Genomic DNA, 288,358 nt, shown 5'->3' with positions numbered 1-288,358 from the left:
ATTTTACATCAATATAACTTTGTATTCATAATTTATGTGACAGTGATATGTCAAAATTTTCCCAAGAATGTAAAATGCAACATCATCAATTTTAGAAAATATTGTATGCAGTATTGCAATGTGAGTAGGGTTTCAAGTTTCGATTCACTATCAGCAGAACATAGCCTAAATGTATAAAAGGACACAATTTATAATCAGAGGTCAGCTTAATTACGATCATTAGGATATATATTTCTTCACTGGCATGCATTTGAAACCTCAATAGTTAAACTCAAGTTTCTTGATTTTTCTTTACAATAATTTACTCGCTTTTAAAAAAAATTGTGATGTAGAAATGGAGTCTACATTTTCCAAAACTGCTTATGAGTAGACCTACAGAGATGTACTCCTATTAATGTTACAAAATTTTGCAAAAAATTAGAAATTCAAACATGAATTGTTTTGGGTAAACAGTTAATAAATAATCAACAAAGTAAACAATATCACACCAAATCAGAAAATTCATTTATTTATATATAGAGCTTTCGCCACACAAGTGTGGCTTCTTCAGTATAGTCTTATTCAAATAAAAATATCTTATTCAAATATGTAGTTTCTATATATATTATATTCAAAATATGAATCAGAAATAATCAACTTACATGTGACGTCAAGCGTATAGACAGGTGACCTCCCAGAAGAAGGTACAGCTTCAGTGTAAGAAGTGATGGCCTGACAGGAGACTGACAAGCCATTGTCTTCCTTATTAAATTGTCGAGTTATAAAAGTTCTCGCCTGTCAATATACCGATAAAATTTGTTTTCTTAGCAAGACGTTCTAATAAAATAACAAATTTTTGAAAACCAAAATTGTTTTAATGAATTACTATCTCAAATCTTCTTATAAAAGTCATTTTTCTAGTCCCCTCACTTTGTCTTTAACAACAGTATCACTTCCCAGGAAATAACGGGACTGTATTCCTCGTGGCGCCACGTCATCATAAATACACCGAATGGTGATGCTGCGTCCGGTTCTTACTGACAAACACTCAGGATCAATTCTAACCGGATAGGGAGCTGCAAAACAAACAAATGTCAAGACAAAGCAGAGCTGCTGATAGTTTCATATTTGCAGATAAAAAAAAAAAAATCTATTACAACCAGTGATGGGCATTATCGCCGATAATTTATCGGCGATAATTATCGGCGATAATTATCGGCGATAAATTTTTATCGCTTATCGTTATCGCTTAATTATTTTTTCAGTTATCGTTTATCGTTATCGCCAAAGGCAATATTTGATTATCGCCGATAATTAATCGCCGATAAATTTTATTTCGGATCAACACACAAGTGGAAAGAACATGAAAAGTAATATTTTTATTAGCCACCTAGTTCATGAAACTAAAATTAAAACCAGTTCTTCTTCAGTGCCTGAAGTGTGTGTGCACAGGTCGTTGTCATGGGAGGGGCACGCCCCCTGCAGCGACGGCCCTGACAACACAATAATTTTCAGAGTTGCAAATTGCAATGCAATGACATGCATGCAACAAGTCTCTTGTTGTTTTGCTGCAATCGGCAATCGCGAGTGAATTTTACAATTAAAATGTAAGCGCACAGGCGGTACAGATTCCTTTGAAGCGAAGCGAAAGAAATTGGCAAGTGGTTTATGAAAGTGTCGCAATACGCAGGGGCGCCGGAACGGTTTTTGACTGGGGGGGGCAGGATTATGAAAAAAGGGCACTTTTGTTTTAAGTTTTAAGATGAGATATAGCAATAATTCTCATCCATCAGCTCATCATCGAGTAATGATACAAGTGTCCGGTATACAAAGAACAATGGCAAGGATGCATCATGGCATCATGGCATCATGCTATTTTATAATGATGTGGGCTAATCTACTGTGATACAGAATTTTGTGCCGTGAATATTATTTTGAGGCAGAAATGAAAGATTACAATTAGGCTGAAAGCAAATAGTTGAAAGTTTTATATCGTATTGCAAAATGTGCAGTAGCTTACATGACCTTAAAAGGGTACCATTGCCCCCCCTGCTCCCCCATCCACAGAAAATTTGAGGGCAGGGAGAGCATCCGCCCCACCTGCCCCCCCCCCCCCGCTTCCGGCACCCCTGGCAATACGAGGCCGCTTTTACATCGGAAACATGGTCTTTCGCGCCACCATCACTGAAACAAGTCATTGCAGAATATGATATTGCTTGAAGCATTTGACATGCAGACCGACATCACACTTTTTGCATCTTGTAGTAGTTTTTGCATGACAATAGGCGCATCGAGTTGCGTGGTAAAATTATGCTAAATACAGTAGGCTATAACCTTTCTCATTTACCTATGCTTCTTCTTCGTCGTATGAGCTGTTCTTCTGGACTATATGTTTGGGCATGATGTCATCAGCCACTCGACAGTCTCGTCATCCAGGGCCTTCAGTCCAGGCGCTCCATGTGGTGGTTGATGGATTGGGCAGTCATGGACGACATGATCTACTGTCTGGTCTGTGGCGCCACACTCGCATCCCGGTGAGGGAGCCAGGCCCCATTTGCACATGTCTGAACGAAAGCGACCGACGCCGGTTCGTAGGCGGTTAAGCCGGACCCACGCAAGTCTTGCGAGGGACATTCCCGGAGGGTGGGGATCGACGTCGGGTAGGAAATCACGGAGTCGGGAGGTGTTGTTTTGCCACTCCATGTTCCATGTGTAGTTCGTCCAGTGTGCCGCACTTATTCCAAGATCTTCAACGTTGTTCAGAAGCTGTCGTGCGGCAGGCACAAATGAGCGTCTTGATTTCAGTCGCTGCTGTCCTCCAGGTAGGCGCTGGAATGTACTGTGGAGGAGGTGGTCGGGGTCCAGTGCGCGACGAGCAAGGGAAATCATGGCTCCTTTACGGCGAAGCTCAGCAGGTTGGATGCCTGCAAGGATGGGAAGGCAGTCCGTTGGAGTGGGACGCAGGCATCCAGTCACAGTGCGTAGTGCGTCATTGATGGCGGTGTCAATGTGGCGGGTGTGAGAGCTGCGGCACCACACTGGTGCGCAGTACTCAGCGGTAGAATGGACTAGGGCCAAGGTAGCTGTGCGAAGGGTTTTCGCATCAGCTCCCCAACCGGAACCCGCCAGCCGCCTCAAAAGTGCAACGCGCGCAGATATTTTTTTGCGCAGTGACTCCAGGTGTCGTCGATACGTGAGTGACCTGTCCAGGGTTACGCCGAGGTAGGTGGGTTCGGCGCAGTAGGGGAGGTGTTCGTCATCGATGGTAATGTTGATCTCACGTTTTGCTTCCTTGTTGTTTAGGTGGAAGGCCGCCGACACTGTCTTTGCCTTGCTGAGCTGTAGCTTCCATTTCTGGAGATATGTTGATATAGTTGACATGTCCTGGCTTAGGTTCCTCTCCATTGACTGCCAATCTCCGGCTGGATGCAGGAGAGCCAGATCGTCTGCATAAGCATACTTCCTGGAGATGGTGTCAGGCAGGTCATAGATGTAAGTGTTAAAAAGGAGGGGAGCCAGGACAGAGCCCTGTGGGACGCCGTTCCTGAGTCGACGTAGTCTACTTCGTCGGCCGCTACCGGTGGAAAGGGTAAAGCTGCGGTTTTGCACAAGTTCCATAATCATATGGACCATGTGCCTGTCAGGAAGGAGACGGAGTAGTTTGCAGGTAAGGCCGCTGTGCCATACAGTGTCGTAGGCAGCCGTGAGATCGACAAACAGCCTTCTTTTTTGCCGAGAAGCTGTCCTCGATGTCTTGGGTCATCAGAGTGACCTGGTCTACAGTTGATCTTCCGTGGCGAAAGCCGGCTTGTTCCCGAGGGAGCTGAGGGTCTATTATCGGTTCGACACGGGCGTAGATAAGTCTTTCGAGTATCTTGAAGGGGATACAGAGCAGAGAGATGGGACGATAGCTCTTCGGATCCCCTGGGGGCTTCTTCGGCTTTGGGACTGCAACCACTAGGGCTCTTCTCCAGATTCTTGGGATGCGCAGGTGACGCAAGCAGCAGGAAAGGAATTCTTTTAACCAGGACCTCATAGAGGGGGCAGCTTGGAGTATTAGTTCCGGGCATAGGTGGTCAAGGCCCGGGCATTTGCCTGGCTTTAGGTGCTGGAGGGCGGAGGCAAATTCTTCTGGGGTAAACTCACCAGAGATGTTGCCCTCGACAGGTGTTGGGACCTTCCAGAGGTCCGTCATTTTCTTGAGGACGGACTTGTCTGATTCACGGTCTCTCGTTCTGTGCACTCCATTTTTCACAAGTTGTGAGGCGATGGCATTTGCTGAAATGGGGCATTGGCGACGAGAGGCACGTGATCTGCCAGTGAGGTTGTTGAGTGTACTCCAAGCTGTGCGGCTGGAGTGCATGAAGTCGATTGAGTCTATGGCTTCTGTCCAGCGCTTCTTCCTCTTTGAATTCAATCTTGCCAGCAGGGCTGTTGCTGAGTTAGTGGTGGCGGTACCCTGGGGGGAACGAAGGAAGTCGAGGTAAAGCCTGTCGCACTCCACATCCCAGCAAGGTATGTAGTTTTTCCGTCGACCTCGCGGGATGGAGTCTTTTGCCGCAGATATGATTGCATCACAGAAGTCCTGGTAGGCTTCATCCACTTTGATGGTGTGTGGGGATGGGAGGTACTGCGTAGCTTCGTTTGTGAGGAAGCTGTAGTATTCCCAATCGGCCTTTCTGAAGTTCCATCGCTTGACAGGCTTGCTCGGAATAGGTGTGGCAAGCAAGGGGGCCGTGATTAGCGAGGGTCGGTGTTGAGACCTTGGGAACTTCTCTAACACACGTCTGTCCGGCTGGCGATCATCGGGGTCGTCACTTGCGAAAGCCAGGTCTGGGTTCGTGCCAGTGTTCCAACGACCGGAGTGGAAGCTCGGTGCGCCCTTAGGATCGTATAAGAGGGCGAGGTTGTTGTTGGTTGCCCAAGCGGCCAGACTATCTCCGTCGTTGTTGATGGAGTTGTACCCCCAGTCAGTGTGGTGGCAGTTAAAATCGCCAGCGTAGAGGCTGGGGTGGGGGAACACTGGGATGGCTGTTGATGTTATCTGCGAAGGTGGGGGCTTGTAGACATTGACGATGTTGTAGCCTGCTACATCTACACAAAGCCACTCGATCTCCGATTGACCACCCTGCACCTATGCTGCATAGCCGAGTGGTGAGAGCGCTGGAACGGCAATCGAAAGGGCGCCGGTTCGACACCGCTCATGAGCATACAGTTGCGCATCGAGTTGCGTGGTAAAATTATGCTAAATACAGTATAACCTTTCTCATTTACCTATGCTTCATAGCCGAGTGATGAGAGCGCTGGAACAACAATCGAAAGGGCAGGACACTGTCTTTCGCAGGACACTTAAAGGCATGCCTGAAGGTGGACATGAAGATTGGCTTCCTTGCCTTCCGGTCCACTTAATCTAAACCTTCAACCACCGGGCGTAAGCCTGGATACGACGACGATTTACCTATGCGACATAGCCAACGCTCAATCAAATATTTTTATTCCCACTAATAATACAGTGCCTATATTGTAATTCTTATCTCAACAACTCAGCGTTCTGCCATTGCTTTTACGATGGTGTTCACAAAGAAAACAGAAAAATTTATCTGAAATTATCAGTAAATTACGATAATTATGTTATTGTTCTTGAACAAACACGACTAATTTGACAAGCTTGATGGATTTCACAGTATGCACATTTTTACTACCAATAACGCTTAAGATTAGGCCTACTGATAAATTTTCAAGCATTTTGCGTTTTTTGGAATTTTTTCAATTATTGCTGACTTTGCTGTAAACAGCCCGTAGAAAGCAAAATACAAAGTTTGGAATTTTTTATGGTATTTTCGTTTGATTTAATTATTTTGCCTACTGCACGTAAGCGGCAGTGTAACTCAATTGATAAAAGCATCCAACTGGTATCTGAAGGTATAATTATAAGCACGGCGGTTACCTCAGTGGTTTGATTCTGGATCAAGAGGTTGAAGATTCGATACCTACTGCCGCTGTTGCGATTCTATTTATGCATAACTTACAAAAAGTTTTGTCCCTTTACAGTACATTATGTTCGATTTTTCGTCATGTTGGTGAAAACAGTTCGTGTTGCACGGGATGGGGCAGCGCTAATCAAGAAAAAAAAGTTATCGTTATCGGACATTATCGGCGATAATTTATCGTTTATCGTTATCGCTTAACTATTTTTTGATTTATCGTTTATCGTTATCGCTTTAGGCATTTTTCGTTTATCGATTATCGTTATCGCTTAACTGAAAAATGAGTTATCGCGCCCAACACTGATTACAACACAATGCTGCCGCCTCGCTGCGGTAATTTTGTTTTTCCCACGAGCTTTCGAAACACAGTTCCCTATTCATGTGCAAATGACGACTATAATAATGTTATGGCTTTATTTATTGTCGCTCTACAACAGCGAAGGCTTTTTAGCGACAGTGTTCATTTTTTAAATTTATAATCTGGTTTACGATGTCATTACATTATTGCCAGATTTATTCCCACTGCGTTATGCAAGAAAGAACACAATCGGTATCGTTTTTAAGGTATTCGGTTTAACCCGACCTGGAATCGATCTCAGATCTAGCAGCACCAGACCCGAAGGCGAAACTACTCGACCACTGAGTTGATGCAAAACATGGTTATGAGAAACCACATTGCCAAAATGTGACATTACTGCAAAACTCCTGGTTTCACTTTCAAAAAGGACAAGTGTTTCTCTGTTGTCAGTGTTGGTAGATGCTCTTTGCATTTTCTGCTTAAGTCTTAAAATCTAGTTCAATATTTACATAGTGGCAGTAACACAAAGGTAGTCCAAATTTACATAAAATATACTCAAAGGTTGAAAGGTTGTATTTATCCAGTGTTGTACGCGTCAATGAAATAAATTGATGGCGTCAGCGTCAGCGCGAATTGCCTAAAAACTTTACGGCGTAAAGTACTGCGTAAGCTGGTAAAGAAATTGACGGCGTCAGCGTCAGCGCTAATTTCTAGCACTATTTTAGCCAGGGTCTCACAAAACGGAAGTATTTCAACCAAGTTTAGGCTAACAATAGCTATAAATAAAGAGCAGGTTTTATGTTTTGAGACTGTATTGTAACTAGCTACTTTAGCTTATTAGTTATTTCCTTGTAGAAACACAAGCATTTCAAAACGTTTGTCTGACAATCTGCTGCGTTTGGGACGCATAATGTCCTTTCTAAGTGAAAACATGCGTTCCACAGCAGCGCTGAATGGTATTGGTGTGTTGTATTTCAAAAACAAGTCTTGAAAACGTTTACTCGGAAAGGTATCACTGTTCCAAGCGTGCTGTGATGCCTTAGCATATATAAATCTTTTAACGAGGTCCACTGCACTAACATCGCTCTTTTCAAGGGCATAGAGCTCTTGAAATAAAGTACCTTCAACCACCGCGATGACTTTCATGGATTTTTCGCTTTCTCTCTCTGATCCCTCGTTCTCGATACTGATCACGATATGAGTGATCACCATTTGGCGAACTTCTTCCGCTTGTATTCCAGGTAGCTATTGCAACCAACGCGAAATCGGGTATTTCGGATGAGTCAAGCTGGCCAGAATACATTGTGAAACTCTTATTGTGAAACGAGATTTTCCATGAAAACAAAAAATGACGCATAGCGCTTGACGCTTAAAATCGGCAAAATAATTGACGGCGCGATCACTTCCGTCAACTAAAAAATAAACTGACGGCGCTAGCCTCAGCGTCAACAAAAAGTTGACGCTGTCAAATGACGCCGTCAAATTGACGGCGTCAACGTACAACACTGTATTTATCACCCTCTACTTAAACTACTAACTTAAAGTAGCGACTCTGACAGTCCTACTGTAGATAGTTCTGTGTCAAGGGGAGGGGGAGAGAGACCCAGCCCCGTGTGTACTTCTAGTCTCATTTCTTTGTTTTCTGCACACCGCTGAGTTGATGACTGTGAGACCTTGTCAGTATGCAGGCTTTCTGAACACCGTAGTGCTGAGTTGTTAGTGACTGATTAATCTGATAGGCTGTAATGAGATAGCTATCAGCAAGTGGAACCAGCATACATTTAGAAATACTATTTGTATCATGACTAGGGCGATTTTTTGTCACTAAAGTTACATTTTTTCTGTTGTACCAATTAACAATAGAAATGTAGAACCAAAATTTCATGGTTGTGGTGTCAATATTTAAGAAGTTATAAAGCTACCAAAAGTCACTTGTTTCTAGGTTACGTTTTATTTGTTAGGTCACTTTGTTTTGCATATTTTTTTGCCTAATTTCCCTATTTATCCTTTATTGCTACTGTAGAGATGAATTTACATTCTATGTAATTCCAAGATTTTTAATACGGTATATCTTCTACTTTGGTACGGATTTTAGGTTTGCACGAGCCCATGCTTGTTTGTACCGCGTGTATAAGTAATTTTTTCGATGAAACAAATTGTGTTAACTGTATTTAACCACTTGTTTTCCCTGCAACAGCTAAAGTGTTTGATTGATAGAAACTTCCTGCCAGATGATGTAAAACATTACATACCCTGTATGACAGTGTATGTGTAATTTTATTTTGAGCACAAATTGAAGCTAGTTTAGATGTTTTTTTTTATGTTGAATTGGTGCTATTTCTTTCGCTTTCTTGTTTTTGTTGAATAAAGTTACTTTTTGGTAACTTTTTCCAAAAATAAAGTCACATTTTTGAGTTTTTGAGGTTACAAAAAAATTGCCCTAATCATGACAGTCGAAAGTACTTTTACTTTACATTATTGTTGCTTTATGTTTTCATTCCTAGCACAGGTGAAGCTATGACTTGATATACCTATATTTGCGCTTACTTATATTTGAGTTGATTTTTAAACTGGTGAAAAAGTCTATTGAAGTGAACCACCTTTTCATAACGGTGCAGTGAAAATACAGACTATATTATCATAGGTCTGCTTGACGATAATAGGCCCAAAATTATTCCGGCACAGGGGCCCACAAAGAGCTTAACACAGCATTGAGCAAAACCATACCTTGTCCTGTTGGAACCTGGGCTTTAGCGCTCCATAAGTTTACTGATCCACCTGGTAAAATATAAGAGAAGGTTAATTACTGTACTAAAAGTTTAATTTATTTTCAGCATAACTCTAATTCATATTTTGCAAACAGGTAGCAAAAGTGAAGTGTAACATTGTTCTGCGTCCTCAAGGTTATTTCAGATATCAATAAATTCCACAATGATGATGATGATGGCGTATGAGCGATCTTTCCAGGCTAGATTGGAGGGCAGGAAATCTTCAGCCACTCAGCAGTCTCGTCGTCCAGGACCCTCAGACCATGCACACCGTGTGGAGGCCGGTGGGTTAGACAGTGGTGGATGACATGGTCTGCGGTCTGTTCAGTGGCACCACACTCGCATTCTGATGAAGGAGCCAGGCCCCACTTGTGCATGTCCGAACGAAAGCGGCCGACGCCAGTTCGCAGGCGATTAAGCCTGACCCACGCAAGCCTTGCGAGGGACATCCCAGGTGGACGGGGATCGGCGTCGGGTATGAAGTCACGGAGCGTGGAGGTGTGATTTTGCCACTCCGTGTTCCACATATGGTTCGTCCAGTGTGCCGCACTTAAACCAAGTTCTTCTGCGTTCTTAAGTAGTTGTTGTGCGGCAGGCACAAAGGGGCGTCTTGATTTCAGCCGCTGCTTTATAGGTGGTGGTCTCTTGAATGTTGCATGGAGGAGACGGTCGGGGTCCAAAGCGCGGCGAGCGAGAGAAATCGTGGCTCCTTTACGGCGTAGCTCAGCGGGTTGGATGCCTGCTAGGATGGGTAGGCAGTCCGTTGGAGTGGGACGCAGGCATCCAGTTACAGTACGCAGTGCGTCGTTGATGGCGGTATCAATCTGGTGGGTGTGAGAACTACGACACCAGACCGGCGCGCAGTACTTAGCGGTGGAATGAACAAGGGCTAGGGTAGCTGTACGAAGAGTTTTAGCACCAGCTCCCCAGCCGGAACCCGCCAATCGCCTCAAAAGTGCAACGCGTGTAGATAGTTTTTTGCGCAGTGACCTCAAGTGCCGGCGGTACGTGAGTGACCTGTCCAGGGTTATGCCGAGGTATGTAGGTTCGGCACAGTAGGGAAGGCGTTCCCTATTAATGTTGATGTTTATCTCACGCTGTGCCTCCCGATTCTTAAGGTGGAAGGCCGCCGACACTGTCTTTGACTTGCTGAGCTGTGGCTTCCATTTCTGGAGGTATGCTGATAGTGCTTGCATGTCTTGGCTGAGGTTCCTCTCCACTGACTGCCAGTTTCCTGCTGAGTGCAGGAGTGCCAGGTCGTCTGCGTAAGCATATTTCCTGGAGATGGTGGGGGGCAAGTCGTAGGTGTATATGTTGAACAGGAGAGGAGCCAAGACTCAGCCCTGTGGGACGCCGTTTTTAAGTCGACGTAGTCTGCTTTGACGACATCTACCGGTTGTGAGGGTAAAACTGCGGTTTTGCACAAGTTCCATCATCATATGGACCATGTGTCTGTCAGGGAGCAGACGGAGTAACTTGCAGGTAAGGCCGCTATGTCATACGGTATCATAGGCAGCCGTGAGATCAACAAACCAGCCTTCTTCTTAGCCGAGAAGCTGTCCTCAATGTCTTGAGTCATAAGTGTGACCTGATCTACGGTTGATCGTCCGTGTCGGAAACCAGCTTGTTCACGGGGGAGCTGCGGATCTATTATTGGTTCGACACGGGCGTAGATGAGTCTCTCGAGGATCGAAGGGGATGCAGAGCAGTGAGATTGGACGGTAGCTCTTCGGATCCCCTGGGGGCTTATTCGGCTTAGGAACTGCAACCACAAGGGCTCTTCTCCAGATTCTAGGAATTCTCAGGTGGCGCAAACAGCAGGAAAGGAAGTCTTTTAACCAGGACTTTAAGGAGGCAGTAGCATGGAGTATCAGCTCCGGGCAAAGGTGGTCCGGGCCCGGGGCTTTACCTGGCTTTATGTGCTGGAGGGCGGCGGAAAATTCTTCCGGGGTGAACTCACCCGAGAAGTTGTCCCCGTCTGGGGTTGTTACCCTCCAGAGGTCCGTCATTTCTTGCAAGACGGATCCATCTGATTCACGGTCTCTCGATTTGTATTTCCCGTTCTCCACAAGTTGTGAGGCGATGGAATTTGCTGAAACGGGACATTGTTGCCGAGAGGCACGTGATCTGCCAGTTAGGTTGTTCAGTGTACTCCATGCTATGCGGCTGGAGTGCGTGAAGTCATTTGATTCAACGGCTTCTGTCCAGCGCTCCTTCCTCTTTGAGTCCAGCCTTGCCAGCAGAGCTATGGTTGAGCTGTTGGTGTCATTGTCCTGAGGGGCGTGGAGGAAGTCGGAATAGAGGCTTTCGCACTCCTTATCCCAGCACGGTATGTAGGTCTTTCGTCGGCCGCGGGGGATGGATTGTTTTGCCGCTGATGTTATTGCATCACAAAAGTCCTGGTAGGCTTTTTCCACGTTGTTGGTGTGAGGGGATGGGAGATACTGTGTGGCTTCATTTGTGAGGATGCTATAGTACTCCCAGTTATCCATTCTGAAGTTCCATCGCTTAACAGGCTTGCTCGGGATAGGCATTATGAGCGTTGGAGCCGTGATAATCGAGGGTCGATGTTGGGACCTGGAGAACTTCTCTAGCACACGTCTGTCCGGTTGGCAATTATCGGGGTCATCACTTGCGAAAGCCAGATCGGGGTTTGTACCAGTGTTCCAGCGTCCGGAGAAGAAGCTCGCTGCACCCTTGGGATCGTGCAGTAGGGTGAGGTTATTATTGGCTGACCATGAGGCCAGGCTTTCTCCGTCGATGTTGGTGGTGTTGTAGCCCCAGTCAACGTGGTGGCAATTAAAATCGCCAGCATAGAGGCTGGGTTGGGGGAACACTGGGATGGCTGTTGGTGTTAAGCGTGAGGGTGGTGGCTTATAGACATTGATGATGTGATAGCCTGATATGTCTATACACAGCCACTCTATCTCCGATTGGGCACTGGACTGGTCTATTGGCGTCCAGCTCAGTTGCTCATGGACAAACGTGGCGAGGCCGTGTTTCCTGCTGATGGTTGCGCCTGCGAGTGTGAAGTTGGGTAATACCAACTTATCCACAGATGTGCAGTGGGTCTCCTGGAGGAGAATGACGAGGGCCTGATGTTTTGTGGCCAGATACTCGATGATGCTGAGCTTGCTGGCCGTAAAGCCCTCGGTGTTCAGCTGCAGTACGGTGGGTCGTCGGTACTTTTCGACAGAGGAGCTGCCGCGCCCTGAGAAGGGCGTTTCCCTATCCACCCTGCGCTGAGCCTGGGCCTGGTTTGCTCGAGTATGACAAGCTTTGCTTCGCATATCTTTTTTTCTTGAAGATATGGTACTGACGGGAGGGACCACGAGAAGGTGCTTGTTCTTTTCCCCCAAATTCCACAATCCGGATGACGGATATACCCGGATATTTATATTTTAGCTAACATGTTAACCGGATAATTAATATACAGTAATTGTCAGACAACCGTTCTTCCGAAATTTACACCAATAGTTGCTTGCAAAATCATCTAACAGTTACACAGTTTATTGTGAATGTCTACACATGCTATCTACTGTAAATAAAAAAACCACGCATTTTCAATATTTATTGTTGGCTATCGGCAACGCATTTCTCATGAAGCACAATTACGCATCGATTGTTTAATAGTGTAACCAAGAGAGTAGTTTTGTTACTGTGAATGCAGCTTTACACGAGTTTGTATTTTCACATATTTTCCTATTACCATTTCTTGATCATAGAAAGTAGCCCCAAGATATGGTAACTGAGTTTTTACTTTCGAATTTGAAATTAGAGTTTTGCTATCACGTCAAGACAACCACACTTTTTGTTCTACGAGAATCAAAGGTAACTGCATCGAAAGGTCGTTGAGTTTTTGCTAGTCAGAAGTACTGTGCAGTTTTTTTTTCCTGTTTATAGATTTCATAAACCGATGTATTTTATTCAGATGTAGTTAAATTATATATATGTTATTCCTGAAGAGGACATCTTGTGATGTCGAAAACGTTCGATATTTAATTTGTTGCGTAGTTTTGTGTTTCTGTAAATGTAATATACTTGAATATGTTAAACTTAATTTAAATTTAATAAATCCAAATAATCAAACCTAAATAAAGTGAAATTATAGCAGTTGAGATAAAAAATCAGTTAAGTTAAATGAATTCAAGAAGAAGCGAAAAAAGGCACAATTAATCTACTTATAATTAAGATCACACTCAACCATTTAATACGTTTGACTCGTTAAGCATTATGTTGCTAAATAGAAAAAAAAACAGCCATTATCACATTGAATGCAACAAGCCAGTAAAAGGTTTTACTTACTTAAAACATTGTAGAGAACAATGTAGAGATAAAGCTGAGATTTCATTGCTGTTGTTATTATATCTAGCAAAGCTACCTTACAAAATATGTGTAAACATTCCACAATAATATCTTATATCTAGCAAAGCCATCAAAATAAAATATTATGGTGTTTTTTTATAAGTAGGTTGACTTACAATAAATACGTTACTGCAATAACGCACGTTACAAAATCAAATGGAGATTGACATAAACACATTTAAGCCGCTGTTTAGTTCAGAGCTTTGCAAACTTTTTATTGTGCGACCGCATTTTATAAAAAAAGTTTTTGCGGCCTTTTGCTGGGCAATTTACAATGCTAACTTCCCTCTATAGAACCAGTTTTAATTTCTTTTATCGTTTTAATTTGCCCTACAATTACGTTCCCGTTTTGTCGCTTCTACCTTTTTCTCAACCCTTGCTATGCTGACGTTTATTCGTTTTGCGCTGATGAGTGATAAAGAAAAATAGATAACTCATGTAAGAAAGCTATCATGGCAAAAAAAAAACAATCTTAAAGTTCGGATATCCTCCTCAATGTATGCGGTTGACACGTTTGTGCTACAGAGGATGAAGATTTTAGCAATGCAGAAACGCATAAAAATGCTTTTTTCCTTAAAATTCTTCTACCGAAGCTCTATTGTTGATAAAAGTATAATGACTTTGCAATAATAAGTAATTGGCCAAAAACCTAATGGTGCGTGTGTTATCAACCTCCATAAAGTGGCTTAGAAAAATAAAGTATAATACAGATATAGTAGAATTTGCAATATGCAATATCATTGTATAGCATGGTCACTGCAGAAAACAGGGTAAAAAGCGGAAATTAACTACGACCTTTTTAACAAATTTTATATTGATAAGTACATGGTTGGTTTTGAATCTTTATCTTCAGACTGAGAAATCCTCTGATAGGATAATCTTGGCAGTTTCGCATGCTTGTAGTGCTTTTGAACCACTGACGCAAACCCGGTCACCGAGATTGACAGAGTGAAGTTTTCCGATTGTTGAAGTCTTGTTGCCGGGGAATTATTCCATCTATTAGGTGCTGCTGAATGGTGAATGGTCTTTGAAGTGCATTGCTCAAGCGCACACCCCGAGAGTCGAACCAACGCCGCTTGATCTTGAGATTTCTTGGTGTGCAAAGCCAGGTGCTAAACCAACTGAGCGTTCTGGGGGAGAGGCCATATGTCCGACGTCTTTTCAAGTCGGGTGACTTCAAACAATATTTTTGTAACTTACTTAAAAGAGCTATTTGTTGTTTTTTATAAATTGATTCACAAACGGACCGCTACAACAAAATTACAAACTACTTAAGTATATTTAAAAATAGCACATTTCCTAGCTATTCTTGCAAAATCATCTATAGACTGCAAGGAAAGCACTTGGTCACGTGGCCCAATAATTGAAAAAAATATCTAATTTAATTTATTTATCTAATTTTAGTTCGTTTTTTCATATTTACAGCTTCAGTAGAGAGTTTGTCTTGTTGAACCATGGTCACATGGTAACCAAATATTTTTCATATTTGTTCCTTTGCTTTGCATACTCAATCTCATTTTATTAACCTCATTGGTCAAGCATGTTTTCAGCAGGAGATTTGAAGGGTAAAAATATTCGTATGTTTATAAAAAAAAAATGATGTAAACACAATGTTCACTCTACTAGCTAACATTTTTAAATTAACCTATTCCAGTGGTAACATAGGCAGCCTACAGTATATTACTGAAAAACACGCATTCAAATTTCAACAAATGGTTTGGCTTGTAGCAAAGTTGTAATTAGATTTGCTCAAACCCACAAGAAATGATTTTGTTGCATATTTTCAAATTAAACAGTTGGTAGAATTTTCTTTATTGCAGCTAGGTTTTTGCATAAACGTTTTCTACTGTAGCCTATATCTAGTTCCAAAGGAGTTTATTATCTAGCTGTATTCTTTGTAACTTTTGATAGTTAGGTGACTTGGGTTGTCGTTCTTGTTTTCTGTTAGAACATATTTGTTAATTGTTATTGGTAAGTAAAATGGTTGTTTGCTTCCGTCCTCATTCACTGTGGAGCTGACGCAAGATTCGATGCAACAAAATGTATAAAAGTATGTGAGACGACATGGTACACTTTGTCTAACGTCTCACCACTGCTACTACAATAAATTCTGCTTACAAATCAGGTGTTTTTGACAAACGTTGTTCTGAACAGTTATTCTTTCGCAACACAACTGCAATAGCATATCGAGTTTCAGCTGAATATCTTTATTGCACCGTGCTCGAAAGCTAATGGTGTTTATCAAAAATATTTGACGAACGAAAAACATTAAATATTAAATTTTCTCGATTATTGATTAGTATGATAATAAAACTAAGTAGCCGTGTTGTTAGCAATGTCACGTTTGTTATCACGACATGCATCATGATGCCAAATCAACAAAGCTAACAGCAAAGCACTTCCTTGTAGAAATGGAACGTTCTTCCTGGCAGACAGCACAATGCTGAGTAGGTACTCACTAGCACAGCCCGCAATTGCGCTACCATAACGGTGTAGCCTCCACGTTAACCAAAGACCATCCAATCAACTACGTTTCTTGGCAGCAGCTGGTTGTCAATTGTTTCTACTGTACGATCGGGCGCCGAGACACAAATCACTTCCTTGTTATGCATATTTTTTAATCATATTGTGCAATCTGTGCTTTTGTCTCACGGATGTTAAAAATGGATATCTGTTGAAAGAATAAGTCATATCTGATTTATAGGATGGACCCTATTTGCATACTTTTTAATGTTTAAATTGGCTCCCTCTAAAATAGTTTATAATTGATTGTAATGGGAAACCTAATCGATATTTAAGGTATGCTCAAAAACCTTAAATTTTTTCCACATTTTTATATACCGGTACCTGATTTCTTTCGAACATATCTACCGTGCAAAAGTATCAATTGTTATGTTGATTCCTTGGCTCTACAGGCTGAAAATGAAGATGATCAATTTCAGTATCTTTTCGGAACAAAACTGCATTCATTACCAAATGATTTTCATGCTTAATCTCCTTGTGACTGCCCGCTATATGATTCTCAACCTTTTGTATTGAATATTTATGTCTCGCTTTCATTTCTCATACTTCATTTTATCTCTCACTCGTGTTCTGAACTTTTCACAGTAACAACCCAATTGACCAGACAAATGCAATTGTGATATTCTTTCGCGTAACATCGCATCATGTCTCTTGTCATTTTTTGAAAGCCAGCTTGCTCTTTTCCTTGCTTAAAGTGCCTCTGACAGGTAAATAAATTCGCTAAATTTACCTAAAACACCGAAAAGATGACACTAACAAACTTCCCTGACCAGCAAATCGTAAAAAATACCAATAGGCTACTAAGTTACACGCTTGCAAACTTTCGTTGACTTTCGGCAAATCTGACACTCATTCAATTGCGAAAATAAAAACGGCAACACCGCTGTGACGTCACCATAAGTGGGAAGGATACATTCTTTCTCTGTGATGACTTGATAAGGTATAGTACGACTACTGCAAAACGTGAATGTGTGGGGCTCTGTTGGTCTAAAGCATGTGCAAAATAAGAAATACCGAAATGACAAAGTGAACTTATGATTACTATCAGGTTTCGATCAAATAGGTTGAGTTTATTTTTATAAAACAGCATCTCAATTCAATTGAAATTGCAGTTTCGTAGAGCTACAATTTTGATAATTTTTTATTTGTCCTAGTCTGGCTATAGCCATTTGCAGTGTAACAACAGTATCTCACAAACAGTGCCTTTAAGTTATGGTTGAGACAATGCCTGCAAATTGCTGTTTATGTGACAGTATCAGTGACAAAGACCGTGTGCTATCTTTTCACGCTTTCAAACAAAACAAGGTGCTAAGAAGAAAATGGTCAAAGTTTTCTTCAAGTGTTCGAAAGTGAGATGGGCCATACAAAACTAGTCATATATGTGCTCTTCACTTCACTGAAGATGATTTGGTTATGGTGGTGCGTTTGTCACAAATAGCACTATATGTGGTGCGTTTGTCACAAGTGCGAGTCTATGCCCCAGCCCAATGAATGTGTATGTTGCCATGAAGTGCCACAGACGAAAGAACTTTTAAAGAAAGACGCATCAAGTTGTGTTACAAATGTGACCGATTTTGAGGCACACTTACATGCTGCAGTTCTGAGGACTTTTTTCATGAGGAGCAGGAAGAACTGGAGAAAAACCAATAAACAAGGAGAAAACGGAGACCTAGCAAACGAGTAAGGATGCTACATTAAGCTAAAAATACCCTAAACGCTAAAGAATGCACACTAAAAGAAGTGATTTTATTTCCTTGTAGGCAGTATCGGTTAGTTGCCTGCAGGCATGTAGGCTATTGGAGTGGATACTACAAGGTGATGCTTTCGGAAGCAACAATCGGATTGTACTGCCGTCATGCATTGTTTGGCCAATCCAAAACAATTTTCCAAGTCCAGATGGCCGTAACACAGGATTTCAATAGCCAACTGAAGGCACATTATGAGATAGAGAGAGAAGTTTTATTTATTTATGAATAGTGAATATGAATGATGATTCGTACGATTTCTTCATTTTTCACTTCAAGTAGGCTATATTTTAGGTTTTGTAGGAACGTATCCAGTACACTTTTATTAAACTGCAAAAACAATAAATCTTTGAAAAAAGCAACCGCTTGTACCAATTCCGACCAAACTGTGATCCATCAATGCATCTAAGAAGCGTTTGTTTCATCCGTCGCTAACGACGTCCACTTAGGATGACGTAATACCACCAAAGTCGTCCCAGAGCAGTGAAATATGGAGTTTTGCCTGTGGTGGCGCTGCGGAGCAGTCGTTTTATTAAATTACGCCCTAACCAGTCGAGCTTCGAGGTTAAGATTAAAAAGTTCGCTAAGCATAATTCTGCGCTAGGAAATGCTTGAAAAAGTTACTATACCGGATCCAACCTGTCAGGGGCACTTTAAAGTTTTTGACACAAAATTTCATTTCATTTTAACGCAAAAATCTTCGTCTTCCATTTCGAAATCGTAGCAATTTGGTTTTGTTAAAAAAAAACATGAATTGCAGATGCAGGAGAATGTTACAACGCAAAAAGAGTCATGAAGTGCAAGCCGAGCGAGCTTGCACATAAAGTGCTTGATCAAGATATATGAGCTATAGTTTCGCCTGAGAGTGTTAAGCAAAATATTTCAAAATTTTGTTTCACTTTTGTTACATCATTCCTATGCACTGATTTTTTTCGCCAGTTAAACTTTTCCAACGAAATAAAATCCTTTGCCCGACTTGTTTCAAACTCCTCATAGCGATTTTATCACGTTTCAGCAAAAGAAATCAAATTTGGTTTCAACAAACTTCACGTAGGCTACGGTAGGCTACGGTATCGTAAAACTATAGATCAGTGCGATCCAAATTAATTTTATCCATGGTTATCTGTTGATTTGTTTGCGAGCCAATGACAATGCTGGCTCAAATGACTGACGCTATATTTGTACAGTGTTGTACGTTGACGCCGAGGCTAGCGCCGTCAGTTTATTTTTTAGTTGATGGAAGTGATAGCGCCGTCAACTATTTTGCCGATTTTAAGCGTCACGCGCTATGTGTCAGTTTTCGTTGTAGATTTTACAATTTCTTCATGGCAAAGAAGTGCAATCTGGCCAGTGGTCAGCGCGACTCATCCGAATTACCGGCTTTCGCATTGGTTGGAATCGCTCCCTGGAATAGCTTACAAGCGGAAGAATTTCGCCAAATGGTGATCACTGATCACTCGTATCGTGAGCAGTATCGAGAACGAGGGATCAGAGAGAGAAAGCAAAAAATCAATGAATGTTATCGCGGAGGCTGAAGATACTTTATTTCAAGAGCTCTATGCTCCTGAAAAGAGCGATGTTGATGCAGTGGACCTCGTTAAAAGATTTATATATGTTAAATAATCACAGCAAACTTGGAACAGTGATACCTTTCCGAGTAAACGTTTTTAAGACTTGTTTTTGAAATACAACACACCAATACCATCTAGCGCTGCTGCGGAACGCATGTTTTTCACTTGGTGGTCACAGCGGTAAACCATAATCTCTTCGTGGGAAAATTGTAACATAAGATTCCCAGGTCCGTTCGTCTGTATGTAATGACCGAAAAGAAACACTCTTCAGGAAACGTCTATTCGAGAATTGTATTTCTGTAAAAATAGCCTCAAAGCTGTCGAAAATGGGGTGCAACGCGATACACCACTAAAAACTTGTCACTACAGAACAGATTACTTGGATAAAAGACGGAAATTTTCGTCCAGCTGACAAGCACTAAGCAAAACAGTTAAACATGCGACCAACCTCTTCAAGCAACAATTTTAAAATGACTAGATTAATTTGCGATATCTCAAACTCACGTAAACAGTAACTGTGACGCAATAATGAAAGACATTGTCACGCAATTCAAACAGGTGTACAAAGGTGGTGATGCTATGTTTCATGTTTAAACAGGTTTGACACAAGTCTTACGAACGATGGTGCAATTTTGGCTCATTTTTAGGAAAAATTCCATGACGTAATACGCTAAGATTCAGTAGACCTGAACGGTTTTTATATGACGTTTGATTAGGTGAACAATTGTCTGAAACACTTGGAAAGGACATTATGCTTCCCAAACGCAGCAGATTGTCAGACAAACATTTTGAAATGCTTGTGTTTCTACAAGAAAATAACTAATAAGCTAAGCAGCTAATTACAATACAGTCTCAAAACATAATACCTGCTCTTTATTTATAGCGATTATTAGCCTAAACTTGGTAAGGCGAAATACTTCCGCTTTGTGAGACCATGACTGAAATAGTGCTAGAAATTAGCGCTGACGCCGTCAATTTCTTTAAGAGCTGACGCAGTACTTTACTCCGTGAAGTTTTTAGGCAATTCACGCTAACGCTGACGCAGTAAATTTATTTCATTGACGCGTACAACACTGTATTTGTAATTGTTGAAAAAAATATTTTGTAGTCTAATGCTGGTTAGCAATATGTCACGAACGCTCAAAAACGCTGTATCAACAAGGGTGTAAAATATTTGTAAAAGTTTATATCGTCATTGAACTACTTTCTTCTAGTGCAGAGTAAAAGCAAATCACTACGACAAGAATTGTGATGTCATCTTATTCTAACTCTCAGTAAGATTCTTTTTGTAGGTTACTCAGGAAAGACCAACCAAACATTGCGTGCGGTAGGTTATTTGTGGACAGCGAATTGCATTCTCAGACCATGCAGTGCTCTCTAAACCAAAAAGTTGATTAGATTCACTGAACAATCAAGCAGCTCTGATCATGAGTATAATTAAAAGCCTACATTGTTTAACCTTTCATAAGCCCAGAATTATTTCTGCCGCGGAATAACAGGTGGTTACCATGGATGGCTCTGTTTGTATTTAATAATAATATGAAATTTGTTTTCACTTTCTCCCCACCATTGAAAATTTCTGTGTAGCCTGCGCCACTCATTTAAAAATGTGCTTTTTCTCAAGGTTTATGCATGGCACACATAAGCTTACTGATGAATGGAATGCTCAGTACTCCATTTTCCTGACTATACTATTGTAGGAACTAGCCTAATTTGAATATAATTTATCTTTTCAAACCCGTTCGCAGAAATCACGTAAATCAAGAAACTCTGGCGGAATTTTGCAAATCAGTTCAGTTGTTTTTATTTCTGATCATCACAGCGAAAACAATACATGTCAACATAGCACGGGCCGAGAAAAAAGTAGAAGCGACAAAACGGGTTGTAGGGTTGTCAAAGAAATTAAAACTGATTCTATGTATAGAGGGAAGTTTGCATCGTAAACTGCCCACCAAGAGGTGGCAAAAAAAAAATCCAAAATGCGGCCGCATATTGAAAAGTTTGCAAAGCTCTGAACTAGACAGCGGCTGAAATGTGTCTATGTCAATCTACATTTGATTTTGTAACATGTATTATTGCAGTAGCGTATTCATTGTAAGTCGGCCTACTTATAAAAACTACCATAATCTTTTCAGTTTGTAAGGTGACTTTTTCAACAACAACGGGAATGAAATCTCAGCTTTATCTATACATTGTTCTCTACAATGTTTTATGTAAGTAAAACCTTTTACTGGCTTGTTGCATTCAATGTGATAATGGTTGTTTTTTTTAATAGCAACATAATGCTTAACGCGTCAAACGTCTTAACCCTTTGAAGGTTGGGATGGAGGGCTGTCAATTCAACTTTTTTGTATCAACAGTTGTATCTCTAAAACCACTGAGGCTGCGACTACGAGATTTCTTGACTTTTCCTAACTTTTATTTACCTCTATTGAGTTGAAAGTTTGAGCAAATAAAGGTTATAAATTGAGAGATTTAAGGCATTTCTCAGCACATCCTCTAAAATATTTCATATTCTATTGTTCAAAATTTTCCCACCAGCTAGATGAAAGTAATTAATTTGGCCCATGTTTCGTTAATCCTAACTGTTTCACAGCGTGAAAGGAATTGGCTGTATGTAAAATTATGTAAAAAAATTTTAATCACAACATTGCAATGCATGTTCTTCATTACTCTACCAAAAAATAATGTGTAAACTCACGCTACAATTACAGTCATAAGTCACCTCAACATTTCAACGTATGTGAGCAGTTCTAAAATTCACATAGTTTTAATTTTCAGATATGCTCAGCGTGAATAATTTTACAAAATGAATCCCAAATTTTGAAACCGTGCCTTTAAAAAATGACAGAGATATCACTCCTAAAGTATAAGAAGAATCGACAGCCTCCCCCCAAACTGAGCAAGACTCCAGAAGTCCAACCTTCTAATGGTTAAATAGTTGAGTGTGACCTTGTAGGTAGGCTACAGCTTGTGCTTTTTTCGCTTCTTTTATGAATTCATTTAAATTAACTGTTTTTTTATCTCAACTGCTATAATTTTACTTTATTCAAGTTTAATTATTTGGATTCATTTAATTAAATTATAAGTCATTAAATTTAAATTAACTTTAAACTCATAGAAATTAACTGCACACTGCATTCTTTCTATTGATTAACTTCAATAAAGATCTCATATTTGTAAAGTTACGTTAAATTTTTCTTGTAATTTTTAAATTTTGTGCATGTATAAAATTCTGCTGCATTTGTATGCAAATGCGTTTTAGTATAGGCCTACGCTCGTTTACTATAGCAAAGACACATGCAAGACGCTAGCCGGTCGTGCTGAATATCATCGGAGTTGAAATCGGGACATGAAGAGTCGGGCTATCCGGATAGAGATTAACCGTTTAACCGGTACTCTTTTTTTCTAATTAACATCCGGATATATTTTATTGACTAACCGGATAACATAAAACGTACGTTGCTAACACGTTTTACACCTTTTTAGCAAGTTTAGGTGTGCTTATGTGTGAATGTGACAGTTGTGAGCTTTTGTGCCTTACAAAGAAACACGAACGACAGAAACTATTATTTTTGTCAATGCCTGTATAGTAGGGTTAGGACTGTAAAGAGATTTAGTCGAAAAGTTTTGAATTCGAGTGTACACTTTGAATTGACAAAAGTTTAGAGATATTGAAACAAATTGAAACTTTTAAAAAATAAAAACACTGTAGGCCTACCTTGGGGCTACTTTCTGTGATCAATAAATGCGGGGACATAGTGAGCTCACTATATCCCCGAATAAATGGTAAAAGGAAAATGCAAATTCGTCTAAAGTTCCATTCACAGTAACAAAGCTACTCTCCTGGTTACATAATTTAACAATCAATGCGTAATTTTGCTTCATAAGAAATACGTTGCAGCTACAATAAATATTGAGAATGCGTGACTTTATTATTTAGATAGCACGTGCAGACATCCACAATAAACTGTGCGACGGTTAGATGATTTTGCAAGCCACTATTCGTGTAAATTCCGGAAGAGAGGTTGTCTGTGGATTACTGTATATTATCCTGTTAACCTGTTAGCTTAAATATAAATATCCGGGTAGGCTATATCCGTCATCCGGATAGTAAAATTTATTGATATCTGAAATAACCGTAAGGACATAGAACAATATTACATTTAACTTTTGCTGCCTGTTTACGAAATGTGAATTAAAGTTATGTTGAAAATAAATTAACCTTTTAGTAATTAACTTTTTCTTATCTTTTACCAGGTGGATCAGTGAACTTATGGAACGCAAAGGCCCAGGTTTCAACAGGACAAGGTATGGTTTTACTCAGTGCTGTGTTAAGCTCTTTGTGGGCCTCGAGGTCACAATAATTTTTGGCTTATTATATTGTCAAGCAGACCTATGGTAATATAGTGTGTATTTTCACCGCACAGTCATGAAAAGGTGGTTCACTCAAATAGAATTTTTCACCAGTTTAAAAAACTACACAAATGTAAGTAAGCGTAAACATAGGTCTCTCAAGTCATAGCTTCACCTTTGCTAGGAATGAAAACATAAAGCAGCAATAATGTGAAATAAAAATACTTGCGACTGCCATGATGCAGTTATTATTTCTAAATGTATGCTGGTTCCACTTGCTGATAGCAATCTTAGTTAAGCCTATCAGATTAATCACTCACTAAGAACGCCTGCATACGGATAAAGCTTCATAGTCATCAACTCAGCTGTGTACAGAAAACAAACAAATGTACGGTAACTACAGTAGAAACAAACTCGGGGGAGGGGGGCGGATCCCCCCCCCCTTCCCTTGACACAGAACCAACCATAGGGCAGTCAGAGTCGCTACTATAAGTTGGTAGTCTAAGTAGAGGATGCTAAATACAACCTTTCAACCTTTGAGTATATTTTATGTGAATTTGGACTACCTTTGTGTTACTGCCACGTGCCACTATATAAATATTGAACAAGATTTTACGACTAAAGCAGAAAATGCAAACAGCATCTACCAAAAAAACGAAGGGGTGTACCAGCAAACATCTATTGGATTGGCCCATGATACAAGAGAAGCATCCACAGAGAATACAAACTGATATGCATAAATCAACAAGTGAATAAAGAATTAACAGTAACCTTTTACTGTTATTGAGGGTCTATCCTTTTACCAACCCAGACTAGCTTTCTGGTTAAACCGAATACCTTAAACTCGATACCGATTGTGTTCTTTTTTGTACAACACACCAAGTATAAATTGGGTAACAACGTAATGACATCGTGAACCAGATTATAAATTTAAAAATGAGCCCTGTCGCTAAAAGGCCTTCGCTGGTATAGAGCGACAATAAATAAAGCTATAACATTATCATAGTCGTCATTTGCACATGAATAGGGAACTGTGTTTCGAAAACTTGTGGAAAAACACAATTACCACAGCGAAACGGCAGCATTAGTTTGTAATAGATCGTTTTTATTTGCACATATGAAACTATTAGCTCTGCTTTGTCTTGGCATTTGTTTGTTTTGCAGCTCCCTATCCGGTTAGAATTGATCCTGAGTCTTTGTCAGTAAGAACCGGACGCAGGATCACCATCCGGTGTATTTATGATGACGTGGCACCAGATGGAACACAGTCCCGTTATTTCCTGGGAAGTGATACTGTTGTTAAAGACAAAGTAAGGCGACTGGAAAAATGATTTTTATAAAATGAATTAAGTGACTAGCAATTATTCTTTAAACCAATTTTATTTTTTAAAGATTTGTTATTTTATTAGAACGTCTTGCTTAGAAAACAAATTTTATCGGTATATTGACAGGCGAGAACTTTTGTAACTCGACAAATGAATAAGGAAGACAATGGCTTGTCAGTCTCCTGTCAGGCCATCACTCCTTACACTGAAGCTGTACCTACTTCTGGGAGGTCACCTGTCTATACACTGGATGTCACATGTAAGTTGATTATTTCTGATTCATATGAAAGTATTTGTGAGTGTAGAATGTTTCATCTCGTCGTTCTACAACGATTTACGTTTAATCAACGTTGCATTACTCAACAATTAATCAATATTTCAGCTTTTAGTGTCAAAAGTGTAACTCTTGTAAGCATTTCGTCGCTAATAAGCTGAACTATCGTAACTCTAAAAATGCAGTTTTGAGAAAATTGAATTTTAAATTCACGCTGTCTTTTCTGTACATTGTATAATCTTTCTAAAAGTTCTCCAACGGAAAAACATAACAACTAAACATTGTTTTTAACATGAAGTTTTGTTGTTGAAAAAACGATAACTATTTTTTGCAAAAATTGAACGTTAGAAAAATGAATATGGACATACGATAGTTTAACAAAAAAAATTGTCGAAATGTAGTTACAATAATACAGCAAAAATTGTTGTATTCGAAATAGGAAGAATTATAATTAAGCTTTAAACATCAACATGCATAAAACAATATTGAAAGAAACGTAGCAGACAACCAGTAACTTACTGAGTTTAAAGTTCTAGTCAGTTGTGTCTGCAGCTTCCAGGGTCTCATAAACGGAAATTGTTTCGTAGAATGTATGGTAGGTACGTGGTAGGCACATAGCCAGTTTTCTGCAAAGGTTCATTAAATCCTTTTTCTTAGCTTGAGATATCGTTAGTGGTGCATGGTATAGCTGTTATAAAGTAACTTTGTTAGGCTACTTTGTTGAAGCCTCTTCAGGTGGATCCCAACATTTTTCGGCTCTTCCAAAGCTGAAGAGCTCATCAAAATGCTATCGCTAGTGTAGGTGATAACTTGAGCTTTAGATATTTTAGCTGTGCCTTTTTTTAAATAATCTGTTCTGGCAGCTGTGGTAGATCCAATATTTCTTTTTGGTCCATTTCAACGACACGATACTTTGTTTTCGATGCTCCCTTGATCCACATGTACCACTGCTCTGGAGTGAATATTTCGACATTTATTCTGGCTCGTTCAAACACCGAATGCACATTGTCATTTTCATTTTGAGACTGTCCACTTTCAAAAAAATAATGGCTTATTCTTTCAACTGAATTTGCTTCGTATAGATAGAAGAAACCACGAAAATAAGGTGGTAATGTTCCAATTTCTATTTTGGCCACAACAGGCATCACTGAAAAAATTTACTTCTTTCTTGTTTTGGGCATCCCATTGTTTAACCTTTTGTCCTGTAGGAGGGGGTCGTGTGAGCTTAGTACTTTTTAAAGCAATATCACTAAAGAACTACGCGATCAACACCTTTGAATTTTTTTGACTTTTCCTGAAAATTATTCAAGTGTTTATTACGCTTTAAATGACGTTGCTATTGTCTATAGTTTTAGAGATATACCATAATTTTCATAACATACGCTAATATTTTAGCTTGCTACTAGCTAGTTCTTTGTTTTCAAATTATACGGATTAATAGGATTACTGAACACCGCCGTGCGTGGAACTGCGACGCAGATATCTCATGAGTTGGCTTTGTTGTAAAGCATTCAACCGTAATGATTCTGCCTTTTGTTTGCAAACTAAAGTTTTGAGTTGCTTGGATTAATCTTTGAATTACATCTGAGTTTTCTTGAAATTATCAGAGAGCAATCGATACGCTATGCTGAAAAAATGTCATTTTACATTTGTTGCTAACTTATAACAGGAAGCAGTAGGAAAATTCTGGACAAAACTCAGTTGATCTCATAAAACAAACCGACTGATGTGACAAGTTTTTTGTTGATTTCTTGTCGGAAAGCAACAAGGAGTGAGTTCTTGACCAGCCCATAAACTTCTGCATGTACCGGTACACTTATATTCACATAAATATTTATAAATGTTTGTTGTAGTATTTGCAGTTGTAGAAATGTTGTATAAAAACAAGTGATTTAAAGATACTGAAAAGAACTTGACATCGGCTATCTAAACTGCTCTGCTTTTGTGGAAAAAACATGCGCATTTAAATTATTGTGCTTTGACAAATATTGCACAATGCACATATTGTATCAGCAATGAATCGTTACCTAAATGGTAATTTTGCAGTTTCTTGAGAGATTACATAATTATTTTTTCTCTGCGAGGATCCAAAACTTTTGGTATATGTCAGCAGAAACACTATTAGGACCAACTCAATATATTCAAACCTTTTATTTAAATAAAGTAAACAATATCACACCAAATCAGAAGAATCGGTTTATTTAAATACAGAGCTTTCGCCACACAAGTGTGGCTTCATCAGTATAAACTATTTAAATAGAAAAAACATTGATAGTTTATACTGATGAAGCCACACTTGTGTGGCGAAAGCTCTGTATTTAAATAAACCGATTCTTCTGATTTGGTGTGATATTGTTTACTTTATCTAAAATGTTTTGTCACACCTTGCATCCCAGTGGATCATCAGTCGAATTATAGGAAAATTTGATGAGAAGTTTAGGAACGAAGTTTTGTTTTGGAATTTTATTTTAATGTTGGTCTTCAAAAGCGTATTTTCATAAAAGCTTACCTCAAAACCGTGTAGGCCCGTATCTTTTTCTCAAAATATTTGAACGTTTATTTCATTTGGAGCAGAGGTGTTTGTTGGTTGGAAAAAAGCTGAAAGCAATGCCTGGTTTTTGTAACCTATCATAACGTAATGTATCAGTCAGCAGCTCTTTTGCCTTTTTGTCTTCGAATATACTTCCGTGACAAAATATTGGCTTTTGTAATAATGCCATTAACCGCGAAGTTGCATTCTCTGACTGCATCTAAAACGCTATACCATACTCAGCAATTTTTCTAAAGCATTGTTGCACAAAATACATATCTGACAAAATAAGGGAAATGTGCTGAACTGCATTATTTTGATACGGAACCTTTTTCTTGTCTCATAAAGCTAATTAAAAACAAGGGAAAACGATTTTCGTCGTTTGACGCAAAAGTATGTGTATTGAGGTTTACCTTGGTTTGCATACTGAAAAATGAAAATCATAACAAAGAATTTTTCTGGGTGATTTTCACAGCTTTTTGATCCTTCGCGATGATATCAGTTATAGTTTTTATCAGATGGAAGCTGTTCAAACTTCGTTTTTTTTTGGAAAACTATGGTTTATTCAAGAATATAATACTTTGCGAATATACTTCATTTTTGTGTTTTTACTTCAACTTTTTCACAAGCAAGTCTTTACAAAAAAAAAAACTTCAGTGTGAGCCGTGAGCCTACCCATTAATGGCGATGAGTTACTGGCAACGTGAGTCAATTCTCGATTAACTAAAGTAGCCTAAGGGGACCAGAAAGCTGTGGCCTAAACTTCATTACTTTTCATCAAAATATTGCACATTGGGAACAGCAGTCACTTTGTTCCAAATCAGCAAATCATTTTTGTCATTGGTTCAACGTCTGCAGACGTCTGAACCAATATAAAACAAAATTGGTTTTCTGGGTCTTTAGTTTGGAAAAACATCTTTATGATGTATTGTGACGTAGTCTATCAATGTGCAGTAGTTTGTGCGCCTTTTTTTGGGTGTGTATCAATTGGGCCTACAAAACATTGGCTTTTGCAGTAACGCCGTCAACCGCAAACTGGATCTAAAATGTTGTTTCAAAATTTGAAGAGAAAAAAATTTTCTAATGTGTAAGAAATAGCTCGACACAAAATGCATGCCCAACAAATTAGAAAAAAATGTACTAAATGTTATCTTGCAAATCTAGTTGACAACATAAAAAAGCCATTTCAATCATTTAGACATCAACGTAAATTTTTAAAATATAATAACCTTCAATTTTGTAGAAGGAAAAAGTCAAAACTATAGTGTTTTTTTGTTTGTACGACAATAGCAATCAGCCTTAAAAAAATTTTTTTGCAAGATTTGATATCTTGCTGAATGTATTTACTTTTTGTATCGTTATGACACAGCTTTGAGTTTGTCACACAGAACGGGACTTCCATTTGGTAATGTACAAACAACCTCTTCTTTAGCCTACCAATACGATTTGACTAAAAGATTATTATCACTACACTTTAACAAAACTGTTTGCAAAATTATTTCATTCGGAGCAATGCCTCGTTTTTGTAACGTAATCTATCAGTCAGCAGCTCTTGTGAATTTTGTCTTCCAATACATTTCCGTGACAAATGATTGCCTTTTGTAATAACGCCATCAACCGCGAAGTTGTATTTTCAAACTGCATCTAAAATGCTATACCATACTCAGCAATTTTTCTTAAGCATTGTTGCACAAAAAACATATCCGACAAAATAAGGGAAATATGCTGAATTGCATTATTTTGATACGAAACTTTTTCCTTGTCTCATAAAGCTAATTAAAACCGGTGTAGCCTCCACACTAGCCATCAAGACTTTTCCCAAAAACATGTGTTTCTCGGCAGTCGAGTGTAGCAAGAATTGACAGCGATAGACACGTGTTTCGCCCATGAGGCTGGGCTTATCAGTATCGCACCACTAATTCATGCCACATAGTCTTCAACCGCTGCTTTTGTCAGTCAATATAGAGTAGCCTAAGTGGACCAGAAAGCTGTGGCCTAAACTTCATTACTTTTCATCAAAATGTTGCACATTGGGAACAGCAGTCACTTTGTTCCAAATCAGCAAATCATTTTTGTCATTGGTTCAACGTCTGCAGACGTCTGAACCAATATAAAACAAAATTGGTTTTCTGGGTCTTTGATTCGGAAAAACATCTTTATGATGTATTGTGACATAGTCTATCAGTCTGCAGTAGTTTGTGCGCCCTTTTTTTGGGTGTGTATCAATTAGGCCTACTAAAGATTGGCTTTTGCAGTAACGCAGTCAATCGCACACTGGATCTAAAATGTTATTTCAAAATTTGAAGAGAAGGAAATCTTGTAATGTGTAAGAAATAACTCGACACAAAATGCATGTTCAACAAATTAGAAAAAAATGTACTTAATGTTACCTTGCAAATCTACTTGACAACATAAAAAAACCATTTCAATCATTTAGACATAGACGTGAATTTTTGAAATATAATAACCTTCAATTTTGTAAAAGGAAAAGTCAAAACTTCAGTGATTTTTTTTGTACGACAATAGCAATCAGCCTTAAAAAGATTTTTTTTGCAAGATTTGATATCTTGCTGAATGTACTTATTTTTTGTATCGTTTGGACATGCCTTTGAGTTTGTCACACAGAACGAGACTTCCATTTGGCAAAGTACAAACGACCTCTTCTATAGCCTACCATTACGATTTGACTAAAAGATTATTATCACTACACTTTATCAAAACTCTTTGAAAAATTATTACTTTCGGAGAAAAGTGATCATTGATGGAAACGTATCGCTTTTGTAAGGCATCGTGACAGTTTATCAGTCAGAAGTTTTAGACGCTTTTTTGTGTTTGGAGTGCATGACGGCCTAAGTTGGAACGAGCTCCTTTCGAAGCAAGCTTTGGATAGGTTGTTGTTCAAACACCACGTGACACCATTACGTTACTTTTTTGTATTCAACCGCTGGCCAGACTGCAAATCAAACACTTTTTACATCAATTCAACGTCTGACATCATATTAAAAACGACTGAATAGCGGATCCCTGGGATGTGATGCAAAATACAAAGCGTTTTTTGATATAACCAAATTGGACAGTGTAAGTTTTTACGAACGTTTTCGACATCACAAGGTATCCTCTTTAGAAATAACAATATTTTTACATGTAAACAAAATACAATGGTCAAATATTAACTTTATCAACAGGAAAAAAACTTTTTTCTCATCTTGCCTATCGTACACATCACATCATCTGATCTGTTTGACGCCTTTTGCAGTGATCTTTGGGATTCTTGTGTTTGTTGTTGAGTGTTTAGCTGGTCAGAAGAATTGTGCAACTTTTCTTCTGTTAATAAATTTAGCATGTGTTTGGTAAGAACGTGAAAGCATGTCGTCGATGTTATTTTGATGATATAACACTGAGATGTTATTTTGCAGACCTTCCTACAAACTTTTTCATCAGCGTCATGGAATCTGATCATTTAGTTCGTATAAATGGAAAATATTATCTTCCATCTGATGAGAATATTGTCATGAATTGTTCAAGTGAAGCTAATCCAGTTGTCAATCGATGCATTTGGAGGTTCTACTTTGAGAACTCCTACCACAACATTGCGACTGTCGATGCAACAAACGGTCATTGTTCGTTCAATCAAACGGTTGACGTCACGTTTACGTCAGTGAGTTGCTTGGCAACAAATAGTCTTGGATCAGTGGAAAGTAGCAGAACAGCTTTCATTGTGGTTCCAAAAACCAGTAAGTAACATAATGGAATTTGATAGTGTTTCATTTAATTATTGCGTGTTTATTTAGATGTTGACTAACCTGTTTATTGGCAGCTTTCAAAACCAGTTCATATTTCACTCAAACAGTCAAATAGATAGTTTTTCAAGTTTTGTTAACAAAATTCCAAAACAAAACTTCGTTATTAAACTTTTCATCAATTCTTCTTATGGTTTTACTGAAGATCCAATAGGATGCGTAATGGGATAAAATATTTGAAACAAAGTAGACAGTATCACACAAAAGCAGAAAAATCAATTTATTTATATAGCTTTCGCCACACAAGCGTGGCTTCTTCAGTATAGTCTTATTCAAAGAGAATCTAATAAATTCACTAATAAAATATCTATTTCATAATATAACACTAATAAATACACTAATAACTTTGCTAACAAATACATTTTTTTAAATTTGTTTCAGTCAGTACATTTGATGCAAACTTGTCATGACAAAGTGCGTAATTAATATTTTTGCATTTAGGGGCAGTCGAAATCAGAGCTCCTAGCAATATAAATCGTCGCAACAATGTGTTGGCCATACAACGACATAAATATTATGGATCTATTTCTTGTTCTGTTCTTTATGGACGTACGTTAGATGCGACATATGAGTGGACACATCCAGACGATTCCACTTCTTCTACAAGTTCTCAGCTTTCATTAAGTTATTTAAGACGATCAGATGCAGGAAATTACACTTGCACAATAACTGACCGATTTGGAAGTTTTGTTGGGTGGATATATACAGACATTGTTTGTAAGTTTGTGAATTGTATTTAAATTATGTAACTTAATTTTTCGTAGTTGTGTTCCTATACTGTATATAGTGATTAATACAAAACAATGCTTCTGGTGCGTGTTACCTGTGGTGGTGGTGTAATTGGTTAAATACGCTAATGAGCTTACCACAGTTGGTTGTCATTGATGTTTTCAACCCGGGTATCCAAAACCAGTTGTTTGGCTATGTGTTGTTATTTAAAACCCGGTTTTCAGACAAAATGTGAAAAAGATTTGTATCTGAAAAGGTTTAAACAATTCAGTCCAGCTGTTCTTTCTCTGTCTTTTACTCATTGATCGCATTTAGCTACATATTACGTAATGCATACACCGTTTTCTCCTGCTGCCCCCGCAATGCAGAATTACGTTGGACCAATTTTATGACACGATTTTAAAGTGTTGAAAATGTGCTGTAGGCTGCGTAGTTGTAAGGGTTATATATATCGTATTATCGTGTTTGGCTCTTAATCAGCAGCTGCAACCATGGTGTGTGACTTCAGATTTCAGTAACATGGTACGGTAGTATTGTTGATATTCCTAGTTTCTGGTGCGGGTTTTTATTAGCTTTGTCCTGATGTTGTCAGCAGTTTTTGCTTTGTAACTACTTTTGAGAATGTTATGGCTTGTCTTAGATGTTAGGTTGGTCGACTCTGCTCAACCTTTTGCTTTGCCTTCCGTTTTCTGGATTTCGATCCATATGCTGATAGTATGCCTGCTGTGATGCCTCGCCTTTACGCCTGCACTCTAAAAAAAACAAACATGGAAGACCGTGTGTTATGATCACCCCTCGCCACCATCGTGCCCAGAGGTGTTGTTGTCGCTCTGACGGCTATGTATGAACGGGCGTCTCAATCTAGAACGCGTTGCGTCCGCTACATATTTCTACCTATTATCTCTTGAGATCAAGTCCCAATCATACAACGTCCCAATCATACAACGCCTATCATCACGGCACACTTTTGTAAGGCACGCTGCAAAACTCCAGCTCGCTGATTTCAGTACGTCAGATGCCTGGTCCGAGGAATTGAGCACTGTACCAAAAATAAAGTCTCGCCTCGTTCTATTCGATGTCTCTCCTGCCTCTTCACTCCCACTTGGTTCTGAGCTTCAGAGATGGGAGTGGGTGACACTGAACCGACTAAGAACGGGAGTTGGCCGCTTCAATGCTTGCTTGACACGCTGGGGCATAAGGGACTCTGCTGCGTGTCAGTGCAGTGCGACGGAGCAAACAGCCAACCACATCATCTTTGGGTGTCCCATCTATTCCCCTCCCAATGGAATAACAGGCCTCCGCACTCTTGACGATCTGACGAAAAGTTGGCTCCAAGTCCTTCTATTCGGCTGACCACAAATTTCCTGCTTCATACGAACGACGACGAGATCAAGACAGTCGTTGCAACAGTTTGCAAGGCAATGAAAGCTATTCAGAACAGTCATGGTGCGTAATGATCACAATTTACAACATCAGAATATTGCCTTCTTCGGAAAAATAAGACTCTCTTCCTTGATTGCAAAACTCAGAGAAATAGCTTCTTCAAGTTTCTTTGCCGTTTGTGCGAGCTACGTAAAAAATAATGATGGCGATAATTAGGCTTAGGCGAAGTTTTCGGAAGATGAATGTGAAACGATCAAAGAGCTTTGTAAAGCTCTGAGTGTTATTCAAATGACAGTCAAATGCATTTGCAAAGTGAACACTGATCTTCGTCTAAGTTAAAAAATAGACAGGTTTACCCTGAAGAAGCTAGGAGACTTGAACATAAATCAGTGGAGATCTGCAAGAGAGATTGGAGAAAAGTGTGCAAAAAAGGGAAAATGTTGAACTGATTTAATCATTCCAAGTCGCAAAGCTATCTGGACCAGTACGAAGACCAATTTAGACACCAAACTCGGAAGTCAAAAATTACATCTTCAGTAAAATCTCTTTTCGAAAGAGAGCTCTGACACTCATATGGAAGAGGACCGAGATAACGTTGAAATTGACCTATTTAAAGAATCCAAGGTCAGGATTCTTTCTAAAGAGTTTGTTTTATTTCTGAAAAGTGAAAATCACAAGTGCGAGGCCATTCCTCTACAGCAAACATTAGTGTAAAAGCAAAGTATTTTTTCAACTACAAACAAAAGAACTTAAAATCTTTAAAAAATCCTATCTTGCCTAGTTTACAATCAACTCGTTCCAGTGAAGCCTTAAGGGGCTTATTCATCCCTAAGACTATTTGTCACAAAATTAAGAAACAGACTGATTGATAAAACTCTCAATGCTTTAATTTTTTTGCGTTAATGATTGATTGATTGATAAAACGAAAGATCACGTACAGTAGACTGTGTGAATACTGCAACGGGGGGCAGCGAAATGACCTGGAAGGTCTTCTAGTAAAATAGTCAAGCAGCCACTCTAAACAATAAAAGAAAGGGTAATAAATTAAACATAATAGAAGCATAATTATAAGATATTTCCACGGTCATTGCGCGACCAGGCAAAAGAATGCGGCGAACAAACTCTAATTAACACAAAGTTGATAGAAATAAAACATAAGTTTACAGTATAGCGTAGTTGCTTTAATGAACACAATGCGAGTCAGCTGAATAGTTCCACTAGAATGTTGACAAATATGCATGCATGGTACTACATTGAACATTAAGAGATCTGCATGGGCGTAATGCCATCAACATCAGTAATAAGATAACAGAAGATTTTTATGATTTTTAAATGAGTTCGTGAATTTTTTCTCATTTCCAACGGGCTTGAGTTCTAAATTTCCAAACCTTTTATTTGAAGCTACGTTGAAGTTTTAAAGATGAGTATTGAGGAACATAAAAATTATCCATGTCAATTGCATTTCTAATAATGCGCAAATGAACATTTTTTGCCTTTTTAAATAATTAGAAAAAGTACATGATAGTGAATTGTTTTCAACTTTTTTGTATCAACAGTTGTATCTCTAAAACCACTGAGGCTGCGACTATTCTACTTATATGTTATTTTGCATTATTATATTATTTTGCATAAAAAATATAGATTCAAATTGAGATTATGTAAAAAAAATGTAATCACGACATTGCAATGCATGTTCTTCATTACTCTACCAAAAAATAATGTGTAAACTCACGCAATCCGCAAAATAATCCAAAAGTCATAAGTCACTTCAACATTTCAACGTATATAAGCAGTTCTAAAATTCACATAGTTTTAATTTTCGGATATGCTCAGCGTGAATAATTTTACAAAGTGAATCCCAAATTTTCAAACCGTGCCTTAAAAAATAACAGAGATATCACTCCTAAAGCATAAGAAGAATCGACAGCCTCCCCAAACTGAGCAAGACTCCAGGAGCCCAACCTTCTAAGGGTTAAAACAGTGTTTTTCAAGCTGGTGATAGGTTATCTAGGGAATAGAGATGGTTCGACCATTCATTGGGATGGTTCATTATGTGTATTTCAAATCATAATTAAGGAATAAAATAGAGAAAGGGTAAATATCTTATTTATAAGGTCTCAATCTCAATTGTTTTTTGTTTGTAACAAATCATTGAAGTATATACTAGATAGATACTAGGGAACATATGCAATCAACTTGCCTATTCGAATTAACTTTTACCACGCGATGTGTTTTGCCGTATTTCGAATAAACAACATACTTTCATTCAGCTTAGAAAACCACGCTTTCAAAGGCATAGATCAGACAATCATCCGCGCATGGCTAACCGTGACGTCTTTTTTTTTCAGACTCAACGCAACATCAATCTTGTGTGTTCAACTTCATAAGCAGTGCAGTTTTCCTTATTTTTCAATACTAAGTTACTAAAGCAAATTTAGTTGGTAGCACCAACATTTTTTAATGAGATATTGTTTTGCAGACCCTCCTACCAATGTTGTTATCAACATCATTGCATCTGATTATTTAGTTCTTTCGAACGGAAAATATTATGTTCGATCTGATGAGAATCTTGTCATGACCTGTTCAAGTGACGCTAATCCAGTTGTCCATCGATATGTTTGGAGGTTTCACGTTGGTAAAAGTTACCGTGACATTGCTACTGCCAATGCTACAAACGATCATTGTTCATTCAATCAAACAGTTGACCCCGCTTTCATAGCAGTGAGTTGCATTGCGACAAATAGTCTTGGTAATTTGGAAAGTACCAAAACATATTTCAAAGTAGTCTCAAAAACCAGTAAGTAACACATCTGTATTTCATAATTTTTAATGATATTGTTGATACTGCGTACATCTGACGCGTGGCGAAACTTTTCATACTGCATAACAGGAAAGAAATTAAGTGTGATCTGTGTCAAACTATTCTAAACGATGCTGGGATCAAATACAAGAAACCAGAACACTTAAAAAAACCTATCAAATGCGCATCAGTTGAGGCCAAAATTGCTTTTTTAGCTTTTGGATATTTTGCAAATCAGAAATCGTCTTAATGAAGACACTTTTGAAGTTTTTTTTTTATTTTTGGGTTAGCATTACAATAAACAACATGTTTTATTTCGTTGATATGCTTGCATTTTCTCTCTTTGTTGTTCCGCAAAACAGAATAGCAGGGTAAAAATTTCGAGAAATTTCCATTCTGAGGTGTCTAATTTAGTCCCGAAGTCAGTGGCGTACCTATGCAAAATGGCGCCCATGGCAAAGTTTAAATGTGCGCCCTTTTTAATAATGTAAGTTAAATATTGCATACAAGTCTTTTATGAACAAATCACGAGGAAAATAAATGTGTTATTGCCGTTTAATTATGTTCAAAGGCAGTCACGTGAGATTGTTTCGTTGTGCAAGTTTTGTTCTCTCTGCAAAGCTCATCAATTTGATAGAATGCTGCGCTTTGTGCCTTCTTTCCAAGTTATTTCCAACATAAAAGCTAGCTAACGCGGCTTCCCTTTTCTTTTTCATCTGACGCTGTGTATACTGTAGCCTACTACCAAGTGAATTATTGGACATAAGTTTGTAGGCTAACAAAAAGCCTACAAGTTTGTTATGACATTCTAGTTATTACTGTTTTCTAATATCGTTGGTATGTCGTATGTATTGTTAATGTCAGTTGTTTGCTAGTGTCTCTTACTGGCCATGTTTTAAATACAGATTAGGCCCTACCGCTACAAACCAACTAAAGCGCGTCAATCTACTTGTTCCAAAACGAAGGGTCGAAGCCTATTGTGGTTTAACCCTGGATTGACCGTGGCCGTATAAGTACGAATATTTTTGTCGGATAGCTGAGGATAAAAATAAAACGACCCTAGTCGGGCATATTTTTGTAAAAACTAATATTAAATAATTTAATTTGTCGCCGACATTTCTTGGCATGTTGGCGGGTTTTGTGACCGTTGAGTTGTATGCTAACTAGAGATTGAAGAAACTGATAGCGAATCATTCCCAATCCCAACATTGGTGTGTTCTACTACGAATCCGTGTGATAACTTCAGGAAGTTAGGTATGCTCTGGTCAGGCCAAATTTAAGTCATAATTGAAGTCAAATTGAAGTCACAAATTTTACTTTTTACCAACCGATTTTTGCGCCCCTATTAATGTGGTGCCCATGGCTCGAGTCATGCCTGCCATACCCTGGGTACGCCACTACCCGAAGTCAAATCTCTAATTGTTGTTTGCTTGTTTGCAATTAGATAAAGTAGTTTAGTGAATACTATCTTAAATTAGTAACTTAACTAAGTAAAAATTATTAAACAAAAATGACAATTCATGAACTTCATGATGAATCTAGTTTATGCTTTTGCATTTAGGATCACTAACGCTACAAACTAGTGACAATCGAAACGTTCCGAACGATGTATTGGCAATACAACGAGATATATTTCGTGGAGATCTGTCTTGTTCAGTTGAATATGGAAGTCAGTTGGGTGCGATATATCAGTGGGAACATCCGGATGGTTCAACGTTTGCGACATCTAAGGTTTCACTGAGACAACTAAGTTCAGCCGGTACTGGAAATTACACCTGCACAACAACTGATCGGTTTGGCAGCTTTTCTAGAAGAATATACATTGACGTTGTTTGTAAGTCAAACTTCATATTTTAAGCTTTTCCTTGATTGCTTTCCACTTTTTGTTTCTTGCTTTTTACTGACGCGCCTGATGATTGCTAGACTATCTAGCATGAAACCTTAACTAGCCCATTATTTAGCCAGTTTAGATTTTCTATAATTGTATTAGCTCTGCTAGTTGTATTAAGCAGTTTATTTGCAATTGCTACAATTTATCCTTGAAATTATTTCATAAATATTTTCAATTTCTGTTCCATTTTTTAGTCGTATCCTGGCTTGTCTTGTAGTTAAAGATTTAAATTACCATGCAAGAAAGTCAATCTTCGTATCCACCTTCCGACATGTCATTCATTGTCTTGCCAAAGACATAGCCATGTGCTCGCAATGTCGAACTGGCATCATTTCGAGGGTCTTTCCAAGGCTCTCACCACAGCGATTCTGCGGCCGTTCATTGCACATGACTGAATCGCTGAATGAAACAAAATGTTATTCAGGCAATGTAGCCTAAAATTCAAAGAAAATGAAGCGGTGTACCAGCAAACATCTATAGGATTGGCCCATGATACTAGAGAAGGATCCACAGAGGATACAAACTGATATGAATGTAGCCTAAGTTTGTAGTTTTACCAATGCCTGTTTTTTTTTTCTACATGTAGAATTAGGCTGGTGCGAAGCACATTTCATGACGAAGCAGTAACAAAGCTTTACTGGGCAAAACCAACTGTTAGGAGCAAACGTCATTTAACACGAATTGTAATTGTATTAAAATGTTGTAACTTAGTAGTATTAAAACATATATTTTGGGGTGGCAAGATAAAATTTTTAGGATTGCTATAGACTATTATCTCAGTGTTATATTACTTGCACGTGGTATTGGCTTCATAATTCTTTTTCCTTTTGTTGCAAGTTTTTCAGTAGCCCACACCTAAAGATAATAAAATTTTGTTGAAAATACGTTTAGTTGATGTAGTTTATGCCAACAGGAATTTAAACTTGTTATTGTTTTGCAGACGCTCCCTCCAATGCTGTTATTAACATCATTGAGTCTGATGATTTAGCTCTTTTGAATGGAAGATACTATCTTCGATCTGATGAGAATCTTGTAATGAATTGCACAAGCCAAGCTCATCCAGTTGTCAATCGATGTGAATGGAGGTTCTATCACCTTAACGTTCTGCGCCATTCTAACATTGTCAATGCTACAAACGGTTATTGCTCATTCAATCAAACGCTTGACATCATGTTCTCGTCACTGAGATGTATTGCGACAAGCAGTATTGGTTCGCAGCAGAGTATCTCAAAAGAGGTTGTTGTAGTCCCACAAACCAGTAAGTAACAGTTTGTGAAGAAGGGAGCGTTTAATGCTTTTATGATAAGTTGTTGCATGCTTATTTAGATAAAATACTCTAGTAGACTAAACATTATCTTTGCTGGATTTTTACCTCAGAAATCAAGTTACGTTTCACTTCAAGAGAATGCAGCAAGTATTCAACTATCATCGGCAAAGTTCTGCAGTGTTATCTTTTAGCTAAACATTTTGTATTAGAAGGTGGCACTCTTAACGTAGTAGCTGACTTTTACTACATTGGAGATATCATATCTTTTGATATCTTTTGCGGTGCAAGTCAGCCTGAAAAAAATTCAGAAAATTCCCTATCCTCGTAAGCAAGCAACTTGTCGCTACAATCAGAGGTCAAGTTTAAAGCTGTTTGAGAAGTGTCATTCTCTATGGTTCCAAAATGTGGACAACATCAGTAAACATCGTCAAGTGTCTACAACGTCATGACAGAGCGATAATAAGATGGATCTTCCTGGTCAAGCTTGAGGACAACATCCAGTTTGAGACTCTTTAATCCAAGGTTAAAATAAGAGACGTTGGTGAAGTCCTCCAATTGGGCAGACTGAAATGACTTGGACACGTTAAGCGCAGCACCAGCGGGATCTCGCAGGTCAGATGTGTCAACATTGCATTGCGTCAACAGCGCGTCAAGGTAGACACAAACTTCCTTGAGAAGAAATAAGAAATACGTTGACGTTGTAGCATCCGCCAACCAAAAGGATCGCGACGTGTGGAGAAGAAGACTTCGCTTTCAACAGACAGACACGGACACCCTCAACATGAGGATTAATTCATGTCCTGTGCAATCACGGTTGGTGGACGATGAAGATCTTGTTATATCTTGTTTCAATTCCTTCATGAATTAGGTCTTGCCAACTGACGATACTTCACATTAAAGCTGGTTATCACTTTCTACATCTTGTGTTAGCCTGGCCTTTGTTTACCAGAAGAACTTAATATTTTTTTAATTAAATTCCCAGCGAACGGTATTATTCTATATTTAAATGTCCATTTTTTTCAGTTACCCAAATAGCCTTAATTTGTTTCAAACTATGCACATGATGTATGACGTATTTTGTTTGACTACGCTGATTGTCTCGTTACTTTCAGGATCAGTAAAGTTCAAAGTTTCTGGCAGTGCAAGATTGAGAAACGATGTGCTGACCACAGAACAAGATAAACATCTAGACCTATCTTGCTCAGTGGAATATGGGAATGAGTTGGATGCGACATACCAGTGGGAACACCCAGATGGTTTTTCTTCTACAACTTCTACGCTTACCCATAATCAATTAAGTTCCTCTGGTGCTGGAAATTACACTTGCACAACGATTGATGGATTTGGAAGCTTTACGAAAATGCTATATATAAACATTGTTTGTAAGTTTTTGAATTGCATTGGAGTTATTTTTATAAGTGATTTCAGTTTGTGATCAATGAGTCAAACAGAATGTGCCTGAAAGGGTGTATATATTTGTTTGCAAGTAACTAACATTTTGTCCTATTATTATTTCCTGAAGACATACATGGAAAAGTAGGTTATTCTAAAGGAGAATATTTATTTGTAAAAAAGTGTTTGGTAACGTAAAAACTACATTTTGGCATGAAAAATAACAGCTCTCTTTCTGACAAATTTCTTCTGGATAACTTCTCATGTCCTTAGCTAACTGTGCTAATCATTGCACCATGGCTATAAGCTCGTTGCTACAATTTCGAGCGATCCGTGAAGTGATGGAGCAAACAATCAATCGATGAAACAAAAAACAAAAACTACAGAAATGCCACTTGAAATCGTTACCTTTTTCAAATTAATCAACCCATGCGGAACTACTATTACATTTTACTATGTAGATTAAGTTTCCCAAGGCTTTTGTTGTGCTATAAAAACCGCAGAAATGCAATTACTCTACGCGGTCGTCGAAAAAACTACACCGGGTGCTATGATTCTGAGTGTGCAAACTAATTGAGCTCTTATTTTCATGCCTTGTCAAGCGATACCTCCAGTTTAACCACAACATTGCTTTCTTGTCTGAAGTTAATGGATGGCGAAGGAAAGACAATGTCTGCGTTATCGACTTTACGCGCTTTGGCAGCCGCATGGCATGGAGTTCAAAATGCGGCCTTGGAAATTAGATCTCTCGTCTGTATTTTTCAGCATTCTCTGTAAAAAAAAATACGGCAGCGTGTACCCCCACCTGGTCATCTATGCGAGCAGACCACCATTGCATTTACAGCATCTCAATCACTGAAACAATGGCGTCAAACGTTCTGCTCAACCATGAACAAATGAGTGCTGGAATTATTCGCGATCTATGACTACAGCAAAGAAGAATAAACTGCAGATTAGGCTGGCGCAAAATCTCGAAAATATTGTTTTTTTTTCTTTTAAATTTTTCGTCAGTTTGTAATATTGTTCCTTTTGGTAAATGTATCTCCTATACCAAATTTCACAAAAAAATATTAACGTTTGACCCTGGTTCACCTGGTTTGAATTTTTTTTTTAAATATTGAATTTTCACTTATCCCTGAAACTGCTCACTCGCTATCTTCTAATGTACTCTAGCATCTTAATGGACACAATAAGAGGCAGTAACACAAGCAAAGTGGTTTAATTAGCAGCTCCATGAACACTGACACGTGTATTACTCTCAAAATGTCGAATTCTACCACATTTCAGACATGATTTTCTTTGTGCACCGTTCACTGTAGTAAATGTCTACTGCTTTCAGTTTCTTGAATCATTTGACGATATTCATCGATTTTCACAGGCCAACAACAATTTTTTTATATAAAAGCAGGACATGTGAGAATCATTTTAAGGTATTTCGAGGCCCCTGTTTCTGAAAATGCACTAGGCTACGTTTTATCGAATTGGCTCTAGTTTTTGAGTTAGCCAAGATTCCAGCTACCACTTTTGATAACTAAATCTTTAACTACTAGGCTACAGTAGGTGGTAGAAATGGTTTTGAGAAAAAAGCTTGACCTTGCTCCAAAACATTACTGAAGGTATTGAGGTTACTCTCAGTCATGCCCGTTTTCCTATTGTTTCAAGCAAATCACCACTTGAAACAAGAGAGGGCAAACAAAAAACAGAAATAGCAACGTCCACGCAATGACTGCCTTGCACACTCCATGGAAACATGTTGTTCCAACTTCCTTCGAACATGCTCACCGTACAGAATTATCAATTTTTATGGTGATTCCACGGCTCTCTTTATGCCATGGCACTCTGAACTTCTTAGCCTTGAGCCCAGAAACGGGTTTGACTGAGTGCAATGTTTGCATACTTTAGGAGGAATCCAGGACTTATCTTGATCACCCAGCTTCATGTCAAAGTAATAACAATGCTTGTTTTTATATAGCGCTGTGTCTATCGCAGAATGCGTTGCCTCATGCAGTAAAATATATCTGGGTTGTTTGTACAGCATCTTACTTGTCAAAGGCATATTTTATTAGCCTATATGCCATTTATTTAGCCTATAGACCAGAAAAAAATTCTTGCAGCAAAGACTTGGCCTTAGCAAAGGCTTAGAATAAAATTGTATTTGTACAGTATCCATTTCAGTAGGCCTACCTTTTTAATATAAAGCTGCATTCATAAACACATGACTTTCGGGATATTTTTCTTGTGATGTAGGCTTACTGATTCATAACTGTTTTCATTGAATATTTATGTCCCCTTTACGTTAAACACAGTTCATTTCAACCTTTGCTTGCGTTTTGAACTTTCGTGCATTATGAACCAATTGAACTAGACAAGCGCAGTTATGACATCATAATGGTAAACAGGGCTGAAAATAAGTAATTTGCTAATTGAAAGTTTTTGAGTAACGATTTCAAAAATATCTTCATTGTCGAATATCTCGAAAACTAGAGCCAATTCGAAAAAACTAAGTGCATTTTCGGAATCAGGGGCCCTGAAATACTCTAAAATGACTCTCATCTTTTGTGCCAAAAGTTTTTGTTGGTCTATCTATATGTTATTCACTGACTGCGAAAATCTGTAAAATCAACTAAAATGATACTAAAAGCATGCACTATTAGTGACTCTCAGACTTGGAGTAGGGTGAAGATGTTCCACGTGGAAGTTAACAGAGGAAATGACGTAAAAATCACGTGGTCAAATTTTGAGAAATCCCCTCTTCACATACTGCTAAACCACTTCGAAATTTACTAATTTTTCAGAAAAATTCAGAATTTCTCCTTGGGTGAACCAGGGTCAAAGGTCAAAACCCAACAAAAATTTTTGGTTTGCAAATATCAGTGAGCAAAATGGAACATTATTCCAAACTGACAAAAATTTTAAAGACCATCAAGGAAAATGAGCCACCCTACTGCAGATCACATCATCAACTGTATAATGTATTACGCTCGAAGTAGAGTGCATTATTTGTGCAAACTAGATAATCCTTACACGTTTCCCCTTTTCTGGATTTTCTTCAAATCATCTAAGCCAGTAGTTCCCAACTGGTGGGCCATGGCCCAGTGGTGGGCTATGATGCTGTTTCTAGTTGGCCACCGAGCTAAACATACATCAGAATAATTGATTCATAATAGTCATCATAAATTCAGTAACTGAATTATGGATTAGAATGTCCTCATCGTATTCACGTAAAAGCAGAGACCACATGGATGTGTGAGCAGGCTCTGTGGTAACGGCCTCCCGTGCCCCACCGCTGTTCAGGAGCCCACACATTTTAGTCTGTTTATGTTTTTTGACTATTTAAAAAAAGAATAAATCTACTACAGAAGCGAGATAAAATCAATAGCCTAATACATAATACACAAAACAATGCTTTATGATCGCTATTCCATACCAACAAGTGGGTAAAAATAACTGTTAAAATTGGGAGTTTGTCATTGCTTTGCAGATCCACCCAACAATGTTGTCATCAGCATCATTGAGTCTGATCCTTTGGCTCTTTTGAATGGAAGATATTATCTTAAACCTAGTGAAAATCTTATCATGAATTGTTCAAGTGAAGCTAATCCAATTGTCCATCGATGTTTGTGGAGGTTCTACGATGGCAGCAGTGAAGTTTATGCATTGAATGTCGATGCTACAAACGGTCATTGTTCGTTCAATCAAACGATTGACGTCACATTCACGTCAGTGAGTTGCTCGGCGACAAATAGTCTTGGATCAGCGGAGAGTAACTCAGAAGGGCATATTGTAGTCCCACAAAACAGTAAGCAACATGCTTGTATATTTACTTTTTCATGACATTGTTGTGTGGTTACTTAGAAAACTTTTCTAGTCAATGTTTTCTTAATTGTTCATTTACTTTTGAAATCATTTTGTATTTCACTCAAACCATAAAATAAAAAAAGAGTTGTTATATGTTATATGTTAGTGAGTGTAAAGCCTTGTGTTGATAGCCAGGAAGTACGCTCCCTTTTTCACAGTTGTCAACATGTTGATGAAAACAAATTACTTTAATTTTTACTGAAGTTATTTAAAGATAACATGGAAAATGAAGGCTATCTATATTGTATTGTTACCTTTAGGATTGGTCAAGTTAAGCATTTCCAGCAATGCAAAACTTCGAAACGAGGTATTAACCGTTGAACGAGATGAAGATCTAGATCTGTCTTGTTGTGTTGAATATGGAAGTGATTTGGGTACAACATATCTGTGGAAAGGTCCAAATGGTTTTTCTTCTACAACTTCTACACTCAGCTTGACACAAATAAGTTCATCGGATACTGGAAATTACACTTGTGCAACAACTGATCGATTTGGAAGCTTTACTACAAGGATACATATAGACGTTGTTTGTAAGTTCATAGATTGTATTAAAGTGTTAACTCAAAAGTTTATAGGATGGTTTTAATTTGCTATCACTAATTGAAACAAAATGTTTCTGAAGCAATAAAAATTTGTAAATTTAATCTCTGTATTTTGAAGAACAGTTGAAAAAGGCATGCCTGAAGGTTAAAGGTGGATACAAAGATCGGCTTCTTTGCCTTCCTGTCCACTTAATCTAAATCTTTAACCACCAGCGTAGGCCTATATACCTGGATACGACAAACAATATACATTCAAGTCACAATATTTGGACGCTTCCCTTTTGTTGCCTTCTTTTTAATGTATCGGAATGAATACACTTCAAGCGAAATAACAATACTGTGATCAAAAACTTTCTAAACTTGATTGTGTTGCAGACGCTTCTGTTAATGTTGTTATCAACATCTTTGAATCTGATCATTTAGTTCGTTTGAATGGGAAATATTATCTTCGGTCTGGTGAGAATCTTGTCATGACTTGTTCAAGTAAAGCAAGTCCAATTGTCAATCGATGTAGATGGGTGATATATGATGGCATCAGTGATCGCCACTCTCGGACTGTCGATGCTACAAACGGTCATTGTTCGTTCAATCAAACGGTTGACGTCACGTTTACAGCAGTGAGTTGCATTGCCACAAATAGTCTTGATTCGGTGGAAAGTAGCAAAACAGCTTTCACTGTGGTCTCAACAACCAGTGAGTAGTTCACTTTTATAACTAAATAAGCGGTTTAGTGAACATGTCAAACTTTAAACTTGGTTCATTTTCTTACTATTCCAATCAAGAATATATAGGGAAGCACAACTGACGCCATGTTGGTTCTCAGAGTAGGGTGTGTCGTACAAAAGTGTTGCTATGTTTTGTGCACATTTTCAGACAAAAGCTAAATTTAATTATTTTTGAAATTGTGTGTTTGCAAATTTTGGAATTGATTTATCAAATAACCTTTAATTTACTTTTGAACAAATCAAAAACAGCATTAAGGCTAAAACAAAAACTGGCAACACTATTATTTAACACACCCTACTCTGAGAACGTAGTTTTGCATCCAGTACTTCTAGAAATCCCCGACTCCAACGCACACAGTATTTTCAAGTTTGTAATTTCATTTTCAATTTATTACATTTTCACATTATTCATGATGAACCATTTCAAATTTTAAGTTTGGCTTTGGAGATTTTTATTTTAAAAGTTCAAAAAGTATGATTTTTTTGGCTTATCGTTTTCATTTGCTGAAGAACAGTTCTATTTGGAAGCTTTACCAAACAGATGTATATAAACGACATAGACGTTGTAGTTAACTTTTATTTGTCCTGAAATTCCTTTTTGATATTTTATAGACGTTTTTGATTTGTCCTTAACGATTGAAACAAAATATTAAAGACTGGTTCCATTGAACTGTGTATGGGCTGCAATCAGTCAAAAACATTGTTCAGTTCATAAATTCTGTAGTTACCTTTGCAAATTCAATCATCAAAATAATTTTTCTACCACATTTGCAGGCTACTGCAGGCTAATGCACCTGCATTATAGAACATATCAAAAGAAAACGTTGTCTAATTGCTATTCATTCTATAGATGAACCTTATCAAGATATGAGTACCGAAACTGATTCTTCGTGTCAATGGAAGCCACCTGGTCCTGGAATTTGCGCTTTGACGATTTTCTCCAATCCATTAGCTACTTTTGTATCTTTGACAAAAAACGGTAATTTTCTTTTTGCAAGGAAGTTTTGATTCAACTTATGTAGACCTAATATAGGAGTAACATCTAATTATTCATTGCTAGCTTTACCTTTTATGTTGCTCAACAAAAAACAATGCAAACCATCTGACCGGAAATGCTTCATAAAATCGAATTAACTTTAGTATGTAGCTTTCCTTAATACAGTGGTTCCCAACCGGGGCGGAATTCCCCACTAGAGGGGAATTTTGCAATTTTTGAAGGGAGAATTTGGTTTTAGGATTGTAAAGCTTTTTAAGCCTAGTAAGTTGGCCTAGACCAGAGCTTTAAAGCGTTAAGGAGCAGCCCTTAACTCCCGATTATTTAAGAAACTGTGCAAAGACATGGATGCAAACCATCACGTAGGCCTACTTCTTTTTCATGCAAATACTCGATGGCTTTCAAGAGGAAACGTAACCAAGCGAGTGTTTGAGCTCATAGACGAGCTTAAATTATTTTTTGACCTTTGAATAAAATTGGAATTTGTTTCATTGCTGAATGATGACAGGTGGATTAGATTCCTTGCTTATTTGGTTAATATATTTGGTCCATATTCGATCGCCATCTCCGTTTGAAGCAGATAGCACATCAACATGAGTTATCTGTATCCATGAGCCATTGACACATTGATACCATGTTAATTTACGAACTGTACTGCTTCCTTCTGGCTCAAGGCAGGTTGGAAAAAAGTGATTGATTTATGTCATTAGGAGATTGTCTTAAAGTACTAGAAGGCTTTGCTTTCCTGATCGCGGGGTGACTACGTATTGTCTGGCCTCTACCTTTCGACCAGCCTGGCTTGGGTGGCCCTTCCAGGAGCAGATGCCAGTACCGCTAAGCATTTAAAGATGCTTTGGAAGCTTTCACTAGCAAGCTTGATGATTCAAAGAAGAAAGTTAGAATGAACAATTGAACACGTCACCATATTTAAAGAATTATCATCGGTACTGGTTGTTGACGGAAAGAATAAATTCTTCCAGAGTTGGAAAAAGAATTGATTTTGCAACATCTCACAGCATTAGAACTGGAATTCATTCGATATTTTCCTGAAATTTATGACGATGAGTTTGATTTAAAAAGAAATTCATTCACATTATTGATGGAAAAACTTCCCGATAAATTGCAGAATGAATATTTAGAACTCAAAACGGATTCTTGCACAAGAGACTTATTCAGAGCAAAAATCTATCACTTGATTTTGGCCATTACGTGTAATTTCTATCCCAAAGTAGCAGAGAAATCTATTCGAAGTATCCTTCCGTTTGCTTCCACTTATCTATGAAAATCAGGTTTTTCAACTTGTTAGAAAAAATCACATTGTAGGGATGGTGGGGGACTTGGTAGTTTTAGCTTTTCTAGTGTTTCGTTTTTCATGGGCTTTTTCTATCCTATTTTTTTTTCGAAAATTTTTGTTCCATCCATAGTTCTTTTTCTCCATAGTGATCTGTCACTAGCAAGTTGTTGTTCCCATTAATCCAGATCAATGTTTGCATAGTTGAGGGAGACTTTCACCTGGTCTTTGTATATTATTTTGTTTGATTTTTTCTTTCAATAAAATAATTTTCAGCAACGTTCTTCATTAATTAAATTATTTTAGTATGAAAAGGAATATTACAGGCTAAAAAGCTTATTACTAGTGAAAGTTTAGTTTATCTTACAAAACTTAGATTAAAATATTAATGTAAAAAAGTTTTTAACAAACTAAATTTATAGGGGGGATTTAGATTTGGATATTGACTAAAAGGGTCCACCGGATAAAAAAGGTTGGGAACCCCTGCCTTAATAACACTTTTTGTGCAAGGGTGGCATTGACTACATTATGAGATACTATTGCTTTCTTGTTTATATTTATTAGTCTTATTGATGATTGGCTTCCTTGCCTTCCCGTCCACTTAATCTAAATCTTCAACCACCAGGTGAAAGCCTGGATACGACAAAAAACAAGTCTTATTAATTAGTTTTTGTGTTGGAACTTTCGTATCGATATATTGTGATAAAATGTGGAGACTTTTCTTACCCTTTTTGTTACAAGGCGGATTTAGACATTTGAATTTATATTTGAATCTCTGATAGTGTAGATTTAGTTGCGCTTTAAAATACATAGAAAACGATAAACTTGCTTTCTGAGCCAGAAAATGATACAAAGATATTTTAACATAGATTATGTTGTCAGGTTTAATCGTGAAGAATGACGCAACAACTCCTTTGAAGACAACCACTGTAATAAAGCACCAGCAGAGATTCTTATTTAAACGCACAACTGTGAGTTGATCCAACTTAAAACCAGAGCTGTAAGGTTGGGATTGAAATCCTTGTTCCAAGCTACTTTTTCAGCAAACTATTATCCTTCTTGTGGCCTACTCATGAAGCATAACAGACAATGAGCAATGTAAAAGTTCGTCCAAAATAGCAATTTTCTCAATTAGACACAATATTTATGACCTCAGTAATTGTTGTGACGTCAATTTCAAGTTGGATTAATTAGAAACCATTTGAAATTTTTAATCAGAATTTGAAACCAAACTTTGCTTTTCAAGTCGTCACAAAATACTTTCTTATAAGTGTCACTTTTGTAGTTAATGCAAAATGTAAGAGCTCGAACATGTCCATAAATTTAAGAAAGGAATCTTGAGCGGAAGGGAAAAAAGTGTGATTCAGGAAAACGATTTTTTTCTGTAATGTTTATTTTTTCCTTTCTGAAATGTTAGGCTCTTATTTTCGTAAACCATACTCTTTTTTCCTGGTCGCTTATGCTTTCCTAAATCCATGGACATGTACGCGTTCTCGCCAATGCAACAGCAGCAAAGAATTCCTACTTCCTTGTGTGACGTCACCCGGGGTATGAAATTGAAATGATGTATTGTTGTTTTCCAGGTGAAGAGCTTTTTGGAAATGGACAAATGTAATTTAAGAACTTCCTGGAGATCTGATTGCTGGAACATTGTTGAACATGTAACGTAGTAATTGTCGAGATCATCTCATCGTCGCTTGTATCAAGTTTTGTGAATATTTCGTTTATTGATCAATAAAATAGAGTGACCTTAGCGGGTTTTACATACTTTTTTTACACACAAAAATGTAACATAATCAAAATAAACCTAATAAATTATGTTATATTTGTGTATGTAATACATCATGTTAAACCTGCTAAGGTTACTCTGTTTTATTTCTCTATGGTTCAACAAAGCAAACCCTCTACCAAAGATTTATCGACACATTTATTGGTCAATAAACCTGGAAAGTATAAACACAATTTTGATAAATCTTTCCATTTTGAAGCTCACAGCAAAGACGAAGAGTTACAATTATTATGTATATTAAATTAGTAGTAAGAATTGCTTTACATTTGTCTGTAGATAATGTTTGAGAAATCAAAGTAGTGCTTCTACAGAAGCATATATGGCGCTGCTGTCAAACGTTATTTCTTAATCCTTTTTCAAGTAACTTTAATTGATCAAAGGATTATGGGAATATTTAATCTCGGACAGAAAAGGCCTTTTCTGAAAGCTTAATCCAAGCAGGTTTGTATGTTTGTATACGCTTTGAACCACCGACGTAGGCCTGGTCATTGACATACACAGAGTGAAACTTCCGTTTTTTATTGAAATGTTGTCGTTCATTGTTACGTTTATAGGAAGCCTACTGCAGGATAGCTACAGAAACCCACAAACGTAAAGGAATTGAAAAGAGGTCTTAACACGAGCAGTGCTATGTGTAGGCTACAAGTCACAAATCACTGTGTAGTGGGTGGTTATAGGCAAATTGTTCGTAAGCAATTGTTCGTAAAGCAATTGTTCGTAAGCAATTGTTCGTAAAACAATTGTTCGTAAACTGTTTTTGGTAAAATGAAATCCGTAAAACAATTCTTCGTATACATCAAATTTTAACTGCATGCACGAAAAAATGCTTTAGGAAGAATTGTTTTACGAAGAATTAATTTTACAAACAATTGTTTGTAAAGTGTAGACAAGGGCGCAATCATTAGGGAAATTGCTCTCCCTCTAGAAATATTTTAAATAAAACCTTCAAACTCTGTTACAGCATCATTTGAAAAAGTTTTATCATCGATTTGATCTGGAAGTAGTCTCAGAATGTTGAGGTATTTTATGGGGGGAGCAGATCCCCTTGTTGGTGCTCCATCTTCGGTTACTCGTTGCCGAGCTCACTTATATGTGCAAAAATATTTATTTTCTTCCTCCAAACTTTTGTGCTACCTGCGCCCTTGGGTGTGTTTACCATGATGGTTCAAATGATTTACTGTCACTCTACAAGACGAATGACACGACTTTGGCTCATGGTACTGTTCCAAGCATCATCTGCATAAGCGCGCTCAACGGTTTTATAGTCTAATTGTTTCTCTATGGATATGTTTCTAAAAGCCAGAAGCGAAAAATTTCTCGCAAGAGCATGGTTATTAAGCAAGGAAAAGAGAAAGCTGGCTTCCAAAAAAATGACAAGAGACATGATGCGATATCTCGCAAAAGAATATCACAATTGCATTTGTCTGGTCAATTGGGTTATTATTGTGAAAAGTTCAGAACACGAATGAGAGATAAATGAACTATGAGAAATGAAAGGGGGACATAAATGTTCAATTCAAAGGGTTGAGAATCATATGGTAGTAGTCACAAGGAGACTAAGCATAATAATCATTTGTTAATGAATGCAGTTTTGTACCGAAAAGATACTTAGATTGATCATTATCATTTTCAGCCTGTGGTAGCCAAGGAATCAACATAACAATTGATATTTTTGCACGGTAGACATGTTCGAAAGAAATCGGGTAAATAAAAAAGTGGAAAAAATTTAAGGTCTTTGAGCATACCTTAAATATCGATTGGGTTTCCCAATACAATCATTTCGTGAGCTATATTATCTATTTTTCTTTATCACTCATCAGCGCAAATTATTAAATCTAATTATTTTGTTTACATCGAGGTTAAGAAAGACATATTTTTTTCTTCTGATAGCAACAACAATTACTTATAGCAAAGACATTTTCTGTGAATACAAGTAAAAAAATTTCTAGCTCAGTGGTTCTTAAACTGGGGGGCGCGCCCTCCTTGGGGGGCGTGTGAGGCTCACAAGGGGGGCACAAGAAATTGAAAAACTCTGCCCGAATTATGACTAAACGTATCTTCACAACTATGCTGGACTACTATTGCCAAGAATCTTCTTTTTGCCATACAAGGAAGTAAAACCTACCCATACAGAAGTGGGATTTTCCACAAGCCATAGCTTACAAATGTTACAATAGCGAGAGTAGTAGCTATACTTAGATTGCAAATGCGAGGACATTATCAATGAGTGAGCCATATACGTTCCATCAACTATCCCTTATCTTTCAACAATATTTCAAAAACCTTCCTTCTATTCAACATTGCAGTTTAAAACCCTTTGTTTACCACGGTGCGTTTTTTATGAAAAAAAATTGCGATTTTTCGTATACCGTCTAGTTATGATCCCAAATGCTTAACTGCAAAATTATTTTGCTGTGCATCCACCGTAACCATGGAAACTGTGCAACGGGACTCACAAGTCCCGACAGGTATTATGCGCCTAAAGTGCATAATGACTACTGCTGCCAAGGGTGCTTTACCGCGATTGAGTTTTGGGCTTTGTGGACGGAAAATGACAACAGCAAGCGGCGCTGGTTCAACTCTCAGGGTGTGCACTAGAGCAACGCACTTTAAGGATAGCTCACATTTCATCAGCCACCTAGTGGATGGAATAATTCAGACAATTCTTCTACAGCAAAAAATTTTACTCGGCCAATCTCGTTGATCAGGCTTGTGTCAGTGGTTCAAAGCTTTTCCAAGTATGTGAAGCTTGTCAGGATTTACTTTTCAGGAGGTTTTATCAGTCCGATGATAATATTCTCACAACAGAAGTAAAGAGGATAGCCAAAATCAATGCAATACATGAAGTGAAATAGTATACCACATGTATGGAGTATATTGACAAGTAATACATGACATCGAGAGGACAAGAACACACATTCAGAATATTGTGAATAAGGAAACCACACAGAAATAGACGAACATGTCACTGTTGATGGTTCAAATAATGCAGAAACTAAAAAACAAACGACAATGACACACTTTATTAGACTTCATGAAATACCACAAAGCAGTTCTTTTGCTGATTGCAGCACAAAAATACATCACAATAAGAACATTTTGAATGTGGGCGAGACTCACAACCATTGGCAGAACAAACTTCACAACGTCTCCTTTCTTTTACAAACACAGGCCAATGGCAGCCACGATTTTCCAAACGCATGGATTTGGACACTGAGAAGTTGGACTTGCGTCTTTTGTTGCTTGTGACATTTGGTGAGAGAGTCTGCAATGGCCTACCAACCTTGCTGCTTCTTCCAAGGGTTAGCAAAGTTTGTGCCACTTGCCTGCGGAAGTCCAACAAAGAGAGAGCAGTTTTGTTCCTCAAGCTTTTTGTACACAACATAGGCATTGGCGACTGTTCTATCAATCACACCAAAGAAAATCCTGTGCCACCATTTTTTAGACTTGCGGTTGGTGCCATAGAGAGCACAAAGCATATCAGCTTTGTCAACTCCACCCATAAATGCATTATAGTCTTTGATGGCCACAGGACATTGGAATTCTTTCCTTGAGCCGTCTTTTAGTCGCCTTAGCAGGGATGTTGGTTCAGTCCCATGGAAGTTGGACAGCATGTGGACTGCTTTCCTGTCCATCCACTTGTAGTAAACCAAACCCTCTGCCACTCTGTGATCAAACTGGCCACGGTCCAGTTGCTTGTCGGAAGCAACAGTGTGGACTGGGAGCCCTTTTCTGTTGGGTCGAACTGTCCCGCATGCAAGGACTTGATTTCTCTTCAGGGTTTCTAACAACTTCACCGAGGTGAAGTAGTTGTCAAAATATACTTTGTGGTATTTGTTTTTTATATCATCCGTCAACATTAGCACAACTTTTTCACCTAATCCGAAATCTGTATAAAGCTCATCATTTTTACAGTCCTTGCCTTGGTATACATCAAATTTGCTGATGTATCCATGCATATCAGCCCGCACCCAGAGTTTGTATCCCCTTTTTATTGGCTTCATGGGGTTGTATTGCTTGATGGAATGCCTGCCCTTGAAGAGAATCATGCTTTCATCAATGCTTAGATTCTCTGTGCAACAATACAAATCATGAAATTTTTCATTTATCTTAGTTAGTAAAGGCCTAACTTTGTACAGTTTATCCTGATTTGTTTCAGGAATGGAGGCATTGTCATTCACATGTAAATTTGACAATATTTGGGCAAATCTATTGCGAGGCATTGTGGATGCAACCAGTGCAACATTTACATCTAAATCTGCCCTCCAATAAAGAGGCCATGAAGGCAATCTATGATAGCCCATCAACATATTGATTCCCAAAAAGCCATAGAGTTCTCTTTCTGACATGACAGTTGCAGACCTTTGCTTCTGTACACGGTATAGGTTACTTTGTTCCAGAAGCATTTGTCTGATGTCAGCATCAACAAACCGCAGAAAGTAGTCTCCAGGGGTATTTGCAGTGGCAAACATAGCTTCTTGAGGTCCTGCAAAGAAAATTCAAATCATGATATATATAGCTTATTTACAATGCACATAATATCCATGAACTTTATTGCACGCATGATCAAAAATATACACAATGCTAAATTTAGAAGTAAATCAAACAAGTACCTGCAAGTACTACTAATTTGTTTTTTGATTTGCATTTGGCCTACTGTATAGCATACCTTGGGGTGAATCAAATTTGCTTGCTTCCATATTCACATTTGCTTTCTTCCATAATTTCTTGCGAACACTGCGAGATGTACTGGCAACTTCATCAGTGCAAGCAGATGTACTGGTATCACCAACTTCTTCAGCGTCACTTTCATTAGAAGTATTGTTCATTACAGTAACATCCGGACACAGATAATCTGTATCAGTTAGATCTATATCATTTCCAACTTCAGTATCGCTGTCAAAATCTGATTCTTCATCTGTAGATGAAGAATCATCTGGAAAGTTTTCCAATATTACCATTGCATCATTTAGTTGATATTTTTTACTCATTTTGAAGCCGTAATTTTACAAACTTTGCTGAAAATAATACACCATAGTTCAGCTTCTGTGCAATTCCATAAACACACAAACATACATCAACTTCACAGTGAAACACTACCCAAATCTGTGATTTTTACCCAATTACTACCTAAATCTGTGAAACACTAACAAAATCTGTGATTTTTGCATTGATTCAACGTCTGCAGACGTTGAATCAATGTAAAAATTACAGGTTTTGCTGTCTGGGTAGTACTATGTGGGCTACAACAATTTAAAAGTACCTGACTAACATGCTCGATATAAAACTTTGATATAAAACACACAATTTACCATACACCACCAGCATACCGAAAGTTTAGAGAATTGACCTAAAAATGTCAGCAAATCACTGACGGGACTTCTGAGTCCCACTGTAGTTTTTCACCTGTAAAATACGAGCTAAACAAGCTTTACCTATTTTCTTTAGTCATCTGTTAACAGTAACTATATCATAAGGTGTAAAAAACTCAACAAAGTCCAACACTGTCGCTTTTGTACCAAAAAACATGATTGAATATTTCGACTGACTGGTCAAACTGCAACTTGAAACATTTTTCAAAACTGAAACTTTGAAGCACATTGCGACCCAGCCAAGCGTGAATTTTGTTTGTTTGAAAACATCTGGAGTTAGTACTCACATCGTTTGGTGTACTAAACAGAAAAAAATGTTTCTCAAATCTTTCGGGGATGAAGGAGAGCGTTTTTACGCAGCGGGACTTCAGAGTCCCGACGGTAAACAAAGGGTAGGGATACTAAAGGAAAAACCTGACTTAGCGATTTTCCACGTTCTTTCTGTTTAACATGCTACCATAAAACAATTTTCAATAAAATTTTGCCCCATTGCGGTCTGACCACCATTGCGCGCGTGCTTTTGTCAAAGCTTTCAAAACGAGATTGGGCTTGAGTAGCAAAGCGTGCGACTGTACAGTGTACAGTCTGCGTCACAAGAGACTACCAATCAGCTGATCTCGCAATAATTGTTACTGCGAGCGATTTAACTGTAGGCTATGTATGTATGTACATCAAAACATCCCATTTCAACATCAAAACATCAGACAGTTTGCTCAAAACATCAGATCTGAAACATCAGATGTGTTAACGTGGCTTTTGTTATTGCTGTCTTTTGTGACGTACTCTCTCGAGCAGTGTTTGCACTTTTTAGTTATTTCAAAAAAAATGAAAATAAATGAAACATTGAACTTTGGGCCTTGCCAGCGCCATTGCAAACAATTTTTTTTCGGTAATTTTTCTTGAAATGTATTCTTGAATGTTCAGTTTACGCATTTTAATGCTTAATTCCCGTTTGAAATATTCATTTAGTAGGCCTTTAAGTTTGCAGAATACTACCAAGAAATTGAATGGAAAATAAGCAAAACAAATCAGGCAGCATTCAGTTGGTTGTTGATTTATTGAAAGGTTGCTTCCACAAATTATGTGCGAATGGAAAATTCTCTGTGACAGCGTTTAATTAAGTTGTGAGATAAATTGGAAAATGTGCATTATCTGCTACTAATCCCAAACTAAACGTTTGGCATCCACTAAAAAGTTACACTCTTCGCATTAATGCAACTACCTGGAAATTAATTGCTGTTCCGCTTAATGTTTTTTGATTTTGAAACAAGGTGGGGCGCGAATTTTGTTAGAGTTGTAAAAGGGAAGCGTGTCTCAAAAAGTTTAAGAACCACTAGTCCAGCTAGTATAGAAATTTCTTTAGTTTGTGCCTACTTGCTTAGTTGGGCTGCATGAAGCAAAGCTAAGCTAACATCGACCCAGGGATTGCATCGACCCAAGCAAACACCTGCTTGAATAGGTTAACTAATCCATTTTTCACTGGTGGACAATCTAATTTTTATTAATGTTTGTTTATTAATCTAAATCTTAATAGACTACAGTTTTCACCTGTATTGGGTACACTTGCTTTGCTTTAACATAATCACTAACTTGGCTTTTCAATGAGATTTTACTTAGTCAGCTATTGCTTTCACGTTAAAGTTTTTGAAACAAAAATTTCATTTCATTTTAACGGAAAAATCTTCGTCTTCCATTTCGAAATCGTAGCAATTTGGTTTTGTTACGTGCTTGAAAAAAAGCATGAATTGCAGATGCAGGAGAATGTTACAACGCAAAAAGAGTCATGATGTGTAAGTCGAGCGAGCTTGCACATAAAGTGCTTGATCAAGAGATATGAGCTATAGTTTCGCGTATGAGAGTGTTAAGCAAAATATGGTGTATTTCAAAATTTTGTTTCATTTTTGTTACATAATTTCTTTGCACTAATGTTTTTCGCCAGTTAAACTTTTCCAACGAAATAAAGTCCTTTGCCGGATTTGTTTCAAACTCCTCATAGCGATTTTATGACGTTTCAGCGACAAGTTTCTCCCATTTCCCTACTACGCAAGTTTGATTGCGCAACAGTATATACGAAAGTACAGTAGCGGGCCTACAAAAGAAAATTGAGACGGCTCCAGAGTTTTAACAAAGCAAAATGTTAAACAGACAATGAGCAATGTAAAAGTTCGTCCAAAAAAGCAATTTTCTCAATTAGACACAATATTTATGACCTCAGTAATTGTTGTGACGTCAATTTCAAGTTGGATTAATTAGAAACCATTTGAAATTGTCAATCATAATTTGAAACCAAACTTTGCTTTTCAAGTCGTCACAAAATACTTTCTTATAAGTGTCACTTTTGTAGTTAATGCAAAAGGTAAGAGCTCGAACATGTCCATAAATTTAAGAAAAGAATCTTGAGCGGAAGGGAAAAAAGTGTGATTCAGGAAAACGATTTTTTTTTGTAATGTTTATTTTTTCCTTTCTGAAATGTTAGGCTCTTATTTTCGTAAACCATACTCTATTTTCCTGATCGCTTATGCTTTCCTAAATCCATGGACATGTACGCGTTCTCGCCAATGCAACAGCAGCAAAGAATTCCTACTTCCTTGTGTGACGTCACCCGGGGTATGAAATTGAAATGATGTATTGTTGTTTTCCAGGTGAAGAGTTTTTGGAGATGGACAAATGTGATTTAAGAACTTACTGGAGATCTGATTGCTGGAACATTGTTGAACATGTAACGTAGTAATTGTCGAGATCATCTCATCGTCACTTGTATCAAGTTTTGTGAATATTTCGTTTATTGATCAATAAAACAAAGTGACCTTAGCGGGTTTTACATACTTTTTTTTGCACACAAAAATATAACAATTAAAATAAACCTAATAAATTATGTTATATTTGTGTATGTAATACATCATGTTAAACCTGCTAAGGTTACTCTGTTTTATTTCTCTATGGTTCAACAAAGCAAACCCTCTACCAAAGATTTATCGACACATTTATTGGTCAATAAACCTGGAAAGTATAAACACAATTTTGATAAATCTTTCCATTTTGAAGCTCACAGCAAAGATGAAGAGTTACAATTATTATGTATATTATTAGTAGTAAGAATTGCTTTACATTTGTCTGTAGATAATGTTTGAGAAATCAAAGTAGTGCTTCTATAGGAGCATATATGGCGCTGCTGTCAAACGTTATTTCTTAATCCTTTTTCAAGTAACTTTAATTGATCAAAGGATTATGGGAATATTTATTCTCGGACAGAAAAGGCCTTTTCTGAAAGCTTAATCCAAGCAGGTTTGCATGTTTGTATACGCTTTGAACCACCGACGTAGGCTTGGTCATTAACATACACAGAGTGAAACTTCCGTTTTTTATTGAAATGTTGTCGTTCATTGTTACGTTTATAGGTAGCCTACTGCAGGATAGCTACAAAAACCCACAAACGTAAAGGAATTGAAAAGAGGTCTTAACACGAGCAGTGCTATGTGTACAAGTCACAAATCACTGTGTAGTGGGTGGTTATAGGCAAATTGTTCGTGAGCAGTTGTTCGTAAAGCAATTGTTCGTAAGCAATTGTTCGTAAAACAATTGTTCGTAAACTGTTTTTGGTAAAATGAAATCCGTAAAACAATTCTTCGTATACATCAAATTTTAACTGCATGCACGAAAAAATGCTTTAGGAAGAATTGTTTTACGAAGAATTAATTTTACGAACAATTGCTTTACGAACAACTGTTTACGAAAAAACGTCGGACACCGTAGTGGTTACCAAGTCCTGCTGCAATAATTACAAACTACTCACAGCCATAGGGGGGCAGGACGTCATCAAGCGCACGTGACTCGGTGCAATGCACTACAGGCAATAACCATAACTCAAAACTAACGTTATTAAACTGTATCATTCCTCCCTTATAAATAATACGACTTAAATTCATCATTCCATCCAACACAAGCAGCTTACCTTCCAGGAAGAAGAACAATTGAACAAATCCTAACTTTGCATAAATCATAGAAAAGTCTTTTGAATTCAACAACCCTGTTCATATTATCTTCGTTGACTTTAAAAAGGCCTCAATTCGGCGACACTGGGCGAGCTAGTTCAAAACCGACAGATAACCAATGTGCAATCTGCTTCAAGCCAAGATGGCGATTGAATAATATAAACTCGCAACAAGGATGAAGAGCTACAATTATTATGAAATGTATCCACTTACGTAGTTGAATATAAAGCAACAATCTTATCCTGGTATAGCCATCATCTTTGCATGTTACAACTCTAGAATGGCCACATACGTCCACTGGACCCGATCGACAACTTGAATTGCTTTTACTTTTGCTTGTAGAGTTTCGTTCGCCAAGGCTCCTTGTATTCTTACAGTTAGGAAACATGTTAAAACTATTCCTATGTTGTTTATCCTGAAGTTATTTCAATTACTCAAAAAAAAATTAAAATATAGTATCTCTTACCATCCGGATCTATTGGATCCATTTGCGCTCATATTAGTAAGCAACTATTATAATTAATTTTTAGCGTCATTGTGTAAGCTCACAGTAGATTGACATGCTTTGCCTGCTCGTAAACCAGAGAGGCAGCCACCAGTTTAGCCTATTCAGTTTGCTGCTAGCTGAATTTATTTTTATTGTTTTTCAACTCATAGCCCTAGTCTTCAGTTTCAGCATGGGCTTACCTTCATTGCTTTGCAGCTCAGTTCATTGTAGTCACCTTACTCTACCAGTTATTCATCATATCAGTCATGCCTTACTACGGAGATGTTCACTTTATAGTTTAATTGTTAAGAGTTTTTGTATAACTTATCGATTTTGCCAAACCATTTATGGATTTAAATGATTGTATTATACAAATAATTTTCCATGCTAGGAAATCGTTGCTTTTTGGTGGAGGTGATACTTGGGCTAAGAAAGATGGATTGTTTGATGTTACTATGGGCTCATTTGGCGGAGCAGAGGTTTGCGAAGTGGTTGGTTTGTTTCTTTTGAATGAACTTTCTGCTATTGTTGATAGAGAGATGCTTGGGTTGTATCGTGATGATGGTCTGGCTATTTTGCGTAATTTATCCGGCCAAAAAGTTGATCGTTTGAGAAAAAATGTCATTCAATTATTTAAACAACATGGCTTAAATATTACTGTGGAGACTGGCCTGATTGAAACTGACTTTCTTGACGTCACTTTGAAAATTTTTTTTTTCGCGCAACGCTCAGAGTTCAAGATGGATACCACTACATCTTGCAGGTTTACAATTTCCATATGAAATGGATTTGTTTCCTGTCTCATCATTAGTGCATCCGCTCCGGGAGCCGTCCACACACCCAAACACTCAGCAGGCACACCATACTTACATGGAAGATACCTACCAGGGAGGCGAGGGACTCACTACGACCGAAGGGACCCACCGCGGTAGATGGTAATCTGTGGATGTAAATGTTTGGTTAGTGGCTGCCTCTAGCTGATCTGCCTGTCTCGACTTTCGTCTTGCTGATCTTTGGAGCAGTCTAGGAGATGGCGGGTCAAGCATGGAGAACTAGCGCGTTTTGGTAGAGAGTTAATTTTAATTTTATTTGAGTTTGTTTGTGTGTGTGTATATCTTCTTGTGGCCCGCTTCAAGAAGGGCACCTGTTTGTGGGAGACGGGCCACTGCAGTCTGACACCTCATTTGGCGGAGATGCCAGAGAGGAGCGGCCAGAGGGAGGGTAGCTTTCGCTGACCCCAGAGTCGTCTTTGAATGGGCCGCTGCAATCCTGTCATCCCAGGGCGAGTGGGACAACGGAGAGGGACGGTTAAGGATCTCCCGCTGCAATCACTCTTCCGGCATCAGGCCGTTGGAGATGAGTGAGAGGGACGGGTTAAAGGTGGGTTGTTACGCCCTTGGCTGTCTAATCTTCTTCAAAAATGATCTACGACCGTACTGTGCTAGTGAGACCCACCGCTGCAATCAGTCATCCCTACCACCGAGGACGACTGAGAGGGCGGTTGAAGAGTGGATCTCGACTGGTTCTTCTTTCTTCTGACCGTAGGAGGAGGTTTAGAAGGAGGAGAAATGTCAGATGACAAAGGAATGTTATGTTTTTGTGTTATGTCTTTCGTTTTTGTCATGATTACCCACAGGGCTTGAATGGTGGACCGTTTTGTGTCCTGTATATATGTGTCGCCTATGTCCAGAGATATCTTCTTTTGGATGATGGTGTGCTTGGCGACATTCATCATGGTCAAAAGAATCGGGTTGTTCTTCTGTCCGTCAGGGAATTGATTGTAGAGGATCATGTCCTTTGTTATTTCCGTATCTTCTTTGGTTAGGTCAAGATATTGTTGTTTCAGGCGCTCCCATATTCCTAGCGCAAAGGAGCACTTGGTGAGGACGTGGGCCACATTGTCTTCTGGTTTTCTGCAGAATTTGCAGTTTGTTATTTTGTCGGAATGTATTGATCTATTAAAATCTCCCCATTTGTATCCTCCATGTGCAATCCGAAAGGACATGGAGGATAGGTGAGGTGGAAGGAGGAGTTTGATTCCTTTGTTTTTCAAGAGGATCTCGTTCCAGGGAATCGTCTTTCCGTTTTGATCAATCTTGTCAGTTTTCTTTTCATATTGCGTTTTGAGATTGAGATAGATGTTTTTGTAGGAAGTATTTTCCCAGTCGTGTTTCAAGCCTTTGAGTTTGCAAAAGGACTTGAAGATGTCCGCATACATTTCGTTTGGAATTGGGGCATGCGGAATGCTGTTGGAGAACAGATGAGGATTAATGTGTCTCATTCTGTAGCTCAAATTGAACATGGCCCATTCGTGCCAGATTTCGGTGGCGTCTTTTAGTGAGAAGAGGTGGCGAATTCTGTCGATGCGGCTTGTTTGAAATTTTGATTGGATGTCCACCATGTCGATGCCTCCATCTTTGACAGGAGGAAATGTCTTGCTTCTCTGGAGCTGTTCAATTGGCGAAGGATGCCAGAGGAAGCCGAATAGGATTTTGTTCAGTTCTTTGATGTGTTGTTGTGTTGGCATCAGGACTCTGCTCAGATGCAGAGTGACGGGTACCAAGAGGGTGTTGATGATGGAGATCTTTCCATAGAGGGAGAGTCTTCTTGGTTTGTGGATGTTGGCGATCATCTGTGTTTTCCTGATGGCGGTCTGCCAGTTCATCTTGTCGAGTTCTGTTTTGTTTGTGCCTAGCCAGATGCCCAGGATCTTGACGTTGTTCAAGATCGCAGCTTCTGGAAAGAGTTGCTGAGCTCTTTGGGCCAGGTCAGGTTTGGACCCCAGGATCTGGGTCTTTCCCTGGTTCACTTTCTGGCCGGACATCGTCTGGTAGATGGCTAGTTCTTTGTTGATTTCTTTCAGAGATGGAATGTCTCTTGTGATGAATGTGGTGTCGTCCGCATATTGCTGGATTTTGATTGTCAGCTTGGAAAAGCGAAAACCGTTGATCAGATGGTTTTTCTCTATGCGTCGGGTGAGAACGTCAGCACAGATTATGAAATAGAGCATGCTGAGGGGACAACCCTGTCGTGTGCCCCTTTTAACGTTTATTCGTTTTGTTAAAGCTCCATTGATTTCTATTTTGCTTTTTGTTTTGTGGTATACTAATGACAGGTAATTCATCATTATTGGTTTTACTCCGAGTTTCTTCAAGATTCCATAGAGGAAAGAGTGACTAACTCTATCGAAAGCTTTTTCAAAGTCAGTTATCATGACGTACAAGTCCCTGTGTTGTGTTTGAGATGCTTCCAGGGCAGCTTGTATGTTCATTGTAACATGCTCTATTCTGCGGTTTGGCAGTCCACATTTCTGATTCGGACAAATCAGGTTTGTGATCATGGGTGTGAGTCTGTTGGAGAGGATTTTGCTCAAGATCTTGTAGTCTGTGTTGAGCAGAGAGATCGGTCTCCAATTTTTGAGCTTTTCTTTTTCACCTTTTTTAAAGATTAACTTCACTTTTGCTTCTCTCATTGAGGGAGTCATTGTTTTTCTCAAGTAGCAATTTGTAAGCATCTCTAGAATGTCGTGTTTCAGGAAATGCCAGCATTTTTGGTAGAATAATGAGCCGAGACCATCTGATCCAGGTGCAGAATCCTTGTTAAGAGAATCGATGGCGGTTTTTACTTCTTTTAGACTAATCAGCTGTTCCGCTTGTTCAGCTGCGTCTTCCTCAATTTTGGCCTCTCCAAGAATGTTTAAGTAGTTGTTTTGTTCTTGAGAGTTTATGTTGTCTTTTACACCCCATAGGGAGTGGTAGAAGCTGTGAACTTCTTTGAGTATGTCTTCTTTCTTGGTGAGAGTTGTGTTGTTTGCGTCGTGTATCTCAGTGATAGAGCTACTTTTACAATTTTTTTCTTCTGTTTTGAAGAAGCTTTTAGATGGCTCTTCATCGCTAGTTGGGATAGTTCTGGATTTGATTTGCGATCCGACTGCTTTATAATCGTAGAAGTTGTTGATTTTCTCCAAGAATTCCGGGCGACGATCTTCCATGACGTGGTCTGGATGAGCGTCCAGAGTGTGGAGCATATTTTTCGCTTGATTGTAATCTTCTCTACGCTTGAGTGCGACATCTTGCGAGAGTTCGATCAGTCGATTTTTAAAATTTTTCTTGCCATGATCCCAGCTTATAAGCATGTCTGGTGGTTCTATTTGTGGTACGTTTATATTTTGAATTTATTATCTGGTAAATGTTGGCCTTACCGAAAACCCAACAATGATCCAATTTATGTGGCAGCTGACTTTGGTGACCTTTTGGTCTTTCGCTGCCATCCTTGTTGCGCGAATTATTTGTGTTTATTGTGTTTTTGCATTTTGTGTCTTTCTTTTTCGCCAACAAAACAAAAAATAAACTGAACTGAACTATATCCATGCCCAGTCCAACCACCCACCCAACATTAAGAGACAAATCCCGACTATGATTGCAAAGCGATTGTCTGCCACATCATTTGGCCAGAATGAATTTGATAAGACCGCATCTGTTTATAATTATGCCCTTTTGAAAAGTGGTTTAACAGAGAGAGTTTGCTACAACTCTGCTAATAACTTGCGCACATCTAGGTAAAGGAGTCGAAAAATTGTATGGTTTAATCCTCCTTTCAGTTTGCAGGTTGATAGCAACATTGATAAGGAATTTTTCAGGCTCATTTCCATCCACTTTCCGCCCCATCATAAATTGCATACAATATTCAACCGTAATACTATTAAACTGAGCTACAGTTGTACTCCGAATGTTGCAAGCATCATATCCTCCCACAATAAATCAATATTGCAGGCTGATAATGAACCATCTCAGCCTGGTTGCAATTGTAGGGTGAAGCCAGATTGTCCATTGAATGGGCAATGCTTGCAGAAGGCCGTTGTTTACAAAGCTACCATTGATAACGGCCCGAAGGTTCTTAAATACATTGGTTGTTGTGAAACTACTTTTAAAAAACGTTTTTCCAACCATAAATGTTCCTTCATGGATAGGTCTAAACGAAACAGCACGGAACTATCTAAGGCAGTTTGTGACCTTAAGGACAGGGGAGTTGATTCTAAAATAACATGGTCCATCCATAGCTGTGCTCGGCCTTATAGTGGAGGTGGTCGCAATAATTGTGGCCTCTGTTTGGCTGAAAAGCTGGCCCTTCTGAAGGCCGATAGTGGCCACCTTCTGAACAAGCGTTCGGAACTGGTGGGTAAATGTCGTCATAGAAACAAATTTAAACTCAAGTACTTCAAAATAAAATAAATTCCTTGTGATTTTCACAGGTTATAAATTTAAAAATAAATTTCATTTGATTTTCCGTTTAGGTGAAACAGGCTGTTAAGCTGTTAAGGCTGTTGAGCTTCAGAGAAGGGAGTGGGTGACACTGAACTGAATAAGAACGGGAGTTGGCCGCTTCAATGCTTGCTTGACACGCTGGGGCATAAGGGACTCTGCTGCTTGTTCTTCTTCTTCTTCTCTCGTGTTGTCGCTATATGTCAGGGCATCCGTTGGTTAGCCACTGCCTGGTGTCGTCATCGATGGAAATTAGGCCTTCCATACCATGGGGTGGTCTGTATAGCCGGCAATCCTTGATAATGTGGGCTGCCGTCTGCATTTCGCCACACTCACAAGCAGCACTCTCTGCCAAGCCCCAGCGCAACATGTCTGCACCATAGCGTCCAACACCAGTGAGCAAACGATTACGCCTTGATGAGGCAAGTCTAGAGAGGCCATGTCCCAGCTGGTTTTCGGACGGGGATCTGAATACTTGGCGAAGTGGGGACGTGCTGCTTGACCATTGTTCACACCACGCCGTGTGGCACCACTGTTTGCTAGGGCTTCCACCAGAGGCTGCCAGAGGGTCTTGTGCAGCGCGTACAAATGGCTTTCTTGATTTTAGCCGCTGCTTTGGTGACTGCTGCTTGTTAGTGCGGTGCGACGGAGCAAACAGCTAACCACATCATCTTTGGGTGTCCCATCTATTCCTCTCCCAATGGAATAACAGGCCTCCGTACACTAGATGACTTGACGAAAAGTTGACTCCAAGTCCTTCCATTCGGCTGACCACAAACTTTCTGCTTCATACGAACGACGACGAGGCTGTTAAGGATTCAGATAATAATAACTGTATTTGATTTAATTCGCTCTGCTTTGCTTTTTGCTTAGCATTGAGCACTTTTTGTAGTATTAATAGTTTTCATTGTTTTAACTTTACTTTGCTATATCTGACTTAACATTTTGTATATTTCCTCAGACCATTTCTTGAAGAATCTTCGGGTGAAAAACCGTGTAGTGGCAAATAAAATGATAGTGTAAGCTACCACATGTTATCTGTTTAGAACAAGCTTTTAGTTTAGGTATGAGTTCGTATAACCTTGTCCATTTCGACAATATATTCCAACTAAACCTGACAAGTATGTAATGAAGATATTGCTATTTGTGAAACCACAACAAACTCTGTCTTAAAAGTCGATATTTACACAAGAAAACAGGCAAATAAACCAAGAAATACTAATCATAATTGTAAAGTAGTGCTGAATCTTGTAGAGTTTTTCAAAAAAGCGGATGAAAAATTTCGTGTGATATCTTCTTACTATAGTTTGAAACTGGGCAGGAAGCTAACAAAAAAAGGCTTTCAGTTATTGCAACAATTCGAAAATAAGATAAAACTTCCACCGGAACCAACAAAATTAGTTGCTGCAACAGGAAGAGACTATAAAGACAAATTTGAATGGATTTCACTCTGATGCAACGACCTATTGTCTTCAAAAAAGAAAAAAAGGCTGTGCTTCTTTTAAGCACAATGCATCCTGGTAAGACGGAAGAACGAGTCTTCAAGACGCCAGATTAACATTATACTGTAGAAGTAGCCTACCCAGGGAGGTGTAGACAAGGGCGCAATCATTAGGGAAATTGCTCTCCCTCTGGAAATATTTTAAATAATAAATTCAAACTCTGTTACAGCATCGTTTGAAAAAGTTTTAGCATTGATTTAATCTGGAAGCACTCTCAGAATGTTGAAGTATTTTATGGGGGGAGCAGATCCCCTTGTTGGTGTTCCGACTTCGGTTACTCGTTGCCGAGCTCACTCACATGTGCAAAAATACTTATTTTCTTCCTCCAAACTTTTGTGATGCCTGCGCCCTTGGGTGTGCTTACGATGATGGATCAAATGATTTAACGTTACTCTACAAGACGAATGACACGACTTTGGCTAATGGTACTGTTCCAAGCATCATTTGCATAAGCGCGCTCAACGGTTTTATAGTCTAATTGTTTCTCTATTGATATGTTTCTAAAAAGCCAGAAACGAAAAATTTCTCGCAAGAGCATGGTTAAAGCAAGGAAAAGAGAAAGCTGGCTTCCAAAAAATGACAAGAGACATGATGCGATGTCTCGCAAAAGAATATCACAATTGCATTTGTCTGGTCAATTGGGTTGTTATTGTGAAAAGTTCAGAACACGAATGAGAGATAAATGAACTATGAGAAATGAAAGGGAGACATAAATGTTCAATTCAAAGGGTTGAGAATCGTATGGTGGTAGTCACAAGGAGAATAAGCATAATAATCATTTGGTAATGAATGCAGTTTTGTTCCGAAAAGATACTGAGGTTGATCATCATCATTTTCAGCCTGTGGTAGCCAAGGAATCAACATAACAATTGATATTTTTGCACGGTAGACATGTTCGAAAGAAATCGGGTAAATAAAAAAGTGGAAAAAATTTAACGTCTTTGAGCATACCTTAACCCTTTGCTTTTCAACGTTTTTTTGGAAGTTAACTGCTCAAGGGGGGGCCGTTTATGGATCAAATTCAATCAGCTGTTACGTGTGATCCGCTGGTGCTATTTCAACAGAAGTTGCACTGGTGTGAAAAAAAAAACATTTGTCTATAAGTATGAAAAGTTATTATTCTAAAATTTTATATGTTAAACTTGATATTTCAACTTTTGCAAAGGTACCCAAAAACGACAATTTTGATTTATCTTGCCGCAATTTGATTACCGTGCTAATCTGATTTCATGCAAAGTTCTGAAAAACAATAGAGGTCGATCAGCCCCACGAAGTGTGTGTGCGGTGTGCCGAGTGCCGACTCATTGCATTGATAAAGATTTATGGCTTGCGAGCAAACCTTATTGTAGCTACTCATTAATTATAAAATAGTTACAGAGTAATGTTGTTACACGAATTTGAAAAACAAAGCTGCGTTTGTTGTTTTATATTTTTGTCCTAAATTAATGCTTTCCGAAACTCATGGCCAGCTTCTAGTTTTATGGAACCAAACTTCTCATAAGTAACACCTTAGCCTACTTGAATACCTGTTTACATCTTCGTTTGTGTATTTTAGGTCTACAATATTGAGTTTGTAGTATGAACATTTTTAGTAGAAAGCAGACGATTGAACAAGCTGTTGAAATCATCTGAAATTTCTAAGTTCAAATTAGTTGGTTTTGAAATTGTGGATTTGTGTCTAGTCGCATCACAAATATCATTCAGGCTACATCATAAGTCATTTGGCTTACGGGTGTTTATAAACATGACTCATGAAGTACATCTACTAAAAAGACAGCATTTACATCAACAAAGCTAAGTTCGAAGCTCACTTTTTATTGAAGATTGTGTCAATCAATTTGAAAATACATTTTTAGTCCTCCAGCGTCGAAACAATGCGAAGTGAGGAACATGCGTAAACAAAGGAAATGTGAAATAAACCCACAGTCAGCAAATGTACATGAATTTAACGTTTACAAATGTTGAATCAATGTAAAAGGACTAAATTGCTGACTGGGTCGTTATTGTTTAAACACAAAAAGTACGCGTAAAGGCGACAAAGCGATACAAGAGCAAGGCAGCGATTATGTTTCTGGCCAAAAAAAAAATTAACTTTTCACTTCAAAGATAAAAGTGATTATAACAAAGCTTCAAAATTTGTCGTAAAAAATATTGCAGAGATACAAGAAACATAATCATTTTGTGCCAGATTGTGAGAAGACTTCCTAGATTCTTTTCAAACATTTGCAGGATTGCAAATTATTTTCTAGAACTTCATATTGCCAAAAAATGGCTTCTTGGTTGAAAAAACGTGGCTACAATTCTATAAAAAATTCTTAGGCCTACTACATTGGAGTAATGAAATGTTTTTTTGTGATTTTTTCTGATGACGTTTTACAACATCCGAAAAGTAAAAAATGATAATGATGAACAATTTCACATAACCATGATTTGTAAACGCTTCACAAAAATTGTTGCATAGACTTTACTGTTAGACGTAAAATGTTTGTAAAAGAAAACTGTCGGGTTACGTATTTATAATGTTTATTGCGCTGTTATCGAGTTATAAACTGCCTTTATTGTCTACCTTTGTGGTTACCGGTCAGCTTAGAGCAGCATGCAAACTACGCGTTTATGGCATTTGCATCGTGTTATGATTCCCGCAAATTTCCCACAAGGTCTTTGTTTTTATCGTGATATTTTTGTGCCTTTTCTGTCCTAAACTTGAAGTCACTGTGCAGCACAATCCACATCGCTTTTTAGACTCAGTTTTCATTGAAAATCTTTTGTGTGGTGCATCATTTCAAGTAGTGTCTTCCCCTGAACTGTTACACAAACCGCCAAGAACCAGGTTGATTATGAATATTATAGCTGTTGAGTGGCCGTTATTGTATGTGTGGATTTATGAGATGTCTGACAAAATTCATGTCAAAGTCGAAGATAATTCTTCTTTCGGGGTCCCTGTCGTTATTTACGGTATTTTTGTTGATAAGTTTAGGCAGCATTTTTCCAAGATAAATGAAGACATCGGTATTGTTCGTCACTTAGAGCATTGTTTATTCATTCTTTGATCCATTAGATTATCCCACTTTTGGTATAATCGGATCGTTTATAAATGGCGGGTCTTCACAATAGCGGGCCTCTTATACATTGGCGCAACGTATTCAGATGTTGAATCAATGATCAAGAAAGCTGATTTGTTGTTTTTCTTATGTGACGCCGAGCATTATGCCTTGTCTACATTATAAAATATTTTGTAGTGAAAACGAGGCATTATCATCTTTATTTTGCGCTCTTTGGAACAACACACAGTGCACCGTGAAACAAAAATGCAACACATAACAACAAGTAGGCGACATAAAGCAGCGAAGGGACATGTAGTCATCGAGTAAGCTGCTACGTGATCTCAAAATTTTGAGTATACAGTATCTCACAATTACTGTTTGCATAAACGACATTTCTTTAGCTTCTTCCAAAAGCATTTGCACTGATACATTTCCTCAATTGCAAGTTTTGTCAATGAGAGCATTTCCATAGAACGTTTAGTCTGGGAGCCTACGACAGAAGATTTCACCCCATAAGGTACAAAAGGTTTGACCCCTTGAAGTTACTGGGGTCAACCATGTCACTCACAAAAAGTGTGGAAGATTGACCGCGCCAGGTGGATCTGGTCCCTAGAGCCCCCTAAAAAGCCCAAAAAGGGGGTTAATTTCACCCCATAAGATACATGGACCAAACTTGGTCAAAACGAAGTTCTATGTCAGGACATCACAAAAATATCAAATCTAACAATATTTTCGAGTGGAAAGGTGATGTAAGATGCCTTCAAAGTGACTTCCCTTAATGTGACCCCCTCGGAAGGTTTATTTCACCTCATAAAGTACATGGACCAAACTTGGTCAAAATGAAGTCTTATGTCAGGACATCACAAAAATATCAAATCTAACAATATTTTCGGGTGGAAAGGTGATGTAAGATGACTTCAAAGTGACTTCCCTTAATGTGACCCCCTCGGAAGGTGTATTTCACCCCATAAAGTACATGGACCAAACTTGGTCAAAACGAAGTCTTATGTCCGGACATCACAAAAATATCAAATCTAACAATAGTTTTGGGAAGAAAGATGATGTAAGACTCCCCCAAAGTGACCCCCCAGGGGATTAATTGCACCCCATAAGGTAGGTTACATGGACTAAAGTAGGTTAAATCGAAGTCTTATTTCACGGCATAACAAAAATATCAAATCTAACAATATTTTCGGGTGGAAAGGTGATGTAAGATGTCATCAAAGTAACCCTAAGAGGGTTTATTTCACCATAGAGTACATGGACCAAACGTGGTCAAAACGAAGTCTTATAGGACACCACAAAATATCAAATCTAACAATACTCTCAGTTGGGAAGATGATAAAAGACCTACCCAAAAGTGAATCTCCTTCTATAGTTTAATTTACTTCATCCCTTACTCCAGTGGTTCTCAATCTTTTAGTGATTGCGTACCACTTGGCAACTTTTACTAGCGCTGCGTACCACCTAGTAGCGTAGCCAGTAATTTTGAAAGAGGGGGAGGATTGACGGCCGGCGGGAGAAGCCCGACGACGTCTTTTCCGAAAACAACACACAACCGCGGGGGGTCTGGGGGTCCTCCCCCAGAAAATTTTGAAAAGTTACTTTGAATTTGGTGCCTTCTGAGAGCATTTTCAACAAAAATGTGGCATAACAAAGTACCACTTGGAAAGCTCCCACGTACCACTAGTGGTACGCGTACCACACATTGAGAACCACTGCCTTACTCGAACCAACCTTGGTGTAACGGAAGTGCTATGCCAGGACAGTACCAATGGATTAAATCTAAAAATATTTTTATTTAGGTTTTGGTGAAATACATTCACAAGCTGTCCCATGATCTGATGCATGAAATGGAACTATAGCCTACTTTACAAAAAGTTTTTTTATAAATCATGTTCAGTCAATCGAAAAAAGGCAACAGGACATGACAATACATGACTTTGTAACACCAAAAACAGAAAGTACATGAGAAGCATATAGACTACAGTAGCCAGAAAATTAATCGAAGATCTTGATACGACCACTAAATGTTGAATTAATCGAACAACTGACTATCCAAATCAAAACGTTTCGAAGTGAATCATTTGGAACGTTAATTCAGGCAGTAATGAACATTTTCCAGCTGCTACAATAAATAGCCCAATAAACCCAATGTAGTAAAATTTTGTTTAATGCCATTTGCTTCATGTCTTTAATCAGTTATTGTAACTGTTCATTCATAAACAGAGATTGTTTGTGTAAATGTAAACGGTCGTTTCTTTATTCTTCATTGTCACTGCTGTCGCTTTCACTTTCTTCGTCTTATTATTCGTCTTATTTGGATAGTCAGTTGTTCAATTAAGTCAACATTAGTGGTCGTATCAAGATCTTGGATCAATTTTCTGGCTACTGTAGGCTGTAGCCTATATGCTAGGTACTTTCTGTTTTTGGTGTTACAAAGTCATGTATTGTCATGTCCTGTTGCCTTTTTTCGATTGACTGAATATGATTTATACAAAAACTTTTTGTAAAGTAGGCTATAGTTCCATTTCATGCATCATGGGACAGCTTGTAAATGTATTTCACCAAAACCTATATAAAAATATTTTTAGATTTAATCCATTGGTACTGTCCTGGCATAGCACTTCCGTTACACCAAGGTTGGTTCGAGTAAGTAATGAAGTACCGGTAAATTAAACTATAGGAGGAGGTTCACTTTTGGGTAGGTCTTTTATCATCTTCCCAACTGAGAGTATTGTTAGATTTGATATTTTGTGGTGTCCTAGAACCTATAAGACTTCGTTTTGACCACGTTTGGTCCATGTACTCTATGATGAAATAAACCCTCTGGGGGTTACTTTGATGACATCTTACATCACCTTTCCACCCGAAAATATTGTTAGATTTGATATTTTTGTTATGCCGTGAAATAAGACTTCGATTTAACCTACTTTAGTCCATGTAGCCTACCTTATGGGGTGCAATTAACCTCCTGGGGGTCACTTTGGGGGAGTCTTACATCATCTTTCCTCCCAAAACTATTGTTAGATTTGATATTTTTGTGATGTCCGGACATAAGACTTCGTTTTGACCAAGTTTGGTCCATGTACTTTATGGGGTGAAATACACCTTCCGAGGGGGTCACATTAAGGGAAGTCACTTTGAAGTCATCTTACATCACCTTTCCACCCGAAAATATTGTTAGATTTGATATTTTTGTGATGTCCAGACATAAGACTTCATTTTGACCAAGTTTGGTCCATGTACTTTATGGGGTGAAATACACCTTCCGAGGGGGTCACATTAAGGGAAGTCACTTTGAAGGCATCTTACATCACTTTTCCACCCGAAAATATTGTTAGATTTGATATTTTTGTGATGTCCTGACATAAGACTTCGTTTTGACCAAGTTTGGTCCATGTATCTTATGGGGTGAAATTAACCCCCCGGGGAGTCACTTTCGAGGGGGTCTTACATCACCTTTCCACCCGAAAAGATTGTTAGATTTGATATTTTTGTGATGTCCTGACATAAAACTTCGTATTCACCAAGTTTGGTCCATGTACCTTATGGGGTGAAATTAACCCCCTTTTTGGGCTTTTTAGGGGCTCTAGCGTCCAGATCCACCCGGTGCGGTCAATCTTCCATACTTTTTGTGAGTGACATGGTTGACCCCAGTAACTTCAAGGGGTCAAACCTTTTGTACCTTATGGGGTGAAATCTTCTGTCGTAGGCTCTCGGTCTAGTTCATTTCGAAACTAGGTTTTTCGTGTCACTACCTAAGGGAAGATTTCTTATTATAACGTTTTTTATTCGTCAATGGATATCTGCTGGTTGAAACAACTGTCTTGAATAGTTTGTGGCCTACATTGATGTGGATTGCTATTCTTCGTAAAGCTGATAACGCAAAAAACGTTTGCTATTATTGTTTCTAATTAACAACTTTGTGATCACTGGCTTTTCTTTTGTAGCACAAGAAATAACGCGCTTTGTGTTATTGAGGTCAAACCAGACAATGAAAAACAAGAGGATGTTTCTCTCTGCTCGCGCATATCGATGAGCTTATGGCTTGTTATCGCAATGTAATCCATTTCACGCTTTGCTGGAAGTTAGCTGGAAATACCAAAAATTCACCAAAATCTTGAATTTACAAGAAAACTACACAACTTTTAGCATCAAATTTAGTATCATCAGATCGCCTGGCAATTTTAGGAAAAGTCAAGAGAAACCAAGTGCATGGCGTTACTGTGCTTCAAGTAATCAAAGGAAATATGAGGGAGGGGGCAAATCTGGCCTCCCTTTGAGGAGCAAAGTGTTAAATATCGATTAGGTTTCCCAATACAATCATTTCGTGAGCTATATTATCTATTTTTCTTTATCACTCATCAGCGCAAATTATTAAATCTAATTATTTTGTTTACATCGAGGTTAAGAAAGACATATTTTTTTCTTCTGATAGCAACAACAATTACTTATAGCAAAGAAATTTTCTGTGAATTCAAGTAAAAAAATTTCTAGCTCAGTGGTTCTTGAACTGGGGGGCCCGCCCTCCTTGGGGTGTGTGTGAGGCTCACAAGGGGGGCACAAGAAATTGAAAAAGTCTGCCTGAATTATGACTAAACGTATCTTCACAACTATGCTGGACTACTATTGCCAAGAAACTTCTTTTTGCCATACAAGGAAGTAAAACCCACCCATACAGAAGTGGGATTTTCCACAAGCCATAGCTTACAAATGTTACAATAGCGAACGTAGTAGCTATACTTAGATCGTAAATGTGAGGACATTGTCAATGAGTGAGCCATATACGTTCCATCAACTATCCCTTATCTTTCAACAATATTTTAAAACCCTTCCTTCTATTCAGCATTGTAATGTTTGCAGAAAACTGAATGGAAAATAAGCAAAACAAATCAGGCAGCATTCAGTTGGTTGTTGATTTATTGAAAGGTTGCTTCCACAAATTATGTGCGAATGGAAAATTCACTGTGATAGCGTTTAATTTAAGTTGTGAGATAAATTGGAAAATGTGCATTATCTGCTACTAATCCCCAAACTAAACGTTTGGTATCCACTAAAAAGTTATCCTACACTCTTCGCATTAATGCAACTACCTGGAAATGAATTACTTTTCTGCTTAATGTTTTTTTATTTTGAAACAAGGTGGGGCTCGAATTTTGTTAGAGTTGTAAAAGGGAGGCGTGTCTCAAAAAGTTTAAGAACCACTAGTCCAGCTAGTATAGAAATTTCTTCAGTTTGTGCCTACTTGCTTAGTTGGGCTGCATGAAGCAAAACTAAGCTAACATCGACCCAGGGATTGCATCGACCCAAGCAAGCACCCGCTGGAATAGGTTAAACAATCCATTTTTCACTAATAGCCAATCTAATTTTTAATAATGTTTGTTTATTAATCTAAATCTTAATAGACTACAGTTTTCACCTGTACTGGGTACACTTGCTTTGCTTTAACATAATCACTAACGTTGAAAAAATATTTTGTAGTCTAATGCTGGTTAGCAATCTGTCATGAACGCTCAAAACGCTGTATCAACAAGGGTGTAAGACTGTAAGATATTTGTAAAAGTTTATATCGTCATTGAACTACTTTGTTCTAGTGCAGAGTAATAGTAAATCACTACCGCAAGAATTGTGATGTGATCTCTCAGGAAGATTCTTTTTGTAGGTTACCCAGGAAAGACCAACCAAACATTGAGTGCGGTAGGTTATTGTGGACAGCGAATTTCATTCTTAGCCCATGCAGTGCTCTCTAAACGAAAATGTTGATTAGATTCACTGAACACTGAACAGTCAAGCAGCTCTGATCATGAGTACCATATTATTAGAAGCCAACATTGTTTAACCTTTCATAAGCCCAGATTTATTTCTGCTGCGTAATAAGAGGTGGTTACCATAGTTCTGTTTTTACGTAATAATAATTTGCAATTTGTTTTCAATTTCTCCAAACCATTGAAAATTTCTGTGTAGCCTGCGACACTGTTTTTAAATTTTTTTTTTGCCAAGGTTTATGGCACACATTTTAAAGCCTGGTCTACACTACAAGCCCGAAAAGCGCAAACGCTTGCATTGTCCAGCCTCGACTGACTAAAAACTGTCTACACTGGCAAATTTGATCTTACGACCGTGTGCATTCAAGCGCTAACAACGTCACTGACTGGAAATTCGCCTTCAATTGATTCAAACTTATCAATCAAACGCATCCATCATTGTACTGACACAGTGCAATAGGTCAACTGAAAATAATCCAAAATAGTATTGTAGACCTAGAGCTAGAGCTATCGTCGGCTGCAGACTGCGGTGGTCGAGTTGTTAGCGCGTTGGGCTCGCAGTCGAGAGCCTGCATGTTCGACTCCAGCCACCCGCACTTGCTGTTGTTTCTCTGGGCAAGAAACTTTACGATAATTGCCTCTACCCAGTGATCGATTTCGAGTAATGGGTAGTACCAAATTTAAGTCATAAGTAGAGTACAACCGGAAACAGACATTGCCGTCGGCTGCAGCGTGGGTCAGGTGTACGTCGGAAGGCGTACACCGATGCATAGCGCTCAAGTCCGCTTTCCCGCAATGCAGGATAAAGAAAAGATAATAAAACAAACCAACAAATCCTATAACTAGTAGAGTTGAACCCTGCAAGTTTGACCAAAAGCCTGGTGAAGTGCTACCTGAACCTGACCAACAGCTAAAGATAATTTGAATCAGTCTAAGAGGTAGGACTACCATACTAACTGGAAGGCTAACTTTAATCATACCAAAAGCCTAGTGAAGTGCCACCTTAACCAAACTAACAGCTAAGTAGGCCAATGTAAGAGTTTTTCAAACCTAACCTTTTAATTTTTATCTACACACACAAACTAACCTTTTAACTGAAACAGAGTACCATCCTTCCAGAAAACTGAAACTGCGTTTCCACCAAAGTTCCACAAAATGCCAAGACCTGAGCTCAAACTAAATTTTGCGCGCCAGAACCTTGGTCAAACGAATCTCTCCAGAGCGTAAAAAAAGCTCGCCATGACCAGACATTTTCAGGCCGACGGCGGCGCTGTTGCCGAGACAAGCGTTGTGTTAAATAAACAAAGAATGAGCCACGCTCAGCTCAAAACATTTTGTAGTGTAGACCAGGCTTAAGATTCACATTTTTGCACAATTTTTAACCACTTATCAAAAACCCTACTAAAATTTGGCAAGAAGCACGAGATCGATCAAACTGGAACATCATTGTACATCGAGGGCTGTATCAGCTATGATACCTAAAGAGAGAGAGAGATGGCACACATCAGCCTACTGACGAGTGAAATGCTCAGTACCCCATCTTCCTGGTTATACTGTACTGTAAGAATATAATTAGTTTGAATTTGAGTCAAATTTGAATATAATTCATCACCATAAACTGCCCACCAAGAATCCCAAAAAAGTTACTTTCTAAAATGCGGTCGCACAATAAAAAGTTTACGAAGCTCTGAACTAGACAGCGTCTTAAATGTGTCTATGTTCAATCTACATTTCATTTTGTAACATGCATTATTGACTATTTATTGTAAGTCCAGTTCAGTTCAGTTGTTTTTATTTCTGACCATCATAGCAAGAAACGGTGTCCGACAAATTGTTCGTAAGCAATTGTTCGTAAAGCAATTGTTCCTAAAATTAATTCTTCGTAAAACAATTCTTCCTAAAGCATTTTTTCGTGCATGCAGTTAAAATTTGATGAATGCGAAGAAATGCTTTACGAAGAATTGTTTTACGGATTTCATTTTACGAAAAACAGTTTACGAACAATTGCTTTACGAACAATTGCTTACGAACAATTTGCCTATAACCGCAAGAAACAATAGGCCTACAAGGCAACATATCAAAGATCGAGAAAAATGTAGAAGCGAACATTAAAACATGCTTGTGACGGAACTCATTTACTAAGTTGAAAGAAATTTGGCACGGTCGCAACACCTTCAGAAAAATTTAAGATAGAAAGGGAAATAAAAGAAAATGTTACAAACAAGAGTAAAAAAAATAAAAACAACAGCTAATAATTTTGTTTGTTTGTTTATCTTTATCCTGCATTGCGGGAAAGCGGACTTGAGCGCTATGCATCGGTGTACGCCTTCCGACATACACCTGACCCACGCTGCAGCCGACGGCAATGTCTGTTTCCGGTTGTCTACTCTACTTATGACTTAAATTTATTACTACCCATTACTCGAAATCGATCACTAGGTAGAGGCAATTACCGTTAAGTTTCTTGCCCAGAGAAACAACAGCAAGTGCGGGTGGCTGGAGTCGAACATGCAGGCTCTCGACTGCGAGCCCAACGCGCTAACCACTCGGCCACGGCTGCCGACAAGACATATCAAAATATCAACTTTTATAGCTTTAGTTGATATTTTCAAGAATTGTATAAACGAACATTTGCTATGAAGGTCGGTCATGGTGCGTTATCAAGAGCGCTGATTGTCGTAAGGGGAACACATCTTGATGCGTTTAGCTCATAGCAAAGAAGAGCAAGGCAGGCAAAGAAAACCTCACAAAGAAATCCTACCACGGGCAAAGCTATTTGAAGCGCAACGCACCAGACCTTGCACGACTCACAAAATAGTTACAACTTGGCGACACGAAACAATGACAAAAACAAATAAAACAAACAAGCAAAAACAACATCATCATCTTACGGAAATCCAATTATATCCAGCGAAGTTATGTGTTGCAGATATCAAGCATGCTTTGATATAAAGTTATGTCGATAAAGCGATAATTATAAGACCTCAGCCAGCTAAACTCGTCACTTCCACACCGATCGAACGTCAGCAAACGTTAAATCAATGCAAAATCGACAGGCCCCGCTAGCCGAGATGTAGTAGTGACATGTCACAGTAATATGAGAAACCTGGGTTACCATATGTTTTACGCGTTAAATAAAAAAGCAGTCCAATTCGGCATATTACGTTGAAAAAAGTAGTGAACAAACAGACAATAGCATGACGATCCGGTTGAAGATATTGATATAGATATAGAACAACTAGTTGGGGCACATGGTCAGTTGGTCACCACTTCAACGAAAGATGGCGATTGGCCGAAAAGGATGGAAAAAACTTCTGTAGACCCTGTAGACAAAAAGTCAACCTACTTATAAAAAATACCATAATCTTTTATTTAGATGGCTTTGCTATAGATATAAGATATTATTGTGGAATGCTTACACGTATTTTGTAAGGTAACTTTGCTAGTTATAATAACAACAGCAATGAAATCTCAGCTTTATCTCTACATCGTTCTCCACAATGTTTTAAGTAAGTAAAAAAATTTACTGGCTTGTTGCATTCAATGTGACAATGGCTGTTTTTTTAATAACAACATAATGCTTAACAAGCCAAACGTCTTAAATGGTTGAAAGTGGTCTTATAGATACAGCTTAATTGTGTTTTTTTTTCACTTCTTCTTTGAATTCATTTTGAAATTAACTAATTTTTTTATCATAACTGCTATAATTTTACTTTATTTAAGTTTATATATTTGGATTTATTTATTAAATTAAGTCATTAAATTCAAATTAACTTTGAATTCATGGAAATTAACTGCAAACTGCATTTTTTCTTATGATAAACTTTCATAAAAATCCATATTTGTAAAGCTGCGTTAAATTGTTCTTGAAATTTTCAAATTTTGTGCATAATAAAATTCTGCTGCTTTTGTATGCAAATGCATTTTAGTATAGGCGTACGCTCGTTTACTATAACAAGTATAATAATGACACATGCAAGACATCCAGCCGGTGATACTGATTGACCATGTCGTTATTGAATGTCTCCTTTACAAGACGCCAAATAGAACGCATGGCACAGCAGAACTGGACTAAGTTACGCTCACCTGGCTTTCCATCACTTGCCCTAAAATCTGAACAACCTTGTCTCACACTAAAGAAGACAATAGCCCATTTCAAAGGTTTTCCTCATCCCGTATATTGTAGGTAGAAATATGTAACGTCCTGTAACGCCAAGAAATGTAGGGACACGTCACAGCAGAAGGTACTGCTTTCCTTTTACCATTAAGCAACAACAGAAGCTCTGTGCTACATCTATTGCAACTGCAACGTGTGGGGTGCGACTCTTGTCTTGAACACCAATTTCATATTTAAAGTACTAAGCTTTGAGGCCCACGAGGTCCACGTGGTTCCCTCCATCCCTGCTTATGTGTGACTGTAACAACCAGTGGCTCCGAGAGGGGGGGGGAAGTCGGGCCAGTTTCCCCCCTAGCAAAACATTGTAAAGGAAAAACGAGTAGTTTTTTGTTTTTGCACTTTTGAGGGGGGCCCATTTTTAGTACTAAAGTAAAAATGTAGGCTACCAACTAAATAATCAACAAATTCTTAAATGAAGTGCGTAGTTCCAAGTATTTCTTAATCATTGTAAATGCCACTCTCGATGCTTCTCGACATCAAGAACAAATCATTTTCGTGTTAAGGTAGGCGGTGTTGAACAGCTTCAAGACGTAAAGTCTGAAGCTGAAATGATTTCTGTATCACTGAACGGTTTCGATTATATTGATAGTTTCAACTTGAAAACTGGTGCTGTTTTAGCTAAGCGGGAACTATTTTTACTTGACAACTGAACCTTAACTTCAAAATCTGCGTTGGCCAGGCATAGGATGTTATATCCAACATAAGTTATCTGGGAAAGTTAAAGGTATCAGTCCAAGCACGATTAAAGAAAGTAAATCCTGTATATTTTTTGTTTATGGATCATTATCAACATCATCTCCGCCTGCAGCAGATTGCGCATCAACATGAGTTAGAGTTATTTGCTTCCAAGAGTGGCGATTTTGAGCCAGCTCGCCCAGTGTCGCCAAGTTGAGTCCGGTCCATGATTGGATGTTGTCTTGCCATCGTTTTGGTTCTCTGCCACGTTTTCTTTTTCCTTCTACTTTTCCTTCTGTGCAAACTTTGCTGATCGAATTGTGATCTTTTAGTGTGGCCGAACAGTTTTAAAATTTTTGATTTTATTATTGCTGCAATTGGATGTAATTTTGTCATAGTTAAAAGATCTTCTGTTTTCGTGTGGTCAAGTAGCCTTTTCTTGGTCGTGCTTCTCATGATGTGATTTTGGAAGGTAGTGAGTTTTTTCTTTATTTGAGTTTTTTCTTTATGGATGTTGTTGCTTAGGCTAAATCTAGTTGGAATTCATAATGTTGCCTACAGACAGCGTTGTTCAAATGTCTTATCATTTTGGAGTAATTGATTATCTGTAAGGTTGTGGCATCTTAAAAGTTATAGCCCAGTCAGAGGAAAAATTCTGAAAAATCTAAAGTAAGCTGTCCTATCATTTTGCAAAGAAAAGTGACTTCGAGAGGGTAACCAAGGCGTGGTGCAGTCATACCCAATGCTTTACATTACCCTTTTGCAATTGAAGCTCTAAAGACGTTTTTTAAATGCATCAAGTTGGAACCAACAAGAGCTTGATCGGAAGCTGAGTCAATGCTAAAGTAGCCTACAACTAGCAGTTTTAAATTTGTGACTACTTTGCATTATGTGGATTACGGTCCTAAACAAGATTTACGGTACTGATGAATTTAATGAAATTAAAGGAAGATATAATCTACGTAAGAGAAAGCTGAAAAGAGTAGGCTACTACTCGCAAGCTAAATTTGCAGTGGCAATTATAAATTTAAAAGAAAATGATTTTCTTTTCCTGAGGACAAAACGCTTTTATAACTTCACTTAACTAGCTAAATCATTCGAAGGAAATGTATTCTACCGTACATTGCAAAGGATTCGATAGTTGTTGGAATTGACAAATGTATCAACAAACTCAACCATATCGTCGATGAGTTTGAAGTTCCATGAAAATTTCATTGTATGTCTGTTGTGCAGTTGCGGGCATTAGGGACAAATTCAAATCATTTGTAGGCTACAACAACGACATTTTTCAAGACATTTTGGATGAGTTGGTACTTTTGACAGAAAGCCACACAGCAAACTTCAGCTGCAAACCAAAAGGAACCACCCCATAATCTCTACACAAGGAATCATTGATTGCAACTTTCGAAAGGTTTTTCCAAATAGTTTTGTTATGATTTTTTTTGTGTTTCGGCAGCTACCTCCAACGGTTGCGCTTTGAGAACGTGGTTTTAGCAATTACTGAAATTTGTAAAGAATTGTTTGCGCTCCAGTAGGCCAATGACTCAAAACCAATTGAAAAGCCTAACTATGCATGTTGTGCATCAATTCAGACGTCGCAAAATTTTATCATTTGATGCTGCGATCCATTACTTTGCATTGCAAAAAGTCCAGAAAGGGTTGAATTAAATCAGGGATGTCCAAAGTCCGGCCCGCGGGCCAACTCCGGCCCACGAGACGTTTTTGTATGGCCCACGCCTGTTGTTGTACAATGTGTTATTTTTGGCCTGCAGACACACAAAAATCATATAAATTCAACTTGCAGTTTTCAGAAAAATTATTGTGGCTGTTGGCCGGCGAACACTTATTATCAAATCTGGCTCGCGTGGAAAAAAGTTTGGATACTCCTGAATTAAATGCTTGGTTGAACTATTTTCGTTGCCTGTAGGCCTATTGTGTGTTTACAAAGCTTTCTCGACAAAATAGTTTGCCTCAATAGCATTTTTGCTGCAAGTGTAATCCAGTGATTATTATTGATGATTTTTACATTGAACGAAGTTCTTTTCATGCTGAGGAAGGTAGGCTAATTTCAGCTTAACACGAACATGCAACGCAAGATACAAATTAGTTGTAGGCTATATTTGCTAAAAAATATTATGGGGCCCATTTTTCGTATTGTTTCCCGACCAGTGCTGACTTCTCTCGGAGGCCCTGGTAACAACTGTGAGTTTTTGTGACTTACAAAGAAACACGAATGACAGACACTATTATTTTTGTTAATGCCTGTATACTAGGATTAGGACTGTAAATTGTAAAAGGATTCAGTCGAAAAGTTTTTAATTCAAGTGTACACTTTGAACTGACTAAAGTTTAGATGTATTGAAACAAATTCAAACATTTCAATAGTAAAAACACGGTAGGCCTACCTTGGGGCTGCTTTCTATGATCAAGAAATGGTAATAGGAAAACGCAAATTCGTGTAAAGTTTCATTCACAGTAACAAAACTACTCTCATGTTTACACGATTTAACAATCGATGCGTAATTTTGCTTCATAAGAAATGGGTTGCAGATACAATGAATATTGAGAATGCGTGAATTTTTTTTTTTCGATAGCATGTGCAGACATCCACAATAAACTGTATGACGGTTAAATGATTTTGCAAGCCACTATTTGTGTAAATTTCGGAAGAGCGGTTGTCTGACAATTATTGTATATTATCTGGTTAACCTGTTAACTAAAATAGAGATATCCGGGTATATCCGTCATCCGGATAGTAAAATTTATTGATATCTGAAATAACCTTAAGGGCATGAAACGATATTGTATTTCACTTTTGCTTTCTGTTTGCAAAATATGAATTAAAGTTATGCAGAAAATAAGTTTACCATCTAGTAATTAACTTTACTTTCTCTTATCTTTTACCAGGTGGATCAGTATACTTATGGAGCGCTAAAGCCCAAGTTCCAACAGGACAAGGTATGGTTTTAATCAGTGCTGTGTTAAGCCATGGACTTCTAAATAGTAGCATCTGGACTGGAAACGCAGTGACCAACAAAAGGCCAAACAGTTGGTGCAACAGTTGGCCAACAGTGGGCCAACAGGGTTAGTTACTTGGCTGTTGGCCCACTGTTGGCCAACTGTTGTACCAACTGTTTGGCCTTTTGTTGGTCACTGCATTTCCAGTCCAGATGCTACTATTTAGAAGTCCATGGTTAAACCCTTTGTGGGCCCCTGGGACAGAATAATTTTGGGCCTTCTTCCGTCAAGCAGACAAATGGTAATATAGTGCGTGTTTTCACTGCACCGTTATGAAAAGGTGGTTTACTTCAATAGACTTTTTCATCAGTTTAAAAAACAACATAAATGTAATTAAGCGCAAACATATGTCATTCAAATCATAGCTTCACTGTTGCTAGGAGTGAAAATATACAGCAGCAATAACGTGAAAGAAAAATACTTGCGACTGTCATAACGCAGTTATTATTTCTAATTCTAAATGTATGCTGGTTCCACTTGCTATCTTGGAAAAGCCTATCAGATTAATCACTCACTAAGTACTCAACACTACGGTATTCAGAAAGCCTGCATACTGATAAAGCTTCACAGTCATCAACTCAGCTGTGTACAGAAAACAAACAAATGTGCTGTAACTATAGTAGAAGCAAACTCGGGGGCCGGATCCCTCCCCTTCCCTTGACACAGAACCAAGGGCAGTCAGAGTCGCTACTATAAGTTGGTAGTCTAAGTAGAGGATGTTAAATACAACCTTTCAACCTTTGAGTATATTTTATGTGAATTTGGATACCTTTGTGTTACTGCCACTACGTAAATATTGAATTAGATTTTAAGACTTAAGCAGAAAATGCAAACAGCATCTACCAACACTGACAACAGAGAAAGACTTGTCATTTTTTAAAGTGAAACCAGGAGTTTTCCAGTAATGTGAGATTAAATTAACACTCTTTGGCAATGTGGTTTCTCATGACTATTTTTCAAGAGATACAAAGTACAGTTATTGTAGAGTTTTATTTAAAGATACATCGGCCTTCAATCATTTTTATAGGTTTGATTGTTGGCAAGGTTTGTAGGCTACTATACAGTATAAGTTATAGATCGTTTTGGTTGGGCATAATATTTACTGTAGGCTACAAACCAGTTTTTGTACTAACTGATTTACTATGAACAGTTTATAAAAACCAAAATCATACTGTTGATTTTTTAAGCTACAATGTTATCAGCTTGAGTAATAAATTGCTTGAGCTTCATTTTCGGCAGCATGATAGTTGCTTATTTCACAAGTGCAGATGAAAACGATCTGTTTCAGCCTAAATTTGCCAGTTCGCTGTGATATTAACGTTTTTCCACGAGCATTTGGACAATGCACAATCCAACACGAGTTCTTCCTTTAAAAACGGTACCGATTGTGTTCTTTTTAGCATAACGCAGTGAGAATAAATCGGGTAATAATGTGATAACATCGTAAACCTGATATAAAAAATTAAACATGAGCCCTGTAGTTAAAAGGTAGGCACTTTAACATGCAGATATCCAATCCAGCACGAACCAATCAGAAGCTACGCTTTTCATGACGTCATCAAGATTGCGTTTGGGAAGAATAAAGGAAAAACGCAAATTCTAGCTAAATTAAATCATCGCTTTGCCATCGGTTGGCTTGGCGCATTGGGTTAGGGCTGTAGTAGTCATTACAATGACGTGGGTTTGATTCCCACCTCTGCTATAGCTCTTTTTTCTTCTGTAATTACCAAACAAAGTTCATCTGAGGAAATTGAAAGTAAAATTAACAACAAACAAGATGGTTTATTGCTTCACTGACTTCACTAACGTCAGTGAAGCAATAAACCATTTTGTTTGTTGTTAATTTTACTTTCAATTTCATCAGATGAACTTTGCAACTAGTGCTAGAAACGATAATTGTCCTGATGAACACCCAAACTTTTCAGTATACCAAACAAAGTTCAAAGTAATTATTAATTCTCTGGCTAACTGCTGAAATGGTTACAATAGCAGATAACGTAGATAACGTACAGATAAGGTAGCATCTCATTGGTTCGTGGTTGGATTGGATACGCGCGTGGATTATTAGAAATCTGCTTGTTAAAGTGCCTACCTAGTTAAAAGACCTTAGCTGTTGTAGAGCGACAATAAATAAAAACCATAACATTATAATTACTCGTCATTTGTATCAGCTCAGTGGCCGAGTGGTTTCGCCTTCGGGTCTGGTGCTGGTAGATCTGAGTTCGATTCCTGGCCGGGTTAAACCGAATACCTTAAAAACGATATCGATTGTGCTCTTTTTCGTAAAACGCAGCAAGAATAAGTTGGGTAATAATGTAATGACGTCGTAAACCAGATTATAAATTTAAAAATGAGCCCTGTCGCTAAAAGGCCTTAGCTGTTGTAGAGCGACAATCAATAAAACCATAACATTATTATAGTCGTCATTTGCACATGAATAGGGGGAACTGTGTTTCGAAAGCTTGTGGGAAAACGCAATTACCACAGCGAGGCGGCAACATTAGGTTGTAACAGAACCTTTTTTTGTCTGCACATATAAAACTATTAGTTCTGCTTTGTCTTGGCATTTGTTTGTTTTGCAGCTCCCTATCCAGTTAGAATTGATCCTGAGTCTTTGTCAGTAAGAACCGGACACACCATCAACATCCGATGTATTTATGATGACGTGGCGCCACGAGGAACACAGTCCCGTTATTTCCTGGGAAGTGATACTATTGTTAAAGACAAAGTGAGGAGACTGGAAAAATGATTTTTATAAGACGATTTAAGTGACTAGCAATTATTCATTAAACCAATTTTATTTTTTGAAGATTTGTTATTTTATTAGAACGTCTTGCTAAGAAAACAAATTTTATCGGTATATTGACAGGCGAGAACTTTTGTAACTCGACGATTGAATAAGGAAGACAATGGCTTGTCAGTCTCCTGTCAGGCCATCACTCCTTACACTGAAGCCGTACCTACTTCTGGGAGGTCACCTGTCTATACACTGGATGTCACATGTAAGTTGATTATTTCTGATTCATATGAAAGTATTTGTGAGTGTAGAATGTTTTAGCTCGTCATTCTACAACAATTTACGTTTAATCAACGTTGCATTACTCAACAATTAATCAATATTTCAGCTTTTAGTGTCAAAAGTGTAACTCTTGTAAGCATTTCGTCGCTAATAAGCTGAACTATCGTAACTCCAAAAATGCAGTTTTGAGAAAATTGAATTTTAAATTCACGCTGTCTTTTCTGTACATTGTATAATCTTTCTAAAAGTTCTCCAACGGAAAAACATAACAACTAAACATTGTTTTTAACATGAAGTTTTGTTGTTGAAAAAACGATAACTATTTTTTGCAAAAATTGAACGTTAGAAAAATGAATATGGACATACGAGAGTTTAACAAAAAAAATTGTCGAAATGTAGTTACAATAATACAGCAAAAATTGTTGTATGCGAAATAGGAAGAATTATAATTAAGCTTTAAACATCAACATGCATAAAAAAATTGAAAGAAACGTAGCAGACAACCAGTAACTTACTGTGTTTAAAGTTCTAGTCGGTTGTGTTTGCTGCTTCCAGGGTCTCACAAACGGGAATTGTTTCGTAGAATGTATGGTAGGTACGTGGTAGGCACATAGCCAGTTTTCTGCAAAGGATCATTAAATCTTTTTTCTTGGCTTGAGATATCTTTAGTGGTGCATGATAGTAATGTAATGGTCTCATACTCAGATACTGAGCTTTGGGGAATGAGAAGACAAGGTTCTCATTATACTAAGCCTTCGGCACTAAGAAGAGTAGGGTGACCAGTTCCTTTCTCTCGGCCGCCTTTACTTCAGCAACTACGCCCACACAATTTACTACACCCTGGGTAGAGGTGAGCGGTGTTTTTCAACAACCAGCTGAAGCCGGGAGTCGAACCAGGTTTGCATAATTGGAAAGCCAACGCCTTACCCGTTGCGCCATTCCACCACTCAGTGGTGCATGATATAGCTGTTATAAAGTTAATTTTTTAGGCTACTTTGTTGAAGCCTCTTTAGGTGGATCCCAACATCTATTGGCTCTTCCAAAGCTGAAGAGCTCATTAAAACGCTATCGCTAATGTAGGTAATAACTTGAGCTTTAGATATTTTAGCTGAACCTTTTTTTTTAAATAATCTGTTCTGGCAGCTGTAGTAGATCCAATATTTCTTTTTGATGCATTTTGAGGACACAATACTATGTTTTCGATGCTCCCTTGATCAACATGTAACACTGCTCTGGTGTGAATATTTCGACATTTATTCTGGCTCGTTCAATCACCGAATGCACATTGTCATTTTCATTTTGAGACTGTCCCAAGACGGACTATATAGAGGCCATGACAACGTACAATGGGATTGTTAAAACTGGGGGCAGATAGTGACGTCATAGTGCCATTGTCTTCAATTGAATTTCTCTACAGATGCTTCCATTTTGCAGTGCGTTTAGTTCAGGGTAGTCAGGAATTATTTTACTTTAATGAGTACCGGTACAGTAGCCTACTTAAGTTTCAACTCAAAACTTGGTAGGAATGTGATTTATCGGTGTCCTACATCAGCATAAGGATGAGATAGATCGATATTTGAAATAGAAATAGCCTACTTTGATTTGTTTTGGTATTTCAAAATATGTTTTTTTAATCGTTTCAAAATCCAAGCAATTTCATTTGGTTATGCGTTTGAAACGATTGTGAAAGACTGGAGAATCTCAGAACGTAGGCCTAATAAGCTGCCGGACTAAATTTGACCCAACACGTCTGACGTCTATATGAATGAGAGAGTCTCCTAGGCTACAAGTCAGCAGTTCTTGAGATCACCAGCTGAGTGTATGAAACTGCCATACAAAACTACTAGACTGGGCTACTAGTTTGAGAATCTCAAATAGGCCTGTCAGTTTCTGTGAGGTAGAAAACGAATAATTTACTTTTGCCTTTTCCGGAGTGTTTTTTTTTATCATTTCATTTTGATTTGAAGCAAATTATATTTTCTTGGCTTCCCCTGAATCCATATTTCGGAGCTTTTTGCAATAAACAGATTGAAATCATCAGTCAAGAAGTTTTCCAACCCCCAGTGCTATTGCGTGGTAAGCTGCTTATCCGGTTGTTAATACAATGATTATTTTTACGTTCATGGATGATTTGATTCGAAACAGCATAGCCTAATTGAATTGCTGGTCGTCATTTGAGCTATTAGGGCGGAGGGTCTCAGGAGCGCCGGAAGCGAGGGGACGGATGCCCCCTGCCCTCAATTTTTCTGTGGATGGGGGGCAATGGTGCCCTTTTAAAGTCATGTAAGCTACTGCACATTTTGCAATACGATATAACAATTTCAGCTATTCGCTTTCAGCTTAATTATAATCTTTCATTTCTGCGTCAAAATAATATTCAGGACACAAAATTCTGTATCACAGGTAGGTTAGCCTACGTCATTATAACATAGCATGATGCCCTTCCGTGACATTGTTCTTTTTATACAGAACACTTGTATCATTACTCGATGATGAGCTAATGGATGAGCATTATTGCTATATATTAAAACTTTAAAAAAATTGGCCTTTCAGCAACAAAAGTGCCCTTTTTTCATAATCCTGCCCCCTCCCAGTCAAGAACCGTTCCGGCGCCCCTGGAGGGTCTACCCTTGAGCAACCCGGTTACCTTACTAGTAATGAGTCAGGATGCACCGTAAGTACCCATATTTCGAAATATGTTTGTTTTGAACAGCCTTGATGGATAGGCTATTTAACGTCCTAATACGTCTATATTTGATTTGTTTTACGTTGTGAAGCATTGTTTGTGATATATTAGTACTCTTGTAAATGTGGTTAAGAAGTGCTGTGTCTTTAATTGCAATGGAAATTATAGTGAAGAAAATAAAGTTGCAGTGTTTAAATTGCCTAAATGCGAACCGGAACGTGATAGATGGCTTGCCACTATCCCAAGGGATAATATTCCCGATTCAAAGGACAACTTCGTTTGTGAACGCCATTGGCCAGAAAACTATCCTACCACAAAAGTGACATTATTGTGAGCTTTGAAAATGTCCTGGCTAATGCTTTTAGTGTCCAATTTCCTTTTTTAGCAGGTGATGATGTTGTATTTCGGGCTCATCAGACGCTTGTTTTTCAATGCAAGGAATTTATGCAAGATTCCGACATACCCAAGTTTGTGTTAAGAATTGATGACAATCTGAGCTTTGAAGCATTTTATTCTGGAGTAAAATGCTCTATAACGTCTCTATCAGCAAGTAAATGTTCCAGATGGTCACAAATTCAAGAAGCTGTGAGATTCTTGCATTATATGGAATTATCTCATCAACAAAGTATTAATCTTTTAACTAAGCGAGTCTTGGCTACGAGTAGCTGGTGCATTGTTTTTTTTTAGATACTTTTTTGAAGTTGCTAGTGAAGTTACCACTTTTTTAAATATCTCAGTGTTATCATGGCTGATCCATCGCAATTTTCAAGGTTTGTGTGGTACAATATCAAATGAACGATTTAATTGTATTTTTCCTTTTACAAGTTTGTGGTGGGCCCGTTTGATACGAGATTAAAAAATATATAAATTGTTTACGAGTAGCGTACTTGGTGATTTATTTCAACTTTCAGTAGGCTACCGTTCTGTAACAACATATTAGTTTTTTAAAGCTGCCAGACAGTGCCACAGCTTTCGTTTCAGTGTTATAAATATTAGCCTAACGTACGGTTCAATGTCGGTTCAGTTGAAGACAATGGCACTATGACGTCACTATCTGCCCCCAGTTTTAACAATCCCATTGTACGTTGTCATGGCCTCTATATAGTCCGTCTTGGACTGTCCACTTTCAAAAAAATAATGACTTATTCTTCCAACATGAATTTGCTTCGTATAGAAGAAACCACGAAAATAAGCTGGTAATGTTCCAATTTCTATTTTGGCCACCACAAGCATCACTGAAAAAACTTACTTCTTTCTTGTGTTGGGCATCCCATTGTTTAACCTTTTGTCCTGCGGGGGGGGGGGGAGTCGTGTGGGTTTAGTACTTTTTAAAGCAATATCACTAAAGAACTACGCGATCAACAGCTTTGAATTTTTTTGACTTTTCCTAAAAATTATTCAAGTGTTTATTCCGCTTTAAATGACGTTGATATTGTCTATAGTTTTAGAGATATGAAATGATTTTCATAACATACTCTGATATTTTAGCTAGTTACCAGCTAGCCCTTTTGTTTTCAAAATATACGGATTAATAGGACTACTGAACGCCGCCGTGCGTGGAACTGCGACGCAGATATCTCATGAGTTGGCTTTGTTGTAAAGCATTCAACCGTAATGATTCCGCCTTTTGTTTGCAAACTCGAGTTTTGAGTTGCTTTGATTAATCTTCTAATTACATCTGAGTTTCCTTGAAATTATCAGAGAGCATACGACAAGCCATGCTGAAAAAATGTCATTTTACATTTGTTTCTAACTTATAACAAGAAGAAGTTGGAAAATTCTTGACAAAACTCAGTTGATCTTATAAAACAAACCGACTGATGTGGCAAGTTTTTTATTGATTTCTTGTCGGAAAGCAACAAGGAGTGAGTTCTTGACCAGCCAATAAATTTCTGCATGTACCGGTACACTTATATTCACATAAATATTTATAGATGTTGTAGAAATGTTGTATAAAACAAGAGATTTAAAGATGCTGAAAAGAACTTAACATCGTCTATCTAAACTGCTCTGCTTTTGTGGAAAAACACACGCATTTACATTATTGTGCTTTGACAAAACATTGCACAATGCACATATTGTATCAGCAATGGATCTTTACCTAAATGGTAATTTTGCAGTTTCTTGAGAGATTACAAAATTATGTTTTCTCTACTAGGATCCAAAATTTTTGATATATGTCAGCAGAAACACTATTAGGACCAACTCAATAAATTCAAAACTTTTATTTAAATGTTGGTCTTCAAAAGCGTATTTTCATAAAGCTTACCTCAAAACGGTGTAGGCCCGTATCTTTTTCTCAAAATATTTGAACGTTTATTTCATTTGGAGCAGAGGTGTTTGTTGGTTGGAAAAAAGCTGAAAGCAATGCCTGGTTTTTGTAACATAATCTATCAGTCAGCAGCTCTTGTGCATTTTTGTCTTCGAATATATTTCCGTGACAAAATATTGGCTTTTGTAATAACGCCATTAACCGCGAAGTTGCATTCTCTGACTGCATCTAAAACGCTATAGCCTGCCATACTCAGCAATTTTTTTAAAGCATTATTACACAAAATCCATATCTGACATAATAAGGGAAATATGCTAAACTGCATTATTTTGATACGGAACCTTTTCTTTGTCTCATAAAGCTAATTAAAAACAAGGGAAAAACAATTTTCATCGTTTGACGCAAAAGTATGTGTATTGAGGTTTACCTTGGTTTGCATAATGAAACATGAAAATCATAACAAAGAATTTCTCTGGGTGATTTTCACAGCTTTTTGATCCTTCGCGAAGATATCAGTTATAGTTTCTATCGAATGGAAGCTGTTCAAACTTCTTTTTTTTTTAGAAAACTATGGTTTATTCAAGAATATAATACTTTGACAATATACTTCATTTTTGTGTTTTTACTTCAACTTTTTTCACAAGCAAGTCTTTACACAAAAACAACTTCAGTGTGAGCCTACCCATTAATGGCGATAAGTTATTTGCAACGTGAGTTGATTCTCGATTGACTAGAGTAGCGTAAGTGGACCAGAAGCTGTGGCCAAAACTTTATTACTTTTCATCAAAATGTTGCACATTGGGAACAGCAGTCACTTTGTTCCAAATCAGCAAATCATTTTTGTCATTGGTTCAACGTCTGCAGACGTCTGAACCAATATAAAACAACATTGATTTTCTGGGTATTTGATTCGGAAAAACATCTTTATGATGTATTGTGACGTAGTCTATCAGTCTGCAGTATTTTGTGCGCCCTTTTTTTGGGTGTGTATCAATTAGGCCTACAAAAGATTGGCTTTTGCAGTAACGCGGTCAACCTCAAACTGCATCTAAAATGTTATTTCAAATTTGAAGAGGAAGAAATTTTGTAATGTGTAAGAAATAGCTTGCCACAAAATGCATTTTCAACAAATTAGAAAAAATGTACTAAATGTTATCTTGCAAAAGTTAATAACATAAAAAAGCCATTTCAATCATTTAGACATAAACGTGAATTTTTGAAATATAATAACCTTCAATTTTGTAGAAGGAAAAAGTCAAAACTTCAGTGATTTTTTTTTGTACGACAATAGCAATTAGCCTTGAAAAGATATTTTTTGCAAGATTTGATATCTTGCTGAATGTATTTATTTTTTGTATCGTTTGGACATGGCTTTGAGTTTGTCACACAGAACGGGACTTTCATTTGGCAACGTACAAACGACCTCTTCTATAGCCTACCAATACGATTTGACTAAAAGATTATTATCACTACACTTTATCAAAACTGTTTGCAAAATTATTTCATTCGGAGCAATGCCTCGTTTTTGTAACGTAATCTATCAGTCAGCAACTCTTGTGAATTTTGTCTTCGAATACATTTCCGTGACAAAAGATTGCCTTTTGTAATAACGCCATCAACCGCGAAGTTGTATTTTCTAACTGCATCTAAAATGCTATACCATACTCAGCAATTTTTCTTAAGCATTGTTGCACAAAAAACATATCCGACAAAATAAGGGAAATATGCTGAATTGCATTATTTTGATACGAAACTTTTTCCTTGTCTCATAAAGCTAATTAAAACCGGTGTAGCCTCCACACTAGCCATCAAGACTTTTCCCAAAAACATGTGTTTCTCGGCAGTCGAGTGTAGCAAGAATTGACAGCGATAGACACGTGTTTCGCCCATGAGGCTGGGCTTATCAGTATCGCACCACTAATTCATGCCACATAGTCTTCAACCGCTGCTTTTGTCAGTCAATATAGAGTAGCCTAAGTGGACCAGAAAGCTGTGGCCTAAACTTCATTACTTTTCATCAAGATGTTGCACATTGGGAACAGCAGTCACTTTGTTCCAAATCAGCAAATCATTTTTGTCATTGGTTCAACGTCTGCAGACGTCTGAACCAATATAAAACAAAATTGGTTTTCTGGGTCTTTGATTCGGAAAAACATCTTTATGATGTATTGTGACATAGTCTATCAGTCTGCAGTAGTTTGTGCGCCCTTTTTTTGGGTGTGTATCAATTAGGCCTACAAAAGATTGGCTTTTGCAGTAACGCCGTCAATCGCACACTGCATCTAAAATGTTATTTCAAAATTTGAAGAGAAGGAAATCTTGTAATGTGTAAGAAATAACTCGACACAAAATGCATGTTCAACAAATTAGAAAAAAATGTACTTAATGTTATCTTGCAAATCTACGTGACAACATAAAAAAACCATTTCAATCATTTAGACATAGACGTGAATTTTTGAAATATAATAACCTTCAATTTTGTAAAAGGAAAAGTCAAAACTTCAGTGATTTTTTTTGCACGACAATAGCAATCAGCCTTAAAAAGATTTTTTTTGCAAGATTTGATATCTTGCTGAATGTATTTATTTTTTGTATCGTTTGGACATGGCTTTGAGTTTGTCACACAGAACGAGACTTCCATTTGGCAAAGTACAAACGACCTCTTCTATAGCCTACCATTACGATTTGACTAAAAGATTATTATCACTACACTTTATCAAACCTCTTTGAAAAATTATTACTTTCGGAGAAAAGTGATCATTGATGGAAACGTATCGCTTTTGTAAGGCATCGTGACAGTTTATCAGTCAGAAGTTTTAGACGCTTTCATATCAGATTTTCAATCAGAAGTTTATCAGTCAGAAGTTAAAAACAGTGTAAGTTTTTACGAACGTTTTCGGCATCACAAGGTATCCTCTTCAGAAATAGCAATATTTTTACATGTAAACAAAATACAATGGTCAAATATTAACTTTATCAACAGGAAAAAAACTTTTTTCTCATCTTGCCTATCGTACACATCACATCATCTGATCTGTTTGACGCCTTTTGCAGTGATCTTTGGGATTCTTGTGTTTGTTGTTGAGTGTTTAGCTGGTCAGAAGAATTGTGCAACTTTTCTTCTGTTAATAAATTTAGCATGTGTTTGGCAAGAACGTGAAAGCATGTCGTCGATGTTATTTTGATGATATAACACTGAGATGTTATTTTGCAGACCTTCCTACAAACTTTTTCATCAGCGTCATGGAATCTGATCATTTACATGTAGTTCGTATAAATGGAAAATATTATCTTCCATCTGATGAGAAAATTGTCATGAATTGTTCAAGTGAAGCTAATCCAGTTGTCAATCGATGCATTTGGAGGTTCTACTTTGAGAACTCCTACCACAACATTGCGACTGTCGATGCAACAAACGGTCATTGTTCATTCAATCAAACGGTTGACGTCACGTTTACGTCAGTGAGTTGCTTGGCAACAAATAGTCTTGGATCAGTGGAAAGTAGCAGAACAGCTTTCACTGTGGTTCCAAAAACCAGTAAGTAACATAATGGAATTTGATAGTGTTTCATTTAATTATTGCGTGTTTATTTAGATGTTGACTAACCTGTTTATTGGCAGCTTTCAAAACCAGGTCATATTTCACTCAAACAGTCAAATAGATAGTTTTTCAAGTTTTGCTAACAAAATTCCAAAACAAAACTTCGTTATTAAACTTTTCATCAATTCTTCTTATGGTTTTACTGAAGATCCAATAGGATGCGTAGTGGGATAAAATATTTGAAACAAAGTAGACAGTATCACACAAAAGCAGAAAAATCAATTTATTTATATAGCTTTCGCCACACAAGCGTGGCTTCTTCAGTATAGTCTTATTCAAAGAGAATCTAATAAATTCACTAATAAAATATCTATTTCATAATATAACACTAATAAATACACTAATAACTTTGCTAACAAATACATTTTTTTAAATTTGTTTCAGTCAGTACATTTGATGCAAACTTGTCATGACAAAGTGCGTAATTAATATTTTTGCATTTAGGGGCAGTCGAAATCAGAGCTCCTAGCAATATAAATCGTCGCAACAATGTGTTGGCCATACAACGACATAAATATTATGGATCTATTTCTTGTTCTGTTCTTTATGGACGTACGTTAGATGCGACATATGAGTGGACACATCCAGACGATTCCACTTCTTCTACAAGTTCTCAGCTTTCATTAAGTTATTTAAGACGATCAGATGCAGGAAATTACACTTGCACAATAACTGACCGATTTGGAAGTTTTGTTGGGTGGATATATACAGACATTGTTTGTAAGTTTGTGAATTGTATTTAAATTATGTAACTTAATTTTTCGTAGTTGTGTTCCTATACTGTATATAGTGATTAATACAAAACAATGCTTCTGGTGCGTGTTACCTGTGGTGGTGGTGTAATTGGTTAAATACGCTAATAAGCTTACCACAGTTGGTTGTCATTGATGTTTTCAACCCGAGTATCCAAAACCAGTTGTTTGGCTATGTGTTGTTATTTGAAACCCGGTTTTCAGACAGAATGTGAAAAAGATTTGTATCCGAAAAGGTTTAAACAATTCAGTCCAGCTGTTCTTTCTCTGTCTTTTACTCATTGATCGCATTTAGCTACATATTACGTAATGCATACAACGTTTTCTCCTGCTGCCCCCGCAATGCAGAATCACGTTGGACCAATTTTATGACACGATTTTAAAGTGTTGAAAATGTGCTGTAGGCTGCGTAGTTGTAAGGGTTATATATATCGTATTATCGTGTTTGGCTCTTATTCAGCAGCTGCAACCATGGTGTGTGACTTCAGATTTCAGTAACATGGTACGGTAGTATTGTTGATATTCCTAGTTTCTGGTGCGGGTTTTTATTAGCTTTGTCCTGATGTTGTCAGCAGTTTTTGCTTTGTAACTACTTTTGAGAATGTTATGGCTTGTCTTAGATGTTAGGTTGGTCGACTTTGCTCAACCTTTTGCTTTGCCTTCCGTTTTCTGGATTTCGATCCATATGCTGATAGTATGCCTGCTGTGATGCCTCGCCTTTACGCCTGCACTCTAAAAAAAACAAACATGGAAGACCGTGTGTTATGATCACCCCTCGCCACCATCGTGCCCAGAGGTGTTGTTGTCGCTCTGACGGCTATGTATGAACGGGCGTCTCAATCTAGAACGCGTTGCGTCCGCTACATATTTCTACCTATTATCTCTTGAGATCAAGTCCCAATCATACAACGTCCCAATCATACAACGCCTACCATCACGGCACACTTTTGTAAGGCACGCTGCAAAACTCCAGCTCGCTGATTTCAGTACGTCAGATGCCTGGTCCGAGGAATTGAGCACTGTACCAAAAATAAAGTCTCGCCTCGTTCTATTCGATGTTTCTCCTGCCTCTTCACTCACACTTGGTTCTGAGTTTCACAGATGGGAGTGGGTGACACTGAACCGAATAAGAACGGGAGTTGGCCGCTTCAATGCTTGGTTGACACGCTGGGGCATAAGGGACTCTGCTGCGTGTCAGTGCAGTGCGACGGAGCAAACAGCCAACCACATCATCTTTGGGTGTCCCATCTATTCCCCTCCCAATGGAATAACAGGCCTCCGCACTCTTGACGATCTGACGAAAAGTTGGCTCCAAGTCCTTCTATTCGGCTGACCACAAATTTTCTGCTTCATACGAACGACGACGAGATCAAGACAGTCGTTGCAACAGTTTGCAAGGCAATGAAAGCTATTCAGAACAGTCATGGTGCGTAATGATCACAATTTACAACATCAGAATATTGCCTTCTTCGGAAAAATAAGACTCTCTTCCTTGATTGCAAAACTCAGAGAAATAGCTTCTTCAAGTTTCTTTGCCGTTTGTGCGAGCTACGTAAAAAATAATGATGGCGATAATTAGGCTTAGGCGAAGTTTTCGGAAGATGAATGTGAAACGATCAAAGAGCTTTGTAAAGCTCTGAGTGTTATTGAAATGACAGTCAAATGCATTTGCAAAGTGAACACTGATCTTCGTCTAAGTGAAAAAATAGACAGGTTTACCCTGAAGAAGCTAGGAGACTTGAACATAAATCAGTGGAGATCTGCAAGAGAGATTGGAGAAAAGTGTGCAAAAAAAAGAAAATGTTGAACTGATTTAATCATTCAAAGTCGCAAAGCTATCTGGACTAGTACGAAGACCAATTTAGACACCAAACTCGGAAGTCAAAAATTACATCCTGAGTAAAATTTCTTTCCGAAAGAGAGCCCTGACACTCATATGAAAGAGGACCGAGATAGCGTTGAAGTTGAACTCATTGAAGGGTCCAAGGTCAGGATTCTTTTTAAAGAGTTTGTTTTATTTCTGAAAAGTGAAAATCACAACTGCGAGGCCATTCCTCTACAGCAAACATTAGTGTAAAAGCACAGTTTTTTTTTCAACTACAAACAAAAGAACTTAAAATCTTAAAAAGATCCTATCTTACCTAATTTACAATCAACTCGTTCCAGTGGAGCTCTAAGGAGCTTATTCATCCCTAAGACTATTTGTCACAAACTTGAGAAACAGACTGATTGATAAAACTCTCAATGCTTTATTTTTTTTGCGTTAATAATTGATTGATTGATTGATGTTTATTTTGTTGCGAGTATAAATAACACACATTCATAAGGCAAAGTCAAATAGAACGAAAGATCACGTACAGTAGACTGTGTGAATATTGCAACGGGGGGCAGCGAAATGACCTGGAAGGTCATCTAGTCAAGCAGCCACTCTAAACAATAAAAGAAAGGGTAATAAATTAAACATAATAGAAGCATAATTATAAGATATTTCCACGGTCATTGCGCGACCAGGCCAAAGAACGCGAACAAACTCTAATTAACACAAAGTTGATAGAAATAAAACATAAGTTTACAGTATAGCCTAGTTGCTTTAATGAACACAATGCGAGTCAGCTGAATAGTTCTACTAGAATGTTGACAAATATGCATGCATGGTACTATATTGAACATTAAGAGATCTACATGGGCGTAATGCCATCAACATCAGTAATAAGATAACAGAAGATTTTTATGATTTTTAAATGAGTTCGTGAATTTTTTCTCATTTCCAACGGGCTTGAGTTCTAAATTTCCAAACCTTTATATTTGAAGCTACGTTGAAGTTTTAAAGATGAGTATTGTCTTTGAGGAACATAAAAATTATCCATGTCAATTGCATTTCTAATATTGCGCAAATGAACATTTTTTGTCTTTTGAAATAATTAGAAAAAGCACATGATAGTGAATTGTTTTCATATTTATACATTAATTTTGCAGCTTCGGGTTTGAACAAATCTTTTGTTTTAAGAACATTTAGTTGTTTGAAATATGGAGTCACGTGATCCGACCATCTACCTCCCGCAACTATTTTTATTGCTTTGTTTTGGAATGCTTGGAGTTTGTCGACATGTGTCTTTAAAGTGGAACCCCATATTGTTATGGCGTATAGCATATGGGGATCCACAAGCGAGTGATATAACTGAAGTCTGGTTTTTGGAAGAATAAAAGATTTCATTTTAGACAAGATTCCAACGGACCGAGCAGGTTTCGATTTTAGATCAGCGATGTGGGGTTTGAACGAAAGTTGACGGTCAATAGTTACTCCAAGATATTTAGTATTGTCAACTATTTCTAATTTATCATTGTTGTAGACAACATGGATTTTATCAAAATTACTGCAGTTTTTTTAACGGAATTACTACGGAAGCATTTGTAGTTAACTTGTTGGCATTCATCCAGCTATTAAAGTCAGCTCGTTCCGGACTGAGCTTGTTTTCTGACAGAGTTAAGTTTTCGGCTTTGACAATGAGACACGTGTCATCGGCAAACAATCTTGGTATTGTTGATATGCTATTGAAAATATTTATAAAATGCAATAAATTTCAACTTCTTGAAGGTAACTAGCTAACTGATTGTAAGCAACAAGAAATACGCAACGGTTAAAAGCAATAGTGTGGAAAACAAACAGACGGACGGAAAACAAAATTACATTAGAAAAAGGCAACCACATGACTACAAAAGAATTAGCACCACAGAGTACGTGATCCATCTAACTTAGTAAATGTTTGTTTCTCGGCAGCCGATTTGTAGCAAGAATTGACAGCGATAGACACCGTGTTTTGCCCATGAGGTTGGGCTCGTCAGTATCGCACCACTAGGTGTTAAACTGTTTTATTCGCCTCAACAGCGCACGGGTACAAATAATTGACACGGCGAGAGAGCACAAACAAACATAGTCAGGTCGAAGACTTTCAGAAACCGGCCTGCCACACCCCGCGGCGGCGAAGAGCGGCGTGATTTAGGGGTGACGATGCACCCGGAGGGGTAAGTCCACCAGCTTAGGTCGCGGGGGCCAGGCTGGGGAGTCGAGGTACCTGTGGAGGGAGAGTGTGGATCGAAAACGTTACATGACCCGTCCACAAATTTAGAATGGGGAAGCGGGCCAGGGAGACAGGCTCATTCTGCATTGCCCAGAAAGATGGCCTGAGACGGGCCGGGCGACCCGTCGCGTGTGGACCCTGGAACCGGCAGTAATTGACCGCCGGACGGCGCCCACGTCTCCCTCACGCGACCTCGGTGCAGGTACTTGACTCTTATACCCGGTCTGCCAGTAGGCAGAGCGGATAAAATTGGGGTCTACCACGAGGAAGAGAGTCAACTATTTAAGGATAATTTGGCTCTCGTGGCAGACGAAATTCAATAAAAATGTGGAGCAGAGGCTCGATTAATCAATAGAAACAAAAAATATAGGTGGGAATGTAATACATACTCACTGGAGAAGAGTAAGCTTTGATTCGGCGAGCACGGATGTGCACTGGCCAGACGTTGAGGCAGGTTCACCCAGCTGGGTCGGGGAGGCTAGCGATCGAAACCAGAGGCACTGATAGGCTACATTAGCAGGAAAAAGTAGAAAATTGGGGTGGAAATTTTGAGACTGCATCGAGTTGATCAGGGGATCGTGTTGATCAATGCGTTGAAAGCAGAGCGAGGTTGATCCGAGCGGGCGAGAACAGCGTTACAAGGCGAAGGCAGCGTAAGATAATTCGAAACAATTGAGTGATTAATACATAGTGATGATGAAGTTACTTAATTGCTGTTAAACCAGTCTCGATTCACAATGTACATTAGACATTTTATTCCTTTCCTTTGTTCATTTTTGAATGCTTGGGTTTGATGAGACTGGAGCATTATAAAAAAGATGACACTGGTTTATAGACATAAGTTGATGATATAAGGTGATGAATTTTAAGACAATTGATATAAGGTTATGACGTCTAAACGGTTTGCTGTCTTGCGCGCTCGGATACTTACTGCAACGTTTCTGTTTTTGGGGAATAAGTTTCTGATCGCTGAAGTCGTCTTTTCTATGACGTAGCCCATCCACAAGTGAGCCCGGCGTTCCAAGCTTTCCAGACGCGGAAGGATCTCTCGATTGAGAGGGAAGCCACTTTTCTAGCCACCTCTGCTACCCCCCAAGGCCGTCAGAGCTCGTCGGAGCATAGCTCCCGAGGGAGCCTACGACGAACGGAAGTGACAGAACGTCCCTGCAAGAGAGCTTCTTGTCTTCCTTTATGTTGACACATAACTCGCCGTACTTGTCGTGTTTCCTGTCGGCGGCTTTTCGAAGAGAATCCGCGCCGTTGTCGAACGGAGATGTGACGTCACATACGATGACACCGTCAGGGCGTTGCAAGACGATGTCAGGACGCAGATCGGCACCGCCCGCTTCCACGTACTGTGGAACCGTACTATCTATGGAAAGCCCGGGTTGCCATTTGGCAGGCACGTGCCCCACGATCTCCCTCAATACTGAATTGTGTCGTTCCGTGACGACAGACATCACGGTAGGGCAGTGATTCAATATGTGGGGGAGAGTCTCTTCCGCTTTCCCACACGCACGACACATGGCAGGTAGGTAACGGCGGCCATGGCTTGGTTTTGATTTAAGTGGCATTAGATTCAATCTAGCTTTGTACGCAAATACTCGGTCCACGTGATCCAGGAGCTCCGGGCGCCGGGTCCATGAATTTGAAAATCCGGACAGGCAGTGGGCACTGACCGTCTTGCCTTGGTCAGGTTTGGATTCCCACTGTCTCCTCCACCACAAGTCATTGTGTTGATGGAGGGTCGGCACCACTTTTTTCCTTATAGGAGGGGTGATTGTGGAGCTCCCCGCGGCCAACTCAAGGCCGCCATCCGGGCGGGCGGACCAACGTACGTTCAGGCGACGGGTGGTCGCCGGGACACGGCCACACAGGCTCTCGCCTGTAGGGCACGGTCTAGAACGGGCGCCGTCAAGAGGGGGGTCACTATTCAGATAACTGGCCAGGTGGTCAGTCGTGGGATCTGGAATGCCGAACCTCAGACAGGCATGACGCCTAAGCTGCCCGAGAGCGACGGCAGAGACAATGCTGTCAGGTGACGTCAGCATCTTGAAAGCATGAACTACCGAAAGCGTGTCACTTTCGCGACACAAGTTTGTGATGCCCAAACCTCCCAATGCAGGCTTACAGTAAAAGAACGCGCTGCAGGCCCACCTGGGAAGACGCCACGCCACCTTCAAACACCGCAAAACCAGTCGGTCAAGCTTCAGAAGCTCATACTGTCTAAAGCGCCGCACTCGCAGATGGTATGACGCGGACGGGAGAATTATAGAAGTGAGTGCCAGAAGTTTCTGGCTTGGGGTGAGAAAAGATTGCATTAAAGAAGAAATGTGTTTCTCCAGAGTGGAAATGAAGGGTTGGGTTAGGGATGCGTCCGAGGCGTAACCGGTTCGAGCGCCGAGGTATTTATACGTCTCGCCTTTGGAGATGACTCGAATTTCCTCCCCGGCAAGGGAGAAAGGTTTCGGGTCGACCCGCAGACGGGACGCCGACACTTTCCCATAGGAAAGGGTGCCACACTTGCGTGGGTTGAACCGTAGCCCGGACCAGGAAGAGAAGGGTTCAGTAGCAGATAGGAGAGAGATCATCTGCTGGCGATCGGAAGAAACGAGACAGATGTCGTCCGCATAGGCCATACAACGTACTTTAATATCTTCTTTGGCAGGAAGGTTGTAGCCGCAATCCGTTTTGTCACGGACGCCCCTGAGGAGCACCTCGATGACCAAATTGAATAGCAGCCCAGACAACGGGCAGCCCTGACGGACTCCCCGCCCCACAGGGATACAGTCGGTTTCACCATTGCCGCAGCAGGCGCCAGGGCAGAGGACATTGTGAAGAAAGGGGACATTGTGAAGAAAGCGTATTTTCAGTAAATGTTTAGTAGAATGGACGCGCCGCCAGCAAATAATTGTTTGTTTACATTTGGGTTGTAGCGTTTGATTAATAGCGCTTCCTGAATTTTTGTGTCAAATTGGGTTTTGCCTTTGCGGAAAATTTTAAATGAGTCAGTAGAGAATTTTCGATTTGTGCAAAAAGAACACTCCATAATATGGTCTTTGATGGCACTTTTCTTTAGGTCTCTAAAGTTCAAATGCTCTTGTACTCTCGTGGTCAAATGTCTGGTGGACATACCGATGTATGTCAATGCCGAATCACACGGACATGTAAAACTGAATACGACATTTGAACAGAGAGGCGAAGGCGTCTGGGACTTTAGTTGAAAATACGAACTAATTTTGAATGTTTTATAAACAGGAAAAACGTCTACATCAAATTTACTTTTCATAAACTGTCCGATTTTACGAGCAAACGTTTTAGAATCTTTTCCCACAAACGGAATGGACAAACATTGCTTATTATTTAACTCATTTTCAGCCTTTTTTGTTGGTCGGAATTCGTGGAGATAAAGCGATTCAATATTCTCTCAAAGTATAATTTTGGATAACCATTATTATAGAACATTTGTTTTACTCTCAATGAAAGCGTATTTTCAGTTGTCTTTATATATTTTAAGTAATAATAACTTTATTATCAGGCCAAATTGCAGTTTATTGAAAACCCGAAAAAATAGGCTTTCATTTAGCTTAGAAAACCACGCTTTCAAAGGCATAGATGATAGATCAGACAATCACCCGCGCATGGCTAACCGTTACGTCATTTTCTTTTCAGACTCAACGCAACATCAATCTTGTGTGTTAAACTTCATAAGCAGTGCAGTTTTCCTTTTTTTTTTTCAATACTAAGTTACTAAAGAACCAAAATTTTTTAATCAGATATTGTTTTGCAGACCCTCCTACCAATGTTGTTATCAACATCATTGCATCTGATTATTTAGTTCTTTCGAACGGAAAATATTATGTTCGATCTGATGAGAATCTTGTCATGACCTGTTCAAGTGATGCTAATCCAGTTGTCCATCGATGTATTTGGAGGTTTCACGTTGGTAAAAGTTACCGTGACATTGCTACTGCCAATGCTACAAACGATCATTGTTCATTCAATCAAACAGTTGACCCCGCTTTCATAGCAGTGAGTTGCATTGCGACAAATAGTCTTGGTATTTTGGAAAGTACCAAAACATATTTCAAAGTCGTCTCAAAAACCAGTAAGTAACGATAAATGTTGGCACATCTTGTATTTCACATCTGTATTTCATAATTTTTAATGATATTGTTGATACTGCGTACATCTGACGGGTGGCGAAACTTTTCATACTGCATAACAGGAGAGAAATTAAGTGTGATCTGTGTCAAACTATTCTAAACGCTGCTGGGATCAAATACAAGAAACCAGAACACTTAAAAAAACCTATCAAATGCGCATCAGTTGAGGCCAAAAGTGCTTTTTTAGCTTTTGGATATTTTGCAAATCAGAAATCGTCTTAATGAAGACACTTTTGAAGTTTTTTTTTTTATTTTTGGGTTAGCATTACAATAAACAACCTGTTTTATTTCGTTGATATGCTTGCATTTTCTCTCTTTGTTGTTCCACAAAACAGAATAGTAGGGTAAAAATTTCGAGAAATTTCCATTCTGAGGTGTCTAATTTAGTCCCGAAGTCAGTGGCGTACCTATGCAAAATGGCGCCCATGGCAAAGTTTAAATGTGCGCCCTTTTTAACAATGTAAGTTAAATATTGCATACAAGTCTTTTATGAACAAATCACGAGGAAAATAAATGTGTTATTGCCGTTTTATTATGTTCAAAGGCAGTCACGTGAGATTGTTTCGTTGTGCAAGTTTTAGTCCGGTTGCCAAATCCAATTTTTTGGCTGAACCTGGAAATTTTATGCAAAGTTTTTTTTTTTATTGATTTTGGTAGCCTAGAGTCTACTTTTTCAGAATCTGCCGGGTGCACTCCGCGCATCCTTGAGCGTTTTGAAAAATTCAAGATGGCGTCCAAAATGGCTGCCGTTTCAGATAACTCCCTATAACTCAGTTAGTATTTGACCTAGGATGATAATTTTGGTGTCTAACCATATGTTTTGAGGGACAAGGAATACATTGAAGCTATTTATTTGACTGGTTGGGGATTGCATCATGTAGAAATGCAATAATGCCCCCAATAAGGCTGCCATATTACAAATTTCAAACAAAAACAAACAAATTCACTTGTATTTGGTCTAGAATGATAATTTTGGTGTCTATCCATATGTTTCGTTGACAAGGAATCCATTTCAAGGATTAAAACATTTGCATATAAATTATATCACAGCAAAATCCAAAATGGCTGCTGATATATTTGCCAAATACTTACTGTAAATTTCTTAATCTCGAACTCCCACTATGCTACGTAATCACTTTGCTTTCTGACTGATAAGCGCGAACTTTGGCAGCAGGCTTGTAAGAAATATCGTAAAATAAGTATAAGAAAAGCAAGTACCGGTAGAGAAGTAAGAAAGTGTTCTTATAACGAGGTATTACGCTTTAAGCGTTCAGCTGTGAAAGCTGCAACAATGGAACGATCCTGTCGTGGCATATCTGATGCATCAGACAGTTTGGTACAAGTAGTTGTCGATACTTTTGATGCTGAAATCTCGTCGCAAAATGGAAAACTTTCCACCCACTCGTTAGCTGTTCTGGTTACACATCCTGAATCACCATCTGATGCTGATCGATACCATAGAGAGACAATCCCACGAATTTCAAAGGAGGAGATGTCGGAGGCAATAGAATGTGATGTCACTATACAGAGATACAATGGTTCCAAGAAACCAAAAATGCCCGAGAGTGTTGCTGTTAGAACAGTTCTCTCACTCAAGTTACTTGCGCAACAGGCTACTCTAAAACAAAGAGCGGACGAAACTGACTTCGCCTTCTTTCAGGATGTTCAGAAACAGAATTGTCCCGAGTACAATGGCTACAACACAGCTCTTACACGCAATCAAGGCCAAACAAAACAACCTAAGACTAAGACGGCATACCTGCCTTTGATTGATCCTGTGCCATCCCACCCAGATACAATAATGACAACAATAGTGGAAGCTCAAAAGGTGACACATAATGCTGACCAAAAGTTTGTGTTATTTACCTGTGACTTACAACTATATAAAGTTGCATTACATGTGGAGTGGGCTTACCCAGAAAGGTTTTCAGATGTCATCCCGCGCTTGGGTGGTATGCACCTTTTGATGAGTTTCATAAACTGCATCGGGGCTCTGATCGGCTGTTGGATCTTGAGGCATGCAAACAAATGCATCCCTATTTCTTTGCCGCTGGTCATGTGCATTATGCAAGGTATAGGATGTGCTACCTAAGGGCAATGGAAGCCCTCCCAGAAGAGGTACTAGTCCGGTTCATGAAAGGGGAGCATGTGATGAGGCACCTGCGCGGACTATGGAATGGCCTATGGAGTGATATGTTTATAGAAACTACTTTCAAGAGATATGGCCATGCCCCAAATGGCATCATAGGAATAACCTTGAAGCCGGATACGCTCAAGATCTGGGCATTGAGTCTTCATACATGTAGTAGCCTACTGTGGAGGCTGCTCTGGGCGAAATGCTTGGAGATTCTGGAGACCAGGGAAGTGGGCATAAGGAAGAAAAAAAGGCACGGATAAAGAATGACAACAAGGACCGAAAAGCCATAAGGACGAAGCTTCAAAAATGTATGGATCCACTTGATCCCGAGAAACATCCAGAGGATCTAGTGAACATTGCAACTGGTCAACATGGAACCCCGGCAGTGAATGTGCAGGAGGCTGTGCGGAAAGGATTCAAACAGATGTGCGAATTTGCAGAGAATTTACCTGATGGCTTACATGAAACAATTCACAAGACCGTGATTACCATGGTGGCTACAAAGAAACATGTGAATGTGGGAGGTAGTAAAGTGTACGACATGAATGTCATCTACTCCAGGGTCATAGGCCAACAGGTTAGTGGCGTGATGTTGACATAAAAGATGTCCTATCCTACGAAGTGGCCCCAGTACCAACGTCTATGTTTGACCCCATAGAAGAAATGAAAGCTGCAACATCAAAGTCTTCCTTAAAGCGACAGCTTCAGGTTGAGGTATCTGCTCGGACAACAGCAAGTGACACTTCAGTAGTTGTGATTGATGGTTCAGCCCTACTTTGGGTGATTCCTTGGCCTGCAGAGGGCACCACTACAGACTACGCAAACAACTTGAAACACGCCATTGCCAAGAGACTAAAAGTTGGGGACGTTCACCTAGTGTTCGATCGGTACTACGATTACAGTACTAAGAGTGTCACCAGAAGTGCTAGGGCCACTGGAGTTAGCCGAGTCCACGAGCTGCAGTTGAACACCAAGTTACCACCTTAAAACACTGTATTGACGGTGACCGAAAACAAGAAGCAGTTGATAAACCTGATTGTCAAACTTCTGATTGAAGACGAGTCATTCCATGAATACACCCAAACTCACAAGTTGATAATGATTGTTGAGGATGTTGCCCCATTTGAGATCAGCCATGGTGGTGTAGTGATCAGAAGGACAGACCTTTCAAGTAGTCATGAGGAAGCGGACAATATCATTGTCCAACATGTGATGCTGTCTTCTCGAAATAATGAAGAGAGTGATATAACTGTGATATCCGATGACACTGACGTTTTCATTCTCTTGCTTCATTATTATCACGTTGGAAGCATGAAAAATCGTATCACCATGGAATCACCAATTAAGGAAAGAACAGTCATTGATATTGGAAAAACCGTAGAGAAGCATGTGTCTTTTGTGAATGAACTCCTGCCAGCCCATCCTCTTACTGGGTGTGATACGGTAGCATGCTGGTATGGGGTTGGCAAAGGTACTGCATTGAAGGTTCTGAAAGATGGTCACTCACTGTCACTTTTAGGGGTCTTTGATTCTCCCATAGAATCAGTGATTGCGCAGGCAACCACATTCATGTCAGCCTGTTACGGTCAATATACTACGAGTAAATCAATGTCCGAAGCACGCTGGAGGGTATGGGCATCCAAAACGGGTCGAGCCTCCGCAGTACCACCAAAACTTTGTTCCCTTCCTCCTACAAGTGAGGCCTTTAAAGAGAATGTAAGAAGGGCCCATCACCAAGCCATTGTGTGGCGTTCACTGGAAGACAGCAATCCGCCTGAACTTGATGCAGAAATGTACGGATGGGTGAAAGACTCGAAACTTGAAACACTACAACCGGTCCTCCTTCCCGCAAATGTTGAACTCACCCCAGAAACTGTCATGATCAGATGTGGATGCAAGAGTGACAACCCCTGCAAAACGCTTTTTTGCAGCTGCACAAGGGATGGTTTGAAATGTGCAATATTCTGTGCGTGTTATGCTGCAGGTTTCAGCCAGACTCTTACTTAACATTTTAATTCAATTGGACATCACAGATTTATGGACTAGGTGACTTAATGACGAGATGATAACCACAACTGACTGTCTTGTGACTGTGAGAGAGGCTTGTACATTACTAATGGTAACATTTGTGATAACTAATGGTTACATTTGTGAGTGATGTTATATGTTAGATGGTATTTCACAAGCAAAAGTCGCAGAAATAATGATTTTTTATAAGTATTCAGCAAATATATCAACAGCCATTTTGGATTTTCCTGCGGTGTAATTCATATGCAACTGTCTTAATTCCTTAAATGGATTCCTTGTCAACGAAACATATGGATAGACACCAAAATTATCATTCTAGACCAAATACAAGTGAATTTGTTTGTTTTTGTTTGAAATTTGTAATATGGCAGCCCTATTGGGGGCATTATTGCATTTCTGCATGATGCAATCCCCAACCAGTCAAATAAATAGTTTCAATGTATTCCTTGTCCCTCAAAACATATGGTTAGACACCAAAATTATCATCCTAGGTCAAATACTAACTGAGTTATAGGGAGTTATCTGAAACGGCAGCCATTTTGGACGCCATCTTGAATTTTTCAAAACGCTCAAGGGTGCGCGGAGTGCACCCGGCAGATTCTGAAAGAGTAGACTCTAGGCTACCAAAATCAATAAAAAAAAAAACTTTGCATAAAATTTCCAGGTTCAGTCATACTTCTGCCGGACTATTTTGTTCTCTCTGCAAAGCTCATCAATTTGATAGAATGCTGCGCTTTGTGCCTTCTTTCCAAGTTATTTCCAACATAAAAGCTAGCTAACGCGGCTTCCCTTTTCTTTTTCATCTGACGCTGTGTATACTGTAGCCTACTACCAAGTGAATTATTGGACATAAGTTTGTAGGCTAACAAAAAGCCTACAAGTTTGTTATGACATTCTAGTTATTACTGTTTGCTAATATCGTTGGTATGTCGTATGTATTGTTAATGTCAGTTGTTTGCTAGTGTCTCTTACTGGCCATGTTTTAAATACAGATTAGGCCCTACCGCTACAAACCAACTAAAGCGCGTCAATCTACTTGTTCCAAAACGAAGGGTCGAAGCCTATTGTGGTTTAACCCTGGATTGACCGTGGCCGTATAAGTACGAATATTTTTGTCGGATAGCTGTGGATAAAATCAAAACGACCCTAGTCCGGCATATTTTTGTAAAAACTAATATTAAATAATTTAATTTGTCGCCGACATTTCTTGGCATGTTGGCGGGTTTTGTGACCGTTGAGTTGTATGCTAACTAGAGATTGAAGAAACTGATAGCGAATCATTCCCAATCCCAACATTGGTGTGTTCTACTACGAATCCGTGTGATAACTTCAGGAAGTTAGGTATGCTCTGGTCAGGCCAAATTTAAGTCATAATTGAAGTCAAATTGAAGTCACAAATTTTAATTTTTACCAACCGATTTTTGCGCCCCTATTAATGTGGTGCCCATGGCTCGAGTCATGCCTGCCATACCCTGGGTACGCCACTACCCGAAGTCAAATCTCTAATTGTTGTTTGCTTGTTTGCAATTAGATAAAGTAGTTTAGTGAATACTATCTTACCGTAGTAACTTAACTAAGTAAAAATTATTAAACAAAAATGACAATTCATGAACTTCATGATGAATCTAGTTTATGCTTTTGCATTTAGGATCACTAACGCTACAAACTAGTGACAATCGAAACGTTCCGAACGATGTATTGGCAATACAACGAGATATATTTCGTGGAGATCTGTCTTGTTCAATTGAGTATGGAAGTGAGTTGGATGCGATATATCAGTGGGAACATCCGGATGGTTCAACGTTTGCGACATCTAAGGTTTCATTGAGACAACTAAGTTCAGCCGGTACTGGAAATTACACCTGCACAACAACTGATCGGTTTGGCAGCTTTTCTAGAAGAATATACATTGACGTTGTTTGTAAGTTAAATTTCATATTTTAAGCTTTTACTTGATTGCTTTCCACTTTTTGTTTATTGCTTTTTAGTGACGCGCCTGATGATTGCTAGACTATCTAGCATGAAACTTTAACTAGCCCATTATTTAGCCAGTTTAGATTTTCTATAATTGTATTAGCTCTGCTAGTTGTATTAAGCAGTTTATTTGCAATTGCTACAATTTATCCTTGAAATTATTTCATAAATATTTTCAATTTCTGTTCCATTTTTTAGTCGTATCCTGGCTTGTCTTGTAGTTAAAGATTTAAATTACCATGCAAGAAAGTCAACCTTTACGTCCATCTTCCGACGTGCCATTCATTGTCTTGCCAAAGACATAGCCATGTGCTCGCAATGTCGAACTGGCATCATTTCGAGGGTCTTTCCAAGGCTCTCACCACAGCGATTCTGCTGCCGTTCATTGCACATGACTGAATCGCTGAATGAAACAAAATGTTATTCAGGGAATGTAGCCTAAAATTCAAAGAAAATGAAGCGGTGTACGAGCAAACATCTATAGGATTGGCCCATGATACTAGAGAAGGATCCACAGAGGATACAAACTGATATGAATGTAGCCTAAGTTTGTAGTTTTACCAATGCCTGTTTTTTTTTTCTACATGTAGAATTAGGCTGGTGCGAAGCACATTTCATGACGAAGCAGTAACAAAGCTTTACTGGGCAAAACCAACTGTTAGGAGCAAACGTCATTTAACACGAATTGTAATTGTATTAAAATGTTGTAACTTAGTAGTATTAAAACATATATCTTGGGGTGGCAAGATAACATTTTTAGGATTGCTATAGACTATTATCTCAGTGTTATATTACTTGCACGTGGTATTGGCTTCATAATTCTTTTTCCTTTTGTTGCAAGTTTTTCAGTAGCCCACACCTAAAGATAATAAAATTTTGTTGAAAATACGTTTAGTTGATGTAGTTTATGCCAACAGGAATTTAAACTTGTTATTGTTTTGCAGACGCTCCCTCCAATGTTGTTAATAACATCATTGAGTCTGATGATTTAGCTCTTTTGAATGGAAGATACTATCTTCGACCTGATGAGAATCTTGTAATGAATTGCACAAGCCAAGCTCATCCAGTTGTCAATCGATGTGAATGGAGGTTCTATCACCTCAACGTTCTGCGCCATTCTAAGATTGTCAATGCTACAAACGGTCATTGCTCATTCAATCAAACGCTTGACATCATGTTCTCGTCACTGAGATGTATTGCGACAAGCAGTATTGGTTCGCAGCAGAGTAGCTCAAAAGAGGTTGTTGTAGTCCCACAAACCAGTAAGTAACAGTTTGTGAAGAAAGAAGCGTTCAATGCTTTTATGATAAGTTGTTGCATGCTTATTTAGATAAAATACTCTAGTAAACGTTATCTTTACTGGATATTTACTTCAGAAATCAAGTTACGTTTCACTTCAAGAAAATGTAGTAAGTATTCGACTATCATTAGCAAAGTTCTGCAGTGTTATCTTTTTGCTAAACATTTTGTATTAGAAGGTGGTACTCTTAACGTTGTAGCTTACGTTTACTATATTGGAAATATCATATCTTTTGAAGAGGGTTGTGAGCTTGCAGCCATCATGCGGTGCAAGTCAGTCTGAAAAAGATTCAGAGAATTTCCTATCCTCGTAAGCAAACAACTTCACGCTGCAATCAGAGGTCAAGTTTAAAGCTGTTTGAGAAGTGTCATTCTCTATGGCTCTAAAATGTGGACAACATCAGTAAACACGGTCAAGTGTCTACAAAGTAATGACAGAGCGATGATAAGATGGATCTTCCTGGTTAAGCTTGAGGACAACATCCAGTTTGAGACTCTTTAATCCAAGGTTAAAGTAAAAGACGTTGGTGAAGTCCTCCAATTGGGCATAATGAAATGACTTGGACGCGGCAGGTCAGATGCGTCAACATTGCACCACAGCGGGATCAAGGTAGACATAAACTTCCTTGAGAAGAATCCGCTGATAAAAATTACCGTGACATTGCCACGGTCAATGCTACAAACAGTCATTGTTCATTCAATCAAACTGTTGATCTTGCTTTCATAGCAATGAGTTGCATTACGACTAATAAGTCTTGGTAATTTTGAAAGTACCAAAACGTATTTCAAAGTAGTCTCAAAAACCAATCAGTAACACATCTGTATTTCATAATTTTTAATGATATTGTTCATATTGTTGTACTGCATACATCTGAAGTGTGGCGAAACCTTTTATACTGCATGACAGGAGAGAAATTAAGTGTGATCTGTGTCAAACTATTCTAAACGCTGCTGGTATCAAATACAAAAGACCAGAACACTTAGAAAAACCAGTTGCATCAGTTGAGGCCAAAATTGCTTTTTTAACTTTTAGATATTTTGCAAATCAGAAATCGTCTTAATGACGACACTTTTGAAGTTTTTTTCGTTCTTGGGTTAACCTTACAATAAACAACATGTTTTATTTCGTTCATATGCATTTTCTCTCTTTGTTGTTCCGCAAAGCAGAGTAGCAGGGTAAACTTTTCGAGAAATTTCGATTCTGAAGTGTCTAATTTAGTCCCGAAGTCAGTGGTGTCTGGTGCTACTTCTAAGCTTCAACTAATCGCCGCTAAGCGACTTTACTAAACTTCCAATTGTTGCTGACTGAACGCAAAATGAGCCAGGAAAGGCACAATGTTGCCTTTGCAACGTCGCAATTCCATTGTTTAACTATGGCTACAGTAAAAGAGAGACTCATTTTTGATCTTTCAAATTAGATTTTGAAGTGTAAGTCACAAATTTTACTTTTTACCAACCGATTTTTGCGCCCCTAATAATGTGGTGCCCATGGCTCGAGCCATGCCTGCCATACCCTAGGTAGGCCACTGCCCGAAGTTAAATCTCTAATTGTTGTTTGCTTGTTTGCAATTACAGTAGATAAAGTAGTTTAGTAAATACTATCTTAACGTAGTAACTTAACTAAGTAAAAATTATTAAACAAAAATGACAATTCATGAACTTCATGATGAATCTAGTTTATGCTTTTGCATTTAGGATCACTAACGCTACAAACTAGTGACAATCGAAACGTTCCGAACGATGTATTGGCAATACAACGAGATATATTTCATGGAGATCTGTCTTGTTCAATTGAGTATGGAAGTGAGTTGGATGCGATATATCAGTGGGAACATCCGGATGGTTCAACGTTTGCGACATCTAAGGTTTCATTGAGACAACTAAGTTCAGCCGGTACTGGAAATTACACCTGCACAACAACTGATCGGTTTGGAAGCTTTTCAAGAACAATATACATTGACGTTGTTTGTAAGTTAAACTTCATATTTTAAGCTTTTACTTGATTGCTTTCCATCAGTTGGGAGCATTTCCACTTTTTCCTGCTTAGTTTTTGTTTATTGCTTTTTAGTGACGCGCCTGATGATTGCGAGACCATCTAACATGAAACTTTAACTAGCGCATGACTTAGCCAGTTTAGATTTTCTATAATTGTATTAGCTCTGCTAGTTGTATTAAGCAGTTTATTTGCAATTGCTACAATGTATCCTTGAAATTATTTCATGGATATTTTCAATTTCTGTTTCATTTTTTAGTCGTATCCAGACTTGTCTTGTAGTTAAAGATTTTACATTACCATGCAAGAAAGTCAATCTTCGTATCCACTTTCCGACATGGCATTCATTGTCTTGCCAAAGACATAGCCATGTGCTCGCAATGTCGAACTGGCATCGTTTTGAGGGTCTTTCCAAGGCTCTCACCACAGCGATTCTGCTGCCGTCCATTGCACATGACTGAATAGCTGAATGAAACAAAATGTTATTCAGGCAATGTAGCCTAAGTTTGCAGTTTTATCAATGCCTGGTATTTTTGCTACATGTAACAGTAGGCTGGTGCGAAACACATTTCATGACGGAGCAGTAACAAAATGTTACTAGGCAAAAGCATCTGTTGGGGGCAAACGTCATTTAACATGAATTATAATTGTATTAAAATGTTATAACTAAATAGGATTAAAACATATTTTGGGGTGGCAACATAAAAGTTTTAGGAAGCAATTGCCCTTCCCCACCAATGTAGCTACGTGGATGTGACAGAGATAATTTCTAAGTTTTAATTGAAACATTGCTGCATGAAGAAGTATTCAAGCTTCTAAGAACAGTGCATTCACCCTTACACTTTGGTATAACATAATCACACCTTAGGCCTACATGTAATATCGCTCGGCAAACGAGACTGTGGCGAGATGGGTGTTTTCGGAAATGACCAACAATAGAAAATAAGATGTAAAGTGCAAAAAATATAGTTCACTCATATGGCATTCTGTTCGGCATTTTATCCGCCCAACTATTGGTATTCTCGCCCATCTGGCTTATGCACCCGGCAAACGTAGTGTTCTTTTTCTGATTGATCTTGGGTTCTTGAACATAATAACGTTACAGGACATAGATGCAGATTAATTTTGTTCTTGAAAGTGTAGACCCGTTGACGGCGTTGAGAATTGCAATGTCAGACTATTGACTGGGCAGCATTTCAGAATGAACGCGGTTTAGGCCAATATCGGTTCACTTGTCATTAAAATTGAGGAGAAAATTATAACTACCGGTATGCTATTGACTATTATCTCAGTATTATATTACTTGCAAGCGATATTGACTTGATGATTCGTTTTCCTTTTGTTGCAAGTTTTTCAGTAGCCCACACCTAAAGATAATAAAATTTTGTTGAAAATATGTTTAGCTGATGTAGTTTATGCCAACAGGATTTTAATCTTATTATTGTTTTGCAGACGCTCCCTCCAATGTTGTGATTAACATCATTGAGTCTGATGATTTAGCTCTTTTGAATGGAAGATACTATCTTCGATCTGACGAGAATCTTGCAATGAATTGCACAAGCCAAGCTCATCCAGTTGTCAATCGATGTGAATGGAGGTTCTATCACCTTAACGTTCTGCGCCATTCTAACATTGTCTATGCTACTAACGGTCATTGCTCATTCAATCAAACTCTTGACATCATGTTCTCGTCACTGAGATGTATTGCGACAAGCAGTATTGGTTCGCGGCAGAGTATCTCAAAAGAGGTTGTTGTAGTCCCACAAACCAGTAAGTAACAGTTTGTGAAGAAGGGAGCGTTTAATGCTTTAATGATAAGTTGTTGCACGCTTATTTAGATAAAATACTCTACTGTAGTAGACTAAACATTATCTTTGCTGGATTTTTACCTCAGAGATCAAGTTACGTTTCACTTCAAGAGAATGCAGCAAGTATTCGACTATCATCGGCAAAGTTCTGCAGTGTTATCTTTTTGCTAAACATTTTGTATTAGAAGGTGGCACTCTTAACGTAGTAGCTTACTTTTACTACATTGGAGATATCATATCTTTTGATATCTTTTGCGGTGCAAGTCAGCCTGAAAAAAATTCAGAAAATTCCCTATCCTCGTAAGCAAGCAACTTGTCGCTACAATCAGAGGTCAAGTTTAAAGCTGTTTGAGAAGTGTCATTCTCTATGGCTCTAAAATGTGGACAACATCAGTAAACATCGTCAAGTGTCTACAACGTCATGACAGAGCGATGATAAGATGGATCTTCCTGGTCAAGCTTGAGGACAACATCCAGTTTGAGACTCTTTAATCCAAGGTTAAAATAAGAGACGTTGGTGAAGTCCTCCAATTGGGCAGACTGAAATGACTTGGACACGTTAAGCGCAGCACCAGCTGGATCTCGCAGGTCAGATGTGTCAACATTGCATTGCGTCAACAGCGCGTCAAGGTAGACATAAACTTCCTTGAGAAGAAATAAGAAATACGTTGACGTTGTAGCATCTGCCAACCAAAAGGATCGCGACGTGTGGAGAAGAAGACTTCGCTTTCAACAGACAGACACGGACACCCTCAACATGAGGATTAATTCATGTCCTGTGCAATCACGGTTGGTGGACGATGAAGATCTTGTTATATCTTGTTTCAATTCCTTCATGAATTAGGTCTTGCCAACTGACGATACTTCACATTAAAGCTGGTTATCACTTTCTACATCTTGTGTTAGCCTGGCCTTTGTTTACCAGAAGAACTTAATATTTTTTTAATTAAATTCCCAGCGAACGGTATTATTCTATATTTAAATGTCCATTTTTTTCAGTTGCCCAAATAGCCTTAATTTGTTTCAAACTGCACACTTGATGTATGACGTATGTTGTTTGACTATGCTGATTGTCTCGTTACTTTTAGGATCAGTAAAGTTCAAAGTTTCTGGCAGTGCAAGACTGAGAAACGATGTGCTGACCACAGAACAAGATAAACATCTAGACCTATCTTGCTCAGTGGAATATGGGAATGAGTTGGATGCGACATACCAGTGGGAACACCCAGATGGTTTTTCTTCTACAACTTCTACGCTTACCCATAATCAATTAAGTTCCTCTGGTGCTGGAAATTACACTTGCACAACGATTGATGGATTTGGAAGCTTTACGAAAATGCTATATATAAACATTGTTTGTAAGTTTTTGAATTGCATTGGAGTTATTTTTATAAGGGATTTCAGTTTGTGACCAATGAGTCAAACAGAATGTGCCTGAAAGGGTGTATATATCTGTTTACAAGTAACTAACATTTGGTCCTATTGTCATTTGCTGAAGACATACATGGAAAAGTAGGTTATTCTAAAGGAGAATATTTATTTGTAAAAAAGTGTTTGGTAACGTAAAAACTACATTTTGGCATGAAAAATAACAGCTCTCTTTCTGACAAATTTCTTCTGGATAACTTCTCATGTCCTTAGCTAACTTCGCTTATCATTGCTCCATGGTTATAAGCTCGTTGCTACAATTTCGAGCAATCCGTGAAGTGATGGAGAAAACAATCAATCGATGAAACAAAAACAAAACTACAGAAATGCCAGTTGAAATTTGTTACCTTTTTCAAATTAATCAACCCATGCGGAACTACTATTACATTTTACTATGTAGATTAGGTTTCCCAAGGCTTTTATTGTGCTATAAAAACCGCAGCAATGCAATTATTCTACGCGGTCGCCGAAAAAACTACACCCGGTGCTGTGATTCTGAGTGTTCAAACTGATTGAGCTCTTATTTTCATGCCTTGTCAAGCGATGCCTCCAGTTTAACCACAACATTGCTTTCTTGTCTGAAGTTAATGGATGGCGATGGAAAGACGATGTCTGCGTTATCGACTTTACGCGCTCTGGCAGCCGCATGGCATGGAGTTCAAAAGGCGGCCTTGGAAATTAGATCTCTCGTCTGTACTTTTCATCATTCTCTGTAAAAAAAAATGCGGCAGCGTGTACCCCCACCTGGTCATCTTTGCGAGCAGACCACCATTGCATTTACAGCAGCTCAATCACTGAAACAATGGCGTCAAACGTTCTGCTCAACCATGAACAAATGAGTGCTGGCATTATTCGCGATCTATGACTACGCCAAAGAAGAATAAATTGCAGATCATATCATCAACTGTATAATGTATTACGCTCGAAGTAGAGTGCATTGTTTGCGCAAACTAGATAATCCTTACACGTTTCCCCTTTTCTGGATTTTCTTCAAATCATCTAAGCCAGTAGCTCCCAACTGATGGGCCATGGCCCAGTGGTGGGCTATGATGCTGTTTCCAGTTGGCCACCGAGCTAAACATACATCAGAATAATTGATTCATAATAGTCATCATAAATTCAGTAACTGAATTATGGATTAGAATGTCCTCATCGTATTCACGTAAAAGCAGAAACCACATGGATGTGTGAGCAGGCTCTGTGATAACGGCCTCCCGTGCCCCACCGCTGTTCAGGAGCCCACACATTTTAGTCTGTTTATGTTTTTTGGCTATTTAAAAAAAGAATAAATCTACTACAGAAGCGAGATAAAATCAATAGCTTAATACATAATACACAAAACAATGCTTTTTGATCGCTATTCCATACCAACAAGTGGGTAGAAATAACTGTTAAAATTGGGAGTTTGTCATTGCTTTGCAGATCCACCCAACAATGTTGTTATCAGCATCATTGAGTCTGATCATTTGGCTCTTTTGAATGGAAGATATTATCTTAAACCTAGTGAAAATCTTATCATGAATTGTTCAAGTGAAGCTAATCCAATTGTCCATCGATGTGTGTGGAGGTTCTACGATGGCAGCAGTCAAGTTTATTCATTGACTGTCGATGCAATAAACGGTCATTGTTCATTTAATCAAACGATTGTCACATTCACGTCAGTAAGTTGCTTGGCGACAAATAGTCTTGGATCAGCGGAGAGTAGCTCAGAAGGGTATATTGTAGTCCCACAAAACAGTAAGCAACATGCTTGTATATTTACTTTTTCATGACATTGTTGTGTGCTTACTTAGAAAAATTTTCTAGTCAATGTTTTCTTAATTGTTCATTTACTTTTGAAATCATTTTGTATTTCAATCAAACCATAAAATCAAAAAAGAGTTGTTATATGTTATATGCAGTGGCGTAGCTAGGGAATGTTCCGCCCGGGGCGGATTCAGATTTTGCCGCCCCTTCAAGAAAAAGCATGTGAAAATGAATTTTTTTTAATTGACTTAAAGTGGAATTATTGTATGTTTTGAACCAGTAGCGTAGTCAGTAATTTTGAAAGGGGGGGGGGGGGGGGGGGGTTTAAGGGCCGGCGGGCTAAGCCCGACAGCGTCCTCGCCAAAGACGACACCCAGCGGTGGGGGGTCTGGGGGGCCTCCACCAGAAAATTTTGAAAAATTACTTTGGATTTGGTGCATTCTGAGAGCATTTTCAACAAAAGTGTAGGTATAAATCCCATAGTATAAATATTCCTGTAAAATGGTGCTGTCCGGTGGCATAGCAAAAGGATAAGATCATGTTTTCTTGGGAATTTTTCGGTAACTTAATAAAGCTAAGTCTCTATGTTTTCTTGTTGCTAACTCCTGGCTGAGATATTTGAATGTTTGGTATTGGCAAAACTCGGTCTTTTAATGGAGTTTCGTTTAAAATTAGGCAAACTTTGTTTTAGAGACATAGAGACTGAAAGCATCATTCTCAATATCGTGGCGTCACATGCGTGCCAAAGGGGGGGTTTTAACCCCCAAACCCCTCCTCCCCCTTTGCTACGCCACTGTTTTGAACGTTGCCATTCTGTTTGCTTTTATTTTCCATTATCAACAAAAAAAAAAACGTCCTGTCTGAAAGTGCCGCCCCCCAGACGTGCCGCCCGGGGCGGTCCGCCCACCCCGCCCCCCCCCCCCCTAGCTACGCCACTGGTTATATGTTAGTGAGTATAAAGCCTTGTGTTGATAGCCAGGAAGTACCCTCCCTTTTTCACAGTTGTCAACATGTTGATGAATACAAATTACTTTAATTTTTATCGAAGTTATTTAAAGATTACATGGAAAAAGAAGGCTATATTGTATATTGTATTGTTACCTTTAGGATCGGTCAAGTTAAGCATTTCCAGCAATGCAAAACTTCGAGACGACGTATTAACCGTTGAACGAGATGAAGATCTAGATCTGTCTTGTTCTGTTGAATATGGAAGTGATTTGGTTGCGACATATCTGTGGAAAGGTCCAAATGGTTTTTCTTCTACAACTTCTACACTCAGCTTGACACAAATAAGTTCATCGGATACTGGAAATTACACTTGTACTACAACTGATCGATTTGGAAGCTTTACTACAAGGATGCATATAGACGTTGTTTGTAAGTTCATGGATTGTATTAAAACGTTAACTCAAAAGTTTATAGGATGGTTTTAATTTGCTATCACTAATTGAAACAAAATGTTTCTGAAGCAATAAAAGTTTGTAAATTTATCAAAACCTAGAGCTGTTGTCTTTTGTCAAATATGGTACAAACAACATGAAGTTGTTGCTAAATGCATTTCATGATGAACATTATTTTGAAATTACATTTGAAGGTTTGAATTTCAGATCTACTTAAAATACAAAAGAAAATTTGCAAAAAAATCTTACAGTTTATCAAATCTTCATCAAACGATTCGTTAAGTAGGTTATGAGACAAGACGAGGGCCGCAGATATTGCTTCTGTGGGCCGCACTTTGGGCACTCCTGGTCTACACTTTAGCAACTTTAATCTTTACGCAGAACAGTGTTATTAGTCGGCTGTGTAGCAGAGTGGTGAGAGCCCTGGTACCAAAGGTGTACAGGAGCAGAAGTTTTGAAATATTTAGGCGGAGTCTCAGTTTTTTGTCGGAGTGGAGCCGGAGTCTGAAATTTTTAGCAAAAATAGGAGCCGGATTAAAGCCGAAGTCCAATATCTTTCCAGTTAATACTTTGATTGTACCAATATTTAGGCTGTACTTTTTGCAGCTGTTTAATTTTTGCTCACTTCCATGGTTTTGTTTTTTAAACACTAATTTTTTCATTTAAAAATATGTTTTTCTTTTCATGACAAGGGATAGAGAAGATAGATAAGTGTTATTATGTAATGGTCTATAAAAAAAATCTGGATTGTGGTTTATGTTTTACGTTTGGAGTCGGGTTGGAGTTTGGAGTCAACATTTTCAAAATATTTGGAGCAGGACTGGACTCGGAGTCGGAGCCTTCGGAGTCGAAGTGGAGCAAGAGCCTAAAAAACCTGACTCCTAACACCTCTGCCTGGTACACCACTAAAAAGGGCACCAGTTCGACACCGTAATAGAGCATATGGCTCTGTCTTTTGAAGAACAGTTATAAAAGATATGCCTGAAGATCGAAGGTGGATACGAAGATTGGTTTCTTTGCCTTCCTGTCCACTTAATCTAAATCTTCAACCACCAGCCTATAAGCCTGGGTTACGACAAACAATATACGTATATTCAAGTCACAATGTTTGGACGACTCCCTTTTGTTGCCTTCTTTTTAATGTATTGAAATAAATACACTTCAAGCGAAATAACAAAACTGTGAACTTTCTAACCTTGATTGTGTTACAGACCCTCCTACAAATGTTGTTATCAACATCATTGAATCTGAGCATTTAGTTCGTTTGAATGGTAAATATTATCTTCGATTTGGTGAGAGTCTTGTCATGACTTGTTCAAGTAAAGCAAGTCCAGTTGTCAATCGATGTAGAATAGATGGGTGATATATGATGGCATCAGTGATCGCCATTCTAGGACTGTCGATGCTACAAACGGTCATTGTTCGTTCAATCAAACGGTTGACGTCACGTTTACAGCAGTGAGTTGCATTGCGACAAATAGTCTTGCTTCGGTGGAAAGTAGCAAAACAGCTTTCACTGTGGTCTCAACAACCAGTGAGTAGTTCACTTTTATAACTAAATACCGTAAGCGGTTTAGTGAACATGTCAAGCTTGTAAACTTGGTTCATTTTCTTACAATTCCAATCAAGGAAATCAAGAATATATAGGGAAGCACAACTGACGTCATGTTGGTTCTCAGAGTAGGGTGTGTCGTACAAAAGTGTTGCCATGTTTTGTGCACATTTTCAGACAAAAGCTAAATTTAATTATTTTTGAAATTGTGTGTTTGCAAATTTTGGAATTGATTTATCAAATAAGCTTTAATTTACTTTTGAACAAATCAAAAACAGCATTAAGGCTAAAACAAAAACTGGTAACACTATTATTTAACACACCCTACTCTGAGAACGTAGTTTAGCATCCCGTACTTCTAGAAATCCCTGATTCCAACGCACACAGTATTTTCAAATTTGTAATTTCATTTTCAATTTATTACATTTTCACATTATTCATGATGAACCATTTCAAATTTTAAGTTTGGCTTCGGAGATTTTTATTTTAAAAGTTCATTAAAAAGTATGATATTTTTGGCTTAGCTATCGTTTTCACTTGCTGAAGAACAGTTGTATTTGGAAGCTTTACCAAACAGATGTATATAAACGACATAGACGTTGTAGTTAACTTTTGTTTGTCCTGAAATTCCTTTTTGATATTTTATAGACGTTTTTGATTTGTTCTTCGATTGAAACAAAATATTAAAAACTGGTTCCATTGAACTGTGTATGGGCTGCATCAGTCAAAAACATTGTTCAGTTCATAAATTCTGTAGTTACCTTTGCAAATTCATTCATCAAAATAATTTTTCTACCACATCTGCAGGCTAATGCACCTGCATTATAGAACATATCAAAAGAAAACGTTGTCTAATTGCTATTCATTCTATAGATGAACCTTATCAAGATATGAGTACCGAAACTGATTCTTCGTGTCAATGGAAGCCACCTGGTCCTGGAATTTGCGCTTTGAAGATTTTCTCCAATCCATTAGCTACTTTTGTATCTTTGACAAAAAACGGTAATTTTCATTTTGCAAGGAAGTTTTGATTCAACTTAAGTAGACCTAATATAGGAGTAACATCTAATTGTTCACTGTTAGCTTTACCTTTCATGTTGCTCAACAACAAACAATGGAAACCATCTGACCGGGAATGCTTCATAAAATCGAATTAACTTTAGTATGTAGCTTTCCTTAATACAGTGTTTCCCAACCGGGGCGGAATTCCCCACTAGGGGGAAATTTTGCAATTTTCAGGGGGGAATTTGGTTTTAGGATTGTAAAGCTTTTTAAGCCTAGTAAGTTGGCCTAGACCAGAGCTTTAAAGCGTTCAGGAGGAGCCTTTAACTCCCGATTATTTAAGCAACTGTGCAGAGACATGGATGCAAACCATCACGTAGGCCTACTTCTTTTTCATGCAAATACTCGATGGCTTTCAAGAGGAAACGTAACCAAGCGAGTGTTTGAGCTCATAGACGAGCTTAAATTATTTTTTGACCTTTGAATAAAATTGGAATTTGTTTCATTGCTGAATGATGACAGGTGGATTAGATTCCTTGCTTATTTGGTTGATATATTTGGTCCATATTCGATCGCCATCTCCGTTTGAAGCAGATAGCACATCAACATGAGTTATCTGTATCCATGAGCCATTGACACATTGAAACCATGTGAATTTACAAACTGTACTGCTTCCTTCTGGCTCAAGGCAGATTGGAAAAAAGTGATTGATTTATGTCATTAGGAGATTATCTTAAAGTACTAGAAGGCTCTGCTGTCCTAATCGCGGAGGGATTATGTTTAGTCTGTCCTCTACCTTTCGACCAGCCTAGTTTGGGTGGCCCTTCCATGAGCAGATGCCAGTATCGCTCAGCATTTAAAGATGCTTTGGAAGCTTTCACTAGCAAGCTTGACGATTGAAAGAGAAAAGTTAAAATGAACAATTGAACATGTCACCATATTTAAGCAATTATCATCGGTGCTGGTTGATGACGGCAAAGAACAAATTCTTCCAGAGTTGGAAAAAGAATTGATTTTGCAACATCTCACAGCATTAGAACTGGAATTCATTCGATATTTTCTTGAAATTTATGACTATGAGCTTGATTTAAAAAGAAATTCATTCACATTGTTGATGGAAAAACTTCCCGATAAATTGCAAAATGAAAACTTAGAACTCAAAACGGATTCTTGCACAAGAGACTTATTCAGAGCAAAAATCTATCACTTGATTTTTGCCATTACGTGTAATTTCTATCCCAAAGTAGCAGAGAAAGCTATTCGAAGTATCCTTCCGTTTGCTTCCACTTATCTATGAAAATCAGGTTTTTCAACTCGTTAAAAAAAATCACATTGTAGGGATGGTGGGGGACTTGGTAGTTTTAGCTTTTCTTTTCTAGTGTTTCGTTTTTCATGGGCTTTTTGTATCCTTTTTTTTTTTTTTCAAAAATTTTTGTTCCATCCATAGTTCTTTTTCTCCATAGTGATCTGTCACTAGCAAGTTGTTGTTCCCATTAATCCAGATCAATGTTTGCATAGTTGAGAGAGACTTTTAGCTGGTCTTTGTATATTATTTTTTTTTTTTTTTTCTTTCAATAAAATACTTTTCAGCAACGCTCTTCATTAATTAAATTATTTTAGTATGCAAAGGAATATTACAGGCTAAAAAGCTTATTACTAGTGAAAGTTTAGTTTATCTTACAAAACTTAGATTAAAATATTAATGTAAAAAAGTTTTTAACAAACTAAATTTAAAGGGGGGGATTTAGATTTGAATATTGACTAAAAGGGTCCACCGGATAAAAAAGGTTGGGAACCACTGCCTTAATAGCACTTTTTGTGCAAGGGTGGCATTGACTACATTATGAAATACTATTGCTTTCTTGTTTATATTTAGTAGTCTTATTGATGATTGGCTTCCTTGCCTTCCCGTCCACTTAATCTAAATCTTCAACCACCAGGTGTAAGCCTGGATACGACAAAAAAAAGTCTTATTGATTAGTTTTTGATCAAAAATGGGAAGAACTAACTGGAAAAGGTGATCTGGTACTATGACACTCCCTCAAATGGGCGATCTACCTAATACAGAAAGCAGCAATCACTAAGAAAATAAATCAATAGCTTTTTTTCCCCTAAAGTCTGAACCTTAATTCATTTGTCCAGGCAAACACTCACAAAAGTATTTCAACAAAATTTAAAATTTAATTTATGTCGTGGAACCGGTTTTCGTTCATTAGAACTCTTCAGCACAACTGGATCGAAACAAAATTACTTGAAACAAAAATTAGCCTACAAAATAAATAGATGTCACTGTCAGCATAACTGTACCAAAACGAACGAAAATTTACATACGGTATTAATTAGATAAAATGTTCAAGTCTTCCATGTTCTTATCTTTTTTTCTTTTCCTTTTCTTCATTGTTTAAGCAAAAACGCAACTTTCGAATACTATAGTTTGACCTAGCTTGATTAAGTAAAGGCAAACAGTTGAAAATTCAAATAAATTTTACTAATCAGTAGGATAACAGAAATGCTTTGTCGGTGAAAGCTAGAACAAACGCTTCTATTACATCATCATGCAAAACTTGCATACGCAAAATGTTAAGCACTCAATGCGGCAGAAATTGGTGACAAGGGATGGAAAAACTATAAAAAACCGTATCTATGATCAAAAATGGGAAGAACTAACTGGAAAAGGTGATCTGGTACTATGACACTCCCTCAAATGGGCGATCTACCTAATACAGAAAGCAGCAATCACTAAGAAAATAAATCAATAGCTTTTTTTCCCCTAAAGTCTGAACCTTAATTCATTTGTCCAGGCAAACACTCACAAAAGTATTTCAACAAAATTTAAAATTTAATTTATGTCTTGTATATTATTTTCTTAATGATTAGTTTTTGTGTTGGAACTTTCGTATCGATATATTGTGATAAAATGTGGAAACTTTTCTTACCCTTTTTGTTACAAGGCGGATTTAGGCCGACATTTGATTTTATATTTGAATCTCTGATAGTGTAGATTTAGTTGCGCTTTAAAATACATAGAAAACGATAAACTTACTTTCTGAGCCAGAAAATGATACAAAGATATTTTAACATAAATTATGTGGTGAAGAAAGGGGCGTTCTTCCCGGCTATCAGCACAAGGCTGAGCACTCACTGGTACAGCGAGCAGTTGCGATTCGCTAACCATAACGGTGTAGCTTCCACGCTAGCACATTTAAACTGACTGGTAAAGCGGTGGTCGAATACCTTTGTGGCAGAATTAGTGGTGCGATACTGACGAGCCCAGCCTCATGGGCAAAGCACGGTGTCTATCGCTGTCAATTCTTGCTACAAATCGGCTGCCGAGAAACATAAATTCTGTTGTTAGGTTTAATGGTGAAGAATGACGCAACAACTCCTTTGAAGACAACCACCGTGGTGAAGCACCAGCAGAGATTCTTATTTAAACGAACAACTGTAAGTTGATCCAACTTAAAACCAGAGCTGTAAGGTTGGGATTGAAATCCTTGTTCCAAGATACTTTTTCAGCAAAAAATAATCCTTCTTGTAGCCTACTCATGAAGCATAACAAAACTTTTTATTGGCTAATTTTGAGGTATAAATTTGCTCTCAAGACATCGCAGTGTTCTTTCATTATTTTCTACTATACCTCAATCTATCACTTTTATATTTACTAAAAATTCTTTCAGATAGTATTGTTCTTTCTGATAAGTTTGTAACCATTGTTCTTCAGGTTACTCCTGATGACAACGGGTTATATCTTCTCATTCTTTCATCACCGATTTTTCCGGAAAAGCGGTTTGAGTTCGCTTTTACAGTGTCTGTTGGAAGTCCTGAGACTGTACCTGTTGGAGGTTCATTGACAACTTGTTCGAACTCCGGCATGATAATTGCAGCCAGTGTTGCCGGTTGCTTGTTCTTACTTTTACTCATTATTTTGTTGTGGTTTTGTATCAGCGGGATATCAACTAAAAGCAAAAGTGAGTATGAAATGTTACTGTAGCTGAATATAGTGTAGTAGAATTATAGTATAGTCGGCTGCATAACCGAGTGGTGAGAGCACTGGTATGGCACTCAAAAGGGCGCTGGTTCGACACCCCTCAAGAGCATGCAGCTGAGTCTTTCGTAGGGCACGTATGCGCAGGCATACGAAAATGTGTTATTCTTCAGGCAATTTCAATATTTTTGCAGTGGAGTCGTCTACTCTGGGGATGCCAATGGCGTAAAGCGCCATTCTGTTTAATGACCTACATTTATTTAATAAGCTTGTATAGTCACTGTAAAGCGGTTCTTGTGACTAATAAACTGTCAAAGATAAAGAAAGTGACATCCTTTTTAATTATAATGCTGATTTATGTTTTATGCCAACTTGAAGTAACAAAACTATAGCCTTTGTAAAGAAAATGTATTAGATTGTTTGCTGACCTTGGTGCAACCACATTCGTACATTGTTACGATACACAAACTGATGTAGTATGAACGACATGTTTCTCCCTTTTCCCTACTACGCAAGTTTGATTGCGCAACAGTATATACTAAAGTACAGTAGCGGGCCTACAAGAGAGGATTGAGAAGGCTCCAGAGTTTTAACAAAGCAAAATGTTGAAGACAATGAGCAATGTAAAAGTTGGTCCAAAGAAGCAAAATTTTCAAGTAGACACAATATTTATGACCTCATTAATTGTTGTGACGTCAATTTCAAGTTGGATTAATCTGAGACCATTTGAAATCGTCAATCAGTATTTGAAACCAAACTTTACTTTTCAAATCGTCACAAAATACTTTCTTATAGGTGTCACTTTTGTGGTTAATGCAAAAGGTAAGAGCTCGAACATGTGCATAAATTTAAGAAAGGAATCTTCAGCGGAAGGGAAAAGAGAGTGTAACTCAGGAAAACGATTCTTTTTTCTGTAATGTTTATTTTTCCCTTTCTAAAATGTTAGGCTCTTATTTTCGTAAACCATACTCTTTTTTCCTGACCGCTTATGCTTTCATAAATCCATGGACATGTACGCGTTCTCGACAATGGAACAGCAGCAAAGAATTCCTACTTCCTTGTGTGACGTCACCCCGTGATATGAAATTGAAATGATGTGTTATTTTCCAGGTAAAGAGCTTTTTGGAAATGCTTTCTGGAGATCTGATTGCTGGAACATTGTTGAACATGTGACGTAGTAATCGTCGACTTTATCTCATCGTCGCTTGTATCAAGTTTTGTGAATATTTCATTTATTGAGAAATAAAACAAAGTAACCTTAGAGAGTTTAACATACTTTTTTTATACACAGAAATATAACATAATCAAAATTATGTTATATTTTTGTGTGTAAAATATAAATTACCGGTATGTAATATTTTTGTGTGTAAAAAAGGTACCGTATGTTAAACCCGCTAAGGTTTTATTGGTCAATAAACCTGAAAAGTATAAACACGCTTTTGATAAATCTTTCCATTTTGAAGCTCACAGCAAAGACGAAGAGTTACAAGTATTATGTATATTATTAGTAGTAAGAATTGCTTCACGTTTGTCTGTGGATAATCTTTGAGAAATCCAAGTAGGCTAGTGCTTCTATGGCGCTGCTGTCAAACGTTATTTCTTGATCATTTTTCACATAACTTAACCCTTTGCTTTTCAACGTTTTTTTGGAAGTTAACTGCTCAAGGGGGGGCCGTTTTTGGATCAAATTCAATCAGCTGTTACGTGTTGTCAGCTGGTGCTATATCAACAGAAGTTGCACTGGTGTGAAAACAAATCATTTGTCTATAAGTTTGAAAAGTCATTATTTTGAAGTTTTATATGTTAAACTTGATATTTTAATTTTTGCAAAGGTACCCAAAAACGACAATTTTGATTTATCTTGCCGCTATTTAATTACCATGCTAATCCGATTTCATGCAAAGTTCTGAATAACAAAGAGCTCAATCGACTGCACGAAGTGTGTGTGCGGTGTGCCGAATCATTGCATTGATAAAGATTTGCGAGCAAATCTTATTGTAAGCTACTCACTGATTCTAAAATAGTTACAATCAGAGTAATTTTGTTACAAGAATTTGAAAAAACAAAACTGCGTTTGTTGTCTTACATTTTTGTCCTAAACTAATGCATTCCGAAACTCATGGCTAGCTTCTAGTTTTATGGAACCAAATTTCTCATAAGTAACACCTTAGCCTGCTTGAATAGCTGTTTACATCTTCGTTTGTGTATTTTAGGTCTACAATTGAGTTTGTAGTATGAATATTTTTAGTAGAGAGAAGACAATTGAACAAGTTGTTGAAATTATCTGAAATTTCTAAGTTCAAATTGGGTGCTTTTGAAATTGTGGATTTGTGTCAAGTCGCATCACAAATATCATGCAGGCCACATCATAAGTCATTTCGCTTACGGGTGTTTATAAACATGACTCATAAATTACATCCACAAAAAATACAGCATTTACATCAACAAAGCTAAGTTCGAAGCCCACTTTTTATTGAAGATTGCGTCAATCAATTTGAAAATACATTTTTAGTCCGCCAGCGTCGAAACAATGCAACAGCGAATTGAGGAACATGCGTAAACAAAGGAAATGTGAAATAACCCACAGTCAGCAAATCTACATAAATTTAACGTTTACAAATGTTGAATCAATGTAAATAGACTGGATTGCTGACTGGGTCCTTATTGTTTGAAGCACAAAAAATACGCGTAAAGGCGACAACATCAGCAAGGCAGTGATTATGTTTCTGGCCAAAAGAAAATTAACTTTTGACTTCAAAGATAAAAATGATTATAACGAAGCTTCAAAGTTTGTCGTAAAACATTTTGCAGAGATACAATAAACATAATCACTTTGTGCCAGATTGTGAGAAGACTTCCTAGATTCTTTCCAAACATTTGCATGATTGCAAATTATTTTCTATAACTTTATATTGCCAAAAAATGGCTTCTTTGTTGAAACAACGTGGCTACAATTCTATAAAAAATTCTTAGGCCTACTACATTGAAGTAATGCAATTTTTTTTTGTGATTTTGCTGATGACGTTTTACAATATCCGAGAAGTAAAAAATAATAATGATGAATTATTTTACAAAACCGTGGTTTGCAAGCGCTTCACAAAAAATTGTTGGGGGAAAATTTACTATTAGACGTAAAACGTTTGTAAAAGAAAATTGTCGGTTTACGTATTTATAATGTTTATTGCGCTGTTATCGAATTATAAACTGCCTGTGTTGTCTACCTTTGTGGTTGCCGGCCAGCTTAGAGCAGCATGCAAACTAAGCGTTTATGGTATTTGCATCGTGTTATGATTCTCGAAAATTTCCCACAAGGTCTTTATTTTTATCGTGATATTTTCTGCCTCTTCTGTCCTAAACTTGAAGTTATTGTGCAGCACAATCCACATCGGTTTTTAGACTCAGTCTTCATTGAAAATCTTTTGTGTGGTGCATCATTTCAAGTAGTGTCTTCCCCTAAACTGTTACACAAATCGTCCAGAACCAGGTTGATTATTATGTATCTTACAGCCGTTGAGAGCCGTTATTGTATGTGTGGAATTATTACTGTAGATGTCTGACTAAATTTATGCCAAAGTCGAGCAAATTCTGCTTTCGGGATCCTTGCCGTTATTTACTGTATTTTTTGTTGATAAGTTTAGGCAGCATTTTTCCAAGATAAATAAAGACATCGGTATTGTTTGTCACTTAGATTTAGTTTTCTCAGCATTGTTTATTCATTCTTTGATCCACCAGTTTGTCCCACTTTTGGTATAATCGGATCGTTTATAAATGGCGGGTCTTCACAACAGCCGTCCTCTTATACATTGGGGCAACGTATTCAGATGTTGAATCAATGAAGAAGAAAGCTGATTTGTTGTTTGTCATATGTGACGCCTAACTTTATGCCTCGTCTACATTACAAAATATTTTGTAATGTACATTGTACATTTTGTTTGTACATTACAAAATATTTTGTAATGTAGATGAGGCATTATCATCTTTATTTTGCGCTCTTTGGAACAAAACACAGTGCACTGTGAAACAAAAATACAGGACATAACAACAAGTAGGCGACATAAAGCAGGTAAGGGACGCCATCGAGTTAGCTGCTACGTGTAAATGGAGCCTATCTCACAATTTTGAGTGTATCTCACAATTACTGTTTGCAAAAACGCTATTTCTCCGGCTTCTCCCAAAAGCATTTGCAGTGATACATTTTCTCAATTGCAAGTTTTGTCAATGAGAGCATTTCCATGGAACGTTTATTTCGAAACCAGGTTTTCATGTCTTTATCCAAGAGAAGATTTATTATTGTAACGTTTTTTATTCGTCAATGAATATTATCTGCTTGAAACAACTGTTTTGAATAGTTTGTGGCCTCCATAGCCTACTATTTTGATCGTGGATTGCTATTCTTCTTTGTAGAGCTGATAACGCAAAAAACGTTTGCTATTATTGTTTCTAATTAACAGCTTTGCGATCACTGGCTTTTCTTTGTAGCATAAGAAATAACGCGCTTTGTATTATTGAGGTCAAACCAAACAAAGGAAAGCAAGAGGATGCTTCTCTCTGCTCGCGCATATCGATGCACGAAGCAATTATGAGCTTATGGCTTGTTATCGCAATGTAATCCATTTCACGCTTTGCTGAAAGTTAGCTAGAAATAGCAAAAATTCACTAAAATCTTGAATTTACAAGAAAACTACACAACTTTTAGCATCAAATTTAATATCATCAGATCCGCCTGGCAATTTTAGGAAAAGTCAAGAAAAACCAAGTGCATGGCGTTACTGTGCTTCAAATAATTAAAGGAAATTTGAGGGGGGGGCCAAATCTGGCCTCCCTTTGAGGAGCAAAGTGTTAAATTGAACAAAGGATTATGGGAATATTTATTCTCGGACAAAAAGGTCTCTTCTGAAAGCCCAATCCAAGCAGGTTTGCATGCTTGTATACGCTTTGAACCACCGACTCCGGCTTGGTTATTGAGATACACAGAGTGAAACTTCCGTTTTTTATTGAATTATTGTCGTTTATTGTTACGCTTGTAGGTACTACAGAATAGTTACAGAAACCCACAAACGTAAAGGAATTGAAAAGGGGTCTTAACACGAGTAGAGCTATGTGTACAAGTGACAAATCACTGTGTGGTGGGTGGTTATAGGCAAATTAGGAAAAAATGCTTTAGGAAGAATTGTTTTATAAAGAATTAATTTTACGAACAATTGTTTTACGAACAATTGCTTACGAACAATTGCTTTACGAACAACTGTTTACGAAAAATCGTCGGACACCGTAGTGGGTACCAAGTCCTGCTGCAATAATTACGAAGTACTCACAGCGACAGGGAGGCAGGACGTCATCAAGCGCACGTGACTCGGTGCAATGCACTAACACTAAGGCAATAGCCATAACTCAAAACTTACGTTATTGAACTGTATCATTCCGCCCTTATAAATTAGCACGATTTATGTGCATCATTCCATCCAACACAAGCAGCTTACCTACCAGGATGAAAAACAATCGAACAAATCCTAGCTTTGCATAAATCATAGAAAAGTCTTTCTAATTCAACAACCCTGTTCATATTATCTTCATTTTTAAAAAGGCCTCAATTTGGCGACGCTGGGCGAGCTAGTTCAAAACCGTGACTCACGGAAACAGATAATCAATGTTAAAGTGCAATCTGCTTCAAGCCAAAATGGCGACTGAATAATATAAACTCCCAACAAGGATGAAGAGCTATAATTATTATGAAATTTATCCACTTAGGGAACGTTCAAATATTACGTAACGCTTTTTTTCCGAATTTTTGACCCCCCCCTCCCCCATGTAACGCCAACGTAACGCTTTTTTCAATCCCCCCCTCCCCCATGTAACGCTTTTTCACTACGAATTCAGCACAAAAAACTACCATTTCGTACTCGAAAGCGTTACGTAACGTTTTGCTTGAACCCCCTCCCCCCCCGATGTGACGCTAACGTAACGCTTTGCATAAACCCCCCCCTCCCCCTCGAAGGCGTTACGTAATATTTGAACGTTCCCTTACGTAGTTGAATATAAAGCAACAATCTTATCCTGGTATAGCCATTATCTTTGTATGTTATAACTCTAGAATGGTCACAAACGTCCACTGGACCCGATCGACAACTTGAATTGCTTTTACGTTTTGCTTGTAGAGTTTAGCCATGGATCACGGAATTAGATTCAGTGATCCATGGTTTAGCTCGCCAAGGCTCCTTGTATTCTTATAGCTAGGAAAGGAATTAAAACTATCCCTATGTTATTGATTGAGTTTCGCTTTTAGCAGCATGATCGTTGCTTACTTCACACTGTAGATTTTAACGATCCTGAAGTTTTTTCAATTACTAAAAAAAAATTAAAATATAGTGGGCTATCTCTTACTATCCGGATCCATTGGACCCGTGTAGCCTACAAATTTTTCGTTTAAACCTAATCATTTTGTTTACATCGAAGTAAAGAAACACGTATTTTTTTCTTCTGATAGCAACAGCAATTACTTATAGCCAAGAAATTTTTTGTGAATTCAAGTAAAAAAATGTCCAGCTAGTATAGAAACTTCTTTAGTTTGTGCCTACGTGCTCAGTTGGGCTGCATGAAGCAACACTAAGCTAACATCGACCCAAGGGATTGCATCGACCCAAGCAAACACCCGCTCGAATAGGTTAACTAATCTATTTTTCACTGGTGGCCAATCTAATTTTTATTAATGTTTATTTATTAATTTAATTTTTAGTAGACTACAGTTTTCAGCTGTATTGGGTACACTTGCTTTGCTTTAACTTAATAAGCAAGCTCGTGAGAGAGATCTTTCGTTTCTGGCTTTTAGTAACATATCAATAGAGAAAAAATTAGACTATAAAACCGTTGAGCGCGCTGATGTAGATGATGTTTTGGAACAGTACCATTAGCCAAAGTCGTGTCATGCATCTTGTAGATTAACAGTAAATCATTTGATCCATCATCGTAAACACACCCAAGGGCGCAGTCAGCAGAAAAGTTTGGAGGAAGAAAATAAGTATTTTTGCACATGTGAGTGAGCTCGGCAACGAGTGACCGAAGACGGAGCACCAACAAGGGATCTGCTCCCCCCAATAAAATACCTCAGCATTCTGAGAGTGCTTCCAGATTAAATCAATGGTAAAATTTTGTCAAATGATGCTGTAACAGAGTTTGAAGTCTTTATATAAAATATTTCCGGAGGGGGAGCAACAATTTCCTAATAATTACGCCCGTGTCTACACCTCCCTGGGTAGGCTACTTCTACAGTATAATGTTAATCTGGCGTCTTGAAGACTCGTTCTTCCGTCTTACCAGGATGCATTGTTCTTTTCCTTTTTTGAAGACAATAGGTCGTTGCATCAGAGTGGAATCCGTTCAAATTTATCTTTAATCTCTTCCTGTTACAGCAACTAATTTTAGTGGTTCCGGTGCAAGATTTTTCTTATTTTCGAATTGTTCCAACAACTGAAAGCCCTTTTTTGTTAGCTTCCTGCCCAGTTCCAAACTATAGTAACAAGATATCACACGACATTTTTCATCCGCTTTTTTGAAAAACTTTACAAGATTCAGCACTACTTTACAATTATGATTAGTATTTCTTAGTTTATTTGTTTGTTTGCTTGTGCAAATATCTACTTTTAAGACAGAGTTTGTGGTGGTTTTACAACTAGCCAATATCTTCATTTCATACTTGTCAGGTTTAGTTGGAATATATTGTCGAAATGGACAAGGTTATACGAACTCATATCTAAACTAAAAGCTTCTTCTAAACCAATAACATGTGGTAGCTTACACTATCATTTTATTGGCCACTACACGGTTTTTCACCCTAAGATTCTTCAAGAAATGGTCTGAGGAAATATACAAACTGTTACGTCAAATATAGCAAAGTAAAGTTATATAAAAAATCCTAATAATTAAACTACAAAGTGAACATCTCCGTGGTAAGGTTATAACTCAACTTGACATGCTGAGATACTGGTAAAGCAAAGTGATTACAATGAACTGAGCTGCAAAACAATGAAGGTAACTCCATGCTGTAACTGAATACTAGAGTTATGAGTTGAACAACACTAAAAATAAATTCAGCTAACAACAAACTGAATAGGCTAAACTGGTGGCTGCCTCTCTGGTTTACGAGTAGGCAAAGCATGTCAATCTACTGTGAGCTTACGCAATGACGCTAAAAATTATGTAGCCTAATAGTTGCTTACCAATATAAGCGCAAATTTTTAGGTTTAAATAAAAAATCTGTACACGGGTCTAATGGATCTGGATGGTAAGAGATACTATATTTTAATTTTTTTGAGTACGGTAATTGAAAAACTTCAGGATAAACAACATGCAGTAGGAATAGTTTTAGCATCTTTCCTAGCTGTAACAATACAAAGCCTTGGCGAGCTAAACTCTGCAAGCAAAACGTAAAAGCGATTCAAGTTGTTGGTCGGGTCCAGTGGACGTTTGTGACCATTCTAGAGTTATAACATGCAAAGATGATAGCTACACCAGGATAAGATTTGTTGCTTTATATTCAACTACGTAAGTGGATAAATTTCATAATAATTGTAGGTCTTCATCCTTGTTTAACATTGGTTATCTGTTTCCGTGAGTCACGGTTTTGAACTAGCTCGCCCAGCGTCGCCAAATTGAGGCCTTTTTAAAAATGAAAATAATATGAACAGGGTTGTTGAATTCGAAAGACTTTTCTATGATTCATGCAAAGCTAAGATTTGTTCGATTGTTTTTCATCCTGGTAGGTAAGCTGCTTGTGTTGGATGGAATGATGCACATAAATCGTGTTAATTTATAAGGGCGGAATGATACAGTTCAATAACGTTAGTTTTGCGTTATGGATATTGCCTTAGTGCCGAGTCACGTGCGCTTGATTACGTCCTGCATCCCTGTGGCTGTGAGTAGTTTGTAATTATTGCAGCAGGACTTGGTAACCACACACAGTGATTTGTCACTTGTACACATAGCTCCACTCGTGTTAAGGCCTCTTTTCAATTCCTTTACGTTTGTGGATTTCTGTAACTATTCTGCAGTACCTACAAACGTAACAATAAACGACAACATTTCAATGAAAAACGGAAGCTTCACTCTGTGTATCTCAATGACCAAGCCTGCGTCGGTGGTTCAAAGCGTATATACAAACATGCAAACCTGCTTGGATTAGGCCTTCAGAAGAGACCTTTTCTTCCCGAGAATAAATATTCCCATAATGTGATCAGTTAAAGTTACGTAAAAATGATTAAGAAATAACGTTTGACAGCAGCGCCATAGAAGCACTACTTAGATTTCTCAAAGATCTTCTGAAAACAAATGTGAAGCAATTCTTACTACTAATTACTACCAATGATATACATTATAATTGTAACTCTTCGTCTTTGCTTCAAAATGGAAAGATTTATCAAAAGTGCGTTTATACTTTTCAGGTTTATTGACCAATAAATGAAATGATACAGCTTTGGTAGAGAGTTTGCTTTGTTGAACCATAAAGAAATAAAACAGAGTAACCTTAGCGGGTTATGTTAAACCCGTTAAGGTTACTCTGTTTTATTTCTCACTAAATGAAATATTCACAAAACTTGATACAAGCTACGATGAGATAAACTCGACGATTACTACTTTACATGTTCAACAAAATGTTCCAGCAATCAGATCTCCAGAAAGTTCTTAAATTACATTTGTTCATTTCCAAACAGCTCTTCACCTGGAAAACAACAACATGTCATTCCAATTTCATATCACGGGGTGACGTCACACAAGGAAGTAGGAATTCTTTGCTGCTGTTCCATCGGCGAGAACGCGTACATGTCCATGGATTTAGGAAAGCATAAGCGATCAGGAAAAAAAGAGTATGGTTTACTACGAAAATAAGAGACTAATATTTTAGAAAGGGAAAAATAAACATTACAGAAAAAAGAATCGTTTTCCTGAATCACACTCTCTTTTCCCTTCCGCTCAAGATTCCTTTCTTAAATTTGTGCACATGTTCGAGCTCTTACCTGTTGCATTAACCACAAAAGTGACACCTATAAGAAAGTATTTTGTGACGATTTGAAAAGTAAAGCTTGGTTTCAAATTCTGATTGACCATTTCAAGTGGTTTCAAATTGATCCAACTTGAAATTGACGTCAGCAAAAATTACTGAGGTCATAAATATGGTGTCTAATTGAAAATTTTGCTTCTTTGGACCAACTTTTACATTGCTCATTGTCTCTTTAACATTTTGCTTTGTTAAAACTCTGGTGCCCTCTCAATCTTGTTTTGTAGGCCCGCTACTGTATACTTTAGTATACTGTTGCGCAATCAAACTTGCGTAGTAGAGAAATGGGAGAAATTTGTCGTACTCCATCAGTTTCTGTATCGCAACAATGTACGATTTTAATTCAACGTTATAAAACTGAATAGAGGTGCTGTAGGATATCTGGTTGCACCATGGCCAGCAAACAATCTAAAGATTCTAATACATTTTCTTTACAAAGGCTATAGTTTAGTTACTTCAAGTTGGCATATAACATAAATCAAGATTATAATTGAAAAAGATGTCACTTTCTTTATCTTTGACAGTTTATTAGTCACAAGAACAGCTTTACAGTGACTATACAAGCTTATTAAATGAATGTAGGTCTTTAATATCATTATATCGACATCCGTACGCGCAAGACAGTTTGTGTAGCGAGGGTCCCAATTCCACACACAGGCTACACTAGAGGTTGTTACTATTTCGTCCCTACCACCCAAATGCACTTTCTACATTGCCTAAATCTACCGATAAATAAATAAAGAAATTTTGCAAAAAATGTCTTTCCTCACTCTCTTGATATTTTTCGATCATTGCTAACCAACTAACTTACAATTCCAGAACACATATATTTTGAACTACTACCCAGTTAAACATGAATATATGAAAGTGTTTGTATAAGAGAAACAAATTAGCAAAATAGATCAATTCTCATACTTTGCCCATGCCGATCTATAGTATTCAGGTCACATTGGTTTACTTTCGTATCTTACCTGGTGCCGCTGCGGCCAATCCACGATTTCTAAGATCGTATTCGCTTGCTGAAATTAAAGTACAATTACAAAGCTGCTTTCTTGTCGCAAATTGTGTTTTATTTTGTTGGATTCATTATTACTGGTTTAAACGAATATCGATAGCTTTTCTTTAAGAAGAAGCTTTCTTTTCGCTAAGAAGAAACGGAGGAACACTGTTTTCAATGATAAATGCACTCTGACAGAAATATTCCAGTAATGATGCAATTATATCAGAACACAATACTTAAATATTGACTTTTCCGGAATAGTCAAAACGACAAAATGAAACAAACCTATAAAATAAAATTAAAAGAAACAACTTATTGTGCAGATGGCTGAGGACTTCCCAACGGCCAACATCCCACGAAATAATAATGCGACAAAAAAAAATTGGGAGTCTCCAAATTAAATGCGCACAGCAGCTCGAGATGCAAAAAAATAACTTCGAAATGTGTGTCTAACGCTAGTGTTGTCAAATGTTACATTTCTGCGGATTGCGTGTCTAAAATTGTTCAACAAATAATAAAACCAAGTCAGCTAGCAATTCCTAACTTGACAGAATTTAAGAGCAAAATTGTTGGAACTCTTGATCAATCCTATCAAAATATAGAGCTCAAAATGGAGAGAATTATAAATTCATGACCAGAAAACGGCTTAAAACCTGTTTTCATCTTCAGTGTTATTGATGCTACGTCTATAATAGTTTATGATCACTGTTTCATGGCAGTAACAAATAAGTCTACTATTTTTGTCCAGGAAGCCAATCTTTGTATCCACCTTCAGGCATGCCTTCAAGTTTCCTGCGAAAGACACAGCCGCATGCTCTTGAGCGGTGTCAAACCAGGCCTTTTGAGTGCCATACCAGTGCTCTCACCACTCGGCTATATACTATAATTCTACTACACCGTTTTCAGGTACAGTAAAAGCTCATACTTACTTTTGTTTTTAGTTGAAAGCTTGCTGGTACAAAACCATAACAAAATAATGAATAAAAGTAAGAACAGGCAACCGGCAACACTGGCTGCAATTATCATGCCGGAGTTCGAACAAGTTGTCAATGAACCTCCAACAGGCACAGTCTCAGGACCTCCAACAGACACTGTAAAGGCGAACTCAAACCGCTTTTCCGGAAAAATCGGTGATGAAAGAGTAAGAAGATATAATCCGTTGTCCTCAGGAGTAACCTAAAGACCAATGGTTATAAACTTATCCAAAAGAACAATAATATCTGAAGAATTTTTAATAAATACAAAAGTGATGGATTGAGATACAGTAGAAAACAATGAAAGAACACACTGCGATACCATGATAAAAAATTTATACCACAAAATCAGCCACCAATCCAATAAAAAGTTTTATTATGCTTAATGAGTACACGAAGGATTAATGTTTGCTGAAAAGGTAGTTTAGAACAAAGATTTCAATTCCAACCTTACAGCCCTGGTTTTAAGTCGGCTCAACTCACAGTTGTTCGTTTAAATAAGAATCTCTGCTGGTGCTTTACCACGGTGGTTGTCTTCAAAGAAGTTATTGCATCATTCTTCACCATTAAACCTAACAATATAATTTATGTTGAAACATCTTTATATCATTTTCTGGCTCAGAAAGTAAGTTTATCGTTTTTTATGCATTGAAAAGCACAACTAAATTTACACTATCAGAGATTGAAATATAAAATCAAATGTCGGCCTAAATCCGCCTTACAACTAAAAAGGTAGTAAAAGTCTCCATATTTCATCACAATATATCGATACGAAAGTTACAACACAAAACCTATAGTTGACTAATAAATGAAAACAAGGAAACAATAGTATTTCATAATGTAGTCAATGCTACTTGAACAAAAAGTGCTATTAGGGAAAGCTTCATACTAAAGTTAATTCGATCTTATGAAGCATTCCCGGTCAGAAGGTTTCCACTGTTTATTGTTGAGCAACATATAAGGTAAAGCAAGCAATGAACAATGAGATATTACTCGTATTAGGCCTGCTTAAGTTGAATCTAAACTTCCTTGTAAACGAAAAGTACCGTTTTTTTTCAAAGATACAAAAGTAGCTAATGGATTGGAGAAAATCTTCAAAGCGCAAATTCCAGGCCCAGGTGGCTTCCATTGACACGAAGAATCAGTTTTTGTACTCAAATCTTGATAAGGTTCATCTATAGAATGAATAGCAATTAGATAACGTTTTCTTTTGATATGTCCTACAATCTAGGCTACTGCAGGTGTTGTAGAAATATTATTTTGATGACTAGATTTGCAAAGGAAACTACAGAAATTTATGAACTGAACAACGTTTTTGACTGATTGCAGCCCATACACAGTTCAATGGAATCAGTCTGTAATATTTTGTTTCAATCGTTAAGAACAAATCAAAAACATCTATAAAACATCAATTAAGAAATTTCAGGACAAACAAAAGTTAACTACAACGTCTATGTCGTCTATATATACATCTGTTTGGAAAAGCTTCCAAATAGAACTGTTCTTCAGCAAATGAAAACGATAGCTAAGCCAAAAATATCATACTTTTTAATAAACTTTTAAAATAAAAATCTCCGAAGCCAAACTTAAAATTTGAAATGGTTCATCATGAATAATGTGAAAATGTAATAAATTGAAAATTAAAATTAATATTACACACTTGAAAATACTGTGTGCATTGGAATCAGGGATTTCTAGAAGTACGGGATGCGAAACTGCCTTCTCAGACTCAGAGTAGGGTGTGTTATATAATAGTGTATCCAGTTTTTGTTTTAGCCTGAACGCTTTTCTTGATTTGTTCAAATGGAAATTAAAGCTTATTTGATAAATCTATTCCAAAATTTGCAAAACCACGATTTCAAACATAATTAAAATTTTAATTTATTAACCCATCATTGCAGTGGTGTTGAATATTTAAGGATATTCAAAACAGGTTACATCCTGAAAATTATATAGCTACTGTTATGCAACATCATCAGCTTATCTAAACACAGCTTTAGTGGATGAGTCAAGTAAAGTGTAATGTTTATTACATTTGTAATTTATTTTTGATTCGTTATTTCTGCGAGGATAATTGGTTAAATTTATCGAAGTTATTAATTTTTAGTTATGTTTTTAGTATTCTGGCTTTTTCTTCTTCAATCGCCTTGCCTGAATCAGGCATCGACGATCTCGGATGAATAGTTAAACTAAGTAGCCTATTCCTAGGATATGTAGTATGAATGTTTTATTACACCTGGTTAATAAGTTGAAAATAGATCACTTTATAAATTGAAATAATCCGTACAATTGTTGTAAATTTTAGTCGAGGCTTGACTTGAAATCACTGGCTGATTTTTGGAGTATTTGATTAAAAATAGCTTTTTGTCTGAAAATTTGCACAAAATTTGGCAACACTTTTGCATGACACACCCTACTCTAAGAACCAACATGGCGTCAGTTTTTCTTCCCTATATATTCTTGATTTCCCTAATTGGAATGGTAAGAAAATGAACCAAGTTTACAAGCTTGACATGTTCACTAAACCGTTTATACAACTTATGGAAGTGAAGTACTCACTGGTTGTTGAGACCACAGTGAAACCTGTTTTGCTACTCTCCATCGATCCAAGACTATTTGTCGAAATGCAACTCACAGCTGTAAACGTGACGTCAACCGTTTGATTGAATGAGCAATGACCGTTTGTAGCATCGACAGTCCTAGAGTGGCGATCACTGATGCCATCATATATCATCCATCTACATCGATTGACAACTGGACTTGCTTCACTTGAACAAGTCATGAAAAGATTCTCACCAGACCGAAGATAGTATCTTCCATTCAAATGAACTAAATGATCAGATTCAATAATGTTGATAACAACATTAACAGGAGCATCTGTAACACAATCAAGTTTAGAAAGTTGTTGATCACAGAATTGTTATTTCACTTAAAGTGTGTTTATTTCGATACATTAAAAAGAAAGCAATAAAAGGGATGCGTCCAAATATTGTGACTTGAAAATGTATCAATTATAGTTATTACTATCTGAATCCTTAACAGCCTGTTTCACCTAAACGGATCATCAGAAGGTCTTATTCAAAATAGAATTCAAATAGTGACTTGAAAATATATTTTTTATCCAGGCTTACGCTGGTGGTTGAGAATTTAGATTAAGGCATGCCTTTTATAACTTTGCCTTTAGGCATGCTTTTATAACTGTTCTTCAAAAGACAGAGCCATATGCTCTTGAACGGTGTCGAACTAGTGCCGTTTTTAGTGGTGTACTAGGCAGAGGTGTTCGGAGTCAGGTTTTTTAGACTCCTGCTCCACTTCGACTCCGAAATCTGCGACTCCGAGTCCTCTCCTGCTCCAAATATTTTGAAAATGTTGACTCCAAACTCCAACCCGACTCCAAACGTAAAACATAAATCACAACCCAGATTTTTGTTATAGACCACTACATATAACACTTATAACCTACCTTCTCTATTCCCTATCAAAGAAAAGAAAAGAAAAGAAAAGCATATTTTTAAATGAAAAAATTAGTGTTTAAAAGAACAAAACCATGGGAGTGAAAAAAAACTAACAACTGCAAAAAATACATCGTAAATATTGGTTCAATCAAAGTATCAACTGGAAAGATATCGAACTCCGGCTTTTATTTGTCTCCTAATTTTGCTAAAAATTTCAGACTCCGACTCCACTCCGACCAAAAACTGAGACTCCGGCTCCTAAATATTTCAAAACGTCTGTTCCTGTACACCTCTGGTTCTAGGGTTCTCACCACTCGGCTACACAGCGGACTGAATACATTGTTCTGCGTAAAGATCAAAGTTGCTAAAGTGTAGACCAGGAGTAGGCTACCCAATGTGCGGCCCAGAGAAGCAATATCTGCGGCCCTCGCATAGGGTCATAAGCTACTTAACGAATCGTTTGACGAAGATTTGATAAACTGTAAGATTTTTTTTGCAAAGTTTCTTTTGTATTTTAAGTGGATCTGAAATTCAAGCCTTCAATTGTAATTTCGAAATAATGTTCATCATGAAATGCATTTCGCAACAACTTAATGTTGCTTGTAGGCTGCCATATTTGACAAAAGACAACAGCTCTAGGTTTTGGTAAATTTACAAACTTTTATCGCTTCAGAAACATTTTGTTTCAATTAGTGATAGAAAATTAAACCATCTTATAAACTTTTGTGTTAACGCTTTAATACAATCCATGAACTTACAAACAACGTCCATATGTATCCTTGCAGTGAAACGTCCAAATTGGTCAGTTGTTATACAAGTGTATTCTCCAGTATCCGATTTACTTAATTGTGTCAAGTTGAGTGTAGCAGTTGTAGCAGAAAAACCATTCGGACCTTTCCACTGATATGCAGCATTCAAATCACTTCCATATTCAACAGAACAAGACAGATCTAGATCTTCATCTCGTTCAACGGTCAATACGTCGTTTCGAAGTTTTGCATTGCTGGGAATGCTTAACTTGACCGATCCTAAAGGTAACAATACAATATAGATATTAGATACCCTTCTTTTTCACTCCTACTGTATATTTAAATATATAGTTTCGGGAGGGTTTGTTTTTTTATACCAAAGGCAGGCAAGACAAAACAACAACACAGGGTTGAGCATTACAACAGTATATTACATATTTACAATAGTTCAACATTCAAACATTCAACATTTCAACATACAATAGTTCAACATTCAAATTTTAAATATATTAAGCAAAAATGAAAGTAATTTGTTTTCATTAACATGTTGACAACTGTGAAAAAGGGAGCGTTCTTCCTGGCTATCAGAACAAAGCTGAGCACTCACTAGTATATAGCATAACATATGGCATACATATGGCATACATATGGCATACATATGGCATACATATATCATACATATGGCATAACATATGGCATAACATATAGAATAAAATATAGCATAACATATAGCATAACATATGGCATAACATATAGCATAACATATAGCATAACATAAAGCATAACATATAGCATGACATATAGCATGACATGTAGCATGACATGTAGCATGACATGTAGCATGACATGTAGCATGACATGTAGCATGACATGTAGCATGACATGTAGCATGACATGTAGCATGACATGTAGCATGACATGTAGCATGACATGTAGCATGACATGTAGCATGACATGTAGCATGACATGTAGCATGACATGTAGCATGACATGTAGCATGACATGTAGCATGACATGTAGCATGACATGTAGCATGACATGTAGCATGACATGTAGCATGACATGTAGCATGACATGTAGCATGACATGTAGCATGACATGTAGCATGACATGTAGCATGACATGTAGCATGACATGTAGCATGACATGTAGCATGACATGTAGCATGACATGTAGCATGACATGTAGCATGACATGTAGCATGACATGTAGCATGACATGTAGCATGACATGTAGCATGACATGTAGCATGACATGTAGCATGACATGTAGCATGACATGTAGCATGACATGTAGCATGACATGTAGCATGACATGTAGCATGACATGTAGCATGACATGTAGCATGACATGTAGCATGACATGTAGCATGACATGTAGCATGACATGTAGCATGACATGTAGCATGACATGTAGCATGACATGTAGCATGACATGTAGCATGACATGTAGCATGACATGTAGCATGACATGTAGCATGACATGTAGCATGACATGTAGCATGACATGTAGCATGACATGTAGCATGACATGTAGCATGACATGTAGCATGACATGTAGCATGACATGTAGCATGACATGTAGCATGACATGTAGCATGACATGTAGCATGACATGTAGCATGACATGTAGCATGACATGTAGCATGACATGTAGCATGACATGTAGCATGACATGTAGCATGACATGTAGCATGACATGTAGCATGACATGTAGCATGACATGTAGCATGACATGTAGCATGACATGTAGCATGACATGTAGCATGACATGTAGCATGACATGTAGCATGACATGTAGCATGACATGTAGCATGACATGTAGCATGACATGTAGCATGACATATAGCATGACATATAGCCATAGACATCTTATTATAACTAGACCGCGCATCGTCACTTCTCTCGTTTATGATTTTTGAAGAAAGCACGTTCAGATGTCCGCCATTTTAGTGTACCGATTCCGCGCGTTTGTCAATGCTTTTGTAGGGACCCGTAATGAATTTTCATTGTTTTTAATTCAGTTCAATTTATTTTTCCTTGTCAGAATGCAAAAGAAATGATATTGTGAAAAAGAAATATAGGAACAAAACCAACAAAAGGAAATGGTGGCAAAACCATAATGGTTTAAGACGTGCATGAAAGGATCTAATATTGCGGTATATGAATCGATAAATATACAGTAGTTAAGCACGGCCACCAAACCTGATACTTTAAAACAAGTAGAAGTAGATGAATTAATTAAGAATCAGTCGCCTCCTCGTTCGTGAAACAACTGGAGCGCCAATTCTTAAAGCAATGAGAACACGACTGAACACAACTTAACTTTCTACAAAATGTAATTCTCCCATCATATTTGCGTTTCTTAAAAAACTCAGTTGTTGTGAACAAATAATTGACAAAACAAATAGTTTTCTATGCAACAACACAACCGCAGCTTTTACCAGGATTCTGTTCAATAAAGATTGATTGCTTTCAACTTTCTCCGTTGTAGCAAAACGTTGCATTATGCTGACATTCCGAACATTTCCTTTTTGTCAATTTACAAAAAAGCTGCAACTTCGTACATTGCTGATTATGCTGCCAAAATGTGCGCAAAGATAACGTTACGTGCAAGGTGCCGCTTTGATGATGATGGCGTATGAGCGATCTTTCCAGGCTAGATTGGAGGGCAGGAAATCTTCAGCCACTCAACAGTCTCGTCGTCCAGGACCCTCAGACCATGCGTACCGTGTGGAGGCCGGTTGATTAGGCAGCGGTGGATGACATGGTCTGCGGTCTGTTCAGTGGCACCAGACTCGCATTCTGATGAAGGAGTCAGGCCCCACTTGTGCATGTCCGAACGGAAGTGGCCGACGCCAGTTCGCAGGCGGTTAAGCCTGACCCACGCAAGCCTTGCGAGGGACATCCCTGGTGGACGGGGATCGGCGTCGGGTATGAAGTCACGGAGCGTGGAGGTGTGATTTTGCCACTCCGTGTTCCACATATGGTTCGTCCAGTGTGCCGCACTTAAACCAAGTTCTTCTGCGTTCTTAATAGTTGTTGTGCGGCAGGCACAAAGGGGTGTCTTGATTTCAGCCGCTGCTTTATAGGTGGTGGTCTCTTGAATGCTGCATGGAGGAGATGGTCGGGGTCCAAAGCGCGGCGAGCGAGAGAAATCGTGGCTCCTTTACGGCGTAGCTCAGCGGGTTGGATGCCTGCTAGGATGGGTAGGCAGTCCGTTGGAGTGGGACGCAGGCATCCAGTCACAGTACGCAGTGCGTCGTTGATGGCGGTATCAATCTGGTGGGTGTGAGAACTACGACACCAGACCGGCGCGCAGTACTCAGCGGTGGAATGAACAAGGGCTATGGTAGCTGTACGAAGAGTTTTAGCACCAGCTCTCCAGCCGGAACCCGCTAATCGCCTCAAAAGTGCGACGCGTGTAGATAGTTTTTGCGCAGTGACTTCAAGTGCCGGCCGTACGCGAGTGACTCGTCCAGGGCTATGCCGAGGCATGCAGGTTCGGCACAGTAGGGAAGGCGCTCCCCATCAATGCCGACGTTTATCCCACGCTGTGCCTCCCGATTGCCAAGGCGGAAGGCCGCCCACACTGTCTTTGACTTGCTGAGCTGTAGCTTCCATTTCTGGAGGTATGCTGATAGTGTTTGCATGTCTTGGCTGAGGTTCCTCTCCACTGACTGCCAGTTTCCTGCTGAGTGCAGGAGTGCCAGGTCGTCTGCGTAAGCATATTTCCAGGAGATGGAGGGGGGCAAATCGTAGGTGTATATGTTGAACAGGTGAGGAGCCAAGACTGAGCCCTGTGGGACGCCGTTTTTAAGTCGACGTAGTCTGCTTTGACGACCGCTACCGGTTGTGAGGGTAAAACTGCGGTTTTGCACAAGTTCCATCATCATATGGACCATGTGTCTATCAGGGAGCAGACGGAGTAACTTGCAGGTAAGGCCGCTATGCCATACGGCATCACAGTCAGCCGCGAGACCAACAAACACGGCGCCAGCTCTCCTCCCAGCCGAGAAGCCGTCCCCAACGTCCCGGGTCACAAGTGTGACCCGATCCACGGCCGACCGCCCGTGCCGGAAACCAGCCCGCCCACGGGGGAGCTGGTGATCTATTATTGGTTCGACACGGGCGTAGATGAGTCTCTCGAGGATCTTGAAGGGGATGAAGAGCAGTGAGATTGGACGGTAGCTCTTCGGGTCCCCTGGGGGCTTATTCGGCTTAGGAACTGCAACCACAAGGGCTCTTCTCCAGATTCTGGGAATTCTCAGGTGGCGCAAACAGCAGGAAAGGAAGTCTTTTAACCAGGACTTTAAGGAGGCAGCAGCATGGAGTATCAGCTCCGGACAAAGGTGGTCAGGGCCCGGGGCTTTACCCGGCTTTATGTGCTGGAGGGCGGCGAAAAATTCTTCCCGGGTGAACTCACCCGAGATGTTGTCCCCGTCTGGGGTTGTTACCCTCCAGAGGTCCGTCATTTCTTGCAAGACGGATCTATCTGATTCACGGTCTCTCGATTTGTATTTCCCGTTCTCCACAAGTTGTGAGGCGATGGAATTTGCTGAAACGGGACATTGTTGACGAGAGGCACGTGATCTGCCAGTTAGGTTGTTCAGTGTACTCCATGCTATGCGGCTGGAGTGCGTAAAGTCGGTTGATTCAACGGCTTCTGTCCAGCGCTCCTTCCTCTTTGAGTCCAGCCTTGCCAGCCGAGCTGTGGCTGAGCTGTTGGTGTCATTGCCCTGAGGGGCGTGGAGGAAGTCGGAGTAGAGGCTTTCGCACTCCTTATCCCAGCATGGTATGTAGGTCTTTCGTCGGCCGCGGGGATGGATTGTTTTTCCGCTGATGTTATTGCATCACAAAAGTCCTGGTAGGCTTTTTCCACGTTGTTGGTGTGAGGGGATGGGAGATACTGTGTGGCTACATTTGTGAGGAGGCTATAGTACTCCCAGTTAGCCATTTTGAAGTTCCATCGCTTAACAGGCTTGCTCGGGACAGGCATTATGAGCGTTGGAGCCGTGATAATCGAGGGTCGATTTTGGGACCTGGGGAACTTCTCTAGTACACGTCTGCCCGGTTGGCAATTATCGGGGTCATCACTTGCGAAAGCCAGATCGGGGTTTGTACCAGTGTTCCAGCGTCCGGAGAAGAAGCTCGCTGCACCCTTGGGATCGTGCAGTAGGGTGAGGTTATTATTGGCTGACCATGAGGCCAGGCTTTCTCCGTCGATTTTGATGGTGTTGTAGCCCCAGTCAACGTGGTGGCAATTAAAATCGCCAGCATAGAGGCTGGATTGGGGGAACACTGGGATGGCTGTTGGTGTTAAGCGTGAGGGTGGTGGCTTATAGACATTGATTATGTGATAGCCTGATATGTCTATGCATAGCCACTCTATCTCCGATTGGGCACTGGACTGGGGTATTGGCGTCCAGCTCAGTTGCTCATGGACAAACGTGGCGAGGCCGTGTTTCCTGCTGATGGTTGCGCCTGCGAGTGTGAAGTTGGGTAATACCAACTTATCTACAGATGTGCAGTGAGTCTCCTGGAGGAGAATGACGAAGGCCTGATGTTTTGCGGCCAGGTACTCGATGATGCTGAGCTTGCTGGCCGTAGTGCCCTCGGTGTTCAGCTGCAGTACGGTGGGTCGTCGGTACTTTTCGACAGAGGAGCTGCCGCGCCCTGAGAAGGGCGTTTCCCTATCCACCCTGCGCTGAACCTGGGCCTGGTTTGCTCGAGTATGACAAGCTTCGCATATCTTTTTTTCTTTAAGATATGGTACTGACGGGAGGGGCCACGAGAAGGTGCTTGTTCTTCCCCACGAGAAGGTGCCCCTTTGAACTGAGTTCACACACTTTACCTGTTCGACCCAGCTTCTTATCGTTTAAAGATAGAAGTGGGTTTTTTAAATCTTCTTTCAGTGTTGTATATATTTGTGAGGAAACTGAATTATATATGCATTAAACGATTACTAACTACCACAGCTGGGAAATTACCTCTTCGTCCAGGCATTGTGGAAGCTATTGGGGTAGCTGTGCTTGGAAATATAAATCATTCCAAGATATTTACTAATCTCACGGATCATGTGTTTGAATGCACCGTTGCCGATAATCACATTTTTACGCTAGTCAAAACTGTGTCCAAATGTTATTTAAAAATTAGGTTTTACCACATTTGTAAGGAAACCTGCAAGCAAATACAAAGTAAATTGGTTCGTAAAACGCTTAACAAAACAATGCTTTTCAAACACCAATAAACCACTTCCTTTCGACATCACATCAGTATTGGTGAATATTTAATTTGTTTTGATTTTGTTGAGCTATACGTTATAGCCGCTATAATATAGCGTATCATTCGCTTAGGTTTGATGTAATAAACTGTTTGTTGCTATTTTTACAATAGGCTAATCATCAGCTCAGCTGTAACGCCAAATTGAATAAGAGTTCTGCTGAACTGCTGGAAATGATGAATTCAGTGTATCATATACGTGCTCTCGCATCGCAGTGTTTTTGCTTTATAGTATAAACTGTATGTATAATTCTGTGCAATTTAACACATGCTTTTATTCATTCCATAGATGAATAAAACCTCTATTACACCAAAGTTCTAAATTATAGTTAACAAGTTAGTTTTCTGCAGAAGCGCAACCAGCTCAGAAATGTTATCGTTAACAGCGCAGCTTTCACGCGAGTTTGAGACACTTCTTCTTCTTCGTTTGAACGTTGTTCTTCGCCACTTCAAGGGTCGAGGAGCTCTGCCTTTTACCACCCTTGGGCAGTGGCGGCGACGCGGTCTAGATGTTTGGGCAGGTGTCGAGCAGCCATTGAATTGATTCGTCATCCAATTCACGCAGACCACGCACACCATTTGGCGCATGGTAGATGGCGCAGTTACAGATGGTGTGGTCTACGGTTTGTTCCTCCATGCCACACTCACAGATCGTGGATGGAGCCATCCCCCATTTGTGCATGTTGAAGCGAAATAGTCCGACGCCAGTACGCAGGCGGTTGAGCCGCACCCAGGCCTTCCTTGGCAAATGCATTCCGTTTGGGTGGTGGCTGGTGTCAGAGATGAAACTTTGGAGTCTTGAGGAGTTCTTCTTCCACTCCGAGCTCCATTGGTGGTTCGCCCAGGTAGGCGCACTGATGGATTGGTCTTCAGCACTTTTCATCAGGAGTTGTGCGGCACGTACAAATGGGTGTCTCGATTTCAGTCGCCGAGGTTTCTCGTTCACAGACTCGTAGAGACTTGAGTAGAGCAAGTGGTTGGGGTTCGTAGCGCGACGAGAGAGAGACAGGATGGCTTCTTCGCGACGAAGCTCAGCTGGTTGGATGCCTGCAAGGACAGGGAGATTTTCCGATGGTGTAGGTCGCAGGCATCCTGTCACGATACGCAAGGCATCGTTTATGGTATATGTCGATTTGATGGCAGTGGGCACTGCGGCTCCAGACAGGTGCACAGTATTCTGCTGGAGCGTGAACTAGCGCGATGGTGGCAATGCGCAGGGTATCAACTCCAGCTCCCCAGCCAGAGCCGGCCAGACGCCTTAGCAAAGCTGTGCGTGTTGAGATCTTTTTGCGTAGTGACTCCAAATGTTGACGGTAAGTGAGCGACTGTTGACGGTATTTAGGGTTTGGGCAGAAGGGCAGGGTTTTTCCATTGGTGCTGATCTTGAGCTCACGCTTTGCTTCCCGGTTGTTTAAGTGGAAGGCTGTCGTCACTGTTTTGTTTTCGCTGAGCTTCAGTCTCCATCTCTGGAGGTATGCCGAAAGTGTCGACATGTCCTAGTTTAGAGTCCCTTCTAATGTTTGCCATGGATTCGACAAGTGTAGAATGGCCAAATCATCGGCATAGGCGTACTTTGCGGATATCGTGATTGGCACGTCGTGGGTGTAGATGTTAAACAGAATGGGGGCCAGGACAGATCTTTGAGGGACGCCATTCTTAAGGCGTCGTAACCTGCTTGGTTTACCACTTCCGGTGGTGAGAGTAAAGCTTCTGTTGTAAACGAGCTCCATGATCATGCGGACCATGTGCCTGTCCGGGAGCAGGCGGAGCAGTTTGCAGATGAGGCCTTGGTGCCATACGGTGTCGTATGCAGCTGTGAGGTCAAGAAACACAGCACCAGCCTTCTTCTTTGCCTTAAAGCAGTCTTCGATGTCTTGAGTTAAGAGAGTGACTTGGTCCACAGTATCTTCACGTCGAAAACCAGCTTGCTCCCGGGGCAAGAGTGGGTCTATAATTGGTTCGACTCGAATGTAGATAAGACGTTCGAAAATTTTAAAAGGGATGCAGAGAAGAGATATAGGTCGATAGCTCTTCGGATCCTTTTGTGGCTTATGAGGCTTAGAGATCGCGACTACTTTGGCCCGTCTCCAAATTTTGGGGATCTTGAGTTGGCATAAGCAGGAAGACAGGAATTTTCACAGCCAAGACTTCATGGCGGTGCCAGCATGGAGTACAAGTTCGGGGCAGATGTTATCGGGACCAGGGGCCTTACGGGTCTTAGTAGATTGTAAGGCAGCGGTGAACTCATCCGACGTAAACTCATCAGAGATGCTTTCCTCGTCTGGTGTTGGGATTTTCCAGAGATCAGACGTTTCCCTCTTTACAAGTTTGGAGAACTTGCGATCGCCTATTTTGTAGGTCCCATTTTTTACCAGTTCTGATGCGATGTTATTGGCAGTAACGGGGCATTGGCGGGAAGGGCGTGCTGAACGACCCGTGAGGTTGTTGACAGTACTCCATGCTATCCGGCTAGAGTGTGTAAAGTCGATAGTGTTGACGGTGTTTTTCCATCGCTCTAGCCTCCGTGAGTCTAGCCGATCGAGCAGTTTTGTTGCGGCTGAGGTAGAGGCAGCACCTGGTGAGGCACGAACATAAGAGCAGTATAAATTTTCGCACTCTGAAACCTAGCACGGCGTGTAGTTCTTTCGGCGGCCGCGAGAGATAGCTTGTTTAGCTGCGGATTTGATAGCACGGCAGAAGTCTTGGTAGGCCTCATCCACGTTGGCGGTAGAAGGTGATGGTAGTTCCGCCACATTTTGATTAGTTATGAGGCTGTAGCGATTCCAATTGGCCTTTCTAAAGTTCCATCGCTTCACTGGGGCACTTGGAATGGGAGAGACAAGCTTAGGGGCAGTGATGAGCGAAGGTCGGTGTTGGGAACGTGGGAACTTCTCCAGCACACGTCTGTCAGGAAGAGAGCTGTCTGTGTCCATGCTTGCAAAGGCCAGGTCAAGGTTGGTGCCCGTTCCCCAGCGTCCGGACCAGAAGCTGGCTGGATCTTTTGGGTTGTAAAGGAGGGCGAGGTTGTTGTTCGCAGCCCAAGTAGCCAGACATTCTCCGTCGCTGTTGATGTATTTGTAACCCCAGTCGATGTGCTGGCAGTTAAAGTCACCAGCATAGATACTGGGTGAGGGGAATGCGGGTATAGATGATGGGTTCAGGCGTGAGGATGGTGGCTTGTATACATTGATGATGTTGTAATTTTCAATGCTCACACAAACCCATTCTATTTCTTCATTGACGGAGGAGTTTGCAAGCGTCCAGTTCAAGCTCTCATGCTTTGGGTTGACCCAGCTAGTGAATAGTGTGGAATTACTAGCTTGTCTGCAGAAGTGCAGTGGGTCTCCTGGAGGAGGATGACAAGAGCTCGGTTCTTATGAGCGAGCTGCTCGATCACATCAATCCTGCTGGATGTGATGCCCTCAGCGTTCAGCGGTAAGATGGTGGGACGACGGTACTTGTCGACAGTGTGACTGCCGCGCTCTGAAAAGAGCGGTTCTCGTGGGGTCTTGTGCTGAGCGCTCCGGGTCGAGGTTCGGTTTTGACAGTTTTCGTTTCGCATTTTTATAATGCTACTTACAGGGGGGACCGCGTGAAGGTGACTGTTCTCCCCCCCCCCTTTGAGACACTAACAATGGAGGACGCCTTTTTTCAATTTCTTCAATCGAAATGCGAGAAGCGCAGTCTAGTTATAATAAGATGTCTATGCATATAGCATGACATATAGCATGACATATAGCATGACATATAGCATGACATATAGCACAACATATAGCACAACACATAACATATAGCATAACTTATAGCATAATATATAGCATAACTTATTGCATAACATAACATATTAACATAACAACATATTTGATTGAAACACAAAATGATTTCAAAAGTAAATGAACAATTTAGAAAACATCGACTAGAAAACTTCATCAGAATAACACACAACAACCTCATCAAAAAATAAATATAAAAGCATGTTGCTTACTGGTTTGTGGGACTACAATAAACCCTTCTGAGCTACTCTCCGCTGATCCAAGACTATTTGTTGCCAAGCAACTCACTGAGGTGAACGTGACGTCAATCATTTGATCGAACGAACAATGACCGTTTGTAGCATCCACAGTCAATGAATGAACTTGACTGCTACCATCGTAGAACCTCCACACACATCGATGGACAATTGGATTAGCTTGACTTGAACAATTCATGACAAGATTTTGACCAGGTTGACGATAATATCTTCGATTCAAAAGAGCCAAATGATTATACTCAATGATGATTATGACAACATTGGTGGGTGGATCTGGAAAACATTGACAATCTCCAATTTTAACAGTTATTTTTACCCATTTGTTGCTATAGTAAAACGATCAAAAAGCATTATTTTGTGGCAGCTGTTACCAGAGTTAGCATTAAGGTTAAAGTTTGGGTTAAGGTAAAGGTTGGGGTTAATGTTAATGGTAAGATTAGACGTTTGCTCTGTGCCCGGGACTTCAAATTTTCAAAATTACAAGTTTTTGTTTTCACCGCCTTCAAGTTTTTCTAAAATTAGGGAAGAACTTCTCATATGGTAACTGTTACAGGAAATAAAGCTATTGTCAACTTTTTGTTGTAGGCTATGTCGTTATATGATTGATGTAATTTTTTGTATAAATCAGCTAATCTCAACTTGGCACTGCGGCGCCTTGGAGCGTTGCAAGGTTTTGCTAAGGACATCACGTAAGTGTGCGACAACTGTTGTGTATCTGTTTTATTTGAATGTGGTTAAACTGGAGGCATCACCTGACAAGGCATAAAAATAAGAGCTCAATAAGTTTGTACACTCAAAATCACAGCAACGGGGTGTAGTTTTTTCGGCGACCGCTTAGAATAGTGTCACAAACAATGCGCAAAGCCTCGCGACGGGCTGCTTTGTATCTTGACCGAACGTGCTGTTTTGATTGTGGAATTCTTATGCTATATGTTATTATCGGTTACGGTCCGGTAGTAACCTCTGATTGCGAAATCTTTATTATGTGACGTATTTCTAGAACATATTGTTGACGTGCGAACTTAGAATGTTCTGTTTTTTTTCACAATTACCAGATGTTGTTTGTTGTGATGTAGCATTACGTAACCTTGTCGAAGTTACTAGACCAAACAACCTGCTATAAATAGTGGTGTAATTTGCGTAATTATTATGAGAGATCATTATTGTAGTAGTGGTAGTTGGCAATAGACGCAAAGATTATTGTTGATCGAGAGTTGAAGTATTGAATATGAGTAAAGCAAAGTTGATGATAATATAAATTCTGATTGAAATTAGAATCGTATGTGAAGCTGTAAGTGGATTAAGTTAAACTCAATTAATAGTTGTAGGCGTTGGAATCTATAGCTGTTTACTGTTACTATTACTTCGATTACTTGCTGGAAGTGCTGAACCATTCGTTAAAGTTCTTCAAGAAATTTCATTATTTCACTAGTAGAACCATTCGACATTTGATTGACTGCTTTTAGGTTATAACCCATTAACTATGTAATTGAACCTTCTCGATTCTCTTTCTTGGTAAGAGATCGAAAGAAATCGTGACAAATGACTGCATTGCTGCGGTTTTTATAGCACAAAAGAAGCCTAGGGAAACCTAATCTACATAGTAAAATGTAATGTAGTAGTTCCGCCATGAATTGATTAATTTGATAAAATGTAGCGATTTCAACTGGCATTCTGTATTTCTTGTTTTTGTTCCATCGATTGATTGTTTGGTCCATCACTTAACGAACGCTCGAAATTGTAGCAACGAGCTTATAGAAGCAATGATAAGCGAAAGTAGCTAAGGACACGAGAAGTTATCCAGAAGAAATTTGTCAGAAGAGAACTGTTATTTTTCATGCCAAAATGTAGTTTTTACGTCACCAAACACTTTTTTACTAATAAATATTCTGCTTTAGAATAATCTACTTTTCCACGTATGCCTTCAGCAAATAATAATAGGACAAAACGTTAATTACTTGCAAACAAATATATACAGTACAACCTTTCAGGCACATTCTGTTTGACTCATTGAGCACAAACTGAAATCACGTATAAAAATAGCTCCAATGCAATTCAAAAACTTACAAACAATGTTAATATATAGCCTTTTCGTAAAGCTTCCAAATCCATCAATCGTTGTGCAAGTGTAATTTCCAGCACCAGAGGAACTTAATTGATAATGGGTAAGCGTAGAAGTTGTAGAAGAAAAACCATCGGGAAGTTCCCACTGATATGTCGCATCCAACTCACTCCCATATGCCACTGAGCAAGATAGGTCGAGATCGTTATCTCGTTCTGTGGTCAGCACATCGTTTTTCAGTCTTGCACTGCCAGAAACGTTGAACTTTACAGATCCTAAAAGTAGCGAGACAATCAGCGTAGTCAAACAAAATACGTTACACATCAAGTGCATAGTTTGAAACAAATTAAACTTATTTGGGTAACTGAAAAAAACTGGGCACTTAAAAACAGAATAATACTGTTCGCTGGGAATCTAATTGAAAAAATATTAAGTTCGTCTGGTAAACAAAGGCCAGGCTAACACAAGATGTAGAAAGTGACAACCAGTTTTAATGTGACCTAGGCTATGTTGGCAAGACCTAATTTATAAAGGAATTAAAACAAGACATAACAAGATCATCATCGTCCACCAATTGTGATTACACAGGCCATGAATTAATCCTCATGTTAAGGGCGTGGTCTGTCTGTCTGTTGAAAGCGAAGTCTTCCTCTCTACACGTCGCGATCCTTTTGGTTGGCAGATGCTACAACGTCAATGTATTTCTAATTTCTTCTCAAGGAAGTTTATGTCTACCTTGACCCCGCTGTGGTGCATGTTACTGCCAATTTTCTTAAGTTAAGCCCTCTGCGTTCATTTGTGACTCGTTTGTTAATATTTGGATTTTTTCTCTTTTGCCGACCACTGTACTAAAAAAGCCACCTGTTTTTGTTTCTCTTTTATATTGTTTGGCCTCTTTCGCATCTGCGTTTGGCACCTGTGGTCTGTTTTCGTTAAATCAGTAACTTATTAGTCGACGATACAACGTCAGTTTTCATTGAATTATACAACCATTATGACCTATTCGTTTTTCAATAATTGTCAATCCTTGAGAAAGGGAATTCGTAAATTGTACTGTAAATCGATTTGTTTCATTCTACAAAATTGCTTTTCTCTGGACGGTCGCAAATTAAGAAATCTCAAAGTTACCTGTGTTTAAAAGATTGTCTAAAAACGCACATTAAAAGAACACGTGAAAACCAATTCAAATTCATGTGTCGTGTTGTTGGAAGCAATCTAGACAGAAGAAACTGACCAGGCAGTTCAATAGAGCGAAGGTCAACGACAAACAAAATACGTCACTGTAACGTAGCAATCAAATAGACAAAGCGGACGTTACAATCAGTTTTTAGACATTTCAATCAAGAAAGTCGTCGTTGTTGACAGTGAGCGAAGTTGAATGCCAAGAAAATGGCAACAAATTCTGTAAAGGCGACAGACGTGGCAGATAAATCAAATGCCGAAGAATCAACAAATCCAGAACCCCAAACATCAAAGGTGACAACAAGATCACAATCAAAAATGCTCTACCAAGCAGAAAATGGCAGTCTGCACCCAAGCGACAGCACCAGCAAAGTTTCCAGCAAAAGCCGCTCCTCTACAATGAGCGCTAAAATTAAGAAGGCGGTAATATTAGCTCGATTGGAATCACAAAAAAGGATCTGCGAGTTGGAACAAGAGCAAGCGAAAGCAAGGGCAGAATTTGAAACAATGGTCCTAAAACAAAGTCAGCTACGTGAAGAACAAGAAAGAAAATTCCTGCAACAAGTCCAGGAAGCTAAACTAAAGGCAGAGCTCCAAGAGACAATTGCCCAACTTTCGGAAGAATCGGAAGAAGATGCTGGTGAGCGCTATAAAATGTCTAAAGACAATGTTGATATAAACGGACAATTTCAATCGAATTTAGCAACTAATGTAAACAATAATTCTGTGTATCCTATGTTATCCCAATTAACGTTGAGTGGCGTAGAAGCCAGGTCTAACATTCACGAATCTATTGTCGTTTCAAACAAAATTAATCCTTCACAAACAGTAACAAATAAATCGTTTGTGAGACATGAGCCGAGTACGTCGTATGCCCAGACCCCTGTACTAAATCAAATAAACAATAATCAATCAGTAAACTCGAAACAAATTCCAAATATTACTATCAACCCGTCCCCACTGTTGTCTGTAGAACCCCCAATCTTTGATGGAAATTCTGCTGAATACTGTGGTTTTATAGACGCATTTGATACGTTAATTGATTGTAATTTCACAGAGCCTAAACGTAAACTTTTTTATCTGTTGCAATACACCAAAGGCTCTGCGCACACTTTGGTAAAAGGGTGTCAATACATGCTTCCCCACGAAGGTTACACAAAAGCAAGAGCTTTGCTACAACAAACCTTCGGTCAAAAATTTCAAATAGCTCGCGCATGTGTTGATTCCGTCATAAACGGCCCATCTCTTCAAAATTCTAACAAGGATTCTCTAATCAAGTTCTCTTCGGAACTAACTTCCTGCATATGTACTTTGTCTGGCATGAATTACTTACAGAAAATGGACAACATGGATACCATAACAAAAATAATAAGACGCTTGCCAAGTGGCTGGTATTCTGGCTGGTTACGCGAAGTTGACGTAATTTTGCATGAAAGAAATCAAGAAATAAGCCTTTCAGATCTCTCACGGTACGTCTCGCGCAAAACGAGAGAAACGACCAATTTGGCATGCGATATTCTAAAATCTACTAAAAAACAATTCGATGATTCCAACTCCAAACGTAGGAGCAGCGTAACCTTTGCAACGCAAATAAAATCGTCGAACCATGAAAGGACATGCCATCTGTGCAGAGATAAACATTTTCTCAATCAATGCAAACAATTTCGAATGATGAATATTGACCAAAGGCTTAAATTTGTAATCGACAACAAACTCTGCAAGTGCTGTTTAAATGCTGGTCACTGGGCATATCAATGTAAAAGGAAGGACCCTTGCATAAAACCAGGATGCACTGAACGCCACACTACTCTCTTGCATCCCCCAGATGCAACACAAATCACCACAAATATCACACCCAAAGACACAACAACTCAGAAAATTGATCAACCTACACAAGCAATACGCAATGGGCTTGTCAACACACGAACCAATTCTCGCAGTCTGCTTCCCATAATCCCAGTAAAGGTTCGCCTGCAAGGAAGTAATCAAACTATCACTACACAAGCGTTTTTGGACAGTGGAAGTACAACATCTTTCATAACAAATGATTTGATAGAAAAGTTGCAAATTGCCGACTGTCAAGAAACTAATATTTGTACCATCACGCTAAACAACACTGGCAAACGTAACAAGGTAAAGGTGGTCACAAATGTCGAAATGTCAGATTTTGACGAAAACAAATACATTTCTCTAAGCTCTCTTTACTCCACTTTTCAAATTCCTGTTTCAAATACAGATATTCCTACCCTAGAAGACACTAAACACTTTCCAGAATTTGCAAACATCTCGATTGCCGATGTTGACGCAGAGGTAGGACTCCTTATTGGCAATGACAATCCGTACGTTCTCCAACCACAAGAAGTAATACAAGCAAAAGGTGGCTATTATGCCATCAAAACGGCCGTTGGCTGGCTAGTGAATTGTCCTAACAGCAAACAGGATCAAAGTAAAACTAAAAATTTCTTTACCAAAACTTCTACCCATCCAATGTGCGACATGTGCTTTGACGCTGTTGACTCAATTGTTAACTGTAAACCCGAATTATCTGTTCAACAAGCTCAATTCATGAAATCTGTTAACTCTAGTATCAAACTATTGGGAAAAACTCGACTTGCACCAATGAAGGCAATGACGATTCCTCGATTGGAGTTATCAGCTGCTACAATCTCAATTAGCTCTGAAAAAATACTACAAAGAGAGTTAAAGGTACCTTATCTTAATAAAGAGTCAATTTTTTGGACCGACAGCACAACTGTCTTGCACTATCTCAACAACTCAAACAAAGCGTTTCATACCTTCGTCTCAAATCGAGTTCAACAGATTAAAGATGCTTCAACAATTTCCCAATGGAGATACGTTCCCACTAAATGTAATCCTGCTGATCATGCTTCAAGGGGTCTCTCAATTCCAAACTTTCTTCAATGCAATCAATGGAAAAACGGCCCTGAATTTCTATGGAAACCACAATCTCAATGGCCTAAGCAACCAAAATTTCTCGAAGTCGTGGACAATGACCCAGAAATTAAACAACCAAAGCAAACGTGTTTTGCAACCCAAAGCGAATCCCACTTTCTGGAAGATCTTTTGGGTAAGTATTCTTCTTGGTACAAGCTGAAAAGAATCGTTGCTTGGCTTTTCCGTTGTAAGCATAAATTTCTGACTTTAAGACTCACTAACCTTGCAAATAGACAAAATGCTCCAGCACATAATCTTTGCTTGTCTATAGATGAGCTCACAAAGGCGCAAAACTTTATTTTTACCTTTGTTCAGTCAAAACACTTTGCCAACGAAATCAGCCAACTGAAAGCACAAAAGCCATTAAACAACTGCAGTAGCTTAATAAAATTCGACCCTTTCTTAGAAAACAATTTACTAAGAATTGGTGGCCGCATCAAAGCTGCACCTCTCAAACACGATGCAAAACATCAAATTATCCTTCCAAACCGCTCCCAAATTGTTCCTCTCATCATTCAAGAAATGCACGACACATTGGGTCACAGTGGCAGAGAACACGTCCTGTCTGCCCTGCGCGAAAATCTATGGATTATAAAAGCCAATTCAGCAGTCCGTAAGGTTTTATCCAAATGTGTTGATTGCCGCAAAAGAAGCGGAAAACTCAGCACACAAAAAATGGCTGATCTTCCTAAAAACAGATTGACACCAGACAAACCTCCATTCACCTACGTTGGTGTAGACTATTTTGGCCCATTTATTATTAAAAAGGGTAGAACAGAACATAAAAGATACGGTGTCATTTTTACTTGCCTTGTAATAAGAGCCGTACACATTGAAATCGCAAACTCTCTTGACACTTCATCTTTTATACTCGCTCTACGACGATTCATCGCAAGAAGAGGGCAAGTAGAAGAAATTAGATCTGACAATGGTTCAAACTTTGTTGGCGGTGAACGAGAAATGAGAGAAGCCATCAAATCATGGAACAACAGTCAAATCGAAGATGCTTTAACACAGAAAAGCATCAAGTGGATCTTTAACTCTCCAAGTGCATCCCATCATGGTGGTGTGTGGGAAAGACAAATCAGATCCATTAGGAAAATCTTATCAGTTATCTGTAAAGGCCAAACTTTAACAGATGAAACGCTGACTACCTTCATGTGTGAAGTAGAAAACATTATTAACAGTCGTCCACTTACAAAATCGTCAGACGATCCTAATGACATGGAGGCTCTCACACCGAACCATTTGCTTCTTCTAAAACAGCAAATAAACCTTCCTCCAGGCTCATTCACAAACAAAAAAGAGCTTTACTCTCGAAAACGCTGGAGACAAGTCCAATACATGGCCGACGTCTTTTGGACACGGTGGGTAAAAGAGTACTTACCTTTGCTCCAGCAAAAACAAAGGTGGACCAAAAAATCTCCTAATCTGACTGTGGGGGACATAGTTTTAATCGCAGATAACACACCCCGAAACAATTGGCTCATGGGTCGCGTAATTCAAACGTTTCCCGACAAAAATGGCATTGTCCGTAGCGTTAGCGTTCAAACTAAACAGTCCTTGATTGTCAGACCAATTCAAAAGTTATGCTTGATCGTTCCTGCAAAACCAATGTAAATTTGTGCTGATTTTGTTTTCTCATGTTGTTTATACCTGTGTATTTGAACAAATGTACGAGGCCTTAAAGGGGAGGGAATGTTACTGCCAATTTTCTTAAGTTAAGCCCTCTGCGTTCATTTGTGACTCGTTTGTTAATATTTGGATTTTTTCTCTTTTGCCGACCACTGTACTAAAAAAGCCACCTGTTTTTGTTTCTCTTTTATATTGTTTGGCCTCTTTCGCATCTGCGTTTGGCACCTGTGGTCTGTTTTCGTTAAATCAGTAACTTATTAGTCGACGATACAACGTCAGTTTTCATTGAATTATACAACCATTATGACCTATTCGTTTTTCAATAATTGTCAATCCTTGAGAAAGGGAATTCGTAAATTGTACTGTAAATCGATTTGTTTCATTCTACAAAATTGCTTTTCTCTGGACGGTCGCAAATTAAGAAATCTCAAAGTTACCTGTGTTTAAAAGATTGTCTAAAAACGCACATTAAAAGAACACGTGAAAACCAATTCAAATTCATGTGTCGTGTTGTTGGAAGCAATCTAGACAGAAGAAACTGACCAGGCAGTTCAATAGAGCGAAGGTCAACGACAAACAAAATACGTCACTGTAACGTAGCAATCAAATAGACAAAGCGGACGTTACAGTGCAATGTTGACGCATCTGACCTGCGAGATCCAGCAGGTGCTGCGCTCAACGTGTCTAAGTCATTTGAGTCTGTCCAATTAGAAGATTTCACCAACGTCTCTTATTTTAACCTTGGATTAAAGAGTCGCAAACTGGATGTTGTCCTCGGGATTGACCAGGCAGATCCATCTTACCATGGCTCTGTCGTTGCGTTATAGACACTTGACGGTGTTTACTGATGTTGCCCACATCTTGGAGCCATAGAGAATGACACGTCTCAAACAGCTTGAGTAAACTTGACCTCTGATTGCAGCGTGAAGTTGTTTGCTTACGAGAATAGGGAATCTCTGAATTTTTTTCAGACTGACTTGCACCTCGTGATGCAAGCCTTAAAGCAGCCGGCGGCCATCGCGGCCATGGCCACTAAGTAGTGCTTGAATGACCTCCTGTGCTACCTCCTCCGTCGGCCAAGTTTGACGGCCGGTTTCTTCTAGCCAATTATTTAATTTCGCAATAGAATAATCGTGGATTAAATGTCGAAAATATGTAGTATCAAAGAGTGACGCAGAAGTAGGTCAGCGCATCATAGTCACTACTGTTGTATTGAATATATCCAGCTGCGATCACCAGCGCTGTAAGTCTTGTTTGCAATTCCCGATGTTTATTTTAACGAAGTGTTAATCCGAAGTGCTAATTTACATCGGCTGGCAATATTGTCGTTTTTATATCGATTCAATGTTGTCGGATATTGAATCGTTAGTAGTTAATCATGCATAGTATCCCCCTCGTGGGTATCACCAAAGGTAGCCCCAAGGGTCCTATCACCTTACAGGTATCACCGGAAGTGGTATTGACGGAAGTGGTATCACCACAGATAGGGTATTGACATATTATATAGGTATGTTCGGCGCGTGACATGACTCTATGATAGTATTTTTTTTAAATACGATAAACAATGATTTAAAATAAGTAACAAGAATGTTAAAATATAAATTTCATCAAAACTAATGAAACCGTTTTGTTCTACACATCTGTTGGTGGTAAAAACTCTCATAACCCAGTAGGTCTAAAGTCCACTAAACAGAGATTTGTCTATCATAAGCAGTTTTGTTGTGGATGCACGAACTCAGCCTGCTTCCTGAAGTAGACTTTTATAAACTAGCCTAGCAAGCAGCTGGTACAATACACTCTTAGTTTATTTTTTTAAATACGATAAACGATGATTGTTTTTGAAATGCGTTTTCTGCAACAAGGACATGTGCTAATTTTTTGTTCACAAGTTCGGCAACAACATAAATGTCCGCACGGTAAAAGTATAATATTGGTTCGTTTATCTAAGCAGACAACACAAAGATTGTTATCGATGACCTCTGTCTCCACCCTTCTTTGTGGTCGTTGAAGACCTTCCATGAGTAACTCCCCCGCAGGTCTAGCTGGTTCACTTTGTAGGCGTGAAGTATCAGGTTCCCCAGAAAAGAACATATATCGTTGTTCTGTTCTCGAGCGATGGTTGTTGATCAAAACCCGTCCATCTCTTGTGAAACTGCTATGTGGACCGTTTAAAAATTGACTGGTGATGATTTCTATGAAACGCGTTCCTTTCTTATTTTTCAAGTATTCACATCTGTCAAAAATGATCATGGTAAGTTGTTTTGTTCATTTTTTTTTTAATTTAATTTGATTGGTATGTTACTTACAGAGGGCTCCATTTTGCAAAGTTTATGAAATGGATGGGTATATTCTTTATAAAAAAATTTCAACAGGCGTTTTTTTTTTAATTATTTAAACTTAAATCCAATTCATTAACCAAAAAGCGAACCTAGAAATAAAAAAGTATTGGCTCCCTTACTGATCATGACTCTTCAACAAATTTATTACAACGCAATACCATAAACGAATGTTTGTTTTTCTTCTCGTACAATACGTAGTGGGAACTGATAGCGTGTAAGTTAGCAAACTGTCTGTCTGTATGTATATGTTTTGTATATGTTCTGTATGTGTCTGCATGTTTTGTTAATTTTTTATCGGTTTGGTTGCAGCCATGTTTTTTCGTGAAACTGTTTGCTTGCAGGAATAGAGTTTTCACTATTGATTCTGGTAAGTAGGTCTACTGGTTCGATTCCAGGTCTTTCCAAAAACTGTGTTTCATTTTTATGGGCAGTAGATCTTTCGAGTTTCATAACTTGTCATTGATTGGTGGGATCTTTTGGTAATTTTATTGGTATATGAGGTTTCACTGTTGTTTCGAATGTTTAGGTTGATTGAAGATTTCGTTGTACTTTGATGAGTTTTTTGATCTGTGGATCGGTTTTAGTTCATTGTACGGCAAATGATCAAAGGGTTGGCTATAATTATTATAATCTATGACTTGTCCAAAAACCTTAATAAATACTGCATTTAATCATCTTGAACAATGATAAATACTGCATTTTTTCATCCTTTCGGTTAATCTTCGTTTCGGTTTATGTTAGTTTCGGTAAACTTTTATTTCTTTAGGTCTACGTTTTGCTAAAACAGTGGTTTCAGCTAAACCTTTATAGTAACGTTTAATACATGTAACTATAACCTGGAGTAATAGCTTGGTCAAAACAACGTATCTTTAGGTTTATCATACAGGAATAACAGTTACGATTGTGTGTTATGATGCTTATTACAACTAAACCACACTCTATGATAATGACATGACGATACAACTCAATACACAGCCACTAAATTAAGACATGTAGAACCTCCTGTTTTAGTTGTGTTCCGTTTAAACCCATGTATCTCATCATTGATAGTAATTTTGATAAATACAGCTAACTTGGAAATTATTTTTGTTGATATAGTATCGCTTAAAGATTGTAAGAGTAATGGCTTGGTTAAAACAACGTAACTTTAGGTTTATCATGCAGGAATAAATTTTATATTTTTATTTTAGATGATGCTAATACCAGCTAAACAATCAACATTTCTTTTTTACAATGAGAACACCAAATGAACAGCTATAGAGCAAATTGTTACAACATATACTTCTACAATCGGAGGACTGGAAAAAAATCAACAAACCTAGCACAATCTATATCACAAATTGTTACCTTAAGACAAGCATGAAAAAATACAAAACTGCAGAATGAGAGCTCAAATTTTGCAACACGTAATGACACCTGCTGATAAAAACACACAAACAAATCTCCAAACACAGATTTTAACGTTACAAATTATGCAACAGAAACTTGTGATATTTTGTTGTAGTTTCTTAAGCTTGTAAAAATAAAATTGCAATTTGTTGAAAATATTTTTTAAATTTGTAAAAGAAAACTTAAGTTTGTGACTTAACATAATTTTTCATGTGTATGTTTTCAGAGGTAAACTTTCAGTTTACAATTTGTCAAAACTACTTTTTAGTTTGTAAAACAAAACTTAACTATTTTTTTTTTATTTAAAATAATTTTTCATGTGTATGTTGTTAGAATAAAAGTTTTTAGTTTACGATTTGTCAAAACTACTTTTTAGTTTGTAAAACAAAACTTAACTATTTTTTTTTTTATTTAAAATAATTTTTCATGTGTATGTTGTCAGAATAAAAGTTTTTAGTTTACGATTTGTCAAAACTACTTTTTAGTTTGTAAAACAAAACTTAACTATTTTTTTTTATTTAAAATAATTTTTCGTGTTTATGTTATTAGAATAAAACTTTATGATTTATTAAAATCATTTTTTTCAGTTTTGTAAGTTGCAGAACTAACATTTTTTAATTTCTTAAATTTTTTTTTTCGTGCTAATGTTTTAAAAAGTTTTAGTTTACAGTTTGTTGAAATAATTTTGTTTTCAGTTTTAAATTATGGAACTTAAAAGTTTGTAGTTTGTTAAAAGTATTTTTCAGTTTAATAAAAGTTATGTTTGTGATAAATTTTTCGTGTATATGTTATTAGAACAAAACTTTCAGTTTACAATTTGTCAAAACTACTTTTTAGTTTGTAAAACAAAACTTAACTATTTTTTTTTTTTCGTGCTAATGTTTTAAAAAGTTTTAGTTTACAGTTTTAAATTATGGAACTTAAAAGTTTGTAGTTTGTTAAAAGTATTTTTTAGTTGTTGGTGTTTGCAATAAAAAGTTTATGATATATTAAAATTCTTTTTTTTTTCAGTTTTGTAAGTTACAGAACTAACATTTTTAATTTCTTAAAATGTTTTAAAAAAGTTTTAGTGTACTGTTTGTTGAAATAATTTTTTTATTTCTCTCAAGAATAATACATCTGCTTATTTATTCTTTTTGTTTAAGATGAGGTATTTCCAGCAGCCATAAGCTTACTCCCAGCAACCTTAAGCGTATTTCCAGCAACTTAAAGCACACTTATGATTTGCAAACTCTTAAATTGTTTTTATAATATTAATCTAAAAAGCATAAAACACTTTTGATGTATCACACATGAGACTTTTGAATGACAACACTGTTTACTTAGGGTTTCACCTCCATTCGGTTCTGAAGGTTTTATTGTTGAGCTGTTGGATCCATGATCAATCCCACGCTTACATTTTTAAAACGGATTAGTGTCTTGTTTATACTATGGTCACAAGTATTTTTTTTCACATTTTCAACCACTGTTATTTTTGTTAAACACACGCATGGTTTACTTTGTAGATGCTAAAAATTTTATATTAGTAGTTTTATGAAGCATATTACTTAAAGTGATTTATATTTTCTACCTGCTACAACTGCAATTTAATTTCACATTCATTCTTAGCGATTTAGAGATTACTTATGTATATTCTTCCTATTCCATAAGTACAAATCAGCTGTAAAGATAATGATTACCTATAACTAACTGTTTTGAAGTAACAACACAATATTTTTGAATCGTGGTAAGTTGTATTGCATAAATCAGTCTTAATGCTGTTTTATTAAAAACGTCTTTGGTAGGCTACATAGGCGTTGCATTTTGCAAACTCCAGAACCACTGCACAAGATTGTTTAAGAAACAGAAGAAGTCACGGAGTTGCATTGTTTTGATGATATGCTTTGACGGGTAAAACTTTTGTAGTATTGACGTAAATTTACCATTCAAGGGTTGGTAGTTTATAAGTTTATAACACAAGATTCACTTTAGTTATAACTTAAGATTCACTTTAGTTTCCTTGTTGACTTGCATAAGTAACTAATCAATGTTGTTTTATGAACTTTCATGCAGGTTGCTGTTTCGTTAGGGTTCTTCAGTTTTATAAAGTTCAGTGCTTAAACTGTTTTGCAAATATATCTAACCTAATATGTAACCTCTAACAAATATTCCAAACTATTTTATCACATTGAAAGATGTTTTTCTAGTAACCCATTGTTTTATACGTTCTATATGCCTCTAACTTTATGTAATGATTTTTCCACATCTAGCCTACTTATAACCTAATTTCAGTGAGGTAAGGTATATTTAAACCAACAACTTTCTATGAGTATCAATCCACAACTTAATTTTTTCACTTCAATTCATTGCTGGGTGAAAGCATACAAGCAGATCTCGGAAACAAAAGATTATTTTATACCAGTCCTAATACATTGTCTTGTATTCATCCAAACTTCAAAATTTATCTGTTACACTGATTGATTTGTATAAAAACGAACCCATAGTTTTTTAATTCCTATCAAATTCGTCTAACGAAGTGGATCTTACAACTTAATCACTTCCCTTAATTGGATGACACCCTTTAATAAACTGCTAGCATCTCCTGTTTGAAAAGCTTAGGCACCTGCTATGGCACATAATTTCATGATCACGAGTTTTCACAGTTGAATTATGACTTAAACGTCTTTGTTTTATCATAGTCAAAACATTTTTTAAATGAAATTGCAATAAACTGTTTTATGGTGTTCAAAACAGACGTAATATAACAATGTTTAGTTTGGTCATGCGTACTGAACACTAAGTTAAGGTGTTGATCTTAAGAACCAATGAACTAGAGTCCGCGTGGGATCGAATCCCACATCTAGTATTTCGATTTTGGGTTAATGTTTAGCACTAACTTCTGTTTGTTTTGTTTCTTAACCTCACGTCAGTTGCTTGTACACACGGTTGTGGTTTTTCTTAATCACAACAAGATTCACTTTTTCACATAAAAAACATAGAAATCTAAAAATTTGCCAATAAATCCCTTTTGTTTGCTCAGATACCAACATAAATAGATGAAAAATCGCTTTACCTTTGATCTGTTTTACTATTTTCTGACAAACAATCAGGTTTTAGCAACACTTTTGCAACAACTTATTAGGTTTTTACGTGTTTTCTGGATACAATCTACTTATCACGAGTTTACTTATAATAAAAACGACGGATAAAAATAAAGAAACTCAAGTTAGAATGATGTAACCTTCGGGATTTGCGATAATTTTGTACCTACAAAATGTCAATTTTGAAACTGAACCAAAGTTAAACACATATAACGATAGCATTATACTTGTTTATATACAGAAATACCAAAAGTATTAATTATTTCCAACCATATAACACCATCCATTGGTTTAGAATCGACATAACCCATTTGTTTAAACAAGTCTGAACACGATTTATATGAAATGAGCGGTTTATTTTAAATCGATCACAATATCGTTTCGAATTGATTTTGTGGCAATTAAGGTTTATTTTAGTTTTCGGTAAGTGTTTATTTATTTACATGATGTAAAGGTATGATTTTGTTTTTTCATTTCACTGTGTTATTGCTTTGCTTGGTAAATTTTTGTTAGTATCTCAGCCTTTTGTGTAACTTTAAGTGTTTTGTATGATCTAAATAAAAACCAAGCAATATGATACATTTCATGGTAACTTTTGAACAAGTCTAAACCGGTTTTGATGAAAATATGCTAGAAAACACATGATGATGCTTTATTAAATGACCCACGTGTATCACCACGAGCCAAACAAGTTGCAATAATTTTGTTTCACGACATCAAAAAGCTTTGTGTTCGTAGATTTTAATAATTGTTTGGTCTGTAATTGACTTAACCGGTTTGTTTACCATCAACTTACGTTTAAACATAAGAAAATTACCTGAACGCTCTACTTGGATACATAGTACTATAGCATTTACGCGTGATGATTACTTTTAACAACTGCAAACCAATGATGCCAATTTATTCTACAGATCCATTAAGTAAAGATTTGTTTATCATTATCCGGCACTATTTCTATTGTCTTTTCACCATTGAATCAGTTCCTTGGACTTTTTTGTTGTATGTTGTGTAATGTTTAATTCTTAAAAATATGTTATTTGAACATTTTCCGCTTTTATGCTTATCCTCATCTCAAACAGATTGCTTGTGAAGACCGTATATTTTAATAGTTTCCATATTTTAGTAAAAATTTCCATGTTTCATTTAACTCTTTTATCTTGTTCCTACATCTAAACTTATTGTTTGGTTCCTCCTGAACTGTCTTTTGGTCACATGTTCCTGGTGCTTCATCTTTATTACCCTATCTCACTTAGAATACACTGGTTTGTGGTTAGTCTATGTAATACCGACGTATACACTTTGTACTAGCTTTTACTTCCAGACAGTAGATTCATCCTCTTTATCTTCACTTAATCTTACAGTATAACTGCTTTAATTTCTTCCAAACACCTCTTCTTTGGTATTTCTCTGATCATATACTGGACCAAAACTTAATAAGTTTACCAACTAGTTTTTCTGTCTTTACATAGCCATCGTATTTTACCACCACTCGTATGTATTTTCACAGATATTAATCCAAGGTAAAGATTTAATTTTGTGTAACCTTTTCAAAATAACCTCAAACGATTATTTAAGACATGTACAAAATATCATAAAATTATCTTTTAACCTAAAAACAAGAAAGAAAGAAAAAAAAAAGGTATGTCTATGCAATACTTTTCACTAAACACAGATGCAAAATTGTTAAATCACTCAGTTTTGATGATCACTGTCTGTTACACAATAACAATATATCTTTTGCTTGAGAAAAACGTTTTTTTCTTTTAGATAAGTCACATATCTGTACACACCTTTCCACAGTGATTGTCTAACAACGTGGTGCTCCTTCCACAACACTTACTCGAGATGTTTGTGGTGATGTGCTTGTATTTAATATGATTAGGTTATGCTAACTGTAAGCCATCAAACAAATTCTAAGACAATGTAAGACTTTCACCAAAGCGCATTTGTCAAGAAAAACTAGAATATACTATATAGAAAAATACTTTATGTATTCTATATAATTTTTATAGGTATAATATGATATAATAGGTATAATATGGTATAATATGATATATATGTAATAAGAATATAATAGAAAGATATAATTTTATAGGATAATCTAGTTATAATATGTTTTTCTGCAAATACGCTTTGGTGAAAGTCTTACATTGTCTTAGAATTTGTTTGATGGCTTACAGTTAGCATAACCTAATCATATTAAATACAAGCACATCACCACAAACATCTCGAGTAAGTGTTGTGGAAGGAGCACCACGTTGTTAGACAATCACTGTGGAAAGGTGTGTACAGATATGTGACTTATCTAAAAGAAAAAAACGTTTTTCTCAAGCAAAAGATATATTGTTATTGTGTAACAGACAGTGATCATCAAAACTGAGTGATTTAACAATTTTGCATCTGTGTTTAGTGAAAAGTATTGCATAGACATACCTTTTTTTTTTCTTTCTTTCTTGTTTTTAGGTTAAAAGATAATTTTATGATATTTTGTACATGTCTTAAATAATCGTTTGAGGTTATTTTGAAAAGGTTACACAAAATTAAATCTTTACCTTGGATTAATATCTGTGAAAATACATACGAGTGGTGGTAAAATACGATGGCTATGTAAAGACAGAAAAACTAGTTGGTAAACTTATTAAGTTTTGGTCCAGTATATGATCAGAGAAATACCAAAGAAGAGGTGTTTGGAAGAAATTAAAGCAGTTATACTGTAAGATTAAGTGAAGATAAAGAGGATGAATCTACTGTCTGGAAGTAAAAGCTAGTACAAAGTGTATACGTCGGTATTACATAGACTAACCACAAACCAGTGTATTCTAAGTGAGATAGGGTAATAAAGATGAAGCACCAGGAACATGTGACCAAAAGACAGTTCAGGAGGAACCAAACAATAAGTTTAGATGTAGGAACAAGATAAAAGAGTTAAATGAAACATGGAAATTTTTACTAAAATATGGAAACTATTAAAATATACGGTCTTCACAAGCAATCTGTTTGAGATGAGGATAAGCATAAAAGCGGAAAATGTTCAAATAACATATTTTTAAGAATTAAACATTACACAACATACGACAAAAAAGTCCAAGGAACTGATTCAATGGTGAAAAGACAATAGAAATAGTGCCGGATAATGATAAACAAATCTTTACTTAATGGATCTGTAGAATAAATTGGCATCATTGGTTTGCAGTTGTTAAAAGTAATCATCACGCGTAAATGCTATAGTACTATGTATCCAAGTAGAGCGTTCAAGTAATTTTCTTATGTTTAAACGTAAGTTGATGGTAAACAAACCGGTTAAGTCAATTACAGACCAAACAATTATTAAAATCTACGAACACAAAGCTTTTTGATGTCGTGAAACAAAATTATTGCAACTTGTTTGGCTCGTGGTGATACACGTGGGTCATTTAATAAAGCATCATCATGTGTTTTCTAGCATATTTTCATCAAAACCGGTTTAGACTTGTTCAAAAGTTACCATGAAATGTATCATATTGCTTGGTTTTTATTTAGATCATACAAAACACTTAAAGTTACACAAAAGGCTGAGATACTAACAAAAATTTACCAAGCAAAGCAATAACACAGTGAAATGAAAAAACAAAATCATACCTTTACATCATGTAAATAAATAAACACTTACCGAAAACTAAAATAAACCTTAATTGCCACAAAATCAATTCGAAACGATATTGTGATCGATTTAAAATAAACCGCTCATTTCATATAAATCGTGTTCAGACTTGTTTAAACAAATGGGTTATGTCGATTCTAAACCAATGGATGGTGTTATATGGTTGGAAATAATTAATACTTTTGGTATTTCTGTATATAAACAAGTATAATGCTATCGTTATATGTGTTTAACTTTGGTTCAGTTTCAAAATTGACATTTTGTAGGTACAAAATTATCGCAAATCCCGAAGGTTACATCATTCTAACTTGAGTTTCTTTATTTTTATCCGTCGTTTTTATTATAAGTAAACTCGTGATAAGTAGATTGTATCCAGAAAACACGTAAAAACCTAATAAGTTGTTGCAAAAGTGTTGCTAAAACCTGATTGTTTGTCAGAAAATAGTAAAACAGATCAAAGGTAAAGCGATTTTTCATCTATTTATGTTGGTATCTGAGCAAACAAAAGGGATTTATTGGCAAATTTTTAGATTTCTATGTTTTTTATGTGAAAAAGTGAATCTTGTTGTGATTAAGAAAAACCACAACCGTGTGTACAAGCAACTGACGTGAGGTTAAGAAACAAAACAAACAGAAGTTAGTGCTAAACATTAACCCAAAATCGAAATACTAGATGTGGGATTCGATCCCACGCGGACTCTAGTTCATTGGTTCTTAAGATCAACACCTTAACTTAGTGTTCAGTACGCATGACCAAACTAAACATTGTTATATTACGTCTGTTTTGAACACCATAAAACAGTTTATTGCAATTTCATTTAAAAAATGTTTTGACTATGATAAAACAAAGACGTTTAAGTCATAATTCAACTGTGAAAACTCGTGATCATGAAATTATGTGCCATAGCAGGTGCCTAAGCTTTTCAAACAGGAGATGCTAGCAGTTTATTAAAGGGTGTCATCCAATTAAGGGAAGTGATTAAGTTGTAAGATCCACTTCGTTAGACGAATTTGATAGGAATTAAAAAACTATGGGTTCGTTTTTATACAAATCAATCAGTGTAACAGATAAATTTTGAAGTTTGGATGAATACAAGACAATGTATTAGGACTGGTATAAAATAATCTTTTGTTTCCGAGATCTGCTTGTATGCTTTCACCCAGCAATGAATTGAAGTGAAAAAATTAAGTTGTGGATTGATACTCATAGAAAGTTGTTGGTTTAAATATACCTTACCTCACTGAAATTAGGTTATAAGTAGGCTAGATGTGGAAAAATCATTACATAAAGTTAGAGGCATATAGAACGTATAAAACAATGGGTTACTAGAAAAACATCTTTCAATGTGATAAAATAGTTTGGAATATTTGTTAGAGGTTACATATTAGGTTAGATATATTTGCAAAACAGTTTAAGCACTGAACTTTATAAAACTGAAGAACCCTAACGAAACAGCAACCTGCATGAAAGTTCATAAAACAACATTGATTAGTTACTTATGCAAGTCAACAAGGAAACTAAAGTGAATCTTAAGTTATAACTAAAGTGAATCTTGTGTTATAAACTTATAAACTACCAACCCTTGAATGGTAAATTTACGTCAATACTACAAAAGTTTTACCCGTCAAAGCATATCATCAAAACAATGCAACTCCGTGACTTCTTCTGTTTCTTAAACAATCTTGTGCAGTGGTTCTGGAGTTTGCAAAATGCAACGCCTATGTAGCCTACCAAAGACGTTTTTAATAAAACAGCATTAAGACTGATTTATGCAATACAACTTACCACGATTCAAAAATATTGTGTTGTTACTTCAAAACAGTTAGTTATAGGTAATCATTATCTTTACAGCTGATTTGTACTTATGGAATAGGAAGAATATACATAAGTAATCTCTAAATCGCTAAGAATGAATGTGAAATTAAATTGCAGTTGTAGCAGGTAGAAAATATAAATCACTTTAAGTAATATGCTTCATAAAACTACTAATATAAAATTTTTAGCATCTACAAAGTAAACCATGCGTGTGTTTAACAAAAATAACAGTGGTTGAAAATGTGAAAAAAAATACTTGTGACCATAGTATAAACAAGACACTAATCCGTTTTAAAAATGTAAGCGTGGGATTGATCATGGATCCAACAGCTCAACAATAAAACCTTCAGAACCGAATGGAGGTGAAACCCTAAGTAAACAGTGTTGTCATTCAAAAGTCTCATGTGTGATACATCAAAAGTGTTTTATGCTTTTTAGATTAATATTATAAAAACAATTTAAGAGTTTGCAAATCATAAGTGTGCTTTAAGTTGCTGGAAATACGCTTAAGGTTGCTGGGAGTAAGCTTATGGCTGCTGGAAATACCTCATCTTAAACAAAAAGAATAAATAAGCAGATGTATTATTCTTGAGAGAAATAAAAAAATTATTTCAACAAACAGTACACTAAAACTTTTTTAAAACATTTTAAGAAATTAAAAATGTTAGTTCTGTAACTTACAAAACTGAAAAAAAAAAGAATTTTAATATATCATAAACTTTTTATTGCAAACACCAACAACTAAAAAATACTTTTAACAAACTACAAACTTTTAAGTTCCATAATTTAAAACTGTAAACTAAAACTTTTTAAAACATTAGCACGAAAAAAAAAAAATAGTTAAGTTTTGTTTTACAAACTAAAAAGTAGTTTTGACAAATTGTAAACTGAAAGTTTTGTTCTAATAACATATACACGAAAAATTTATCACAAACATAACTTTTATTAAACTGAAAAATACTTTTAACAAACTACAAACTTTTAAGTTCCATAATTTAAAACTGAAAACAAAATTATTTCAACAAACTGTAAACTAAAACTTTTTAAAACATTAGCACGAAAAAAAAAATTTAAGAAATTAAAAAATGTTAGTTCTGCAACTTACAAAACTGAAAAAAATGATTTTAATAAATCATAAAGTTTTATTCTAATAACATAAACACGAAAAATTATTTTAAATAAAAAAAAATAGTTAAGTTTTGTTTTACAAACTAAAAAGTAGTTTTGACAAATCGTAAACTAAAAACTTTTATTCTGACAACATACACATGAAAAATTATTTTAAATAAAAAAAAAATAGTTAAGTTTTGTTTTACAAACTAAAAAGTAGTTTTGACAAATCGTAAACTAAAAACTTTTATTCTAACAACATACACATGAAAAATTATTTTAAATAAAAAAAAAATAGTTAAGTTTTGTTTTACAAACTAAAAAGTAGTTTTGACAAATTGTAAACTGAAAGTTTACCTCTGAAAACATACACATGAAAAATTATGTTAAGTCACAAACTTAAGTTTTCTTTTACAAATTTAAAAAATATTTTCAACAAATTGCAATTTTATTTTTACAAGCTTAAGAAACTACAACAAAATATCACAAGTTTCTGTTGCATAATTTGTAACGTTAAAATCTGTGTTTGGAGATTTGTTTGTGTGTTTTTATCAGCAGGTGTCATTACGTGTTGCAAAATTTGAGCTCTCATTCTGCAGTTTTGTATTTTTTCATGCTTGTCTTAAGGTAACAATTTGTGATATAGATTGTGCTAGGTTTGTTGATTTTTTTCCAGTCCTCCGATTGTAGAAGTATATGTTGTAACAATTTGCTCTATAGCTGTTCATTTGGTGTTCTCATTGTAAAAAAGAAATGTTGATTGTTTAGCTGGTATTAGCATCATCTAAAATAAAAATATAAAATTTATTCCTGCATGATAAACCTAAAGTTACGTTGTTTTAACCAAGCCATTACTCTTACAATCTTTAAGCGATACTATATCAACAAAAATAATTTCCAAGTTAGCTGTATTTATCAAAATTACTATCAATGATGAGATACATGGGTTTAAACGGAACACAACTAAAACAGGAGGTTCTACATGTCTTAATTTAGTGGCTGTGTATTGAGTTGTATCGTCATGTCATTATCATAGAGTGTGGTTTAGTTGTAATAAGCATCATAACACACAATCGTAACTGTTATTCCTGTATGATAAACCTAAAGTTACGTTGTTTTGACCAAGCTATTACTCCAGGTTATAGTTACATGTATTAAACGTTACTATAAAGGTTTAGCTGAAACCACTGTTTTAGCAAAACGTAGACCTAAAGAAATAAAAGTTTACCGAAACTAACATAAACCGAAACGAAGATTAACCGAAAGGATGAAAAAATGCAGTATTTATCATTGTTCAAGATGATTAAATGCAGTATTTATTAAGGTTTTTGGACAAGTCATAGATTATAATAATTATAGCCAACCCTTTGATCATTTGCCGTACAATGAACTAAAACCGATCCACAGATCAAAAAACTCATCAAAGTACAACGAAATCTTCAATCAACCTAAACATTCGAAACAACAGTGAAACCTCATATACCAATAAAATTACCAAAAGATCCCACCAATCAATGACAAGTTATGAAACTCGAAAGATCTACTGCCCATAAAAATGAAACACAGTTTTTGGAAAGACCTGGAATCGAACCAGTAGACCTACTTACCAGAATCAATAGTGAAAACTCTATTCCTGCAAGCAAACAGTTTCACGAAAAAACATGGCTGCAACCAAACCGATAAAAAATTAACAAAACATGCAGACACATACAGAACATATACAAAACATATACATACAGACAGACAGTTTGCTAACTTACACGCTATCAGTTCCCACTACGTATTGTACGAGAAGAAAAACAAACATTCGTTTATGGTATTGCGTTGTAATAAATTTGTTGAAGAGTCATGATCAGTAAGGGAGCCAATACTTTTTTATTTCTAGGTTCGCTTTTTGGTTAATGAATTGGATTTAAGTTTAAATAATTAAAAAAAAAACGCCTGTTGAAATTTTTTTATAAAGAATATACCCATCCATTTCATAAACTTTGCAAAATGGAGCCCTCTGTAAGTAACATACCAATCAAATTAAATTAAAAAAAAAATGAACAAAACAACTTACCATGATCATTTTTGACAGATGTGAATACTTGAAAAATAAGAAAGGAACGCGTTTCATAGAAATCATCACCAGTCAATTTTTAAACGGTCCACATAGCAGTTTCACAAGAGATGGACGGGTTTTGATCAACAACCATCGCTCGAGAACAGAACAACGATATATGTTCTTTTCTGGGGAACCTGATACTTCACGCCTACAAAGTGAACCAGCTAGACCTGCGGGGGAGTTACTCATGGAAGGTCTTCAACGACCACAAAGAAGGGTGGAGACAGAGGTCATCGATAACAATCTTTGTGTTGTCTGCTTAGATAAACGAACCAATATTATACTTTTACCGTGCGGACATTTATGTTGTTGCCGAACTTGTGAACAAAAAATTAGCACATGTCCTTGTTGCAGAAAACGCATTTCAAAAACAATCATCGTTTATCGTATTTAAAAAAATAAACTAAGAGTGTATTGTACCAGCTGCTTGCTAGGCTAGTTTATAAAAGTCTACTTCAGGAAGCAGGCTGAGTTCGTGCATCCACAACAAAACTGCTTATGATAGACAAATCTCTGTTTAGTGGACTTTAGACCTACTGGGTTATGAGAGTTTTTACCACCAACAGATGTGTAGAACAAAACGGTTTCATTAGTTTTGATGAAATTTATATTTTAACATTCTTGTTACTTATTTTAAATCATTGTTTATCGTATTTAAAAAAAATACTATCATAGAGTCATGTCACGCGCCGAACATACCTATATAATATGTCAATACCCTATCTGTGGTGATACCACTTCCGTCAATACCACTTCCGGTGATACCTGTAAGGTGATAGGACCCTTGGGGCTACCTTTGGTGATACCCACGAGGGGGATACTATGCATGATTAACTACTATCGTTGTTAAAAAGGAGAACTAGGTTAGTTGACGTCCGTGGGTAAAACACGTGTCTTCATAGTTGAGAACGCTGTGGGTTAGTTAGTGACTTCACATCCTCAATGGTGACATCATAACGGAATAAATGGTCAGGTTTTATGAAAGGCGGTATGCAGTTGAAACAATTTACTGAGCTGCGAGCAGTTAAAACAATTTAGGGTCGTTAGATGGTCCCGCAATACCGGATTACAATCCCGATAAAGCATTTAATGCGCGGTACAACGATTCTATTGTAGGACGTCGCCCAGACTTTAACAACGCTAAGTGATCATTTTAACATTGTTGCAAGTTTAATGCTATTTACTTGTGCTATCGTTATTGTATTTTGGCCTCCAAGCACGCAGATTTGGCCGCCGAGAAGGAGCTCTCGGTAGGCCACGATGACTGTCGGAAAAAAAACACGAGTTATAAGGCCTGGTGATGGCTGCAAGCTCACAACCCTCTTAAAAAGATATGATATCTCCAATGTAGTAAAAGTTAGCTACTACGTTAAGAGTGTCATCTTCTAATACAAAATGTTTAGCAAATATATAACACTGCAGAACTTTGCCGATGATAGTCGAATACTTACTACATTCTCTTGAAGTGAAACGTAACTTGATTTGTGAAGTAAATATCTAGTAAAGATAACGTTTACTAGAGTATTTTATCTAAATAAGCATGTAACAACTTATCATAAAAGCGTTAAACGCTCCCTTCTTCACAAACTGTTACTTACTGGCTTGTGGGACTACAATAACATCTTTTGAACTACTCTGCTGCGAACCAATACTGCTTGTCGCAATGCATCTCAGTGACGAGAACATGACGTCAAGCGTTTGATTGAATGAGCAATGACCGTTTGTAGCATTGACAAACTTAGAATGGCGCAGAACGTTGAGGTGATAGAACCTCCATTCACATCGATTGACAACTGGATGAGCTTGGCTTGTACAGTTCATTACAAGATTCTCATCAGATCGAAGATAGTACTTTCCTTTCAAAAGAGCTGAATCATCAGACTCAATGATATTAATAACAACATTGGTAGGAGCGTCTGCAAAACAATAACAAGTTTAAATTCCTGTTGGCATAAATTGCATCAGCTAAACGTATTTTCACCAAAATTTTATTATCTTTAGGTGTGGGCTACTGAAAAACTTGCAACAAAAGGCAAACGAATCTTGAAGTCAATACCACGTGCAAGTAATATAACACTAAGATAATAGTCAATAACGTACTTATATTTTCTGCTCAATTTTAATGACAAGTGCACTGAAATTGGCCTAAACCGCGTTCATTCTGAAATGCTGTCCAGTCAATAGTTTGACATTGCGATTGTCAATGCCGTCAATGGGTCTACACTTTCAAGAACAAAATTAATCTGCATCTATGTCCTGCAACATCATTATGTTCATGGACCTAAATCAACCATAAAAGAGCACTCCGTTTGCCGAGTGCATAAGCCAGATAGGTGAGAATACCCATAGTGGGGTGGATAAAATGCGACTATAATGCCATACGAGTGAGCTATATTTTTGCACTTTACATTTTATTTTCTATTGTTGGTCATTTCCGAGAACATGTATCTCGCCACAGTCTCGTTTGCCGAGCGATACTAAATTGCAATTAAGCTATACCAAAGTGTAAAGGTGAACGCACTTTTCTTAGTAGCTTGAATACTCTTTCATGCAGCTATGATTCAATTATAACTTAGAAATTATCTTTGTCACAGAGACGTAGCTACGTTGGTGGGGAAGGGTAATAGCTTCCTAAAAAATTTATCTTGCCACCCCAAAATATATGTTTTAATACTAATAAGTTACAATATTTTAATACAATTATAATTCATGTTAAACGACGGTTGCCCCCAACAGATGCTTTTGCCCGGTAAAATTTTGTTACTGCTCGATCATGAAATGTGTTTGGCACCAGCCTACTTCTACATGTAGCAAAACCACCAGGCATTGGTAAAACTGCAAACTTGGGCTACAATACATTGCCTGAATAACATTTTGTTTCATTCAGCGATTCAGTCATATGCAATGGACGGCCGCAGAATCGCTGTGGTGAGAGCCTTGGAAAGACTCGAAATGATGCCAGTTCGACATTGCGAGCATATGGCTATGTCTTTTGGCCAGACAATGAATGACATGTCGGAAGATGGACATAAAGGTTGACTTTCTTGCTTTCATGGTAATTTAAATCTTTAACTACAGGACAAGTCTGGATATGACTAAAAAATGAAACAGAAATTGAAAATATCTATGAAATAATTTCAAGGATAAATTGTAGCAATTGCAAACAAAGTGCTTAATACAACTAGAAGAGCTAATACAATTATAGAAAATCTAAACTGGCTAAGTCATGTGCTAGTTAAAGTTTCATGCTAGATGGTCTAGCAATCATCAGGCGCGTCACTAAAAATCAAAATAATAAAAAGTAAGCAGGAAAAAGTAGAAATGCTCCCAACTGATGGAAAACAATCAAGTAAAAGCTTAAAATATGAAGTTTAACTTACAAACAACGTCAATGGATATTTTTCTAGAAAAGTTGCCAAACCGATCAGTTGTTGTGCAGGTGTAATTTCCAATACCGGCAGAACTTAGTTGTCTCAATGAAACCTTAGATGTCGCAAACGTTGAACCATCGGGGTATTCCCACTGATATATTGCACCCAACTGACTTCCATAATCAATTGAACAAAAAAGATCTCCACGAAATATATCTCGCTGTATTGCCAGTTTATTGTTGGGCAGGTTTCGATTGTCATTAGTATGTAGCGTTACTGATCCTAAATGCAAAAGCATAAACTAGATTCATCAAGAAGTTCATGAATTGTCATTTTCGTTTAATAATTTTTACTTAGTTAAGTTACTAAGTTAAGATGGTATTCACTAAACTACTGTATCTAATTGCAAACAATAATTAGAATTTTGACTTCGGGCAGTGGCGTACCTAAGGCATGACAGGCATGGCTCGAGCCATGGGCACCACATTGATAGGGGCGCAAAAATCGGTTGGTAAAAATTAAAATTTGTGACTTACACTTCAAAATCTAATTTGCGCGTAATAGAATGCAAAGATCAAATAGGAGTCTCTCTTTTACTGTAGCCATAGGTAAACAATGGAATTGTGACGTTGCAAAGGCAACATTGTGCCTCTTCTGGCTCATTTTACGTTCAGTCAGCAACAATTGGAAGCTTAGTAAAGTCGCTTATCAGCGATTAGTTGAAGCTTAGAAGTATCACCAGCAGTGGCGGCTGGTGCTGTTTGTGAGCAGTGGGGCTGCAATAAATAGTCCGGGGGCGAAAACCATCGCTGAGTTTACCGAAGGAGAACAACTTTGCGGGGGGTCTGGGGGTCACCCCCAGAAAAATCACATTAAATTTGGTGCGTTCTGAGCACGTTTTTACCCCAACGTTTGAAAAAATGCATTCAAACTTTGTTGAAAAGTTGATGTATTCTTAAGCTGTAATAAAAAAAAACAACTAACAGTATTGCTTCGAAGACAAACTTTACTACTATTGAGCTTAGTCTTGACTAGCCTAGCCGTTGCATGCAAGGTTCAAGTGATTTTGAGATGCCCTAGGCTGGACTAGCACTTCCTATAACCTGTTGAATACCCTAACTCTACAGCTAACACTCTAAATTCATGGCTCATCGCTACTCTGCGAAATAAAAACTAACTTTAAAAAGTCTGTAAAGTTATTCGGTTAGGTGGGGCTGTTTTCCATGCAGCCCCAACAGATTCAAAAATTGCTGTAAAATACCAAAAAAGGTGGAGCTTCAAAGATAATTTTTAGCCAATCAGAGCGCTTGAAATCAAGAATTTCGGCTGCAGAGCAGTTTGCCCAAAGTTGGTGTTGCCAAACAAAACTTTCAATATTTTAATTTTCGATCCGCAATTCTTAAGTGATAAAAGTAACCAGGTCGGACAAACACAGGGAAAAAAGTATTTTTTTCTTTCTTTCAGGTAGGGCTGCAGCCCTTTAGCCCCATGCCATGAGCCGCCACTGAGCACCAGAACTTACTTATTCATTTTATAAGAATTTATAAATCAAATATGTTATATCATTTCAATTTGGCCTGACCAGAGCACTCAGTCTGTTCTTGGAAGAAATTGGCATTAAAGTATTATTGAGCCTATAAGCATGATGATATGATATTTTGAGACCAAGAATTAGGCTACGTATGATTTATTTTTACGTGCTGTACTGGCGCTGCTTAGCATTTAGCAGTCTGAGGTTCATTCACAACTTCACAAGCTGTGCTTTATGAATGTACTTTTACCTAACTTCCTCAAGTTATCACACGGATAAAATGAACGCAATTCGTAATAGAACACATCAATGTTGGGATTGGGAATGATTCGCTATCAGTTTCTTCAATCTCTAGTTAGCATACAAGTACAACTCAACGGTTACAAAACCCGCCGACATGCCAAGAAATGTCGGTGACAAATTAAATCATTTAATATTAGTTTTTGAAAAAATCTGCCGGACTTGGGTCGTTTTATTTTGATCCACAGTTATCCGACAAAAATATCCGTATTCATACGGCCACGGTCAATCCAGGATTAAACAACAATAGGCTTCGAGCCTTCGTTTGCGCTTTAGTTGGTTTGTAGTGGTAGGGCCTAATCTGTATTTAAAACAAGACTAGTATGAGACACTAGCAAACAATTGACATTAACAATACATACGACAAACCAATGATATTAGCAAACAGTAGTAACTAGATTACTAGAAGGTCATAACAAACTTGTAGGCTTTTTGTTAGCCTACAAACTTATGTCCGATTATATCCAATAATTCACTTGGTAGTGGGCTACAGTATAGCCTAGCCTACACAGCGTCAGATCAAAAACAAAAGGGAAACCGCGTTAGCTAGCTTTTATGTGGGAAATAACTTGGAAAGAAGGCACAAAACGCAGTATTCTATCAACTTGATTAGCTCTGCAGAGAGAACAAAACTTGCACGACGAAACAATCTCATGTGACTGCCTTCGAACAAATAAAGTGGCAATATTTATGTTCTTGTGATTTGTTCATAAAAGACTTGTAGCCTATGCAATATTTAACTTAAATGGTTAAAAAGGGCGCACATTTAAACTTTGCCATGGGCACCATTTTGCATAGGTACGCCACTGACTTCGGGACTAAATTAGAAATCTCAGAATCGAAATTTCTCGAAATTTTTACCCTATTATTCTGTTTTGCGGAACAATGAAGAGAGAAAATGCAGGCATATGAACGAAATAAAACATGTTGTTCACTGTAATGCTAACCCAAGAACAAAAAAAAACTTCAAAAGTGTCGTCATTAAGACGATTTGTGATTTGCAAAATATGCAAAAGCTAAAAAAGCATCTTTGGCCTCAACTGATGCATCTAGTTTTTCTAAGTGTTCTGGTTTCTTGTATTTGATCCCAGCAGCGTTTAGAATAGTTTGACATAGATCACACTTAATTTTTCTCCTGTTATGCAGTATGAAAAGTTTCGCCACACTTCAGATGTACGCAATATCAACAATAACATTAAAAATTATGAAATGCAGATGTGTTACTTACTAGTTTTTGAAACGACTTTGAAATATGTTTTGGTACTTTCCAAGTTACCAAGACTATTTGTCGCAATGCAACTCACTGCTTTGAAAGTGGGGTCAACTGTTTGATTGAATGAACAATGATCATTTGTAGCATTGGCAGCAGCAATGTCACGGTAACTTTTACCATAGTAAAACAACCTCCATTCACATCGACGGACAACTGGATTAGCGTCACTTGAACAGGTCATGACAAGATTCTCATGAGATTGAAGGTAATAAACTCCATTTAAACGAACTAAACGATCAGATTTTATGAAGTCAACAGCAACATTAACAGGAGGGTCTGCAAAACAATATCTGATTAAAAATTTTTGGTGCTGCCAACTGAATTTTGTTTCTTTAGTAGTACTGAAAATTTGAAAAAAAGAGAGGAAAACTGCACTGCTTATGAAGTTTAACACACAAGATTGATGTTGCGTTGAACCTGAAAAGAAAATGACGTCACGGTTAGCCATGCGTGGATGATAGTCCAATCTATGCCTTTGAAAGCGTGGTTTTCTAAGCCGAATCAAAGTATGTTGTTTATTCGGAAAACGACAAAACACATCGCGTGGTAAAATTTAATTTGAATAGGCAAGTTGATTGCATATGTTCCCTAGTATCTATCTTCTTCTTCTTGCGTTTGAGGCCGCCACAGATCACGTTGTTACATCCAGGCGCAGCAGCCAATAGATTGTGTATTCTTTGAGGGTTTTTAGGTCCACATATCTGTCCTGGGGTCGATATACAGGACAATGGTAGATAATGTGGTGTGCAGTTTGAAAATCTGAGCCACACGTACAAGATGGTGAATCGGCGAGGCCCCACCGAAACATGTTGCTGTTGAAACGGCCCACTCCAGCCCGCAGGCGATTGAGCTTCACCCACTCCTTCCGAGGTAGGGGAAGGGAAGGTAATTTGATACACTTTTAACATTTTTGCCTGTTAACTGAAAATTATCTGACACAAACTATTGATTTTAAGCTGAAATGAAAGTCTGATCCCTTACACACTTTTTAAAAACATTTTCACTTTTTTATTTTTGTTACTTTTTTTTTAATTAAAATTTTAAAAACGTCACTCAAATGTATCAATTTACCTTCCACGGAAGGTAAATTGATACACCCGGAAGGTAATTTGATACAGTAAAACTAATACAGAAACCCCCTTTGACAGCAAAGCAATAAATAAAAATTTAATATGTGGTTGGCGTGCTTGGGTGCAAAGATGACTGTTGAGGCCCATGTGTGCGGCGAAGTTTCTGCAGCGGGATGGTCATGGGAAGGATCATTGGCTGGAGTTCTTATTTAAGGGGGGTGCTTTGCACTTTTCTCATTTTTTGACAGCAGATAGCGTGTAGGCCTACGAAAGCTTATATAATAGTTGTTTCCCAAAGTAGCAGGTCTTGTTAATAAAGAATAACTTATTTAAATCAAGTAGATCAATGTCAACATTTATTACAGTCACAAAAAAGAATTTAATATACTGTATCAATTTACCTTCTCCACATGTATCAATTTACCTTTTTCAAAAAAAGTTATAAAATACTGATTTTTGTATGCTTGGATGCACATTGCAGAAAAAACGTGACATGCCCTTGAAGCCTTATCAATGAACTGTCAAATGAGTTTGGTTTCATCTTTCAGAAACTTTTCTTTAATTTTCCAGACGAAGATAATCATGAGTTAAAATTTTTACGAAAATACTCAAAAAACACACTTTCACAATTTTATGCCATAAAAGCACGAGTTAGCTGCATGGTGCAATTTTTGTAGGCATTATTTTCACAGATCTTCCACCTAATGACAATATTTTTGACCAATATTTTTTGTACATTTCTGTAGGGGGGGTGTATCAAATTACCTTCCGTATCAAATTACCTTCCCTTCCCCTAGTTCTGCTTCAGGTGGAGTGTTGGTATTGGGAAGGACTGTGAATTGGGTTGGTCTCGCAACTTCTCTCCATTCACTGTTCCAAAATTCGGAAATGTGGAAGTTGGATTTACAGATAGCTGCAGCATGTTTGGAAAACGGGCGTCGAGATTTCAAGCGCTGGGGCTTTTGGGAGTGTGAGTTTATGACAATCTGGTTGAGGAGGTGGTCATCCCTTGACATAGCTTGTAGGACCAGACTGCGTACGTGGTTTTCCCTACGAAGTCTACCTAGAGCAATGCCTGACAGTACCGGCAGAAAGTCAGTGGGAGTTGGAAGCAGGCAACCAGTGATTATTCTCATTGGTGTTGAGGGCAGTGTCAATTTTGCAAGTGTGTACGCTGCGGCACCAAGTGGGGGAAGCATATTTGGAGGTGCTGTAAACAAGTGCAAAAGCACTTGTACGGAGTGTTGATGTACTAGCACCCCACGATGTTCCAGCTAGGCATCTCAGTAAGTTGTTGCGTGCTGATAGCTTAGCATGGAGGGCTTCGGCATGGTGTTTGTAGGTTAATTGTTGGTCGAGCTTCACTCCTAGGTAGGTGGGACACGGGTTGTGTGGGAGTGTGTTTCCGTTGAGAGAGTTATCTATCCAGTATATACTTCAATGATTTGTTACTAATGGTCACAGCGGTAAATCATAATATCTTCGTGGGAAAGTTGTAACATAAAATTCCCGGATCCGTTCGTCTGTATGCAATGACACCGAAAAAATACTCTTCTGGAAATGTCTTTCAAGAATTGTATTTCAGCAATAAATAGCCAACAGGCTGTCGAAGAAGGAGTCAACACCGTACCCGCTAAAACTTGCCACCACGATACAAATTACTTAGATAGAAGACGGAAATTTCGTCTAGTTGGTAAGCACAAGCAAAACAGTTTTAATAATCGACCAACTTTTAAAACGACAATTCTAAAATGAGAGAATAGATTGCGATATTTTAAATGCACGTAACCAGCTTCTGTGACGTAATAGTACATACGTATTGTTATGCAATTTCACAGGTGTTCAAACGGTTTGTGCCATGTTTTACAGGTGTTACGAAGAGATGATGCAATCTCTGCTCATGCTTTTAGTAATATTCCATTACGTCAGACGCCAAGGTTCAGTAGACCTGAACGGTTTTATGTGACGTTTGATTTGAAGATCGTCCGTAACATAGCAGCCCTTAGTTATGACAGTCTAACATGGCATAACTAAAAAATAATTTAAGGACAATCGTGAGTCAATAAATAAAAACACACGATACACAAATTGTTTGAGTCACTCACGTTTAAGTTAATACGCAAATACAAAGGACATGCAAAGAATGAACAATAATAAGAATAATACACGACGATACATGAAATTGGTACCATAGGTACACGCTATATACAATGGTTGCGATAATAACCGACTGTTCTGGGCTCAGACAAAGGTCAACCACCGCAGACAGAACCAGCTCAAACCTTAACTCTTAAGTGTTCTTTACGGGGGCGAGACACGAAATATCTCTCAACACGTAGTCTACTTTCACTTTCCCCGTACTCTCATCATAGTTGCAAACGGCAACTTTAGCTCTCCGAACCACAGGCTTCCCTTTCCTAATTTGTGGGACCACCTTATGCACCCTTCCAAGTTGATACTTCCCACGTTTACCAATGTCTTGGAGAGAACCCACCACTACAAGTTGACCAGACTCCAAATTCTCGGCCATTTTTAACCATTTTTCCGTCCCTGAAGCCCTGGCAAGTAAAAATCTAACCATTTACTCCAAAACTGCTGAGAAAGCGACAAATTGAACCGATAATCCCTTCTTAGTTGGTCACGATCATGTGGTTTCCCAACAGCACATGGGTCTAAGTATGGGGTCAACAGTGAGGCAGGGGCGATGACAGTAAAATCCCTAGGGTCGTCACTCAAAGGTACCAAAGGGCGTTCGTTCACGATCCGAACGGCACTGCTCGTGTGCGTAAGCAGTTCAATAAAATTGGGCTTGCGTATTGAAGTGTGCAAAATGTAAAAAACGTATTTAGTCACATCAGCCATGAAACTAAATCTACCAAGCCGAAATCTAGCCAAAACATCTGCCAGAAGGTTTAACAAGTCAGGACCCGAAAACATTACATCATTCAAACTTCCCATCGTAAACAATGCGCTTTTTTTAATTGTGACGCCACAAAGTATGGTAAATAGGGTGGGTCGTTTTTGACTTTTTTCGAAATTCAAAAACGGCTAGTCATAAAAAGTGGCACATGCATGAAAAAATTACGTGTGCAAAATTTCATCAGTTTGAGGGTGCATCTTCTGCCCCCGCAGGGGGGTCAAACTTTCAATTTTTTGAAACAAAAATTGGCAATTTCACTTTCTATTTCAACATAATTTTTTTTATAATTTTTCTTCTGGCTAGTTATAAATTGTAAGTGGGATGTACCCAGAACTTTTTTATGTAAAGGCATGTTCGAAGCTTAAGGTTTATTGCCCCCGCATCGACGACCAAAATGCTGAATTTTCACCAATTTGAGATACAATTTTGTCATTGCTCAATAAACAAACTTGTCGCAAAAGGGCGAGATGGTGTTGACGCAGTATTTTCATTTATGTTCTGTCCTAACTCTTTCACTTTCCATATGTTTCATGATAAAGAGTTACATGGAAAAAATGAATAACCTTTTAAAGTCAAAGTCTAGAGGTGGGCCTAAATTTCAGCAAAATTTGGAGCAAATGAAAGATTCTGCAAAGCAAAAATTATTTCATATCGGTTGTTGTAAGTGTTCCAATTTTCAGCAATGTACTTGCCCGCAGGAAAATCGTGTCCTATTATAGAACAACCGTTCCTTCTTGATCAAAGAATAACCCGCATAATGGTGACTGATAAAATTGATAAATTGGCCACAAATCTCAATTTAAACGTTTTCAGAGGAGAGTCGCAAGATCAGAACAATTCCGTTCTTTACGTGAAGACCCAGGAGTAGGCACAAGTAGCGTTTTGGTTAAAACACCTTTAACGTCTTATTCAAGCTCAGAAACTTTATCATCCAATGAAGAACGCTGCGGAGATTATGATTATCAGCCCAGTTTTGCCTCGGAAAACACCAGAAAAAGCAAACCTATACTTCCAGTTTCGTATATTTGCTGAATCATGCGATCGTACTGGTATTTCAAATAGGTCTGCAGTACTTATTGCTTCATCACTTCTACAAGATGCAGGAGTTGTAACGGATAGCGAATCACAATCTGTTACAGATAAAGGCAAAGTGAGAAGAACGAAAAAAAAACTGAGGTTTACGGCTCAAATGGAAAGTATCGTGTGCCTAAACTTGCAAAGCATATATTTTGATGGCCGAAAAGATCAAACCATTAAACAAGATGAAATTGCTGGGCGACTTCGAAAACATTTCGCAGTTAAAGAGCACATTGCTTTACTTGAAGAGCCAAGTTCACATTTCATTGGTCATTTTACTGCAGCCAACGGATCTACTGTAGTGTCTCAATAGCTACCGGGATTCTTGAATATCTTGAATCCAATAAAATTAGCTACGATAATGTAATGGCAATTGGATGCGATGGAACCGCAGTAAACATAGGTCAAAAAGGCGGCGTGATAAAGCTCTTGGAAGATCATTTCCAAAACCCACTTCAATGGTTAATATGCCTACTCCAAGGTAATGAATTGCCTTTTAGGCATCTTATAAAAGAACTGAATGGCAATACTAGCGGACCTGATAATTTCACTGAGCCCATTGGAAAGCAGCTATAGCCACTGTCACACAACTAGATGTGGTAAAATATGAAGCAGTTCGGCACCAGAGATTGAAATTAATGAAAATGACCTCAGTAGGTACTGACCAAAAATATCTTCTACACATGCACAGAGCAGTGAAAAGTGGAGAAATATTCATTTCGTATCTAGGAGTCCAGGTATGATGAACCACTCAAGATGGTTGACCACAGTCAACAGAAATCTGCGTTTATATGTTGCATCTAACGAACCGTCAGCTGTATTGATGGAACTTGTGGACTATATTATGAATGTTTACATATTGCCATTAAAAAGTAAAGCAATTTTACTAATGGCCCAAAACGTTTCTTTAAAATTCTACTCTCTGCTCAGAAGCTATCGCATAAAGCTCGCAATATCGTCAAGAAAGTAGGAGCATAGCCGTAGGAGAGTAAAATATTTTGGGCGGGCGAACAAAATTTGCCCAAATTTTTCAAAGTTTGCCCAAATTTTGTCTTTGCATGTATATTTTCAAAAACGCAAAACTACTCACAACCTCTGAGGTAATGCTGTGTAATAACTCTAGTCTACAGTCATCAACTTGGCTGTGTACGAAAACACAGGCAACAAAACGTACACCAACAAAACAAGGGTAATGTAAATTTAACCTGCATTCATAGACCTGTCTGTGTCCCAATTATTAAATAAACCATCAAATTGAAACACTCTTGTGTGGTACAAAATATATATATATTAAGCCTAGCTGGATTCAACAACAATTTGAACTGAGACTTCAGCAATAACTGGATAACAATTGCTGAATATCCATGTCACCAGATTATTTGAAAAACTCCAGCCCAACTTCAATAAAAGGCCAGACCAAAAGTAGCTTAATCTTTTCATTATAAAGATAGTCCAAAACTCAGTATTTGTAAATTTATCATTACAAAGATATTCTTACTTCATAACGACGCAGCTACTCAAATTGCAAGTAGGGGAGAGTGGGGCTAGTCGGAAAGATTTTTTTTTAAAGTAAAATTTAAAACAATTGGTGCATAACCTGACAACTTGAAGCGGCTTAAATTATCACCTATGGTGTCCTCTATCATACAACCAAAAATAAGTATTGAGTCAATTAAGCTTTTAATAAAAATTTAAAATAAACAAACATACAATTGATTTTTCAACTAACCCCATGCCTGGGGTTAGTTGAAAAACGTCAGTTTAATGCCCACCAATGAACTGGATACTATTTTTTCAACCAATAAACATTTACATGGGGTTGTAAGCAAATATGTTAACTTGCTTTAAAATCAAAATGCAATGAATTCTACATCAAATCATCGTAAAAACATTTTTTAATAAACGCATTGTTAAAACTTGTGATGCCGCATATATAGCACTTTCCAAGTTATTCAAATTAAAATTTTACAATGTATGTCTGCTTAAAACAAGTACATTGGAGCTTATACTACTTATTATCATACCACGACGATATACTCGTATCATACTACATAGTCATACCGTTATCAAAACATTGTCCAACTAACCCCACCCACTATTTTCCAACTAGCCCCATTAGCATATGACAAACTATTTTCCTAAAATATTGAAGTATGGTGCGTTGGACTAAAATTTGTTTATTTCTTAGTGTTGTAGAACACCTACAGCTGACACACACCAAAAAACTTCTGCCTATCTTTAACGATATCGACGCATAAGATGTTTTTCAATACGCCAAAAATTTTACTTCGAAAGTAAGAAAATAGAAAATTGTCAGCCAAACAGGTATACCTTGACTCAACAAATCGAAACTAACATAGATTATGTGTTTTTATAAACTACTTCACATGTTGGCAGTAAATATTTAAAAAAGTTATCGAGAGTTAAAAAAATGACCACTTTTCAACTAACCCCGCCTTCCAACTAACCCCACTCTCCCCTACTGAAGAATAGTGATTCCCAGGTAGATAGTGATTCCCAACTCAATCCTTGCCAAAAAATACAGACCACATTATCAACAGCACTATTTTGGCTACATTGCCTGATACATCAACTGCATGAATTAACATGTATTTTTATATTTGATTGTTGTTGGTCTAATACTGTGTCGTACAGTAGATAGTAAATAGCTGAGCATATCAACCCAAGGACTGGCAGACAAACAGCAGTTCATACAAAAAAACTTCTTTATAGAAAGCAGTTAAACCATAGCCCACAAAATCATGAAATCAAATGCTGAAAAATTTACAAATTGTTTTCGTTTAATATATAAACTTTTTCACTTTGTGCAGGCCTATAGTTAGTTGCTAAGATCAATGGTTTACAAGAGTGTTTTATATATGGCCTCACAGCTGTTGATTTTTAAAGTTGATATCAAATGGTAAACTTGTTTGGCCATATCTAAATATGATAAGCTATCTTCGTGGTATTTAAGTTAAGTTTTGTGAGCATAGCATAACTTATGGTAAGACTGATTTATCCAATAACTGGATATTCTTTCCCAAATATTTTTTACAAGCAACTACATTAATAGGATATAAAAAAAGCAAAAAACCTCATAAGGTTACGAGAACCCAGCAGGGTTTCAAAATTCTACCGATGAAGAAATGTAGGCTAGTGTGTATATCCTAACGAATATCTGTAATAAGGTTACCTCAGCTAGCCAAACGCATTATTTTACATTTACTTCCTGCAGATAGTAAATCGATCTTACATTCTGCCCAAATTTCTAAAGTTTCCAAAATTGTTGATGGTACATTTACATTCAAAAAAAAATATTAATGTATTTCATATAAAAATGCAACATTATAAAGTTATTAAACTGGTTACTAAATTGATATTGAGAAAAACAAAACTCATAAAGTTACCAGTAGCCTACCCAGCAGCCTCTTAAATCTTACCGGTAAAAAAATGCAGCCTATGTTTTAGTGAAAATCAGTGATAATATTATCTTCATTTGCCAACTGTGCTCTTTTACAGTTACTTTTTGTGGTTGTGGAATGGAAACTTATCATTTTGCCCAAGTTGCAATACCACATGCAATTGTTTCCAAAATTGATGAAAAAGCATTTTCCATTCATTGGAAAATATCAATGCATCTCATAAATTATAACAATTATGTAAAGTCTATAAGCTAGTGAGACGTCGAAACATCATGGTAAGATTGATTTGCCCAAATAAGTGGACATTTTTTCCCAAATTCGTGGTGTTTTTTTTTGGCGGGAGAGCGACCGCCCCCCCTGCCCCCCATCTCCTACGGCTATGAGTAAGAGAGAATGCTCTCTACAGAGGAGTGGGTTTAATGCCCATCCTGAAAACATTTTGATTGCTATGATATGTGATAGGCTACCGAAGAGTATGTAAGGGAACTAAGATGGAGAAGAATTTTCAATTCAAGAATATTATCATCTCACAGCACTCGTCAGCGAAAATTCACCCTGCCAATATTGCAGTTCAGTTCCGAACGTTACTTTGAGATGATAGACTGGCAAAATATTCCAGTTACGGAACCCCCAGTGACGCGTGGTGTTGACAGCGGTGTGATAGAAGAGCACATCAAAACAAAGATGTATCCACAACAGTTGTTTCTTATGTTTCCCTGCCACACACAAGCCGTTGAGAGAGCCATTAAACTCGTGACAGATGCCTCATCACATGTGGTGGACACTGGACAGCATTGAAAAAGATAGGTACATTAAAGCAATATCACAATCAAGGAAAAAAATTCCTCGGTTCCAGTCGAAACAATTTTATGATTGATTAGACTTAAGCCAGAACTAAGTTTGAACAATAATCTGGTGAACTGGTTAAAAGTCCCTGTTGTTTGTTGGATTTTTGACACAATTTTTTTTTTGTTAACACTAGTTCTTTTTTATTGTTACAGTGCTGTCAAACAAAGTTTACTCCTGTATGTTGTTCTTGTAGTAGCCTATCAAGTGAATCAAGTGAACGTTTAATTTTAGTTTGTAAATGACAAATTTGTGTAAACAAAATCATATTAACAATTCACGTCGAAGCTGTACAGTACATTCCATTTACGGAACCTGCAGATCATATTGCTTTTATTCTGAAGTAAATTATAGGTTGTGTTTTGTAGCTGTAACTGATCAAGCTTACTATTGCTTTTAATTTAAGAAGACTACGTCTTATCCTGCAAAGTTAGTGACAGAACATAAATGAAAATACTGTGTTAACACCATCTCGCCCTTTTGCGACAAGTTTGTTTATTGAGCCAATGACAAAATTGCATCTCAAATTGGTGAAAATTCAGCATTTTGGTCGTCGATGCGGGGGCAATAAACCTTACGTTTCGAACATGCCTTTACATAGGAAAGTTCTGGGTACATGCCACTTACAATTTATAACTAGCCAGAAGAAAAATTATAAAAAAAATTATTTGAAACGGAAAGTGAAATTTCCAATTTTTTTTTAAATTGAAAGTTTGACCCCCCTGCGGGGGCAGAAGATGCACCTCCAAACTGATGAAATTTTGCACACGTAATTTTTTCATGCATGTGCCACTTTTTATGACAAGCCGATTTTGAATTTCGAAAAAAGCCAAAAACGACCCACCATAATGGTAAATACCACTCAAATCCCTTGACATTTCATGCTTCACCAGTACGCTCAATATAACCATTAGATTTAAGATCTATCATAGCGTCGGTAAGAAAATCACGAAGTTCAGGTTGTTTTAAAGCCTTCTTTCTTAAAGCAGCAGCTCTATCTAACGCCAACACATAATTGATAGGTAGATCGATATCTTCCTTCAACGGTACAGGTATCTCAAATCGACCATCTTTCAACTCAATATTCGCTTCAACAAGTTCTCTAGCCAAAATGTCATTGCGAGACAATTCACAGGTTTCATTTTGCAAGGTCAAATCATGAATGACTTTATTCAGGTCTGCTATTTCCATCACGAGACTCAATTTTACGCTGAAAGCTAGAAACCAATCAGTACATCTACACTACTACATTCACTTAAATGAAACATATTCACGTCATGAAAACGACGAAAACCACTTAAATCCTGCTTATGCGATAAAGTTTTAACATCGTCAGTCCAAACTAGGTTAATCACCGAGGACGTAGGTTCGACACCGTGGGTTTGACACCGCTCACCGAGGACGCTGGTTTCGAACACCGTTAAGGACGTAGGTTCGACACCGCTCCAGAGCACGCGGCTGTGTCTCGGCAAAGACACTTAATGGCAAGCCAAAATAAGGGAAGCAGCTGACTCGAAGACTATATGTCACTTTGCTGCTTCCTGTCTGTCTGTTGTATCGCATCTGTGATCGCAGTGTACTGCATGTTATCGCAATGGGCGCAAATAAAAACCCGATTATATCCATTTTAAACGACGCTTTATCGGACGGTTTAAGGCCAAGTTCGCACACCAAATCACTCGAAACAATCGTCAACTGCGAACCAGGATCATGCTGACAATACACCAATTTCGATTTACCCGTCATTGGATTCAAAACACGAGCAGTAGTAATGCGGTTAAAGGCTGCTTTAACATTTCCAATCTTAACACTACGCACAGGAACTCTGGCACAAGCATCATCTTTGCCTATCGAATCCAAAGAATCACGTGACCTCACATAAAAATCATGCAGAAGAAAAAAGTGTTTCCTATCGTTATTAGGCCCACACTTACGACAGTTGTTCACATGATTACAATCCCTAACCATATGCTGGCGCAAACAATTCAAGCATTTGCCAGCTTTCACAATAACATCTCTCCGATCTTTACGTGTCAAGTGCAAAAATTCTTTACAATTAGACAAAAAATGATGTTCGACTTGACCTAGTGACGAAAAATAAATACATGCCGGTAGGTCTCTACGTCTAGCTGCACCACCGCGAGGTGCGCTAACAGTAGTCGAGTACTGCGAACTCCCTGACATCACATTATCATGAGGTTTTACCGACGTCTGCCTAACCGGACATGAAGGCAATCTTCCTTTGCCAGACTTTTTAAATTGCTGCGACTCACCAGAATCGCCCATTTGCATAATGCTAAAATCAGTCGACTTGCGTGTTTCCTCCCGTACTACTGTGGTGTAGCGCGTGTCGTCACGCACCATATCTCTTTTGCTGACAGCGCAGTGTGGGTTTGCCGATTGCCTGGCTTGGCTTCTCTTGGTTTCTTTCGTGTTGGTTCATTCTCTAGTTTTCAGTTAACAGTGTAGCAGTGCAATCGGCTGTTTAAGTAGAGTCTTGTTTTAGTTTGTCATTTAATACTTTCTGTTAACATTCTTTAAAGCTAGTTTTCAATTGCAGGATATTCACGTTTTAAGTTTATTAAAGCCTACTTTACTTGAATGAGTTTGTTGGTTTCAATGTAGGTCATGTCAATTTAATAAACTTATTTAAGCAAGAATCAGAAAGATGGACAGACATATTCCTCGTCCTAAAGACTTTTCAGTTGATCCTAACTCCGCTGACGCTCCTACTATTTTCAAGTTCTGGTTTCAGACTGTCACTGACTGCATCGCTACACTTGAAGAGGTTCGCCAGGAAGGAACTCCTAATATCAACAAAACTAGAATAATACGTAGCTTCTTTTCCCCAGAGGTATACCTCTATGTCGAGGAAGTTGACGACTATGATGCAATTGTAAATACTCTCAAGAGAACATACGTAAAGAAGAAGACCAATGTCTACGCCAGGCATTTACTAATCAGCCGAAAGCAAGCCAGTGGAGAAACGGTCTTGGAATACCTTAGAGCGCTGAAACTAGTCTCTAAGGACTGCACCTTTGACGACGTTTCTTCCCAAACATATAAAGAGCAGCTTATTCGGGATTCTTTCATAAATGGCTTACAGTCTCCTGTCATCCGCCAACGTCTTTTGGAAGAGAATAGCATAGACCTTCAACGTGCTTCGGAACTGAGCGACAGTATAGAAAGAGCACAACAACAGTCTTTGCATCATGGGGAGAGCTGCAAACACTTCGATAGCCTCAACGACAAATTATGCGCGAGAAGGTAACAACATGCGTCCAGAGCACAAGAATCACGACGTTTCTTCAGCCACTTCCAAGTCCAAGGTACAAACTAGAAAATCATGTTACTTTTGTAACGGACCACTCCATGACCGTTGGTCCTGTCCAGCACACAAACAGAAATGCTACAATTGTGGAAAACTAGGGCATTTTTCCAAGGTCTGTCGCAGTAAAAGTTCATCAGTAGCTTTGGCTTCTGCTGCAGAAAACCCAGTTGCTAACTCGGATTCTCTTAATTACTCGTCAACGCTTTCCAGGCACAGAGGCCCGTTATATTTTGCTGGAGCTCCTAACTGCCTACATCGCACAGTGGTGGACGCTTTGGTAAATGGACATCCAGTTAAAGCCTTGCTGGATTCAGGTGCCTCGGATAACTTATTGATAGAAAATTGGTAAACAAGCTGAAGATAAGCCTTACGAAACAACCTCACACTGTGACCATGGCGTCGACCCATCACTTGGTCAAGACCGCTGGCTGCGCTTGTTTGCATCTTGAACTCCTTGATAGAAGTTATCCAAAGATTTATTTCGATGTCATTCCAAACTCTTGTGCTTATGTGATTTTAGGCTAAAATTTCTTTCAAAAACACGAGAAAGTCACCTTTCAGTTTTGTGGCCCCGAAAAACCGCTTGTAATTTCCGCAGCAACACCGAAGCTCGTAGCGCTTACCTCAGCTCGCGTGGATCCACCAAGTCTTTTCCAATACATGCAACCTAATTATAAACCTGTTGCAGCCCCTTCCCGTTCTTATTCAAAAGATGACGTCCCATATATTGAAAAGGAGGTGGAAAGACTATTAGCCGAAGACATAATTGAACCTTCAAGATCTCCGTGGAGATCGCAGGTGCTTGTTGTCCGGAATCAACATAAATGCCGCCTTGTGATCGATTATTCACAGACCGTCAACCGTTTTACACTTTTGAACGCGTATCCCCATCCGCGAATTGAAGACATTGTTAACAAGGTTGCAAAAGATAAAATCTACAGCTCTCTTGATCTGCGGTCCACTTACCACCAAGTTTCTCTCTTGCAAGAAGAAAGACCATTTACAGCATTTGAAGCTCTCGGCCATTTGTATCAATACAAAAGACTGTCTTTTGGTGTAACAAATGGAGTTGCTGCCTTTTAGAGAGTTATGGATGGCTTCATCAAAAGATACAATCTGAAGAAATTTTACGCCTATTTAGATGATCTGACCGTTACCGGGGAAACTGTACAAGAACATGATGAAAACCTGAATGTCTTGCTTGATGCTGCAGAGAAGAGTGGATTTACTTTTAATAAAGACAAATCGAACATTAGACAATCTACAATCCATTTACTTGGCTACCAAATCTCGCACAACCAAAAGAAACCAGACGCTGAACGACTTCGACCACTGTTGGAAATGCCTCCACTAAAAACTCTGAAAGAATTGAAAAGAATTTGTGGTATGTTTGCATACTATGCCAAATGGATGGAAAGATTTTCATTGAAGGCTGGTCCACTCTTAAAGGCTGTTATACCTTCGGACGAAAATGCTTTGAATTCTTTTAAAACACTAAAGGAAGAATTGGCGGCTGCTAGTCTGGGAACTATTCGTGATGACCTAAGTTTCGACATCGAAAGTGACGCTTCTGACTACGCTATAGCCGCAATCCTCTCCCAAGGCGGTCGCCCTGTCGCTTTTATGTCCGCACCCTGAGTAAATGCGAACAGAAGTATCCGGCTATCGAAAAAGAAGCTACAGCAATCATTGAAGCCGTTCGAAAATGGGCCCATTTTTTAAAGGGTCGCACCTTTTCACTTGTCACCGATCAGCAATCGATCTCGTATATGTTTGATAGACGCAACCGTGGGAAGATCAAAAATAACAAAATTCTGTTGTGGCGTCTAGAGCTAAGCCAGTTTCATTTCGAAATCCGTCACAAGCCGGAAAAGAAAACATAGCCCCTGATGCACTATCAAGAGTGTCTGCAACTTTGAGCCTTGGCAAAGACTTGCTTTCTTCACATGGATCCCTTGGACACCCAGGATATGTTAGATTGTATCACTTTATTCGATCCCGCAACTTGCCGTACACCAGCGAAGAGACTAAAGCAATTTGCAACCAATGCCAAACTTGTGCTGAACTCAAACCACGTTTTTACAAACCACCAAGAGGAACTTTTATCAAAGCTACGCACCCATGGGAACGACTATCTGTTGATTTCAAGGGTCCTGTTAAAGGTTTGAAGCCTTATTTGTTAGTGATTGTAGATGAATATAGTCGCTACCCATTTGTGTTTCCATGCAAAAGAATGTCTTCCGAGTCCGTCATTGATTGTTTAACTAACTTATTTTGCCTGTTTGGTTTCCCTGCTTACATCCACAGCGATCGAGGAACTGCTTTCACTAGCCGAGAGATCAAAGAATTTTTTTCTACGCGTGGAATAGCTACTAGTTGCTCATCACCTTACCATCCTCAAGGAAATGGACAGTGCGAAAGAACAAACCAAGCGGTATGGAAAACAATAAAACTTCTTTTGAGAACGCACCATGTTCTGGAGGACGATTGGGAGAAAGTCCTTCCACAGGCTTTGCATTCTATTAGGTCATTAAGCTTACTATGTGTCGCGACTAATCAAACACCCCACGAGAGGTTATTTTCATTTGCACGACAAGCCATGTATGGCATGGCAATGCCTTCGTGGCTTTTGGACTCCGGTAAAACCGTTTCATTGCCACGCTTTGTGCGTAATAAAGGTGAACTTGACTGTGATCCAGTAATATTACTCAATGCGAATCCTAGTTATGCTCGTGTGCGATATCAAAGTGGAAGAGAGGCGACTGTTTCGACTTCGGATTTGACACCCTCTCCTCAAACTGAGGTTGATGCAGAAGAACGCCTTTCTACAACGACAGATCTTACCTTAAATGTGCCGGAAGAACCTGGAATCCATAACATACTAACAAACGATTATAACACGCCGTCAACAGACGCTCCTTTGAATTTAACTACTGACGTTCGCGAAGACAGTAGGCCTACTTGTGATATTACAAACTCGATCACATCAACTAATGAAAGGTTTAACGACAACAGTACACCTATCTTGAGACGTTCTACTAGAATTCGAAAGTCACCAGAAAGATATGGCTTCTGAGTCAACATCTTGTCTGGTCCTTTTCGAAATTTATTTGGCGGGGGAAAATGTGGTGTAGCGCGTGTCGTCACGCACCACATCTCTCTTGCTGACAGCGCAGTGTGGGTTTGCCGATTGCCTGGCTTGGCTTCTCTTGGTTTCTTTCGTGTTGGTTCATTCTCTAGTTTTCAGTTAACAGTGTAGCAGTGCAATCGGCAGATTAAGTAGAGTCTTGTTTTAGTTTGTCATTTAATACTTTCTGTTAACATTCTTTAAAGCTAGTTTTCAATTGCAGGATATTCACGTTTTAAGTTTATTAAAGCCTACTTTACTGAAATGAGTTTGTTGGTTTCACTGTAGATCATGTCAACTACAAAATCTAACAAACTCTGAAAAGTAGGCTCATTAGTGCTACCATACTTATGGACGATATCGATGGACTCGACTGCCATTTGGTCTAAAAGTGAGCAGTGAAATTTTTCAAAAACGACTGAATAACGCTTTAACAGGTTTAAAAGGCGTATTTGCTGTCGCTGACTATGTTATTATTGTTGGGTGTGGAGAAGATGTAGACAAAGCACTTGCTATAATCAGACGACAACCTAAACGCTTTGCACAACAGATGTAAGGCGAGATGCATCAAATTGAACGACAAAAAGTCAGTTTTAAAGAAAACTAAAGTCACTTTCATGGGACATCTGATTACGAGTCAAGGAATCAAGCCTGACCCTAAAAAGATAGAAGCGATCGAGAAAATGCCTTCCCCTGTTGATGTCTTCAATATCTCGCAAAATTTATGCCTAATCTTGCTGATAATCTGGATCCACTACGTAATTTGACCCGCAAAAATGTACCTTGGATGTGGACAGACGACTGCGAAAAAGCCATTCAAAAAGTGAAAAAGAAAATCGTGACCACTTCACTGCTTAGTTACTACAATGCAAACAATGAACTCACTCTTCAAGTGGATAGTAGCTCAACCGGTCTTGGAGCTGTGTTACTACAAAACGGAAAACCAATAGAGTACGCTTCTCGAGCCTTAACGAAATCTGAGAGAAACTGGGCTCAGATTTTAAAAGAAATGCTTGCTGTAGTATTTGGTCTTGAAAGATTTGATCAGTACACGTATGGTCGAAAAGTCATAGTGCACAACGATCATAGCCCTCTTGGAAACATTCTCAAGAAACGTTAAGTCAAGCTTCGAAACGACTTCAAGCACTAATTGCACAAATGCCTGCAGTTAGCATGTCTCCTTGATTACTTTTGCACTCCTTTTGTCACGTGTACTCCGCGAGGCAGTACTCTGTTTTATTCGTATCATTTCATTCTGGCAGGCTAGCGAACAACAGCTTCTTTTGTTCTAGTTTCAGTGTTGAGTTTAACAATCTTACGTTGTGTATTTTGTTGCAGAAATTGCGATTCGATCATTTTTCTTTTGTTAATATATTTAAGAAAAATAACCGTCTTTGTTCACTAATCATGAGATTAAATCGATACGACATCGAATTTCACTATGTACCTGGAAACACCCTTGTCATTGCAGATACACTGAGTCGTGCCTATCCAGAATTGAAAAATCTTGATGATCGAATAACCAGAATAATGTCCGTGAACGCATTGGAAGAAATTCCAGACGAAAGACTAACGTCGGTACGTCAAGCCATGCACAACGATGACGAAGCGAAGAACTTGCTTGAGATGATAAAACACGGATGGCCCATTGATAAAACTAATGTACCTTGTAATGTTAAACCGTATTTTTCCTTTCGTGAAACTTTAAGCCATGACAATGACATAATTCTAAAAGATGAAAGAATTTTTATTCCTAAATCTTTACGTGGTGACATAAAGAAACAATTGCATTGCGCTCATCTTGGTTACGATAGCATGATGCAACGAGCTCGAGAAACCATTTTTTGGCTGGGCATTGGGCATGTCTAAAGACATTAAAAAACTCGCTGAAAGTTCTGACATTTGTAACCAGCTAAAACCTTGCAACACAAAAGAACCATTAAAACCACACAACGAAGGAACTTTTCCTTTCGAAAAATGTGGTGTTGATTTGTGTGAATTCAATGGTAAATCTTCTCTAGTCGCTGTTGACTATTATTCTAATTTTATAGAAGCCGATTTGTTGACATCCACAACCGCTATGTCTGTTGTACCTGTTTAAAACAACATTTTGCACGATATGGTATTCCAAAATGTTTGAATTCTGATTCTGCTGTTATTTTTATGGCTACTGCATATAAAAACTTTTGTGCTAGCTGGAATATTACGCACACTATTTCCAGTCCTGGTCATCAACGAGAAAATGGTAAAGCGGAATCCGCAGTAAAAACTTTAAAAAACATGTTCAAACGTACTTCTAAAAACCATGCCAATCAGTATTCTTTACTTGAAATCCGCAACACACCTTGTCAGGATGTTGGTGTTAGTCCTACTGAAATTTTATTTGGACGACAAACTCCCTCTGTTCTACCTGTGATTACCCAGCACTGTAAATCTGTGGAACACTGTAAACGGCAAAAACGGAAAAATAGCATTAAGAAATACTATGACAAAACTGCCAAACGTTTGCCTGGATTGTTTGTTAACCAAAAAGTATTCTATGAAAACCCAGAAAAGAAAGAATGGCACAGTGGTACAATTGTGAGAAGAGACTATCGTCACGCACTTACATCGTTAAGTCTATGAATGGTGTCACATACAAACGAAACCGTGTTCATATTCGTACTTATCGCAGTGAAAACCAAAGCCAAACTGATGATAATGAATTAAATGCACCGTACCGTATTTCAATTCAAGAGCCAACAACAATAATTATGTATCTCCTTGTAACAATGTATAACGCAATGCTGATAGGTCTACCCTTGATGTAAGACCACAAAGAAATCGTAGACCTCCAGTAAATCTATGTGATTATTTTTGGTGAAGATTGTGTGAGTGGTGTTATGTTTTGTAACTGTTATTTGGTACTGTACAAACACTCATGCAAACAAGAGGGGATGTTGAGACATTGGATCTTGCCCCTTTGCATTTGCAACACACGAACTGGTGTGTGTATTGTCACGTGTCCTTCAAGTTGTCCTTGTTGCGCAATCTATGTTACGTTTCGTTCTGTCAGTTCAGTTGCCATTTGTCTCACCAGGTGAACGTTGTATTAGCCCGAATGAAACCCAATAAATCCTTGATTGTGTCTTTCAATAAATCGAGACGACAGCAATCAACACCTAAAAAGTCAAGATAGCATTGTTTAGCGTCAAACGGGAGTCGCTTAGCCAAATCCAAAACAAAACGTCCTTCTAATTTATCGCGCTGACCATAAGCTTGCGCGTAAAGCAGACACTGCGACAATTCATCTTTCAAATCACTAGAAGAGATCGAAGTCAATTTTCTACCATAACGGTACTTCCTAATTTCCGGTTCGGCAAAAAGACCTCCACGAACTCCAAAACGCTGGGACAAGCGAACTAACGACATTTCTATCCTGTCTTCCTCTCTCTTTTTCTCTCGTTTGACTTGTAGTAGCTTAGATTGGCAATGCCTCATCGTGCAGCCATGATACGGTAGTTGGGTCCAGTTGTCGAATACCAATGATTCCACTTGGGGGCCGTAAGATGGGGCATTCGTGGAGTATGTGTTGCATTGTTTGTTCTACCGCTCCGCAGACGCATGTCGGCGTATTATGCAACCCCCACCTAAATAGATTAGCTCCAGTGTAGCCAACGTCACATCTGATCCTGTTCAATGTGACCCATGCCTTTCTTGAGAGGTCTGCTCCAGGAAGGATGGAGAGTGCTGGCATAACTGAAAACTGGGGAGAGATATGTGGCAGCTCGTTCCATTCCTGGGCCCATGTCTCCATGCAGCTGAAGTTCTTATCCACAAGCTGTGTAGCATATCGATGGAATGGGCGCCTTGATGACATGCGTTGAGGTCTGACTGGTCCATATCTTTGGGAGTGACTGTGGAGAAGGTGTTGAGGATCGAGTCTTGCATGCAAAGCCAGTTTGTGAGAGGCTTTTTCCGTACGGACATGAGCAGGAGCAATGCCAGCCAAAGTTGGCAGATAAGCAGTAGGTGTGGGGCGGAGACAGCCAGTGATGATGCGCAAGGTGTCGTTAATGCATACATCCATCTTTTTTGTGTGTCTGCTACGGTTCCACACAGCTGAGGCATATTCGGCTGAGCTGTGGACCAAGGCTAGTGCACTTGTACGCAAGGTTGATGCTCGGGCCCCCCATTCTGTTCCTGCAAGGCTTCTCAAGAGGTTATTTCTCGAGGTAACCTTGGCACGGAGTGACTCGATGTGGGGTATGTAGGTCAACTGTCGGTCAAGTTTTACTCCAAGGTAAGTTGGGTTTGCAGTATATGGTAAAGGATTTCCTTTTAGCCAGACAGACTGTTGAGGCTGGGATTCCCGATTATTTTGATGGAAAGCGGAGATTGTTGTTTTTTACGCATTCAGTTTGAGCCTCTACTTGTCCAGATAGTCAGCCACCAGTTTCAGGTCAGTTTCAAGTTTTCTTTCCACGTGCCAGTTCCTGTGAGCGTATAGAAGAGCTAGCTCATCCGCATAGCCATACTGTTGCGACGTAGTTCATGGGAGGTCACTTATATAGATATTAAATAGGAGTGGCGATAGTGTTGACCCTTGGGGGACGCCATTTTTCAGGCGGCGTGGTCTGCTGGGTTTTCCCTCGTTGGTATGCAGTATGAAGGTACGGTTCGAGATGGTCTCTACCAGAAACTTAACCATGTGTCGGTCAGGAATGAGTTGTAATAGTTTCATAGTAAGACCGCGGTGCCACACAGTGTCATAGGCTGCTGTAACATCCACTAGGACAACACCCACCTTCTCACGGGCTTCAAAACCACTTTCGATGTCATCAGTAAGCTTGACAATCTGGTCAGTTGTACATCGGCCGCGTCGGAATCCAGCTAGTTCTTTTGGCAGTTTTGGAAACGATTAGTTCGAGTCTGCTCAGTAAGAGACGCTCAAGTAACTTATATGGTACACAGAAGTCTTCCTCTGACAAGCCAAGAGTGTCAGAAACCAAATTAGCAATCGTTTGCGCAGCTGTTCTAACACAAGCTGCTTGTAACAAAGTCAAACGAGTCCCTTAAAGGGCGAAGCTGCCATCAAGGCCGTAATACAATTTAAAAAAAAAACAAATGGCATATTATTACCTTCGTAACCAATCAAGGCCGCCTTATCGAAAAACGTCCTACTATTTTGGTATTCAAAAAAGCAATCCTGTTGTTGAGAACTCGATTTAGCGGGAAAAGACAAGCTATATTCTTTAACACTTTGCTCCTCAAAGGGAGGCCAGATTTGGCCCCCCCCTCATATTTCCGTTGATTACTTGAAGCACAGTAACGCCATGCACTTGGTTTTTCTTGACTTTTCCTAAAATTGCCAGGCGGATCTGATGATACTAAATTTGATGCTAAAAGTTGAGTAGTTTTCTTGTAAATTCAAGATTTTGGTGAATTTTTGCTATTTCTAGCTAACTTCCAGCAAAGCGTGAAATGGATTACATTGCGATAACAAGCCATAAGCTCATAATTGCTTCGTGAATCCATATGCGCGAGCAGAGAGAACATCCTCTTGTTTTCCTTTGTTTGGTTTGACCTCAATAACAGAAAGCGCGTTATTTCTAATGCTACAAAAAGAGGCCAGTGGTCACAAAGTTGTTAATTAGAAACAATAATAGCAAACGTTTTTTGCGATATCAGCTTTACGAAGAAAAGCAATCTATGATCAATGTAGGCCACAAACTATTCAAAACAGTTGTTTCAACCAGCAAATATCCATTGACAAATAAAAAGCGTTACAATAAGAAATCTTCCCTTAGGTAGTGAGTAGTGACATGAAAAACCTGGTTTCGAAATAAACGTTCTATGGAAATACTCTCATTGACAAAACTTTCCATTGAGGAAATGTATCACTTCAAATGCTTTTGGAAGAAGCTGAAAAAATGGCGTTTTTGCAAACAGTAATTGTGAGATACAGTATGCTCAAAATTATGAGATCACGTAGCAGCTTACTCGATGACTACATGTCCCTTCGCTGCTTTATGTCGCCTACTTGTTATGTGTTGCATTTTTGTTCGACGGTGCACTGTGTATTGTTCCAAAGAGCTCAAAATAAAGATGATAATGCCTCGTCTTCACTACAAAATATTTTGTATTGTAGACTAGGCATAATGCTCGGTGTCACATCAGGCAAACAACAAATCGGCTTTCTTGATCATTGATTCAACATCTGAATACGTTGCGCCAATGCATAAGAGGCCGGCTATTGTGAAGACCCGCCATTTATAAACGATCTGGTTATTCCTAAAGTGGGATAAACTAATGGATCAAAGAATGAAAAAACAATGCTGAGAAAACTAATCTAAGTGACGAACAATACCGATGTCTTCATTTATTTTGGAAAAATGCTGCCTAAACTTATTAACAAAAAATACCGAAAAAAACGGCAGGGATCCCGCTCGACTTTGGCATGAATTTAGTCAGACAGCTAATAAATCCACACATACAATAACGGCCACTCAACGGCTATAATATTTATAATCAACCTGGTTCTGGGCGGTTTGTGTAACAGTTCAAGGGAAGACACTACTTGAAATGGTGCACCACACAAAAAATTTTCAATGTTGATTGTGGATTTCTAAAAACCGGTGTGGATTGTGCTGCACAGTGACTTCAAGTTTAGGACAGAAAAGGCACAAAAATATCAAGATAAAAACAAAGACCTTGTGGGAAATTTGTGGGAATCATAACACGATGCAAATACCATAAACGCGTAGTTTGCATGCTGCTCTAAGCTGGCCGGTAACCACAAAGGTAGACAACAAAGGCAGTTTATAACTAGATAACAGCGTAATAAACATTATAAATACGTAACCCGACAGTTTTCTTTTACAAGCGTTTTACGTCTAACAGTAAAGTCTCCGCAAAATTTTTGTGAAGCGTTTACAAACCATGGTTATGTGAAATTATTCATCATTATTATTTTTACTTTTCGGATGTTGTAAAACGTCATCAGAAAAAATCACAAAAAAAAATTTCATTACTTCAATGTAGTAGGCCTAAGAATTTTTTATAGAATTGTAGCCACGTTTTATCAACCAAGAAGTCATTTTTTGGCAATATGAAGTTATACAAAATAATTTGCAATGCTGCAAATGTTTGAAAAGAATCTAGGAAGTCTTCTCACAATCTAGCACAAAATGATTGTGTTTATTGTATCTCTGCAATATTTTTTATGACAAATTTTGAAGCTTCGTTATAATCATTTTTATCTTTCAAGTCATAAGTCCATTTTTTTTAGCCAGAAACATAATCGCTGCTTTGCTCTTGTATCGCTTCGTCGCGTTTACGCGTATTTTTTGTGTTCCAAACAATAACGACCAAGTCAGCAATTCAGTCCTTTTACATTGATTCAACATTTGTAAACGTTAAATTAATGTAGATCTGCTGACTGTGGCTTTATTTCACATTTCCTTTGTTTACGCATGTTCCTCACTGCGCTGTTGAATTGTTTCGACGCTGGCGGACTAAAATGCATTTTCAAATTGATTGACACAATCTTCAATAAAAAGGGAACTTCGAACTTAGCTTTGTTGATGTAAATTCTGTATTTTTAGTGGATGTAATTCATGAGTTATGTTTATAAACACCCGTAAGCCAAATTACTTATGATGTAGCCTGCATGATATTTGTGATGCGACTTGACACAAATCTACAATTCCAAAAGCGCCTAATTTGAACTTAGAAATTTCAGATTATTTCAACAGCTTGTTCAATTTTCTTCTCTCTACTAAAAATATTCATACTACAAACTCAATTGTAGACCTAAAATACACAAACGAAGATGTAAACAGCTATTCAAGTAGGCCAAGGTGTTACTTATGAGAAGTTTGGTTCCATAAAACAAGAAGCTGGCCATGGGTTTCGCAAAGCATTAGTTCAGGACAAAAACATAAGACAACGCTGTTTTGTTTTTTTCAAATTCATGTAACAATGTTACTCTGTAACTATTTTATAATTAATGAGTAGCCTACAATAAGATTTGCTCGCATGTCGTAAATCTTTATCGACGCAATGAGTCGGCACACCGCACACACACTTCGTGCGGTTGATCGAGCTCTTTGTCCTTTAGAATTTTGCATGAAATCGGATTAGCACGGTTAATTAAAGGCGGCAAGTTAAATCAAAATTGTCGTTTTTGGGTACCTTTGCAAAAGTTGAAATATCAAGTTTAACATATAAAATTTTAGAATAATGACTTTTCAAACTTATAGACAAATGAATTTTTTTCACACCAGTGCAACTTCTGTTGAAATAGCACCAGCGGATCACACGTAACAGCTGATTGAATTTGATCCAAAAACGGCCCCCCCTTGAGCAGTTAACTTCCAAAAAAACGTTGAAAAGCAAAGGGTTAAGGGGTTGAGGGGCTCAGTCACATGCACAGCGCGATCACGCTCCTTACACACGTTAAACTCAGGAGACGCAATACGCTTCTCACAACCACCCAAATTACGTGTAGCTGGGCGATCAAAACCTAGCGGCGCAGAAAACTGCAAAGGAGGCAAAGCATTACTGCTGATGGCGGCCTCGTGACCTGTACGCTCTGGGGAAGAAGTTCTGTTATAATTCGCAGGCCTTGGCTCTACAGCCTTCGGAAGACCCTTAGCCGCGGCCCCGAAACCTCCTGAAACAGCTGGATAACATGTGGATTGTACAGGTCCATTTACGGACTGAACAGGCGTCTAAAAAAGGTTATGTAAATTTAACTGCGATTGATGTTCACTTCTGGAATGGCGAGAAGAGCCCTTCTTAGAGCTATGCCGGGAGTCCACCTCTGATCGATATTCAGCTAAAGCTACCTCCTTACGTTGTTCAGCCCTCAACTGTGCGTTTTGAGTGCGAACTCAGCAGCTCTCGCTTCGGCCTCAGCTCTCGAGGCGGCCTTTGCTCGCACGGCCTCAGCTCTCGCGGCAGCCTCAGCTCGTATGGCCTCAGCTCTCGCGGCGGCCTCAGCAACTCTCGCTTCGGCCTCGGCTTGTATCTGGAGCTCCTCTCGTTTTATCTGCAGGTTAATTTGTGCAACTATTGGTGACGAGCTCTTAGACATCTTAGTGCTTACATGTGAGGCGCTATCCTCGGGATGTATGTCAATATCCAACATATCTGAGAACTCACTTTCTTTTTGTTCAAAGTTATTTTTTAAAGAGTTAAATTCGGGATCTACCCTATCACGGAGTTCTGCCAAATTTTCAGAGTTGAAAATTTTACTCATAACTGCATGAAAATGCCGTAAATCCTCTTCCAAAGTAGAAAACTTAGATCTAAAAATTAACAATTCCCGCTTATCACCCAAAGAACCTAGGGATACAAAAATTTCTCCAATTTGAGTCAAAATATCCCTTCTAAGATACCGGGCCTCCCTGACTAACTTAACTTCATCATTACTGGGTCTCTCCCCAGAATGGCCTGCCCGACCGCAAAGAACATCATCAGGTTTAAACCCAATCGAGTCGACGGCGGTCGAGTCTTTGTCACCACTGAGTGTAGACATATTGAAAAACTGGGCTTAACAATTAAAATTAAGTTATACACGTACAAAAAAATTACAGTAGTTATAAAAAACTTAACTGCAATGACCGCAAAAAACTAGAAAAGAAATTTAAATGCACAGTACCGTAGTTGTAGGGGTGAAGTCCAACCCCTTCTGGACTCTTCCAATCTAGGCTATTGAAAGTTCCACACAACTTGCTTGGATTCGTCCAGTTCAATTTTCAAGCACAGATTGATAGTATTTAATCTTCTTTCTTGCCAATAAAATGTTAATGTTGTTTTGCTTCAGAACCAAAAAAGAAACGTCTTTAATTTTTAGCTTGAAGTTCTTCGGTCCAACTGAGAAGAAACTGTCTTTTATTTTCTTTGTGCTTCTGTACCAGCCGACAACAAATCCTCTTTAAATTTTTATGGTCACAGCGGTAAACCATAATATCTTCGTGGGAACGTTATAACATAAAGTTCCCGGATCCGTTCGTCTGTATGCGATGACACCGAAAAAGTACTCTTCTGGAAACGTCTTTCAAGAATTGTATTTCAGCAAAAAATAGCCAACAGGCTGTCAAAGAATGGAGTCAACACCGTACCCGCTAAAACTTGTCACCACGATACAAATTACTTAGGTAAAAGACGGAAATTTTGTCTAGTTGGAAAGCACAAGCAAAACAGTTTTAATAATAATCGACCAACTTTTACAACGACAATTCTAAAATGAGAGAATTGATATTTTAAATGCACGTAACCAGCTTCTGTGACGTAATTGTTATGCAATTGATATGTTATGCAATTTCACAGGTGTTCAAACGGTTTGTACAATATTTTACAGGTGTTACGAAGAGATGATGCAATCTCTGCTCATGTTTTCAGTAATATTCCATTACGTCAGACACCAAGGTTCAGTAGACCTGAACGGTTTTATGTGACGTTTGATTTGAAGATTGTCCGTAACAACTAATATATAAAAAACTATAGAGATTAAGACCTCAGAAATAAGATATTTACCCCTTCTCTGTTTTATTCCTTAATTATGATTTGGAATACACATAATGAACCATCCCTAATTGCCTATGGATGGTCGAACCATTTCTACTTCCTAGATAACCTAGCACCAGCTTGAAAAACACTGTCTTAAACCACAAAACACTCCTTCACGCAGCAATACTTTAATTTGAACTTAGGCTACACTAGAAATAAAGTACATAAAGGTATTGAATGATAACTAGTGTTTCCGATTCGGGACGAAATTTCAAAACTCGAGTTTCGAATATTTGAAATACAGAAACCCTTTTTCGGGTTTTCATTAAACTGCAATTTGGCAAGATAATAAAGTTATTATTACTTAAAATATATAAAGACAACTGAAAATATATATGCTTTCATTGAGAGTTTATCGCTAAAGCATGCTGTTTCAAATGCTTTTGTAACACTATCATAACGCCGGGAGTTATCAATTACGATATGACTGACCATTACCCAGTTTTCTGTCTTATCACGAGTTGCAATTCTTCATCAAACTACAGTATTCAACATCCTGCTCACGTGACAAACAAATTTTTGATTCAGAAACTTATGGTCAAGAAATTTCTGATTGTATCGAAGAATTTATGCCTTGCCTTTCGACTGTGCCATCTGAAAGTCTAACTCTAAACGATAAATTCTAGAAATAATTGAAACAATCAAAGATGTAGCCTACTGTAATTGATAACCACGCACCCCTCAGAGAAATTTCGCGTAAATAGGTGAAATTGCATAGAAAACCATGGATACCTAAAGGACTTTATGTGTCCATTAAAAATAAACAAAAATGTGTAAAACCCATTTTTTAGGGCAATGACATAAATAGATTCCTTTACAAAAAGTACTCCAATAAACTAACAAAAGTAAAATCCTTAGCAAAAAAGCAATACTTCGAACAAAAACTATATGCAAATTGGAATGATACCAGGAAAATATGGCAAACAATTAACTGGATGTTACCAAAACAAAGTCATCCCAAGCTACTGTTGGTCCTATTAACGTAGAAGGAACACAAATCTCCCAGCCAAAAATTATAGCCGATAACTTCAATAAATGTTTCTGTTCAATTGGAAACACTTGGCCGACAATGTTAAAACCAGTAATGATTATGATTATCTCAGGTACCTGAACAATCGTGTGCAATCTTCCATCTAATACGAACCAACGAATGAAAATGAAGTGGTCAATGAGTTTCGTTTTATAGATACTAATAAATCGTCTAGTTATGATAATATATCGCCACATTTTATCCGAGTTGTTTCAAGCATTAATCGCACCTCCTTTGACAACTTTGATCAACTATTCATTCACATATTATGGAATTTTCCCGGACAAACTAAAAATGGATAAAGTTATACCAGTTTATAAGTTTGGTAACAAACAAGAGATAACTAATAATCTACCTATTTTGTTGTTATCATGTTACTCTAAACTCTAAAGCAGGGGTCACCAACCTTTTCTGCATGCGGGCCACTTTGGCATTAAGGAGAGCTGTGGCGGGCTGCACTAATAAAATTTTAGGTAGGTTGACTCTTATGCTAGAAAAGAACGCATTTCGTACTCAGTATCCAGCGTTACATGTTGTTAATACTTATCTTAGAATACCGCAGCAACAAAATTAGTCGAACAACGCTACTGCCAGGCCAAGCGCCTTTAACAACACTTCTGACTTCTTTAACAATGTCTTATAAATGAGACCACTTGTTTTGCGCACTTAGTCTATAACGAGGTGAGCGGTTTCATCAGAATGTTTATCGCCAAGCAAGAGTAGTGTTGTCACTTCGCTTCACAAATAATATCCTGCAGCAGTTTCAGTAAACAAGGAAATATTTGACACATCGCAATACAGGCAACAATAGTGATCTGCAAACATATCAGGGAAAATAGCCTCCAATAAAAGGGAGAAAGAAACAAGGCACCATGAAACAAATGCTTGTGGAAATCACCGAAAAAACGTTTCTATCGTAAGTCATGAACAGCTTCCCTCTAAAAAAAGCAATGAGTTGATTTTTCAACCTTTTTGTGAGTGTCTATGAAACCGTCTTTCTCTGATTATTATTAGACATTGCTTATCAGCACGGCATGAATTGTTGATTAAGAACATTTTGCAGTACTAAGCTAAATATTTTTCAACTGCCCAGAAGCATAATAATTCCACTTTGCACGCATTTCAATCAAAAAGCTGAGACAGTGTGGCTGGACATCGCATTGGAATAACTTTAAGCGACCCCCACCTAGAACTACAATCTAATTGGTCGGTCAGTGGAATTGTATGCAAAATGAAAATATGCTTCCCGAAAGTATTTTTTACCTTCATGCTCTTTAAATCCTCAAGAAAAGTATTTTTGGTTATACTTGTACCGCTGATACCTCATTCCACGGCCGCAAATAACAGCGTGGCGGGCCGCATGCAGCCCGCCAGTTGGTGACCCCTGTCTAAAGTATTCGAAAACCTAATATGTAAACGAATTTCCTGTTTTATTGGTAAAAATTCTGCACTCATTTCGACGCAATATGGATTCCATGCTAGCCGCTCCACAACACATGTCACTCTCGATATCATCAGCACTTCATACGATCAAATGAAAACACTAGCCGACAAAAAAAAAAAAAATTGTGGTGCCGGCGGTTTTTGAACTGATTTAGACTAACTTTGGGGCGCTGAATCCGAAAATGCAATTATTTTTTCTCCATCAGGTCAACTTTTTAAGTTACAGTGATTCCACTGCATGAGTGAACTTGTGCATAAGGGCCATTCCGTGTCGATTCACACAGTCAAGAGATTCAATCTTTCGATTTTCTTTAAATTTTACACACCTTTTTACTATTCTATATGATGAACACTTGCAAAATTTGAGTGAAATATATTGAGAAACACAAGAATTATGAACCATTTAGTTTGGGGGGGTCTGCTGAGGGAGCACAATTTTTTCATTTTTGGCCATGTTTGAGGCCCTATTACTGCTAAACTAAATTAGGTAACAACCCAATTTTTTTACAGGTGATAGTACTTCTGCCAAAATATTGAAAAAACAACATCGCTCACTTTGTCACTCTAAAAGGTCATAGACTCCCAAATTTGGCCGTTTCCAGCTCTCGGCTAAAATTTTCCAAAATTTGAAAAGCTCACCAAGACCCCATTTCTGATTGATTTTGGCTGAAATTTGGTGGAAGTGTTGTTTACAGGATTCACTATGAACTACAAACATGTTAGTACAAAATATTAAATAGGTTGGGAGATATTTTATATGAAACATGGGTCAAAATGTAAAAAAAGCTAAAAGTGAGGTCCTTTTAATATCCCGGTTACCCATGACCCCAGGAAAAATTTGCACTGAAATTTTATCCACATATTCAATAAGATATGACAAGTTCACCATGCAAAATTGATCGATGGTTCTCAATGTTTTATAGAAAGTATGCGTCAAAGTAAATCCAATTGTGGCAACCCTTCAAAAACAGGAACAGGAAGTTCTTCACTGTGTACAAGTGTGTAGCACTGGCCTGATTGCTGAAGCTAGGTTTGGATATTGCAAGAAAGTCCTATTTTTCCTGTTTATGCCTTTTGTGTTTACTGCACAAAAACAGCAGTCGCTATTATGATATTTTAGCTCATGCCACACCATTAGACTTCTTTTGTTTCGTCCATTGACGTAAATGTTCTTTCAAAGTTTTGCAAACAATGTGGGGAGCCCAAGACTTATCTTGATCCCCAACTTCACTTTACAGTAAAGTAAAGGTGTGGAGTCTGAAGGTGTTGTGTGTCCACACCTTTACTACTGTTTACTTTAAAGTAAACTTTAAAGTTTTCTTGCTTATTTTACTGTAAAGTGAAATTGGGGATCAAGATAAGTCTTGGGCTCCCCACATTGTTTGCAAAACTTTGAAAGAACATTTACGTCAATGGACGAAACAAAAGAAGTCTAATGGTGTGGCATGAGCTAAAATATCATAATAGCGACTGCTGTTTTTGTGCAGTAAACACAAAAGGCATAAACAGGAAAAATAGGACTTTCTTGCAATATCCAAACCTAGCTTCAGCAATCAGGCCAGTGCTACACACTTGTACACAGTGAAGAACTTCCTGTTCCTGTTTTTGAAGGGTTGCCACAATTGGATTTACTTTGACGCATACTTTCTATAAAACATTGAGAACCATGGATCAATTTTGCATGGTGAACTTGTCATATCTTAGTGAATATGTGGATAAAATTTCAGTGCAAATTTTCTCTGGGATCATGGGTAACCGGGATATTAAAAGGACCCCACTTTTAGCTTTTTTTACATTTTGACCCATGTTTCATATAAAATATCTCCCAACCTATTTAATATTTTGTACTAAAATGTTTGTAGTTCATAGAGAATCCTGTAAACAACATTTCCACCAAATTTCAGCCAAAATCAATCAGAAATGGGGTCTTGGTGAGCTTTTCAAATTTTGGAAAATTTTAGCCGAGAGCTGGAAATGGCCAAATTTGGGAGTCTATGACCTTTTAGAGTGACAAAGTGAACGATGTTGTTTTTTCAACATTTGGCAGAAGTACTATCACCTGTAAAAAAATTGGGTTGTTACCTAATTTAGTTTAGCAGTAATAGGGCCTCAAACATGGCCAAAAATTAAAAAATTGTGCCCCCTCAGCAGACCCCCCCAAACTAAATGGTTCATAACTCTCGTGTTTCTCAATATATTTCACTCAAATTTTGCAAGTGTTCATCATATAGAATAGTAAAAAGGTGTATAAAATTTAAAGAAAATCGAAAGATTGAATCTCTTGACTGTGTGAATCGATACGGAATGGCCTTTATGCACAAGTTCACTCATGCAGTGGAATCACTGTAACTTAAAAAGTTGACCTGATGGAGAAAAACTGATTGCATTTTCGGATTCAGCGCCCCAAAGTTAGTCTAAATCAGTTCAAAAACCGCCGGCACCAAAAATTGTGTCGGCCAGTGAAATCAACGATTTTACAGGGCTTGCTTTCTTGGATCTAAAAAAGGCTTTCAATACTGTTTGCCATAAACAACTCTCGCGCAAACTTGATCACGGGGGAGTATCCATACTATCCATAGTATCCGGGGAGTAGCAAACGACCTTGTCTCAACCTATTTGAATGGCCGTCAACAATATGTTGAGATTAACAATAACTGTTCCACTCATCAGTTCATTGAGTAGTTGAGTACGGCGTCCCACAGGGATCTACACTAGGCCCATTGCTATTCTTGTTATATAGGCTATCAATGATTTGTCCAATAACATATCAACAATACTAAGATTGTTTTCCGATGACACGTGTCTCATTGTCAAAGCCGAAAACTTAACTCTGTTAGAAAACAAGCTCAATTCGGAACTAGCTGACGTTAATAGCTGGATAAATGCCAACAAGTTAATCATGAATGCTTCCAAATCAAATTTATTAGTAATTCCACTAAAAAAACTGCAGTAATTTCGATAAAATCCATGTTCACTACAACGATGATAAATTAGAAATAGTTGACTATGCTAAATATCTTGGAGTAACTATTGACTGTCAACTTTCGTTTAAACTCCACATCGCTGATCTAAAATCGAAACTTGCTCGGTCCGGTGGAATCTTGTCTAAAATGAAATCTTTTATTCTTCCAAAAACCAGACTTCAGTTATATCACTCGCTTGCGGATCTCCATATGCTATAAGCAATATTAACAATATGCGGTTCCACTTTTAAGACACATGTCGACAAACTCCAAGCATTCCAAACCAAAGCAATAAAAAATTGTTGCGGGAGGTAGATAGTCAGATTACGTGACACCATATTTCAAACAACTAAATGTTTTTAAAATAAAAGATTTGTTCAAACTCGAAGCTGCAAAATTAATGTAGGCTATAAATATGAAAACAATTCACTACCATGTACTTTCTCTAATTATTTCAAAAGGCAAAAAATGTTCATTTGCGCAATACTAGAAATGCAATTGACATGGATAACTTTTATGTTCCTCAATGCTCATCTTTAAAAATTCAACGTAGCTTCAAATACAAAGGTTTTGAAATTTAGAACGCAATCCTGTTGGAAATGAGAAAAAATTCACCAAACTCATAAATCATTGTAAAAATCTTCTGTTATCGTATTACTGATGTTGATGGCATTACGCCCATGTAGATCTCTTAGGGTCGGATGCACCAAACGTGGTTAACTGCTGGTTAAGTTAACCAATCGGTTAACTTTCATTTAACCAAAATGTGATATGCACCAACGCTGACAATGAGTTAACCGCAGGTTAACTTGGCTGACTTAACCGAAAAGTTAACCCAACAGACGATGTGGGTTAACCATTGATTAACTTGATGAAGTTGTTTGTTTTTGCTTCAGTTAGCTTACTGGTGCTGATTGCTGAGTTTAATTATCATTAGCTGTATTTTACCACATGTTTGTATTAATATACAACAAGTTTGTACATCGCGACATCAACATTAAAAATGAATTTCAATAATTCAGTTATGGTCACTGTAAATTTTCGTTTTCAGCTTTTTCTAATTTTAATTTCAGAATTTTCATTTTCACTTCATGTTCTTCCGTCTTCCAATCAAGTTCTTTCTTCCGGCAGTCGATTTCATGCTCTACCATTTCCATTTTTCTTTTCAACAGATCATCCATTGTTATTTTCTTTCTTTTGTGTAATGATTCCACAATCTCTACACTGGTACTTGCTTCTATGATTTGTGTGGTGTTTATGAGGGTACTGTTTGCCACAGGGCTATCATGTATGAACACCAGTTCCACTGGGTCTGTTGCTTCTTGTGAACATTCTGCAATAAAAAAATTGACATCACAAAGATTGTGCTTCAGGTGTTAAGTAAAATGACTGTTACAGTCACTTGAATTTGAACTAGCAGAGTTTATTAATGGTTCCTTGCAGGGGCTCCGGACACTTCCTGAGAGTGGGGGGGTAATTTAGGCAGGGGCGGGAATGATGTTGTGACATCGACAGGGGCTTATTGGATTATCTCATCACATATACTTCTGGGAGCTATCTCCGCGAAAAAAGCGGCCGAGTTACAACGATTCAACGCCGAAAGACATTGAAACAGTGCAACTGTAGTAGATTTCGTTTGTGAGTGGTAAAAAAGCGAAATTAAACAGTTTGTAGCAGTGAGAAATTATGACATCACACATAGCGCATTGTGATGCGTATATTTTTGGGTAGCCACTTTAACAAGGAAAAATAGTTTGGCGTTGTCTTGCGAGTCGGAGTTTCCAAGCAAAAAACTCAAAAGTTGTGCAACAAAATAAAAAAATGAAAATAAAACACAGAAGTAAAAAATATATTAAAAATTAAATTTTTATGTCTACATTAGTGGGGGGGTAATTTTGCATTAGTTACCCCCCCCACTCCAATTGGTGGGGGGGTAATCACCCCCGCGGCCCCCTCTAACGGAGCCCATGGTTCCTTGAAATCTGTGAAAGCATTGACTTTTTTGCATATGATGGAAGGTTGGCATGGCACAACTTTTCACTACCTACACCTAATATAAAAAAGTTGGGGCCCCAAAGACCAGGGGGCTGAGGTCTGTGTCTCATGGTTAATTGGGCCCTGATTACAGTGAAGTAATTCAGCTATTTACCTCCACAATCCTGTACTTCAAGATTCCCAGCATCAAGCACTGCGTCGTCATCATATTGAGTGGGTAGAGGATTTATTTGTTCGGCTATCATACCTGTTCCACAAATACAATATTGTATTATACTAAGCATTAAGGCTGCATGAAAATAAAGTGTTGAAAATGTATGCATAAATCCACTCACCTTCAACATCATCCAAAATCGGGGCATCAAGTTTCTGGGGAGGACGACCACCAGTTTTGTATAGCTTAGTGAACGCCTTAGGTCTGCTGTGCAAATGAATTAGCCTATTGTTAAAGCTACTACATCATGTTAAATGTAAGAACATAGCCTACGATATCAAACGGAACTACTCGCTGCCATGCTTTCTTGTATTTGATAACAGTGACTGTGTAACCTTTAAAATGGTATTAACAAAACACGTAATGCCTCTAAGAACGCAATAACAAACTGTTTTCTGGTTGACTGCTGCTGATGACTCAGCACATTCCGACTGTTCGCGCGGTTGCCTAACCAGCGGTTGGTGCATTCGGTGGTAACTTTAACCGGCGGTTAAGTTAACCGGTGGTCAGCTAACCACCGGTTAAAGTTAACCTCCGGTTAATTTAATCACGTTTGGTGCATCCGACCCTTAATGTTCAATGTAGTACTAGGCATGCATATTTGTCAACGTTCCAGTGGAATTATTCAGCTGACTCACATTGTGTTCATTCAAGCAACTATACTGTAAACTTATGTTTTATTTTTTATCAACTTTGTGTTAATTAGAGTTTGTTCGCGTTCTTTTGCCTGGTCGCGCAAAGACCGCGGAAATATCTTATAATCATGCTTCTCTTATGTTTAATTTATTACCTTTTTTTTTATTGTTGAAAGTGGCTGCTTGACTAAATCAAAGCAGTGAAAGTTTTATCATTCAGTCTGTTTCTCAGTTTTGTGACGAATATTCTTATGGATGAATAAGCTCCTTCGGGCTCCACTGGAACCAGTTGATTGTAAACTAGGCAAGATAAGAATTTTTTAATATTTTAAGTTCTATTGTTTGTAGTTGAAAAAAAAAACACATTGCTTTTACACTAATGTTTGCTGTAGAGTGTAGAGGAATGGCCTCGCAGTTGTGATTTTCACTTTTCAGTAATAAAACAAACTCTTTAAAAAGAATCCTGACCTTGGACTCTTCAATGAGTTCAACTTCAACGCTATCTCGGTCCTCTTCCATATGAGTGTCAGGGCTCTCTTTCGGAAAGAGATTTTACTAAGAATGTAATTTTTGACTTCCGAGTTTTGTGTCTAAATTGGTCTTCGTACTAGTCCAAATAGTTTTGCGACTTTGAATGATTATAGCCTATCAAATCAACATTTTCCCTTTTTTGCACACTTTTCTCCAATCTCTCTTGCAGATCTCCACTGATTTATGTTCAAGTCTCTTAGCCTCTTCAGGGTAAACCTGTCTATTTTTTCACTTAGACGAAGATCAGTGTTCACTTTGCAAATGCATTTGACTGTCATTTCAATATCACTCAGAGCTTTAAAAAGATCTTTGATCGTATCACATTCATCTTCCGAAAACTTTGCCTAAACCTAATTATCGCCGTCATTATTTTTTACGTAGCTCGCTCAAATGGCAAAGAAACTTGAAGAAGTTATTTCTCTGAGTTTTGCAATCAGGGAAGAGAGTCTTATTTTTCCGAAGAAGGCAATATTCTGAAGTTGTAAATTGTGATCATCACGCACCATGGCTGTTCTGAATAGCTTCCATTGCCTTGCAAACTTTAGCAACGACTGTCTTGATCTCAAGAGATAATAAGTAGAAATATGTAGCGGACGCAACGCATTCTAGATTGAGACGCCCGTTCATACATAGCCATTAGAGTGACAACAACACCTCTGGGCACGATGGTGGCGAGGGGTGGTCATAACACACGGTCTGCCATGTTTGGTTTCTTTTAGAGTGCAGGCGTAAAGGCGAGGCATAACAGCAGGCATACTATCAGCATATGGAACGAAATCCATAAAACGGAAGGCAAAGCAAAAGGTTGAGCAGAGTCGACCAACCTAACATCTAAGATAAGCCATAACCATTCTCAAACGGAATGGCCGGTTTCGGCTAGATCCCTATGCGGCTACAGTCTTTTTCGGCTAGTTCCCTATTCGGCAATTTTTTGAAAATCCAACGATAATCCTTCTGTAATCCAACAAAATCCTTCTGTAAATTCAACGACGCCAAGAAAAATAAATTGAAATGAAATTTTGCAAAACATTTTTGAACTATTAAATTGAAATGTTTGCTCACATGAAATCGACATGTAGGCTATCCTACGTCACCGTTTGCATGCAAACTTAGAATATATCAGAATCCTGAACTATTACAAAATTCCAAATCTAACGACGCATTCTGTTTATTACTTAGCGATATTTAGCGAAAACTAAAAAGCGAATTAAATTTATTTTTGAACTATTAAATTAAAATGTTTGCTCAGATAAAATTGGCATTTATCCTGCGTCTCCGTTTGTATGCAAACTTAGAATATACTAGTTATTAGAATCCTCAACTATTACAAAATTCTAAATCCAACGACGCCTTCTGTTTATTTAGAGAATGTTGTATTTTATTCTCCAATATCGTTTCTTTTATAGTTGATATTATCGAAGCTTTATATGAGTGGGGTTTCCAGTAGACCTAACCATTGAGATGTTAAAACTAAAAAGCGAATTAAATTTATTTTTGAACTATATACTAATGTTTGCTCAGATAAAATTGACATGTATCCTGCACCGCCGTCTGTAGGCAAATTTAGAATATATTAGAATCCTCATTTATTACAAAATTCTAAATCCAACGACGCCTTCTGTTTATTCAGAGAATGTTGTATTTTATTCCTCAATATCGTTTCTTTTATAGTTGAAATCATTGAAGCTTTAGATGAGTGGGGTTTAGACCTAACCACTGAGATCTTAAATCATATTTATGACACCGGAAACATCCCTAGTGATATGGTAAGTTCTATATTCATAACTTTACCAAAGAAAACCGGAGCAACAGAATGCTCACTCCATAGAACAATTAGCCTTGTGAATCACCTAACAAAGATCTTACTTCGAATCATGATGATGAGATTGAGACCAAAACTACAGAAGAATTATCGTTGGATTTTTGCCGAATAGGGAACTAGCCAAAAAAGACTGTAGCCGCATAGGGAACTAGCCGAAACGGACTAGCCGAATGGTAGCAGACCCATTCTCAAAAGTAGTCACAAAGCAAAAACTGCTGACAACATCAGGACAAAGCTAATAAAACCCGCACCAGAAACTAGGAATATCAACAATACTACCGCACCATGTTACTGAAGTCTGAAGTCACACACCATGGTTGCAGCAGCTGAACAAGAGCTAAACACGATAATACGATATATATAACCCTTACAACTACGCAGCCTACAGCACATTTTCAACACTTTAAAATCGTGTCATAAAATTGGTCCAACGTGATTCTGCATTGCGGGGGCAGCAGGAGAAACTGTTGTATGCATGACGTAACATGTAGTCTTTTTCACATTCTGTCTGAAAACCCTGATTTTCTTGCTTTAAAACCCGGGTTTCAAATAACAAAACATAGCCAACCAACTGGTTTTGGATTCGGGTCTACCCTAATTGAAAACATCAATGACAACCAACTGTGGTAAGCTTATGAGCTTATTTTACCAACGACACCACCGCCACAGGTAACACGCACTAGAAGCATTGTTTTGTATTAATCCCTATATATAGGAACACACCTATGAAAAATTAAGTTACATACTGTAATTTAAGTACAATTCACAAACTTACAAACAACGTCTATATATATCCACCCAACAAAACTTCCAAATCGGTCAGTTGTTGTGCAAGTGTAATTTCCTGCATCTGATCGTCTTAAATAACTTAATGAAAGCTGAGAAGTTGTAGAAGAAGTAGCATAGTCTTGATGCGTCCACTCATATGTCGCATCCAGCTCATGTCCGTAAAGGACAGAACAAGAAATAGATGTATAATATTTTTGTTGTTGTATGACCAACACATTGTTGCGACGGTTTATATAGCGAGGAATTTCGATTTCGACTGCCCCTAAATGCAAAAACATTAATTACACACCTTGTCACTTGTCATGACAAGATTGCATCAAAGGTATTGACTGAAAAAAATTTAAAAAAATGTGTATATTTTTGTTAGCAAAGTTATTAATGTATTTATTAGTGTTATATTATGAAATAGAAAATTTATGAGTGAATTTATTAGATTCTATTTGAATAAGACTATACTGAAGAAGCCACACTTGTGTGGCGAAAGCTCTATAAATAAACTGATTTTTCTGCTTTAGTGTGATACTGTCTACTTTGTTTCAAATATTTTATCACACTACGCATCCTATTGGATCTTCAGTAAAATCATAAGAAGAATTGATGAAAAGTTTAATAACGAAGTTTTGTTTTAGAATTTTGTTAGCAAAACTTGAAAAACTATTTATTTAACTGTTTAACCGTATCTGTTACTGGCGTAGACCTTATGGTCTCGCCCTCTGCTAATTCAGCAATTTCACATAGAAGCAGTGACGCTAGAAACCTGAGATTTCTTGAGTTTTACTTTTTTTTCTTGCACCAACGTTTAATCCCGATTATGTTGGTATCGGATAATTGTGAAGTTCACAATAAACCTTTTGTCACAGCCAGTTATAAAATGCAAGAAATTTCCTGATATTCAATAGCTTGATTGACAGTTTACTATTAGCGTGCGGTTTCATTTTGTGTTTGTTATCATTACGCGACAGCGCTAAAATTCCATTCTCTACCCAGGCAGCAAAATCCATCATTTTTACATTGATTCAATGTCGATTTTGCTGTCTGGGTAGGGAGTTGGTCTTTGACGCGATATGAGTCATTCTTTGCTGGCAGACAATGATTATGAAGGTAATTTATTATTTGCGCAAATTGCTTTGTAGTGCAAAAAGTGCATGGAATACTGTTTGCACAGAAACGGAAAAACAAAATTGATGAAATTCTGTGTTCTATGCAAGAGGACTTTCAAAATAAAATGTGAACTGAGAAATTTGACCAAGAAACGGCGAAAATAGGTCAAAAACCGAGTCTTTATCACCTTTTCTACCTAAAATACACAATCACGAATATATTTTGCGAAATAAATTGTTTGAAGTGATAGATAAGGCTTTTGACCAACGGCATACATTTTCCCGTTGTTATTTGATATAAGCCGACGGAGTAATTAGCAATAAGAGAGACGTAGACCTAATGGTCTCGGCCAGTAACTCTTGACGCCAAAAGGAAGCAGTGACAGATACGGTTAAGTGAATATGAACTGGTTTTAAAAGCTGCCAATAAACAGGTTAGTCAACATCTAAATAAACATATATCAAATATCAAATTTTATCAAATTTAACTATGTTACTTACTGATTTTTGGAACTACAATGAAAGCTGTTTTGCTACTTTCCACTGATCCAAGACTATTTGTCGCCAAGCAACTCACTGACATGAACATGACGTCAATCGTTTGATCGATCGAACAATGACCGTTAGTAGCATCGACAGTCAATGAATAAACTTGAATGCTGCCATCGTAGAACTTCCACACACATCGATGGACAATTGGATTAGCTTCACTTGAACAATCCATAACAAGATTTTTACCAGATGGAAGATAATATTTTCCATTTAAACGAACTAAATGATCAGTCTCCATGACGTTGATGAAAATGTTGATAGGGAAGTCTGCAAAATAACATCTCAGTATTATATCATCAAAATAACATCGACCACATGCCTTTACGTTCTTGCCAAACACATGTTAAATTTATTAACAGGAAAAAAACAAAAACTACACAGTGTTTCTGACTAGGTGAACACTCAACAACAAACACGAGAATCCCAAAGATCAATGCAAAACGCGTCAAACAGATCACATGATGTGATGTGTATGATAGCTTAGATGCGAAAAAAGTTTTTTCCTGTTGATAAAGTTAATATTTAACCATTGTATTTTGTTTACATTTAAAAATATTGTTATTTCTGAAGAGGATACTTGTGACGCCGAAAACGTTCGTAATTTCTTTCTATGCAGTTTTCTTTTTTGACTTTTGTAAATTTTATTGTAATAAACTTAACCCTATCTTAATACGAGCTGTTTTCGTACGCGGAAAGTTCGACACGGGCTATTTTAGCCCCGTGCTAATTAATCGCTAATAACGGGAGCTATGAAAATCACAGAGCCAAAATATTTTGCAAGATAATAGCCATGTGTATTGTGCGCATAGAAATTAAAACTTTACCCAACAAATTTATTGAAATAAAGTGTTTGAGACGAAAAAACGATAGAAAGTCGGTTTTTATTCTAATTTCCCGCAAATTGCTTCAAAATTGACCGTTCGAACGCATATTTTTGAATTACAACATGGAGTAATGCTAAACTAAACAAAAATTTACTTTTGCTCATAAATATAAGGCATTTTTGGGCGTTTTTACATTACAAAGAAATTGCACTAATATTTATAATCTACCATATAATTTGTTTGCTCAAATATCAAGCAGCGAAAGGTCAACTTTGGCTTGTCGCTCTTGTCCTGACCTAATTCTCATCGTAGAGAAATAAGTACAGCTTGATATGTCCTATAGTGTCATTGCGAGTGCTAACAGCTTATAGATACTTTGCTTATGTCGATACAACGTTCAGCAGTGTTGCGATACAACCTAAGAAAGTATGCGTTTGTTTCAAATTGCATTCCTCTTGAATGAATGCTTTTTTGTTACGCAAAACTTTCGCAGGAAATATCGGCCGCTTCACAGCGGTTCACCGTCGTCAGACGTTGAAACAGTATAAACATTTGATCTGTGAAAGTAATGCCTATCAGCGAAAATGGAAACACATAATGTCATCCAGGCACTGTTTATTGAAAATAAAGACATGCAGCTCGTCATTGCATTGAGAAAAAATTGACTTATCAAAATTCTTCGAAGACAAGAAATTCCAGTCACAAAAAAATATGACTTGTGCGAAATATTGTACAAAACAGACCGTATTGCAAGTGGCTCGGGTTCCAAATAGCGACTGTCAGAACAGCGACTGTCAATAGAGCGACCACACGACAGCGATTCATTTAAAACAGCGACTGTCAATAGAGCGACTACACGACAGCGATTCATCAAAAACAGCGACTGCCACAACAGCGACCTCACTTCTTTTATTAAATCCAAGGCTTACGCGCACACGCACTCTTTCACCCCCTCCACACATACCTTCCATCCCCCACACCTCTCTACACACGTATGCACGCACAAATAGGCAAACACTGCGGAGTGAAAGATTGAAACCAAAAGGGACTTTAAAACAACATTTTATTTGGACTATCCATAGAAGTCACATGATTTAAAAAGAAATAGGCTAGTCAAGCCAAACAACAGAAAGTCGTCAAGCCTTGCAATAAAATTCAGGGTCTAGAAAAAGATTGAAACCAAAAGGGACTTTAAAACAACCAAAAGTCTTGCAATAAAAATCAAGCCACGTTTATTTCTAAATTGTGAGCAAGGGCTCGAAGGAACTGCCGCAGATCATACTGGCCTCGATTTTGCTGTACAACAGTGATTCGTGTGTTCATTGTCACGTATCTTTTCATTCGCTGAGTCAGGTCTCTGCCTTGTAGTAGCTGGGTTCGGTTTGGTTCGGTTTAAAGTGTTAAGTCGCTATCATAACAGTCGCTGTTTTAATGCAGTCGGCATTTATACAATCGCTGTTTGGAATGTCGCTCACTTCATTACGTCGCTATTATGAAGTCGCCATTATGACAGTCGCTGTTTTGACAGTCGCTATCCGGCCTGGATGCCATTGCAAGTGTAGTAAACTAGCATCGTCAAGTACAGTATAATGGTAATGAAATTGAACCGCACAGCTTTACAAGTAATATTTCGATCAAATTACAGATAGAAAAATACCCGCTTTTGAATAAAACGGTGATGGCCAAATACTGTGATTAAAATATCTAATCCCTGCTTAACGATTACATGATAAGAACAAATCTTATGATAACCTGCTATTTCATTATGAAAACCACTGGTAATAGCACAATTGAGTTTGCTGTTTATCTATAGTTTTGAACCAAAAATGTTGACATTGTATGGCGGAGTGACCCACGTAGAATAGGTACATCATTCAAACGTCTAGACATGTGTGGTTTGACTAATGACATGGCTAGCTGCCACCCCTCCACAAAACTTTCGTCTCTCGTGGCTTGTGAAAAGGACAACTCGCGGTTCAGGTAAGTAATGATCATCGCATTGACCCGCGCAACGTTTAAAATGTAAGAAAATGCACACACAGTCCATTTTGCTGACTTCGGCTTGACGCTATAATATGCCATCTTCTGGTCGACGACATCAGTCCCACCCTTGGTAAAATTGTAGAGCTTGATTATTGCAGGTTTTTTCTTTCCGTCATCTTTGGTTATTCCAAGGATTGGCTGCATAGTTGATAAGACCAGAACATTGCGTTTACCGGTAGATTTTGGTTTGACTGCGTACGACGTAACGGTAATGTGGGTTCTCGACTCCTCCCAGTAAATTTTGGTACTGAAGGCTTTCCGATCAGTGAGAGATTTTAACTCGCCAACCCCTTTTCTATTGCTTTGCCATGTTCCAACTAAAGTTATGTTTTTGTTCCAAAGCCATTCTGCTTAATCAAGTGAAGTGTAAAATCGATCAAGGGATATGTTTCGTCCCTGAAGCGAAGAAACTCTGTCCAAATTGTGTACCAACGTTTCCACATATTCCATAGTGGAAGTCAGATAGTGTGGTCCTGGTACACCTACTAGCTTACCCTCATAAGCTATGGCGGTATAAGTGAATGACATACGCGCACTATTTATGCTTCTTAGCAACAAATCATATTTAGCAGGCTTATTTTTTGCCTGAAGCCTATTGCCTGAAGGACACACCAACGCGGTATGGAAACAAAGTCTCATCCAGTGAAAGGGAGTCTTCTGGTATTAAAATCTTTTCACAATTTCCAGTAAAATATTGGAAAAGATCTCTGATTGCTGTAAATCGGTCACTTTGCCAGCGATCGGCCCTTGGGCCTTTATCATCAAAACGAATATTTGCAGACAGAAATTTGAATCGGTTCAACGACATTGTCGCACTAAATATAGGATGTCCATATATCTGGGAAAAGCAATGGTTAATTCGGTGAAATGTTCGCTTGAGTAGTCCTCTAATATACCACAATCCAATGAATGCTTCTAGTTCCGTGGCATCAGTTTGCTGAAAATGTGAAGCATGCCAAGATGTTCGTTGAGCCTCCGATATTCGCGATAGCTGCTCTCGTATACATGTGCTGGTGTTTGAAACAATGATGTAGATCATTTCTGCTGTAAATAAGAAATGCCATGCATCATACGACGTCGTTGCATATTGATAATCGCGCTTTACTCCTGGTAAACTGTGCACCACATTAGAAGAGTTTTGTCTTCTTCTTATTGATGGTTGCTTGGTACTCCAAACAACTTTCTCTTTACTTCTTAATTTGGTCAACAACCACCGAAATTCGCTCCTCTTCCTGGTCAGGCAATGTATGGTAATTTTCTTCATCCAAGGCGCTATCTAATGAATTGACGGCATGGCTCTTACGACGTTGGGGCTGCCTATGTCTGACGGTCACGACCTCATCTAAGCTACTCTTGTCAGGTGTTAGCGGACCACCTTCACCATCAGATAAAGGCAAATCAACATCACCATCCGAAAAATGTGCATCTCTTTCGTCTTCGGTTGCTAATAAATGTGCCGTTTGCCTTGCATCATAATACACATTCGAAGCCATAATTTTGAACTGTGGTATAAGGTACACACGGGCCACTTGCTGAAACAAAATGACTTCATTTTGAAAGATAAATAAATACAAGATAGGGTGTGAGAAGATTTTTTTCTTCAACTGTTCGTGTTTTGAGCAATTAAGAAGTTAAATTTAATAATACAATAATTGGAGGGGGGAGCAGACATTCGTTACAATTACTATTCAGACGCTATACTATCCCTTGCTGGCAGAGTCAGCCATTTGCATTGATTCAACGTTGGCAGATGTTGAATCGTTGTTGAGTGACTGATTTTGATAGCCGAGATGACTCAACTATACTGTGTAGCAATTTTTACGCTCGATTTTGCCATTGTAAAAACATAGCTTCATTCTTACTTTTGACTGACGATGAAAACAGTAGTTTTCGAAACGTTTGAACAAAATGTTCGATAATGTGTTAGCTTTGATATTCATAGTCCGAATTTCCTCTAAATCCTACGGTTATGCTCCGAAGTTTATTACTTTACTTCTGGCCGTTTCAATATCAAATTAGTTTGGCCATAAAACATATTTTTTTCATAATTATAATGATGTAACCTGACTTGTAATATCGCCATGGTATTATGTGCATTTCTACATTACTCATGTACGCAACGTTGGTATTTAGCATACTAACATATCGTAGATGTCGTTTTATTTGGACAGTTGCTCATAGTACTCCCGGAGCTAAATATACTGCCAACGTATTGCAGATAATCTATATCGCACCTTCAGAGGAATTCATCATTACGATTTTACATAATTCAAGAATTTGCCGCAATAATCAGGAATGCTTTGTGTCTTATTCAAAGTATTCTTCATCTCATAAATAAAAAGTGCCATGAGACATCAAAATGACGTAGAGTAGCTGTAAAGTTTATAAGTTTTGCGCAAAGAAATTAAAATGAGCGAGAATACTTTGTATTCTGTCCAATATAAACTCATCTATATTTTTGTCTAAATAGGTTGAATGACAGTAAATTGGCATAATGTGACGGTTACAACCGATTACACAAATATGTGAAGCGTATAATGATTTTTAGCAATGATGGGACCGCTTGAAGTACCTCTCATTCTTCATTGTAGGGACGCTATGAACTCATAACGAAAATCAATGACCTAGAATTCATTATACCGTGGTGCTGACAAAACACGTTATGTATGTAGTATGACAGGTGTTATATTATATTGTATCGACGCTCTACGAGATAAATATAAGTGAATATACTTACAAGAATCTAAGGTACGATAAGGCGTTGTGAAATCAATAATCCAGCAATTTTGTTATGATTGTGGGAGTACAACATGCATCAAAAAGAATCAAATCAAAAATAAATATGGGTTTCAGCATCTTCTAAGAAACAAGCGTATTTATTACTTCGGCAAGGTCGTCGAACAAGGGTAGAGCACATAAAAAGATAAAATCGTAATGTTTGATTTGTAGCTTGTGCGATAGGCTACAATCAAAGTAAGCAACATATTGTTACAATAATGATCAAGCATTTTACGTTGATTCAACGTAGAAGTGCATCGACAAAATATCAAGGACAGACTTTCTGTAACGGAATAAAACTTGTTTATTCTATCTGGAAAGCAGCGAAATGTAGAAAGCAGTCGCAATTCTAAGGGCATTGTTCGAACACACACAAGATTGTAATTAAAACCCCACAATCCTATTTTAAGCTTTTGCATATTTCCTTCTGTGAAATATTTCACTACTAGAGTGGGGCGTCCTCATTTAACGCCGTGTCGTATTAAGATAGGGTTAAACATGTTAAGTTTGATTAAGTTACTCGGCTTCGTGTGCCCATGGTTCAACAAGACAAACTCTCTACAAAAGCTCTATCAAATACAAGTACAGATACAAAAGTCGTTTCTAGGACTAGTTGCAACATTCATCTGACGAAAGTTACAACTAGTGCTAGAAACGATAATTGTCCTAATTTGCAGCCAAACTTTTCAGTATTCCGATACAAGAGTCTATGAATGAGCAAAGAACTCGCTCCGCGTTGCTTTCGGACAAGAAATTGACAGAAACTTAGCGCATTAATTTGTTTGTTTTATGAGATAAACTTCGTAAATTTTCTAAAGAATCTTACCATTCATTGTTATAAGTCATAAGCATAATATATTGGTTTGAGAAACAGCGTGAAGTTACATGGTTTTGCAGCATTTCTTATTGTTCGGTCTCATAGGTTTAACCCTATTCGGACCAAGCTATTTTTGTGAGGTAATGACCTGACGTGTGGACTTATTTCATCCACACTTTCATTTTCTAATAACTTTTGATATAAAAACGTTACGAGGTTGCTTTTTTTCGCAAAGTTAGAACAAAATTATTGACAAACTGGTTAAAATTTAAAGTTTACATACATACTCTACCAGTTTTTTGCTGTTGCTTTTTTGCTAAAAGTAGTCAACTTTTTTAAAGTTTGTCTGATGTCTCCATCATAATCTCCTTGAAATCGCTAATTTCTCCGTTAAAGGCACGCACGGTTCAATCATACTTTCTTGACATGACCTACGTTCTTCCGACAACTGCTGACACAAGATCCAGCGGTGGAGTTAATCCCTCTTAATCCCTGTTCAATTTCTCGCTGATTTATGTTTTAATAGTTTTGCAGACAATTTTGGGAGTAGGGTGTCAAAAACTGCTGATAACTAAAAACTATACTACAGAAAAATTTCATTTTATTACTAAACCAAAGATGATTGATTTTTAGGAAAAGTCATAAAACATCAGTTAATTTGAGCCAGTAGCTTTTATGTAATCGATAAAAGTTTTAGGTATGGACGAAACCCGTCCACCCGTCAGTCCGAATAGGGTTAAAAGAACTTTGACGCAATTAAAAGGTTAATCAAAGCAACTTAGAACTCGAGTTTTCTAACAATATGCTTAATTATTAAGATTAAAGGCTTTCCAATAATATAAGTCAGTTCATGTGATATATGCGTCGCAGTTCCAGGCAATGCGGCGTTTTATTATCTTATTAGCTTGATATAATTTGATACAAAAGAAAAAGCTAGTAACAAGCTGAAATGTCTAAGAATGTTACGAAAATCATATCGTATATCTAAAACTATGCAAAAAAGCAAAATCATATAAAGCGGAACACTTAAATGAAAAAAAAAATCATAAAACTTCAAAAATATTGGTTGTACAGCTCTTCACAAATATCGTTTTGAAAAGTACTAGGAACAAACCAGCCACCCACACACGATATAGAGTTAAAACAGAGTATAGAGAAATAATCTGATGAAATGTTAGTTTACTGCATAAGTTACAAGGTTTTCGTAATATTTATTATCGTTGATAAACTTCTGACATATTTCAATTGCACTGCAAAGTGGCTATAACAAAAACTTTATAGAAATATAGCTATACACAAACAGAGAGACCTGAAAGATTACAGCTTCTAGCACAGATTCTTTTGACAGAAACGAAAGCAGCCTTGAGATCGTCGTTGATAAGCTGAACTATCGTAAGTCCAAATTTTTCAAAATTGCGTTTTTGATTGATTTGGTATCTTTATAGACTACAGTTTATTTTGTTAACCCTAGAAATACCGGATATTTCTTCTTCAAGAACTACCACACAGGTCAATTGACCCTAGCACTTAATATTGTTTGCAACAATTTCCTGGACACTTTGCTGTTGAAATAATCCTAATTTAAGTGTGTCTGAAATCAGTTGACAACAAAGGAATTCAATTATGTGATCAAACGATATTTAATTAACACTTTTGTCCAGGGGTTCTTAACCGGAGGTTCCCGCACCCCTTAGGGTTGAATGATTCATTCCTTGACTTGCGAGTAGTAGTTAGCACCAACACACCACGATTAGATGCAATCATCAACAGGAAACAACAGCAAAAATGTCGCTGAGCTTGTTGCTTAACCACCACTACGGAAAAACTATGTTGCATTTTTCACATAACTAACGAAATAAAGGTAGTTTAGGAGCTAACTGCTGACAATTGGTAAGGCAGAGTTCGGCGTCGTCCTTGACTTTTGCTACCTTATGTGACATGATTGGCCAGTCAGGAGGCTGTAACTAGGCTATGTCATGGTAGTGAAGATGCAATTGGCCAGGAAGATTTTCCGTGAGCTTATCCCTATTTTTATGGAAAAGGATATTTCATTCGATGGTAGAGGACACATGCATAATATGTATGTAAGGAATGTTCTACTGCATGCACGTGAGCCCTGATCCACCAGTCTTGAAAAGCGAAATCTGTCAGGTTGTAATGATAATTGCCATGGAACGATGGATCTATTCCATGTGCCTTTCTAACCGGGTGACGATGGAAGAGCTGAGATCCAAGTTTGGCATCCATCAGATTCAACGTGTCATGAGATGGAAAAGGCTGCATTGGTACGGACACGTGCAATGCATGGAAGAAGACACGTGGCCGAAGAAAATTCAGTTCTTTAACGTCTATGGACATCGTGACCCGACAGTTTATCGAAAGACAATTTATCGAACGACAGTTCATCGAACGACAGTTTATCGAAAGACAGTTTATCGAACGACAATTCATCGAAACGACAGTTTATCGAAACGACAGTTCATCGAAACGACAGTTCATCGAACGACAGTTTATCGAAACGACAGTTCATCGAACGACAATTCATCGAAGGGGCTAGGGGCTAGAGGCTAGGAGTTAGGGGCTAGAGGTTAAGAGTTAAGGTTAGAATTAGGGGTTAGTGGTTGAGAGTTGGAGTTTAAGGGTTAGGGGTAGGGGTTAAGGGTAGGGTTAGGAGTTGGGAGTCAAGGGGTAGGGTTAAGGTTAGGGGTTAGGGGTTAGTGGTTAGGAGTTAGGAGTTAGTGGTTAGGAGTTAGGGCTTGGGGGTTAAGGGTTAGGGGTAGGGTTACGGTTAGGGGTTAGGGGTTAGTGGTTAGGGGTTGGGGGTTAGGGGTTGGGGGTTAGGGGTTAGGGTTAGGTTTTAGGAGTTAGGTTTTCGATTAACTGTTGTTCCAGGCCCCTAGCCAGCAGGGAGCCAGGGAGGCCTCGCCCCCCTTAAAAACAAATCCACCCCCCCCTGGCAAAATCCAAACATTCAAGAGCAACAGCTACATTTATAATGATTTTGCCCATTTAAATTTTTTCGGCCCCCCTTAAAAAAAGTTGGCCCCCCTTGCTCTGCGGTCTGGCTACGGCCCTGTGTCGTTCGATAAATTGTCGTTCAATAAACTGTCGTTCGATAAACTGTCGTTTCGATAAACTGTCGTTTCGATAAACTGTCGTTCGATGAATTGTCGTTCGATAAACTGTCGTTTCGATAAACTGTCGTTCGATAAACGGTCGTTCGATGAACTGTCGTTCGATAAACTGTCGTAGTACCATGGACATAACCCTTGTGAGTGTCCTAAGAAGCGTTGACTAAACTACATTGGAAAATTTCTACGGTTAGCAAAATCGTAGATTTCGTCTCGGTCGACCCTCAGGGCCGTTGGAATGGAGAATGCCATCACAGAATAAAAGATTGTTGGCCACCAACCTTCGCAATACGGGGAACAGGAGACGTTAAATCATAAAGATCGATAGAGACACAAATCATAAAAAAGCGCAATTTTCAGATCCCCGTAGGCTATAAGGAAAGCATCATATTGTGTTATTTTATTGTCAGTTACATGAAAAAAGATTAAAGAAACACAATGGTTTTGTTATTTACCTATGAAAACAACATTACTTTTGAGTCATTCTAGAAGGGGGTGCGAGAACTTGTCGGTGATTTCAAAGTGGTGCCAAGGAGGAACAAGGTTAAGAACCACTGCTTTAGTCAGAACTACTGTTTGATATCTGATTGAAAGGAGGTTTGAAAGGCAATTGTTGAAAGGAGGTTTGAGGTTTGAAAGCCGTAGTTTTGGCTATAGGTCGTATACAGGGAACTAACTACTGAACAATAGATGTTTGCAAATTGCTTGCCGGAAGTGCTACAGGAAGCTCATTATCAGATAGAAATATTATCACTGGCTGAATAATTCTACTGAGCAAGTATTAGCAGTCTATTTTGGGTAATAATTTATTGCGTAACTATGTTTTTGAGATCTTTTATCCAAGGAAGTAGTCGTGGGGGTCACTTGACCCCTTTGGTAGTTGACGTAAAATTGGACAAAAATGCACAATTTTTTTATCGAATTTTTTCGCTACTCAATTGGAGTGTGTAATAATCAAAATAAGAAGAAGTCAAAATATATCAACCTGCTATATTATGTATGTTTTATTTATTTAAGAAAAAAAAGCAAAAGCGGTCAATTGACCCCTTTGGGAGTGCTAGGGTTAAAGCATCGTAACTCCATCTACTTTAGTCTTGATGATACAGAACGATGAACTATAGGTTAGTAGGCTCGGTCCACTGTACATTTTGTTGAACTATCGTAAATGGGAGTTAAGATAGTCTTGCAAAAAAGAAAAAGAAATAAAATGAGACTTACGATACTCTGCTCTGAAAGTAATTTTACATGTTTCACGTTAACACTCCCTTTACTTTTAGTTAATTTTAAATTGGTTTGTCTCCATTTTGTGTTGAAAGTGCCATGTTTATTTGCACATCGTTTTGTTGCGCAATCTGCACGATTCCTGCTTTATTTTGATCTTAAATTGACTGTGGTAAAGTAAGGCTGTAGAAATGAACAATTTAGGCTAGTTAATTGATCTACATCATGGCCATACTCCTTTATTTTGTTCAACATGTGATTGTACTGTAGTTTAGTATGTTGGCATCGGTGTGGTGCTAAACCTGGGTTTCAGAACAGAAAGTTGAAGTAAAGATTTGGCTTTGTACATATATAACATAAAACCAAAAATAAACTTAAAAACACATTACAGGCGGACACTTTCTCTGTAGCCTCTCTCCAATGTAGAAAAGTCTAAGAATAGTTTTAAAAGTTACACTTTTACTGGCTTCACAGTGCTGCGACCAGATAAACGATGAAGATTTAAATTAGCTTACGCAAATGAACAGTCTATTGAGTAGTTTGTCAGGAAAGAAATTTGTCTAGAGAATTTTTGTTTTTTTGAGAATTTATATTTTTGGGTCAAGTAAAGAAGTGCACACCTGTATTTTTTATGGCAACACTGCAGCCATCACATCGTACACTGCAGCCTACAACTTGCATCACATCGTAGCCTCCAGTTAGGACCTCGGGGAGCCTCCGGCTATGACTTATAACATTGGGGCGGAGAGGTAACAAAAATCTATTAGGCTACTACGCTTCTTTACTAGACCATATTTTTCTTGTTGAGAAAAACAACTATACAAATAACGATTTTACATAAACAAGTTGCATTTTCTAGAATAATCAAAATGAGTAAACGCAACATTTGTGTAGAAAAATCTATTAAAATTATTGAAAATGATGAATCTAATCTTGAAGAAGATTTCTCAGATTAAAGCTATTCTGATAAGTTACAATGTCTGAAGATGACAATGACCAAACCTATATTCCGCATAATGATTCTGAATTTTCTGATGCAGAGGATGTGCATAATGAACCAAGCGCACCACTAGCAAAAGAATGTGAACACACACTTGTAAGTGGGGATGTACAAGAACGACAGGCAAGAGGGAGAAAGAGAAAGCATGAACACTCAAGAATGGAAAATAAGCAGAAGAGAAATAGTGGTGCATTTTGCCCCTCTTTTCAAAAAGGTAGGGAACCTATAATCAAGGCTACAAAATCGCGGCCACCCTGTGATTGCAGACGTTTAAAATGTTACCAAAAGTTTAATGAAGAAGAAAGAAAAGAACCTATTTCTGCATTTTGAAAACTTGGTAACATCAACAAACAGACACAGTACATTGTTAATCTTGTAAAAGAGGTTCCTAAACAAAGAATTAGATCAACTTGGCATCTTCTAGTAGAAGGACTTTTACACGAAACTATCTTCTTTCATTTCTTTTTTTTTTTTCAGTTCAGTTCAGTTCAGTTCATTTATTTGTCACAAACACAAACATGAAAAGAATACAAAGTATACAATAATAATCGGTTGTGTGTCATATGAAGAGGAGACTGCGAAAAGACCAAACGGTCATCTAGTCAGCAGCCACCTCAAGCTTGGTGATGTAGGCCTAAATAACATATATACAGTAAATACACAAACACACATACAAAAAAAGAAAATCAAGCATTTGGTGATAAAGATACACATGTTTTCATTATGCAAAAGAAAAAAAAAAAAAACAAGCAAACAAACTAAGCAGGTTTACCGTGCTACTGAATGAATTAATTGTGAGTGGAGTTTAAGAGATATCAATCGACAATTTTAATCAGTAAAAAAGATAAAAAGCAACGTATACCAAAGAGATGAGCAAATAGAATAATGTAATTATATAGACAAAACAGTTCTTTGCAATGTCCAAGGAATGCATGTTCAAGTGTGCAAAAATTTCTTTTTGAACACTTTGGCTAATACTGAGCAAAAGGGAACTACGGCGTTGAAAAAGAAAACTGAATCTGGCATAGTGGAAAATGATCAACGAGGAAGAAATCGAAAACATGAAGGTACTAAAGAGAGCCGAAAAGTAGCCAGAGAGAAATACATCCAAAATGTACAATTTATACAAAGAAGTTTTTGGCACAGAGGCACTGAGTTTTTCTTGCTGGTGGACTGTGTTTTAAAGTATGAACTTGAGTTTTCACCATCCGAAAAAGACAGATGCGAAACCTGTGAGAGATATCTTAACTTGACGCCAGCCGAAAAAGATGAGGAAAAATATGCTTTTGCACAACATAGGCAGCGAGCTGACAAAGTTAGGAAAATTTAAGAAAATCTAAAAGAAAATAATGATGAGATAACAGCAATTTTTGACCTGCAAAAGGCTTTGAAAACCCAAAAATCATAAGCTTCTCTTTTTTACTACTCAACAAAGCTCTCAACGTATAATTTTACTGTCACTGAAATTAGCAAAGACAAGCATTGATTTGTTTGGAATGAAACAGTTGCTGAATGAGGGTCATCAGGAATTGGAAGTTGTCTTCTCATTCTGCTTAGCCCTTTTTCGTCAAGAGCCTCTACGAGTATGCGAAACTACCAAGAATAACATATCAAGGCTTTAACCCTTTAAGGGACAATGGTACATATGTGTACCATAAAAATTTTGGGCTTACACAACTAAAATAAACAATTTTTTTTTTAATTTTACGTTTTGATGGTATTCTGCTACATAGATTGTTCAATATAAAAGTAGAATTTCGAAACTCCGGATTATTTTTCACACATTTCAAAGGTTGGTTTTGGAGCAGTTAACGCAGTACCACGGTGACGTCTGTTCACGGTATGTTTGTGGAAACTACAAGCAGCAGTTTTCTCTATTTCATTCCGAAACATAAAGGATAGTTGTTGTATTGTAATATATAAAAGTTTTACCATTGTTGAGAGTATTTTAGTATTGAAAAAAATCATATAAATTTTATGGTACATATGTGTACCATTGTCCCTTAGGGGAAATATCAGATAACTTTTCAGATCTTATTGAGGTGCCTGTAGGCAGTGTGTTTTTGTGTTGTTGCTGATTCGTAGCTCTAATATTACCAAATGTTAATAGCCTATGTACATATATGCAAACATTACACCAGAAAAAAACTCTAAAACAGAACAAACAATATATGTGTTGAGTGTAATGTCCACCTGTGCTATGTAAATGGTAGAAATTGCTTCTCATTGTACCATGAGTGTGGCTATAGCTTTACTGAACTGTCACCATTAAACTTGGAAGTTGTTTCTGTATGAATGTCGTAATTTCTGATTTTCTTCATCAAATTATATTGCGTGGAAACAACATTTTCTTAATAAAAGGGGTGAATATAGGGTTGAGTTGACCCCCTATATGTGTTGACTGTTGAGTGCAATGTCAACCTGTGCTATGTAAATGGTAGAAATTGCTTCTCATTGTACCATGAGTGTGGCTATAGCTTTACTGAACTGTCACCATTAAACTTGGAAGTTGTTTCTGTATGAATGTCGTAATCTCGAATTTCCTTCATCAAGTTATTTTGCATGGAAACAACATTTTCTTAATAAAAGGGGTGAATATGGGGCTGAGTTGACCCCTACATACCTCACATTGAATAGTCGTGTAGGTAAAATCTTTAAAATCACAAGATGGTAAAGCGATAGTGCTTATGAACAACAATAGGGCTCCTAATATGGAACAACTATAATCAAACGTGTCATCAATAAAATTTCCCCTAAGGGACAATGGTACACATATGTACCATACCGTTTTATAATAAACAAACAAAAAAATTAAAAAAAAAATTCTTAAATTCAATTTAAGTTGTCATTTTAAACCACAAAACATATTTATTTGGAAAAAAAACTTTCTTAGAAATATTATGTCCCTTAAAGGGTTAATTTTCAGTCCGTGGATAAAGATTCAAAACCAACCAACCATTTCCTGTGACGTTTTTTGGCCAGTTGACCTGTGGACGGGGGTCGGTTCGACACTAGCACTTTGAGCTCGTGTAACTCCAAAACTACACAAGATAGATCAATCAAATTTTCACATGATGCAGATAATTTATCTGACAACACAACATCGAAAATCTTTTGCAATTTGTTCAGCAGCATAACTTGAGAAATCAAATTATTTGATGGTTGGTCATCTTTTATTTGAGTGCGACGGTTCAATTTGTTTGAATGTGACGGTTCAATTCGTTTGTGTTCGATTTTAATCTTTTACGCGTTGGGACGTCGTTTACGCTTCAAGCAATGAAATCGTAATTGGCGTTCGACTTGCGGTTGCTTGTTGTTTAGCCGGTGGCATTGTAAAGATCTTTTGCTTTGTCTCAAAATTTGCAAAGAAATGAGATCAAACCACCACAAAAAACTATTTCAAGTTATTTTTGAGCCACATGCTATAGTCAACACTTTTTCAAACGTACTGTCATTACTTGATATTACAAGTAAATCAAGCAATGAGCTTTAGTAAACATCTCATTCGTGTCAATTGTTTTCAGTTCAAATTTTCTTTTCAAACTCACACTGTCCAATTTGGTTATATCAAAAAACACTTTGTACTTTGCAGCACATCACGGGGAGCTGCTATTCAGTTGTTTTTTAAATAATTTCAGATCTTGAATTGATGTGAAAAGTGTTTGATTTGATGTTTGGCTAGGTAGGCACTTTTATATCACCCACTCGTCGAAGAGTGCCTGCTTTTCAATGTGAAATTGCTTTGTGTTTTAGTCACAATTTTCCTTATAAACTCCATTGATTGCAGTAATTAAGATCTTTCTTGCACTCAGTTCAGTTGCAGAAGAAAAAATAGTATTAGCAGAAGGTGGGAATCGAACCCACAAAATAGAAATTTCTACTCCTCTGCCCTAACCATTAGGTAACGGTGGTTGGGGCGAAGCATTCAGTTAAATTTCTTTGTATCAAAATTTTTCGATCAGAATATCACGTGTCGAGTCACATGACTGAAATCAGCTGAATCGCGAGTACGCTTTTTCGACGAGTGGGTGAAGTTGAAGTGCCTACCGTTTGGCTAGTGGTTGACCACAAAAAAGTAAGGTAATGGTGTCACGTGCTATTTGAACAACAACCTATCCAAAGGTAGATACTTGCTTCGATAGTGATTTTCTGATTTGGAACAAAGTGATTGCTGTTCCCAATGTGCAACATTTTGATGAAAAGTAATGAAGTGTTGACCAAAGCTTTCTGGTCCACTTAGGCTACTCTATATTGACTGACAAAAGTAGCGTTTGAGAAATATGTGGCATAATCGAATTAGTGGTGAGATACTGATAAGCCCAGCCTCACGGGCGAAACATGTGTCTATCGCTGTCAATTCTTACTACACTCGACTGCCGACACATGTTTTTGGGAAAAGTCTTGATGGCTAGTGTGGAGGCTACACCGGTTTTTAATTAGCTTTATGAGACAAAGAAAAGGTTCTGTATCAAAATAATGCAATTCAGCATACTTCTCTTATTTTGTCAGATATGTATTTTATGCAACAATGCTTTAGAAAAATTGCTGAGTAGGCTATGGTATAGCGTTAGCAGACCGCCATCAAGAAAACTCAAACGATCGCCAACATCCACAAACCACGAAGACTCTCTCTCTATGGAAAGATCTCCATCATCAACACTCTCTTGGTACCCGTCACTCTGCATCTGAGTAGAGTCCTGATGCCAACACAACAACACATCAAAGAACTCAACAAAATCCTTTTCAACTTCCTCTGGTATCCTTCACCATTCGAACAGCTCCAGAGAAGCAAGACGTTTCCTCCTGTCAAAGATGGAGGCATCAACATGATGGACATCCAATCAAAATTTCAAACAAGCCGCATCGACAGAATTCGCCACCTCTTCTCACTAGAAGACGCCACCGAAATCTGGCACGAATGGGCCATGTTCAATTTGAGCTACAGAATGAGACACATTAATCCTCATCTGTTCTCCAACAGCATTCCGCATGCCCCAAATCCAAACGAAATGTATGCGGACATCTTCAAGTCCTTTTGCAAACTCAAAGGCTTGAAACACGACTGGGAAAATACTTCCTACAAAAACATCTATCTCAATCTGAAAACGCAATATGAAAAGAAAATTGACAAGATTGATCAAGACGGAAAGAAGATTCCTTGGAATGAGATCCTCTTGAAAAACAAGGGAATTAAACTCCTCCTTCCACCTTACCTATCCTCCATGTCCTTTCGGATTGCACATGGAGGATACAAATGGGAAGACTTTAATAGATCAATACATTCCGACAGAATAACAAATTGCAAATTCTGCAGAAAACCAGAAGACAATGTTGCTCACGTCCTCACCAAATGCTCTTTTGCGCTAGGAATATGGGAGCGCCTGAAACAACAATATCTTGGCCTAACCAAAGAAGACATGGAGATAACAAAAGACATGATCCTCTACAACCAGATCCCTGACGGACAGAAGAACAACCCGATTCTTTTGACCATGATGAATGTCGCCAAGCACACCATCATCCAAAAGAAGTTATCTCTGGACATCGGCGACACATATATACAGGACACAAAACGGTCCACCATTCAAGCCCTGTGGGTGATCATGACAAAAACGAAAGACATAACACAAAAACATAACATTCCTTTGTCATCTGACATTTCTACTCCTTCTAAACCTCCTCCTACGGTCAGAAGAACCAGTCGAGATCCACTCTTCAACCGCCCTCTCAGTCGTCCTTGGTGGTAGGGATGACTGATTGCAGCGGTGGATCTCACTAGCACAGTACGGTCGTAGATCATCTTTGAAGAAGATTAGACAGCCAAGGGCGTAACAACCCACCTTTAACCCGTCCCTCTCACTCATCTGCAACGGCCTGATGCCGGAAGAGTGATTGCAGCGGGGGATCTTCAACCGTCCCTCTCCGTCGTCCCACTCGCTCTGGGATGACAGGATTGCAGCGGCCAATTCCATGATGACTCTGGGGTCAGCGAAAGCTACCCTCCCTCTGGCCGCTCCTCTCTGGCATCTCCACCAAATGAGATGTCAGACTGCAGTGGCCCGTTTTCTCCAAACAGGTGCCCTTCTTGAAGCGGGCAACAAGAAGATACACACACACAAACAATTTCAAATAAAATTAAAATTAACTCTCTACCAAAATGCGCTAGTTCTTGAGCTTGACCCGCCATCTCCTAGACTGCTCCAAGATCAGCAAGAGGAAAGTAGAGACAGGCAGACCAGCTTGATGCAGCCACTAACCAAACATTTACATCCACAGATTACCATCTACCGCGGTGGGTCCCTTCGGTCGTAGTGAGTCCCTCGCCTCCCTGGTAGGTATCTTCCATGTAAGTATGGTGTGCCTGATGAGTGTTTAGGTGTGTGGACGGCTCCCGGAGCGGACGCACTAATGATGAGACAGGAAACAAATCCATTCCATATGGACAATTTGTAAACCTGCAAGATGTAGTGGTATCCATCTTGAACTCTGAGCGTTGCGCGAAAAATAAAAAAAAATAAAAAAATAAGCGTTTTAGATGCAGTCAGAAAATGCAACTTCGCGGTTGAATTTATTGAGTTGGTCCTAATAGTGTTTCTGCTGAAATATATCAAAATTTTTGAATCCTCGTAGAGAAAAAATAATTTTGTAATCTCTCAAGCAACTGCAAAATTACCATTTAGGCAAAGATTCATGGCTGATGCAATATGTGCAATGTGCAATGTTTGTCGAAGCACAATAATTTAACCCTTTATGGGCCACTCATAAAAAAACACTTGCAAAAAAATTTATTTTTTGCCACAACAGTATTGACGTATCACTAAACACATTTCACTCACAAAATTTGTGATGACGTCATTGTCTTAGCGGTGACGTAAGGGATCCATATGGATCCTTTGGCCCACAAGGATAATATTTTAACATTTTTTTTTCTTTCTCAGGCATTGTATAACATAGGATTTTATTTTGTAAGACACATAGAAGTTGCTTTTTTCCTGCGATAAAGCATATTATAAACTTGCAACCATTTTTAGCTATATTCCTTTATTTTTCACCACAAAAACACAAACTGCTTTTGTAAGGTAACTATTTTCACAAAAAATACATGTAACTTGTAAAAAGCGGAAGCAAGAAGATTTGGACAAGTAACGTCATACTCTATATGACTGCGATCATTATATTCTGCCAGCTCGTTTAGTAATTAAAGTTAAATGCAGAAGACGCAGATGTGCACTGAATAACAATCTATAGTACTAGGCAATTTATTATGGATTTTTTTGGGATAATTTTACAGCAAATTTCAAATTTGGTTTTTATAACTGAGAGCACTACAATAAATGTAATGGTGGTTCAAAGCAAAGAAGCTGCAATTATCCAACACGGTATTCTACATCATGTAATAATGCCGGATCGTGACGTCATAATGACGCAAGTCTCTACTACAATGCCAGCAGTTCAATCGAGCCTTTGTGACGTCCATTATGACGTCACAATGTGGCGCTGTTGCATACCGATTGTGTAGAATGGCAGCTTCTTTGCTTTGGGCCCCCATTACGATTATTTCCGAGCTCTCAGTTATCGGAAAAACAAAAAATTGAGATTTGCTGTAAAATTGTCCAAAAAAAAATCCAAAATAAATTGTCCAGTAGGCTACTGTAGGAGTTTTTCTTGTAAACTATTTGCTATGGTAAGAAAGAAAGCAATTTCGCTCATTACTCAAGCATAAGCAGACTTGACATTTCACGCAATAAACCCTGCTTTGGCCAATTTTGCAGAGCTTGCATTTTCGCTTGATTGGTTTGCATTCAGGCCAGTGGCTAATTTGATCAAAGCGAATGTCAGCAATGGGAGAAGATGGATAAACTTTTTTTGAGCTTTTGCTGGCACCTGCTGCTCGTTTGGGCGGACGACCTACCGAATTCACAATCGAATGAGCATGAATCAATGCGGATGCGATAGCTGTTGTAAATTTAAGCAGACTGAGTTGCTTGCTTTTCGGAATTTCCAGTTGTTGGCAATGTCTCCGATACAACAACCATGCATTCACTTTTGAGATATCAACACAATGAAATAAAATTTTTATGTACCACCGCTTTATTTTGATGGTGGTGCGATATAAAGCAATCAACATATCAGACAGGTCAACCCCTCCCATGTTTTTATTGTACTCTTGTACAATTGTTTTTATACAACATTTCAACAACATCCATAAATATTTATGTGAATATAAGTGTACCGGTACATGCAGACGTTTATTGGCTAGTCAAGAACTCACTCCTTGTTGCTTTCCGATAAGAAATCAACAAAAAACTTACTACTTCAGTCGGTTTGTTTTATTAGATCAACTGAGTTTTGTCAAGAATTTTCCTACTGCTTCTTGTTATAAGTTGGAAACAAATGTAAAATGACATTTTTTCAGCATGGCTTATCGTATGCTCTCTGATAATTTCAAGGAAACTCAAATGGAATTAGAAGATTAACCAAAGCAACTCAAAACTCAAGTTTGCAAACAAAAGGCGAAATCATTATGGTTGAATGCTTTACAACAAACCCAACTCATGAGGTAGCTGCGTCGCAGTTCCACGCACGGCGGCGCTGAGTAATCTTATTAATCTGTATAACTTGAAAACAAAGAACTAGCTAGTAGCAAGCTAAAATATTAGAGTATGTTATGAAAATTATGGCATATCTCTAAAACTATAGACAATAACAACGTCATTTAAAGTGCCCCTGACAGGTTGGATCCAAGTATAGTAACTTTTTTAAGCATTTCCTAGCGCAGAATTATGCTTAGTGAACTTTTTAATCTTAACCTCAAAGCTCGACTGGTTAGGGCGAAATTTATATCAAACGCCTGTTCCGCAGCGCCACCACAGGCGAAAGTCCATATTTCACTGCTCTGGGACGGCTTTGGTGGCATTACATCATCCTGGGTGGGCGTCGTTAGTTACGGATGACACAAATGCTTCCTAGAAGCAATTTGTGGATCAAAGTTTGGTCGGAGTTGGTACAAGCGGTTTCTTTTTTTCAAAGATTTATTATTTTTTCCGTTTAATAAAACTGTACTGGATACGTTCCTACAAAATCTAAAATATACTTGAAGTGAAAAATGAAGAAATCGTACGAATCATCATTCACATTCACTATTCATAAATAAATAAAAGTTCTCTCTCTCTCATAATGTGCCTTCAGTTGCACATTGAAATCAGGTGTAACGGCCATCTGGACTAGGAAAATTGTTGAAAAAGTGACCACGAAGGTATATAGCCTACCTCCGTGTGGCGATTTTCCATTAACGTAAAGAGCCACAGAAATGGTAGGCTACTTTCGAACACCTTGCCAAAGTGCTGAAACTGCAAGCATTGAGCTTTGCGCAATGCAAGCTGTCAGTGCCGGTGTTAACAAAGTCTTAGTTATAAAGTTAGCGTACATAGCAGAGTCTATACATGTAAAAGCCTACTTTACCTGTGCAAGAGGGTACGTTTTTGCATACGTTGTTGTTTAGAAGTGCTGGAATTATCACCAGCAACTGGTTGTATCTGTGCTTTTATAGATGCTATTGCTATGGCAGATTTCTTCAAAATGTAAAGTTTACTCAAGCTCATTTTTACTTGAGTAGTGTTAACAAAATCATCTCCAGTGAAGTCAAGAGAACATATGACTAGTTTTGTATGGTCCATCCCACTTTCAAAGAATTGAAGAAAATTCCAAAACAAAGCTTCGTTCCTAAACTTTTCATCAAATTTTCCTATAATTCAACTGATGATCCACTGGGATGCACGGTGTGACAAAACATTTTAAATAAAGTAAACAATATCACACCAAATCAGAAGAATCGGTTTATTTAAAAGAATTGAAGAAAACTTTGACCATTTTCTTGTCAGCACCTTGTTTTGTGGGAAAGCGTGAAAAGATAGCACACCGTCTTTGTCACTAACACTTTCACATAAACAGCAATTTGCAGGCATAAACTCAACAATAAATTAAGCGTAGCCTACTGTTTGTGAGATACTGTTGTTACAGTGCAAACGGCTATAGCCAGATTAGGACAATTAAAAAGTTATCAAAATTGTAGCCCTACAGGAGTTTAAAAAAACTGCAATTTCAACGGAAGTGAGACGCTGTTTGATAAAAATAAACTCAACCTATTTGATCTAAACTTGATAGTAATAATAAGTTGACTTTTTCATTTCGGTAATTCTCATTTTTCACATGCTTTAGACCAGCAGAGCCTCACACATTGACGTTTTGCAGTAGTCATACCATACCTTACCAAGTCACCACAGAGAAAGAATGTATCCTTCTCACCCATGGTGACGTCACAGCGGCGTTGCCGTTTTTATTTTCGCAATTGAATGAGTGCCAGATTCGACGAAATTAACGAAAGTTTGCAAGTGTGTAACTTAGTAGCCCGTTGTGAAGAAAGGGGCGTTCTTCCCGGCTATCAGCACAAGGCTGAGCACTCACTAGTACAGCGAGCAGCTGCGATTCGCCAACCATAACGGTGTAGCTTCCACGCTAGCCATTCAGACCATCCAATCAACAATATGTTTCTCGGCAGCCGATTTGCAGCAAGAATTGACAGCGATAGACACGTGTTTCGCCCATGAGGCTGGTTTTATTTTTATTTTTATTTTTTTTATTGAAAAGTAAAAACAGTTGAACAGTACTACGAAAAATAAATACATTGGGCATGTGATTTCTAATCTTGAAAAGTCAATTAGGAAAGTAACAATGCAGAAGAGACAATTGGTGAGGGCAATCATATTATTGATGCCAGCCTGTTGCACAGTATAGGTTATACCTGAATTAAGAGAATAAACGCATGCGATAGACTTGGAAATTCATTGTAGTTATGATATCACTTTTATGTTTGGGGCTAGTGTTGTATCTCCATAATAACGGACATCTAATAAGTACGTTCATACAACAGTAGCCCAAAGGATATTCTTATCATACATATGCCAAAAGGCGTTGTTGTGTTAAACATGAAATCAGATGCATTTCGCAGGTATGTAGGTAACACATTACAAGTCACAATAAAGGTGTCTATGTTACTGTGCGTCCCACAACGCACATTTGTAGTCAAAAAATAAACAAATCAATAAGTAGGAATATAATGTAATGCATGCAATTGCATAAACGAAGAAGGATCTGCATGTTGCCTCATTGCTCTCTTGTAGTGCAATGATGCTACATGCAGATGGTATGTGTGAATAAGAATCATTTACTATGGCGCATTTCATAAAATTCACAAGTCAGGTACAGAGGCCTACACTGCAAATGATAACAATTAAAAGCAGAATTCTTTCGAGAACAGTGGGTTCTTGGTTGTCATCTTCGACTTATGCTACAGTGTGGGAGTTTGTAAGGGGCGTCGGTATTACAGAGGTGTCATTTTGAAGATATTCTTTAATTTTTGTTTTAATAACCCAGAGGGTTGTTTTGGTAAATTTTTTGTTGTCCCACATATATTTATCTCCAATGTCTAGTGAAATTTTCTTTTTAATTATGGTACTCTTAACTGTATTTAGGATCAGCAGAATCAGTAGGTTGTCTGCCTGTCTGCTTGGAAAATGGTTGTATAGGATTATATCAGTTGTAAGTTTAATCTTTTGTTTTGTTATTGAATGATATAGCTTTTCTATTTTTTTCCAAATTGATTTCCTGAAGGTACATTCAGTTAACAGGTGTTTTATATTGTCAACAGCCATTTTGCAAAATTTGCACTGAGTAATTTTGTTCTGGCTGCAACGCCATGAGTTAGATTGTTTGTAAAAATCGCCCCATTTAAAAGCTGAATGTGCTATTCGATAGCAGATCGATATGTCAGAGTTTGAAAAGTATGGTTTGATATTTTTCTTCATAAGGAGCATTTCTGACCAGCTTATTGGTTCATTGTTTTGGCTCTTAATTTCAGTTTTAGTTTCTTTTTGTGTTTTTAGGGTTGTGTATATTGTATTATATGATATATCAGTCCAGTCAAGATTGTGTTTTCGGAGTTGGAGAAAAGTGCGAAAAATATCAGAATAAAACGAATTTGGGCAATCAGAGTGTGGTTCACTTAGGTTATATAATTTTTGGTTGATGTGCCTTATTTTATAGTTTAGATTGTACTTTGCCCACTCATGCCATAGTTCTGTAGCTTTATCGAGTGTGGACAGGTGTCTAATTCTGTCAGCTCTACTGGTTTGAAATTTTGTTTCTATGTCAATCATTTTTAATCCTCCGTTTTTAACTTCTGCAATGATTTTTGTTCTGCTTAATTGCTCAATTGGAGATGGATACCATAGAAAATTGTATAAGATTTTGTTTAAGGATTGGATATGCTTTTTTTGTGGGTAAAGAACCCTTCCCATGTGAAAAGATATAGGCACGAGGAGAGTATTTATTATATTGATTTTTCCTAGAAGGGAGAGTGGTCGAAATTTATGAATGTTGGCAGTCGTTTCAGTTTGTTTTATCACTTTTTCCCAGTTAAGAGTGTCTAGTTTTTTGTTGTTGTTTCCTGACCAGATTCCAAGGATTTTTATTTCATTTTGAATTTGAATATGTGGGTAATGTTGCTGTACTTCACTTTGTAACTCAGGTTGTGATACAAGCATTTGTGTTTTATTTTCGTTAATTTTTTGTCCTGACATTTGTTGGTAAAGTTTTAATTCTTTAAGTATTTCAGTAATAGAATTAAGGTTATTTGTGATAAACGTTGTGTCGTCTGCGTATTGTTCGATTTTTACTGCTTTTTTATTTATGGAGAAGCCTTTTATTGATGCATTGCTCTCTATGCGGCGTGTGAGTACATCGGCGCATATTATAAAAAAGAGCATGCTCAGAGGGCATCCTTGTCGGATGCCTCGCCTAATGTCGATTTTTTTTGTCAGTGCTCCATTCATTTCAACTCGACTAGAGATGTTTGAGTATATAAGAGTTAAGTATGAAATCATCACTGGCTTAAATCCAATTTTTTGGAGTATTTTGTACAGAAAAGAATGTTCCACTCTGTCAAAGGCTTTTTCAAAGTCTGTTACCATTATATATAATTTCCTGTTTTTTTAGTTTTGCTGCTTCGATGGCTGCTTGAATATTCATTGTAGCGTGTTCAATTCGTCTGTTCGGTAGACCACATTTTTGGTTGGGTTGAATCAGTGTTTTCATTAAGGGGGTGATTCTATTGGCTAGGATTTTGCTTAAAATTTTGTAATCAGTGTTCAATAATGAGATTGGTCTCCAATTTTTCAGCGATGATTTATCTCCTTTTTTGTGAAAAAGTTTAACTATGGCTTCTCTCATCGTTACTGTCATAGTGTTTTTTAAAAAGCAGTTAGTATACATTTCAAGCAAATCATATTTCAAAATGTGCCAACATTTTTGATAAAAGATTGCGCTGAGGCCATTCGAGCCGGGGGCTGAGTTTTTATTTAATGTATCAATTGCGATCTTAATTTCATCTTTTGTTATTAGTCTTTCATTTTCTTGTGCTTCATCTGCATGTATTGTGGTGTGATTCAAAATGTTTAGATATTCATCTTGTTCAGTTGGATCAATTTTTCCATCAATTCCCCATAACTTATGGTAAAAATTGTGTGTTTCTGTTAAGATGTCATTTTTGTTGGTTACAACTTTATTGTCCTCTGTATGTAGTTCGGTGATAGTATTATTTTTACCTCTTTTCGTTTCAAGATGATAAAATCCTTTGCTTGTTTCCTCTGAATCGTTTTGAGGTATTTTGCAGCGAATTTGTGCTCCTCTTTGCGTGTTATTGTGAAATTGTTCAATAACATCGGTAAATTTTGCTCGATCAGATACTAGGTTTGGATGAAATTCGTCTTCAATCTTAGAGTTTAAGATCTGGAGTTGTTGGTTTGCTGTGTCATATGCTTCTCGTTGCATCGTTGCAAGTTGCTGTGAGAGCTCTATCAGCTTATTTTTAAGTATTTCTTTTCCTTTATCCCACCATTCAAGAGTATTTTGAAAGTTTGGTTTTCTTATTGTCCAATTGGTCCATGTTGTTTCTATTTCGGATATTACATGTTGATGTTGAAAGATGGAGTTATTTACTTTATATGTGTGTTGATCCCATTTTATGTGTGTGTGATAGCTTAATGATAAGGTTGGTGCATTATTATGGTCTGAGTACAAATTTGTGTGATGTGTAATGTTTTCAAAGTGCTTCAAGGTATTGTTGTTTATATATATTCTATCTATTCTTGTTTTTGCTTTTGGATGTGAATATGTATAGATTGCTTTGTGTGGATGTTTGTATCGAAATATGTCTATTAGTTGAAAATTATTAACTAGTGTTTTAAAAGTCTTTTTGTCGTAGGTGTTTGAGAAGGATTGAGGGTTTGCAGTATCTAGAGGGTCTGTGATGAGGTTAAAGTCACCAAGTAGTATTATTTTGTCATCATTCCATTTTTTTAAGTTTGTGGATAGTATTTTTGATAGTGATGTTTTGTCTTTATGATTTTGTGGAAAGTATGCATTGATAATATGCATATTTTCACCATTAATATTGATGTGTAGTTGGTGGAGGTGGTTGTTCTTTAAAATAGTATGTCTGGGTTGACCCTTTTGATATATTTCATTTTTTAGTATTATCATAGTTCCTGCACGAAAGCTTGGAGAATCAGGGAATATGTTTGAGAAAAGTTTTATGTTATAAAATTTTTCCCAATTTTCTAATTGTTTAGGTAAAAGTCGATGAGTTTCCTGAATAGCTAAGGCAGAGAGTCTATGAAGCTTAAAGAATTTTATAATGTTGGTAAATTTTTTGGAAATTCCATTTATATTGATTGAGCAAATTTTAAGCTTTTTAACTTGCATGTGACAAGTTTGACTCTCTGCCTCAGAAAGCATTTCACTAGGTGTCAAAAGTATGATACACAATCACATTAGGCTATATTATAGGCTATTTAACACTATGATTATTATTACCTTTTTTTTCGGTTTTTAGACGATAAAAGGATTCAATAAAAATTCTTTTTAAATATTATAGTTAGTAAGTATTTTCGTTGTCTCTTGGCAGCTCTTCTTCTTTGTTTGGTTCAAGGATAGATTTTTCATCGTTTTCTGATGGCGTGAGAGGGTTTTCATCTGTCTGATTCTGGGATGATGTGTCAATCATCAGAGGCATTAAGCTTTGTTCTGAATCGGAGGATGAGTTTTTTGAGTAGTTTGGATCTATTTTTTGGGTCTTGTTTTCTAAGGGCGGACTATCTTCAAGAGGTCGCTTATTAGGTCTGATGTAGGTGGGTGTTGGTGAATGGTGACTTTCAGGTGCATTTCTTGTTTTAGATATCGGATGTCTTTGTTGATTGTGTGTTGTTTTCTTTTTCTTTTTCTTTTTCTTCTTTCGTGTGCTTTTCTTTTCCCATGGGTTTGATGCTATGTCAGTGGACTCTCTATCTGAGGATAGTCCTTCTGTGTTAGGGCTTGTAGTACCACTTTCAGTTTCGGCGTTTCTTTGTTGAGTTAGGAGAGCACGTTTTGGGCATTCCGTACCTTGATGTCCTCGGTGTTGGCAATACCCACACAATATCCTCATGGGACATGTTGCATCGAGGTGGTCTAGTCCTTTGCAGAAGCGACAAAGATGACGTTGAGGAGTATTGTTCACTTTTTGTGTCGTTCGGCATTGTTGGGCTGTGTGCCCCTTCTTTTTGCATATATCTCACTGGGCGCAATCTGCTGCCCAATGACCTCGCTTTTTGCATATTCTGCACAGGGGGAGATGCTCCTCTCCTGGCTTTGTGATATATATCCATATACCGTGTACTTTGATTTTGTCTGGGATATTTTCCAGGTTTATGTCCCTTAAATGGATATGGACATACTCGTTTTTTATGTTTGGGAATTTTTTAAATCTCCCAAGAAAGATTTTTTCGGGTTTTCCCCATTTACAGTCATTTGCAATGTCTCTTGTTAGTTCTACCGGCCACTCTACTGGAACTGGGTACAGTGTTACTATGTCACAGGGTGGCTTGGGCTTCCATGCTGTGACTGTTATTGTTGCTCCTTGGAATTGATATGCTGTTGGGGTTTGGTGATCTATAGCTAGTTTTTCCAAGTTTTCCTTTTCTGCTTCGGTGTGTGTGATAACGAATTGATGTTCTTTTAGGTTTAACGTGCGCACTCCTTCAAGTCCTTTAGAATACTTGCTTAGAAAGCCATCTTCCATGAAGAAACTAATAAAATTGTCTATGCTCAGCCAACCTTGGCATTCAGCTTTCACTATAAGTCTTCTTTGGAGGTTGTATGGCTCGCTTGGTATCATTGTTGCGAGCTATACTATAGCCTACTGCTTTAATTCTCAGATCACAATTGTATGTACGAGTATTTGTTAAATTTTCAAAGCAAAAGTTAAATAGTTTGTGGAATTATAAACTAGCTCTTGCAGGTTTTACCACGTTGGCAGTGAGAACGCTGCTGGCGCCCAATCAGTTACAAAAAAACTGCCAACCTTTTCGAAAGAAACTGCTTAAGGCGTTTCTTTCCTTTTTACATCAACAAAATAGAGGTTTTTCCTTTTTGAAGAAATCAGCAGAAAGCCTCAGGGAAAAGAAGCCAGCTGATTGCCTCAAAAAGGAAAAAAAAGCAAAATATAAGTAAACACTCTAGATCAGTGGAGCCTAAGGCAGAGTCCACTGATCCAGCTGACGTAGGCTACTCTCTTCACTTCTGTATATTTACTATCCTAGGCTAAAGTATACTAAACACAAAAGATCATATATATATATCTCCTTTTACTATACTAAATTCTTTAAACACGAGTTTCTCCCATGAGGCTGGGCTCATCAGTATCGCACCGTATTCTGCCACAAATTTATTCGACCACCGGTTTACCAGTCAGTTTAACTCTTATCTTTGTGGAAACAAAGAGCCAACAAAACCAGCAGGCGCCAGGGCAGAGGACATTGTGAAGAAAGGGGCGTTCTTCCCGGCTATCAGCACAAGGCTGAACACTCACTAGTACAGCGAGCAGCTGCGATTCGCCAACCATAACGGTGTAGCTTCCACGCTAGCCATTCAGACCATCCAATCAACAATATGTTTCTCGGCAGCCGATTTGCAGCAAGAATTAGTGAGTGCTCAGCCTTGTGCTGATAGCCGGGAAGAACGCCCCTTTCTTCACAATGTCCTCTGCCCTGGCGCCTGCTGGTTTTGTTGGCTCTTTCTTTGTTTCCACAAAGATAAGAGTTAAACTGACTGGTAAAGCGGTGGTCGAATAAATTTGTGGCAGAATACGGTGCGATACTGATGAGCCCAGCCTCATGGGCGAAACACGTGTCTATCGCTGTCAATTCTTGCTGCAAATCGGCTGCCGAGAAACATATTAGTAGCCCGTTGATATTTTTTACGATTTGCTGGTCAGGGAAGTTTGTTAGTGTCGTCTTTTTGGTATCTTAAGTAAATTTAGCGAATTTATTTACCTGTCAGAGGCACTTTAAAGCGGAAAAAATACTTGAATAATTTTTAGGAAAAGTCAAAAAAGTTCAAAGGTGTTGATAGCGTAGTTCTTTGGTGATATTGCTTTAAAAAGTACCAACCCCACGCCGACCTCCCCCCACAGAATAAAAGGTTAAACATTTAAACAATGGGATGCCCAAAACAAGAAAGAAGTAAATTTTTTCAGTGATGCATGTGGTGGCCAAAATAGAAATTAGAACATTACCAGCTTATTTTCGTGGCTTCTTCTATATGAAGCAAATTCAGTTGAAAGAATAAGCCATTATTTTTTAGAAAGTGGACAGTCTCAAAATGAAAATGACAATGTGCATTCGGTGATTGAACGAGCCAGTATAAATGTCGAAATATTCACCCCAGAGCAGTGGTACATGTTGATCAGGGGAGCATCGAAAACATAGTATCGTGTCGTTGAAATTGACCAAAAAGAAATATTGGATCTACCACAACTGCCAGAAGAGATTATTTAAAAAAAGGTTCAGCTAAAATAGCCAAAGCTCAAGTTATCACCTACACTAGCGATGGTGTCCGACATTTTTTTCGTAAACAGTTGTTCGTAAGCAATTGTTCGTAAAACAATTTGTTCGTAAAATTAATTCTTTGTAAAACAATTCTTCCTAAAGCATTTTTTTGTGTATGCAGTTAAAATTTGATGTATACCAAGAAATGCTTTACGAAGAATTGTTTTACGGATTTCATTTTACGAAAAACAGTTTACGAACAATTGTTTTACGAACAATTGCTTACGAACAATTTGCCTATAACCACTAGCGATAGCGTTTTGATGAGCTCTTCAGCTTTGGAAGAGCCAGTAAACGTTGGAATCCACCTGAAGAGGCTTCAACAAAGTAGCCTAACAAAGTTACTTTACAACAGCTATATCATGGACCACTAAAGATATCTCAAGCCAAGAAAAAGGATTTAATGAACCTTTGCAGAAAACTGGCTACAGGCCTACCACGTACCTACCATACATTCTACGAAACAATTCCCGTTTATGAGACCCTGAAAGCTGCAAACACAACTGACTAGAACTTTAAACACAGTACTGGTTGTCTGCTACGTTTCTTTCAATTGTTTTTTGCATGTTGATGTTTATAGCTTAGTTATATTTCTTTCTATTTCGCATACAACAATTTTGCTGTATTATTGTAACTACATTTCGACAATTTTGTTTGTTAAACTATCGTATGTCCATATTCATTTTTCTAACGTTCAATTTTTGCAAAAAATAATCATTGTTTTTTCAACAACAAAGCTCCATGTTAAAAATAATGTTTAGTTGTTATGTTTTTCCGTTAGAGAATTTTTAGAAAGATCATACAATGTACAGAAAAGACAATAAATCAATAGTTTTTTTTTTTCGGTTTTTAGACGATAAAAGGATTCAATAAAAATTCTTTTTAAATATTATAGTTAGTAAGTATTTTCGTTGTCTCTTGGCAGCTCTTCTTCTTTGTTTGGTTCAAGGATAGATTTTTCATCGTTTTCTGATGGCGTGAGAGGGTTTTCATCTGTCTGATTCTGGGATGATGTGTCAATCATCAGAGGCATTAAGCTTTGTTCTGAATCGGAGGATGAGTTTTTTGAGTAGTTTGGATCTATTTTTTGGGTCTTGTTTTCTAAGGGCGGACTATCTTCAAGAGGTCGCTTATTAGGTCTGATGTAGGTGGGTGTTGGTGAATGGTGACTTTCAGGTGCATTTCTTGTTTTAGATATCGGATGTCTTTGTTGATTGTGTGTTGTTTTCTTTTTCTTTTTCTTTTTCTTCTTTCGTGTGCTTTTCTTTTCCCATGGGTTTGATGCTATGTCAGTGGACTCTCTATCTGAGGATAGTCCTTCTGTGTTAGGGCTTGTAGTACCACTTTCAGTTTCGGCGTTTCTTTGTTGAGTTAGGAGAGCACGTTTTGGGCATTCCGTACCTTGATGTCCTCGGTGTTGGCAATACCCACACAATATCCTCATGGGACATGTTGCATCGAGGTGGTCTAGTCCTTTGCAGAAGCGACAAAGATGACGTTGAGGAGTATTGTTCACTTTTTGTGTCGTTCGGCATTGTTGGGCTGTGTGCCCCTTCTTTTTGCATATATCTCACTGGGCGCAATCTGCTGCCCAATGACCTCGCTTTTTGCATATTCTGCACAGGGGGAGATGCTCCTCTCCTGGCTTTGTGATATATATCCATATACCGTGTACTTTGATTTTGTCTGGGATATTTTCCAGGTTTATGTCCCTTAAATGGATATGGACATACTCGTTTTTTATGTTTGGGAATTTTTTAAATCTCCCAAGAAAGATTTTTTCGGGTTTTCCCCATTTACAGTCATTTGCAATGTCTCTTGTTAGTTCTACCGGCCACTCTACTGGAACTGGGTACAGTGTTACTATGTCACAGGGTGGCTTGGGCTTCCATGCTGTGACTGTTATTGTTGCTCCTTGGAATTGATATGCTGTTGGGGTTTGGTGATCTATAGCTAGTTTTTCCAAGTTTTCCTTTTCTGCTTCGGTGTGTGTGATAACGAATTGATGTTCTTTTAGGTTTAACGTGCGCACTCCTTCAAGTCCTTTAGAATACTTGCTTAGAAAGCCATCTTCCATGAAGAAACTAATAAAATTGTCTATGCTCAGCCAACCTTGGCATTCAGCTTTCACTATAAGTCTTCTTTGGAGGTTGTATGGCTCGCTTGGTATCATTGTTGCGAGCTATACTATAGCCTACTGCTTTAATTCTCAGATCACAATTGTATGTACGAGTATTTGTTAAATTTTCAAAGCAAAAGTTAAATAGTTTGTGGAATTATAAACTAGCTCTTGCAGGTTTTACCACGTTGGCAGTGAGAACGCTGCTGGCGCCCAATCAGTTACAAAAAAACTGCCAACCTTTTCGAAAGAAACTGCTTAAGGCGTTTCTTTCCTTTTTACATCAACAAAATAGAGGTTTTTCCTTTTTGAAGAAATCAGCAGAAAGCCTCAGGGAAAAGAAGCCAGCTGATTGCCTCAAAAAGGAAAAAAAAGCAAAATATAAGTAAACACTCTAGATCAGTGGAGCCTAAGGCAGAGTCCACTGATCCAGCTGACGTAGGCTACTCTCTTCACTTCTGTATATTTACTATCCTAGGCTAAAGTATACTAAACACAAAAGATCATATATATATATCTCCTTTTACTATACTAAATTCTTTAAACACGAGTTTCTCCCATGAGGCTGGGCTCATCAGTATCGCACCGTATTCTGCCACAAATTTATTCGACCACCGGTTTACCAGTCAGTTTAACTCTTATCTTTGTGGAAACAAAGAGCCAACAAAACCAGCAGGCGCCAGGGCAGAGGACATTGTGAAGAAAGGGGCGTTCTTCCCGGCTATCAGCACAAGGCTGAACACTCACTAGTACAGCGAGCAGCTGCGATTCGCCAACCATAACGGTGTAGCTTCCACGCTAGCCATTCAGACCATCCAATCAACAATATGTTTCTCGGCAGCCGATTTGCAGCAAGAATTAGTGAGTGCTCAGCCTTGTGCTGATAGCCGGGAAGAACGCCCCTTTCTTCACAATGTCCTCTGCCCTGGCGCCTGCTGGTTTTGTTGGCTCTTTCTTTGTTTCCACAAAGATAAGAGTTAAACTGACTGGTAAAGCGGTGGTCGAATAAATTTGTGGCAGAATACGGTGCGATACTGATGAGCCCAGCCTCATGGGCGAAACACGTGTCTATCGCTGTCAATTCTTGCTGCAAATCGGCTGCCGAGAAACATATTAGTAGCCCGTTGATATTTTTTACGATTTGCTGGTCAGGGAAGTTTGTTAGTGTCGTCTTTTTGGTATCTTAAGTAAATTTAGCGAATTTATTTACCTGTCAGAGGCACTTTAAAGCGGAAAAAATACTTGAATAATTTTTAGGAAAAGTCAAAAAAGTTCAAAGGTGTTGATAGCGTAGTTCTTTGGTGATATTGCTTTAAAAAGTACCAACCCCACGCCGACCTCCCCCCACAGAATAAAAGGTTAAACATTTAAACAATGGGATGCCCAAAACAAGAAAGAAGTAAATTTTTTCAGTGATGCATGTGGTGGCCAAAATAGAAATTAGAACATTACCAGCTTATTTTCGTGGCTTCTTCTATATGAAGCAAATTCAGTTGAAAGAATAAGCCATTATTTTTTAGAAAGTGGACAGTCTCAAAATGAAAATGACAATGTGCATTCGGTGATTGAACGAGCCAGTATAAATGTCGAAATATTCACCCCAGAGCAGTGGTACATGTTGATCAGGGGAGCATCGAAAACATAGTATCGTGTCGTTGAAATTGACCAAAAAGAAATATTGGATCTACCACAACTGCCAGAAGAGATTATTTAAAAAAAGGTTCAGCTAAAATAGCCAAAGCTCAAGTTATCACCTACACTAGCGATGGTGTCCGACATTTTTTTCGTAAACAGTTGTTCGTAAGCAATTGTTCGTAAAACAATTTGTTCGTAAAATTAATTCTTTGTAAAACAATTCTTCCTAAAGCATTTTTTTGTGTATGCAGTTAAAATTTGATGTATACCAAGAAATGCTTTACGAAGAATTGTTTTACGGATTTCATTTTACGAAAAACAGTTTACGAACAATTGTTTTACGAACAATTGCTTACGAACAATTTGCCTATAACCACTAGCGATAGCGTTTTGATGAGCTCTTCAGCTTTGGAAGAGCCAGTAAACGTTGGAATCCACCTGAAGAGGCTTCAACAAAGTAGCCTAACAAAGTTACTTTACAACAGCTATATCATGGACCACTAAAGATATCTCAAGCCAAGAAAAAGGATTTAATGAACCTTTGCAGAAAACTGGCTACAGGCCTACCACGTACCTACCATACATTCTACGAAACAATTCCCGTTTATGAGACCCTGAAAGCTGCAAACACAACTGACTAGAACTTTAAACACAGTACTGGTTGTCTGCTACGTTTCTTTCAATTGTTTTTTGCATGTTGATGTTTATAGCTTAGTTATATTTCTTTCTATTTCGCATACAACAATTTTGCTGTATTATTGTAACTACATTTCGACAATTTTGTTTGTTAAACTATCGTATGTCCATATTCATTTTTCTAACGTTCAATTTTTGCAAAAAATAATCATTGTTTTTTCAACAACAAAGCTCCATGTTAAAAATAATGTTTAGTTGTTATGTTTTTCCGTTAGAGAATTTTTAGAAAGATCATACAATGTACAGAAAAGACAATAAATCAATAGTTTTTTTTTCAAGTCTAAACCTTAAACCATTTGACCAGGTTAACACTCACAATAGTATTTAAAAAATTTTTAAAATTTTTTTAAAATTTTGAAATACTATTGTGAGTGTTAACCTGGTCAAATGGTTTAAGGTTTAGACTTGAAAAAAAACTATTGATTTATTTTCTTAATGATTGCTTTCTGTGTTAGGTTGATCGCCCATTTGAGGAAGTGTCATAGTGCCTGATCACCTTTACCAGTTAGTTTTTCTCACTTTTGATACAGAAAAGACAGCGTGAAACTTTAAAATTCAATTTTTTCAAAACTGCATTTTTGTAATTATGATAGTTCAGCTTATTAGCGACGAAATGCTTACAAGAATTACAAGGTTTACAATAAAAGTTGAAATATTGATTAATTGTTGAGTAATGCAACGTTGATTAAACGTAAATTGTTGTAGGATGACGAGATAAAACGTTCTACACTCACAACAACTTCCATATGAATCAAAAATAATCAACTTACACGTGACATCAAGTGTATAGACAGGTGACCTCCCGGAGGAAGGCACGGCTTCAGTGTAAGGAGTGATGGCCTGACAGGAGACTGACAAACCATTGTCTTCTTTATTCAATAGTCGAGTTATTAAAGTTCTCGCCTGTCAATATACCGATAAAATTTGTTTTCTTAGCAAGACGTTTTAATAAAATAACAAATCTTTAAGAAATAAAATTGTTTTAAAGAATTCAGGGATACCTAAACTATTCAGGGATGCGAAACTACAAATGCGAGGCGCCAACTGAAGGTACGACGTTGTCGCGATAAAAGCCATTGCTTTTCTAAGCTATTTTCAAAGCTTTACAAAGCCTGCAGTTACCATATAAGCACAATGATGATGAACGTTTTGCAATATACAAGTGACTGACATCTTCTCTGTTTTTTATTCCAACGTTTCGCATGTGTAAACGACTTGTATCTTCAGTTACGTTCTTAAAAACAATTACAAAATCAAGAAATATGTAAAGTTCTACAATAAAATAACGCCAGCACATTAAATACAACGCATATCGACCAAATAAATTAGTTATTTCTAACGTTATGCAAATGCAAACGACTTGCATCTTCACTGCTACTATTTCCAACGTTGTGCAAATGTAAACGACTTCTATCTTTTCAATTAGGCCTACTTTGTAAAAATTAATTGCAAACAACAAGGAATAAGTAGGAGCTTACTAGTGTAATGTTACACAGACTTCGACAACTACAACATGACTCCGACACTAAGTCGATTGAACTTATAATTGTAATAACGTAATAAATGTCAGAATGTAAGAAGAATGGTGCAACACTGTCAAAGAAGCCTATTTAAAGGCGACCAATTATGACGTCATGAAAAGCGCGTAAAGCAAAATGCGAGACACTGGTAAGGGCTAATTTCCACACAAAATTAAAAGTGCAACGGCGCGGTTCCAATACATTACAACTAGTACCGGTAAAATAACCATAGACGTAGCAGGGGGGCTAAAGGGTCCGCGGCTTTCCTAAATTTGTACTTAATTTAAGTCATGATGCAGTTTTTGTACCACTGCCACTGGTAAGTTTTCATACTTTCCGTGCCGTTTTCTTTGGTTCCTCACGTTCAGGTGCATTAAAACGTTTCAACTCATTTTTAGCAAAACAATTGAACGCTGTTTGAAGAATGAGTACGAAATTTGAGTGGCCTGTAGAACACATACCGTACGAATTAAGTGATGCCTTCTTCAGTGCAAATGCTATTTTCAGAGGTTTATGCTCTTCAAGAGTGTACAAGCGCTTTATATGTGCAAATTCAGCTATGCATTGCTCTCCCAAAATACGTTCAGCACCAGAAATATGAGGAATGTGGAATCGTTTCTTATTCACAAAATTGTTAAAAATATCTTTAAAGTTGTGGGTGAAGTCAAACAAGAGAAATAAACGCTCTCCATTCCTTGAAGGGTGTACAACGCTGTTTGAGAGCTCAAATTGCTTCCACATAAATCCATAAACAACTCCCTGAAAATGCATAACCAATTAGAAATCACACATAAATTTTAGCATGTAATATTAAACCAGTTTCATTAAATAGACAAGATGTTTCAAAAACGTGACACCATTTCTTTCAATCAAGGTTGTTTCAGTTTAACCAGCCAAAAAAAACTGGCAAAAAACACTTTGCAATAAACTTGTAACTTTTCTCCATATCGGGACTTTAGTACAGCAATTGTTTGTATAAAAATTATTACATTTTAACCATTTGCAGTCCAATTTTTTTTGCAAAATTTTTTCAGATATCATAAATCCAGTTGGATTTCGATTAAATGTGAAAACAATAGCCTAATGCTTTAGCATGTTATTATAAAATGATAATCAAGGTGGAACGACAATTCTGAACTGCATTTCTTCTATTTTCACATTTTTAAAAATTTTGTTTTATGGACGGGTTGTGAAAAACAATATTGAAATAGGATTAAAATATAATACGTGACAGGGTGTTGAAAAAAATTTGACACCATTTATTTTTGAAATGTATTGAAATCATTGTTGTAAAAAACCCATAAACATAGGATTTTTCACATCCTTGATTTAAACACATTTTAAAGGTTAATGATGTTAAATTTTTGAAACACCCTGTAATCCTATTAAATTTGCTATAGATAGTTGTCATCAAGCATATTATTAGCTTACCTATTGCACACATGATTGTCAACAGATATAGCGACAACAAAGAAAATGTCATCTAGAGATTGCATCACTTTGTTAAAGAAGGTTCGAAGCAGTTGTGTACTTATCTTTTCAATTGGCACCAGGCACACAACATCTTTATATTTTTTGCATACTGATTGCACCATAATGTCAGCACAGTTTTCGCTCGTTGGCCTTCCTCTGTTAATCCAATGAAAGCGCCATTGCAATATTCAACCCTCTGTGCAGTGTATACCTCATCAATTAGCAAGGTTACCATTTTTTCTCCTTCAGATAAGTCGACAGTTCGTTGCTTCAGGTATTGCAAATCTATAGGTTTAGTGTCTACATTACAATCACTTGGAACTTGCTGTCAGAGTCTTCTCACTGATGGCAGTATAAAAAACTCACTAAGCTTTTTGTATACCGGTAGTGAGTTGCTAGTAAGCTGCCACAGAAACGACATGGTTACCAACCTGGACCTGGGTGAATACCGTCGGCCATTTTTATCGATGTACAACAACTGAAGTTGTTCGGACACAAATTGAATGAGGGGTAAACCTTCATCTTGGACTTCGTTTTCTTCCAGGTTTGCTTTGCATTGCTCAAGCGCTGCAACAGCCGATTTGGCAAAAGTCTTACTATTGTTACCACTTGGTGATTCTAGAAGGTTTTTGCAGAATGCCAGAATATTGCAAAGCTCTGATACTTTGCTTAAGGAATCGGAGCTCATCAGATGCTGAAATGTTTCTTGTGGCACAGAAATAGAACATGCAAATGCATGCACATCTAAACTTTCCCCTACCACCAAATATGAGATTAACTTAGGAGAAATGTGACTGCCATTGTTATATTTTATAAAGTGGAATTCCAAAGAAGATTCTTTTAACAATTTGATATATCCAGAAGGAATAACAACTTCATTGAGTTTATCTCTTAAATAACCCAAATCACAACAAAAGTCTTGCGACAGAAATTCTTCATTTTGATCCTGAAGTTTAGCTTTGTCTTTTTTCAGTCTTTCTGTGGCAGTTGCAGCAGAAATTGAGCACTTAACTGGAGCCGGTTTTGTGAGATAGTGAGGCAGGCCAGCAAAAATGCGAGGAACTGCTGATGGCTTCAACCGTGGCTGATTAAGTTTCACAGACTCTCTGCGTTGTTGGCGATCTAAGTGGCTATCGGTTGATGTTGTTTCAAAATCATCTCCATAGAAATGCTTACCACAAATTCTTGTGTATGGTGTCACAGTTAAATTTTCCCTGGATATTGCTCTAATCTAAGCCTTACGCAATTCAGTATCTGCTGGAAATCGAAACATTAACACTTTTTCCCCAGTTCTTTTAAACACACGATTACCAACTTTTCACGCTGGAGCACAACAATAGTATCCCATATTGCATAAAAAATCTTATAATACTGGAGCAGAATTTAACCTTGAACTGTAATATTGTACAAGTAGAAAAGCTACAAATAAAAAGAATTACTGTTTTAGGGAGTTACAGTTCAGTTAGGGTACAATAGGGTATGCAAAATTGTATGTTTTGGTTAATAAATAGCATTAATAATTTCTAATTCTGCAGCATATGAAATGAATGTGTTTTGCAAAGGATGCAACCTATTTCGTCCCCTGAACAATTCGTACTCCGATTTCGTCCTCTGAAATCGGGGTACGAAATAGGTTGCACCCTTTTGCAAGGCTCTATATTTTGTTAGGCTATAGTATTACAGGCTATAGTACATATGATTAAAATACAGTAGGCAATCATTTTTTAATGCCAGATTAACCTCAATTGTCTCTTTGCAAAATTGGACAGTTAGGCCTGACACCACTACACATCTGTTTTCATGTGCCACTTAGCCTGTCAGTAACTTTTGGAAAGGGTTAGACTTTATGCATAAAAAGGTCAGTTAGGGTAAAGTAATCTTCTCCTTCTTGAATAATACTGATTTTAGCACTAACCAGACAGTGAACACCTTTATAAACCAATTGTAACATTAAAATATATTTCTATTCACGAGCTGGAATGTCTCTGTAAATTGGCTTTACAATTAAACTAAAATATACAGTAGCCCACAGATCAGGTTAATCACCGATAACCGTAGACTACTGATTTCCTGTGCTCACTGACTGCTGACCAGTGCTGAGTACTGTACAAATGTGCCATCACTGCCATGTGTAAATGTACCGTCAGTTGGCGTCACAAATGATCACTAGGGGCGTAGTTGCGCATCCCGTACTAGTTTAGGTATCCCTGAAAGAATTGCTAGTCACTTAAATCGTCTTATAAAAATCATTTTTCCAGTCGCCTCACTTTGTCTTTAACAATAGTATCACTTCCCAGGAAGTAACGAGACTGTGTTCCATCTGGTGTCACGTCATTGTAAATACACCGGATGGTAATCCTGCGTCCGGTTCTTACTGACAAAGACTCAGGATCAAGTCTAACTGGATAGGGTGCTGCAAAACAAACAAATGCCAAGACAAAGCAGAGCTAATAGTTTAAGATTTGCAGATAAAAAAAATTGATCTATTACAACCTAATGCTGCCGCTTCGTTGTGATGATTGCGTTTTTCCCACGAGCTTTGGAAACACAGTTCCCTATTCATGTGCATATGACGACTATAATAATGTAATGGGTTTATTTATTGTCGCTCTACAACAGCTAAGGCCTTTTAGCGACAGGGAACATTTTTTAATTCATAATGTGGTTCACGATGTCATTACATTATTACCCAATTTATTCTCGCTGCGTTATACGAAAAAGACCACTATCGGTACCGTTTTTAAAGTCTTCGGTTTAAACCGACCTGGAGTCGATCTCAGATCTACCAGCACCAGAGTCAAATGATGAGTGGTGTTGGAGTCAGAGTGTGGTCGTTTTCTAGTTGATTTTTTTATCAGCTTGAGGCTCCTGCAATAATTGCCTTGTGTTGAGTTTGTGTGTTTTCAGGCGTAATTACTGTACTTTGTCGAACCAGTTGATTAGTAAATTAAGTGTCGTAATTCTTCCCACTCGGCACAGTTATTGATTATATAATTGGTCCTTGTATGGTTAGTAGAATGGCACACCAGCTCAGTGGCCGAATGGTTATCGCCTTCGCCTCTGGTGCTGGTAGATCTGAGATCGATTCCAGGTCAGGTCAAACTGAAAACTATAAAAACGATACCGATTCTGTTCTTTCTTGCACTACGCAGTGAGGATAAGTTGGATAATGATGTGAATGTGATGACATTACAAACCTGATATAAAATTAAAAATAAGCCATGTCGCTAAAAGAACTCAGCTGTTGTAGAACGACAAAAGATAAAGCCATACCATTATTATTAGTAGAATTGACTGTACCATCTTCAAGCCATCAGGAGTGGAAGATTTGCGCGTCTTGGATGATGAAACAAAAGACTGGCTACTCTCTGGTAGCCTTCCAGTGTAGTCCAGAACATCGTGAATCTGGGTTGGTAAAAGGATAGACCCTCGGTCCCAGAAGCTCACAAGACAAAGAAGAAATAAAATGGCCTTTTTGAAGCGTAACTGTACGGCGTCATTCTTGAACAATGATTTGGAACTTGAAGTCGGCGTGATACTGCTTTTAGTAATCAAGTTGAAGCTTTAGTCAGACCTAAAATATTCTTTGAGGCGGGGGTGGAGTGGGCAGATTGTGCTACTCATGTGCTGTAACTTTCTATGCAGTTATTGCATGTAATTTTGTAGACGCAATTTTGGTAGGCACCTGTCGTTCCATAGTAGGCAATCTGGCAGTCGCCAGGGTTCGGGTTTCTGTCTTTTTGGAGAACTTTCCGGAAGGTCCGTGAGCTTCGAAAGAAGCAAATAGCATGTTCATGTCTTTGAACACTTTTTTCATTTTTCCTATGTCGTCGCTTGTGAAAGGAATTTACAATTTTATTAGGTTCTGTGATGCTTGGAAGTTTTGTCTATTTTGTTGTTGTTGTTGTTGTTGTCGGAGTGGGGGATGCTCAAAGGAGTTCTTGAGATATATGTTAGCCTTGGTCGTCTTTTCGAAGTCCGTTAAAGTATGGTGTTGATTTTTTGGGTGAGCAACATCTGTTCTTTCTTCTCTGTAGTTCGTTTTGGAGGGCATTAGAATTGCTTATAGTGGCTTTGGCTATAGTGTCTTATGCACTACTCTACAGTGGAGTAGAATTTGTCTATTGTGACACTTTTTCCGCGGCCCCTTCAAGTCAAGTCAAGTTAATTTATTTTGTTTTAACAGCGCCATATATTAACAAATAATCAGAGTAAAATGTAATTGTCAAAACAATGCATTGTACAACTGTTGGTTAGATTATGGCGCAATCAGGATGGTAGCGAAAGACCATAAGCAGTCATCTAGTCAGCCACCACCCCATCACAGTAAATCTAACTACACATTCATACACACTAGTGTGCAGAGGCAGGCACACTACTTCATTGAATAAAAAGGGTTCGCCACTGAGATTGAAAAACAACTACTGTTGGTTTGAATCTGCATTCTCAGACTGAGTAAGCCGAGGATGAAGATTCAAACCAACGACCAAGAATTGACCAACCACCAATAATTAGTGATTGTGTGCTATAATAGGCTACAGCACTTGCGAAAGTTTTCCTGAAATAACGAGGAAAAACGTGGATACCACCACCGAATTGCAACAATTTTTATGTGAAGCATACAAAAACAGGGCAATTTGATACTAATAACTGTAGAGAACAAATATTAATAAGTACGATATGATGATATAGGCCTACTGTAAAGGTAAGTTATCCTTTGTATTGAGCACTTAAGGTACGCATGTATATTCATGTAACAGTTGGTTTTTGAGATTTTTTTTAAAGCAATGGAACGGTAAATCTTTTATATCGTGTGAAATTTCACTCCACACTTGCACACACAAGAAATGGAGTGTTTTTTTGCCAAAGTTTGTTTCAAACCTGGGAAGAAAAAATCTGGTTTTAGCCTTATGTCTTGTATCATGTTGATGTATGTCGTCTAATTTAACAAAGTAGCCAGAGAAACATGCTGGCAAAAAATTATAATCGTACTTGAACATGAACTGTGCATATGCCAGCTTTGCAAGGTCACTCACTTTTAATACCTGAAATTTGCTGTACATGTAGGTCGTCGAAGTTTTCCTGTCACCAAACAAACACGCTCTAATAAATTTGTTCTGAATCACTTCCACCTTGTGTACTAACGTTTTGTTGGCCCTACCCCAATTAATTATCGAATATTGAAGATTTGATTTAAATAATGAAAAGTAAATTAATCGTAATGTGGATAATGGGACATAGTATCTGATTTTGTAAGCAATGCCACATACTTTACTCAATTTTGTGCAAAGGTCAGAGATATGGGCGTTCCAGTTCAATCTGTGGTCCATCGTTACTCCAAGATATTTTACTTGATCAGTTTTGTTAATGCTTTGGCCGTTTAAGGTGAGAGAGAACGATTTTGCAACAGGAAGATTTCTACAAATGATCATAAAATTAGTTTTAGTGTAATTAATCGATAATTTATTGGTTCTCATCCATACATCAATCTTTTTTATTTCTTCATTGGCTTGTTGTTCTAGGCAAGTCAAATTATGGTGTGTCATGTTTAGGCTGGTGTCATCCGCAAAAAGAGTGGTCATGAAAGAGGACGCAGTAGGTAGATCGTTCACATATAATAAAAATAACAAAGGACCAAGGACTGACCCTTGGGGGATGCCGCATTTGACCGTCGAAGAGTTTGATGATAATGAGTTAAGTTTGGTGTATTGTTGTCTGTTGGTTAAATAAGACTTCATCAAGTTCCATATTTTTCCACGTAAACCATAACAATATAATTTGTTCAATAAAATTCCATGATCAACAGTGTCAAATGCTTTACTCAGGTCAAGAAAAATGGAGCACGTATAGTTATTGTTATTTAAGTTTTTGAGTAAATGATCATATATGTGAGTTATACTGAGTTCTGTCGAATCGTTTGTCCTAAAACCATGTTGACTGGGAATTAATATATTATTTTTATCCAGAAATTTAATCATTCGTTCGTACAAAAGCTTTTCAAGAATTTTAGAGAAAGTGGGCAAAAGAGATATTGGCCTGAGATCGGTTAAAGCGGTGGGATTGGATACCTTTGGTATTGGGATGATTTTAGACAGCTTCAGTGGATCTGGATAGGTCTCTTGAGAAAAGCAGTTGTTGTATAATCGAGCAAGAATGGGTGAAATAATACAGTTTGCAAGTTTGATGAATTTTGTCGGGATATCGTGTATTCCAGGAGAAGTTTTTGTTTTCAATGTCATTATGATGTTTGAAACCTCACTGGGATTGATGTCTTCAAGTAAAAAACTGGATTGGCATGTTGTTGTTAAAAAATCTGAAGAGGATACGCCAGTTGGTTTAATTTTACTTGCCATATTAGTACCAATATTGGTGAAGTGCTCATTCAATAGGTTTGCAAAGTGGGTTGATTCAGTTTTGTGTAAAATGTTATTTATTTCCATATTGGTGGGAAGCGATGACGTTGACTTGGATTTGCTAGTGATCAATTCGTTAATTACTTTCCATGTTTTCGATGCATCAGCTTTGTTTGCTTCAAATAAATAAGTGTAGTGTTGTCTTTTAGCTATTCTTTTTATATGCACCAAGCGGTTATTGTAAGCTTTATATTTCTTTATTTTCATGTCATCTTTGTGCTTATAGCACGCTCGATATAGTCTATTTTTTGTCTTTATGGATTTAAGAATTCCTTTTGTGATCCAGGGTTTGTTTTGCAATTTAACTACTTTGCGGGATAATTTCCTTACAGGTGCGTGTTTATTGAGTGTTTTTTGGAACGCATCTATGAATTCACAGAATTGTGTGTTGACGTTGTTTTTTGTAAAATCAAGGGAGTTCATAGCAACATGCATTTCAGATAAAAAGTTTTCATTGTCAAAATGCCGCATACATCGTGTCAATTTCGGAAGTTTGGTTTTAAAGAAATTCAAATTAGTTACGCTCAAGAACACTGGTAAATGATCAGAAACATCATAAAAACAGATACCGCTGGTTTTGTGTTGTTTTTCAATGTTTGTGTAAATATGGTCCAATAAAGATGGTTCACTAATTTTAGAAAATCTAGTTGGATGGCTTATCACGGAATTACAACCTATGGCCACAAGTGAGTCCAAATATTCTTTTACTTTAGGGGTTTTATTTTCATGCATAAGGTTGATGTTGATGTCTCCGCAAATGATATATTGTGATTTCGTCTTCTCAATTTCCGCAATAGTTGATATTATCCTGTTTTGAAAACTATCAATGTTTGGTCCAGGATGCCTGTAGATGACACCCACGACTGCGCTGTCTTGAGAATTACTTTTTTATCTCGATCCAAAGGTCTTCACAATTTGGTACATTTAAGCTAATATCATTACGTATAGAATATGCAATATTATTTTTAATGTAAAGTGCAACGCCACCAGCATTTGTAGGAGAGTTTTTGTGTAAAAATTTGTATTCGATGAGGTTAAAGTTATCAACACAATTGGGTTTTATTTTAGTTTCAGAAATTGCAATAATATCTGGTTGGTGATTAATTTTGGCCAAAAATTCTTCGAGTTTGTCTTTGTTTTTGCTTAGACTGCGGGTATTGAAGTGGAACAAGGAGAGCTTTGTTTTTTTACTTTCTTGAAAGAATTTTTTAGTATCTGATGTAGAGAGGTAGTTTTTGGAATCGAAATTGATGTTAGTAGTGGACATTACAACAAACACAATAAAAATGACTGACATATACATGTGCAATGAATAATTACAATATGACTGGTTAGGCTACGGAGTGACTTTCAGTTGATAGACGAAAAACTTTAAAAAATAAACACTATTATTGCGTTATGAAATATTTAATTTAGCAAGGATTTTACTACTAAACAAATAAGTAAATAAACCACCAACACGTGCATTTATATCTTATAGTCAAAATAACAGAACTGAGAAATTACTTATGGATGACAAGAGAAACAATTCAACGGAAGAACTTGTAATTAATTAAGACTAAATAAAACATATAGGCTAACAAATCAAGTCGAAGTGGTGTGAGCAAAACCTGGAAATAAAAGCACTATTATTACGTCATAATAAAAATGTTTTACAAGAAAGTTGAAGATTAGCCTTGCACCCAGGGTTGCCAACCTTGCGGTTTTCACGCCCAATTGGGCTGGTTTTCCTCCTGAGTTGCGGGATTTTTTTGAAGGTTGCGGGTTGCGGTTTTTTGGGCTGGTTTGAGTAATGCGTCTCAAAACAACATGAGATAGCTAAAACTTGTTAAAAGGAGAGAATGTAGTCGAAATTCAAATGTACTGTACGTAGGTTGAGGTAGGTTTTATAGAATGCTGTAAGTTGCTGCTCTAGTGCTGTCATCTCAGCCATTAGATTCAGTGGCGTAGCTAGGGAATGTGCCGCCCGGGGCGGATTCAGATTTTTCGGCTCCTTCAAGAAAAAGCATGTGAAAATGAAATGCGTTTTTTTTATCAGATTATAATCAAAAATCGTAGTCTGAAAGTGCCGCTCCCAGACGTGCCGCCCGCTGCGGTCCGACCCCCCCCTCCCAGCTACGCCACTGGTTAGATTGGTCTCATAAAGAAGGCAAGTTGATTTTGTGCTTGTGAGATGCATAAATTAATGTTTTATTATTCTTCTATTTTCATTAAGAAAGTTTACATAAAAGTTCAGTGGCCCTACAAAGCATTACTTAACACTGTTGTTTTCATAGCAAGGCATTGTTTACCATGGGAAAGTGTGAAAAATATGGCCATCTCTGAAATTGTTAGATAAGTTTGACGTGAATAACTGAATATGTATGATGATAAACGTGTAGGTAATGTGTAATTGGTCAAAATTGGACATACTGTGCCTGCTGTGCTGACCTGTGTTTAGTAAAGTTACATATCTGTTATTTTGTTTGCAATGTAATTATCTCTATTTTTACACATTGATTGTTCTTTTTTTGCATGTGCATGCTAAATTTAGTGTAAAATTATAAATCTAGATATGTTAAACATCAGTATATATGATTGAATTGAGTCTGTCCAAAATATTTTGAAAGTTTGAAGCATATTGGAAATTGGGCTGGTTTTGGGCTGGTTCAATGATCAGTTTGGGCTGGAAACATTTTCAAAGGTTGGCAACCCTGCTTGCACCGTACGCATTAAGTTAATTTTTTTTAAGTAGAAATTTACAACAAAAAGTTAGTGCAGAACTACAAACAATTGGCCAACAAAAGAAAATTAAATCAAAAGCGGAGTTGTAACATACAGTACTATGAACAGTCCAAATTCAATCCTTCTTTAGAAATTTGATTTAATAGTCATAAGAACCTTTTTCTGAGTCAATGGTTACTGTACCAAGCCTGGACAGGATTTTATCTTGTTCGGGGTGGAAATGAAGGTTGACTACGGTTAGGTGGAATATAAAGAAGTCCAAAAAGATATCTTGTGACTTTTCTTCACTTTGTCTTCAAAATTCAATCATCTATGAGCGATCCAACTGAGAAATGCAAATTGCAAAATGGCTGTCTAATTCAATGAATAGCTTCTAGCTGGCCTAAATCAAGATTTCTTCGAATTGTTCTGTCTCTGCGAGTTTTTAATCAATTTTGAAAATTTTTGGACTGAAATGACCGCAATTAAATTTCTTTCTTAATTTGTCAAAATCTAGCTATTCTCCAGGCCTAAGTTTTTCTTTAGTCCAATTTATATATTTAGACCTGGAGAGCAAAATCTTTGCTGCTAATCTTTGCTGCTACCGTAGTGCTGAGTTCTTTCAGGTGTCACTACGGGCAAATTCTACTGCATAATTTTCTTGGTAGGCCTACTTGTGGGCAGTGCCGATTCGAAATGTGGAAGCAGTTTTGCCTTTGCTTTCTTCTGGAAGAACTCGTGTTGGATTGTGGATTGCCGAATGCTCGTGGAAAAACGTTATTACCACAGCGAACTGTTGGTAGATGCTGTTTGCATTTTCTGCTTAAGTCTTAAAATCTAGTTCAACATTTACATAGTGGCAGTAACATAAAGGTATCCAAATTCACATAAAATATACTCAAAGGTTGAAAGGTTGTATTTAACATCCTCTACTTAGACTATCAACTCCACTCTGACTGCCCTGGTTGGTTCTGTGTCAAGGGAAGGGGAGAGATCCGGCCCCCGAGTTTGCTTCTACTGTAGTTATAGCACATTTGTTTGTTTTCTGTACACGAATGAGTCGATGACTATGAAGCCTTATCAGTATGCAGGCTTTCTGAATACCGTAGTGCTGAGTTCTTATTGAGTGATTAATCTGATAGGCTTTACCGAGATACCTATCAGCAAGTGCAACCAGCATACATCTAGAAATAATAACTGCGTCATGACAGTCGCAAGTATTTTTATTTCACATTATTGTTGCTTTATGTTTTCATTCCTAGCAAAGGTGAAGCTATGACTTGATAGACCTATGTTTGCGCTTAATTACATTTATGTTGTTTTTTAAACTGGTGAAAAATTCTATTTCATGAACCACCTTTTCATGACGGTGCAGTGAAAGTACACACTATATTACCATAGGTCTGCTTGACGATAATAGGCCCAAAATTATTCTGACCTTGGGGCCCACAATGGGCTTAACACAGCACTGAGTAAAACCATACCTTGTCCTGTTGGAATCTGGGCTTCAGCGGTCCATAAGTTTACTGATCCACCTGGTAGAAGATAAGAGAAAGTTGATTACTAGAAGGTCAATTTATTTTCTGCATAACTTTAATTCACATTTTGCAAACAGGGAGCAAAAGTGAAATGTAATATTGTTCTACGTCCTTAAGGTTATTTCAGATATCAATAAATTTTACTATCCGGATGACGAATATACCCGGATATTTATATTTTAGCTAACAGGTTAACCGGATAATATACAGTAATCTTCAGACAAACGCTCTTCCGATATTTACACGAATAGTTGCTTGCAAAATCATCTAACCGTCACACAGTTTATTGTGAATGTCTACACATGCTATCTAAATAATAAAGTGACGCAATCTCTATATTTATTGTAGGCTATCTGCAACCCATTTCTTATGAAGCAAAATTACGCATCGATTGTTAAATCGTGCACACAGGAGAGTAGTTTTGTTACTGTGAATGGAACTTTACACGAATTTGCATTTTCCTTTTACCATTTCTTGATCATAGAAAGTAGCCCCAAGGTAGGCCTACAGTGTTTTTACTTTTGAAATGTACCGTATGAATTTGTTTCAATATCTCTAAACTTTTGTCAATTCAAAGTGTGCACTCGAATTCAAAACTTTTTGACTAAATCTCTTTACAGTCCTAATCCTAGTATACAGGCATTGACAAAAATAATAATTTCTGTCGTTCGTGTTTCTTTGTAAGTCACAAAAACTCACAACTGTCACAGTCACACATAAGCATACCTAAACATGCTAAAAAGGTGTAAAACGTGTTAGCAACGAACGTTTTGTGTTATCCGGTTAGTCAATAAAATATATCCGGATAATAATTAGAAAGAATTATGCCGGTTAAACGGTTAACCTCTATCCGGATAGTCCAACTCTTTCTGTCCCGATTCATTCATTCATTTATTCATTGCTTGTCATGCCAGTGTCAAAGCCAGACAAGAGCACTGTCTGTGATGTTTCTTAGATCATTGTCGTCACAGGAAGTGCTAAGGGGGCAGCTGTTGATGAGATGTGCTTCATCGTCTGATTGTCTAAGGCTCTAAGCCACAATCACACATTGGGTCGAATGCCATCCTCCATCAAAAAAGATTGGTTTTATTACTGCCGATTCCACAGCGGGCTCTATGCATGCAATACCATTATCTTCTTTAAAGAAAGGGAGCTTGGAGGCTTTCGGAAGGACTTGGGATAGCAGGATGTTGTTTGCCATCAAACTCTGATGACCATTGTTCTAATCGTGCAGTTGCCCCACTTATGTGTTCCAATGGGTTAACTTTAACGAAGCTCTTGTGTGACTTGAGCCTGAGTAGGTTTGTGTTCATAGAGAGGGTGCCGTTGGCCGGGTATTTGTTTTATTCTTTTTTTTATGCAGCGTGAGGTCAGTTAGCTCAGTGGTTACGCGCCCGGCTCAAGATCACGCGGCGCAAGTTCGACTCTCGAGGTGTGCGCTTGAACAACGCATTTTCAGGCCTTTTTAGGATTTTCAGGACATTCAGCGGTACCTAGCGAATGGAATTATTTCCCGGCAACAACACTTCAACAATCGGAAAACTTCACTCTACCAATCTCGGTAACGGGCCCTGTGTCAATAACCTCTACAAGTTTGCGAAACTACCAGGAATAACCAATCAAGGCTTTGTTAGTCCGAGGATAAAGATTCAAAACCAATCAACTTCTCTTCAAATAGGGTGGTGGTTATCGGAATGGCCCGATTCGGTGAGTCCGATTCGGTGAGTCCGATTCGGTGAGAGCCTTTTTCGGTGAGAGCCCTATTCGGTGAGTTTTTTTTTTAAATTATTGCGCGCCGTAGCCTAACTTCATTGCCGTTATAGGGATAGGGGTTAGGGGGGTTTTGGGGTTGGGGGTTTTTGGGGTTGGGGGTTTTTGGGGTTAGGGGGTATGGGGGTTTTTGGGGGTTTTGGGGTTTTTTGGGCATTTGGGTTTTTGGGTTAGGGGGTTTGGGGTTAAGGGTTTTAATTAGGCTACGGTACCCGATAATTTTCAAAAAAAAATTCAAAAAAATCACCGAATAGGGCTCTCACCGAAAAAGGCTCTCACCGAATCGGACTCACCGAATCGGACTCACCGAATAGTAGCAGACCCGGTGGTTATAGACTAGAGTATATAGAGTGTGTCCTGATAACACTAGTCAACAAGGAATGTTTACATGACAAACTATAACAATTATTTCCAAGTAATTTGGTGCGTTGAGCTCGAATTTGAAATCAGAATTTTGCTATCACGTCAAGATAATCATACATTTGTTCTTCCAGCAAAAGTATTTTGTAGTGTTAATTGTCTTCAACATCGTAATGATGACGCAACAATTACCTTAGCAATATGAAGAAAATTTTGTAATATTCCAGATAATGGTTTAGGTGTTTTGCTTTTGTGACATAATAACTTGTCATATTTGACTGCTATGGTTGTATAATCAGAAAACCATGTCACCAGTTTAAGGTAGTTGCCATGCATTTGCTATGGTTAACTGATTATACGTAGCCAGTTTTGCGCTTGGTTTAAAATTAGTATTGTTTCTGAAAACTTATTAAGTTGTAAAAAGTTTTTTTTTACTTTGTTCATTGAGGTTTCAAGTTGCTGTATATTTTTGTTATTAACATAACCAGCAAAACTAACTGCAACAAGTATGGGTACTAGACCAAACAGCTCAAGACGAGGTTGCTTGAACATCTAAACAAATTCTTCACCTACGAAAAGTAAACTTTAACTTCTCGCTGTGTAAACCTGTCCACCAGGCACAGGCTTGTCTACAAGCACTACTGGGCGTACTTTGGTTGTGTTGGAAAGTTGGTGATAAAGACAACAGCCGCACCCCACACGTTGCAATTGCAATAGATGTAGCACAGAACTTCTGTTGTTGCTTAAGGGTAAAAAAAGGCAGTACCTTCTGCTGTGACGTGTCGCTACAATTCTTCGCATTAGAGGACATTAGATAATTCTAATCTACAATATACGGGATGAGGAAAACCTTTGAAATGGGCTATCGTCTTCTATAGTGTGAGGCAAGATTGTTCAGATTTTAGGGCAAGTGATAGAAAGCCAGGTGAACGTAGCTTCGTCCAGTTCTTCTCTGGCTGTTACCATGCATTCCATTTGGTGCCTTGTAAATGGGGCATTCAATAACGACATGGTCAACAGTTTGTTCATCCGCACTCGCAGCCCGATAAGATAACCAAACCCCACTTGTACATGTTGGAATGGAGGCCGCCGACTCCTGTTCGACTTCTATCGTCACTTGGTATCGTGGCATGAGCTATCGTGACTTTGCAAGACAAAAAAGGCCATCGATGAAGTTTTTTTCTTCATCTCAACTCATTTTGGATAAAATCTTTTGCAACAAATTTTGTTTCGAGCAAAAAAAAACGTTTTGTATAGCCCTATTTAAAACGAAGTCATTTTCTAGTCAGGTTTATTAGTGTTAAGTAAGCTACAGTAAATCCCAGATCGTTTGGGGTAAGTGAAGATTTTATTATTGTAGACACTTTCAACTTCGATGATATTTAGTATCACCGGCTGGACGTCTTGCATGTGTCATTGTTATACTTGTTATAGTAAACGAGCGTAGGCTAAACTAAAACGCATTTGCATACAAAAGCAGCAGAATTTCATACATGCACAGAATTTGAAAATATCAAGAAAAATTTAACGCAACTTTACAAATATGCAACTTTTACGAAAGTTTATCATAAGAAAAAATGCAATTTGCAGTTAATTTCCATGAATTCAAAGTTAATTTCAATTTAATGACTTAATTTAATTAAATAAATCCAAATATTTAAGCTTAAATAAAGTAAAATTATAGCAGTTGTGATAAAAAATCAGTTAATTTAAAAATGAATTCAAAGAAGATGTGGAAAAAAAAACACAATTAAGCTGTATCTATAAGACCACATTCAACCATTTAAGACGTTTGACTTGTTAAGCATTATGTTGTTATTAAAAAAAAAAACAGCAATTATCACATTGAATGCAACTAGCCAGTAAATTTTTTTACTTACTTAAAACATTGTAGAGAACGATGTAGAGATAAAGCTGAGATTTCATAGTTGTTGTTATTATAACTAGCAAAGTTACCTTACAAAATACGAGTAAGCATTCCACAATAATATCTTATATCTATAGCAAAGCCATCTAAATAAACGATTATGGTATTTTTTTATAAGTAGGTTGACTTTTTGTCTACAGAGGTTCTACAGGGTCTACAGAAGTTTTTTTTCCATCCTCTTCGGTCAATCGCCATCTTTCGTTGAAGTGGTGGCCATGTGCTCCAACTTGTTGTTCTATAATATCCATGTCTTTGATCAGATCGTCATGCTATTGTCTGTTTGTTTAATACTTTTTTCAAAGTAATATGCCGAATTGGACTAATTTTTTATTTAACGCGTAAAACATTCGGTAACCCAAGTTTCTCATATTAGGCTACTGTGACATTTCACTGCTACATCCCGGCTAGCGGGCCTGCCGATTTTGCATTGATTCAACTTTTGCTGACGTTGGATCGGTGTGGATCGAGGTGACGAGTTTAGCTGGCTAAGGTCTTATAACTATCGCTTTATCGACGTAACTTTATATCAAAGCATGCTTGATATCTGCAAGACATAACTTTCCTGGGTATAATTGAATTTCCGCAAGATGATGATGTTGTTTTTGCTTGTTTGTTTTATTTGTTTTTATCATTGTTTCGTGTCGCCAAGTTGTAACTATTTTGTGAATCGTGCAAGGCCTGGTGCGTTGTGCTTGAAATGACTTTGCCCGTGGTAGGATTTCTTTGTGGGATTTTTTTTGCCTGCTTTGCTCTTCTTTGCTCTTCTTTGCTTTTAGCTATAAACGCATGAAGATGTGTTCCCCTTACGACCATCAGCACTCTTGATAATGCACCATGCCCGATCTTCATAGCAAATGTTAATTTATACAATTCTTGAAAATATCAGCTAAAGCTATAAAATTATTGGCTGTTGTTTTTATTTTAATTTTTGTTTGTAACATTTTCTTTTATTTCTCTTTCTATCTTAAATTTTTCTGAAGGTTTGCGACCGTGCTAAGTTTCTTTCAACTTACTAACGTACTTCCGTCACAAGCATGTTTTACCGTTCGCGTTTTGTCGCTTCTACCTTTTTCTCGACCTTTGCTATGTTGACGTGTATTGTTTTTATGATGGTCAGAAATAAAAACAACTGAACTGAACTGGACTTACAATAAATACGTTACTGCAATAACGCATGTTACAAAATCAGATGTAGATTGAACATCAACACATTTAAAGCGCGGTCTAGTTCAGAGTTTCGTAAACTTTTATTGTGCAACCGCATTTTAGAAAATAACTTTTTTGAGACTCTTGGTGGGCAGTTTATGGTGATGAATCATATTCAAATTAGACTCAAATTCAAACTAATTATATTCCTACCGTAACCTACAGTATAGTCACGAAGATGGACTTCACTGAGCATTTCACTCGTCACTAGGCTGATGTATGCCATAAACCTTAGTAAAAAAAAACATTTTTAAAACAATGTCGCAGGTTACACAGAAATTTTCTTTGGTTTGGAGAAATTGAAAACAAATTGCATATCATTATTAGGTACAAACAAAACTATGGTAATCACTTCTTATTACGCGGCAGAAATAAATCTGGGCTTATGAAAGGTTAATAATTTAGGCTTCTAATTATACTCATGATCAGAGCTGCTTGACTGTTCAGTGAATCTAATCGAGTTTATGGTTTTGTGAGCACTGCATGAGCTGAGAATGAAATTCGCTGTCCACAAATAACCTACCGCACGCAATGTTTGGTTGGTCATTCCTGAGTAACCTACTAAAAGAATCTTCCTGAGAGTTAAGATTAAATCACAATTCTTGTCGTAGTAATTTACTTTACTCTGCGCCAAAACAAAGTAGTTCAATGATGATATCAACTTTTACAAATATCTTACTGTCTTACACCTTTGTTGATACAGCGTTTTGACCGTTCACGACATATTGCTAACCAGCATTAGACTACAAAATATTTTTTTCAACAATTACAAATACAGTGTTGTACGCGACAATGATATTAATTGAAGGCGTCAGCGTTAGCACGAATTGCCTAAAAACTTCAGGGTTTAAAGTACTGCGTCAGCTCTTAAAGAAATTGACAGCGTCAGCGCTATTTTAGACATGGTCTCACAAAGCGGAAATATTTTGCCTTACCAAATTTGGACTAACAAGAGCAGGTATTATGTTTTGAGACTGTATTGTAATTAGCTGCTTAGCTTATTAGTTATTTCCTTGTAGAAACACAAGCATTTCAAAATGTTTGTCTGACAACCTGCTGCGTTTGGGAAGCATAATGTCCTTTCCAAGTGAAAAACGTGCGTTCCGCAGCAACGCTGGATGGTATTGGTGTGTTGTGTGCTGTGATTGTTTAGCAAATCTTTTAACGAGGTCCACTGCACCAACATCGCTCTTTTCAGGAGCATACAGCTCTTGAAATAAAGTATCTTCAGCCTCCACGAAGACATTCATTGATTTTTTGCTTTCTCTCTCTGATTCCTCGTTCTCGATACTGCTCACGATACGAAGGATCACCATTTGGCGAACTTCTTCCGCTTGTATTTCAGGGAACCATTCCAACCAATGCGAAAGCCGGTAATTCAGATGAGTCGCACTGGCCACTGGCCAGATTACACTCCTTTGCCATGAAGAAATCGTAAAATTTACAACGAAAAATGACGCATAGCGCGTGACACTTAAAATCGGCAAAATAGTTGACGGCGTATTTTAATATGAAAAGGAATATTGCAGGCTAAAAAGCTTATTACTAGTGAAAGTTTAGTTTATCTTACAAGACTTAGATTAAAATATTAATGTAAACGAGGTTTTTACAAACTAAATTTATAGAGAGGGAATTTAGATTTGAATATTGACTAAAAGGGTCCACCGGATAAAAAAGGTTGGGAACCACCGGCCTATGGGGTTAGACAAAACGTTTGACGAAAACGATGAGCGAGAGAATGCAGAGGTTTCACATTCTGTAGAGGAAACCATGGACGGTTTGCCCCTTACCTTCGAACGAGCTTAAAACAAAAACGCTTCATGATCCGGTCTTAAAATTAGTTTTGTAGGAACTTGTTGGAGGCTTTCGGAAGGACTTGAGATAGCAGGATGTTCTTTGCCATCAAACTCAGATGACCATTGTTCTTATCGTGCAGTGCCGCGCTTGTGTGTTCCAATGGGCTAACTTTGACAAAGTTCTTGCGTGACATGAGTCTAGCCTTAGTAGGTTTGCGTTCATAGAGAGGGGCGTTGGTTAGATTCTGTTTTATTCTTTCTTTTTATGCTGCGACTTCTCTTCGGATAGGGTGGTTATAGGGTATTTATAGCGTATGTCCTGATAACACTGGTCAACAAGGAATTTCTACAAGACAAACTATAACAATTATTTCTAAGCAATTGTGGTGCGCTGAGCTAGAATTTGAAATCAGAATTTTGCTATCACCTCAAGATAATCACACTTTTGTTCACCAGCTAAAAAAATCTTTTGTAGTGCTAATTGTCCTCAACATTGTATTGATGATGTAACAATTAATTTACCATTATGAAGAAAAAGTTGTAATTGTTCGAAATAATGCTTTGGGTGTTTTGCTTTTGTGACATCATAAACTGTCATATTTGACTATTAATGGTTGTATAATCAGGAGACCATGTCACCGGTATGAGGCAGTTACCATGCATGTGCTGTGGCTAACAGGTTATATGCAACCAGTATTGCGCTTGGTTAAAATTAGTATAGTTTTTGAAAGCTAAGTTGTACAAAGGTTTTTTTAGACTCCGTTCATTGAGGTTTCAAGTTGCTGCATATTTTTCTTATTAACATAACCAGCAAGACTAACTGCAACAATTATGGGTACTAGACCAAGTAGCTTACGACGAACTTGCTTGAACATCTCAACAAATTCTTCACCTACGAAAAGTAAACTTTAACTTCTCGCTGTGTGAACCTGTCCACCAGGCACAGGTTTGTCTACAAGCACTACTGTACTTTGAATATAAAGTTGGTGTTCAAGAAAAGAGCCGCACCCCACACGTTGCAGTTACAATAGATGTAGCCATGGCCACCTAAAGATACGGCCTGATTTGTCACATTTTGCAGAAATTTTCAGGTTTTTCTGACTTTGGGCGAACGTTTAAATAAATTTTTCTAAAAATTATATTTTTACGCTTTCTTTATTCTTTTCTCCAGATGACACAATAGGTTTTAACATCCTCACATGTTAAAAACAAAGAAAATTTGATTTCGAAGATTTTAGTCAGACTGTTAATTTTTCAATAACAGTCTGATTTAGCATTTTTCAACTTACTTTTTCTCATTTGCTACTGCTTCCCCAAGTCAACAAAAAAGTTTTATGTCATTAAGAGACAGCAAAAAGTAAAAACATTTCAAAAAATGTCAATCAAGCACTAGCAGTACCTGTAATCAAAATCTGCAAAATGTGACAAATCAGGCCGCATCTCCAGGTGGTCATGATGTAGCACAGAACTTCTGTTGTTGCTTAATGGTAAAAAAAGCAGTACCTTCTGCTGTGACGTGTCGCTACATTTCTTCGCCTTACAGGACATTAGATAATTCTACCTGCAATATACGGGATGAGGAAAACCTTTGAAATGGGCTATCATCTCCTTTAGTGTGAGGCAAGATTGTTCAGATTTTAGGGCAAGTGATGGAAAGCCAGGTGAGTGTAGCTTCGTCCAGTTCTGCTCTGGCTCTATGCCATGCATTCCATTTGGCGTCTTGTAATTGGGCATTCAATAATGACGTGGTCAACAGTTTGTTCCTCCACGCCTCAATTGCAGCCCGTGAACCAAACCCCACTTGTACATATTGGAACGGAGGGGGCCGACACCTGTTCGACTTCTATCGTCACTTGGTATCGTGACATGAGCTATCGTGACTTATAACTTAAGACGAAAAAATGGCATCGATAAAGTTTTTTTCTTCAATTTAACTCATTTTGGATAAAATCTTTTGCAACAAATTTTGTTTCGAGAAACAAAAAAAATCGTTGTGTAGGTTACAGCCCTATTCAGAACGAAATCATTTTCCAGTTGTTCAGATTTATTAGTGCTAAGTAAGCTACAGTGGATCCCAGATCGTTTGGGGTAAGTGAAGTTATTATTATTGTAGGCACTTCCAACTCCGATGATATTCAGTATCACCGGCTGGACGTCTTGCATGTGTCATTGTTATACTTGTTATAGTAAACGAGCGTAGGCTAAACTAAAACGCATTTGCATACAAAAGCAGCAGAATTTCATACATGCACAGAATTTGAAAATTTCAAGAAAAATTTAACGCAACTTTACAAATATGCAATTTTTACGAACGTTTATCATAAGAAAAAATGCAATTTGCAGTTAATTTCCATGAATTCAAAGTTAATTTGAATTTAATGACTTAATTTAATTAAATAAATCCAAATATTTAAACTTAAATAAAGTAAAATTATAGCAGTTGTGATAAAAAATCAGTTAATTTAAAAATGAATTCAAAGAAGAAGTGAAAAATAACACAATTAAGCTGTATCTATACTGTATAAGACCACATTCAACCATTTAAGACGTTTAATTTGTTAACCCTATCTTAATACGACACGGGGTCAAATCAGGACGCCCCACTCTAGTAGTGAAATATTTTACAGAAGGAAATATGCTAGAAATGTGAAATTTCTTGACTTTTAGTTTTTATTCTTTGCGAATTTTTTAAACCTAACCTGGTCTTTTTTCTACCTTTCTGCCCTTCACAATAAGCATTTCGTCTCAGGTGGCTACACATTTTCATGAAAATGCCTACATTACAGCAGTTAATTGTCGTGGGAAGTTTTTCTCCCGCTGTGTGATCCAATTATCCAATATATCGTTTTAGGACATTCGTTCTAATCCTATCCCGAGGCGTTGCTTCGCCGCAAAAGCGTAAAATAGGATTGTGGGGTTTTAATTACAATCTTGTGTGTGTTCCAACAATGCCCTTAGAAATGCGACTGCTTTCCACATTTCGCTGCTTTCCAGATAGAATAAACAAGTTTTATTCCGTTACAGAAAGTCTGTCCCTGATGTTTCGTCGATGCATTTCTACGTTGAATCAACGTAAAATGCTTGATCATTATTGTAACAATATGTCGCTTACTTTGATTGTGGCCTATCGCACAAACTACAAATCAAACATTACGATTTTATCTTTTTATGTGCTCTACCCTTGTTCGACGACATTGCCGAAGTCGAAAATACGCTTGTTTCTTAGAAGATGCTGAAGCCCAAATTTAATTATTTTTGATTTGATTCTTTTTGATGCATGTTGTATTCCCATAATCATAACAAAATTGCTGGATTATTTATTTCACAACGCCTTATCGTATCTTAGATTCTTGTAAGTATATCCACTTATATTTATCTCGTAGAGCGTCGATACAATATAATATAACACCTGTCATGCTACATACATAACGTGTTTTGTCAGCACCACGGTGTAATGAATTCTAGGTCATTGATTTTCGTTATGAGTTCATAGCGTCCCTACTATGAAGAATGAGAGGTACTTCAAGCGGTCCCATCATTGCTAAAAATCATTATACGTTTCACATATTTGTGTAATCGGTTGTAACCGTCAAATTATGCCAATTTACTGTCATTCAACCTATTTAGACAAATATAGATGAGTTTATATCGGACAGAAAACAAAGTATCCTGGCTCATTTTAATTTCTTTGCGCAAAACTTATAAACTTTACAACTATTCTACGTTATTTTGATGTCTTATGGCACTTTGTTATTTATGAGATGAAGAATACTTTGAATAAGACACAAAGCATTCCTGATTATTGCGGCAAACTCTTGAATTATGTAAAATCGTAATGATGAATTCCTCTAAAGGTGCGATATAGATTATCTGCAACACGTTTGCAGTATATTTAGCTCTGAGAGTACTATGAGCAACTGTCCAAATAAAACGACATCTACGATATGTTAGTATGCTAAAGACCAACGTTGCGTACAGGAGTAATGTAGAAATGCACATAATATCATGGCGATATTACAAGTCAGGTTACATCATTAGGTTATATGAAAAAAATATGTTTTATGGCCCAATTAATTTGATATTGAAAAGGCCAGAAGTAAAGTAATAAACTTCGGAGCATAACCGTAAGATTTAGAGGAAATTCGGACTATGAATATCAAAGCTAACACATTAGCGAACATTTTATTCAAACGTTTCGAAAACTACTGTTTTCATCGTCAGTCAAAAGTAAGAATGAAGCTATGTTTTTACAATGGCAAAATCGAGCGAAAAAATTGCTATACAGTAGTTGAGTCACCTCGGCTATCAAAATCAGTCACTCAACAACGATTCAACATCTGCCAACGTTGCCTGACCAGGAAGAGGAGCGAATGTCGGTGGTTGTTGACCAAAGAAGTAGAGTGAAAGTTGTTTGGAGTACTAAGCAACCATCAATAAGAGGAAGACAAAACTCTGCTAATGTGGTGCACAGTTTACCAGGAGTAAAGCGCGATTATCAATATGCAACGACGTCGTATAATGCATGGCATTTCTTATTTACAGCAGAGATGATCTACATCATTGTTTCAAGCACCAGCACATGTATACGAGAGAAGCTATCGTGAATATCGGAGGCTCAACGAACTTCTTGGCATGCTTCACATTTTCAGCAAACTGATGCCACGGAACTGGAAACATTCATTGGATTGTGGTATATTAGAGCAGGGTTTCCCAAACTTTTTGGGCAATGGACCCCTATTTGTCAAAGTGTTTTTTCGCGGACCCCAATCTTATGTCGCATCAATTTTCCGCCTAACCAGCGATAAATGTTAATACAAATAAAAATAAGTAACACTGAATCATGTTTATTAATCGAAATGACAACATCAATGGGATGGATGTGATTGCTTGTTACTGCACAACTTGTCAATTCTTGGAGCAATTTGTGACAAGCAAACTCGCAATTCAGAGTCTACGATAAGTCTGGACCGGTATTTTGTCTTCATATTTGTAAGAGCTGAAAATGCTGTTTCACACATGTAGGTAGCGGCAAAGGTAATAACATTTGGGTAGCCTTTTGTGAGAGCAGTGGATATTCGTTCTCAACACTTAACCAGAAAGATGCAAGAGGTTTTTGATTGAAACTAATCATTAAAGTTCGGTCAGATGACAATTCAGCCAATTCTTCTTCTTTGCGTCCTGACAGATCAGTTTTTGCAACAACAAAAGGGTTTAAAATCCAGTCAAAATTCTCATATGTCTCTTTTAAAAAGTACTTCGTAAAATGTACAGAAAGCAATTCTAAATGTTGTTGAATGTCAGAGAAAATCAAAGCTGTATTTATTAAAGGTTTGTTGGCAATGTAGTCACACAGAACAGGAAACATATCCACAACATTTTCGTTTATTCTCGTTTTCCATATGTTGAGTTTCTTTGTGAATGCTGTTATTTTGTTTTGACTGAGTAAAATGTTCGCATCTCTTCCCTGAAGTGACAAGTTCAGTTGATTGAGAAGGTTAAAAATATCTGCCAGATATGCAAGTTTCCCAAGCCAAATTTCATCGGCTACTAGTGAAGCTAAGTCCGCATTGTGCGCTCGCAAGAAAATTAAAACCTCCTCTCGCAGTTCAAACAGGCGTTCTACAATCTTTCCTCGCGACAGCCATCTAACTTCCGTATGGAGCAAAAGGCTTGAATGTTCTGAGCCTAGTTCATCGCAAAGTTTCGAAAACATTCGGGACTGCAGTGGGCGAGCTTTGATAGAGTTGATAACTTTGACACATAAAGATAAGACTTCAGACAAAGATTTTCCTAAATGTTTCGCAACAAGCGCTTCGCGATGAATCATGCAGTGCGTTCGTATAATGTTCGGTACTTTTTCCCTGATACGAGCTACAGCCCCGGAGTGCTTGCCGGTCATTGAAGCTGCACCATCGGTACATATAGCCACACATCGTTCCCACGACAGTTCTGATTGTGAAAAGAAATCACAAAGTACGTTGAAAACGTCTAAACCGGTTCTGCATTGCATTTGATGACAAAACATGAAATCTATCATTTCGTCTCCCCATGAATATCTAACATAAACCAAGAGATGTGCTTGACTGGCAATGTCCGTACTTTCATCCAATTGGATTGCAAAATTAGTTTGATTCAGTCTTTCAAGCAGCTGTGCTTTTATGTCATTCGAAAGTTCATCGATTCTTCTTGAAATCGTGTTGTTCGACAATGGAATTTCTTTAAGCTTGGCTGCACATTTGCCGTCCAAAACTACTTCACACATGTCAATTGCTGCTGGAAGAATTAAATTTTCCGCAATTGTGTGAGCTTTCTTGGCTCGAGCCACCCTTAGCGCCACTAAATAAGATGCTTTCATTAATTTTTCGTTCGACACCAAAGATTGTGTAAAAGTTTCTTTTTGCTTTAAATATTCTTTCTTCTTTCTGTCAAAAAAAGCCTGTGGCTTTCCAGCTAGCTCAGGATGTTGAGCGATCAAATGCCGCTTTAACTTGGCTGGTTTCATACATTCATTCGACAATGTTTTGTAGCATATTAAACACTGAGGCTTAGTAACATCTGAAGGACATTCAATAAACCCGAGCTTAAGATACTCCTCATCGTATGTTCGAACTTTTTGTCTCTTCGTCTTCCGGGTTGAAACATCCTGAGATTGCTGGGCTTCACATTCCGATCATTCGACTTATCCTTTCGCTTCAAAAATTTATCCATAAGATTTGAACTATAACACTAAAATTTAAAAACAGAAAAAAAATATCCGTGTCAGTCAGGATATTAGAAAAATCGCAGAGGTGGCACTGCAGCTGACTACCGGTACATCTTTGACAAATTTATTTCAGCACAAACTTTTGCAACAGGCTATCGCTTAGCCTCAATTGTTGTAGGCCTACTGACTTTGTGGACTATCGGAGAAAAAGCTGCGCAGAAATATATTTGTAAAAAATGTTGTCAGCTGCAGTGCCACCTTTGGCATTCTACTAAAAGTTAACACAAATGAATTATTTGATAACTTCGATTCGTTACTCATCGTCCCTTCGCTACTGCTACTCTTATACCTAGACACCGCCCCTTCGCATTGAGTTATTTCTATGCTTTTATCTATTATTTTTATTTTATTTTGAATTATTAAGCTAGGCCTAAGGCCAATTCGAACAAAAATTGAAACTTCAGAACTTCATAACCTTACCACCTATGGGGTTATCTATTTTAATGCTCGGACTGCATAGACCTACAGGTAGCTAACCGAAAAACAGTTTAGCCTTGTAGCTATATAGCAAACATTCCCGACTGCTATACACCGTATACGTTTAATTGTTGCATCACAGACGCCGAATGCAATTTTTAAGGTAGAGCAATTACCAAGACGTACTAATTCATTTCAAATATTTAAGATTGACACGGCCTAACATTCATTAAATAATTCATTTTAGTTACAAATCACGGCGGCATTCATCTGCGACAATGGAAGTACGGTACCGTACAATGTCAAGCCTGTTTTCGCCATTTTGTCATATCGTCAGGGACCCCCTGTGCAGTCTTTGCGGACCCCCAGGGGTCCGCGGACCCCACTTTGGGAAACCCTGTTTAGAGGACTGCTCAAGCGAACATTTCACCGAGTTAACATTGCTTTTCCCATTTATATGGACATCCTTTAGTGCGACAATGTCGTTGAACCGATTCAAATTTCTGTCTGCAAATATTTGTTTTGATGATAAAAGCACAAGGGCCAATCCCTGGCAAAGTGACCGATTTACAGCAATCAGAGAACTTTTATAATATTTTACTGGAAATTGTGAAAAGATTTTAATACCAGAAGACTTCCTTTCACTGGATGAGACTTTGTTTCCATCCCGCGTTGGTGTGTCTTTCAGGCAATAAGCTTCAGGCAAAAAATAAGCCTGTTAAATATGATTTGTTGCTAAGAAGCATAAATAGTGCGCGTATGTCATTCACCTATACCGCCATAGCTTATGCGGGTAAGCCAGTAGGTGTACCAGGACCACACTATCTGACTTCCACTATGGAATATGTGGAAACGTTGGTACACAATTTGGACAGAGTTTTTTCGCTTCAAGGACGAAACATATTCCTTGATCGATTTTACACTTCACTTGATTAGGCAGAATGGCTTTGGAACAGAAACATAACTTTAGTTGGAACATGGCAAAGCAATAGAAAAGGGGTTAGCGAGTTAAAATCTCTCACTGATTGGGAAGCCTTCAGTACCAAAATTTACTGGGAGGAGTCGAGAAACCACATTACCGTTACGTCGTACGCAGTCAAACCAAAACCTACCGGTAAACGCAATGTTCTGGTCTTATCAACTATGCAGCCAATCCCTGGAGTAACCAAAGATGACGGAAAGAAAAAACCTGCAATAATCAAGCTCTTCGATTTTACCAAGGGTGGGACTGATGTCGTCGACCAGAAGATGGCATATTATAGCGTCAAGCCGAAGTCAGCAAAATGGACTGTGTCTGCATTTTCTTACATTTTAGACGTTGCGCGGGTCAATGCAATGACCATCAGTTACTTGAACCGCGAGTTGTCCTTTTCACAAGCCAAGGGAGACGAAAGTTTTGTGGAGGGGTGGCAGCTAGCCATGTCATTAGTCAAACCACACATGTCTAGACGATTGGATGATGTACCTATTCTACGTGGGTCACTCCGCCATACAATGTCAACATTTTTGGGACGAAACCATAAATTAACAGCAAACTCAAATTTGCTATTACCAGTGGTTTTCATAATGAAATAGCAGGCTATCATAAGATTTGTTCTTATCATGTTATCGTTGATTATGGGATTAGATATTTTAATCACAGTATTTGGTCACCACCGTTTTATTCAAAAGCGAGTATTTTTCTATCTATAAATTGATCGAAATATTACTTATAAAGCTGTGCGGTTCAATTTCATTACCATTATACTGTACTTGACGATGCTAATTTACTACACTTGCAATACGGTCTGTTTTGTACAATATTTCGCACAAGTCATATTTTTTTTGTGACTGGAATTTCTTGTCTTTGAAGAATTTTGATAAGTCAGTTTTTGTCAATGCAATGACGAGCTGCATGTCTTCATTTTCAATAAACAGTGCCTGGATGACATTATGTGTTTCCATTTTCGCTGATAGGCATTACTTTCACAGATCAAATGTTTGTACTGTTTCAACGTCTGACGACGGTGAACCGCTGTAAAGCGGCCGATATTTCCTGCGGAAGTTTTGCGTAACAAAAAAGCATTCATTCAAGAGGAATGCAATTTGAAACAAACGCATGACTTTCTTAGGTTGTATCGCAACACCGCTGACCGTTGTATCGACATAAGCAAAGTATCTATAAGCTGTTAGCACTCGCAATGACACGATAGGACATATCAAGCTGTGCTTATTTCTCTACGATGAGAATTGGGTCAGGACAAGAGTGGTAAACCAGAATTGACCTTTCGCTGCTTGATATTTGAGCAAACAAATTATATGGTAGATTTTAAATATTAGTGCAATTTCTTTGCAATGTAAAAACGCCCAAAAATGCCTTATACTTATGAGGAAAAGTAAATTTTTGTTTAGTTTAGCATTACTCCATGTTATAATTCAAAAATATGCGTTCGAACGGTCAATTTTGAAGCTATTTTCGGGAAATTAGAATAAAAGCTGACTTTCTATCGTTTTTTCATCTCAAACACTTTATTTCAATAATTTTGTGGGGTAAAATTTTAATTTCTATACGCACAATACACATGGCTATTATCTTGCAAAATATTTTGGCTCTGTGATTTTCATAGCTCCCGTTATTAGCGATTAATTAGCACGGGGCTAAAATAGCCTGTGTCGAACTTTCCGCGTACGAAAACAGCTCGTATTAAGATAGGGTTAAGCGTTAAGCATTATGTTGTTATTAAAAAAAAAACAGCAATTATCACATTGAATGCAACAAACTAGTAATTTTTTTTACTTACTTAAAACTTTATAGAGAACGATGTAGAGATAAAGCTGAGATTTCATTGTTGTTGTTATTATAACTAGTAAAGTTACCTTACAAAATACGTGTAAGCATTCCACAATAATATCTTATATCTATAGCAAAGCCATCTAAATAAACGATTATGGTATTTTTTTATAAGTAGGTTGACTTTTTGTCTACAGAGGTTCTACAGGGTCTACAGAAGTTTTTTTTCCATCCTCTTCGGTCAATCGCCATCTTTCGTTGAAGTGGTGGCCATGTGCTCCCCCCAGTTGTTCTATAATATCAATATCTTTGACCGGATCGTCATGCTATTATCTGTTTGTTTAATACTTTTTTTAAAGTAATATGCCGAATTGGACTACTTTTTTATTTAACGCGTAAAACATTCGTTAACCCAAGTTTCTCATATTACTGTGACATTTCACTGCTACATCGCGGCTAGCGGGGCCTGTCAATTTTGCATTGATTCAACTTTTGCTGACGTTGGATCGGTGTGGATCGAGGTGACGAGTTTAGCTGGCTAAGGTCTTATAACTATCGCTTTATCGACGTAACTTTATATCAAAGCGCGCTTGATATCTGCAAGACATAACTTTCCTGGGTATAATTGAATTTCCGCAAGATGATGATGTTGTTTTTGCTTGTTTGTTTTATTTGTTTTTATCATTGTTTCGTGTCGCCAAGTTGTAACTATTTTGTGAATCGTGCAAGGCCTGGTGCGTTGTGCTTGAAATGACTTTGCCCGTGGTAGGATTTCTTTGTGGGATTTTCTTTGCCTGCCTTGCTCTTCTTTGCTTTTAGCTATAAACGCATCAAGATGTGTTTCCCTTACGACCATCGGTAGGCACTTTAACATGCAGATATCCAATGCACCATGCCCGATCTTCATAGCAAATGTTAATTTATACAATTCTTGAAAATATCAGCTAAAGCTATAAAATTATTGGCTTTTGTTTTTATTTTTACTTTTGTTTGTAACATTTTCTTTTATTTCTCTTTCTATCTTAAATTTTTCTGAAGGTTTGCGACCGTGCTAAGTTTCTTTCAACTTACTAACTTACTTCCGTCACAAGCATGTTTAAACGTTCGCGTTTTGTCGCTTCTACCTTTTTCTCGACCTTTGCTATGTTGACGTGTATTGTTTCTATAATGGTCAGAAATAAAAACAACTGAACTGAACTGGACTTACAATAAATACGTTACTGCAATAACGCATGTTACAAAATCAGATGTAGATTGAACATCAACACATTTAAAGCGCGGTCTAGTTCAGAGTTTCGTAA

The 288,358-nt window shown here is 37.8% G+C and overlaps 4 protein-coding genes and 1 long non-coding RNA gene across 8 annotated transcripts; 3 read left to right on the top strand and 2 right to left on the bottom strand.

Annotated features, from left to right (window-relative positions):
• The first annotated feature begins 21,335 nt into the window (after window positions 1-21,335).
• Window positions 21,336-25,760, top strand: LOC145780538 (uncharacterized). Its single transcript, XM_082592165.1, has 5 exons — window positions 21,336-21,449; window positions 23,497-23,547; window positions 24,757-24,902; window positions 25,044-25,176; window positions 25,744-25,760. Exons 1-5 carry the CDS (start codon window positions 21,404-21,406, stop codon window positions 25,758-25,760), a joined length of 393 nt encoding a protein of 130 aa, XP_082448291.1. The 5' UTR covers window positions 21,336-21,403.
• A 5,468-nt stretch (window positions 25,761-31,228) lies between these two features.
• On the top strand, window positions 31,229-58,542 carry LOC145781139 (uncharacterized). The gene is made up of 13 exons (XM_082592902.1): window positions 31,229-31,455; window positions 31,963-32,238; window positions 36,113-36,430; window positions 37,995-38,267; window positions 39,265-39,582; window positions 40,704-40,973; window positions 44,465-44,782; window positions 45,102-45,371; window positions 45,759-46,076; window positions 46,959-47,087; window positions 49,276-49,364; window positions 49,977-50,054; window positions 58,197-58,542. Exons 1-13 carry the CDS (start codon window positions 31,233-31,235, stop codon window positions 58,230-58,232), a joined length of 2,916 nt encoding a protein of 971 aa, XP_082449028.1. The 5' UTR covers window positions 31,229-31,232; the 3' UTR covers window positions 58,233-58,542.
• Window positions 58,543-97,893: 39,351 nt separating this feature from the next.
• LOC145781110 (uncharacterized) lies at window positions 97,894-124,878 on the bottom strand. Of its 4 annotated transcripts, none has more exons than XR_014290700.1 (8): window positions 124,752-124,878; window positions 119,568-119,698; window positions 117,686-117,794; window positions 114,788-114,851; window positions 113,785-113,949; window positions 110,988-111,051; window positions 110,431-110,595; window positions 109,944-110,080 (listed from the first exon to the last, which is right to left on the bottom strand). It is a non-coding gene; the product is annotated as an uncharacterized LOC145781110 (long non-coding RNA). The 4 variants fall into 4 exon arrangements; XR_014290701.1 differs by lacking the exon at window positions 124,752-124,878 and adding an exon at window positions 120,116-120,143 and having other exon boundaries at window positions 119,568-119,663; XR_014290699.1 differs by lacking the exons at window positions 109,944-110,080; window positions 117,686-117,794; window positions 119,568-119,698; window positions 124,752-124,878 and adding exons at window positions 97,894-98,237; window positions 115,374-115,528.
• A 150-nt stretch (window positions 124,879-125,028) lies between these two features.
• On the top strand, window positions 125,029-127,774 carry LOC145780480 (uncharacterized). The gene is made up of 4 exons (XM_082592091.1): window positions 125,029-125,096; window positions 125,776-125,864; window positions 126,142-126,388; window positions 127,516-127,774. The coding sequence occupies exons 2-4, from the start codon at window positions 125,781-125,783 to the stop codon at window positions 127,581-127,583; spliced, it is 399 nt and encodes a 132-aa protein (XP_082448217.1). The 5' UTR covers window positions 125,029-125,096; window positions 125,776-125,780; the 3' UTR covers window positions 127,584-127,774.
• Window positions 127,775-135,959: 8,185 nt separating this feature from the next.
• Window positions 135,960-222,394, bottom strand: LOC145780537 (uncharacterized). Its single transcript, XM_082592164.1, has 14 exons — window positions 222,106-222,394; window positions 220,491-220,766; window positions 182,688-183,008; window positions 179,638-179,910; window positions 177,856-178,173; window positions 155,010-155,279; window positions 152,898-153,215; window positions 142,641-142,910; window positions 140,987-141,304; window positions 139,474-139,602; window positions 138,911-138,999; window positions 138,383-138,629; window positions 137,425-137,472; window positions 135,960-136,117 (listed from the first exon to the last, which is right to left on the bottom strand). The coding sequence occupies exons 1-14, from the start codon at window positions 222,392-222,394 to the stop codon at window positions 136,086-136,088; spliced, it is 3,198 nt and encodes a 1,065-aa protein (XP_082448290.1). The 3' UTR covers window positions 135,960-136,085.
• Between the last annotated feature and the right edge of the window lie 65,964 nt (window positions 222,395-288,358).

Source organism: Aplidium turbinatum, chromosome 12, assembly GCF_918807975.1.
Source record: "Aplidium turbinatum chromosome 12, kaAplTurb1.1, whole genome shotgun sequence".
NCBI lineage: Eukaryota > Metazoa > Chordata > Ascidiacea > Aplousobranchia > Polyclinidae > Aplidium > Aplidium turbinatum.
The sequence above is the reverse complement of the archived record's forward strand: the minus strand, read 5'-3'. Positions and strand labels throughout refer to the sequence as shown.

Coding starts and splice junctions, on each gene's coding strand:
- LOC145780538 (XM_082592165.1), top strand. CDS start 21,404: ATGAAATCTCAGCTTTATCTATACATTGTTCTCTACAATGTTTTAT. Junction 21,450..23,496: donor TGTTCTCTACAATGTTTTAT/GTAAGTAAAACC, acceptor ATCTTTTACCAG/GTGGATCAGTGAACTTATGG. Junction 24,903..25,043: donor ATACTGTTGTTAAAGACAAA/GTAAGGCGACTG, acceptor GTATATTGACAG/GCGAGAACTTTTGTAACTCG.
- LOC145781139 (XM_082592902.1), top strand. CDS start 31,233: ATGAATTGTTCAAGTGAAGCTAATCCAGTTGTCAATCGATGCATTTGG. Junction 44,783..45,101: donor TATTGTAGTCCCACAAAACA/GTAAGCAACATG, acceptor TGTTACCTTTAG/GATTGGTCAAGTTAAGCATT. Junction 46,077..46,958: donor CACTGTGGTCTCAACAACCA/GTGAGTAGTTCA, acceptor TTCATTCTATAG/ATGAACCTTATCAAGATATG.
- LOC145780480 (XM_082592091.1), top strand. CDS start 125,781: ATGGTGAAGAATGACGCAACAACTCCTTTGAAGACAACCACCGTGGTG. Junction 125,865..126,141: donor TCTTATTTAAACGAACAACT/GTAAGTTGATCC, acceptor ATTGTTCTTCAG/GTTACTCCTGATGACAACGG. Junction 126,389..127,515: donor GATATCAACTAAAAGCAAAA/GTGAGTATGAAA, acceptor GTTATTTTCCAG/GTAAAGAGCTTTTTGGAAAT.
- LOC145780537 (XM_082592164.1), bottom strand. CDS start 222,394: ATGGAGACTGATCATTTAGTTCGTTTAAATGGAAAATATTATCTTCCA. Junction 155,280..177,855: donor TATTGTAGTCCCACAAGCCA/GTAAGTAACAGT, acceptor CGCTACTTTTAG/GATCTGTAAAGTTCAACGTT. Junction 153,216..155,009: donor GCTATATATTAACATTGTTT/GTAAGTTTTTGA, acceptor AATGTTTTCCAG/ATCCACCCACCAATGTTGTC.